This window comes from Rana temporaria, chromosome 9 (assembly GCF_905171775.1).
Source record: "Rana temporaria chromosome 9, aRanTem1.1, whole genome shotgun sequence".
NCBI lineage: Eukaryota > Metazoa > Chordata > Amphibia > Anura > Ranidae > Rana > Rana temporaria.
The window spans coordinates 17113879-17387037 of record NC_053497.1 but is presented as its reverse complement, the minus strand read 5'-3'; the positions used below and the strand labels follow the sequence as shown (position 1 = coordinate 17387037).

Sequence of the window (273159 nt, the reverse complement as noted above, 5' to 3'; positions counted from 1 at the left end):
TAAAAACACCTCAGCACCCTATTTGAGAAACATTGCTCAAGATAGCCAATAAGGCCGCGTACACACGATCGGTTAAACCGATGAGAACGATCTGATGGACCGTTTTCATCGGTCCAAACTGATCGTGTGTGGTGTGCCATCGGTTATTTATCCATCGGTTAAAAAAAAGCAATCTTGTTTTAAATTTAACCGATGAATACCTAACCGATAGAAAAAAAACGATCGTTTTTAGGCACGTCCATCGGTTAAAAATCCACGCATGCTCAGAATCAAGCCGACGCATGCTTAGAAGCATTGAACTTCGTTTTTTTTTCAGCACGTCGTTGTGTTTTACGTCACCGCGTTCTGACATGATCGGGTTTTTAACCGATGGTGTGTAGGCACGACTGACCATCAGTCAGCTTCATCGGTTAACCGATGAAAACGGTCCATCAGACCGTTCTCATCGGATGGACCGATCGTGTGTACAGGGCATAAGTCATCTGATCCTGCCAGAATCACAATATAGATTATAACTCCTTGGAAAAGATAAAGGCTATTCATTTCCTTTTGCATAGGTAATTGCGCTATCTAGTTGTCTTTATCAGATTCCACTTTTTGCTATAAAACAAGACTTACTTGATAGATGTTATCAGAAATGTTTGTAGCGCCCTGTAGCCCAAGTGTCAGGATTAAAGTACAATTAGCTTCCTATGTGAGTTGTGATTGTAGAAACTAAAAATGGTAGTCTGTGTTATTCTTAACCGAGGTCTAGTTTTTAGTAAGCTCTGCTAAGCCATACAGTCAGTTATAGCCCATGGAAATGGGATGTAAGGTGCCTTAGACCTTAGCACTTAGTAATCATAAGCCTAAAGCCCCATACACACTATCAGTTTTCCTGATGGTTTTCTCTTCAGGTTTACCAAAACCATCTAATATGAGGTCAAACCTTAAGCGTTTCAATTTGAATGCAATCAGGCAGGTCCTTGTACTACATGGTTTTGGTAAACCTGAAGAGAAAACCAGCAGGAAAACTGATAGTGTGTATGGGGCTTAAGTGTGTAATCAGCTTTCCTCCACCAATGCTATATGTATTACTGTCAGATGAAGCCCCTGAATCTTCACTGAGCCAATCATTGTACAGTCCCATTGGATGTGTCGATGAGCATTGTTATCTCAAGTCTTCCTGTAGGAGCTTTGTAACATACCTCTGTAATATATCGCCAGGAGCTCCATGCTTTTGCACTGTGATTGTCTGCTAAATGAATTCACTGAATATGGCAATAACAATACTATTAAAATATTTGATTTTTGGAAATAAAAAGAGTGTGCTGCGTGTTTATTGATTTTTTTACCTTTTGTTCTTCTTAAAAAGTGTTCTTGAGATGCATGGCAACCATGTGCCTACTGGGGTTATCACCTGGTACCCAAGGGAACTGCTGCCCAAAGCCCACAGGCCCGGATTCAGATACAAGTTACGACGGCGCATCTCCGGATACGCCGTCGTAACTCTGAGTGTGCGGGGTCGTATCTATGCGCCTGATTCTTAGGCCCCGTACAAACGAGGAGACATGTCCGATGAAAACGGTCCGCGGACCTGGGAGCTTTTGTCTGATGTGTGTACACACCATCAGACCAAAATCCCTGCGGACAGAGAACGCGGTGACGTAGAAGACACCAACGTTCTCAAACACGGAAGTGCAATGCTTCCACGCCCGCGTCGAATCAATTTGACGCATGCGCGGGATTTCGGGACGCTGGTTACACGTCATAACCAGCGGACATGTCCGATTAGGTGTACTAACCATCGGACATGTCCGACGGACATGTTTCCAGCGGACAAGTTTCTTAACTTGCGAAAAAACTTTTGTCCGCTGGAAACCTGTCCGCTAGGCCGTACACACGGTCAGACATGTCCGCGGACATGTTTGACCGTGTGTACGCGGCCTTAGAATCAGTTACGCATAGATTTCCCTAAGGTCCGACCGGCGTAAGTCTCTTACGCCGTCGTATCTTAGTTGCATATTTACGCTGGACGCTAGGTGGCGCTTCCGTAGATTTACGCGAGGAATATGCAAATTAGGTAGATACGCCGATTCAGAAACGTACGTCCGCCCGGCGCATTTTTTAACGTAAGGCTTTTTCCGGCGTAAAGTTACCCCTCATAAAGCAGGGGTAAGTCATGTTAGGTATGGACGTCGGAAACATACGAACAGCGTCATATTTGACATCGTTTACGTAAGTCGTTCGCGAATAGGGCTGTACGTAAGTTACGTTTAAGTTGAGAGCATTGACAGTTTGCGGCGTAATTTGGAGCATGCGCACTTGGAAACGTTCACAGACGGCGCATGCGCCGTTCATAAACAACGTCAATTACGTGGGGTCACAAGTAATTTAAATAAAACACGCCCACATCATCCACATTTGAATTAGGCGGGCTTACGCCGACACATTTACACTACGCCGCCGTAACTTAGGGCGCAAGTTCTTTCTGAATACGGAACTTGCGCCCTAAGTTACGGCGGCGTAGTGTATCTGAGATACGCTACGCCCGGCGATAGATACGATAATGTATCTGAATCCGGGTCACAGTCTTCCCATCTCTGTGGTTTCAGGTGCCACCCAAAGGAGCCTCTAAAATGGTCCCTACATGGAATGAACAAACACGTTGATGACACTTCAATGACATCAGCCTTCACAAAGCTTTATTATTCCAAGAATAGATCACAGAATAGTCTGCCCAGCAGGGCCGGATCTAGCCTATCTGATCTGGTGGTGCAGTAAAAAAAAAAGTTACTGTGAGTCATTGACAGTCTGTCACAGATGCAGGAAACCAGTATGACCTTCTTCACTGCGCTACTGTACCACAAATCATGACCCGGAAGTAATATCTGACTGGTAGTGCAGGAGTGAACAGGGAACACTAGTATATATTAGTAGAGATGAGCTTCGTATTCGAGTCGAACTCATGTTCGACTCGAACATCGTATGTTCGATGGTTCGTCGAATTACGAACGTTTTGGGCCGTACGCGCCAAATTCGAGTGGCGTGTCATAGCCCATAATTCACGGCGGCATCGCAGTGCATTGCTGGCTGATGATTGGCCAAGCATGCACTATGACCCGCATGCTTGGCCAATCACAGCTTGCAAAAAACGGAGAGCCATAATTGGCCAGAGCCAGGGTGGCTTTGGCCAATTAATGGCTAAGGGGGTTTAGTACACGCCCCACACTATAAAAGGCCGCCTGCAGGTTTCGGCCTTGTGTAGTGTGTTGTGGTGGTTAAGAAAGATAAGACAGAGAGAGAGAGAGAGAGAGAGAGTGTCATTTTTTGTTGGTAGATAGAGCAGGCAGGCAGGCAGGCTAGTCAGTTAAAGTATATATATGAATCCCAGGTGTTGTGTATATATATTTATACACTGTATAGTTTAGCTAGATCCACTCTTCTTAATTTACTGACAGGCAGGCAGGTGATTGTGCTGGCTGCAGTATTCTCACGTGGTATACTGCCATTGTCCTCTGCAGTGTGCACCTAAAGCTACGTGGTGTGTGTACTGCCCGTGTCCTCTGCACGGTGCACCTAAAGCTACGTGGTGTGTGTACTGTCTGTGCTATTTTTCTCAATGATTTTCATCCATATTGCAGGGACCAGACATTACATTAAAGCCGCAAGCAGTTTTAAATTACTTTTTTCTTATAGTAATCTCATTTTGTGCAGGGACAGTTCTAAACACGTGCCACTTCACAGGCATACTATAGACACCCAGCAGGTACGATATTTAAAGGAATTTTTCATTTTTTTATTATTTTATTTAAGCATCATTAAAATCACTGCTCCAGAAAAAAACGACCGTTTTTAAAACTTTTTTTTCCATTGATACATGTTCCCTGGGACCGGGTTCTCAAAAACATTTTACAACAATAACTTGCATATTAGGCTTTAAAATGAGCACTTTTGAATTCGAACGTTCGAGTCCCATAGACGTCAATGGGGTTCTAAATGTTCGCGCAAACGGTCGGTCCGTTTGAAGGTTCTTGAACCGAACGGGGAGGGGGGGGTGTTAGGCCCATCCCTATATATTAGGCCTTTCGTTAAACTAGGATACAAAATAAAAAGAGCCTGTATAAAGTGGGGAAAATAATAATATGATCCCCTGCAGATTTTGTAAGTTTGCCCACTGAAGGGTCTATAATTTATATCATAGAGACAGATTATCAATAAAAAAAAAAAAAAAGAAGAAGAAAACATATGATACAAATATTATAAATGGAGTTGCAGTTCAGAGTAAAATAAGTATTTGATCCCCAAGCAAAACATGGAGAAACCCTTATTGGCAAGCACAGAGGTAAGACATTTCTTGTAGTTGGTAGAAGGAAAAGGTACCCCAAGGGGTTTTGAGTTGCAGCAAAAAATTTCTTGGAGTTGGTGACCAAGTTTGCACACATCTCAGGAGGGATTTTGGTCCACTCTTCTTTACAGATCTGAAACTCAAAGTTTCAGCTCTATCCTTAAATTTTCTATAGGATTAAGGTCTGGAGACTGGCTAGGCAGCTCTATGCCTAAATGTGCTTCTTCTTCAGCCACTTCCTTGTTGCCTTGGCGGTCATTGTCATCCTGGAAGACCCATCCACGACCCATCTTTAGTGAAGAAGGTTCTCATCCAAGATTTTACAATACATTGCCCTATCCATTGGCTGCTCAATGTGGAAAATAAGGCCTGTACCTTTAACAGAGAAACAGCCCCAAAGCATCATGTTGCCACCTCTGTGCTTGACTTTAGGAATGATATTCTTAGGGTAATAGTCACCATTTTTCTTTCTCTAAACAGGACAAGTCAAGTTAATGCCAAAGAGCTTACATTTGGTCTCCTATGACCACAACACTTTGTCCCAATCCTTCTCAGAATCATTTAGATGTTCATTGGAAAACTTCAGACGGGCCTGTACATGTGCCTTCTTGAGGAGAGGGACCTTGTGGGCGCTGCAGGATTTTAATCCATGGCAGCACATTGTGTTGCCAATGGTTTATGACTGTGGTCCCAACTGCCTTGAGATCATTCACAAGCTCCTCCCGTGTAGTTCTAGGCTGATTCCTCACTTTGCTAATGATCACCTTTACCACATGGGGGAAAGTCTTGCATGGAGCTTCAGACTGAGGGTAATTGATTTTGTATTTCTCCTTCACACCAAGCTTCATGCTGATAGTCTTGTAGTCCATTCCAGCCTTGTGCAGGTCTACAGTCTTGTCTCTGATGGCCTTTGACAGCTTTTTGGTCTTGCCCATGATGGTGAGGTTTTAGGCTGCATTCACATCTGAGCGACAGCCGCGTTCGCGTGTAGCGGCGTATTTTGCCGCGAGTACAAAACTTTCACTTTTTTTTTTTTTTTCTCAAAGTCTTCCCATTGCTGTCAATGGGAAAACGCCTATGTCGCCTGAAAAAAAGGGTCCGGGACTTTTTTTCAGGCGACAGGCGTTCGGCGTCTATGAGATGTGAACCATCTCCATAGACAGCAATGGGAATTCTCCCCATGAGCGACAGAAGCGTCCGGCGTCTGGCGTTTTGTCGCTCAGGTGTGAATGGGGTCTAAATGGAAGAAAGATTCTGTGAACAGGTGTCTTTCTAAATTGACAGGGCTAATCTGTGTACCACATGAGTACATACTGTAGCCAGTCTGTGGGAGCCAGAATTATTGTTGGTTGGTAGGGAATCAAATACTTATTTTACTCACCGAACTGAAACTCAGTTTACCTTATAACATTTGTATCATGTGTTTTTTTCTGGATTTTTGGTTGATATTCTGTCGCTATCATTTAAAATACACCTATCATAAAAAAATTATAGACCCTCCATTCTTTGAAAGTGGTAAAACTTACAAAATCTGCAGGGGATCAAATAATTATTTTCCCTACCAGAGTCCCATTTTACTTCAAGGTCCTCATCAGAGTGCCCCTTTACTCCATGGTCCCCATCTCAGGGCCCACTTCCGTTTTCCTCATGAGAGTGCCCCCTTATATCCGCTGTCTCCATCACAGAGCCCCCTTAATTTATTACCCCCCTCAAAGTACCAGATAAATCAAGAGTGCCCCCTTACATCAACTCCTCCTATCAGAGTGCCCTTTTACAAAAAATACCCCTTTCAGTGCCCACTTACATCAACTCTGCCCATCAGAGTGAAACCTTATTTTATTTGTCCCCATCAGACTGGCTCATGGATTAGTGCACTCAGACCTGGGGGGCACAACCCACCTCAGCACTCCCCTAGATCCGGGCTTGCTCACAAGACCAAGCCCTATTCTGAAATGTTTCACTTAAAAAAAGCCTTAATCTTAGATCTCTAAGATGAAGCCCTTTTTGGGTGAAACGTGTGGAGTGAGGCTTAGATTTCCATGATTAAACCCTTCTTGTGTGAAACATATCAGAATGATGCTTGGTCTGGGTGGATTCTTCTGTGATCAAGTCCTGGAATAATAAAGCTTTGTAAGGGTTGTCCCTTGGCTGGTGTTTTACCTCCCTGGCTAATAAAAATTTGACTCGTTGTCAAATTTATTAGGCAGGAAGGGTTTCTCCCAGAAAACAAGGCAACCTTAGTGGCAGGGTCATTAAAACTTATCTTGTAGGATGTAACAAAGGCACCACTGGAAAGTGTGATAGTCCTCTGTGTTCAAAAATCTAGTCAAGAAGAGAAGTGGGCTTAGATACTTAATTTTACAAAAAAAAACTTGAACACTGTGGCATGAAATCAAAAGAATCAAACCCACTTCTCTTCTTGAGTGTATTCTTCAACTCAAATGACGGAAACATTTTCCAACAACCAGTGGGGACCATCGCTTAACCCTATATGACCTTACCAATTGATTGGTATCTTCAGGACCAGGCCCAGAAATCCCAACAAAAGCATTTAAGTATAGCCACCCCCGTCCCCCCCGTCCCCACTAACCTCTCTGTGAAAACCAGATATATTCTCCACAGGCAATTCTAAGGTAGCAGATCCCCTGGGCATCCAGAAACCCTTCTAAATGGGAGTCTGAAAACCCAACATCAACTTTTCTACGACCTTATGTTTTAATTATTGAATTATTTGAAGTCTCTCCTTGACTTGTCCTCCATATTGTTACTGCTGTCCCTTTTGGGGAGTCCTCATCTACAGATACTTAGTGGGCATTTTGGGAATACCTTTCAACAACTTTTCACTACAACAAAAATAGCACCAAATAATATAGCACATGCAAAGGAAGACTATTAATACTCAGTTATCCTGCCACCCATTCCTTGGATTTTTGCTCTTTTGCAGAGCTTTGACCTCCGGCAGGAGGCAGGAGGCAGGAGACTCTGCAGCCTCATTGATAATATCAAATTCTCATTAGCTACTTTTGAATATACAGGTAACTCCTATAAAACTGGATCTAATCTGTCATTGTGTTCTCAACCAATCTGGGATAAATGACAATATTTCTATCTGTTGTAACAATTATTTAGTACTATATTATTATCAAGTTTATCTGTGTGTTTTTTCTAAAATGCTTTTTATTTTTTAGTACTTACAGTGCCTGATTAAAAAATTCTCCTGAGGAAGCTACTATTCATGGTGAAACATGTAGAGAACAATTCAGTTTGCACTATCCAACTGCACTGTATGATCAGATTTTTCATATTTGGACTACGTCATTTTAAATTTCCAATAAATAATATTTTATTAATATAAAGTTGTTGTACTATTTGCACCTTATAAATCCCCAAAATCTCCTGACTTTTGTATCAATGTTTTTAAAAGGGATGTGGTGCTGGTTTAATATTTAGATGATAAGCAATAATTACTCTCCTTTTAGGTACATGAGCTATTTTGCCTCATTTGTTTTGCATAGGGTAACCCATTAAAATGAATAAGCTGCCCAACTGGTGAAGAGCCACAATGTGCAAAAAAAAATGTCACGCTAAACTAGTAAGAATGGGGGCCTTTTAAAGCCACCATATCCTTAAATTGTTTTGCACAGCTGCATTTGCCATTATAATAAAGCAGCCGTTGGCAGATGGTCAGAATTTCGGTCCAAGTTCCATATGACCCGTGTAGGCTACATTCTTTGCTTCCTATTCTAGAACAATATGAAACTCCCTCTCACCGGGATGGGACCTCTATCAGGATGACTGAACTTCTCCATCTGGGAAAATCCATTAACGTGGTCACAAGACTCAGACTTTTCAGGGAGCGCAGAGTTCAGGACACAAATAGGGTTGAGTGAGTAAGTCTCAGTTCACAGAGTCACATGGTGAGCAGCCACCGATGAGAGACACCAGCAAAGACTAATTACAGCTTTAACAGCCTATTGGTGTCAACATCTATATATTGTTTCCAGGAACGCATTAACTGGAAGTGCCTTTGTACAGGTCACATTCACCGCACTGTACATGTACTGTACATACAGACACTGGACACCCACCATCGTATCAATTCACAAAGTTGCACGGGTTCAACTGCATGTATTTATATTTGTATCTCAAGATCATTTTTGCAACAAAATGTCCAATGCAGAAAAATTGCATTTATATAAAATAATTATATTTACTTTCAGTGGAGACTGAGGCTGGTGCCTCAATTGCAGCCTCACTGTGCCCATCAAACGCAGTTAATGTGCCCATCAATTGCCGACACTGTGCCCATCAAACGCAGCCACTGTGCCCATCAATTGTTGCCACTGTGCCATGCCATCAATTGTCGTCACTGTGCCATGCCATCAATTGTCGTCACTGTGCCATGCCATAAAACGCAGCCACTGTGCCATCAATTGTCGCCACTGTGCCCATCAATTATCGCCACTGTGCCATGCCATCAATTGTCGTCACTGTGCCATGCCATCAAACGCAGCCACTGTGCCATCAATTGTCACCACTGTGCCATCAATTGTCGCCACTGTGCCCATCAATTGTCGCCACTGTGCCATGCCATCAAACGCAGCCACTGTGCCCATAAATTGTCACCACTGTGCCATGCCATCAATTGTTGCCACTGTGCCCATCAATTGTCGCCAATGTGCCCATCAATTGTTGCCACTGTGCCATGCCATCAATTGTCGTCACTGTGCCATGCCATCAAACGCAGCCACTGTGCCATCAATTGTCACCACTGTGCCATCAATTGTCGCCCCTGTGCCATCAATTGTCGCCACTGTGCCATGCCATCAATTGTCGTCACTGTGCCATGCCATCAAACGCAGCCACTGTGCCATCAATTGTCACCACTGTGCCATCAATTGTCGCCACTGTGCCCATCAATTATCACCACTGTGCCATGCCATCAAACGCAGCCACTGTGCCCATAAATTGTCACCACTGTGCCATGCCATCAAACACAGCCACCGTGCCCATCATTTGTCGCCACTGTGCCATGCCATCAATTGTTGCCACTGTGCCCATCAATTGTCGCCAATGTGCCCATCAATTGTTGCCACTGTGCCATGCCATCAATTGTTGCCACTGTGCCCATCAATTGTCTCCACTGTGCCCATCAATTGTCGCCACTATGCCATGCCACTAATTAATGCCACTGTGCCCATCAATTGCCGCCAGTTTGCCGCCTCAAAAACCACCAGTTTGTCCCGTAAAATGCTGCCAGATTGCCCCTTAAATACCACCAGATTGCCCCCCCCCCCCCTCCGACACTTACCTTTCTTGGGTCAGCCATCCTCCCTCGATGTCTTCTCCCGCTCTCGATCTCGCTTCAGCCAATCAGGTTTCCGGTATCCAGACCCGGTAAACCTGATCGGCTGAGACGCTTGTCAGTGTTAACCAGGGAACGCACACTGGCTGGCTCTGATAGACACTTACAAAAATCAACCAACTGCTGTTATTCAGATGGCCGGCTCACACCAGGGGGCTGGCCATCTGAATAGTGGGCGGCAGCGGCGCCAATACATAGATTCATGCAATGCATGAATCTATGTATTTTTTACTTCAGTGACGGTGCAGGGGGAGCGGCGCTCCTGCGCCCACTATGGACGCACCGTCACTGTTTACTTTTATTGGGAGCATCTGTAGCACTACCCCGCAGGGGCCGCAGATGACTGGGTTCCCCACTCTTGCACAGACAGGCAACAAGCATTTTTCACTTTCATCCGGACACAAGGAACAGTCTTTGAACTTGGTTTTTGTTGTTTATTATGGATAATAATAATTTGGATGGGGAATAGTGTTGAGCAGAATATGCCATATTCGATTTCGCGATATATCTCGAATATATATTCGAATATTCGAGATATATTCGCTAAATTCGAATATTCGTGATATTTTATCGAAATTAATTGAATGCGATTTTTCGCTATTGCGAATGCGAAAATAATTGCGATTTTTTAATAACTGCGGTAGGAGCGCTCTGATTGGCTTAGAATATTCGTGATATTTTATCGAAATATCGCAACATGCGAATGCGATATTTATTGCGCAATTTCGAGATATGCTGGAGGAGCGCTCTGATTGGCTCAGAATATTCGTGATATTTTATCGAAATATCGCAACATGCGAATGCGATATTTATTGCGCAATTTCGAGATATGCTGGAGGAGCGCTCTGATTGGCTCAGAATATTCGTGATATTTTATCGAAATATCGCAACATGCGAATGCGATATTTATTGCGCAATTTCGAGATATGCTGGAGGAGCGCTCTGATTGGCTCAGAATATTCGTGATATTTTATCGAAATATCGCAACATGCGAATGCGATATTTATTGCGCAATTTCGAGATATGCTGGAGGAGCGCTCTGATTGGCTCAGAATATTCGTGATATTTTATCGAAATATCGCAACATGCGATTGCGATATTTATTGCGCAATTTCGAGATATGCTGGAGGAGCGCTCTGATTGGCTCAGAATATTCCTGATATTTTATCGAAATATCGCAACATGCGAATGCGATATTTATTGCGCAATTTCGAGATATGCTGGAGGAGCGCTCTGATTGGCTCAGAATATTCCTGATATTTTATCGAAATATCGCAACATGCGAATGCGAAATTTATTGCAGATATTTCGAAAACTGCTGTAGCAGCACTCTGAAATCGAATATGTATGATATTTTAACCAAAATACATATTGCGATTGCGATTTTTCGATCGCGCATGCGCAATTGCGCGAACAACACGCGACCATTTCCTGGAGCCTTGCCAGTTTCCCAATATTACAGCAACATGGTGGGAAGCAATTTCTCAAAGTCTGAGGAAAAGTTGCTGATTTGTGTAAGTATTTTGACCACTGTTATTTCATCATCTTCAACTGCATTTAAGTCTAGTTTAAAAGTTAGTATATATGATCAGATATTAGTATTTAACCAAAAATGTGTCTCCTGCTTTTACAAAACTACAAGTCCCAGCATGCCTGGACAGCTGCAGACACCCTGGTTGGCAAATGTGTATTTAGGCACTTTTCCTTGTTATTTAGCATAATGAATTTAAAATTTTTTTGGACATAGGACGTATGCGAACGTCCTGACTTCAGTGTCCTCAAGGCCCAAGGACGTTCGAATACATATTGCCCTTTAGATGTTGCAGAACTACAACTTCCAGCATGCCTGGGAATGCTGGCACTTCTAGTATTGTAAGTTCTGCAGGCCCACATTTTTCAGGCCTTTATGCACGGGTCTCTAAACTGTGGCACCCTAGATGCAGCAAAAGTAAAATTCTTAGCATGCACTGACAGACCGTGGCTGATGGGAGTAGTAGTTTTGCAACAGCTGGAGGTGGACTGGTCTTGAAACCCAGAGTTAGGTAACAAACCCGTAGTGTTTTGCAACCATTCTGCCTCCAGCTGGTTATTTTCTGTTGAAAAGCCTGTGGCGTGCAAAACACAACCCAAAAACTCCACCCGGTGCAAGGAAAAATTTGCACACACCTAAAGAGTGACATCACAAAAAACTGCGACGGTTGCATACGTCAGTGGTCCTCCGAAAAGGTCCCGTCTCTGACCCCCCGGGGCGTTAGGCTCCTAGGCTCCTGACAGGGAAAAGAGTTACTGTGGTCCATACAGCCGAAGCCATATGGACCCATCTCGGTCCAAGCAGCGCAATCAACACGCGAACAACACGCGACCATTTCCTGGAGCCTTGCCAGTTTCCAACTTATGATCGCAGCGCAATCACACAGCAACATGGTTGGAAGCAATTTCACTAAGTCTGAGGAAAAGTTGCTGATTTGTGTAAGTATTTTGACCACTGTTATTTCATCATCTTCAACTGCATTTAAGTCTAGTTTAAAAGTTAGTATATATGATCAGATATTAGTATTTAACCAAAAATGTGTCTCCTGCTTTTACAAAACTACAAGTCCCAGCCCAGCCCAGCATTTTAGTCTAGTTTAAAAGTTAGTATATATGATCATATATTAGTATTTCACAAAAAATGTGTCTCCTGCTTTTACAAAACTACAAGTCCCAGCATGCCTGGACAGCTGCAGACACCCTGGTTGGCAAATGTGTATTTAGGCACTTTTCCTTGTTATTTAGCATAATGAATTTAAAAATTTTTTGGACATAGGACGTATGCGAACGTCCTGACTTCAGTGTCCTCAAGGCCCAAGGACGTTCGAATACATATTGCCCTTTAGATGTTGCAGAACTACAACTTCCAGCATGCCTGGGAATGCTGGCACTTCTAGTATTGTAAGTTCTGCAGGCCCCCATTTTTCAGGCCTTTATGCACGGGTCTCTAAACTGTGGCACCCTAAATGCAGCAAAAGTAAAATTCTTAGCATGCACTGACAGACCGTGGCTGATGGGAGTAGTAGTTTTGCAACAGCTGGAGGTGGACTGGTCTTGAAACCCAGAGTTAAGTAACAAACACGTAGTGTTTTGCAACCATTCTGCCTCCAGCTGTATTTTTCCTGTTGAAAAGCCTGTGGCGTGCAAAACACAACCCAAAAACTCCACCCGGATGCAGTGAAAAATGTGCACACACCTAAAGAGTGACATCACAAAAAACTGCGACTGGTACATACGTCAGTGGTCCTCCGAAAAAGGTCCCGTCTCTGACCCCCCGGGGCGTTAGGCTCCTGACAGGGAAAAGAGTTAGCAACGCATATCTCCCCTATACGTGTATCCTGTGTTGTTAATAATATATTCATAATTATGCAAATGATAATGGCTGCTATATTTATGCAAAAAAGGTGGCGACCGAAATGGCAGGATATAAAATCTTTCATGTTACCCCTGTCATTGATTAATAAGGCGAGAATGCTTCCAATTGTTGAATAGCATACATTTACGTCATATATCCATAAGGCTGTCAACAGAAGTATTACAATATACTTTGTTCTTCATCTTGCAGAAGTTCCTGGAAACAGGATATGATGACCTGCGGCGGCAGCCACAGAAAAGGGCTGTGGTCAGCGCCCTAATCGCTGACTTTGGCGGCCAACATGACCACAAGGCCATTGTTAAGAAGTGGTCTGACCTCAAGAGGCGCCAAATGGGTAATGTCAGACGTCTTCGGGCTAAATATCATCCAGGTAAGTTATTGTTGACAGTTATGTTTTTTTTAAAAAAAGTGTATTTTGTGCGTGAACTCGAAAGAGAGAGGAGCCGGCCTGCAGGAGTTGGGAGGCCTCCCCCAGAGGCAATCTGCCACCTTTCTCCATGCCCCGGTTGGCAATGGCGGGTGTGAGGGGGTCCTCCCAACCCAACCTCGCATAGCACACCCACCAGTGGCGGGGCTGAGACCACCAAACTCAATTCACAGGTAGCCGAGAGCGGGATCCGAACCCCTAGCTGCAGAGGTGAATCAGTTGTCAGTGCAGTGGCAATCGCGTGGAGCCACCGCAGCTCCTTTGGTGACAGTTATGTAAGGTCATATGTAATTCATGTAAGGTCAGATGTTGTTAACCAAGATGCCATGTTGTGCTAACATATATCACCACCGGCCAAGGTATTCATAGTACTGTTGAAAAAAGACATGGGGCAGCAGACAGGAACACAGAAGTTATGTGGGAACATAATTTTCCCATTGCTTTGCATGGGACTTTAAAGAAAAACCCCGACCATGGCAAGTGGGGGTGGGTAAGGTTTAAACCACCTATCCTATGTTTGTGGCTGACATATAAGTAACCTGTGTGCCAAGTTTCATATAAATATCTTTAGCCGTTTGTACGTGATGCTGGAACATACATACATACATACATACATACATACATACATTTATGCACACACACACGTTGAGTTTTATATATATAGATTACCACTAAATTCCTGTGTTAGGAGTGGGGTTGTTATAGTAATCCCGTGTGCTCCATCAGGCCCTTTTTTTAACATGAGATGGTCTGAACAAAACAAAGGAGACAAAAACAGCTCATTTTAACATGGTTGCATCCCAGCTCACGCTCAGTCCCCTGTAGTGCCCACAAGACCCTTTAATATAACATTGTCCCATTGGTTAACTGTCTATATAAATCAATTTGTATTCATATACAATACAGCACAGTACACAGAATTTGCATACGTCATTAGAAAACATTTTTATAATATATGAACATTGTGTTATTATAGGAGCTCCAATGCCAGTTGTCCGCGCCAAGCGCAGAAGGCGCCAGGCCGATGAGGAGGAGGAGGAGGATGCGGCAGAGGAGGATGCGGCAGAGGAGGACATGGATGAGGAGGAGCAGCCAGGGCCCTCCCACTCCCCAACCCCAGCTCCTGTTGAGGAGCAAGCTGAGGAGATTCCCCCCCCCACCACCCCAACTTCTCAAGCGGAAGAGCAGGAGGAAGAGAGCGTTCCTGTGAGCCTCGCTCAGGAAGGTAAATATGTGCACAATGATTAATAACATTTCAACAACAAAATGTAGATATAAAAATGGACAACATATAAAGCGCACCTGTCAGATTGTAGAACCATAATATGGTATTGATGCTAGAAGTATACAGGTAGTGCATAATTATTAGGCAAGTTGTATTTTTTGAGGATTCATTTTATTATTGAACAACAACCATGTTCTCAATGAACCCCAAAAACTCATTAATATCAAAGCTGAATTTTTTTGGAAGTAGTTTTTAGTTTGTTTTTAGTGTTAGTTATTTTCGGGGGATATCTGTGTGTGCAGGTGACTACTATTACTGTGCAGAATTATTAGGCAACTTAACCAAAAAATAAATAGATACCCTTTTCAATGATTTATTTTTAACAGTGAAACCAATATAACATCTCAACATTCACAAATACACATTTCTGACATTTAAAAACAAAACAAAAACAAATCAGTGACCAATATAGCCACCTTTATTTGCAAGGACACTCGAAAGCCTGACATCCATGGATTCTGTCAGTGTTTTGATCTGTTCACCATCAACATTGCGTGCAGCAGCAACCACAGCCTCCCAGACACTGTTCAGAGAGGTGTACTGTTTTCCCTCCTTGTAAATCCCACATTTGATGATGGACCACAGGTTCTCAATGGGGTTCAGATCAGGTGAACAAGGAGGCCATGTCATTACTTTTTTTTATTTAATACCCTTTCTTGCCAGCCACGCTGTGGAGTACTTTGACACGTGTGATGGAGCATTGTCCTGCATGAAAATCATGTTTTTCTTGAAGGATGGTGACTTTTTCCTGTACCACTGCTTGAAGAAGGTCTCTTCCATAATCTGGCAGTAGGACTGGGAGTTCAGCTTGACTCCATCCTCAATCCGAAAAGGCCCCACAAGCTCATCTTTGATGATACCACCCCAAACCAGTACTCCACCACCACCTTGCTGGCGTCTGAGTCGGACTGGAGCTCCCTGCACTTTACCAATCCAGCCACGGGCTCTTCCATCTGGCCCATCAAGACTCACTCTCATTTCAGCAGTCCATAAAACCTTAGAAAAATCTTTCTTGAGATATTTATTGGCACAGTCTTGACGTTGCAGCTTGTGTGTCTTGTTCAGTGGTCGTCGTCTTTCAGCCTTTCTTACCTTGGCCATGTCTCTGGGTATTGCACACCTTGTGCTTTTGGGCACCCCAGTGATGTTGCAGCTCTGAAATATGGCCAATCTGGTGGCAAGTGGCATCTTGGCAGCTGCACGCTTGACTTTTCTCAGTTCATGGTCAGTTATTTTGCGCCTTTTTTTTTCCACACACTTCTTTTGACCCTGTTGACTATTTTGAATGAAACGCTTGATTTTTCGATGATCACGCTTCAGAAGATTTGCAATTTTAAGAGTGCTGCATCCCTCTGCTAGATATCTCTCTATTTTGGACTTTTCAGAGTCTCTCAAGTCCTTCTTTTAGACCATTTTGCCAAAGGAAAGGAAGTTGACTAATAATTATGCACACCTTATATAGGGTGTTGATGTCATTAGACCACACACCTTCTCATTACAGAGATGTACATTACCTAATATGCCTAATTGGTAGTAGGCTTTCGAGCCTATACAGCTTGGAGTGAGACAACATGCATAAAGAGCATGATGTGGTCCAATTACTCATTTGCCTAATAATTCTGCACTCCCTGTATGTGTTAGACACACAACAAATGTATAGACATGATAATGATTGATTAATAAGCAAAAAAAATATTTTATGTATTTGTTAACGGTCTTTGTAATCAAATTGTTTTTTCTTATATCATAACAGCTGTAAAAGAGATTATGCAGAGACAAGCAGCAATAACGAAAAGGCAAGAATTAATTATTGCTAACCAGAGGAAAATGTGCTATTTAGCCAATCAAAACAAGCAACTGGAGGAGCAACAAATGAGAGAAATGCGTGAATTGGAAAAATTGCAAAAGCGCATGAGCCAATCACTTTGATTTTTTTTTTATAATAAAAAATATTATTTTTTGGAAATGTTTCATTTCTTTTTGAGATAGATTTTTAGGTTTTTCAACACATCTAACTTCACATCGAACAAATCAACATCAACACATCTAACTTCATAATAAGCAACAACATTTTATACTATTAATTTATTTAACACAAACCTAGGACAAACTAAAGCACACGGACACAGACACGACGAACACAAAATAAACTGTTGAAAAATGAACATAAAAAAAGCAACAATATATATATATATATATATATATATATATATATATATATACCGAGAGAGAGAGAGAGCAAGAAAGAGAGAGAGAATGCAGATGAGCTCTTGCAGACAGCCCAATGGTTGCAGTATAAATGCCGCAAAACAGGGTTTAACATAAGGTTCATTGTTATAGTTACACTTGCTGTTTAGATCCGGTCTGGTAGCTTGTAGCGGAGGCTGTTGGTGGATCCGCTGTGCCAGAGAGGTCATGAAGCTTTACTCAGCATGGAGGCAGCAGCAGTAGTATTAAAATATAATGTAACTAGACAATGCATTTCCTGAGGAAAATGCGAGTGGGAATGCTGAATAGCTTAATTGCTGAGCCCCTTGCCAAAGACATTCACCATAACCACTACACTATCTTTAGGACACACAGCTTCTTTCTCTATCTGCAAAGTATAGAGTATGCTGACTTCCTGGTCGCCCCTCCCCCCTCAAGAGGTTTCCCCTCCCCCCCAGGTCAGTGAGGAGGAATATTGCACTGAGGTCAGGAAAGTTATTTATGGAAAGAAATAACATTACAAACGCTTTTAATTCACAGATCAAATACATGATTTAAGCCTCCAAACAAAGCTTAATAAATCCTCAACCGTACATGCGATCGATACAACGACTACACCGTTTGAAATACACGGCCCTTGTGAACGCATCGATATGAAATTTATGTTGATAAACTTAAAAATGTGACATAGGTGTATTGACTGAGCAGCAGAAGCAGCAGTAGTAGTATTAGCAGTAGTAGTTGATACAGAGTCAGATATAGGGTGTGAAATAACTGCTGACATAGGTGTCTTGACTGGGCAGCAGCAGCAGCAGAAGCAGCAGTAGTAGTATTAGCAGTAGTAGTTGATACAGAGTCATATCACTTGGGCAGGAGGTGCCATGATGAACAGCAGTGGTAATAAGAGTATATAGGGTGTGAAATAACTGCTGACATAGGTGTCTTGACTGAGCAGCAGCAGTAGTAGTATTAGCAGTAGTAGTTGATACAGAGTCATATCACTTGGGCAGGAGGTGCCATGATGAACAGCAGTGGTAATAAGAGTATATAGGGTGTGAAATAACTGCTGACATAGGTGTCTTGACTGAGCAGCAGCAGTAGTAGTATTAGCAGTAGTAGTTGATACAGAGTCATATCACTTGGGCAGGAGGTGCCATGATGAACAGCAGTGGTAATAAGAGTATATAGGGTGTGAAATAACTGCTGACATAGGTGTCTTGACTGAGCAGCAGCAGTAGTAGTATTAGCAGTAGTAGTTGATACAGAGTCATATCACTTGGGCAGGAGGTGCCATCATGAACAGCAGTAGGAATAGGAGTATATAGAGTGTCAAATAACTGCTGACATAGGTGTCTTGACTGGGCAGCAGCAGCAGAAGCAGCAGTAGTATTAACAGTAGTAGTTGATACAGAGTCATATCACATGGGCAGGAGGTGCCATGATGAACAGCAGTAGGAATAGGAGTATATAGAGTGTCAAATAACTGCTGACATAGGTGTCTTGACTGGGCAGCAGCAGCAGAAGCAGCAGTAGTATTAACAGTAGTAGTTGATACAGAGTCATATCACATGGGCAGGAGGTGCCATGATGAACAGCAGTAGGAATAGGAGTATATAGAGTGTCAAATAACTGCTGACATAGGTGTATTGACTGGGCAGCAGCAGCAGAAGCAGCAGTAGTATTAACAGAAGTAGTTGATACAGAGTCATATCACATGGGCAGGAGGTGCCATGATGAACAGCAGTAGGAATAGGAGTATATAGAGTGTCAAATAACTGCTGACATAGGTGTCTTGACTGGGCAGCAGCAGCAGAAGCAGCAGTAGTATTAACAGTAGTAGTTGATACAGAGTCATATCACATGGGCAGGAGGTGCCATGATGAACAGCAGTAGGAATAGGAGTATATAGAGTGTCAAATAACTGCTGACATAGGTGTATTGACTGGGCAGCAGCAGCAGAAGCAGCAGTAGTATTAACAGTAGTAGTTGATACAGAGTCATATCACATGGGCAGGAGGTGCCATGATGAACAGCAGTAGGAATAGGAGTATATAGAGTGTCAAATAACTGCTGACATAGGTGTCTTGACTGGGCAGCAGCAGCAGAAGCAGCAGTAGTATTAACAGTAGTAGTTGATACAGAGTCATATCACATGGGCAGGAGGTGCCATGATGAACAGCAGTGGTAATAAGAGTATATAGGGTGTGAAATAACTGCTGACATAGGTGTCTTGACTGAGCAGCAGCAGTAGTAGTATTAGCAGTAGTAGTTGATACAGAGTCATATCACTTGGGCAGGAGGTGCCATGATGAACAGCAGTGGTAATAAGAGTATATAGGGTGTGAAATAACTGCTGACATAGGTGTCTTGACTGAGCAGCAGCAGTAGTAGTATTAGCAGTAGTAGTTGATACAGAGTCATATCACTTGGGCAGGAGGTGCCATCATGAACAGCAGTAGGAATAGGAGTATATAGAGTGTCAAATAACTGCTGACATAGGTGTCTTGACTGGGCAGCAGCAGCAGAAGCAGCAGTAGTATTAACAGTAGTAGTTGATACAGAGTCATATCACATGGGCAGGAGGTGCCATGATGAACAGCAGTAGGAATAGGAGTATATAGAGTGTCAAATAACTGCTGACATAGGTGTCTTGACTGGGCAGCAGCAGCAGAAGCAGCAGTAGTATTAACAGTAGTAGTTGATACAGAGTCATATCACATGGGCAGGAGGTGCCATGATGAACAGCAGTAGGAATAGGAGTATATAGAGTGTCAAATAACTGCTGACATAGGTGTCTTGACTGGGCAGCAGCAGCAGAAGCAGCAGTAGTATTAACAGTAGTAGTTGATACAGAGTCATATCACATGGGCAGGAGGTGCCATGATGAACAGCAGTGGTAATAAGAGTATATAGGGTGTGAAATAACTGCTGACATAGGTGTCTTGACTGAGCAGCAGCAGTAGTAGTATTAGCAGTAGTAGTTGATACAGAGTCATATCACTTGGGCAGGAGGTGCCATGATGAACAGCAGTGGTAATAAGAGTATATAGGGTGTGAAATAACTGCTGACATAGGTGTCTTGACTGAGCAGCAGCAGTAGTAGTATTAGCAGTAGTAGTTGATACAGAGTCATATCACTTGGGCAGGAGGTGCCATCATGAACAGCAGTAGGAATAGGAGTATATAGAGTGTCAAATAACTGCTGACATAGGTGTCTTGACTGGGCAGCAGCAGCAGAAGCAGCAGTAGTATTAACAGTAGTAGTTGATACAGAGTCATATCACATGGGCAGGAGGTGCCATGATGAACAGCAGTAGGAATAGGAGTATATAGAGTGTCAAATAACTGCTGACATAGGTGTCTTGACTGGGCAGCAGCAGCAGAAGCAGCAGTAGTATTAACAGTAGTAGTTGATACAGAGTCATATCACATGGGCAGGAGGTGCCATGATGAACAGCAGTAGGAATAGGAGTATATAGAGTGTCAAATAACTGCTGACATAGGTGTCTTGACTGGGCAGCAGCAGCAGAAGCAGCAGTAGTATTAACAGTAGTAGTTGATACAGAGTCATATCACATGGGCAGGAGGTGCCATGATGAACAGCAGTAGGAATAGGAGTATATAGAGTGTCAAATAACTGCTGACATAGGTGTCTTGACTGGGCAGCAGCAGCAGAAGCAGCAGTAGTAGTATTAACAGTAGTAGTTGATACAGAGTCATATCACATGGGCAGGAGTTGCCATGATGTACAGCAGTCTTAATAAGAGTATATAGGGTGTGAAATAACTGCTGACATAATTGTCTTGACTGATCCAAAGGAGTCATGGGAGAAAATCATGTGGTCAGATGAGACTATAATATAATTTTTTGATCATAATTTCACTAACCGTGTTCGGAGGAAGAATAATGATGAGTACCATGCCAAGAACGCCATCCCTAATGTGAAGCATGGGGGTGGTAGCATCATGCTTTGGTGGTGTTTTTCTGCACATGGGACAGGGTGACTGCACTGTATTAAGGAGAGGATGACCGGGGCCATGTATTGCAAGATTTTGGGCAACAACCTGCTTCCCTGAGTTAGAGCTTTGAAGATGGGTCGAGGCTGGGTCTTCCAACATGAGAATGACCCAAAGCACACAGCCAGGATAACCAAGGATTGGCTCTGTAAGGAGCATATCAAGGTTCTGGCGTGGCCTAGCCAGTCTCCAGACCTAAACCCAATAGAGAATCTTTGGAGGGAGCTCAAACTCCGTGTTTCTCAGCGATAGCCCAGAAACATGACTGATGTAGAGAAGATCTGTGTGGAGGAGTGGGCCAAAATCCCTCCTCCAGTGTGTGCAAAGCTGGTGTAAAACTACAAGAAATTTTTGACCGCTGTAATTGCAAAGAAAGCCTACTGTACCAAATATTAACATTGATTTTCTCTGATGTTGAAATAGTTATATTCAGCACTGTAAATACATCAGGTCCGGGGCTTCATCAGGGAATGCATGGCAAGGGACCCTTCAGCGCCCTGAACCGACGACGGGTGCCAGAAAGTCACCGCCGATCCAGGACTCATTCATCTTTATGAATGTGAGTCTGTCCACGGACTCTGTGGACAGACGGGTCCTCTTGTCCGTGACCACCCCACCTGCCGCGCTGAATGTCCGCTCAGATAGTACGCTGGAGGGGGGGCAAGACAATAACTCCAGCGCATACTGAGCGAGCTCGCGGCAGGTGTCCAATCTGGCAACCCAGTACTCCATGGGGTCGTCGGTGCTCATACTGTCAGAAGCACCGACGGACGCCATGTAGTCTGCCACCATGTGGGCCAGCCGCTGGTGGTGACTGCTGCTGCTGCTGCTGGTGGTGGTACTGGGTCGCTCGGTTTGGAAGAACATCCTCATCTCTTCCATTAGGTCCCCTGCTCGGCTGCAGCTGGGTGCAGCCACCTGCTGGGTGAGATGAGGGGGGACAACTGGAGGCCGGGGAGTTGCCTGCTCCAACCGTCTGACAATGGCTGCCTGCAGTTCCTCCATCCGGTGCTGCCTCCGGCTGGCTGGGATGAACTGCTCCAGTTTCCCCTTGCACCTGGGATCCAAAAGGGTGGCCATCCAGAAATCATCCCTCGTCTTGATGGTCTTAACCCGGGGGTCCCTCCTGAGGCATCTGAGCATGTGGGCAGCCATGGGGAAGAGCACAGCCCGCTGTGACTCCTCAATGCTGGCCAGGTTAATGAGGTGCGACTCTTCTTCCCTGAGGCGCTGCTGGTCAAACTCAGACATGCCCAACCCCCGGACTATCGGTGCCCCCAACACCGGCTCTCCCTCCTGACCAGGCCCTGACTCCGGGACGACACCAGCAACCACCTCCTCCTCCTCTTCATCATCATCCTCCTCCTCCTCCTCCTCCTCCTGGTCCTGGCCCTGGTCTCGGTGGAGCATTGCTGACTCCTCCTGCTCCACCAAGGCACTCTCCCCAGCCTCGAGCAGGCGATCTAGTGTCCTCTCCAGCATGAACAGTATTGGCAGCACGCTATTGAGGCCAATTTGCTCACTGCTGACCATCTTGGTCGCCTGCTCGAAGGAGGACAACACTTGGCAGACCTGGTTTATCTGCCCCCACTGCGCACAGGCGATGAAAGGGAGTTGTGGTGAAGCCCTCTGAGTGCCTAGTTCCATCAGGTACTCCCTCACCGCCCTTTGCTGCTCCCACAACCTCTTCAGCATGTGGAGGGTGGAGTTCCACCGCGTCACACTGTCCACAATCAGCCTGTGAAGGGGCAGATTGTACTTCCGCTGCAATTTGGACAGGGACGCGGTAGCGGTTGGGGAGCGCCTGAAGTGGCTGGCAATCCTACGCGCCTTTGCCACAATGTCACTCAACCCTGGATAAGTGCGCAGGAACTTCTGCACCACCAGGTTGAGGACATGTGCCAGACAGGGCACGTGCGTCAGACTGCCAGCATGGAGGGCGGCGAGTAGGTTGCTGCCGTTATCGCAGACAACCATACCTGGCTGGAGCCTTCGGGGTGTCAGCCACTTCTGGACCTGAGCTTGAAGTGCTTTCAGCACTTCTTCTGCAGTGTGTCTCCGGTCCCCTAAACTAACAAGCTGGAGCACGGCCTGACAGCGCACGTGCCCCACACTTGAGTAGCTACGGGGGCGCTTGCTGGGAGGCTCAGCAGCTGCGGAGACAGTGGCTTGAGGGAGACCAGCAGTTCTCCCCTGGACACCCCGGGGCGGCACCACAAGATCGGTTGCCGACGATCCCTCACCGACGCCTCGGAGGGAAACCCAATGGGCCGTGAAGCTGATGTAGCGTCCCTGCCCATGCCTGCTGGTCCAGCCATCCATTGTCAGATGAACCCTGTCGCTGACAGCGTGATCCAGCGACAGGGTTACATTCTGAACAATGTGCTGGTGTAGGGCAGGGACACCAGTCCTGGCAAAGAAATGGCGGCTGGGGACACGCCATTGGGGTTGGGCCTGCTCCAACATCTGCCTGAAGGGGTTGCTGTCAACTATGTTGAAGGGCAGCAGATGTTGGGCAATAACCCTTGCCAGGAGCCCATTGAGGGAACGCACACGTCGGTCTCCAGGGGGGAAGGGAGTGGTGCGGTCAAAGGCGTCTGAAATCGACGCCTGGCGCCGGACGGCAGTGCGGGACACAGACGTGGAGGGTGCTGTGGAAGTAGAGGTCTGGCTGCCGGTACCAGTACCTCTACTAGAGGGAGCGGGGGGGCATGACCTGCTGGAAACAGATGAAGATGTGGCAGGGGCTGCTGTACCCTGCTCACTTGTGGTGGTGGCGCTGCTACCACCACCACGCTTCATCTCCTCATACAACGCCCAGTGGTTTATCCTGAGGTGCTGGTTCAGGGCTGTGGTACCCACCCGAGCCAAACACTTCCCTCTCTTCACCCTCACTTTACAAATCCGGCAGATGGCCACGGTAGGGTTGTCTGCCACCAGGGTAAAGAAATTCCAGACAGGTGACTTCAGCACCGCCCTCCTGTCAGATGGGGTGACGCTTACTTGCACCTGCTGGGATTCGGTGCGCACAGGTGGAGCTGCCTGCTGCTGCTGCTGCTGCTGCTGCTCCTCCTCCTGACACCTCCTGCTGCCATCACCAGTGGAGACCCTGACGATGGTCTCCCTGGTGGTGACCTGGCGCACCGTTTCACCAGGGTGCCTACCTTCCCCGTCGTCACTGACGTAGTGAGCCGACGCGTCAGATGGCAACCATGATGGGTCACCCTCTTCGCCCCCAGAGATGTCAGACCAAGGGCTGAGATGTGTTGGTCTGAGGGAACCACGTGACATGGAGCCTCTAGCCTGGCTCCGCTGTCCCCTCACCCACGCCTGGGTCTGACTAGGTGCTGCTGTTTCCTGCACCAAAACAGCAGCACCAGTTTGAAGGGATGTCTCTGGGATACTGCCAGCAGGTATCCCATCCTCCTCATCCATCCCTTCAAAAAGGTCCTGACCATCAGGACAGAGCTGGAGGTCTGCCTGATGCATGGCCTCCCCCAAGAGATCCCTATCACTGTCGCTGTCGAACAGTAAGATGCTGGACTCTTGGGGGCTGGGGGGGGGTAGTACAGGCAACGGTGTAATGGTGGTACTACTGTGAGTCGGGACCGACGACTCAGTGGCACTGCTGTGCCCCATGTAGTCCACCACTACTTGAGCCTGAGATGGCAATATCGGGCGGCTGCCCGATGGGAAGAACTCCCGGATCAGGCGTACTCCCCTTGCACCCGATCCTCTACCACTAGTAGGGGCACGAGAGGTACCCCGTGCTGGCAGCGATCCAGCACTGGGAGTAACTCCCCTACCCCTACTGCCACGGCCACGGATGCCGCTCATAATTGCTGATATGTGTGTGGGGGGGTTAAACTTTATTGGGGGGGAAAATGTGAACAAAATGTGTTTTTGTGTTTTTTTTACAAGACAGGCACGCAGACAAAGACGTACACAGACAGCTACTAAACTATAAGAAAAGTAGTACACCAGACAAGGACTACAAAATTAAAGAAAAAAAAAAAAAGCACTAAACAAACACTAACTTTTTTTTTTTTTTTTTTTTTAAACACAAAACACAGACACTAAACACACACTAAGCTAAGCTAGATGAAATAAATGTACACTAACAGTGTGTACACTTACTACACAAAATTTAACTAAACTGAACACAAAACTTAGCTTTTATAAAAGCTCTTTAGGGAAAACTAAACAAAATTTGAACTGAGATGCCTATCAAATATCACTGAACAGTGAACCTGCAAGATCTGACAGTAACACAAGATGAACAAAACTTAGCTTTTAGAAAAGCTCTTTTATAAAGCTCAGATCAATATGTGTTCTGAAATCTCTTGCAAATATAACTGAACAGGGAGGATTGCAGGATCAAACAGTAACACAAATGAAAAAAACAGCACAAAACAGCACAAAACGTAGCTTTGAAAAAAGCTCTTGGGTCTATTGCTTTGAAAAAAGCAGTTGATATACTGGAAAAGATCCACTGGAATCACTAAATAGCAATGCTGGTGATGATCTAAATCAATCAAGAACAAAGACACAGGAAACCAGGAAACCAGGAACACAGAAACAGCCTCCACACTCTATAGCAAGCTTCTGAATCTGCAATGAAATGGTGCTGGGAGTGAGCTTATATAATGTCCATGCAGGCAGGTTCCTATTGGTTGCTAACCTGTGACGAGTGTGGAAGGAGAACTCTGATTGGCTCTGATGCAAAAGGGCGGAGCAAATAATCGCGCAATATTCCTATTGCCGAATATTCGCAATGCGAATATTCGGCAATATAAAATGATCGCTTCAGCTACTCGGCCCAATGGCTCTAATCATACCAGCAATGCTTTCAGACGTCTATGGAGATCACTAGGATGTGATCTGTTTTAAAAATGAAACTGTAAAAATCGCTCTGATGCGGAAGATCGGGGCGAGGAAAATAATCGCGCGATATTGCGTTTGCCGAATAATCGCATTGCGATCTTTCTGGAAAATTCAATGAACGCTTCAGCTACTCGGCCCAGGGTCTCTAATTATACCAGCAATGCTTTTAGACGTCGATGGAGATATCTAGGATGTGATCTGATTCAAAAAAAAAATTGTAAAAAATCGAATATTCGGAATTGCGAATATTCACCGCGAATTTCGAAATATAGCGCGATTTCTCGAATATGCTATATTCGAGTCGAATATTCGCAATGCGAATATTCGTGAGCAACACTAATGGGGAATAGGAATTATGGGATGCCCAGCTTGATTGCAACAAAGCCAGGGGCAACTTCCTCCTTATGTACACGCTTCAGAACTGTCCTCCTCCTAAATACTGACAGTCTCTGATGATCAGAGATACAGAAGCCTCTTAAAGCGGTCCTCCACCCTAAAGTGGAGTCCCGCTGATCGGAACCCTCCCCCCCTCCGGTGTCACTTTTGACACCTTTCAGGGGGGAGGGGGGTGCAGACACCTGTCTAAAGACAGGTATTTGCACCCACTTCCGGCCACACGATACGGGCGAAAGACGGGCATTCCGTCACATCCCGTCTGTCGCCCGTTGTGTGCTGGGAACACTCGGCTCCCAGCACACAGCGTGTGAGCCAATCGGCGGGCGCAGCGCGACTCGCGCATGCGCCGTAGGGAACCGGGCAGTGAAGCCGCAGCGCTTCACTTCCTGGTTCCCTCAGCGTGGATGGCGGGGGGAGCAGCAGAGTGACGAGCGATCGCTCGTGCTCTGCTGCGATCGTCGCTGGACTCCAGGACAGGTAAGTGTCCTATTATTAAAAGTCAGCAGCTGCAGTATTTGTAGCTGCTGACTTTTAATATTTTGTTCCCATGGCACATCCGCTTTAAGAACTAGGAACTCTCAGTCCCTTAGAAAGTTGCACAAAGTGGTGTAAGTTGCATATCAGAGTATCTTCAACTCCACTGAAGACACTGATCCTAGCTCTACTAACTGCAGGAACTACCAGCCCACCCAGCTGCTCCAAAGATCTCCCCGGGCAAGGGAAAGGAAAGATTAAGCACAAGATAGGCTTGCTACGTCTGGCAGTCTCTCCCCTTGTAAGTCACTAAGTGTGCCGATGTCCTCCACATTGCCCTCCTTGCTCCCGCTGCCTCTAAGATAAGATTATTTTCAAACTGCACTGCTGTCAGGATCCTCCAAAGCCAGCCTGAGGCAGAACCCTCCCTTCTCAGACCAGGGGTTCCTCTCTAGGGCCACCGACAGTCTCCTCACCACTCAATCTTCCACCCGACTCCCTGCCAGCAAGACTCAACTATAATTAAGGGCTGGCTCAGGCCCACTGCCTGGGGATTGGCCAAGTTCCCCCAAGTATGCAGATCAACCCTTCTGGCTTCCACCCACTAACTTCTAGAAATTTCTCCAAACATCTACAAATCAAGGGGAAGCACCAGAGCAAATATACAAAAAGCCTGGGGTGGAACCCTAAAGAAAGAAAGGTCCCCCCCAGGAAAGAGGCCTGCCTATATGAGTCACCCAGCCTGACCTACAGTAAACCCATGACACATTTAAGACTCACTGTCATGGATATGCAATAGTCTGGCAGCTTACCTGTTTCCATTTTTCCATTAGAGGCCTGACTCTGTTCTGGTTACCTACTTATCTCCTCTCCTTCCTGTATGGCCCCACCCAGGCCATCCCAGGAAGTCTATATTAACTGTTGCACTACAGGCCTGCAGTGCTGTTCAACCGTGTTGTTAGCTTTAGTTCCTGTCTGGAGTGTGCTACGATTGTCATCCTGTGTACCATTTTTGGCTCGTCCCTGACTTCTCCTGTTTGCCTGTGATCTTGACCTTTTGCCTGTCCCTCAGTTACCCCTGTCTGCCTGTTGCCCCGACCTCGGCTTACCCATCACTACCGCTTGTCTGCTTGCTGCTTCCCCTCTCTCCCTGCGGAGCGTGACCTAGGGGATCCCAGGGGTCGCGACCTGGATCCAGCTGCGGCAAAGGCCATCCTCACCACTAGAGGCTCTGGTGAACACAAAGCTGGGTCTTAGACTCCGCGCCCTGGGCGATCTTGGGCTCACACTTCCTCTCTTATAGCAGCAGTCGGCCATAGGTTTCACTACCCTGTGGTGCATCCCTGACCCCAATGGGGTGCACTTGTCACCTGGCCACAGGTGACCTGACACTCACAAGTTAACTATGAGGCAAGACATAAATTTGCCTACACTCAAACTAGTAGCACACTAGAGGGTGCTACACATTTATTTCTGATGAATCAGTATTTTATTTCACAAATCAATCTATTATCGCCAAATGAAATAACTCCTGAAAGACAGGCAGAATGGAAGGATATTTTTAGAGCATAAACCCATGCAATGTTTGTGAGCTGATCTACATACTAAACTGTGTAAATACTGTAGCAATACTATATAGTGCATGCAGTAAATTTTATTAGCTCTGTCCAATAAAACACTTAGGGAATTGAAAAATAATGTGACCATTGTAATAAAATTACATGAATTGATGCTCATGTTTGATGTTATCAGGAGTCCTGCCCTAAATATTCGTACACAATATACTACATATAGGGATGTGGTCTGAGGAGACCTGTAATGCTGCACAATTCTCTGGATTGTGGTCTGAGAGGCCTGTAATGCTGCACAGTGCTCTGGATGGTATGGTGGTCTTAGGGGAGGCCTGCAATGCACAGTGCTCTGGATGTCGGTGGTCAGAGGAGGCCTGTAATGCACACAGTTCTCTGGACGGTGGTCTGAGGGGAGACCTGTAATGTACACACTCACAGTTCTCTGGGCAATCTGAGGAAGCCCGTAATGCACAGTGCTCTCTGGAAGGTCATAAGTCAGGACTCTCAGGAGGCCTGTACAGCTAGGGTTGCCACTTTTTCTTCAAGCTTAATCTGAACACATTAGCGGTGCACAGAAAAAAATATTTTTTAAGCATACACTATTGTAACAGACCAGGGACACCTTTGTGCGCTCCAAAGGGAATAGTAATGTGGCGAGCATAGTGCCCTCTCACCCTCCTATCAGGCCCTGTTTTGAGCCACATTTCTGTCTGAATATTGTGTCCGGGTTTCAGGCGGACTGAAACCTGTACACATGATTCAAAACCCGAATTGTCCGGGTGAATCCTGGACAGGTGGCAATCCTATATACAGCACAGTGCTCTGGACAGTCATCAGAAGAGGCCTGTAATGCAGGCTGCACAGTGCTAAGCACGCTACGGTCGCTACTCACTACCTTGCTTGCTGGAAGGAAACCAGTAGTTCATGTGGGTAAATGTCCCTCTCGCACGTTTTCGTTTTGTTTTCTTTCGTTGGCGAAAATCGAATTGATTTTTCGTCGTAATTTGACAAAAATGTGAGGTACTTTTCTTTCATTTTCATCAACTCTAGGGTCAGTATAATAGCCAATCTATTGAACTTTAGCAGAATTTGTTCAGCAGCAGCCTCATATATTTTTTTATAGCAGATTCATTTTAAGGGTGAATGGCATTTTCCGAGAGGTTTCATCACCTATCACTCTCTATGGTAATGCTTACACAATGTACAGAAATGCTTAATACAAGTGCTGGCGAGTGTTAACAATAACCCAAGTTCCTTCCAGGAAATACATGATCACTTGATGATCTGATGACTTCCTGTTTTATCCAAAATACTACAGAAAAAGTACACATGCTCACAAAAATTGACGGAAATGCCTTGCAAGTACTAATTTCCATGTTAATGGACTACTATTATGAAAAATATTGTATTGTGATAACCATATGTAGTAAAAATTATTATTATTCGTTTTCAATACATGTAGTCATTATTTCACATCTTCATTTGTACCATTCTCCACATTTTTAAGTAAAAGTGACAGATACAGTGCTGTAAATAAACTATAACACTGCCAGGAGAGCTTTTAATGGTCAAAAAAAGAAAACAAGCCATCAGAAGGTGGAATACGTACAGTTAGGTAGATTCAGAGACATTGGTGTAAACTTGCGGCGGCGTAGCTTAGCGTGTTTAGGCTACGCCGCCGTAAGTTAGCTAGGCAAGTACTTGATTCACAATGTACTTGCCTGCTAAGTTACGGCGGCGTAGCCTAAAGCGGGCGGGCGTAAGAACGCCTAATTCAAATGTGTGTAAGGGGGCGTGTTTTATGCTAATGAGCTTGACCTTACATTTTTGACGTTTTTTTTAACTGCGCATACGGGCGCCTACATTTCCCAGTGTGCATTGCGGCTAAGTACGCCGCACGGGCCTATTGATTTTGACGTGGACGTAAACTACGTAAATCCCGATTCACGGACGACTTACGCAAACGACGTAAAAATTTCGAAGTGGGAACGGCTGGGCATACTTTAACATTACTATTCCATCTATTAGATGGAATAACTTTAGGCCTGATAATGCCTTACGGAAACGGCGTAAAAGTACTGCGGCGGCCGGGCGTACGTTCGTGAATCGGCGTATCTACTAATTTACATATTCTACGCCGACCGCAATGGAAGCGCCACCTAGCGGCCAGCCTCAATATTGCAACCTAAGATAGGACGGCGCAAGCCGTCGTATCTTAGATATGTTTAAGCGTAACTCTGTTTGAGAATACACTTAAACATAAGTCGGCGTAGATTCTGAGTTAGGTCGGCTTATCTACTGATAAGCCGGCCTAACTCTTTCTGAATCTACCTAAGTAATTCCAAGTCAAATCTAGACTAGGGTGACCAGACATCCCCGGTATCCGGGGACAGTCCCCGGATTGAGTCTGTCCCCGGTTTTGTCCCCAGATTGGATTTGAACAGGGGTAATTTCAAAGACAGTCAGTGCAGAATTAAAAAAAAAAAATCTGAATTACACCCCCCGCTCTGCCGCTCCTACTAGCTTAGGGGGTGTATTTTTTCCATTATCTGTGCCCCTTTCTGATGATCATGTGCTGGTCGGAGCGGAGGGAATATTTCTTCAGTTTCGGGAGCATGCCCACCTAGCTCCGCTCGCATGTTCTTCTGCCTTGGCTCAAGTCCCGGCCAGCCGCCTGCCTGTTTATCTCCTTGCCTTCCCTGACAGAGTGATCTTCCTCCACTCCCCACCCAGTAGTAGCCGGGGCCCAGAGAGTGAGACTTGACAGGCTGTGAGGCGGGGGGCAGAGTCGCTGATTGTCGCCATTACTAGTAAAAAAAAAATTGTCCCCGGATTTCATTTAAAAAATATGGTGGTGGGTCAGGCAGTGAGCTGTGGGACGAGTAGCGCGGCAATGGCTCCGTGTCCTCCATGCGTGTCTTATTCCTGTTTTGCTAGGCGGCCAATGAGATCGCCTCTACCTTCAGCCAGTCAAGTGTCCGGTATTACATCCAGGCCTCCTGATTGGCTGAGAGGCGGTTCTGTGTTAGCAAAGCAAATATTAATTTGCTTTGCAAACACACCTGGGTGCAACTTAAGCTCAATGGTTCACCTTTTTTGAAGCATATTAGAGGATATGGCTGTAATGCAGGCGTCTGATGCCCGAAAAGAGGCCGGACACCTGAATGGGGGTGACTACAGCGGCCATGGATAGATTCATGCAATGCATGAATCTATCCATAGTACACAGAGGGGGTGGCTGGAGAGAGGGGGGGCGCCCGAGCGCCCCTAATGCCATTGATGGTTAGTGGGAAGAATGGTTCTTATATTGGTGGTTAGTAGAAAGAATGCCCCTTACATTGGTGGTCAGAATTATTCTTCTATTGTTGGTCAGAGGGAGGAATGCTTCTTACATTGGTGGTCAGTGGAAAGAATGCTTCTTTCATTGGTGGTCAGTGGAAAGAATGGTTCTTCCATTGGTGGTCAGTGGAAAGAATGGTTCTTCCATTGGTGGTCAGTGGAAAGAATGGTTCTTCCATTGGTGGTCAGTGGGAAGAATAGTTCCCTAATTTGTGGTCAGTGGGAAGAATACTTTATCCATTGGTGATCATTCAATGGGAGGAATGCTTCTTACATTGGTGGTCAGCGGGAAGAATGGTTCTTTCATTGGTGGTCAGGGGTGAAGAATGCTTCTTCCATTGGTGGTCAGTGGAAAGAATGGTTCTTCCATTGGTGGTCAGTGAGAAGAATGTTCCTTACATTGGTGGTCAATGAGAAGAATGGTTCTTACATTGGTGGTCAATGAGAAGAATGGTTCTTACATTGGTGGTCAGTGGGAATAATACTGTATGCGTTGGTGGTCAGTGGGAGAAATGCTTCTTTCATTGGTGCTCCACGGAGAGAATGCCCCCCTTACAGATAGCTAAGAAGATCATTAGTGTCAGTATATATTAATTTTAGAGGCAGAAATTGCTCAAGGAATCGTAAGCAACCTCTGGAGGAACCCTTGTTGAGAAAGGCCACTCTAATGAGGACACAACCAAGAGCTAAGGCAAGGAAATGTTGCCCAAAAGATAGGTGATATCAATAGGTAAGTCATTTTATTAACCTCATTTTAGAACAACATTCCAGTTTTCCTTTAGAGCCGGTTCACACTTCCGGCGGCACGACTTCGGGGGCAAATCTGCAAAACGACTTCTGTATAGAAGTCAATGCAGGTCGCCCCGAGTCGCCCACAAAGTCGTGCAAGAACCTTTTTATAAGTTGTCGCTCCTATTAGAACGGTTCCATTGCATTAAATGGGACGCGACTCGTCAGGCGGCTGAGCCGCCTGACGAGTTGCCCCAGTGTGAACCGGCTCTTAGACCTCAATGTTTCCTCAAATGTGAAGGTTTTGCTTTTGTGTGAAATGTTGAGATGCACAGAGAAACGACATGCTTCAAAGTCCCCTCTGTCTATGAAATGATTTATCAAGGCAGCCATGGTATTCGGTAAATTATTAGGATTAAGGTAATGTGTATATAGTTCAGCTATGAAAACAATTACACTGATGCAGTATCAGATACCATTCAGAATAACATTAACCTTGAAGATAGGATTGGCTTTAGGATTGAGTTTGGTAGTGAAATGTTCACATTTACCGCATTGGGTTCAGTCCCATGTTCTTATGTCCCTGGGTCTCTTTTATCACGTCCTATGACAAAATAAAAGCATGTGATCAGATCATATACATAAATGTATACTAACCCCAAATACCGTGGGCACCCCTCCAGACCCCGTTGCACATAGCGCATTGATGCCCCATTCTGCTGGTCTAGCGCTCCATACACTACAATACACAGCCCCAATGCTTGCAGTGGCAAGAGCTCATTGGTCTGCAGAATCACATGACTGCGTTGACCAGTGAGAAGCGCATCCAGTGCTTCTTCTCCAGAAAAAAGTGTCCCCGACATGCAGGGCCGCCATCAGGGGGGGTACAGGCAGTACACCTGTAACGGGTCCGGTGGTTCCCAGGGGCCCGGAGGCCCACAGGGCCCCAGATGGCAACCCCCCCTTTTTTTTATTTATTTTTTGTAAAAAAATATATATATTTTTTAATATATTTATATTTTATTTCTTATTAAAAGGGACAATTTTTTTTTAGGGGTCCGGAGGTTCCCAGGGATGGCAACCCGGATGGCAACCCCCCTTTTTTTATTTATTTTTTATAAAAAATATATATTTTTTTAATATATTTTTATTTTATTTTGTATTAAAGGGCCAATTTTTTTTTTTTTTTTAGGGGTCCAGAGGTCCCCAGGGGCCTGGAGATCCCCAGGGCCCCGGATGACAACGACCCTTTTTTTAATATATATTTTTATTTTTTTATATATATTTTTTTATTTTTTAATATATATTTTTTTATTTTTTAATATATATTTTTTTATAAATGTTTATTTTTTTTTTTATATATATTTTTTTTTTTTATCAAAGGGCCCAGAGGTTTCTTTTTTTTTTATTAAAGGGCCCAGAGGTCCCCAGGGCCCCAGATGGCAACCCCCCTTTTTAAAAAAATATATATATTTTTTATATATATTTTTTATTTATTTTTATTAAAGGGCCCAGAGGTCCCCAGGGCCCCGGATGACAACCCCCCTTTTTTTTATATATTTTTTTATTTTTTAATATATATTTTTTTATTTTTTAATATATATATTTTTATAAATGTTTATTTATTTTTTTTATATATTTTTTTTTTATTTTTTATTTTTTTATCAAAGGGCCCAGAGGTTTCTTTTTTTTTTTATTAAAGGGCCCAGAGGTCCCAGGGCCCCAGATGGCAACCCCCCTTTTTAAAAAAAAAAATATATTTTTTATTTATTTTTATTAAATGGCCCAGAGGTCCCCAGGGCCCCGGATGGCTATCCCCCTTTTTTTAATATATATTTTTCTTTATTTACTCTTTTTTTTGTAAAGGCCCCCCCCCCCCCGCTTCTCAATTCACGGCAGGCATGAAAACACGTGCGTTAGCAAATGCATGAAGGTGCCATTAAGGCTTGGCTCACACCTTAGCTGCACGTCTGCTAAAGAGCAGCGCGTTTCTGTGCATCGGGAAATCGTGCGATTTTGCGCGCATTCCTAACATGCAGAGAGTGTGAACATAGCCAGAAGTGTGTGTGACTTCGAAAGATATATACTAAGGGCCAGATTCACAAAGCACTTACGCCGACGTATCTCGAGATGCGCCGCCTAAGTGTAAATATGCGCCGTCGTATCTATGCGCCGGACCCTGAAACCAAGATACGCCTGAAAATAGGCTTCATCCGACCGACGTAACTTTCCTACACCGGCGTATGGTGGGCACATATTTACGCTGGCCGCAAGGGGCGCTCCCATTGATTTCCTATTCAAATATGGAAATGAGGGAGATACGTCGATTCACGAACGTACTTGCGCCCGGCGCATAATATACGCGGTTTGCGTAAGTCGTACATCCGGCGTAAAGTTATTCCCCATATAGGAGGCGCAACCCATGCAAAGGTATGGACCAGGGAACACAGCCGTCGTATTTTACGTTGTTTAGGTAGTACGTGAATAGGGCTGGGCGTAGGTTACGTTCACGTCGTAGGCAGTGATCCGTCGTATCTTAGGCAGTTATTCCGACGTGATTCTGAGCATGTGCACTGGGTTGCGTCCACGGGACGGCGCATGCGTCGTTCGTTTTAAGTACTTCTATGGCGCTTGGCCCATCATTTGCATGGGGTCACGCCTCATTAGCATGGCTTACGCCCACTTCCACCTACGCCGTCTTACGCTAAGGAAACCCAGCGTAGATTGGGCAGCAGAGGCTTTGTGAATTCGGTGCTTGCCTCTCTGCGCTGCGTCGGCGTAGCGTATATTCGATAAGCTACGCCGGCATAAATATGCGCCAATGTATGTGAATCCGGACCAATGTATTTTTATATATTCCCGGGCCGTTCCATTCTTGTACCCATCCAGTGGTCTCCTTGGAGTGGATGAGTACGTGACGAGTGTAGATTTCATGGTCGGCCCGCGTCACGAGTCCCAGGAATGAGTGTCAGCTGCTGTGTCCATGTCAACTAATCTCCCGCTTTCCCGGCTCCATCATCCAATGGGAATTCCCTGCAGTTTACAGAATGCCCCCCCCCCCCCTCACCCACCCCACTGGTAACAGAAGCTGCAGACCGCGGAGATTATTTTTACCGCACCGAAGCCCGACACCTTCTGTCTCTTATTTTAACTGATGATGCAAGCCCGTTCTGGATATTTCACCTTCTGAAATTCACCTGCCGCCCCGCTGCACCGATACGAGCCAGAACCGCTGCACCGATACGAGCCAGAACCGCTGCACCGATACGAGCCAGAACCGCTGCACCGATACGAGCCAGAACCGCTGCACCGATACGAGCCAGAACCGCTGCACCGATACGAGCCAGAACCGCTGCACCGATACGAGCCAGAACCGCTGCACCGATACGAGCCAAAACCGCTGCACCGATACGAGCCAGAACCGCTGCACCGATACGAGCCAGAACCGCTGCACCGATACGAGCCAGAACCGCTCCACCGATACGAGCCAGAACCGCTGCACCAATACGAGCCAGAACCGCTGCACTGATACGAGCCAGAACCGCTGCACCGATACGAGCCAGAACCGCTGCACCGATACGAGCCAGAACCGCTGCACCGATACGAGCCAGAACCGCTGCACCGATACGAGCCAGAACCGCTGCACCGATACGAGCCAGAACCGCTGCACCGATACGAGCCAGAACCGCTGCACCGATACGAGCCAGAACCGCTGCACCGATACGAGCCAAAACCGCTGCACCGATACGAGCCAGAACCGCTGCACCGATACGAGCCAGAACCGCTGCACCGATACGAGCCAGAACCGCTCCACCGATACGAGCCAGAACCGCTGCACCAATACGAGCCAGAACCGCTGCACTGATACGAGCCAGAACCGCTGCACCGATACGAGCCAGAACCGCTGCACCGATACGAGCCAGAACCGCTGCACCGATACGAGCCAGAACCGCTGCACCGATACGAGCCAAAACCGCTGCACCGATACGAGCCAGAACCGCTGCACCGATACGAGCCAGAACCGCTGCACCGATACGAGCCAGAACCGCTGCACCGCTACGAGCCAGAACCGCTGCACCGATACGAGCCAGAACCGCTGCACCAATACGAGCCAGAACCGCTGCACCGCTACGAGCCAGAACCGCTGCACTGCTTCTCTAGGTCCAAACCCTTAAACTGAACGTCCAATTTAAATTGGCTACATATACACTGTGGGCCAGATTCAGATAGAGATACGACGGCGTATCTCCTGATACACCATCGTATCTCTGAGTTCTGCCGGTCGTATCTATGCGACTGATTCAGAGAATCAGTTACGCATGGATCTCCCTAAGATCCGACAGGTGTAAGTGTGCTACACCGTCGGATCTTAGGCTGCAATTCCAGGCCAGCCGCTAGGTGGTAGCGTTTTGGTTTATTTACGCGACAATTATGCAAATGAGGAGATACGCCGATTCCGAAACGAACGACCGCCCGGCGCTTTTTTTTTACGTCGTTTGCGTTCGGCTTTTTCCGGCGTATAGTTACCCCTGCTTCTATGAGGCGCAGCCAATGTTAAGTATGGCCGTCGTTCCCGCGTCGAATTTTGAAATTTTTTACGTCATTTGCGTACGTCGATTCACAAAAGCACTGGACGCAAGTTACGCTCACGCCGAAACCAATGACGTCTTAGCGACGTCATTGGGAGCAATGCACGCCGGGAAAATTCACGGACGGCGCATGCGCAGTTAAATCGGCACGGGGACGCGCCTGATTTAAATAGTACACTCCCCCTAGCCGCGGAATTTGAATTTACGATACGATACGCCGCCGCAAGTTTTGAGGTAAGTGCTTTGTAAATTAACCACTTGCCTCAAAAACTTGCGGCGGCGGATCTTAAATCATATAGGTTACGCGGATCTAAAGATCCGCTAACCTATGTGAATCTGGCCCATGAACTTTAATGGCATCCCAGTCTTAGTCAGTAGGGTTCAATATTGAGTTGGCCCCGCCCTTTACAGCTATTCTGGGAAGGCCGTCCTCAAGGTTTAGGAGTGTGTCTATGGGAATGTTTGACCATTCTTCCAGAAGCACATTTGTGAGGTCAGGCACTGATGTTGAACGAGAAGGCCTGACTCGCAGTCTCCACTCTAAGGCCCCATGCACACGAGACGCTATTACAAACGCCTCTAATCTCAGCTTTTCAAAGGCAAAAACCGGCACTTAAAACGCCCGTTTTTGCCGCGAATTGCGCGGCGTTTTGTCGCGATTTGCGGCGTTTTACCGCGATTTGCGGCTGTCAGCGTTTATCCCCAAAACAGTGTAGACCCTCCCCAAGCTCAGAATGAAACTATTTGTTCCACGTTTTGCCGCGTTTAGCTGCGTTTAGCTGCGTTTTGCCGCGATTTGCGTCTAAAACGCAAAAGCTGAAAGCTTCTGAACCCAAAATTTTGAGTTTGGAAAAACGGCCCTAAACCCAACTGCTTTGAAACGCCAAAAAACGTGATCGTGTGCATGGACACATAGGATAACATTAAATGTGTTCAGGGGCAGTTGAAAAAAATGCCCAAATGCCTCTGAACTCGAGTTTAGCAGCGTCTCGTGTGCATGGGGCCTAATTCATCCCAAAGATATTCTATCAGGTTAAGGTCAGGACTCTGTGCAGGCCAGTCAAGTTCCTCCACCCCAAACTCGCTCATCCATGTCTTTATGGACATTGCTTTGTGCACTGGTCCAAATCATTTGGTGGAGGGGGGATTATGGTGTGGGGTTGTTTTTCAGGGGTTGGGCTTGGCCCCTTAGTTCCAGTGAAGGGAACTCCTAAGGCGTCAGCATACCAAGACATATTGGACAATTTCATCCTCCCAACTTTGTGGGAACAATTTGGGGACGGCCCCTTCCTGTTCCAACATGACTGCCCACCAGTGCACAAAGCAAGGTCCATAAAGACATGGATGAGTGAGTTTGGGGTGGAAGAACTTGACTGGCCTGCACAGAGCCCTGACCTCAACATGATAGAACACCTTTGGGATGAACATCAGCGCCTGACCTCACAAATGCTCTTCTGGAAGAATGGTCAAACATTCCCATAGACACACTCCTAAACCTTGTGGACGGCCTTCCCAGAAGAGTTGAAGCTGTTATAGCTGCAAAGGGCGGGGCCAACTCAACATTGAACCCTACAGACTTAGGCCCCATACACACGATAGAATTTATCCGCGAATACGGTCCAGCGGACCATTTCCGCGGATAAATCCTCTCGAGGATTTCGGCGGATTTTCAAGCGATGGAGTGTACTCACCATCGCATTGAAATCCGCGCCGAAATCCTCTTGCGATGTCGTGTCGCGCCGTCGCCGTGATTATGACGCGGCGACGTGCGCGACGCTGTCATATAAGGAATTCCACGCATGCGTCGAATCATTACGACGCATGCGGGGGATCCCTTCGGACGGATGGATCCGGTGAGTCTATACAGACCAGCGGATCCATCCGTTGGGATGGACTCCAGCAGATGGATATGTTGTGCATGTCAGCAAATATCCGATCTGCTGGAATCCATCCCAGAGGAGATTTATCCGCGGAAACAGATCCGCTGGCGTGTACACACCATAGGATCTATCCGCTGAAACCCATTCGCTGGGATTTATCTGCGGATGGATTCTATGGTGTGTACGGGGCCTAAGACTGGGATGCCATTAAAGTTCATGTGCGTGTAAAGACTGGTGTCCTTCCTTTACTTTTGGTAATATAGGGGTAGATTTAGGTAGGAGATACGCCGTCATATCTCTGAGAGTGCGGGTCGTATCTATGCGCCTGATTCATAGAATCAGTTACGCATAGATATGACTAAGATCCGACCGGCGTAAGTCTCTTACGCCGTCGTATCTTAGTTGCAATTTTAGGCTGGCCGCTAGGTGGCGCTTCCGTATATTTACGTGTCGAATATGCAAATTAGGTAGATAGGCCGATTCAGAAACGTACGTTTGCCCGGCGCATTTATTTACGTTGTTTACGTTGGGCTTTTCCCGGCGTATAGTTACCCCTGCTATATGAGGCGTATCCGTCGTTCCCGCGTCGAATTTTGAAAATGTTACGTCGTTTGCGTAAGTCGTCCGTGAATCGGGATGTGCGTAATTTATGTTCACGTCGAAAGCATTGGCTTTTTGCGGGTTAATTTGGAGCATGCGCACTGGGTTACTTTCACGGACGGCGCATGCGCCGTTAGTCAAAAATGTCATTTATGTGGGGTCATGTTTTATTATACGCCGTCGTAAGTCCAAATGTGCGCCGTCGTATCTATACGCTTATTCTGGAAATCAGATACGCCTGAATTTTAGCTTGATACGACCGATGTTAGTCTCCTACGCCGTCGTATCTTGGGTGCATATTTAAGCTGGCCGCAAGGGGCGCTTCCGTAGATTTACGCGTCCAATATGCAAATGACCTAGATACGCCGATTCACGAACGTACTTGCGCCCGTCGCATTAAGCTACGCCGTTTACGTAAGGCGTACGTCCGGCGTAAAGTTACCCCTGCTATATGAGGCGCAGGTAATGCAAAGGTATGGACGTCGGAACAAGCGTAGAATTTTACGTCGTTTACGTAAGTCGTACGTGAATGGGGCTGGGCGTAGGTTACGTTCACGTCACAGGCATTGAGCCGGCGTATGGTAGGGAGTAAATTCGACGTGATACTGAGAATGCGCGCGCATGTGCCGTTCGTTCGGCGCTTCATTTACATGGGGTCACAATTAATTTTAATACAACACGCCCACTACCTCCTACTTTGAATTAGGCGGGCTTACGCCGGCCCATTTATGTTACGCCGGCGTACATATGGGAGCGAGTGCTTTGTGAATACTGTACTTGCCTCTCAATGTTACGACGGCGTAGCGCATATGAGATGTGCTACGCCTATCTAAAGATGCGCCGATCTCTCTGAATCTGGCCCATAGTGTATTCCAGGTGGATTGAAAAATATAAGGTGGGCAAAGTCTTATATTTGCATTACAAAAGGGGTTTCCCCGTGCTCTACTTCATACCCGTGGCAAAATCCCGCCTCCCTGTCACGTCCGGCAGGCTGTACAGATGCCAAATGAATATAGATGCGCCACAACTGCATGCAACACACACAATCAGTGCCGGGATAAGATCATCCAGAGCCCAAGGCAAAGATACCAGATTACGCCCCCTTCCTGTGGCGGCTGGTGGACGGCAATCGAATCTGCCCCCCAGTCGGTCGATCAGTCCCAACACTTACCCCATCATGGACCTCTTGGTGGCAGGTGGCGCCTCCTCTTTCCTCTGCTTCACGGTGGCACTGCTTCCCTCCCTCCTCCTCCTAGGTGGCCAATAGGATCGCCTCTGCTTTTGGGGAAACGGGTTTAATGACCCACTTCCTGATTGGCCGTGAGGAGAATATTCATTCGCTATTGCAACACAACAGGATGGGCTCGGGGGGCGCAGTGACATGTGACGTCCATCATAGGCGCTGCAAGCTTAGAAGGCGGGAATTACAATGCCGCCCCATGATGCGGCTCTCCTCCTCGGCTCCTGAGGGCGATATGTACTACTGTATGGCAGGGTCACGGTCACCTCAGGCACATTGGGCGCGACAGCGCTACACCCCACATCCCAGCTCCCTTCAGCGGCTCTCCTTTCCTCCTCGGCTCCTGAGCCTCCTCGAGTCCTCTGGCTGCATCTCTACCACGGCTGAGGTAGGTCACTCAGTGTTAGTGTATGTTGGTCAGTGATTGTGTATGTAGGTCAGGTCAGTGATTGTGTATGTAGTTCAGTGTAGTCAGGTCACAGGTCAGTGTAGTCAGGTCACTGGTCAGTGTAGTCAGGACGGGTCAGGTCACTGGTCAGTGTAGTCAGGTCACAGGTCAGTGTAGTCAGGTCAGTGTAGTCAGGTCACAGGTCAGTGTAGTCAGGTCAGTGTAGTCAGGTCACAGGTCAGTGTAGTCAGGACAGGTCAGTGTAGTCAGGTCACAGGTCAGTGTAGTCAGGTCACATGTCAGTGTAGTCAGGTCAGTGTAGTCAGGTCACAGGTCAGTGTAGTCAGGTCACAGGTCAGTGTAGTCAGGTCACTGGTCAGTGTAGTCAGGTCACAGGTCAGTGTAGTCAGGTCACAGGTCAGTGTAGTCAGGACAGGTCAGTGTAGTCAGGTCACAGGTCAGTGTAGTCAGGTCACATGTCAGTGTAGTCAGGTCAGTGTAGTCAGGTCACAGGTCAGTGTAGTCAGGTCACAGGTCAGTGTAGTCAGGTCAGTGTAGTCAGGTCACAGGTCAGTGTAGTCAGGTCACAGGTCAGTGTCGTCAGGTCACATGTCAGTGTAGTCAGGTCAGTGTAGTCAGGTCACAGGTCAGTGTAGTCAGGTCACAGGTCAGTGTAGTCAGGTCAGTGTAGTCAGGTCACAGGTCAGTGTAGTCAGGTCACAGGTCAGTGTCGTCAGGTCACATGTCAGTGTAGTCAGGTCAGTGTAGTCAGGTGACAGGTCAGTGTAGTCAGGTCACAGGTCAGTGTAGTCAGGTCAGTGTAGTCAGGTCACTGGTCAGTGTAGTCAGGTCACAGGTCAGTGTAGTCAGGTCACAGGTCAGTGTAGTCAGGTCACAGGTCAGTGTAGTCAGGACAGGTCAGTGTAGTCAGGTCACAGGTCAGTGTAGTCAGGTCAGTGTAGTCAGATTGTGTTAGTGTATGCAGGTTATGTCAGTGTGTGTGTGTGTGTGTGTGTACTGACACACACACTCACGTAGGTCAGGGTGTGTGTGTCAGGTAGATCACCCTGCGCCACTCCACCGACCGCGACCGCGCAACCCCCCCCCCCCCCTCCCCTGCCGGGTTGGCTTCGGGCTGAAGCTCCTGGTCTTTTTGGCACCTAGCAAAGCCCCTGGCAGAGGGACCACTGCTTCTATATGGAGAGTCATGGCCTTCTCTGCAACATGCTGCCCGAGGGACAGACTTTTCTACTCAGGCTGTGGTTGCTTTCCATTGAAAACCAACTATAAGACTTTGCACAACTTTGGTTTTAATGCAGTTGGAATGCATTTATCACATTTAAAGCTGAGCTTCAGACAGATATAAAAGACACAAATTAATGGAGTTCTGTAATCATTAATTCATTTTTTTTTTTTTAATGCAAGCAGTGTAAGTACCTGAATGTGACCTGGTATAAGACTCTCACAGTCCCTATAAAGCAGGGCTGGAGTGTCAGAGAAGCAGCACAAGGAACCAATCAGTTCATGTTCTGACAAAAAGCATGCTGATAGGAGGAGAGAACAGAGATAGAAAGATGAGCTCATCACCATGCTGCTCCTCCTTTCACTGTCCAGTCACAGACTGGGGACGGTCCAGGGTGATCTGGGCACAGAGCATGTGGGTTGAAGGATGAGGACATCTAGTGGCAGACAAAAAGTACTGCGGGGGAATTTCTGCTGGATTTTTTATAGTTGTCTGTAAATATGAATATATCATTAAAGCTGAACTCTTGGAATTGTACCAGATCTACCTTGGTGCCCCACCCCCCCGGGGTCACATGCTTTTAAGCTCAGCCCCACCTCCCGGCATCATAAACCTCTTAAAGGGCTCCATATATTTTTAACCACTTCAGCCACGGAAAGTTATCGCGTCTACAAACTATGGAATATTTTTATGGAATTTGTATTATTATTATTGTTTTACTAGTAATGGCTGTGATCAGCCATTTTTAGTGGAACTGCGACATTGCGGCGGACAATCGGACACCTAATTGACACTTTTTTGGGGACCAGTGACACTAATACAATGATCAGTGCTAAAAATGTGCACTGTCACTGTACTAATGACACTGGCAGGGAAGTGGTTAACACCAGGGGCGATCAAAGGATTGAGTTTGTCCCTAGGGAGGTGCTTGCTAACTGTGTGGGGGTTGCTCTGCCTGGGTGAAGACGGAGGTTGGTGTCCTTGCTTAGCAGGAACACAAGATCTCTATCTTCTTCCCTGTCAGAGCGGAGATGTGTCTTGTTTACATCGCTCGGGAACGACCGAAGGTGGTCGACAGACATCAGACCGGTTGATTGGCTCCCCCTCTATCCAATTAGCACGCGGTCGCACCTCCGACGCCGAGCGCACGCCCCCCCCCCCAGTGGCAACTGGTACAGGTACGTTGTTTCGTGCAGCCGGCTCGCCTTGCCACAGTAAAAGGTCTGGAACCGGTGAATGCAAGCAGGATATTTCTTTCATTTGACTTGGTATCAGCCTTTTGCAGTCCCCGTACAGCAGATCTCCGGCTGGCAGAAGAAGAGAGCGTGCAAGGAGCCAATCCGTTGTGCCGCAGTGCTAATAATATGCTGACAGGAGGAGAGAGATGAGTGACAGTGGGCCAGATTCTCAAAAGAGTTACGCCGGTGTATCTACAGATACACCGGCGTAATTCGAAATTCCCGCCGGCGTATCATTGTTTTGTATTCGCAAAACAAGATACGCCGGAATTAGGCTAGGATCCGACTGGTGTAAGTCACTTACACCGTCGGATCCTAAATGCAATACAACGCTGACCGCTAGGTGGCGTTTACGTTCAGGTCTCATTTGACTATGCAAATGAGCCTGATACGCCGATTCCCGAACAAATTTGCGCCGCGTCGTCGTCGTTTACGTCGTTTCCGTAAGCGTAAGGTTACCCCTGCTGTACGAGGGGTAACCTTACGCCAGTCCGCCGTATGCCATGTTAAGTATGGCGTCGGGTCCGCGTCATCTTTTTCCGTCGGTTACGTCGTTTTACTAAGTCGTTCTTGAATACGACTTTACGTCAATGATGCCATTGACGTTTTCTGTCGTGAGCTGGAGCATGCGCACTGGGCTATTTTTCAGCCCGGCGCATGCGCAGTTCAATCGGCGCGGGGGCGCGCTTAATTTGAATACAAGCCGCCCCCTTTGAATTACGCGGCCATACGTAAATGGATTACCCCACGCTACGCCCAAATGTATGTGAATCTGGGCCAGAGAGATTAGCTTTTTAGGCCGGCCATACACGGTGCAAATTTCTTTCCTGCAACCACGGGTGTTGACAGGGGAATCCCTTCTACTGAGCAGGCATGTACTGGCCATCGGGACTACCGGGAGATTCCCGGTGGGCCGATGGCTCAGTGGGCCGGTTTCAGTGCCGCTCACCTCCTCTCCCTGGCTTAGTTATGCAGCGCGACTGAATACAGACATGCTCCTCGGGAGTCGGCACTGAGAAGCTCATCATACGATCCAGAAGGAGGGCTCAGGGCAGCCGCACACAGCTGTGACACAAGTTTCCTCTGCACTCGTTCTCCTGCTCTTTCCGTCCCCGCTCTCTATCTAGATTCTCTGCGACAGCAGACAGGATGGTGTGCGGGGGAAGGAAAGAGCAGGAGAACGGGTGCAGAGGAAACTTGTGTCACAGCTGTGTGCGGCTGCCCTGAGCCCTCCCTCCGGATCGTATGATGAGTTTCTCAGTGCCGACTCCCGAGGAGCATGTCTGTATTCAGTCTGCATAACTAAGCCAAGGAGAGGAGGTGAGCGCCGCAGGGGGGACAGAGGGGCGGAGGAGACCAGAGCAGCATGGGGGGGGGGGGGAGCATATGGGGGACCAGAGCAGCATGGGGGGGTGGTGAGCATATGGAGGACCAGAGCAGCATGGGGGGGGGGGAGCATATGGGGGACCAGAGCAGCATGGGGGGGTGGTGAGCATATGGAGGACCAGAGCAGCATGGGGGGGTGAGCATATGGGGGACCAGAGCAGCATGGGGGGGTGGTGAGCATATGGAGGACCAGAGCAGCATGGGGGGGGTGAGCATATGGGGGACCAGAGCAGCATGGGGGGGTGGTGAGCATATGGAGGACCAGAGCAGCATGGGGGGGGTGAGCATATGGGGGACCAGAGCAGCATGGGGGGGTGAGCATATGGGGGACCAGAGCAGCATGGGGGGGGTGAGCATATGGGGGACCAGAGCAGCATAGGGGGGGGTGAGCATATGGAGGACCAGAGCAGCATGGGGGGGGGTGAGCATATGGGGGACCAGAGCAGCATGGGGGGGTGAGCATATGGAGGACCAGAGAAGCATGGGTGGGGGGATGAGCATATGGGTGACCAAAGCAGCATGGGGGGGGAAGAGAGGAGCATATGGGGGACCAGAGCAGCATAGGGGGGGGAGCAACGCTGTATCTTGGCCTAGGCCAACAAGGCCCAGGCCTATGGCAGCACCTTGCAGGGGGGCAGCATGAAAAGAGTCCCCGCCGGCTTGCGCTACATTTTTAGTGTAATTTTGGTAATTATTTTTTTGCCATCCGTTCATTTCCTTTCATTTCCTGCCCCATAGCCAAACAGGAAGTGAGAGGAAATCTCTGAAGATTAAGCTAAATCCCCACTGAAAAATTTCAGGGCAAGCCTTAAACAGGAAGGGGTGTGGCCTAGACAGGAAGGGGTTGATTATATTTAAATTAGGGGTTGCACAAGTTTAGTCAGGCCTAGGGCAGCACAAAACCTAAATACACCACTGGGGGGGGAGATATGAGCATATGGGGGACCAGAGGAGCACACAGAGGAGCACGCGGGGGACCAGAGGAGCACATGGGGGACCAGAGCAGCATGGGAGTAAATAGAGAAGCATAGGGGGACCAGAGAAGCATGCAGGGGGATCAAAGCAGCATGGGGGGGGGCCAGAGGAAAATGCGGGGACCAGAGGAGCATCGGGGGGAAACAGAGGAGCATCGGGGGGACCAGCGGAGCACATGGAGGACCAGAGCAGCATGGGGGGGAAATAGAGGAGCATAGGGGGGACCGGAGGAGCACATGGGGACCAGAGGAGCAGGGGGGAATAGAGGAGCAGAGGGAGACCAGAGTAGCAAGGGGGACAGAGGGGCACAGGGGGGTGCACAGGGTGGCAAAGGAGCATGGGGGGGACCAGAGGAGTATGAGGGGGACAGAGGAGCACAGGGGGAGCACGGGGGGCAGAGAAGCAGGAGGGGAACAGAGGAGCATGGGGGGACCAGAAGGAGCATGGGGGAGGGGACGGACAGCTGACTCAACAGCTATGGCCTGGGAGTTTCTAATTTTCCTGCTTAATCTTGTCCCATTACGGTGGGGGGGGGGGGCACCAAACTGTTTCTTTGCCCTGGGTAATATGTCTAGCTTCCCTGTTAGTACTGCCTATAGGAGAAATAATGTAGAACGGCTAATGGCTAGTGAAGGGGGGGCTTGGGTGGCCGGCCGGCCGGGGGGGGGGGGGCGGGCGTTTTTTGTCCGGGCCAGCATGTCACCTGTCAAAGATCAAGATGGAGGTCATTCTAGAGATCCTTATTGCTCTGGACTGGCCCAGACAGACGTTGTATGCTGACCTGGTAGGGTTTCTGGAAAGAAATTTGCGCGATACCTCCATCAACACAGACAGTGTTGACAGGGGAATCCTGGGGGGGGGGGGGGGGGGGCAGGCAGGGGAAGCTGTGATAGAAGCCACTAGTCATAATCGCAAGAGAATCCGACAAGCTGGTTGTACCCAATTTGATCGATCAATCAACTTGGTACAACCAGCCTGCCCATTAACGCTTCAAATCCCTGCCGAGATTCCAACCGTACTTTAGTCTGCTGCTTCTCCTTATCATATCAAGGTAATGATTCTAGGAAGCCCCCATGGTTCTTGCTGTGAATTCTGGGCTAGATTCAGGTAGGGGCGCGCCGTAAGTTAGAGAGGGAAGTGCTGTATTCACAAAGCACTTGCCTTCTAAGTTACGGCGGCGTAGCGTAAATGGGGCCGGCGTAAGCGCGCGTAATTCAAATGAGGATGAGGGGCGTGTTTTATGTTAATTCTTGGTGACCCGACGTGATTGACGTTTTTCCCGAACGACGAATGCGCCGTCCGTGGAATTTCCCAGTGTGCATTGCTCCAAAGTACGCCGCAAGGACGTTATTGGTTTCGACGTGAACGTAAATTACATCCAGCCCTATTTGCGAATGACTTACGCAAACGACGTAAAAAATTCAAAATTCGACGCGGCAACGACGTCCATATTTAACATTGCGTACGCCTCCTAATAGCAGGAGCAACCTTACGCCGAAAAAGCCTAACGTAAACGACGTAAAAAAATAGCGCCAGGCGTACGTAAATTTGTGAATCGGCGTATCTAGGTCATTTGCATATTCTATGCCGAAAACGACGGAAGCGCCACCTAGCGGCCAGCGTAAATATGCACCCTAAGATACGACGGTGTAAAAGACTTACGCCAGTCGGATCTTAGGCTAATGGCGTATCTTGCTTTCTGAATACAGAAAAAAGATACGCCGGCGCAGCTTTGAATTTACGCAGCGTATCTATAGATACGCCGGCGTAAATCATTGCTGAATCTAGCCCTCTGTCTATACAAAGTATGGTTCGTACAGTTTGTGGAAGGAGAAGCGGGGAGCCGGGTGTCTATTTGCACTCGATGCCTTATAAAGGGTGTGATTCCATTTGTTGTGTCACGAGGATCTTGTTATTTCTAGAGTCCCCTCCCAGACTCTTCCTAGAAGTCGCTCTAATCATAGATCAGCGGGGTCCGTGTCTGTGACTCCTCCACCCATCACACAGGACATCTGGAGGGGGCTGAAGACGAATGTTAAAAAAAGAGCCAGGAGGCCGAGCGAGCGAAGCGAGCCGTCCGAGCGCAGCGAGGACGTGAGGCCGACTGGCCACTTTCCTCTAAGTCCACGTCGCCCTGGATGCCGGCCGCCGTTCGGGGATTTCCGTCAGCAAGTTTGCACCTGCGCAGTGCTTGAAGGAACTTTCCCGATAGTGGGAACCATCTCTGCGCATCACTTCGCGCATGCGCTGGAACTTCCATGATACATGGAACCAGCACGGCAGATCACCGGCACTCATTTATTAGATCGTTTTTGTTTTTCCTAAGGCTTCATTTCCATGGACGTTTTTGGACGTTTTTACAGCCACTTTTCTGAGCTTTTTTTGCAGCCTAAAAACGGCTCTCCATGTTAGTCTATGGCCTCATGCCCACCATGACGTTTTTGAGCTGTAGATGGCTGAGCCGTTTTTAAGCTGCAAAAAAAAAAACAGGACCAGTGCGTTCTGAAGCTCCAGCCTTAGAGCTGTAAAAACGCTCAAAAACGTGCAAAAACGCTAAAACCGCTACCGCGGCGTGTTTGAGCTCCAGCTCCAAAAAAAAAACAAATATAAAAAAAAAAAAAACATGGACAGCCTCCGCCGGAGGCTCTTTACCGAGATTGGTGTAGTGGTGTGTCAGACTGACACAACGCACCACCGATCGCTGCGGCGGCTGTTATCCTGCTGGACTTCATATGACGTCCAGTCAGGATAGCGAAACCACTTCCCAGACATCAATTTGCTATTGACCGGGCGTTAAGTGGTTAAAGTTCATATGTGTGTAAAGACAGGCGTCCCAATACTTTTGGTAATATAGTGTATGTAATTAGATCACCTTCCTGAGGTGTAAGGTGTATGGTTATATTTTACTACATAGCTCCCAACTGTCCCTGAATTCAAGGGAATGTCCCTCATTTGGAACAATGTCCCTCTGTCCCTCGTTCCTCCTCATTTGTCCCTCATTTTGGTCTGATCCATATAGTTGTATATAAAACGCACTGGTGTTTCCCAGTGTAAACCTTCCATCCAAATTCTAAATTGCTGCATTTGTAAATTGTAAAAACCAATATAAAGGAATATTAGTGGTGAAAAAAAAAAAGCCCTTGTGGATTTAATTAACCTTTTTGTTTTGGTTAATTCTCCTTTAAGGGGGTGTGGCAGGGTGTGTGTCCTATGCCTACATACGTTTGCTAGAAGGTGTCCCTCGTTCCCATCTCAAAATGTTGGGAGGTGTGTTTTACTCATATGCAACACTGTAAAAGCCTTTACAGGTCATCAGTTTAGAGTTAACCAAGAAAAATGGCCCTAGAATTATCGCTCTCGCTCTGGCATGTGTGGAGACACGTTTAAGTAGATTCAGGTACATCCGTGCAAACTTGCGGCGGCGTAGCTTAGCCTGTTTAGGCTACGCCGCCCTAAGTTAGCTAGGCAAGTACATGATTCTCAATGTACTTGCCTGCTAATATACGGCGGCGTAGCCTAAAGCGAGCGGGCGTAAGGGCGCCGAATTCAAATGTGTGGAAGGGGGGCGTGTTTAATGTCAATCAGGCTTGACCTTACGTTTTTTACGTTTTTTTGTTACTGCGCATGCGCCGGGCGCCTACATTTCCCAACGTGCATTGCGGCTAAGTACGCCGCACGGGCCTATTGATTTTGACGTGGACGTAAACGACGTAAATACCGATTCAGGGACGACTTAAGCAAACGACGTAAAAATTTCGAATTTCGACGCGGGAACGGCGGCCATACTTGACATTACTATTCCACTAGAGCCTAGCTCTAACTTTACGCGGCCTATCTCTTACGTAAACGGCGTAAAAGTACTGCGTCAACCGGGCGTACGTTCATGAATCGGCGTATCTCTTAATTTACATATTCTACGCCGACCGCAATGGAAGCGCCACCTAGCGGCCATCCAAAATATTGCAATCTAAGATAGGACGGCGCAAGCCGTCGTATCTTAGATATGTTTAAGCGTATCTCTGTTTGAGCATACGCTTAAACATAAGTCAGCGTACATTCTGAGTTAGGTACTGATAAGCCGGCCTAACTCTTTCTGAATCTACCTACTAATATGTGTAGTGACAACCTTTGTTTTTTCGAAACAAAAAAAGTTATATAATGCTGCTAGGGTTGTCCCGATACCGATACCAGTATCGGTATCGGGACCGGGAGTACCGGGAGTACCCGATACCTAAATAGAATACTTTCCCCCCCCGCCGCTGCCACCGCATCGCGCCGCTGCATCGAAAGCCGACGCGCCGCACCGAAAGCCGCCGCATGGGTTAAACGGTGTGCGGGAACATCACAGCTTTCATTTGAATATCTGTAGAGTTCCCGCGCGTATAGACACTCCCCCTTGCTCGGGATTGGATGGGTGATCGTGATCTGTCCAATCCCGAGCAAGGGGGAGTGTCTATACGCGCGGGCAAAACAGCTATTCAAATGAATGCTGTGATTTTCTCCATGCGGCGGCGGCGGCTTTCGGCGGCAAAGGTATGGGGGAAATGGCTGGAGGGACATGGCTGCATATGTGAGGGACATGGCTAGAGGGACATGGCTGCATATGTGAGGGACATGGCTAGAGGGACATGGCTGCATATGTGAGGGACATGGCTAGAGGGACATGGCTGCATATGTGAGGGACATGGCTGCATATGTGAGGGACATGGCTGCATATGTGAGGGACATGGCTAGAGGGACATGGCTGCATATGTGAGGGACATGGCTACATATGTGGGGGACATGGCTGCATTTGTGGGGGGACATGGCTGCATATGGGGGGGACATGGCTGCATATGTGGGGGACATGGCTGCATTTGGGGACACATTTAAAAAAAGTATCGGTATTCGGTATCGGCGACTACTTGAAAAAAAGTATCGGTACTTGTACTCAGTCCTAAAAAAGTGGTATCGGGACAACCCTAAATGCTGCAATGATAATCTGGGTTTAGCAGCTCTGACACCTCTTCTCGTAATTTACACTGAAGACATCATAGCTAAGAAAACAATCCAGAAATACGTCTATCGGAGCCGAAGACCATAAATGGGCCTCTTTGTTGTCGGTGAGACCATAGATTGGCAGTTGTAGTTACATAATAGGTATATTGTGATCTAATTTTACAGGCGTGGCCCTGGGATTACTTGCTGGACTCTGACCAAAGGAAACACTCGCTGTGACCTCGATTTACACAATTTCTGCATCCCTTGCCAAAATTCTGCCGGAGAAGCATGCACGCTGCTCGGAAACAAACCTCGGAGTCTGAAGAGATTGAGCAGGTGGTAACACACACACACAGCGGGTGCAGGAAAACCATCAGTGGTACAACGTTCAGAGGCCTCTTGCATGTGGATCGCTCAAACATAAAAACAGCCAGCGCTAAATACCCCAAAAATGTATAGCTGCTTGCGATAAAGGCAATATACTAAATACTTACAAACACTAAAAACAAAACAATGCAGCGCTATACAGTGTCAAATGTGTTTACAATCCAATAAATAAAGTGCAATCTGAACAGACTATATACAATGATGAGATTAGTGTTCTATATATCACATTAGGGTTGTCCCGATACCGATACTAGTATCGGTATCGGGACCGATTCCGAATATTTGCGGGAGTACTTGTACTCCCGCAAATGCCACCGATGCCTTATCCGATACTCGCCCCCCCCCGCCGCCACGCTGCATCCCCGCTGCCGCCGCCGCTTGGTTAATAAGGGCGGGGAACATTACAGCTTTCATTTGAATAGCTGTAGTGTTTCCCGCCGAGCCGCGTATAGACACTCCCCCTTGCTCGGGTGAACTGTCCAATCCCGAGCAAGGGGGAGTGCCTATACGCAGCGCGGCGCGAAACACTACAGCTATTCAAATGAAAGCTGTAATGTTCCCCGCCCGTATCAACCAAGCGGCGGCGGCAGCGGGGATGCAGCGTGGCGGCGGGGGGGGGGGGACGGCGAGTATCGGATAAGGCATGGCTGCATATGGGGGGGACATGGCTGCATATATGGGGGGGACATGGCTGCATATGGGGGGGACATGGCTGCATATGGGGGGACATGGCTGCATATGGGGGGACATGGCTGGATATGGGGGGGACATGGCTGGATATGGGGGGGACATGGCTGCATATGGGGGGACATGGCTGCATATATGGGGGGGGGACATGGCTGCATATATGGGGGGGACATGGCTGCATCTGGGGACACATTTAAAAAAAAAGTATCAGTATTCGGTATCGGCGAGTACATGAAAAAAAGTATCGGTACTTGTACTCGGTCCTAAAAAAGTGGTATCGGGACAACCCTATATCACATCTACACTATATTGTCAAAAGTATTGGGACACCTGCCTTTAGGGGAAGGGATCGCCGCTCCAGGTGGATGTGTGGAAATGGCACTCTCCTCAAGGTGGAAGCATCCGGTGCAGGCTAAGCATATAGCAATCAGAAGAGGGAAGGTCTGGACATCCGCACTCCAATAAAAACGCCTTTATTGTGCAAAAGTACCAACAGCAGCAGGGTACAGGATAAAAAACTGATGCGTTTCACACTCTCAACAGTTCTTAGTCATAGCTATATAACCACGTGCATGCTTCTACAGTCTTGTGGTTGTATAGCTATGACTAAGCACTGTTGAGAGTGTGAAACGCGTCAGATTTTTTATCCTATACCCTGCTGTGGTTGGTACTTTTGTTATTTTGCACAATAAAGGCGTTTTTATTGGAGTGCGACTGTCCAGACCTTCTCTCTTCTGACGCCTGCCTTTACACGCACATGAACTTTAATGGCATCCCAGTCTTAGCCCGTAGGGTTCAATATTGAGTTGCCCACCCTTTGCAGCTATAACAGCTTCAACTTTTCTGGGAGTAGTGTAACTGTGCCGGCGTAAGCCCACGTAATTCAAAGTAGGCTGGTGTGGGCGTGTTTTATGGTAATGAATATGTGACCCGACGTGATTGACGCTTTTAACGAACGGCGCATGCTCCGTCCGTGAACGTATCCCAGTGCGCATGCTCAAAATTACGCCACAAATAGTCAATGCTTTCGACGTGAACGTAACTTACGTCCAGCCCCATTCATGGACGACTTACGCAAACGACTTAAAGACAACGCTTTTAGTACGTTTCCGACGTCCATAGCTAACATGACTTACCCCTGCTTTATGAGGGGTAACTTTACGCCGGTGTATGTCTTACTTAAACGACGTATCTTGATACGCCGGGCGCACGTACGTTCGTGAATCGGCGTATCTAGCTAATTTGCATATTCTACGCAGAAATCTACGGAAGCGTCACCTAGCGGCCAGCGTAAATATGCAACTAAGATACGACGGCGTAAGAGACTTAAGCCGAATTTATGCGTAACTGATTCTAAGAATCGGGCACATAGATACGACGGCTCTCATTCAGACTTACGACGGCGTACATGGCGATACGCCGTCATAAGTCATTTGAGAATCCGGGCCCATATTTGTACAAGTATCTCTTTTCTAATGGAATAGTGTACCACAACTCCAGTGTCTGTCAGATCTTTCTGGAGGGATCGTTCAGTCAAACGTGGGTTTTTAATTGCTTTTCTCACAATCCTGCGAGCTGTTCTGTCTGATATTTTTCTTGGTCTTCCAGATCTTGCTTTAACTACCACTGTTCCTGATGACTGCCATTTCTTAATTACATTCCGAACAGAGGATATTGAAATCTGAAAACGCTTTGCTATCTTCTTATAGCCTTCTTCAGCTTTGTCAACTATTTTCAGTTTCAGTTTTCTAGACAACTGCTTAGAAGAACCCATGGTGCTGATTGTTGGGGGAGGGTCAGATGAGTCTGGGCATTGAAAACCTTTGAGATTGACATCACCTGGTCTTCCCAGACGATGATTGAGAACAATCCATGACACTGGCAGGTCTCAGCTTTGCAAAGGGGGCAGTGCATGCTAGAAATTCTGCAGGGTGCCCAAACTTTTGCAGACGCCATTTTTTTGTTTTCTGTAATTTTGAAAGTGTAAATGATGGAAATAAAATCAAACTTTTTTTTGACATATTATAAGAATGTCTAATCTGTAATTTGATGCCTTTTGGAGATTTTTCCATCTTTCCTTGGCTTTGTTATGCACATTAGCCACATCCGGACCGCCGCATGTAGATATACGTCGGCAGAATGGCACGGACAGGCACATTGGTGTACCTATACGTCCCTGCCTAGACGTGGGTCGGGGGTCCGCGGGGAGCGATCCGGGACGAGGGCGCGGCTATTCGTTTCTAGCCGCCCCCTCGCGATCGCTCCCCAGAGCTGAAGAACGGGGAGAGCCGTATGTAAACACGGCTTCCCCGTGCTTCACTGTGGCGGCTGCATCGATCGAGTGATCCCTTTTATAGGGAGACACGATCGATGACGTCAGACCTACAGCCACACCCCCCCCATCAGTTGTAAACACACACTAGGTGAACCCTAACTCCTTCAGCGCCCCCTGTGGTTAACTCCCAAACTGCAACTGTCATTGTCACAATAAACAATGCAATTTAAATGCATTTTTTGCTGTGAAAATGACAATGGTCCCAAAAATGTGTCAAAATTGTCCGAAGTGTCCGCCATAATGTCGCAGTCACGAAAAACATCACTGATCGCTGCCATTAGTAGTACAAAAAAAAACAACTATCCCCTATTTTGTAAACGCTATACATTTTGCGCAAACCAATCGATAAACGCTTATTGTGATTTTTTTTTACCAAAAATAGGTAGAAGAATACGCATCGGCCTAAACTGAGGAAAAAAAATTTTTTTAGATATGTTTTTGAGGGATATTTATTATAGCAAAAAGTAAAAAATATTGCATTTTTTTCAAAATTGTCGCTCTATTTTTGTTTATAGCGCAAAAAATAAAAACGCAGAGGTGATCAAATACCACCAAAAGAAAGCTCTATTTGTGGGGAAAAAAGGACGCCAATTTTGTTTGGGAGCCACGTCACACGACCGCGCAATTGTCTGTTAAAGCGGCGCCGTGCCGAATTGTAAAAACCCCTTGGGTCATTTAGCAGCATATTGGTCAGGGGCTTAAGTGGTTAATACAAATTTTTACCTGGGGTGCCCAAACTTTCGATCCCCACTGTATATATGTATAAAAAAAAAAACTATTAACACTTCTATTTCTGAAAGCGTTTTTTCCTTTACTGCATTTTTGTCACACCTGCCTAGAACTTTCACTTCTTAGGTGGGTGTGACGAAAATGCTGTAAATGAAGAATGCTTTCAGAAATAGTTCTGTACATATTATCCGAAGAGAGTGCCAAACAAACATCCAAGAGTCCAAGGTTTTAATGATAAAATTGATTAACAGCAGAGTAAATCCAGTGTGTTCCGGGAGCCAAACACTCCATTCAGGGCTGCAAAACAAGAACAAATACAAAGGTCATGAATATAAAAGTAAAAGGTCATAAATGGCCATAAAGTGGGAAAATAATAATTTGATCCCCTGCAGATTTTGTAAGTTTGCCCACTTACAAAGAAATGAAGGGTCTATAATTTGTATCATATTTTGAATGCTAGAGACAGAATATTAACCAAAAATCCAGAAAAAAACACCTGATACAAATGTTATAAATTGAGTTGCAGTTCAGCGAGTAAAATAAGTATTTGATCCCCTTAGTACTTGGTGGACCCTTGTTGGGAAGCACAGAGGTCAGACGTTTCTTGTAGTCGGTGATCAGGTCTCCACACATCTCAGGAGGGATTTTGCTCCTCTCTTCTTTACAGATCTTCTCTAAGGCCCAGATTCTCGTATCTGGGCGTAAAACTGCAGCGGCATAACGTATCTCATTTACGTTACGCCGCCGCAAGTTTTACAGGCAAGTGCTTTATTCACAAAGAACTTGCCTGTAAAGTTGCGGCGGCGTATCGTAAATCCCCTGGCGCAAGCCCGCCTAATTCAAATGAGCCGGGTAGGGGGCGTAGAGCATTTAAATTAGGCGTGTTCCCGCGCCGAACATACTGCGCATGCGCCGTTCCTAAAATTTCCCGATGCGCATTGCGCTAAATGACGTCGCAAGGACGTCATTGGTTTTGACGTGATTGTAAATGACGTCCAGCCCCATTCACGGACGACTTACGCAAACAATGTAAATTTTTAAATTTCGACGCGGGAACGACGCCCATACTTAACATTGGTTGCCCCTCATATAGCAGGGGCAACGTTATGCGTCGCAAATCTAACATAAACGTCGTAACTTCACTGCATCGACCGCGCGTACGTTCGGGAATTCGTGTATTTTGCTAATTTGCATACACAACGGGGAAAACGACGGAGGCGACACCTAGCGGCAAAAAAAAAAATTGCATTTAAGATCCGACAGCGCAAGAACCTTACGCCTGTCGGATCTAATGGATATCTATACGTAACTGATTCTAAGAATCAATCGCATAGATACGACGGCCCAGATTAGGACTTATGACGGCGTACATTGCGTTGCGCCGTCGTAAGCCCTTTCAGAATCTGGGCCTAAATCTTTAAGGTTTCTTGGCTGTCCCTTAGCAACTTGAAGTTTCAGCCCCCTTAAATTTTCTATAGGATTAAGGTCTGGAGATTGGCTAGGCCACTCCATGTCCTTACTGTGCTTCTTCTTGAGTCACTCCTTTGTTACCTTGGTGGTATGTTTTGGGTCATTATCATGCTGGAAGACCCATCCATGACCCATCTTCAGTGTTCTGGCTGAATGAAGAAGGTTCTCATCCAAGATTTTACAATACATACGCCGCTGTAACTTACAGCGTATTTCCCGTGTTCTCAAAGAATTTGGCCGTAAGTTACGGCGGCGTAGTGTAACTGTTTCGGCGTAAGGGCGCACGATTCAAATGGGTGAGATGGGGGCGTGTTTTATGGTAATACGTCTTGACACAACGTAAATGAAGTTTTTTCTGAACGGCGCATGCGCCGTCCGTGGGGGTATCCCAGTGCACATGCTCGAAATTAACCCGCAACAAGCCAATGCTTAAGAAGTGAACGTCATTCTACGCAAAGCCCTATTCGCGAACGACTTTTCAAAATTCGACGCGGGAACGACGTCCATACTTAACATTGGCTACGCCTCATATAGAAGGGGTAACTGTACGCCGGAAAAAGCCTTACGGAAACGACATAAAAAAATGCGCCGGCCGTACGTACGTTCGTGGATCGCCGTATCTAGCTAATTTGCATACTCGACGCGGAAATCGACGGAAACGCCACCTAGCGGCCAGCGTAAATATGCACCTTAGATCCGACGGCGTACTAAGACGTACGCCAGTCGGATCTAGCCCAGCTTCAGGCGTATCTTGTTTTATGGATACAAAACAAAGATACGCCGGAGCAAACTAGAAGTTACGCGGCGTATCAATAGATACGCCAGCGTAAACGCTTCGTGGATCTGGCCCAGACTTTGCCGTATTGAGGAACCAATGGACGGGGGTGATGTATTGTGAAATCTTGGACGAGAACTTTCTTCCCCTTAGCCAGAACACTAAAGAAGGGTCATGGATGGGTCTTCCAGCATGGCAGTGACCCAAAACATATCGCCAAGGCAAAAAAATGAGTGTCTCAAGAAGAAACACATTAGGGTCATGGAGTGGCCTAGCCAGTTTCCAGACCTTAATCCTATAGAAACTGTATGGAGGGAGCTGAAACTTCGAGTTGCCAAGAAAGGGGTTGTAAAGGTACATGTTTTTTCACCTTAATGCATTTTATGCATTAAGGTGAAACAACATCCAACGATTAGCGGCCCTCAGCCCCCTTGTTTACTTACCTTCGCCCTCGAAAGTCCCGCGTCGTGAATGCGCTGGCTTCTCGGCTCTTTCATTGTATGACGGGAGCCAATGGCTGCTCTGCGCCGGGCCAAGTGATACAGTCGATGGCTATGGCCGCCGACTGCATCACGGGAGCGCACCCGCAAGCTAACCCCCTAGGGAGAGTGCTTTCCAGAACGGGGGGGGGGGGGGTAGGTCTTGTGGGGAGGAGCCGAGACAGCCTCCGAGGGACCCCCGAAGACGGGGATCGGGGCCACTCTGTGCAAAACTAGCTGCACAATGGAGGCAAGTATGACATTTTTTTTTATATATATAAAAAAATAACAGACGGGGAACCTTTACAACCCCTTTAAGGATTTAGAGAAGATCTGTAAAGAAGAGTGGAGAAAAATCCCTCCTGAGATGTGTGGAAACCTGATCACCAACTACAAGAAACGTCTGACCTCTGATTGCCAACAAGGGTTTCTCCACCAACTACTAAGTCATGTTTTGCTTGGGGATCAAATACTTATTTTACTCACTGAACTGCAACTCAATTTATAACATTTATATCGTGTGATTTTTCTGGATTTTTGGTTGATATTCTGTCTCTATCATATAAAATACACCTATGATAAAAATGTATAGACCCTTCATTTCTATGTAAGTGGGCAAATTTTCAAAATCTGCAGGGGGGGGGGGGGTCACAGAATTATTTTCCCCCTGTATACCCTTTTATGTTTTTTTTACTTGCAATTTTTTTTTTTTTAGTTATAACCTGTGAAGGATGCTTCAGTTTAATTCTCCCTGCTCGTTATGCTGTGTGTGTGTTAGAGGATTTCAGGTGTGACTCATTCCTCGGCTAACAGGCTGTTGATATGGTAATGACCTTTCCTCAGCCAGTCCTAGTTCAAAGGGTAAATGGTCTAGTGTGTTGTGTGAAGAAGCCCTGTGGTTACTGTTTACTGTGATTAGAAAGGGCTCATGTTAATTATTCTGATTGCTTCATTGTGGTCAGGCTGTCTAGATAATGTATTCTGTTACACCTAGTAATTAACTCCACTGATGTCATTATCTAAAGAAAATGTGTTTTCAGAATCGGCTCCGAAATGTCTGCCCATGATCTGTATGGAAGCCCCAGTGTGAGGGGGGCGGAGATTTGTCATTGTAACAGTTTTGGAAATTACATATAAGCTGTGTGTTATACTATTAAAGTCTGTCTGGTTCCAGCATTCAGCCTTGGCTCATGTGTGGATGATTCTGTGATGTTCTGTTATGGGAAGAAGAGACTGTTTGACGGGGATATCATACCAATACCGTCACAATTGGTTGGCAGCAGTGGGATTTTCCCTTCTATTCCCCTTTACACCCGGATTCCAAGCAGACACTGGAAGAACTACTGGAAGTTCGTGGAAGGATTGCTAGCAACAAAACCAAGCGGGTCATCATAGCAGAATTAATGGAGCTAGACCAGGAGGACGGGATTGCAGCAATGCCAGCAGTACAAGAGATGGAGACACCAGTGATTCAGGAAGAGGAATCGCCAGCCAACAAGCTAATGAGAGAGAAGCTAGCATGGTTCGGTCCGAACCCAACGGCGGATGTGGTGCTGAAAGTGATGGACCTGTTAGTAAACGCAGAGCTACAGTTAAAACTGGCAGCAGTCTAACAAGCATCCGCACATTCTCCAAACAGTGAGTACAGCACAGCAGACGCAAGGAAGATTCCGTTTAGCGCTTTTAAAGCTTTTGATGAAAAGGACTGTGAAATTGATAACTACCTGGCAGATTTTGAGCGACAATGTAACCTGCACCGAATAGCTAGAGGAGAGTGGGTTGCAATATTGTCAGGCAAACTGTCAGGCAAAGCTTCTGATGCTTTCCGGACCGTGCCAGATCAGGATATCCATAGCTACGCCCGGGTTAAAGAAGTGCTCCTGGCTCGTTATGCAGTAACCCCAGAGTCCCACCGACAGAAGTTCAGGGACTCACGCAAAACCACGGAAGACTCTTACGCGGAATGGGCATGCCAGTTATCCCTGTCGGCCTCTAACTGGGTTAACAGCAGCCAGGCCACCACCGCAGAGGACATTTTGCAACTAATGCTCCTGGAGCAATTTTACAATCACATCCAGACGGACGTCAAAGACTGGGTGAGAGATCGCAGGCCCATGACTCTACCAGAGGCCGCGAAATTGGAGGATGAATATGCGGATACTCGCAAGACAAACCAGGTCACACCACGGGTACAACCTCCATAACCAACGGCGCCCTCACACCCACCAGCCGCTAGATACCAACCTCCTAACAGACCGATGACATCTAGCCCTCGCTATCCACGCCAGGAGGACAACGAACAACGCTGCTTCCGGTGCAAACAGCTGGGTCACTTCAAGTAGAATTGCCCCCTGAATGACAACACCAGGTCAAATTGGTCTCAACCTGGGTACCGCCCACCAGCAGCAGCCCATTGTGTAGACTCGGCTTGGGATCCCCAGGAGCTGGGTCCGGAAGAACCATTGGGCACCCCTTACGAAGCCCTCATGGTACAATCTGTTATTACGGACAACAGGGAACACCATTGTCAGCTGGTCATGGGCGACAGCCATGAGCCAGAGGGGCCCTGGAGGGAGCTGGGCAGAAAGAGGCACCGCTGGACACCCTCCAAGAAGAAGAGGTCCTGGAAGCCGTATAACAAGCTGACTTGGGAGGAGAAGAAGCGACTGGAGGAGAGGGAGTCGCAGCGGGCGTCCCAGATGCGGGCCGAGATGTTCGCCAAGGGCCCACCGGTGGCCCCTTACACCACCACCCAGTTCCTGATGATGAAGGACCACGTGGAGAGCCTGCAGGACATGAGCAAGCAGGAGCTGATCCGTGAGTACATGGAGCTGGAGGAGTGCATAAGCCGCATGGAGGAGGAGAACAACCACCTGAGGTCACAGCAGGCTGACCCCCCCAGGCTCCATGAACTGGAGATGGAGCTGCTCAAAGAGGAGAACCGGCGGCTGCGGAGGGAGCAGAGGGTGGCTGACCCTATGGGGCACTGATTCCCCCCCGAACTCTGAGCACCAGTGCTACAGCATTTCAACAAATATAACTTTTTCTTTTTTTTTATGAATCTCCTGTGATTGTCACTTCAGAGCCATAACCTGCCCCTCCCATAGCGGGACACCTAGACGGCGGCGCACAGACCCATTCGCCGTCTTCACACTGACTTCTGGTGACTCTGCAGATCGCACAAAGACTTGGGGACTGACCGGCGTGTGATCTGACGACCCGGTGGCATACCTGAGTCTGAAGCAGTTGCCAAGGGAGGTCAGTCACGCCAAACGGAGTTAACCTCGGACTAAAAGCTCTGAACCCATCAACCCTACTGGACCAGGGAAGGTCCAACCAGGTTGCCAGAGCAGGGAGAAAAAGGGGGGCCATTGTGAAGGATGCTTCAGTTTAATTCTCCCTGCTCGTTATGCTGTGTGTGTGTTAGAGGATTTCAGGTGTGACTCATTCCTCGGCTAACAGGCTGTTGATATGGTAATGACCTTTCCTCAGCCAGTCCTAGTTCAAAGGGTAAATGGTCTAGTGTGTTGTGTGAAGAAGCCCTGTGGTTACTGTTTACTGTTAATAGAAGGGGCTCATGTTAATTATTCTGATTGCTTCATTGTGGTCAGGCTGTCTAGATAATGTATTCTGTTACACCTAGTAATTAACTCCACTGATGTCATTATCTAAAGAAAATGTGTTTTCAGAATCGGCTCCGAAATGTTTGCCCATGATCTGTATGGAAGCCCCAGTGTGAGAGGGGCGGAGATTTGTCATTGTAACAGTTTTGGAAATTACATATAAGCTGTGTGTTATACCATTAAAGTCTGTCTGGTTCCAGCATTCAGCCTTGGCTCATGTGTGGATGATTCTGTGATGTTCTGTTATGGGAAGAAGGGACTGTTTGACGGGGATATCATACCAATACCGTCACATAACCCCCGAAAAGCGTTGGCTTTATTTTGCTATGAATCTATCTTATATATATATATATATATATTTTTTTTTTTTTACTTTAAGTTTTTTATTTTATCAAACAAGTGAAGCCATTTTTTAATAAAAAATTTCCTTGGACTCTTGGAGGTTTGTTTCCCTCGTTGGATTGTATGTAGGTGTAAAAATCAGGTTCAAGATGAGACCCCCCGGAGGCTAACATCTGGAAAAAATAAAAACGAATGACAGAACGTTTTTTTAAACCTCAACTTTATTAATGACCCCAAAAAAACAACAGTTATAGTCTTATACAAGCGCAGGACATAGGATACCAAAACTGGAAAGTCCCCATAACAAAGCAAACAACCTTAGAATTAATCTGAAATCAGGAACAAAAAAAAATGTAAACTTTTGCAGTTTTCTCGATCCGTTGAAGTGGTGGCTGCATTCGTTTCCTTTTTTTCAGGAAAATTTTCTGCAAGTGTGAAATAAAAAAAGCCCTGCCAGAAATATATTGTCCATCTGACTTTCCATGTGCTGAACTGAATTCTCAAGCTGGGCGGGGGCAGGGGTGTCTGTTTGACCCTCTGGGTGGACACACCGCTTACACAGAGGGTCCCCAGTCCTCCCCATGTAATAGAAATGACATGTTTGTAGTCCAAATCGGGAAAACAGCCTAGGGCAGGGATGGAGAACCTTGGCATCCCAGATGTTTTGGAACTAAATTTCCCATGATGCTCATGCACTTTGCAGTGTAGTTGAGCATGATGGGAAATGTACAGTGGAACCTTGGATTTTGAGCATAATCCGTTCCAGGAGAATGCTTGTAATCCAAAGCACTTGCACATCAAAGCAAGTTTTCCCATAGAAGTCAATGGAAACTAAAATAATTTGTTCCACATTGACTTCAATGGCATGCAATACCGCATGTGGCCAGAGGTGGGGGGGCGCCGGAGAGCCTAGGAAACACTCAGAAAGGGACAGTTCGGCTAAACTTTGAAAAACTCAGGAACTGAGTTATTACAAGGTTTTCCGAGCATTTCCGAACGGCTCCAGTGCCCCCCCACCTCAGGCCAAACGCAATCCTGCTCGTTTTGCGAGGCAACATTCGCAAACGGAGTCAGGATTTTAAAAAAAATACAGTACTCGTATTGCGAAACGCTCGTTAACCGCGTTATTCGCAATCCAAGGTTTCACTGTATCTCCAAAACATCTGGGGTGCCCAAGGTTCGCCATCACTGGTCTAGGGTGATGCCGATTCTCCATAGATAGAGGAGAGCAGTGAGTGAGCTTTGTCACCCTAGACAGGAAGTGTATTACAGGCAGCATCATCATGTGAAAATAAAAGGTAAAAAAAGCCTGGAAAACTTTAAAAATACAAAAAAAAAGCCTGGAAAATGAAAACGAATGCAGCCAACACATCCAAGGACAGGTACTCTGTAATATATTACTTTTTGAATAAAGCTATACGATTCAAAAACACATCTGCCACACTGCACAGCCACAAAGGAGACACTGCTGCTTCCTACCCCAGCTTTGCATGGTGCTCACTGGATGAAACGCGTTGGTACAGATTCACAATCAATTGAGAAAGCAGCAGACACAAGGAGCTACAAAAACAACGGCAGTGGTGTGTCGTATACAGCCAATACGTAGAGGTCTTTTAATCACAATACTGACTGAACAGAATTACAGATCCTTTGCCAGGTAAAGCAGTTAACATTACGTTTTTTGCGCTCTGTATTTAGCGATATTCCTGGAGTCCTTCTTTGGGCTTCGCATTTGGTAGGTGTGAAGCGCACCGGGCATTTAGGTTTGATATATCCCATAGTAGCTGAGCTGTTAGTACTCTGCCACATGGGTTGCCCATACTCCGCATTCATTAGACAATGCAGGAACCAGTCTAAGGCCGGGATTCACGCACAGCGGCGTAATAACATATCCTATTTACGTTACGCCTCCGCAACTTAGACGGGCAAGTGCTGTATTCTCAAAGCACTTGCTCCGTAAAGCTGCGGCGGCGTAGCGTAAATAGGCCGGCGTAAGCCCGCCTAATTCAAATGTGGAAGATGTGGGAGTGTGTTATGTAAATGTTATGTGACCCCACGTAAATTACGCTTTTTACGAACGGCGCAAGCGCCGTCCGTGGATATATCCCAGTGTGCATTGCTCCAAAGTACGCCGCAAGGACGTATTGGTTTCGACGTGAACGTAAATGACGTCCAGCCCCATTCACGGACGACTTACGCAAACAACGTAAAATTTTCAAAATTCGACGCGGGAACGACGTCCATAATTAACATTGGTACGCCACCATATAGCAGGGGTAACTTTACGCCGGGAAAAGCCTAACGTAAACGGCGTATCTGTACTGCGTCGGCCGGGCGTACGTTCGTGAATTGGCGTATCTAGCTGATTTACATATTTCTAGGCGTAAATCAGCGTACACGCCCCTAGCGGCCAGCGTAATAATGCAGTTAAGATCCGACGGCGTAAGAGACTTGCGCCAGTCGGATCTAATACAAATCTATGTGTAACTGATTCTAAGAATCAGGCGCATAGATACGACGGCCCGGACTCCGAGATACGACGGCTCAGACTCCGAGATACGATGGCGTATCTCCTTTCAGAATCTGGGCCTATGTGTTCTTCTAAGCCAGGGATATGCAATTAGCGGACCTTCAGCTGTTGCAAAACTACAAGTCCCATCATGCCTCTGGGTGTCATGCTTGTGGCTGTGAGAGTCTTGCTATGCCTCATGGGACTTGTAGTTCTGCAACAGCTGGAGGTCCGCTAATTGCATATCCCTGCTCCAAGCCCTCCAAAGGAAATTCAGCCCAAAAACATAAAACGTAATAAAACATCTCAGCCGTTCTTAGATGTGGTGGCTGCTTTAGTTTTTTTAGACTTCCTAACCTTTATGTTTAACTGGTGATACTGCCAGCAACATGTTTCCAGTCCTAAAAATGACAACACTCATTGACCTTACTGTATCAGGACAATAGAAAACAACAGAACTGCAAAAAAAAAAAAAAAAACTCTCCCGCTTTACCTTAACATAAATGGGTGGTGTCCTGTAGTCCTCAGTCTACACAGAACATAAATGGGTGGTGTCCTGTAGTCCTCAGTCTACACAGAACATAAATGGGTGGTGTCCTGTAGTCCTCAGTCTACACAGCCACCATCACAGTCAACGATCGGAAGATTGGGGAAGAGCTCCCGATTATGTATTTTCTGCGATAGCCAATCACATTGGAGGGAAATTTACTAAAAGTGGTGCGCACAGAATCTGGTGCAGCTGGGCATGGTGGCCAATCAGCTTCTGACTTCAGCTTGTTCATTATAGGGGTTGTAAAGGCAGGAGTGTTTTTTTTATTCCTTCATATTATTGCATTCTATTCATCAAGATCAAAAGCCTTCTGTGGGCAGCAGCCGCCCTAAGAGCCCTTTCACACTAGTGCGTTTTTGCCCTGTTTTCGCGGTAAAAATATCGCTATTAAAACGCTCATAAAACGCTCCCCATGCATCTCAATAGACCCTTTCACACTGAGGCGTTGCGCTGGAGGAGCGTTGAGAAAAGTCCTGCAAGCAGTTTTTGAGCGCTGAAAAAAAACGCTCCAAAAACGCCCCTCTCCATTGAAATAAATTGAAAACGCTGTAAAAACGCAGTGTTTTACCGCTATTTTAACGCTCCGCTATAGGCGTTTCCAGTGTGAAAGGGCTCTTATACTTATCTGAGCCCCATCTCTGTCCATGAGTGTCTCGGTCTTCCCGCCCTGATTGGCCGAGACACAGCAGTGGCACCATTGGCTCCTACTGCTATCAAAGTCAGTTAGCCAATCAGGAGAGAGAGAGAGGGGGGGTGGGGCCGAACTGAAGCTCCATGTCTGAATGGACACACAGAACAGCGGCTCGGCTGCCCCATAATCAAGCTGCTTGCTGTGGGGGCACCGAACAGGAGGGAGGGGCCAGGAGAACAGAAGAGGGACCTGAGAAGAGGAGGATCCGGGCTGCTCTGTACAAATCCATTGCAACAGAGCAGGTAAGTATAACATGTTCATTTTTATAGAAAAACAAAACAAAAATAAAAATAATAAACTTTACAATCACTTGATCAATCACAATAACTTTAATAAAACCTGGAAGTGGATTGGCTACCATGCACAGCTGCACCAGTGTTAGACCCCTTTCACATTGAGGCGTTTTTCATGCGGTACAGCGCTAAAAATAGCGCTGCTATACCGCATGAAAAAATCATGCCCTGTAGGCTTCAATGTGAAAGCCCGAAGGCTTTCACACTGAAGCGGTGCGCTAGCAGGACCGCTCCAAAAGTCCTGCTAGCCGCATCTTTGGAGCGGTATAGGAGCGGGGTGTTTACCGCTCCTATACCGCCCCTTCCCATTGAAATCAATGGGAAACCGCGTTAATACCACCCTTTTCCGGCTGATAGCGTGGGTTAAAACCTCACCGCTAGCGCCCAAATATCGCAGTAAATACGACGGTATAGCAGCGCTAAAAAAAAAACCCAGCTATACCGTCACCACACCTCTGCTGCCCAATGTGAAAGCAGCCTTAGTGAATATCCCCTAATGTGATTGGCTATCACAGTGATCACATGATCAGGAGCCCTCTCCCCGACGTCCGATTATAAACTGTGACCAGGCAGCTGCGGTCACAAGTGTTCTTTCACTACAGATAAAGGGATACCGCCTGGCATTAGAGCGCCGTGGTGCTACTTCCTAAATAACTAGAAAAGCATGCGGCCAGTGAAGTTAAAAGCAAGTCAGAACTCCAAATTAGCTTTTTTTTTTTTTTTAGATCGGTAAAAGCACTGAAGCCTGCGGATCAATATAACAGCCAAGCAGAGTATATATACACCTTAAGGAAAAAAAAAAATAAATATATATTGCTGCTTACAAATCCTTAAAAATGTAGTGGCTGCATTTGTTTTCATTTTTTCTTTTTTTTTATCTTATTTTTTATTGGTGTCCCCTGCCTGTAACACTTCCTGTCCAAGGGTGACAACGCTGACTAGCTGCACTGTACCTGTGGAGGAAGGAGCAGGGTTGTCTCCCTAGGACATGCAAGTGTTCTAATGATGTAACCGATTACCGCTTCAGATTGCTGAATAGGCCATTCCTGTGCCCAGACTACAGCTGCACACGCTCTTAGGCAATCTTCAAATATAAGAAGGGGGTCGGCAATATGGTATTTCATGCCATTAAAAAAAAAAATCTTATTTACTGCTAATCCATCAAGAAAGAGGGAAATCCAAAACACAAAGAAAGCTGACGCGTTTCAGCCGTGGTGGACTTCAATCTAGTGGTGCACCAAAATGAAAATTCTGAAACTGAAAATTCAGGATGCACCTGGCCGAAACCGAAATTGACATTTAATGTTTTTTATATATATATATATATATATATATACACACACACACACACATATATATATATATACACACACACACACACACATACACACAGTGCCTTGCGAAAGTATTCGGCCTCCTTAAGTTAATACTTTGTAGCGCCACCTTTTGCTGCGATTACAGCTGTAAGTCGCTTGGGGTAGGTCTCTATCAGTTTTGCACATCGAGAGACTGAAATTTTAGCCCATTCCTCCTTGCAAAACAGCTCGAGCTCAGTGAGGTTGGATGGAGAGCGTTTGTGAACAGCAGTTTTCAGTTCTTTCCACAGATTCTCGATTGGATTCAGGTCTGGACTTTGACTTGGCCATTCTAACACCTGGATATGTTTATTTGTGAACCATTCCATTGTAGATGTTGCTTTATGTTTTGGATTATTGTCTTGTTGGAAGACAAATCTCCATCCCAGTCTCAGGTCTTTTGCAGACTCCATCAGGTTTTCTTGCAGAATGGTCCTGTATTTGGCTCCATCCATCTTCCCATCAATTTTAACCATCTTCCCTGTCCCAGCTGAAGAAAAGCAGGCCCAAACCATGATGCTGCCACCACCATGTTTCACAGTGGGGATGGCGTGTTCAGGGTGATGAGCTGTGTTGCTTTTACGCCAAACATAACGTTTTGCATTGTTGCCAAAGAGTTCGATTTTGGTTTCATCTGAGCAGAGTACCTTCTTCCACTTGTTTGGTGTGTCTCCCAGGTGGCTTGTGGCAAACTTTAAACAACACTTTTTATGGATATCTTTAAGAAATGTCTTTCTTCTTGCCACTCTTCCATAAAGGACAGATTTGTGCAGTATACAGGGACTGATTGTTGTCCTATGGACAGAGTCTCCCACCTCAGCTGTAGATCTCTGCAGTTCATCCAGAGTGATCATGGGCCTCTTGGCTGCATCTCTGATCAGTCTTCTCCTTGTATGAGATGAAAGTTTAGAGGGACGGCCAGGTCTTCGTAGATTTGCAGTGGTCTGATACTCCTTCCATTTCAATATTATCGCTTGCACAGTGCTCCTTGGGATGTTTAAAGCTTGGGAAATCTTTTTGTATTGGATTGGATTGGATCATTCAGAGATCCTCACTGAACTTCTGGAGAGAGTTTGCTGCACTGAAAGTAAAGGGGCTGAATAATTTTGCACGCCCAATTTTTCAGTTTTTTATTTGTTAAAAAAGTTTGAAATATCCAATAAATTTCATTCCACTTCATGATTGTGTCCCACTTGTTGATTCTTCAAAAAAAAATTACAGTTTTATATCTTTATGTTTGAAGCCTGAAATGTGGCAAAAGGTTGCAAAGTTCAAGGGGGCCGAATACTTTCGCAAGGCACTGTGTGTGTGAAGATATATGTGTGTGTGTGTATATATATATATAAAAAAAATTACTACTTTAATATCATGAATTTAAATGAATATGAATTTGTCGGCCATTATCGGCACCTTTTGAAGCGGTTTTAAAAAAAATCCCACTTGCTGCATATCTGGTCAGCACCTCCCTATTGAAATGCATTGAAAGCGCAGAAAAAACGCATAAAATTTTTTTGTTTTGATGCATTTTTTGAGTCACATGACCTACGAAAAACACACCATAAGCACGGGAAAAATCGCGGGCGCTTTCACCAGCCGTTATCGGTACCTTTTTTGTTTTCGGCACACCGCTATTTTCGGCAGCCAAAATGTTGGTGCATCTCTAGCCTCACCCTGCTGAAATGCATCAACTTACTCTGCGCGTTTTGAAATTTCCTCTGTCTTAATAGATTGGCAATAAAAGACGATTTTTTTTTAGCCTTTGTTCACACCGGTGCAATCTGACAATTCCAGAATCGCATGGTAAGTCGCACCCTATTGCCAGCAATGGAACCGTTCAAAATTGCCACGACTCATGTCGCAGCGACTTTGAAAAAGGTTCCTGCGCTACTTTTTTTTGGGATTTCATTGCGACTTGCATAGACTTCTGTTAAAAAAAGACGTTAGGAAATTGGAAGTGCAAATCGCACCAATCTGCAGCTTTAAAAATCGCAACCGAAGTAGCGCCATTTCAAATACGCGCTGGTGTGATGGCATAGCGTTACCGGCCTTCATTATATTTGAACACAACATCTACTCCTTTTGTCCTCTCCATTACATAGGGGGAGGTGTCTTGTAGTCAACAGAAAACAACGTAACCGATAAGAGTACGGCACAGGAAGTGATCAGCTGACACGGGTTCTGGCAGGATCAACTGTATTTTTTTATACTTATCAAACAGTTATAATAAAATGCTTTAAAAATGGCGTTAAAAGGAAACAAGCAAGAGCGGTTTGTTGTTCGGGTTTACATACCCTTTAATACATGAGTGCTTAGCAGAGTTAGGGACGCACCCAGCGCCCTGTATGCACAGTTAGTGGAATATTACGACCAGCAAAGCAACGCCTGGTATGCCACTAAAAAAAAAAAAAAAGAAGAACTTTTACCACCGTTATGGCAGGAAGATTGCACTCTGTACCTTTATTATGTATAATAACAGTTACATTCGTTAGGAAGGCATTCGAATAATGCAAACCAGACAGAGATAGAAAAGAAATGGGGAGATGGGTGCCATTGGTTGGAAACGAGTATAAAAGAAACAAAGAGATTAAAGCATACCATTGCCTGTACACACGTGAAGAACATAAAAGGATGGTCAGTACAGTATTGTGTATTGGAAGTTCCCCGCTGATCAGTGTATGAAGCCTTGCCGCGACCAAGAGAGGAATGAGGAGAAACCGTAAACAGGTTGTAGATGTGAATGGAGAAGACCGGAGCAAAAAGACAGCAATAGAGCAGCTTAGTAATTGGACTAAATCGAGTACGATGGACGACGCCGAGAGGTCACATGGTACTCTGTGTAGACTGCCATTGAAAACGGCGTAATAACCAGATGAAGCCTGCTCAGGGAGAACGCCTTGACAGCCGTCGCAACGTTTTCACTCGTCCTTTTTATCTTTTGGTCCCTCTTTCTGAGTCTGTTAGGAGAAAAAAAAAAGAGATGAAATGAGGAAGAACAATGTAGGGAGGTTAAAAGGAAACATTTTTTTTTTAAATAAAACATAGCACAGCCTTTCTTAACCAGGGTTCCTCCCCCCCAGAGACCAGCAAGGCTTCCTCTCCCCCCCCTCCCCCAGAGACCAACAAGGGTTCCTTCCCCCCCAGAGACCAACAAGGGTTCCTCCCCCCCCAGACACCAACAAGGGTTCCTCCCCCCCCAGAGACCAACAAGGGTTCCTTCCCCCCCAGAGACCAACAAGGGTTCCTTCCCCCCCCCCCCAGAGACCAACAAGGGTTCCTTCCCCCCCCAGAGACCAACAAGGGTTCCTCCCCCCCCAGAGACCAACAAGGGTTCCTCCCCCCCCAGAGACCAACAAGGGTTCCTCCCCCCCCAGAGACCAACAAGGGTTCCTCCCCCCCCAGAGACCAACAAGGGTTCCTTCCCCCCCAGAGACCAACAAGGGTTCCTTCCCCCCCAGAGACCAACAAGGGTTCCTTCCCCGCCAGAGACCAACAAGGGTTCCTTCCCCCCCAGAGACCAACAAGGGTTCCTCCCCCCCAGAGACCAACAAGGGTTCCTCGCCCAGAGACCAACAAGGGTTCCTCCCCCACCAGAGACCAACAAGGCTTCCTCCCCACCAGAGACCAACAAGGCTTCCTCCCCACCAGAGACCAACAAGGCTTCCTCCCCACCAGAGACCAACAAGGCTTCCTCCCCACCAGAGACCAACAAGGCTTCCTCCCACCAGAGACCAACAAGGGTTCCTCCCCCAGAGACCAACAAGGGTTCCTCCCCCAGAGACCAACAAGGGTTCCTCCCCCACCAGAGACCAACAAGGGTTCCTCCCCCACCAGAGACCAACAAGGCTTCCTCCCCACCAGAGACCAACAAGGCTTCCTCCCCACCAGAGACCAACAAGGCTTCCTCCCCACCAGAGACCAACAAGGCTTCCTCCCCACCAGAGACCAACAAGGCTTCCTCCCCACCAGAGACCAACACGGCTTCCTCCCCACCAGAGACCAACACGGCTTCCTCCCCACCAGAGATAAACAAGGGTTCCTCGCCCAGAGACCAACAAGGGTTCCTCCCCCAGAGACCAACAAGGGTTCCTCCCCCAGAGACCAACAAGGGTTCCTCCCCCAGAGACCAACAAGGGTTCCTCCCCCAGAGACCAACAAGGGTTCCTCCCCCAGAGACCAACAGGGGGTTCCTCCCCCCCAGAGAACAACAAGATTTCCTCCCCCCAGAGACCAACAAGGGTTCCTCCCCCCAGAGAACAACAGGATTTCCTCCCCCCCAGAGACCAACAAGGGTTCCTCCCCCAGAGAACAAAAAAGGGTTCCTCTCCAGAGAACAAAAAAGGGTTCCTTCAGAGACCAAAAGGTTCCTTGGGGTGCAGCTCCTGACCCTGATGGTGCCTGTATAGATTCCAGGGCCAACGCCATTTGTCAAAGCTAGAAATATGATGCCAATGATCTTTTTCATTGTCTGTAAGGGGTGGAAACTCTTTCCACTGACCATCAAAATAAGGGCATTTTCCTAATGATCCCTGATAATTAATAGTATTATTATTATTATTATACAGGATAACGTTGGAGTTCCTTTGGGTAAAAGGGTTGAGAAAAACTAACAACGTATAAAAAGTCATCTAATGTTAAAATAATAAAAAAAAAAAGTTGCTACAGAAGCCATTTTTTTTATGTAATGTTATTGAAAATTACCATTTTAATCTGCAGCCACAGTGGCGACCTCTTTTGCCACACCTCACACCCCCCCCTCCCACAGTGGTGGTGTCCTTTGCCCCTTTCACCCCACCCCCCTTCGTTGTGTCCCCCCCTTCACATCCATCATGTCCCCTTTAGCCTCCCACTGGTGGAGTTAACTTCTCATTTAACAAGATGGTGATTGGTTGCCAAGATTGCCCTGTGTTCTAGCAACCAATCCAATCACCTGCCGACTAACTTGAGACATTAACTTGGACAAGTCCCGATTCTGTCCTCTGTCCAGTCTCCGCTCCGCTGTGAGAGCGACCGTGGTGGAAGCTGAGGGGGAAAGGCCGGGATGGTGACTTGGTCCGGATGCAGACCGAGGTCCACCATTTTGTGATGCCCGTTCTATAGGGTCTCTGCTTACAGAAAATTAAAGGGGTTGTAAAGCTTTGTGTTTTTTCACCTTAACGCATCCTATTGATTAAGGTGAAAAAAAAAAAAACACCTTGCACTCTTGGGCCCCCCCCCCCCCCGTTTTACTTACCCAAGCCACGAAACTCAGTGGGCTCGTTCCCGCGATGGTTTCCCCCAGCTTGAGGCGGCTCGTCATTGGAGATTGATGGCAGCGCAGCCGCTGGCTCGCGCTGCTGTCAATCACATCCAATGACGTGGCGTGCCGGGGGCGGGACTGAGTGATACAGTCCGCAGCTACAGCCAACGGCTGTATCACGGGAGCGCGCCTGCAAGCTAACCCCCTTGGGGGTTAGCTCTTGCGGGGAGGAGCCGAGACAGCCGCCGAGGGACCCCAGAAAACCAGGATCGGAGAGGCGAGTGTAAACACACCTTCCACCTTCTTCTCTGTGGCTTCGCCTGTTATAGGAAACGACGATCAGTGACGTCACACGTCCAGCCACGCCCCCCTACAGTAAGGCCTTAGGGCACACTTAACCCCTTAGCGCCCCCTAGTGGTTAACCCCTTTACTGCCATTGTCATTTTCACAGTAATCAGTGCATTTTTATAGCACTTTTCGCTGTGAAAATGACAATGGTCCCAGAAATGTGTCAAAAGTGTCCGCCATAATGTCGCAGTCACGAAAAAAAAACGCTGATCGCCGCCATTACTAGTAAAAAAAAAAAAAAAAATTATAATAAAAATGCCATAAAACTATCCCCTATTTTGTAAACGCTATAACTTTTGCGCAAACCAATCAATAAACGATTATTGCGATTTTTTCCACCAAAAATAAGTAGAAGAATACGTATCGGCCTAAACTGAGGAAAACATTTTTTATTTCTTTTTATATATTTTTTGGGGACATTTCTTATAGCAAAAAATATTGTTTTTTTTTTTCAAAAAATTGTCGCTCTATTTTTGTTTATAGCGCAAAAAATAAAAACCGCAGAGGTGATCAAATACCACCAAAAGAAAGCTCTATTTGTGGGGAAAAAAGGACGTCAATTTTGTTTGGGAGCCATGTCGCACGACCGCGCAATTGTCAGTTAAATCGACGCAGTGCCGAATCGCAAAAAGGGGCCTGGTCCTTTACCTGCATAATGGTCCGGGGGTTAAGTGGTTAAGAAGGTGATGCACCTAGGAGTAGCCACATATTAGTTGAAGCCCCTAACGGAGAAACCTTTCTTTTTAACCCAATGTTCTGTTCTTTCTTATTCTTGGATTACATAATGGCCTTTACCCAGAAGCCATTTATTCTTCTGGAAAGAGACGGCATGCTCAGTAATCCCCCCTTCCGTATCAAACAAAAAACCCAAGCATGACAATTCCATTATATTTACTCTCTTCTGCCGTCTTGGTTAAATTGGATCGGAGGGAGGAAGATGCATTTTAAAAAAGTTCAAGTATTAAATATTTCATGAAATTTTAATGCCGGGAGATGTGAAGCGTATGAAAAGATTTGACTTGGGAGTCCACAGGGGAAGCTTCATACTCTCTACACTCCAATTAAAAACATCAAACAGAACGTCCACGGCACCGCAAAAAGCACCGACAAGACTGGCGCTACAGATGGGTTGTTTCATGAGCATCACATGAAGCCTCTCAGTTGGTTTGACTTGGAGGAGGAGAAGAACGGTCAAAGCTTTTTTCAGCCGTAGTTCTCCAGTAGGTCACAGGAGTGCACTTAGTACTGCCGTCCTGTGACCCAGATTCAGCTGACAGCAGACGAAAGTCCGCTGTCTGCTGACACCACAGGTTCTGCAGAGATCCCTAAAATATTGAGAGCCTAAGCCACCTGTGCCAAGTTCTCTGCAGCCTGGTGCTCTAGAGAGCGCTGGAGGAGCAAAGAGCCGGTGACTGACGACAGAGACCTAAGCAATCTTGTGACCGTGAATTTTTTGATCTTCGAGGGGACATATGCAGCATGGGATCAATTGTACAGCCACATGAGTGAGAATGGCCGCTTGCTTTTTTTTTTTTTAACCACTTATCGGCTGCCCCATAGCAGATTTACCGCTACAGGGCGGCCGCGCTGTGCAAGATCTCGTATATATAAATTTGTGCGATCCTTCACTTCCGGGTGTCAGGAGTGAGTGCGTGCTGCTGGAGGCTCGCTAGTGCACAGCGGGAGCCGATCAGCGGGTACCGTGGACTCGGCCTCTGCCGGCACCCACCGATCATTCTGTACACTGGCAGAACCGCCATATGCCTATGTAAACAAGGCAGATTGCCATTCTGTCGGTACAGAAGGCATGGACCCCGTGTTCCTGCAAAGCAGATACATGGAACCATTCCTTCCACTATTAACCTCTTGACCACCGCCCCATGTCAAAAAGACGTCCTCTTTTTAAAGATGGATATCTCAGTAACGGCAGCAGCTGCTGCCACAACCGAGGTATCCATCTCTTCAGTGGCCGGTCCTGTACACGATAACGGCGGTCTCCGCGAGATCGCCGTTAACGGTGGCGGGAGAGGGCCCCCCCCTCCCGCCGCTCTCCCGCGCCCTCCGCCGCTCACCGGAGCCGTCGGTAGCGGCGGAGGCGATCGGCTCCGTTCGGCAGCTGACTGGTCGATGTGAGTGAGGGAAAAATCGCCCCCACCCGTCCCCATAGCTCTGCTGGGCGGAAGTGACGTCAAAACGTCAGTCCTGCCCAGCGTCTTAAAGAAACATTTTTCTTTTTTGTCATTTGAAAAAATTACAGTTTCAATTTTTTTTCTTTTTTTGCATTTAAGTCTAAATATGAGATGTGAGGTCTTTTTGACCCCAGATCTCATATTTAAGAGGACCTGTCATGCTTTTTTCTATTACAAGGGATGTTTACATTCCTTGTAATAGGAATAAAAGTGATCAATTTTTTATTTTATTTTTTTTATTTCAGTGTAAAAAATTATAAACGAAATAAAAATAAATAACAAAAATTTTTTTTTTAAAGCGCCCCATCCCGACGAGCTCGCGCACAGAAGCGAACGCATACGCGAGTAGCGCCCGCATATGAAGACGGTGTTCAAACAACACAAGTGAGGTATTGCCGCGATCATTAGAGCGAGAGCAATAATTCTAGCCCTAGACCTCCTCTGCAACTCAAAAAATGCAACCTGTAGAATTTTTTAAACGTCGCCTATCAAGATTTTTACGGGTAAAAGTTTGACGCCATGCCACGAGCGGGCGCAATTTTTAAGCGTGACATGTTGGGTATCATTTTACTCGGCGTAACATTATCCTTCACAATATATAAAAAAATTGGGCAAAATTTATTGTGGTCTTATTTAATTAAAAAAAGTGTTTTTTTTCCAAAAAAAGTGCGCTTGTAAGACCGCTGCGCAAATACGGTGTGACAAAAAGTATTGCAATGACTGCCATTTTATTCTCTAGGGTGTTAGAAAAAAAAATACATAATGTTTGGGGGTTTTAAGTAATTTTCTAGCAAAAAAAACTGTTTTAGTCTCGTAAACACCGAATCTGAAAAACAAGCCCGGTGGGAAAGAGGTTAAAGCACCTCCCTTACAGTACACAAACACTGGCTAGGCACACAGTTATCACCCCCGATGTAAACCCCTTCCTAGCCAGTGTCATTTGTACAGTGACAGTGCATATTTTTAGCACTGATCACTGTATTAGTGTCACTGGTTCCCACAAAGTGTCCGCTAGTGTCCAGCTGTCATTGACACTGGCTGGGAAGGATTTAAACAGGTCGGGAAATCAAAGGGCTAAATGTGTGCCTAGCCAGTGTTTTTGTGTACTGCGTGTGCGGCTTTTACCAGGACGTGATGGATTTTATTCTTTGCTTTGCAGGGAAAGAAAATCCATTGCTTCCCCACTGACAGGGTTCTGCCTTGTTTACATAAGCATAGTCCTGTGTAAATTCATGACGATCGGCAGGTGCGGTAATCCATTAGCTGGCACCCGCTGATCAACATCTGCTGCTTTTAAACACAGCCCGGCTGGGTCACCAGCGGCACGCGCCCCCCTACCTGGAAGTGCCAGATCACGCACCTAGTACGTGATCTGGCGCAACAGAGCTGCCTTGCCGCCATATATCTATGTGATACGGTCGGCAAGCTGTTAATGGGTTAAATTTGGGACCTTGCTTTGTTTTTTGCAACCAATAAAAAGTAAATACTACCATTTGTTGTATAACGGTTCCTATGGGGCTCCTCCAAGGCCCCTTTCACACTGACTTGACTTGAAACCCGCACGATTTTCCATGATTTTACCACCACGATTTCAGAGAATGCCTGTGTAAACTTGAGGTCTATGGATCGCAATTCGCATTAAAGTCGGACCAAAGTAGTGCAGGGACTATTTTGAAGTTGCACAAATATGAACGGCACTCATTGGAAACTAGGGAAGTCCCGATACCACTTTTTTAGGACTGAGTACAAGTACCGATACTTTTTTTCAAGTACTCGCCGATACCGAATACCGATACTTGTTTTTAAATGTTTCCCCAAATGCAGCCATGTCCCCCCCCATATATGCAGCCATGTCCCCCCCATATCCAGCCGTGTCCCCCCCATATCCAGCCGTGTCCCCCCATATCCAGCCGTGTCCCCCCCCATATCCAGCCGTGTCCCCCCCCATATCCAGCCGTGTCCCCCCCATATCCAGCCGTGTCCCCCCCATATCCAGCCGTGTCCCCCCATATCCAGCCATGTCCCCCCCATATCCAGCCATGTCCCCCCCATATGCAGCCATGTTCCCCCCCATATGCAGCCCTGTTCCCCCCCCATATGCAGCCATGTCCCCCCCATATGCAGCCATGTCCCCCCCATATGCAGCCATGTCCCCCCCATATATGCAGCCATGTCCCACTTACCTACATGCTGCCGCATCCCCGTCGCCGCCGCCGCTTGGTTAATACGGGCGGCGAACATTACAGCTTTCATTTGAATAGCTGTAGTCTTTCGCGCCGCGTATAGACACTCCCCCTTGCTCCGGATTGGACAGTTCACCCGAGCAAGGGGGAGTGTCTATACGCGGCGCGGCGGGAACACTACAGCTATTCAAATGAAAGCTGTAATGTTCCCTGCCCGTATTAACCAAGTGGCGGCGGCAGCGGGGATGCGGCGTAGCGTTGGCGGCGGCAGCCGGGGGGGGGGGGGTATTCTATTTAGGTATCGGGGGCATTTGCGGGAGTACAAGTACTCCCGCAAATACTCGGAATCGGTCCCGATACCGATACTAGTATCGGTATTGGGGCAACCCTATTGGAAACCATGGTGGGGGGGGGGTACGACTTTTCATGCGACTTTGCAGTCCCAAGTCGCACTAGTGTGAAAGGGGCCTTAGTGACACAGGCATTACCGTATTTGGTTGTACCCTGATGTCACCGCCTTTAAGTCAAGCCATGTTGTCTGCATGTTCCCTGCCTACTATCGCCACTTATCTGCACCCCCACGAGAAGCAGGACTTGTTTATCCTGTAGATGAAGTCCTACATCTACATCTCCTCCCTTTCTTTCCAGAATAGTGCCAAGCACAGATGCGAAATTCCACTTGGATCACATGGATTGCATTACTGCTAGATATAAATAGTTTGGCAAGGAGCTTTCAACCTGGGCTTCATGTGACCTCCATAAACCCGTATGTGACAGCCAGGGCCTGAGTGCTGACCTTAACCCGTCCAGCGCCAGAAAGGCCCATTGCTTGCTGGTGAGAGCGGGCTTTGATCCAAGATAAAAATAAACAGCATGTGATTTCTACATGCCTGGGAGTCCGCTCAGCAAATATTGTTAATGCCGTGCAATGCTTTACAAGGTGGAAATGAATACACCGATTATCATCGGGCATTGTCCTACCAGATGGAGAATACCTTTGGTAAATAGACTTCACCTACATAGAATGACCTCGTCTGTGGAATATTTTTTTATGAAAATGATATACTGTGCAAACAATTCAGGCAGGTGTGAAGAAATGCTGTAAAGTAAAAAGGGAGAGAGAGAGATGGGAGAGAGAGATGGGAGAGAGAGGGGAAGGGAGAGAGAGAGATGGGAGAGAGAGGGGAAGGGAGAGAGATAAGGGGGGGGGGGGGGGGGGGGGGGGGGGGGGGGGGGGGGGAGGTCCACACACGCACTCACCGGCCACTTTATTAGGTACACCTGTTCAATTGCTTGGTAACACAAATTGCTAATCATCCAATCACATGGCAGACACTCAATGCTATATATATATATATATAGCATTGACGTGACGTTACTGGATCTCCAACGGAACTCCCTGAAGGCCCAAAAGCCGGCGGAGAGGTGAGTACCAATCAAAAGAATTTTAATCAATCAAAAAGATTTTGATCGATTAAAAAAATTAAAGATTAATCGTTTAATTAAAAGTTAATTTGCACAGCCCTATTTTACACATTAAATTATTTGATTTATATATAAATCTATATCCATTTCATATATAAAATCTCTCTCATAGATGGATACAGCTCTATCTATGAGATAGAGAAAAAAAAATATATAAAATATATATAAAAAATCTCTCTCATAGAGAGCATTGAGTTTCTGCCATGTGATTGGATGATTAGCAATTGAACAGGTGTACCTAATAAAGTGTCCGGTGAGTCTCTCTCTAATTATATATACCAGTATATAAGTCACGTATTTGTGTGCAGTATGCCGGAGGTTAAACTGGGCCCATAATAATGGTGATCTGACGGGGCTCCTGTCACAGAATTTCCACATCCATTCCGCCGCCCGGCAGCTGCAGAAGAGGTGGAGCACAGAACACGCGTGCCCGAAGTGACATCCGGAACGGGGCGGTGACATGTTTTGGAGCATGCTCAGAAGCTTCTGTTTTAGTCCTCAATATACCTATATATTATCAGCTGTGGCACTTTCAAGGCTCAAGTGAGGAATGTGGCAAGGTCTGCATCCCTTTAGATGCGATTTCCATTTGGGAGTATTTCACCAAAAAAAATGTATATGTTTGTTGCAGGGGATTCCCAAAATCTGACTTTCATCTCAGTGCAGACTTCTGGGAAAATCAGTGAGCCAAGCAGGAAAATTCAATTTCTAAAGGAGGTGATCGGTACACCATCTGTGTGCAGAATACCTCCAGGCAGCCATATTGGATTTTACAAAAAAGGACAGAGCTGCAGATTGAAAAGGAAAGGTAATTTTTAGGAACATTCAGTAGCTATTGTACACGCTATACAATTTTTTTTATTTGCCATTCCCCCCCCCCCCCCCCCCCAAGAAAGTGGAGTTACTGTAATGCCCTGTACACACAATCGGTCCATCCGATGAGAACAGTCTGATGGACCGTTTTCATTGGTTAACCGATGAAGCTGACTGATGGTCCGTCGCTCCCACATACCTTCAGTTAAATAACCGATCATGTCAGAACGCGGTGACGTAAAACACAACGAGGTGCTGAAAAAAACGAAGTTCAATGCTTCCAAGCATGCGTCGACTTGATTCTGAGCATGCGTGGATTTTTAACTGACGGACGTGCCTAAAAACGATCATTTTTTTTCTATCGGTTAGGTACCGTATTTGTCGGCGTATATCGCACACTATTTCCCCCTTAAAATAAGGGGAAAATCGTGGGTGCGCGATATACACCAATAGCCGCTTCCCGCGCTCAGTTTGAATTCCTGCGCCGACATATACCGAGTGCAGTACACTCGGGTACATTCGGCCAGGCTCGGCATAAACGTCACAGAGCGTGAGCGACGCCGAGCCTTGCCGAATGTACTCGAGTGTACTGCACTCGGTATATGTCGGCGGAGGCGTTCGAACTGAGCGCGGGAAGCGTGGACTCGACTTGAGGCTCGTGCTGGAGAAGCCGAGAGGATGCCATCGAGGCCGCAGACGGACGCCGGACCGGACGATGGACGCTGGGAAGACACCAAATCTGTAAGTAATGAAATCATATAACATTTTTTTTACAGGAATTTCGGGGGCAACTTTAGGGGTGCGCGGTATACGCGGGAGCGCGTTATACCGCGATAAATACGGTATCCATCGGTTACATTTAAAACAAGATTGCTTTTTTTTAACCTATGGATAACCAACCGATGGGGCCCACACACGATCGGTTTGGTCCGATGAAAATGGTCCAGACCGTTCTCATCGGTTTGACCGATCGTGTGTACGCGGCATTAGTGTGTGCACAGGCTCCAACACCTGATGTGCTGTGGCGCGGGTCCCTTGGCACCCACTGAAATAAATGGCACCTCAATGCACAAAGGGCTGTGAGTTGGGATAATAACAAGGCTGGTCAAAGTTTTTTTTGATGCCTAGAGAGCAGCAATCATGAAATGCTTTGACTTGTAGTTCCTCAAAACCGCGATAGCATAGATTAGCCAAGATTAGAACGTGTACCTTGTAGTAATGAACACCCCCTCCCCATCTCTGGAAAACACTTACACATTCTTAGCACCAAGTAGACGCGTTGTAAATAGCTGCTCCCTATCACATTGTGTGTAACGAGAGTGGCCCCGGGCCCCTCCTCTCCGCCAATGTTAGCCTTATCTTTATTACTAGCATCTAGCCTGACTATGTGATCATACTACAACTCAACCCGTGACTTTACATGCCGACGTGACGAGCCGGGACGCACGTACTCTGGCAGGTGAATACTTGCAACCACAGGTGATCAGAGTGCACAGGCGCTCCTCCTACGTCCCGCAGACAATCCTCCCTACAACTTCCCAGCTGCGTGGAAATTTACTGGCTCTACAAGCAAACTTTTATTCTACGTTGGCAGCCTTATATCCCTAACCACTTTATCCCAAGTACAGTACGCCCATTGTTTGACTTTCTACGAAATAGCTACAAAGACATGACTACCTTCTCAAGGTTCCCACACACAGGACTATATTAAAGTGACCACACAAGGGAGCTGCGGTGGTCACAATTTCACTTTTTAAATATAAATACCCCTGTAATACACAAGCTTAATGTATTCTAGTAAAGTTAGTCTATAAACTAAGGTCCGTTTTGTTAGGTTGTTACAGCATTTAGACACTTTATAAAATAGAAATTGACTGGGGCCATCTTAAGTGTGGGCATCATGAAGCCAGACTGTATGACTTCCTGGATTTCAGCCTTGCAGATCTCGCACATGCTCAGTGCTGCACAAGCAGTGTAATAGGTTTCAGATCAGGTTTCAGCACCTGTACTGTCCAAGTCACATGATTCTTCGAGACTGGGGAGTGCACAGACTCCTGGAAAGTTACACCCACTACATTCCCAGGAGTCTGTGCGGTGTAGGTTAGGAAGCTTAAGCACCTAGGTGCAGGAAGAGGGAAGATTAACTATTCTGCCTAGCAACAACACTTTGAAGGCATCTAAAAAAAAAAAAAAAAAAAATTCTTAAATGACTAATGACATTTTTTTATAACTACTGATGTAATGTTATATTTATGGGTGGAACTCCACTTTAAAAAAAAATAAAAAAATAAGTATTAGTTGAAGTTTAACCGCTTCAGTGCCGGGCACTTCTACCCCCTTTCCTGCCCAGGCTAATTTTCAGCGCGGTCACACTTTGAATGACAATTGCGCGGTCATGCAACGTTGTACCCATATGAAATTTTTATATTTTTATCACACAAATAGATATTTTTTTTTGTGGTATTTAATCACCCATGTGTCTATTTTTTGCAACAAAAAAAAAACAATCCGAGAAGAAAAGTTTCCGTCAAAATTTGTAAATAAGTAATTTTTCTCCTTCACGGATGTGCACTGATGAGGCGGGACTGACAAGCACTGAAAGGCAGCACTGACGGGCACGGTTGGGGCTGCACTGATGAACAGTGCCCCGATTACCTGTACAGGTCTACCCTGCAAAGAGATGCCACTGATCGGCTCTCCTCTCAGTGTGAGGCGAGGAGAGAGACGATTACTGGCACTTTCGTGTTTCCATGTGATCGGCTGTGATTGGACACAGCCGATCACATAGGTAAAGAGCCGCGTTATCAGCTTTTAACCGAGATTGGGGTTGCGCCGTGTCCCAGGGACACAGCACCCCACGGGCACGTGATGCCCGTGAGACTGGGGCAATGTCATAGGAAATCGACCCAGAACGAGAGAGTATCCTGCCCACCGTCATTTGACTATACTGCGGGTGGGAGGCAGGTGAACGCCTCTCTGAATACCCCTGGGGATCCAGCACACACTGCACCTGGCCCTGCTAGCATGGTCAACAGCGAGCCCCACTCCCACCTTTATCCAACCACGCTAGCTCAAAGAACACTGCACAGATTTGAAAACAACCAAGTGCTACAATATGTGCACTGGGTCACCTGGGGTATTCTACAAGGGTTTTTAACATCTGGTGATGCTACTACAATCAGGTTACTGCATAGACCAGGGGTTCCCAACCTTTTGAAGGGCGAGGGCCACGGAAGTGACTTGGTAACCGATCGCGGGCCACAATAAGCGGAGCGGGCAGATGACAGGTCCATGTCCACTTTGCATATGCAGAGCAAACAGGGGGACAGCCCACACTACTCTATTGGCCCTTGAATCCGATCTTCCCAGATGGAATCGAATTAGAGGTAGGTGGGTGTAAAACTGCCACAAGTCCATTTACATCTGTGGCTCAATAGAGGAGAATGAAGGGTCCAATTGCGTCGGACTGATCGTGTCAAAAGGGGTCTAAGGCTGCTTTCACATTGATGCGCTGCGATATACACACGCCGAGGGTGCAACGCAGTGCACCTGTGGCTTTCCTGCGGTTAGCTGCACTTTGCCATAGACTTCTATTTTAATTTCTGAAGTGCACCAACCCATAGGTAATAAAAGAAGTCTATGGCTCAGTGCAGGTAACCTGCAGCTGTTCTGCGCTGCAACTACAAATCAGTTTGAAAGCAGCCTAGAAACCACTGCAGAACAGATATGCTCATAGATACACTGTGCTTTTAGTAATAAAATGACCTTTAATAATTGACTTTCATTCAGGTATTGCCAGCTATTGCTGTTCCAGGCTGAGTGCATTTGGTATCACGCCACCTGTGACAAAAGTTGGCGCCATACATGAAGCATCGGCTTATGTCAACCCGCTATTCCAAAGCAGGAGGTCGTGGGCCACATCAGAGGGCTCCGCGGGCCACTGGTTGGGCACACCTGGCAAAGACTTTATACTTACCAATACTGCACAGAAAGGTCCTTTACCTCCTTTCTGGTAGTCCCCCACCAGTGTTACCTTCTTGCGCGTTTCGCACGCATGCACTTTGTCAAGTCACGGAGAAGCTTTTTGAACCGTTATTTAAAAAATATGTTCAATTATGAAAGAGCAATGATGGCATATCGGCACCCAGGTTGTTTTTAACTGTTCCGCCCACTCTCCACCCTCTATTTAGCATATCAACTGCTTAAATACATTCGTTGCCAGCTTCTCTGTGACTTGACCAAGCGCATGCGCACGAAACCCGTCACCATGGCATCCCCAATGCTTACGCTCCATACTTGGCTCCTTGTAGAGCTTTCCTGCTGCCACCCAGCGAATGGTCCTGACGTCATCTGTGGCACGCCGAGCTTAGACACAAACAGACCTAAATCCATTGGCTATTATCTTGCCATCTTTTCATTGGACTTCTTATCTGAATTTGAGTGCGATATTCCATCACAGCCCCGAGCCTCTGGTATTGCATGCTTTTATATTGTCATTTTAATGACTTGATCAATAATTTGAAATAAACTGATGTTTTTTCCTGCATTTACTGGGCTGGCTTTTTATGAACAGCATTACATCTACTTAACCCCATGAGGATTAACACATTATAAACATTTGCACCAAGAGACCCGAGCGCGGTTTCTCCCTGCCTGTTATTTATACATGCACATATGCTCCAAAGCCGGGCTGTGTGTGTCCATAGACCCACACAATACCGGTAAACCACACCTCCACTCTCTTCTCACAGGAGTTTGACTGACAGCAGCAGGAGCAAATGGCAATGGCTCTTGTGAAAGCAGGAAGTAAGGGGAGCACCGCTGCAACTGAAACACCGGTAACATGGAGCCAGGTATGTATTCTTGAGTCTGTACAGCTCCAATAAACAACTTTCCTGATGGCAGAGTTGGTTACTAAAACATTTTTGTATGGGTCTGTTCACAACACTGTTGTACTGTAATGGTGAGCCGTTTTGCCATTCATTCTGAACAGTACCCCAATACACCTGCATTGCAACACACCACACTAGCAATACAAAAAACGCAGCAGGTACAATTTTAGGTTCATTAGGCAGCCCATTCAAATGAGCAGGCTGCCCAAAGGCAACACGTTAACGTGCATGCTTTATAGGCTGCACAATAGACATGGCTCGTGCGATTGGGTCCCGAGTCTTCAAAAATATAATAAGCTGCAAGTAATACCTTCAGCTGGAACCACTCCTTCTACTTTGCCAAACCCCTTGAAGATGCCTGGTCTGGATAATACACTCTGTAATGAGCATTAATATCCAGTGGCTTTTAATGCACATATTTCAGTACGCAATGTTCTATACTCATGGCTCATCAGATTATTTATAGGAAGCCACACAGATGAGGAATAGACAATCAATAACTAGTTTACACAAGACTATGCAGGTCTACAAAAATGCAGTTTTACTAGTTTAGTACTAATTATGTTCTGGGCTTGTAGGTCACTAGTGGTCAGTGTAGTGACCCCATAAGTCGTTGTCAGTGCAGAAATGCCCCCTTACACTCCCAACCAGTGTAATGCCCCACAACACTGGTGGTAAGGGGGAAAAGGGCATCCTTAGTCCTGGTGGTTAATGGGATAAGGGTCCCCTTAGATTGCTGGCCAGTAAAAAGAAGGTCCCCTATTAAACTGGTGGTCAGTGTAGGGCACCCTTACCAGTAGTGTAAGACTCCCTACAGACTTGGTTGTTAATGGGAGAAGAGATTCCTTGCCCCCTCTTACACTGGTGGTCTTAGAAGGGTGGCCAGTGGACTTCTCAGAAGGGCGGCCAGTGGACTTCTCAGAAGGGCGGCCAGTGGACTTCTCAGAAGGGCGGCCAGTGGACTTCTCAGAAGGGCGGCCAGTGGACTTCTCAGAAGGGCGGCCAGTGGACTTCTCAGAAGGGCGGCCAGTGGACTTCTCAGAAGGGCGGCCAGTGGACTTCTCAGAAGGGCGGCCAGTGGACTTCTCAGAAGGGCGGCCAGTGGACTTCTCAGAAGGGCGGCCAGTGGACTTCTCAGAAGGGCGGCCAGAGGACTTCTCAGAAGGGCGGCCAGTGGACTTCTCAGAAGGGCGGCCAGTGGACTTCTCAGAAGGGCGGCCAGTGGACTTCTCAGAAGGGTGGCCAGTTTAAAGAATGTCCCCCTTTCAGACAATGGGAATGACCACTGGTGTCAGTGGTTACTTATCTTAGACTAAGCAATTGCTCAAACGGGCAACCTCTGGAGGAACCCTATGTCTCTACAGTTCCCTGGTTGAGAACGGAGCACGCAGACCAACCCGTTTTTAGGCCTGATATTTGAGCATACAGGAATAAATCTCATTACATATACACAAGTACGGTCAAGTAAAATAAACTTGCCACCAAACTAGAACAGGCCAAGCTGAGAGCATTGTATCTGGAGTAAGGTTGCCCTTGTTGGCTTTTAGCATATCCTCCCTCTCATGCTGCTAGTGTAGTACAGCAGACTTGATTACACTCTATGAATGGTTGCTATTAGGACCAAAAATAGCTTGTTCAAACACATTTCCACCCACCAGCACCAGCGAGGGGGCCACCATTCCTCCCACCGGCACCAGCGAGGGGGCCACCATTCCTCCCACCGGCACCAGCGAGGGGGCCACCATTCCTCCCACCGGCACCAGCGAGGGGGCCACCATTCCTCCCACCGGCACCAGCGAGGGGGCCACCATTCCTCCCACCGGCACCAGCGAGGGGGCCACCATTCCTCCCACCGGCACCAGCGAGGGGGCCACCATTCCTCCCACCGGCACCAGCGAGGGGGCCACCATTCCTCCCACCGGCACCAGCGAGGGGGCCACCATTCCTCCCACCGGCACCAGCGAGGGGGGCCGCCATTCCTCCCACCGGCACCAGCGAGGGGGCCACCATTCCTCCCACCGGCACCAGCGAGGGGGCCACCATTCCTCCCACCGGCACCAGCGAGGGGGCCACCATTCCTCCCACCGGCACCAGCGAGGGGGCCACCATTCCTCCCACCGGCACCAGCGAGGGGGCCACCATTCCTCCCACCGGCACCAGCGAGGGGGCCACCATTCCTCCCACCGGCACCAGCGAGGGGGCCACCATTCCTCCCACCGGCACCAGCGAGGGGGGCCACAATGCCTCCCACCGGCACCAGCGAGGGGGGCCGCCATTCCTCCCACCGGCACCAGCGAGGGGGGCCACCATTCCTCCCACCGGCACCAGCGAGGGGGGCCACCATTCCTCCCACCGGCACCAGCGAGGGGGGCCACCATTCCTCCCACCGGCACCAGCGAGGGGGGCCACCATTCCTCCCACCGGCACCAGCGAGGGGGCCACCATTCCTCCCCACTGACACCGATGGGGCACTATTTCTCCTCCTAATACCAAAGATGGGACATTACTTATTCCCACTGACACCAGGACTTTTTTCAGCTCCTACCGATCACAGTTTAGTCCCCCTATAGTCTGAAAAACAATAAACTGGCCCTTTGTACTTCTATATCAGAGACTCCCGATCTAGAAGTACATCTGAGAGAATCAATGACAGAACCCCCCCCCCCCCCCCCCCCCAAACATATATTTTGTTTAAAGCCGAAGCCCTAGAGAATACATTGGTGGATGTTGCAAATGTTTATGTCACACAGTATTTGCACAGTGATTTTTGAAACACAAATCATTTTTTGGAGAAAAAAAAAATCTATTTACATACACTGCAGAATGGATTTTTTGCAAACTATAAAAGATGAGGTTACGCCGCGCATAAAGATACCAAGCTTGTCACGCTTTCAAATTGCGCACAACAGCAACAAATGAAGTAAATTTTATAATCCAAATGCGACACTTTAAAAACCTTTACAGGTTACCACTTTAGATTTACAGGAGGTCTGGTGCTGGATTTACTGCCCATGATCGGACACTCATGTGTGGGATGATCGCCGTTGGCGGGCCTGACACCCGCCTTCGCCTTGGTGCATGAGCACGGGGGGACGGGGGCACTTTTTAAAAAAAACGATAACATGTATTTATTTATTTTACACTGTTGCTTTATTTTTATTTATTTAAACACTTATTGCTGTCACAGGGAATGTAAACATCCCTTGTGACAGCAATAGACATGTGGCAAACACTCTTCATGGAGCGATCAGGGGGTCTACAAGACCCCAAAAATCCCTCCTCTTAAGATGGGCGTTTTCTAATGCTTTTGATTTTAGACAATGGCGCCATTGAAGGGTAAACTGAAAGCGATGTCAGGTCATCGCTTCCGGTTACCATAGCCAAAAGCGTGGTTCGACTCTCCAACCAGCTGGCAGATACGCCGGCTGGTCGCTCGGGTCTCCCAGGGGAAAAAAGAGTCTAAGAAAGCAGCGGAAGAGACGTCCCCTCCCGCTGCTTGTAAAAGCAGTCCAGCGGTTACTTAGCCGCTAGGCTTGGTTTTTCAAGAGAGCAGACCGCCAGCTTTAAAAAAAAAAAAAGAAAAAATGGATGATGCCTGCAGCTGTACGAAGTCCAGTGATGTAAGGGTATGTCGCTGGTCCAGAAGTGGTCACAGGCTTTGTTAAAGCTCTCTGAACGCCAGTCAAAACTCCCGTCACTAAATAAAATGGTTGGCTTACAATCCTGTTTGCACCTTACTTTGGCTTAGCTTCAAAAATTATACCCCTTTTAGCTTCAGTGGCGCTTCAAAGCCTCACCAAAGCCCCAGAGCCCCAATCTGGTGCGATTTCCCCCCCTAAAAAAATCTGCATTTTTTTTGTAAAAAAACTCGATTTACAATTCAAATCGAGTTTAGGCCTCGCCTAAAAACTCCTGCCCGCAGCGCCCGAGGACCGGCACGGTGTCAGTGCCGGTCCTGGGGGTGGGGGTTTGAATCTAACAAATCGATTTTTTGAACATTTGAATTGATTTGACCTACCAACTCCATTTTTAAATCAAATCGTTTTTTTTCCCCAGCCCTACCAAAGCCACGCCAAACCCCCGCCAAAGCCTCGCCAAACCCCCGCCAAAGCCTCGCCAAAGCCCCGTCAAAGCCCCGTCAAAGCCCCGTCAAAGCCCCGTCAAAGCCTCGCCAAAGCCCCGTCAAAGCCTCACCAAAGCCCCAAGCAAAAGCAGGTGTAAAAAGGACTGCAAGCCAACCATTTTATTTAGTGACGGGGCTTTGACTGGCATTCAGAGAGCTTTAACAAAGCGTTTCCATTTTTTGAAGCAAGTGTAAACTAGCCCTTACAATTATATTTCAAGCATTCACTTAAAGCGGGAGTTCACCCAATTAGTTTTTTTTTCTCTTTTCCCCTTAGATGGATACTCGTTTTGTCTAGGGGAATCGGCTAGTTGTTTTAAAATATGATCCGTACTTACCGTTTACGAGATGCATCCTCTCCGTCGCTTCCGGGTATGGGCTGCGGGACTGGGCGTTCCTTCTTGATTGACAGTCTTCCGAGAGGCTTCCGACGGTCGCATCCATTGCGTCACTCGTAGCCGAAAGAAGCCGAACGTCGGTGCGGCTCTATACTGCGCACCGACGTTCGGCTTCTTTTGGAAAATCGTGACGCGATGGATGCGACCGTCGGAAGCCTCTCGGAAGACTGTCAATCAAGAAGGAACGCCCAGTCCCGCAGCCCATACCCGGAAGCGACGGAGAGGATGCATCTCGTAAACGGTAAGTACAGCTCATATTTTAAAACAAATAGCCGATTCCCCTAGACAAAATGAGCATCCATCTAAGGGGTTCTCTATGGGTGAACCTCCGCTTTAACAAAAAAAAAAAATCTATTTTTTTTTTAAGAGATAAACACAGTACACACTTCCCCACCCCCCAGGTCTCTGCTGTACTTACCTGCGGTGATCCTGAGCTCTCAGGGCTCCTGCAGCTGGTGCATTGCTCCGGGGTAGGAAATCTCTGCTGTTCTCCCTCTTCTCTGTGCAGTACTTCCAGGATGGAGCCGACCAATCAAAATCAATCTAGTCCATCCCAGAAGCACTGCACAGAGGAGAAGGAAAAGAGCTGGGAATTCAAATCCCTGGACCTCCAATAGCAGATATTTTAGACGCAGTCAATGATTTATTTAATGACCAAAAAAAAAAACGTCCTGGTTCTCAGGTTCTTCTTTCTGCCCTCCTTTTATAAAGCAGCAAAGGAATCTGTGTAATCGGCGAGAGGAGATTAATGTGGCCATTGTTCATCCAAGGAAGGTCAGCTGCATTTCCCATCTATCATCATTATTTGTTTATTGATAAAAAGGTCATCTCATGGGAAGCACGGCCTAAACATGTCAATGTGCCACGAAAGTCACATGGTTAAAAAAAGGTGCCCAGAGACATTACCGGGCCAATATCCGAATGCCCTTGGGATATTTCTGCCAATCTAGCAAGTTTAGGTATGGGGCAAACATTGACAGCACCGCTTTTCTAACATCGACTGGGATTTCGACAATAAAAACCTGCCAGCACGTTTTTTAAATCGGATCCTTACCCACTTAATCACGTTCCCTTTACTCCACCCCTCCCATCCTGCTCAACACGTCTTTATTTTTGGACCCTGCCCCAAAGCACGTCACTTGTCTAGATGAATGATGTGCACAGAACCTGCTGTACCTTCTGGGATATACACAACACATTCCGTGCATCCAGTATTCACTTCTTCCACACTTCGTTATGTTACAGCCCTATTCCCAAATGCAATAAATCCATTATTTTCCTCAAAATTCTACAAACAATACCTCATAATGACAACGTGAAAGACGTTTGTTTGAAATCTTTGCAAATTTATTAAAAAATGTACCGTATTTATCGGGGTATTGCGCGCTCCGGCGTATAGCGCTCCCCCCTAAAGTGGACCCGCATTCCTGTGGAAAAAAGATTTTTGTACTTGTAGTTTTGGTGTCTTGCGCGGCGGCCTCGTCGGGTCCGGCGTCCGTCTGCGGCTTCAGGTGTCCTCTTCGTCGGGTGCGGCGTCCTCCCCGTGCCGAGTTTGAATACTGCGCCGGCATAGACCGAGTGCAGTACACTCGTGTATAGTCGGGGGCAGGTTCGGCTACTCTTGCGCTCACGTCCTGTACGTCCAGGACGTGAGCGCGAGAGGAGCCGAGCCTGCCCGACTATACACGAGTGTACTGCGCTCGGTATATGCCGGCGCAGTATTCAAACTCGGCGCGGGAAAGCGGGTATCGGCGTATATCGCGCACCCATGATTTTGCCCTGATTTTCAGGGCAAAAAAGTGTGCGGTATACGCCGATAAATACGGTATTTAAAAAATTCCCATTACATAAGTATTCACAGCCTTTGCTGAAGCTCCTTTGGCACCAATTACAGGCTCCAGTCTTTGTGAGTATGATGCTACAAGCTTGGCACACCATGGAAGATGAACCTTCGTCCCAGACTGAGGTCCAGAGCGCTCTGGAGCAGGTTTTCATCAAGAATGTCTCTGTACAGTGCTGAATTCACCTTTCCCTCCATCCTGACTAGTCTCCCAGTTCCTGACAATGAAAAAACATCCCCACAATAGGATGCTGCCGCCACCATGCTTCACTGTAGGGATGGTATTAGCCAGGTGATGAGCGGTGCCTGGTTCCCTCCAGACATGACGCTTGCCATCAGTGGCAGCTGGTGGGTTATTCTTTTTTTTGGGGGGCAGCAAACACCACCCACCCCCTGCTGTGGGGCACTGACAGCACCCCCCCCCCCCCCCCGCGGTCCGGCACTTACCCACTCGTGTGGCAGGGCTGTGCTGTCCTCTCTTGCTCTCCTGGAGTAGGGATGGCGGCAGCTCCGGTGCTTCTTTCGCCATGTGTCTCCTCCTCCGCCAAAGCGCTAAGCATCCAACAGGATTGCCTGTCGCTTTGGCCAATCGGGAAAGAGCTCCTGATTGGCGGGGAAGAACTTTAGTGTGGAAACGTATTCGCTATCGTCACACAACAGGGTGGGATTAGAGCGCAGTGCTCTGTGATCCAAGCCCATACTTTTTTGAAGCCTCTGGCTCTAATAAGGTAATACTTATGTACATGGGATTTTTTTATTTGTTTTTATAAAATTTGCAAAGACGTCAAACAAACGTCATTCACGTTGTCATTATGGGGGATTGTTTGCATATTTTTTAGGAAAATAACGAGTTTAATACATTATTGGAATAATGCTGTAACATAACAAAATGTGGAAAAAGTGAAGCATTGTGAGTTCTTTCAGGATGCACTGTATAATGGGAGGCGGTTTGTTTAATTAATAATCGGGAGGCCCGCTTGTTGAAACTGGAAAAGCCATTGGGCCCCTCAATGTTAAGAAACAACATGGTGGTGCGGGATCGATCGGCAGCAGGGAATCAAAGGATCTCGGCAGGACAACACTGGATCCGCGAGGTGCATCCAAAACGTGCAGAGCCCACCTCCCCCATAAGCAGTGGTCAGTAGTCCAGTCCTTACACAATTGGATTACTTTGTAAATATTTTCACTCTTCTTTACAAGACCCAAAGGGATTGCTCTGGGGGGAGGGGCTACTGTGAGGATTTCTCCATCGGGCCTGACAACCTGCAAACCTCGCCCTGCAAGCTTAGCCAGATACATGGAGGAGATCTATACAAGTCTCTGGAATGATTACAGGGATTTTCTTTGAATTTGACATCACATTTAGGATTTGCAACTGACTTTCTAAATTTAAAGTGCCTTCAAAAAGTATTCATACCCCTTGACATTTCCCACATTTTGTCATGTTACAACCAAAAACGTAAATGTATTTTTATTGGGATTTTATGTGATAGACCAACACAAAGGGACACTTATAGGTAGATTCAGGTAGGGGCGCGCTAATTTGCGGCGGCGTAGCCTAGCGCGTTTACACTACGCCGCCTTAAGTAAGAGAGGCAAGTACATGATTCTCAAAGCACTTACCTCCTTACTTAGGGCGGCGTAGTGTAAACTCGGCGGGCGTAAGGGCGTCTAATTCAAATGGGTTGGAGGGGGGCGTGTTGTATGGTAATGAGGCTTGACCTCACGTTTTTGACGTTTTTTGTTACTGCGCATGCGCCGGGCGCCTACATTTCCCAGTGCGGCTAAGTACGCCGTACGGGCCTATTGATTTCGACGTGGACGTAAACGACGTAACTCCCGATTCGCGGACGACTTACGCAAACGACGTAAAAAATTCGAACCTCGCGGCGGGAACAGCGGCCATACTTTAACATTGTTATTCCACCTCATAGGTGGAATAACTTTAGGCCGTCTAAGGCCTTACGGAAACGGCGTAAAGCGGCAGCCGGGCGTACGTTCGTGAATCGACGTAGAAACTCATTTACATAATCTAAGCAATGGAAGCGCCACCTAGCGGCCATCCGAAAAATTGCAATCTAAGATAGGACCGCGCAAGCCGTCGTATCTTAGATATGTTTAAGCGTATCTCCGTTTGAGCATACGCTTAAACATAGGTCGGCGTAGATTCTGAGTTAGGTCGGCCTAACTCTACCTGAATCTACCTAATAATTGTGAAGTGGAAGGAAAATGATAAATGGTTTTCCACATTTTTTACAGATAAATATGTAAAAAGTGTGGGGGGAGGGGCATTTGTGTAGCGCCCCCCGGAGTCAATACTTTGTAGAACCTCCTTTCTCTGCAATTACAGCTGCAAGTCTTTTTGGGGATGTCTCTACCAGCTTTGCACATCTAGAGAGGGACATTTCTGCCCATTCTTCTTTGCAAAATATCTCAAGTTCTATCAGATTGGATGGAGAGCGTCTGTGATCAGCAATTTTCAAGTCTTGCCACAGATTCTCAATGTGATTTAGGTCTGGACTGTGACTGGGCCATTCTAACACATGAATATGCTTTGATCTAAACCAGGGATCCTCAAACTACGGCCCTCCAGCTGTTGCGGAACTATACATCCCATGAGGCATTGTGAAACTGACATTCACAGACATGACTAGGCATGATGGGAATTGTAGTTCCTGAACAACTGGAGGGCCGTAGTTTGAAGACCCCTGATCTAAACCATTCCATTGTAGCTCTGGCTGTATGTTTAGGGTCGTTCTCCTGCTGGAAGGTGAACCTCCCCCCAGTCTCAAGTCTTTTGCAGACTAACAGGTTTTCTTCTAAGATTGTCCTGTATTTGGCTCCATCCATCTTCCCATCAACTCTGACCAGCTTCCCTGTACCTGCTGAATAAAAGCATCCCCACAACATGATGCTGCCACCACCATGTTTCACGGTGGGGATGGTGTGTTCATCCCCAATGTTAGTTTCATGCCACACATAGCGTTTTGCTTTTAAGCCAGAAAGTTGAATTTTGGTCTCATCTGACCAGAGCACCTTCTTCCACATGTTTGCTGTGTCCCCTCCCCCACATGGCTTCTCGCAAACTGCAAACAGGACTTCTTATGTCTTTCTTTCGCCAATGTCTTTCTTCTTGTCACTCTTCCATAAAGGGCAGATTTGTGGAGAGACGACTAATAGTTGTCCTGTGGACAGATTCTCCCACCTGAGCTGTGGATCTCTGCAGCTCCTCCAGAGTTACCATGAGACCACTTGGCTGCTTCTCTGATGAATGCTCTCCTTGCCCGGCCTGTCAGTTTAGGTGGATGGTCATGTCTTGGGAGGTTTGCAGTTGTGCCATACTCTTTCCATTTTCAGGTGGTGGATTGAACAGAGCTCCGTGAGATGTTCAAAGCTTGGGATTATTTTTTATAACCTAACCCTGCTTTAAACTTCTCCACAACTTTATCCCTGACCTGTCTGGTGTGTTCCTTGGCCTTCATGATGCTGTTTGTTTACTAAGGTTCTCTAACAATCCTCTGAGGGCTTCCAGGGCAGCTAAATTTATACTGAGATTAAATTACACACAGGTGGAACTCGATGTACCAATTAGATGACTTCTGAATTCATTTGGTTCCACTAGATTTTAGTTATGGGGCATCAGAGTAAGGGTCCTTTCACACGAGCGGACCGTTCGTCCGTTCATTACAAGTCCGTTAACGGACTTGTAATGAATCCCTATGGGATCGCGTCCGTTAGCGGATGGAGCATCTGCTAGCGTCCGTCGGGATCCGCTTTTGCGAAAAGGAAGAAACCCTATTTTCTTCCGTTCGGCGGAACGGATCGGATGCAGACGGACAGACGGTCCGTCTGCATCCGATCCCCCATAGGGGAGAGCGGAGCAGAGACAGGGCGGTCTCTGCACTGTGTGCGGGGACCGCACTATCCGCCGACAGCTCAGCGGGGATGACGGAGGATCCCCGCGGACACAGAAACGGTCCGCTCCGTGTGAAAGGACCCTAAAGGGGGCTGAATGCAAATGCGCGCCACACTTTTCACATTTCTTTTTGTAAAACAAAATAAAAAATTTGAATCATTTTTCAAGGCACTGTAGATATTAAAATAATAAAAAGTAAATTTTGAACTCACAATGAAATTGAGAAAATTGTGTTCATCAAACTCCCATCAGGGGAACCCCTCATAGAAGCAATGAGCTGTTACTTTGATGAAAGTTTGAGAAGCACAATTTTCTCAATTCCAGTGCGAGTTTAAAATTGACTTTAAGTCTTCATTTTTTGAGACAAGGTCACTGCCTTCCTTTTCTTCTGATTTGATTGCAATTTCAGTCACTGACCTTTGGAGCAGCAAAAAGTGATGAGCAAAATTCAGCAGGTGCCGGACAAATTTTGATCCATGTATGGGCACCGAAGTTGTACACAAGTCGAGCCAAAGATTGTAGCCTTTTGCTTGCCTTTATCCAGGGCACTATTCTGCCCACCGATATCAATGATGGAGCACTATTCCGCCCACCGACGCCAATGATGGGGCACTATTCCGCCCACCGACGCCAAGGATGGGACACTATTCCTCCCACCGACGCCAAGGATGGGACACTATTCCTCCCACCGACGCCAAGGATGGGACACTATTCCTCCCACCGACGCCAAGGATGGGACACTATTCCTCCCACCGACGCCAAGGATGGGACACTATTCCTCCCACTGATACCAATGATGGAGCACTATTCCACCCACTGATGCCAATGATGGAGCACTATTCCGCCCACTGATACCAATGGACCGGGCACTATTCCTCCTATTGATAACAATGATGGGGCACTATTCCACCCACTGATACCAATGGATGGGGCACTATTCCTCCCACTGATACCAATGATGGGGCACTATTCCTCCCACTGATACCAATGACGGGGCACTATTCCTCCCACTGATACCAATCATGGGGCTCTATTCCTCCTATTGATACCAATCATGGGGCACTATTCCCCCCACTAACCGAATTTCTTTTACTCCCACTGACCAAACATATGGTATTTTCTACTCCCACTGACCAGTAGGGCAGTAAACTGGTCCTTTGTTTCATAAGTTTGAAGATCCCTACCTTACACACCCCCCCCCCCCCCCCCCCCGGGACCCCGCTGCACTTATCTGCTTGGGTGATCGAACGTCAGTGCCCACAAAGCGGTCCAGTGATTTGAAAGCCCCGCTGTTCTTTCCTTTAGACTCCCAAGACGGATTGGCGTAATTCCCACAGGTCAAAGCAGTCATGTGTCAGCCCGTGACCAATTAGAAATGCCCTGATTTGTCCCTGCAGCTCCAACAAAAGAAAGGGAAGAAGAGCAAGGATTTAAAATTCACGGTTTGCATGGGCAGTGACAGCTAATCATCCATGGAGATACGAACAGGTGGGGCAGGAGGGGGGGGGGGGTTGCGGGGGGGTTACAGGGTGTTCATTTCACCTTCTTGCTGCATAATAAAAAATAAATGCAAATGCAGGAAGGCCCTATGGGTAAAACTAAATGCCACAAGTTGACCTTCTTGCTTGCATTCTTCCCCATGTTGATCATCAACACAATACAGACATCCCGGCACCAACTCTCACCTGTAATTTAGAGTATTCATTCAGCAGCCGGTCGTATTCCTTGGTTAAGCCCTCGCTCTGCTTCTTGATGGCGATCACTTCGCTCTCCGACTTCTGCAGTGCTGAAAAATGATCAAGAAAAGTCATTCTGAATGAAGGTCTTCACTCTCCTTTTTAAACAGATCGAACTAAATTCTCTAAGGTTAAAGGCTCAGTTCCCCATTCCTTAAGACCCCTTTCACGCCGTGGCGTTTTACAGATGTTCTTTTTTGCACAAAAAAATAGAGCTTGAAAAGCGCCTGTAATCTGCCTCTTCTGCAGCCCCAGTGTGAAAGCCGAGCGTTTTCACACTACGGCAGTGCGCTTCCAGGACAGTAAAAAGTCCTGCAAGCATCTTTGGGGCGGTACGTGAGCGCTGTCGAAGCGCCTACAAAGCGCTTCAACAACGGGGCTTTTAACTCTTTCCTCGGCCGCTAGCGGGGGTTAAAAATGCCCCGCTAGCAGCCAAAAAGCTTGGCTAAAACTTGCAACGCTTTATCGCTAATGTCCCCCTGCCCCAGTGTAAAAGTAGCCTTAAAGCGGAGGTTCACCCTAAAACAATTATACCATTCCATCCAGCATACGGTACATGTACAGTATGCTGTTTGTTTGTTTTTTGCTGTACATACCGTTTAATCATTGTTTTTCTTGTCAGACTCCCGCGGGGAATAGGCGTTCCTATGAAGAGGCGTAGATGATTGACGCGCGGATAAGGCGCGTCACGCGTTCCGAAAATAGCCGGACTGGGACTCGGCTCTATACGGCGCCTGCGCACAGACTAGGAGCTGACTGCGCAGGCGCCATATAAAGCCGAGTCCTAGTTCGGCTATTTTCGGAACGCGTGACGCGCCTTAGCCGCACGTCAATCATCTACGCCTCTTCATAGGAACGCCTATTCCCCGCGGGAGTCTGAAAAGAAAAACAACGATTAAACGGTATGAACAGCGGGGAAAAAAAAAACGGCATACTGTACATGTCGGCAGTATGCTGGATGGAATGGTATATAATTGTTTTAGGGTAAACCTCCGCTTTAAGAAATGAAGCCTTTGTTATGGTGTTTTGTGCCCAAGCCATTCGGATTTTGGTATCCCTCACTTAATCTTCTTTCCTGACCACTGTGAATTTGTATGTTCTCCAAGAGAGGTTTAACTGCGCTATAGCCAATAATTGGCTAAAGCGCAGTCATCCAGTTGTACACCGACGTTGTCCCAGAACCACGCCTTGCCTGGGGTGTGCATCTGTTGCGCTCTAATTGCTGACCCCGGATCAGGGTAGAGGGCCAATCACAGGAGCCCTCAAGACCCCTTTCACACTGGAGGCATTTTCAGGCACTTTAGTGCTAAAATAGCGCCTGAAAAGTGCCTGAAAAATGCCTGAAAAATGCCTCAGCTGCAAAAGCCAGTTTAAAGCCTGAAGCCTCGTAAACCGTGCGTGTGTATGCTTTCTCGTCGAAGAAACTGCCGGAAATCCCGACGAGAAAAATAGAGAACCTACGCTCTATTTTCTCGTCAGGATTCTCAGCAGATTGAAAACCGTATGTCAGTATGCTTACCTGTCCCCAGGAAACCCGTGCATGCTCGATGAGACTTCGACGCATGTGCGGTAGCATACAAGGGTAGTGTAGGGGTTTAGCAAGATGGCGGCGATGGCATTGAATGTGACGAGCGCCGACTCGTCATAGTCGATGACGTCACCACGTTCTTGCCATTCAAAAGAACGGCGGTTCTTTTGAATGGCCGTCTGTATGCACGGCAAGCTTGCCAGGAATCCTGTCAGGAAAGCCGTCATTTTTTTCCTGACGGGATTCCCGGCCGTGTGTACAGGGCTTGAGTGCTTTCACACTGGGGCGCTGCACTAGCAAGATGTCAAAAAAGTCCAGCAAGCAGCTTCATTGAGGTGCTTTGGGAGCGGCGTATACACCTCTCCTAAAGCGCCCCTGCCCATTAAAATCAATGGGCAGCACCGCCGAAGCACCTGCAAGCTTTAACCCTTTATTCGGTCGCTAGTGGGGGTTAAAAGCGCACCGAAAAGAGACTCTAAAACTACGGTAAAGCACTGCTAAAACTAGTGGCGTTTTACTGACGAAGCCTCCACACTGTCAGTGTGAGAGGGTTGTTACTATGTGATCAGCTGATCACATATAAACAAACGTATGGGGTATTGTTTGTAGTATTTTGGAGGAAAATAATCAATTTAACCAATTTTGGAATAAGGCTATAACATAAAATGTGGAAAAAATGAAGCTCTGAATACTTTCCGGATGCACTGTAGTTAGTCTGGATGAAAAAACAGACAAGTCCATCTAGTTGTTCAACCAAACATTACAGTCCAGAAGAAATTTTAGTTCCAGCGCCATCTGCTGGCGAAATCTAATATTTGCAGTCTTCACTGCAGAGACACAAAAACACCAAGGGCTAGATTCAGGTACGGCGGCGTATTAGTGAGTCGGCGTATCGTATTTACGCTACGCCGCCGTAAGTCAGAGAGGCAAGTGCAGTATTCACAAAGCACTTGCCTCCTAAGTTACGGCGGCATAGCGTAAATGGGCCGGCCTAAGCGCGCCTAATTCAAATGTGGAACAGGGGGGCGTGTTTTATGTTAATGACTGGTGACTCGACGTGATTGACGATTGATGCGCCGTCCGTGGACATATCCCAGTGTGCATTGCTCCAAAGTACGCCGCAAGGACGTATTGGTTTCGACGTGAACGTAAATTACGTCCAGCCCCATTCACGGACGACTTACGCAAACAACGTAAAATTTTCAAATTTCGACGCGGGAACGACGGCCATACTTAACATTGGCTAGGCCAGCTATTTGTTGGAAAAACTTTACGCCGGAAAACGCCTTACGTAAACGGCGTATCTTTACTGCGACGGGCGCACGTACGTTCGTGAATCGGCGTATCTAGTCATTTACATATTCTACGCCGAACTCAACAGAAGCGCCACCTAGCGGCCAGCGTAAATATGCACCCTAAGATACGACAGCGTAGGAGACTTGCGCCGCTCGTATCTTAGCCTAATTTAAGCGTATCTGGTTTCCAGAAAAAGCTTAAATTTACGACGGCGTAGATTCAGAGTTACGACGGCGTATCTACTGATACGCCGGCGTAACCATTTCTGAATCTGGCCCCAAATTAGAACTCTTGCCTTACATATCTAGGACTCTATTCACTGATGATATTACGTGGAGTAAATAAATACCCAACATGTCACTCTTTAAAATTGGCGACAAACTACGTTACTAAAAAATCCCCATAGGCGATGCTTTAAACATTTCTACAGGTTACCAGTTTAGAGATGCAGAGGTGGTACTGTGCTAGAATTATTGCTCTCGCTCCACTGATTGTGGCAATACCTCACATGCGTGGTTTGAACACCATTTACATTTGCGAGCGCGACTTGCGTGAAGCGCGTGCGTTCGCTTCTGCGTGCAAGCACTGAGGGACGGGGCACTTTAAATATATATTTTCTCTCTTACAGTTTAAAAAATGTAATTAAAAGCACCCGTCCCTCCGTGCTCGCACGCAGGAGCACATTTTTTTTTGATCCTTTGTATTGCTGTCACAAAGAATATAAACATCCCTTGTGACAGTAAGGCTGCATTCACACCTGAGCGTTTTGTAGCGTGAAGCTATAAAAACGCTAGAGGGGAAAAAATACATTATTCTCAATGGAGATGGTTCACATCTCCACTCCAAAACGCCTGAAGCTCAAACAAGTTACGGATCCTTTTTTGTCGTGTGAATCGGGCCGATTTGGGCGTTTTTGAACGTATGTATTCCCATAGAAAGGAATGGAAACACTCGATTCAAGCGTCTAGCGCGACAATTATCGTTTCTACTGACGTTTTTTCGCTTTAATCTGTTCTGTGAAATAGAATATTCACCCAGGAAGAAGATGAAATAAATCTACAAACAGAGCAACAAGTGATGAAAGAGATGAGCATTTTTCCTATTGGCTAAAATGAAAAACGACAAAGTTCAAAAACGTCGGACAACGATGTATGCAAACGCGTGAATGCGCGTGACTAAACGCCGGAAAAAACGACCGAAAACGCTACGCTCAGGTGTGAATGCGGCCTAATAGGTGGTGACAGGTACTCTTTATGAAGGGATCCGGGTTTCTATAAGACCTTTGTACTTAAAAGCATTCAAAATGGCAAAATCAGCATTTTGGAATACTATTTATTTTTAATTGGCGCCATTGGCAGTCGAGTAAACAAGAAGTGATGTCATGACATCGCTTCCGGGTTACTAGATACGAGATCGGAGCCGTTCCTGGGCTTCATTCGGGTCTTCCTCCAGTCGGTGATTGCGACAGCTGGTCGCTCAAACATCCGAGTGGGACGAGAGAGTCGCAGAAGTAGGGGGGGAGGGGGGTGGCGTCCCCTCCAGCTCCTTGGGATAACAGCCGTGTGGCTTTTAAACGCATTGGTTGTTATCACTAAAAAGAGGACCACTGGCTTTAAAAAAAAAAACGGTACCGGGGTGATGGGTGCAGCTTCAGGCATCACCCCCCTATAACCCCTTCAAGCCGAGAACGCATATTTGCATACAGTGGGCGTGAAGGGGTCAAGCACAGGGGTTAGTTGACTGATAATGAGGAGGCGGCTGCGGACCCATCCAATTAGAAAAAAAAAAAAAAAAAACAAGGTACTGCCACGACAGTTCACAGGATCGTGCCGACCTGCCGTCGTACAACGATGGCGGCTGGTCGGCAAGTGGTTCAAGGTTCCTTTTTTATTTTTTTTATAATAGCAAACATGTTATACTTGCCTGCTCTGTGTAATGGTTTTGCACAGAGCAGCTCCGATCCTCCTCTTCTGGAGTTCCCCACTGGAGCTCTAGGCTCCTCCTCTTCTACATGTGCCACCAAAAGGAAGCCGCTTCCTAAAAGGTAGCACATGTGTGGGCTTGGTCCCTTGTCCACCGACATGCACAGGGGACCCGATGCACAATTTGATCTCATATTAAAAAGGCCCTGCCATGCTTTTTTTTCTAAGGGATGCTTACAATCCTTGTAATAGAAATAAAGGTGATCCAAATTAAAATCTTTCTTTAAAAGGGAATGTAAAAAAAAAAAAATGTAAAGCACCCTGTCCCGCCATGCCCACGTACAGAAGTAAACGCACATACAAGGCTCGCCGCATGTATTAATGTGTTCAAATCACACATGTGAGGTATCGCCGAGATCGTTCGAGCGAGAGCAATAATTCTATCCCTATTTATCTAGTTTTTTATGCTGAAAAGGCCCCCCTCAGCGTATACTCAAGTCCCCCGTTGTGTCAGTCTTAACTGTTCCACGCCATCCACTGCAACAAAGCCCCACCGTCTCCTTGTCTGTGTTAGACTGAACACTGATAATGCTGGGAAACTGAATCAATGTTCCATCCATCACGGACAAGGAGGAGGCGGGGCTTTGTTACAGGGGACGGTGTGGACTTCCTATAATGTTTGTCTCAAGTAATTAATCCTGCATACAGCCCTTCTGAGAATCATCTGAGAGGGGGCAATGTACAAAGCGTAATCAGGTTCAAATCACCTCCCTCCTCATCAAGACTGACGCAGGGGATCAAAGACACATGGGCACAGTGAGGCTACAGATGGGCACAGTGAGGCTGCAGATGGGCACAGTGAGGCTGCAGATGGGCACAGTGAGGCTGCAGATGGGCACAGTGAGGCTGCAGATGGGCACAGTTTACCAGTAGCTGCTGCATTTCCCACCGTAGGCTTATACTCAAGTCAATACGTTCTCCCATTTTTTTGTGGTAAAATTAGATGCCTCGGCTTATACTTGAGTATATACGGTTGAAAAAAAAAAAAAAGGACTGAAATATAAAAAAAAACAAAAAAAAAAACCTGACTGGTGGCAATGATAGATGGCACCGATGAGGGGCTACTGACAGGTATTACAGAGTGGCATCTGAAGGGCACTGACAGGCATTACTGATGGGGCACATTTATTGGCACTCACTGACAAGCGCTCTTGTTTATGGGGCACAGGCTGGCAGCTGATGGGCACATCTAAATGGGGGCTGTGCTGAAAATAAACCGTCGACGGCTCCATACCACGATCGGAGTTGCGGTATGTCAGACTGACACACAGCACATTCGATCGACCACGCTGCGCGCCCGCTTGTTATCCTGATCACGTCATTATGACGTCCGATCAAGAGATCTAAACCACTTTGCCGATGTCATAATGCTATATGGGCGGGCGGCAAGCGGTTAAACCCCCTACAGCAGTATGGTCAGCCAACAGAGGTTCTCTTTCAAGGAGGTCTATCTTTTTATTTATTTTCTCTTTGAGATTGGTGGTATGTGGCAACCCACATATAACATTACTAATTACCCTCCCTGTCCATCCGTCCCTGAAAAAAAACAAACAAACTTTTTTTTGGTCAATGCCCTTAGGGTTAGGGATGTCTGAAATACAATCCTCATTATTAAAGTTTCTGGTTTTAAAAGTTGCAAAGTTAGAAAAAATATATATACAATAATAATAATTATTAAAAATTATTATATATATATATATATATATATATATATATATATATATATATATATATATATATATACACACACACACACACACACACACACACACACACACACACACACACACATATATATATATATACACACACACACAAAAATAATTATTAACAATTATATATATATATATATATATATATAATTTTTAATAATTATTATTGTGTATATATATATATATATATATATAATTTTTAATAATTATTATTGTGTGTATATATATATATATATATATATAATTTTTAATAATTATTATTGTGTGTGTGTGTATATATATATATATATATATATATATATATATATATATACACATACATATACACACACACACAATAATAATTATTAAAAATTATATATATATATATATATATATATATATATATATATATATATATATATATATATATATATATATATATATATATATATATATAATTTTTAATAATTATAAATTATATATATATAAAAAAAAAAATATATATATATATATATATATATATATATATATATATATATATATACACACATACACATACGCACACAATAATAATTATTAAAAATGTTTATATATATATATATATATATATATATATATATATATATATATATATATATATATATATATATATATATATATATATATATATATATATATATATATATATATATATATATATATATATATATATATATATATATATATATATATATATATATATATATATATATAAAATAAAAAAATATATATAAAAAGCGCAACTAACAGCCACCAGTCCATAAATGGTTATGCTATGGAAACCGTAAACTCTCCCACAACACAAACCTTCTCTCTTTAGTCTGTGTGACATTTACAACCACCCAGAGCAAAGTGACCTTCCCTGGCAGGGCCATGTGGCATGATCTCAGGATTGCTGCAATCAGCAGCTTCCCCGTCAACATTTATTACCATCACTAGGACGGGACAAGGGCAGTTATTATTGGTTACATATTGATTGGACTTCAAGCCCGGCGAATGACAACCGCTGCAGTTTTCTATTTGGGTGTCGCTTACATTTCTTGGTGGATTGGAGTTCATCTTTGAGCTTCTTGACTTCTCCTTTAAGCAGCTTGTTCTCCTCCTCAGCGTTGCTCTCCGACAAGTCGAAGACCTCCAGTCCTGCGGCCTTTAGTTGCTAAGCATCAAAAGTAAAAAAAAAAAAAAAAAAAAGGCATTGATCAGTTTAATCTGGATATTGTACATCTCTTTACTACAGGCACATTTCACCATTAATCTGTTTAACCACTTAACCCCCAGACCATATGGCTGGTCAAACACCAGAGCACTTTTTGCGATTCGGCACTGCGTCGCTTTAACTGACAATTGCGCGGTCGTGCGACGTGGCTCCCAAACAAAATTGGCGTCCTTTTTTCCCCACAAATAGAGCTTTCTTTTGGTGGTATTTGATCACCTCTGCGGTTTTTAGTTTTTGCGCTATAAACAAAAATAGAGCAACAATTTTGAAAAAAAAAAAATATTTTTTACATTTTGCTATAATAAATATCCCCCTCAAAAAATTATATATATATATACACACACACACACACCTCAGTTTAGGCAGATACGTATTCTACATATTTAAAAAAAAAACGCAATAAGCGTTTGATTGGTTTGCGCAAAAGTTATAGCGTTTACAAAATAGGGGATCGCTTTATGGCATTTTTATTAATATTTTTTTTTTACTAGTAATTGCGGCGATCAGCGATTTTTTTTTCGGTACTGCGACATTATGGCGGACACTTTTGACACATTTTTGGGACCATTGGCATTTTTATAGCCATCAGTGCTATAAAAATGCATTGATTACTATAAAAATGCCACTGGCAGGGAAGGGGTTAACACTAGGGAGCGGGAAAGAGGTTAAGTATGTTCCCTGGGTGTGTTCCAACTGTAGGGGGGATGGGCTCACTAGGTGAAATCACTGATCTTCTGTTCATACATTGTATGAACAGAAGATCAGGCATTTCTCCCCTGACAGGATCGGGAGCTGTGTGTGTAAACAAACAGCTCCCGGTCCTGTCAGGGGAGAAATGCCTGATCTTCTGTTCATACAATGTATGAACAGAAGAAACGAGCGATCGCGGGTGCCTGGCGGTGATTGCAACGGCGGTGATTGCAGCGAGCGGGGGCGCGCGCCCCTATTGGCTGCTGGGAGAGATGGCGTAGAGCTACGGACTCTCGCCCAGCAGAGCCGACCTGCCGCCGTAAAACTGCGGCGGCTGGTCGGCAAGCAGTTAAAGGGGTATTTCATCCCTCTTCCTGACTTTTGTGATTTGGCACTGCGTCGCTTTAACTGACAATTGCGCGGTCGTGCGATGCTGTACCCAAACAAAATTTGTATCCTTTTTCCCCACAAACAGAGCTTTCTTTTGGTGGTATTTGATCACCTTTGCGGTTTTATTTTTTTTGCGATTTAAACAAAAAAAAGAGAAACAATTTAAAAAAAAAAAACCACAATATTTTGTACTTGTTGCTGTAAGAAATAGCCCAAAAAAAAAAAAAGGTAATTTCTCAGCTTAGGCCGATATGTGATCTTTGGTAATACGAAGCGTATATTGATTGGTTTGTGCAAAAGTTATAGCGTCTACAAAATAGGAATTAGATTTATGGCATTTTTTTTTTTTTTAATAGTAATGGCCACGATCTGCGATATTTAATCGGGCCTGCGATATTGTGGTGGACAAATCGGACACTTGACACCTGACCGAGCTTCTAACCCCTCCCTATTTTACTAAAGAAGATTGCTTTCCTGGCAGGAAGCGAGGGGGATCTCCACAAGGGGATTACAGACAATTAAAAGTCAATCCAATTCTTTCAAATGATTACAAAGAGTTAAAGTGATATTAAAAGCTTGGGTTCTTTTTATTAAAATGACAACTAAAAGGTGTTTTTTTTTTTTGTTTTCATTGAATAAAAAAAAAAGGAAAACATGTTATCCTCCTCCTCTGGGGTCCCTCAGAGGCGCTCCTGGCTCCTCCTATTCTCGAGTGTCCCAGCAGCACAAAGAAGGTTTTTAGCTATATGCATAGAATTGATAAGGGAAAAAACCTTCAGCTTTTACAACGAAGCCGGCCATACATGAATAAAAATTCAGCCAGTTAAGCAGGGACCGGACGAATTTGGATCTATGTATGCTCAGGGAGGTAGTACAGAAGTCAACAGATTTTCCTCACTTAACCACTTAAGCCCGGACCAATATGCTGCAAAATGCCCAAAGGCGTTTTTACAATTCGGCACTGCATCGCTTTAACAGACAATTGCGCGCTCGTGCGACGTGGCTCCCAAACAAAATTGGCGTCCTTTTTGCTATAATAAATATCCCCCAAAAACATATATAAAACATTTTTTTTCCTCAGTTTAGGCCGATACGTATTCTTCTACCTATTTTTGGTAAAAAAAATTGCAATAAGCGTTTATCGGTTGGTTTGCGCAAAATTTATAGCGTTTACAAAATAGGGGATAGTTTTATTGCATTTTTATGAATTTTTTTTTTTTTTACTACTATTGGCGGCGATCAGCGATTTTTTTCGTGACTGCGACATTATAGCGGACAATTTTGACAAATTTTTTGGACCATTGTCATTTTCACAGCAAAAAATGCATTTAAATTGTATTGTTTATTGTGAAAATGACAGTTGCAGTTTGGGAGTTAACCACAGGGGGCGCTGTAGGAGTTAGGGTTCACCTAGTGTGTGTTTACAACTGTAGGGGGGTGTGGCTGTAGGACTGACGTCATCGATCGAGTCTCCCTATAAAAGGGATCAAACGATCGATGCAGCCGCCACAGTGAAGCACGGGGAAGCCGTGTTTACATACGGCTCTCCCAGTTCTTCAGCTCCGGGGAGTGGCTATAAACGAATAGCCACGCCTTCGTCCCGGATCGCTCCCCGCGGGAATCCGACCGCCGCATGTAGCGGGGGGGGGGGGGTCCCGATCGGACCCCCGACCCGCGGAAAGGCAAGGACGTACCTGTACACACATTTGCCTGTACGTGCAATTCTGTGGACGTATATGTACATGCGGCGGTCGGGAAGTGGTTAATCAGCGCCCCCAGCTATAGCCTGCAACACTGATCAGGGCATTCTGATGGCTGTGAAGTTGAGTTGAGAAGTATCTTGATATAGCACGGTCTTACCCCGAAGGGTGTGTGTGTGTGGTGGAATTGATTTAAAAATAAAAAAACCCTGACTCATCTATGGGCTGCATTGGTTTCATACATGTTGGATCCAGATACCTTCTTGAGTTGGTCATTCTCATCCATGTATTTCTTGGCAGCATCGCTCGCGCTCTCGGCCTGTTTTTTGAAGGCCTCGTTGGACGCAATGATGGTGGCTTGCTTGGAGATCAGGGTAACAAGACGTCTTAGCAAGCTGTGAAAGGAACATAAGATTAGATTAATATGTGACAAATATTGAAAGGCTAAAAAAAAAAAAAAAATCAGATTGACAAATTAATGGTTAAAAATTTAAATGAATGAATTGGTTTTTTTTTTTTCTACATCAGAAGTCTCCACTTTCACATCACCACCCCCTTCAATCAGCTTCCTCCATCAGAGTACCCCTTTCACATCAGAACAAAAGTCCCATGTTTTCAGATCAGAAGTCCTCCATCAGAGTTCCTCTTTAACATCAGAAGTCCCCCTTTTCACATCATAACCCTCCTTTAACAGCAGAAGTCCCCCCCACAACCTCAGAGTTTCCCCTTCAGTCAGAGTCCCTTTTCACATCATCAAGAGTCCCCAATCACATCATAACCCCCTTTCAAATTAGAGTCCCCCTTTCACTTAAGAAGTTCCCCCCACATCATCAGCGCTCCACTTCAATATCGGAGTCCCTCCTTCAACATCATCATAGCCCCCCCCCCCCCCTTCACATCAGAAGCTTCACCAAGTCCTTCCTTTCACATCAGAAGCTCCCCATAACATAACCCGTCCCCCCTTTCAATCACAGTCCCCCCTTTTAGAAGTCCCTCCACACACACCATCAGAGCTCCCCTTTAATATCAGAGTCCCTCCTTCAGAGTCCCCTAGTCACAACAGAAGCTGCCCCATCACACCATAACCCCCCCTTCAATCACAGTCCCCCCCTTTTAAATCAGAGTCTCTCCTTAAGGATCCCCTTTTCACATCATAACTCTCCTTCAATCACAGTCTCCAATTCCATATCCCCCATCACACTGTTATATATATATATATATATATATACACACACACATACACCATATTTTTCGGACTATAAGGCACACCGGGTTATAAGGCGCACCGGGTTATAAGGCACACTATCGTTGAGCGCCTAATAACAGTTTTTTTTTCCATACATAAGGCGCACCGGGTTACAAGGCGCACGCAGGTATAGAAAATTAATGAATGCACACAGGCCGCAGGAGTGGGCGTTCCCAAGCACTGCCTGTGATTGACAGGCTTCCGAACGGCGCATACTGCGCGTCACAGGTTGCCGAAAAAAAACGAACGTCGGTGCGGCTCTATACGGCGCCTGCGCACCGACGTTCGGGTTCTGTCGGCAACTTGTGACGCGCAGTATGCGCCGTTCGGAAGCCTGTCAATCACAGGCAGTGCTTGGGAGCGCCCACTCCCGTGGGATTGCCGTGAGGTGAAAATCAGGATTAAGAGGTATGTGCTGAGAAAAAAAAAAAAAACACCGGCATTCTGTCGGTAGGATGGCGCGACCCTGTGTGATGTCACAATTTTTTTTTTTAAGGGTGAACCTCCACTTTAAGTGCCCAGTAAGGAAGTGGATAAACAAAGGCGTCACAATATAGTGTGTGCGTGCGTATGCAGAATATATATATATATATATATATATATATATATATATATATATATATATATATATATATATAAATAATATATATATATATATATATATATATATATATATATACACATATACATACATACATATATATATATACATATATATACATATATATACATATATATACATATACACACACACACACACACACATATATATATATATATACAGGGAGTGCAGAATTATTAGGCAAATTAGTATTTTGACCACATCATCCTCTATTATGCATGTTGTCTTACTCCAAGCTGTATAGGCTCGAAAGCCTACTACCAATTAAGCATATTAGGTGATGTGCATCTCTGTAATGAGAAGGTGTGTGGTCTAATGACATCAACACCCTATATCAGGTGTGCATAATTATTAGTCAACTTCCTTTCCTTTGGCAAAATGGGTCAAAAGAAGGACTTGACAGGCTCAGAAAAGTCAAAAATAGTGAGATATCTTGCAGAGGGATGCAGCACTCTTAAAATTGCAAAGCTTCTGAAGCGTGATCATCGAACAATCAAGCGTTTCATTCAAAATAGTCAACAGGGTCGCAAGAAGCGTGTGGAAAAACCAAGGCGCAAAATAACTGCCCATGAACTGAGAAAAGTCAAGCGTGCAGCTGCCAAGATGCCACTTGCCACCAGTTTGGCCATATTTCAGAGCTGCAACATCACTGGGGTGCCCAAAAGCACAAGGTGTGCAATACTCAGAGACATGGCCAAGGTAAGAAAGGCTGAAAGACGACCACCACTGAACAAGACACACAAGCTGAAACGTCAAGACTGGGCCAAGAAATATCTCAAGACTGATTTTTCTAAGGTTTTATGGACTGATGAAATGAGAGTGAGTCTTGATGGGCCAGATGGATGGGCCCGTGGCTGGATTGGTAAAGGGCAGAGAGCTCCAGTCCGACTCAGACGCCAGCAAGGTGGAGGTGGAGTACTGGTTTGGGCTGGTATCATCAAAGATGAGCTTGTGGGGCCTTTTCGGGTTGAGGATGGAGTCAAGCTCAACTCCCAGTCCTACTGCCAGTTTCTGGAAGACACCTTCTTCAAGCAGTGGTACAGGAAGAAGTCTTCATCCTTCAAGAAAAACATGATTTTCATGCAGGACAATGCTCCATCACACACGTCCAAGTACTCCACAGCGTGGCTGGCAAGAAAGGGTATAAAAGAAGAAAAACTAATGACATGGCCTCCTTGTTCACCTGATCTGAACCCCATTGAGAACCTGTGGTCCATCATCAAATGTGAGATTTACAAGGAGGGAAAACAGTACACCTCTCTGAACAGTGTCTGGGAGGCTGTGGTTGCTGCTGCACGCAATGTTGATGGTGAACAGATCAAAACACTGACAGAATCCATGGATGGCAGGCTTTTGAGTGTCTTTTGCAAAGAAAGGTGGCTATATTGGTCACTGATTTGTTTTTGTTTTGTTTTTGAATGTCAGAAATGTATATTTGTGAATGTTGAGATGTGTTATTGGTTTCACTGGTAAAAATAAATAATTGAAATGGGTATATATTTGTTTTTTGTTAAGTTGCCTAATAATTATGCACAGTAATAGTCACCTGCACACACAGATATCCCCCTAAAATAGCTAAAACTAAAAACAAACTAAAAACTACTTCCAAAAATATTCAGCTTTGATATTAATGAGTTTTTTGGGTTCATTGAGAACATGGTTGTTGTTCAATAATAAAATGAATCCTCAAAAATACAACTTGCCTAATAGTTCTGCACTCCCTGTATATACATACATACATTTTTTTTTAGTAAATAAATAAAAACCTACGCTTTGACATATTTGAAGGGATGAGAGTGCCCCCCTCGCTGTGGTCTGCAGGCCCCTCTAATGGCTCCTGGGAGCAGCACAGGACGTACACAAGATCTTGGCATTGGCGGGAAGGGGGCCCAACATGCTCAAAAAGGAACAGATTCCCATTTATTTATTGTACTGGCTGCCAGGATGACTATAAGATCTGCACTGAAAAATACAGTTATGCAAGAATATTCCAAAATATGAAAAAATATAGGAAAAAATAAATAAAAAATGTTCCCGCTGCGTCTCTTCCTACATATTCATTCTAAATTGAACCCATAATTGCGAGAATAAAAGCACGGCAACACATAAGATTTCATTGGGTGGATTCCCATGCTGGCTGGTGGACGGCCCAGTACGAATAGTGAATATTTATTTGAAAGTGAAGGAATGAACAGCCTGATCATGACGTCAGCTTGGCTGTGCCAGTCTGTTTACTGAACTGACGGGCTGAGTTTTGACAGAAATACATTTTACAGTCTGTTCTCGGAGCAGAAAGTTCCTGGACAGCCAAGCCCCTTGTTTCCAACAACGATGGCGATGGAGTAGAGAACACAGAGCCAGTAAACACAAATGACTGGAACAGCCGGGTAATAGGCGCCTAGAATCGCCATCCTGGGGGAGTCGTTGGTTTTCACAGCTTGGATGAATAGGAATCTGTTTCCACGAGGCTGTGAAAGCACGTCGCTGGGTGTAAACAAAAACAGGACTGCTTTAAAGGAAACCTCCACTGACAGAAGTATAGAGGCCACCATTGCTGGTCATGCTAAGTACTACTAAGTCTGGCAATCAGCAGAGCTGGAGGGGGGTACTACCGAGTGGGGCGCAATCAGCAGAGCTGGGGGGTACTACTGAGTGGAAAGCAATTAGCAGAGCTGGGGGGTACTACTAAGTGGAAAGCAATTAGCAGAGCTGGGGGGGTACTACCGAGTGGGGCGCAATCAGCAGAGCTGGGGGGTACTACCGAGTGGGGCGCAATCAGCAGAGCTGGGGGGGGGTACCACCGAGTGGGGCGCAATCAGCAGAGCTGGGGGGGGGGTACTACCGAGTGGGGCACAATCAGCAGAGCTGGGGGTGCACTAACGAGTGGGGCACAATCAGCAGAGCTGGGGGTGTACTACTGAGTGAGGCGCAATCAGCAGAGCTGGGGGGGGTAATACTGAGTGGGGCGATCAGCAGAGCTGGGGGGGTACTACTGAGTGGGGCGATCAGCAGAGCTGGGGGGGTACTACTGAGTGGGGCGATCAGCAGAGCTGGGGGGGTACTACTGAGTGGGGCGATCAGCAGAGCTGGGGGGGGTACTACTGAGTGGGGCGATCAGCAGAGCTGGGGGGGTACTACTGAGTGGGGTCGATCAGCAGAGCTGGGGGGGTACTACTGAGTGGGGCGATCAGCAGAGCTGGGGGGGGTACTACTGAGTGGGGCGATCAGCAGAGCTGGGGGGGTACTACTGAGTGGGGTGATCAGCAGAGCTGGGGGGATACTACTGAGTGGGGCGATCAGCAGAGCTGGGGGGGTACTACTGAGTGGGGCGATCAGCAGAGCTGGGGGGGGTACTACTGAGTGGGGCGATCAGCAGAGCTGGGGGGGTACTACAGAGTGGGGCGCAATCAGCAGAGCTGGGGGGCTACTACAGAGTGGGGCGCAATCAGCAGAGCTGGGGGGGGTACTACCGAGTGGGGCACAATCAGCAGAGCTGGGGGTGCACTAACGAGTGGGACACAATCAGCAGAGCTGGGGGTGCACTAACGAGTGGGACACAATCAGCAGAGCTGGGGGTGCACTAACAAGTGGGACACAATCAGCAGAGCTGGGGGTGTACTACTGAGTGGGGCGCAATCAGCAGAGCTGGAGGGGTACTACTAAGTGGGGCGCAATCAGCAGAGCTGGGGGGTACTACTGAGTGGGGCGATCAGAGTTGGGAGTACTACCGAGTGGGGCGCAATCAGCAGAGCTGGGGGGGTAATACTGAGTGGGGCGCAATCAGCAGAGCTGGGGGGGTAATACTAAGTGGGGCGCAATCAGCAGAGCTGGGGGGGTAATACTGAGTGGGGCGCAATCAGCAGAGCATGCTTTCGTTTTGTATCAAAGCTGATCAGAGAGCATGATCGTAAACACAGGGGAGTAGGATCTGTGTTCATCAATGGTCTTCAAGAAAATGGTTTTATTTCAAGTGCAAAAATCCTTTTTTGCTTTCTCGTCCATTGAGGGACACCAGAAGACTTTCACCTTCGGGACAATCCAATGGAGTCCACTGAGGGGTGTGATACTCAACAAAACAAATGCTTAAAAGGGAGGAGCAGAGCCGCCCTAGGGAAAAGGGAGGAGCAGAGCCGCCCTAGGGAAAAGGGAGGAGCAGAGCCCCCCTAGGGAAAAGGGAGGAGCAGAGCCCCCCTAGGGAAAAGGGAGGAGCAGAGCCCCCCTAGGGAAAAGGGAGGAGCAGAGCCCCCCTAGGGAAAAGGGAGGAGCAGAGCCGCCCTAGGGAAAAGGGAGGAGCAGAGCCGCCCTAGGGAAAAGGGAGGAGCAGAGCCGCCCTAGGGAAAAGGGAGGAGCAGAGCCGCCCTGGGGAAAAGGAGGAGGAGCAGAGCCGCCCTGGGGAAAAGGGAGGAGGAGCAGAGCCGCCCTAGGGAAAAGGGAGGAGGAGCAGAGCCGCCCTAGGGAAAAGGGAGGAGGAGCAGAGCCGCCCTAGGGAAAAGGGAGGAGGAGCAGAGCCGCCCTAGGGAAAAGGGAGGAGGAGCAGAGCCGCCCTAGGGAAAAGGGAGGAGGAGCAGAGCCGCCCTAGGGAAAAGGGAGGAGGAGCAGAGCCGCCCTAGGGAAAAAGGAGGAGCAGAGCCGCCCTAGGGAAAAAGGAGGAGCAGAGCCCCCCTAGGGAAAAGGAGGAGCAGAGCCGCCCTAGGGAAAAGGAGGAGCAGAGCCGCCCTAGGGAAAAGGAGGAGCAGAGCCGCCCTAGGGAAAAGGAGGAGCAGAGCCGACCTAGGGAAAAGGAGGAGCAGAGCCGCCCTAGGGAAAAGGGAGGAGCAGAGCCCCCCTAGGGAAAAGGGAGGAGCAGAGCCCCCCTAGGGAAAAGGGAGGAGCAGAGCCGCCCTAGGGAAAAGGGAGGAGCAGAGCCGCCCTAGGGAAAAGGAGGAGCAGAGCCGCCCTAGGGAAAAGGAGGAGCAGAGCCGACCTAGGGAAAAGGAGGAGCAGAGCCGCCCTAGGGAAAAGGGAGGAGCAGAGCCGCCCTAGGGAAAAGGGAGGAGCAGAGCCGCCCTAGGGAAAAGGGAGGAGCAGAGCCGCCCTAGGGAAAAGGGAGGAGCAGAGCCCCCCTAGGGAAAAGGGAGGAGCAGAGCCCCCCTAGGGAAAAGGGAGGAGCAGAGCCGCCCTAGGGAAAAGGGAGGAGCAGAGCCGCCCTAGGGAAAAGGGAGGAGCAGAGCCGCCCTAGGGAAAAGGGAGGAGCAGAGCCGCCCTAGGGAAAAGGGAGGAGCAGAGCCGCCCTGGGGAAAAGGAGGAGGAGCAGAGCCGCCCTGGGGAAAAGGGAGGAGGAGCAGAGCCGCCCTAGGGAAAAGGGAGGAGGAGCAGAGCCGCCCTAGGGAAAAGGGAGGAGGAGCAGAGCCGCCCTAGGGAAAAGGGAGGAGGAGTAGAGCCGCCCTAGGGAAAAGGGAGGAGGAGCAGAGCCGCCCTAGAGAAAAGGGAGGAGGAGCAGAGCCGCCCTAGGGAAAAAGGAGGAGCAGAGCCGCCCTAGGGAAAAGGGAGGAGCAGAGCCGCCCTAGGGAAAAGGGAGGAGCAGAGCCGCCCTAGGGAAAAGGGAGGAGCAGAGCCGCCCTAGGGAAAAGGGAGGAGCAGAGCCGCCCTAGGGAAAAGGAGGAGCAGAGCCGCCCTAGGGAAAAGGAGGAGCAGAGCCGACCTAGGGAAAAGGAGGAGCAGAGCCGCCCTAGGGAAAAGGAGGAGCAGAGCCGCCCTAGGGAAAAGGAGGAGCAGAGCCGCCCTAGGGAAAAGGAGGAGCAGAGCCGCCCTAGGGAAAAGGAGGAGCAGAGCCGCCTAGGTAAAGGAGGAACAAATCAGTTTTCTCTTATGGAAACAATCTGGGAGACGCTCACAGGCACAGCCCAAACCACATCCGTGCAATGGAAGGAAATTTCCTTTTGGTGAGTTGAAAATGGACAGAATGATGAAAGAATTATGTCCTTGGTTGAGGTGAAAGGCAGAAACTACCATAGGCAGGAAGAAAAACAGAAATGGTTCCTTGCAGGATAAGGCTGCCAATTCTGACACTCACCCTGGAGAGGTGATGGCCACAAGCAATAACAGGGAGTAAGGTTTCAAAGATACCCATCTCAAAACCTGGGCTTCCACAGCTATGTCGCCCATGAACCATGATGGTAAATCATCGACCATGATGGTAAAACAGTGACCCTGAAGCAGGATGGCAAATAAGTCCTAGGAGGCAAAAAGATCCATAGAATCTGGTAGAGCCCACAGAGTATGCGCTGGGAGCCCTACCAGGTCAGCATACAACATCTGTCTGGGCCAGTCCAGAGCAATAAGGATCCCCAGAATGACCTCCATCTCGATCTCAAAGGCTTCCCCTGCTGGAGCCGTTGAGATCTCATGGGTGAGGACACCCATGCGATCCGATTCTAGTGTGGGGAAAAACAAGTCCCTGCACTATTTTCTGTGCGCATCCAATGAGAGTTCAGAACCCAGGCTTAAAGTGGCTCTAAAGGCTGAAGTTTTTTTTTTACCTTCAAGCATTCTATGTTACATAGTGTACAGCCCAAGGCCCCCCCCCCCAGATGCCCATCTCAATCCAGAGCTGTGCACAACAGCAGTGGCTCGCTCCCTCCTCATTGACTCAGACACAGTGGCGGAAGTAGCAGGGGGCCGGCTGAGTTATGTTCTGTCTCTTTATGGAAACAGAGCAGGACTCTGAATCGAGCATTCACGAATACACCCCATAGCAAGCGGCTTGCTATGGGGGCACTTGGCAGGGAAGGGGGGGGGGGGGGCAGGAGCAGTGGCAGAGAACCTCAGAAGAGGATGAATTGGGATCAACCATTACACAGAGAAGGTAAAGTGTGCCTTTTTTTTTTTTTACTCAATCACTTTAACCACTTAAGGACCGCCTAACGCCGATATACGTCAGCAGTATGGCACAGCTGGGCACAATCACGTACCTGTATGTGATTGTATAATGCCCAGCCGTGGGTCGCGGGCACGGTCCGAAGCTCCGTGACCACGGGACACGCGGACCCGATTGCCGCTGGAGTCCCGCGATCAGTCCACGGAGCTGAAGAACGGGGAGAGGTGTGTGTAAACACGGCTTCCCCGTTCTTCACTGTGGCGGCGTCATCGATCGTGTGTTCCCTTATATAGGGAATCACAATCAATGACGTCAGACTTACAGCCACACCCCCCTACAGTTAGAAACACAGATGAGGTCACACATAACCCCTTCAGCGCCCCCCTAGTGGTTAACTCCCAAACTGTAATTGTAATTTTCACAGTAAACAATGCATTTTTAATGCATTTTTTGCCGTGAAAATGACAATGGTCCCAAAAATGTGTCAAAATTGTCCGAAGTGTCCGCCATAATGTCGCAGTCATGAAAAAAAAAAAAAAAATCGCATTAATAGTAAAAAAAAAAAAAACAATTAATAAAAATGCAATAAAACTATCCCCTATTTTGTAAACACTATAATTATTTTTGCGCAAACCAGTCGATAAACGCTTATTGCGATTTTATTTACCAAAAATAGGTAGAAAAATACGTATCGGCCTAAACTGAGGAAAAAAATAGTTTTTTTACATATTTTTGGGGGATATTTATTACAGCAACAAGTAAAAAATATTGAATTTTTTGCAAAATTCTCGCTCTATTTTTGTTTATAGCGCAAAAAATAAAAACCGCAGAGGTGATCAAATACCACCAAAAGAAAGCTCTATTTGTGGGAAAAAAAGGACGTCAATTTTGTTTGGGAGCCACGCCGCACGACCGCGCAATTGTCTGTTAAAGCGACACAGTGCCGAATCGCAAAAACTGGCCTGGTCCTTTACCTGCATTTTGGTCCGGGTCTTAAGTGGTTAATGCAGCGCACAAGAATTACTTTTTAGATTTCATATGCAATGTTTGTGTACCATTGGTCAAGCTCTGATTTGGCATGAAAATTTACATTTCATGTTTACTGGGGCTGTGTACAAATAATTGTTATATTAACATTATAATACAAGTTTGTGGAGCACTTAGCCCTTTTTCCAAGCAAATGTATGCCTATAATATAATATAGTATGTTTATAATATAATGCACTGTTAGTGCAGAGTGTGTGTTGACAGGACCAGGGCGCCTCCCAGGGGGGACGGGCCAGGAACGCCTGCACTCATCAAAAATGGAAAGTAAATGGGCGTCATTCAATAAAAATGTGAACCAGCCCTGGATTGCAGAGCAGGTCAGTTAGCTGGAGACAGGTCAGTATTGATGAGTTACTTTTATTTTAACCACTTAAGGACCGCCTCCTGCACATATACGTCGGCAGAATGGCACGGCTGGGCACAAGCACGTACCTGTACGTCCTCTTTAAGTGCCCAGCCGTGGGCCTGCGACCCGGTCCGAAGCTCCGTGACCGCGCGACCCGATCGCCGCTGGAGTCCCGCGATCAGTCCCCGGAGCTGAAGAACGCCGCTGGAGTCCCGCGATCGGTCCCCGTTCTTCACTGTGGCGCCGTCATTGATCGTGTGTTCCCTAATCTAGGGAAACACGATCAATAATGTCACACGTCCAGCCACACCCCCCTACAGTTAGAAACACATATGAAGTCACACTTAACCCCTTTAGCGCCCCTTAGTGGTTAACTCCCAAACTGCAATTGACATTTTCACAGTAAACAATGCATTTTTATAGCTTTTTTTGCTGTGAAAGTGACAATTGTCCCAAAAATGTGTCAAAATTGTCTGAGGTGTCCGCCATAATGTCGCGGTCACGAAATAAAAATAAAAAAATATAAAAAAAATCGCTGATCGCCGCCATTAGTAGTAAAAAAAAAAATTAATAAAAATGCAATAAAACCATCCCCTATTTTGTAAACACTATACATTTTGCACAAACAAATCAATAAACGTTTATTGCGATTTTTTTGACCAAAAATAGGTAGAAAAATACGTATTGGCCTAAACTGAGGGAGCATTTTTTTATTTTTTGGGGGATATTTATTATGGCAAAAAGGAAAAAATATTGAATTTTTTTCAAAATTCTCGCTCTATTTTTGTTTATAGCGCAAAAAATTAAAACCGCAGAGGTGATCAAATACCACCAAAAGAAATCTCTATTTGTGGGAAAAAAAATACGCCAATTTTGTTTGGGAGCCACGTCGCAATTGTCAGTTAAAGCGACGCCGAATCGCAAAAACTGGCCGGGTCTTTTACCTGCATTTTGGTCCGGGTCTTAAGTGGTTAAAAATAGTTTGGTTATTATTTAAAAATATTTTATAGAGGACTTCCTCTTTTTTTTCCTGCAAACTAAAAGCATAATGGGCTACAATTCATCACATACTAGCCATTTGGCACTTACCTGCAAACGAAGCCCGCGATGTCCCCACTGGTGGCTGCGTCCATCCTCGCCCCTCTTCCATTTGGGGCTGTGGACTCCAGCTCTGTGACTGGCCGGAGTCGTGTGATGTCACGTCGGAGCCATCAGTCATTGCACTTGCTAATGAAGAAATGGCATTGAGAGCCATTTCTTCACACCTCATGCACCAATGACATAATCTGCGCACTACAAGGCAGATATCACCTAAATGGCACACATTTAGGAGATATTTACAGCACCTATAGGCAAGCCTTATTAAAGGCTTACCTATATGTACAAGTTGCACAGAGGAGTTTACAACCACTTGAACTGCGGACTCTGAATAAGACACATGGGGGGGGGGGGGGGGGGATTCAGAAAGATTAAGGGGAGAAGGAAAATTAGACAACACCTAAAAGGAAAACCTGAAAAGGGGATCCAACAGTGTTAAACATATTCGACTTCTGATATACAAAGAATAATAAAAGCTTTTACTGCCCCCGTGTGGTCACACCATAGCACTGCATCTAATAAGAATCAGATGGCGTAGGTCAATACTCACAAAGCCAGCAGGAGGGAGAATCCAGCGATGTACAGGTTACGCTGAGCCCTGAACAGCTTCATATGGATATGCTCCACGGCCACTGGGTTATGCTTGAGGTCCACCTGATCCCCAACGCCATACTTCTGGATCTCCCGAAATGCATCTATAAAAAGAAGGAACTTTGTGATGGAAGGGTTGTCTAACTCCAATTATAAAACACAGCAGTTTGCACAATACAGCTTTGGATTTCCAAATCCTTGTCACCAGGGGCGTATCTAGTGAAAATAGCGCCTATGGCAAGCACTGAAACTGCGCCCCAGTCGAAACATTTGAAACCCATCTTTCAGATAACCTAAGGCTGCTTTCACACTGAGGCGTGCAGCCGCGGTGACGGTATAGCCGCGCTATTTGTAGCGCGGCTATACCGTCGTATTTACCGCGATATTCGGGCGCTAGCGGTGAGGTTTTAACCCCCGCTAGCGGCCGAAAAAGGGTTAATACCGCGCTTTCCCATTGATTTCAATGGGAAGGCGCGGTATAGGAGCGGTGAACACACCGCTCCTATACCGCGGTAAAGATGCGGCTAGCAGGACTTTTGGTGCGCTCCTGCTAGCGCACCGCTTCAATGTGAAAGCCTTCGGGCTTCCACATTGAACACTACAGGGCATGATTTTTCATGCGGTATAGCAGCGCTATTTTTAGCGCTGTACCGCATGAAAAACGCCCCAATGTGAAAGGGGCCTTAAAGTGGTTGTAAACCCACTTTTTTCACTTTTACCTACAGGTAAACCTATAATAAGGCTTACCTGTAGGTATAAAGAATATCTCCTAAACTTGTACGGTTTAGGAGATATTCCCCTCGCAATGCGCCGCTGATTGCAGTCAATTCGTAGCTGCTGGCTTTTAAAAAATATAATTCGGGTGCACCTCCGCTTTAACCACTTGCGGACGGGCGACTCGCAAAGGGACGTACCCGTACTACTTCCAAGTTTTTGGCACACGCATGCGCGCCTCCCCCAACGACACAGAGGGAACCTGTCAGCAAGTCCCGGCCAATAATTCACAGGCAGGATCTGCCGATGGGCTGTGTCCAATCACAGCCCGTGGCTCTGTGTTGACAATTACCACCGGTCTCTTTACAGATAGAACCCTCGCTCTGTTTACAGATTCAGCAGCACACTGTACACATATTACACAAAGACACACATTTAACCCCTTGACCACCCTAGATATTAACCCATTTCAGTTGGAGAGATGCAGGAAATGCCACAGAACTACAAGAGCGCACTCGTGTTCCATGGTGATCTACAAGTCCATCTACCAAGGTGACAGACGAGACTCACTAATCTTGGTGAATGAATGATGCGGCTGTGGGGGGGGGGAGAAGAATCCCTGCATGATATCACAGGAAGGAGTGGTTTGGGCGGTCAAAGTAGAATCCATTTCCACCATGTTACCCTCTAAATATGGGTGTAACATGTAGCATGGTGCAAAAGGTAGAGCTAGCCTTTAAAGCGGAGCTCCACCCTAAAGTGGAACTCCCGCTGATCGGAACCCTCTCCCCCTCCGGTGTCACATTTGACACCTTTCAGGGGGAGGGGGGGGGGGTGCAGATACCTGTCTAAAGACAGGTATTTGCACCCACACAGTCTCGGGCAGACTGTCACCTCCCGCCCCCCCCTGTTGTGTTCTGGGAACACTCGGCTCCCAGTACACAGCGGGAGCCAATCTGCAAGCGCGACTCGCGAATGCGCCGTAGGGAACCGGGCAGTGAAACCCGGAGCGGTTCACTTCCTGGTTCCCTCACCGAGGATGGGGGGGGGGGGGCAGCAGAGTGACGAGCGATCTCTCCTCCTCTGCTGAGGATGGCGCTGGACTCCAGGACAGGTAAGTGTCCTAATATTAAAAGTCAGCAGCTGCAGTATTTGTAGCTGCTGGCTTTTAATATTTTTTTTTTCAGCAAACATCCGCTTTAACCACTAATGACACCATAGTGTCTTAGTACACCACTGTACTGGGAAGGGTTAACAGCTAGGGGCAATCAAAGGGTTAAATGTGTGCCTAACAATGTGCAATATGTGTAAAGTGTGCAGTTTTTACCACAGAGCTCTCCGTTTCCCATTCAAAAAACAAGGATCATTCCCTCCTGCTGTGTACAATCAAAGGAGGTGACAGGTGGTTGGGCACACATCCTAGGGCTGGGGGAAAAAACGATTTAAAATCTGAATCGAGTTGCAAGGGCAATTTGATTCAGATTTTGACTGAATCGATTTATTTATTTATTTTCCTCCATAGGACCGGCGCTCCGCAGACTAGGCTGAACCAGCCGCCTCGCCTAAAAAAAACCTGCCTGCAGCTCACCGCAATCCTGCGAAAAGGCCGCAAAGCCAGATGCCGCGGACTAGTTCGAAGCCGCGGCCTTTTGCCAGGAGGGCGAGCTGCGGGCAGGATTTTTTAAGCGAGGCCATGGCGTCGGTCTAGTCCACGGCCTTTTCCAGGATCGTGGCGGACTAGGCCGAAGCCTCGGCTAAAAAACTTCTGCCGGTGCGGTGTCCATCAGAAAAAAAAAATTTGAATGTGAAAGATAATGTTGCGCCGCCAGAATCGTGATCTTTGTTCCAAGCAAAAAAAAAAATTGTGATTCTCATTTTAGCCAGAATCGTGCAGCTCTAGAATGGGGCAAAACTTTTTTTCCCCCCAACAGATTCATCAGCAGAGCGCAGTACTTACCTAACAGTAACAATAACAGGATCACAATCAGGACCACAAAGAATGTGTTCCCGTACGCCACGATTAGTTTCACCAAGCGAGACTTGAAGATTTTCTGCCATCTGTAAAAATAAGAAAAAAAAATCATTATCGACCTGAGCGGACCCAATTGGCTTGTACTGTAATAAGAGGAATGGTAAAGCACGATCACATGAGGAACGTTAAAGAAAAACTTCACTCTACATAAGCCTTTTGTAATTTAACCACTTCAATACCGGGCACTTGCACCCCCTTCCTGCCCAGGCCAATTTTCAGATTTTAGCGCGGTCATGCAACACTGCACCCAAACAATTTTTTTAAAATTTTGTTCCCACAAATAGAGCTTCATTTTGGTGCCATTTGATCACCTCTGCGGTTTTTATTTTTTGCTAAACAAATAAAAAACAGAAAAGGGGGGGGGGAATGTTGTTTCTGTTATAAAATATTGTAAATAAGTAAGTTTTGTTCTTCACTGACGGGCACTGATAGGCATACCTGGTGGCACTGGCAGGCATTGTGGATGTGCACTGATTGGCAGCTGCCTGGGCACCGATTGGCATATCGCTGTGGTCTAGGGGGGGCATACCTGCTGGTCCAGTGTGGGTGGCCATCCCTGGTGGTCCTGGGCGGTCATCCGAGGGAGGGCTGCGCTGATAAACAATCAGCACATACCCCCGTCAGGAGACCCTTATGGGTGGCACTGATGGGTGGCATGGACGGGCATTGATAGATGGGCACGGATGAGCACTGATAGGTGGCACTGATGACACTGGTGGGTGGCACTGATGACACTGGTGGGTGGCACTGATGACACTGGTGGGTGGCACTGATGACACTGGTGGGTGGCACTGATGACACTGGTGGGTGGCACTGATGACACTGGTGGGTGCAATTGCTGGGCATCACAAATTTTGTTTGTGCCATGATGGTGCCAGTCAGTGCCCATTTGTGGGCACTGATTGGCATATGTTATGCATACATTGGTACATGTGGATGGCCATGGGGACTTACCTGGCCATGGTGCTTCCCTGGTGGTCCTGGGCGGCATCCTGGTGGTCCAGTGTGGGCATCTGAGGGTGGGCTGCACTGATAAACAATCAGCGCAAACCCCACGTCAGGAGAGCCGCCGATCGGCTCGGCTCTACTCGCGTCTGTCAGACGTGAGTGAGGAAAAGCCGATCAACGGCTCTTCCTATTTACATCGTGATCAACCACGATTGGACACGGCTGATCACGTGGTACTAAGATCGGTGTAGCGGAGTGTCAGACTGACACACCGCACCACCGATCGCCGCAATGCGCTGTTATCCTGCTGTACATCATATGACGCCCAGTCAGAATAACTGAACCACCGCCCGGCCGTCATTCTGCTATAGGCCCGGGTGGGAAGTGGTTAAAAGTGGTAGCAGAGGTTTTTCTATATTTTTTTTTGCTAAAAGGAGATGCTTTTTTTTGTATTGTGAATTGCTTTCCAGCGTGGCCAATGCACCCCACTGAAGCACATCACAACATGCAGTACTTCGATTTGACAAAAAACAAGGACCATGTGCATTTTTGGGGGTTTTGCCGTCTTGTATGACGGCCAGTGATGAGTTTGGCCATGTTCCTACCAGGCTGTGTGTGAGCGTGCCAGACAGCCATCACCTGTATTGGCCAATCATCTGCAGCCAGAGCATTCCCCCGCCCCACATTTACAAGCGCCTCGTATACAGGTGGCGATGGAAAATGCCCCAACAGGCTGACACAGGGGAGATCACATGACCAGATGGAAGCGGGATGAAAATGGGTACTGCGACATTGCGGCGGTTTGTACAGGCGACAACTTCCTGGTGGTCTCACACACACGTGGGTTCAGATCCTGGTCCAAACACAAACAAGCACATCCCTAATGCCAACCCATTCAAAATGAAGCAGAATCCACCTTTGGTGAAAGTCACGTGTTAAAATGATCAGTAGATCCCGAAAGGGTGGATTCAATATAAATCACTAGTAAAAATGCTCGATTTAAAGTGGAGTTCCGGCCACAATTTCACTGTTTATATATAAATACCCCTGTAATACACAAGCTTAATGTATTCTAGTAAAGTTAGTCTGTAAACTAAGGTCCATTTTGTTAGGTTGTTACAGCATTTAGACACTTTATAAAATAGAAATTGACTGGGGCCATCTTAAGTGTGGGCATCATGAAGCCAGACTGTATGACTTCCTGGATTTCAGCCTTGCAAATCTCGCACATGCTCAGTGCTGCACAAGCAGTGTAATAGGTTTCAGATCAGGTTTCAGCACCTGTACTGTCCAAGTCACATGATTCTTCGAGACTGGGGCGTGCACAGACTCCTGGAAAGTTACACCCACTACATTCCCAGGAGTCTGTGCGGTGTCAATTAGGAAGCTTAAGCACCTAGGTGCAGGAAGAGGGAAGATTAACTATTCTGCCTAGCAACAACACTTTGAAGGCATCAAAAAAATATATTTTTTTTCTTAAAGGACTAATGACATTTTTTTAAAACTACTGATGTAATGTTATATTTATGGGTGGAACTCCACTTTAAATCATCATTTTTGAAGAGCAACTGTCATCTCTGTCCCGCAGCGGCTCGTCCTCTGACCCGCTGTTGACTCACCGACAGTCCCATTCACTTTCATGGGATGGCTGGTGATGCGGCAGCAGGCGAGTGGATGCCCGCTAACAGGTGCTGCATTGATTGAACTGAAATGACAGGTGTTTTTTAGCCAGGCCATTTTTTGCGATACGGCACACGTCGCTTTAACTGACAATTGCGCAGTTGTGCAACGTTAATCCTAAACAAAATGTATGTCCTTTTTTTTTCCACAAATAGCTTTCTTTTGGTGGTATTCGATCACCTCTGCGATTAATTTTTTGTGCTATAAACAAAAGACCGACAATTAAAAAAAAAAAAAAAAAAAAAAAGAAGTTTTACTTTTTGCTATAATAAATATCTACATTTTTTTTAAAAAACAGATATCTTTATCAGTTTAGGCCGATATGAATTCTTCTACATATTTTTGGTAAAAAAACAAACACACAACACAATAAGCGTATGTGAATTAGTTTGCGCAAAAGTTATAGGTGGTAGATTCAGGTAGAATGGCTTATTTTTACGCGGGCGTAGCGTATCTCAGATACGCTACGCCGCCGTAACTTAGTGAGGCAGGTTCTGTATTCACCAAGAACCTGCGCCCTAAGTTACGGCGGCATAGCGCAACTCTGCCGGCGTAAGCGCGCCTAATTCAAATTGTGAAGAGGTGGGCGTGTTTTTTTAATGCAAATAAAACATGACCCCACGTAAATGAAGTTTTTGACTAACGGCGCATGCACGGTCCGTGAAAGTAACCCAGTGCGCATGCTCCAAATTAACCCGCAAAAAGCCAATGCTTTCGATGTGAACGTAAATTAGGCACAGCCCCATTCACGGACGACTTGCGCAAACGACGCGGGAACGACGTCCATACTTAACATAGGATACGCCTCATATAGCAGGGGTAACTTTACGCCGGAAAAAAAACTAATGTAAACGACGTAAAAAAATGCGCCGGGCGGACGTACGTTTCTGAATCGGCGTATCTACCTAATTTGCATATTCCTCGCGTAAATATACGGAAGCGCCACCTAACGGCCAGCGTAAAATTGCAACTAAGATACGACGGCGCAAGACTTACGCCGTTCGGATCTTAGTCAAATCTATGCGTAACTGATTCTAAGAATCAGGCGCATAGATACGACGCCGCACACTCAGATACTACGGCGTACATACAAAATAGGGGATAGATTTATGGCATTTTTCTTTCTTTTTCTTTTTACTAGCAATGCCAGTGATCTGCGATTTTTATTAGGACTGCGCCACTGCGGCGGACAGATCCGACACTATTGATACTTTTTTTTTGGACCACTGACATTTATACAGCGATCAGTGCTATAAAAATGCACTGATTACTGTAAAAAAATGTCACTGGCAGCGAAGGTGTTAACACTGGGGGGGCGATCAAGGTGTTAAATGTGTTCCCTAACTGTGTGTTCTAACTGTGGGGGGATGGGACTGACTTGGGGAGGAGACCGATCATTCCTATATACTAGGATAACACAATCCGTCTCCTCTCCCCTTACAGAAAACACACACACCACACACGTCCTCGCTCTATCAGGAACAATCGCAGGTGCCCAGCCGAGAACGTGGCTGCTGGGAACGAGCATTGGCTCCTTAGGGACGCGGCGGTGCTCACATTGGTGTGGAGTGTCATGCTCGCCCCCTCCCTTGGACTACATGAGAGTCAGGACGCTCTCTACGTTGCAGATAGAGAAAGGAGCTGTGTGTTAGTGGGCGTCCTGACTCTCCTGTAGTCCAAGGGAGGGGGCGAGCATGACACTCCACACCAGGGAGAAAGCCTTGCATTACTGTGTGGAGTTACAGACAGAAGAACAGGAAGTGAGGATTTCTCAGAAGAAATAAGGACATTTAAAAGCAAAATGGAAGGATGAGGTAAGTGAAGGAGGACTGCACTAAGGTAAAGGAAGCTATTTAACCCCTTAACGCCAGCCGCACGACTATTTACGTCCGCAAAATGGCACAGACAGGCAGAAGGACGTATATATACGTCCTTGCCTTTCCGCGGGTCGGGGGTCCGATCGGCGGGCGGATTTCCTCGGGGAGCGATCCGGGACGACGTTGCGGCTATTCGTTTATAGCCGCTCCGTCGCGATCGCTCCCCGGAGCTGAAGAACGGGGAGAGCCGTATGTAAACACGGCTTCCCCGTGCTTCACTGTGGCGGCGCATCGATCGTGTCATCCCTTTTATAGGGAGACTCGATCGATGACGTCAGTCCTACAGCCACACCCCCCTACAGTTGTAAACACACACTAGGTGAAGCCTAACACGTTCAGCGCCCCCTGTGGTTAACTCCCAAACTGCAACTGTCATTTTCACAATAAACAATGCAATTTAAATGCATTTTTTGCTGTGAAAATGACAATGGTCCCAAAAATGTGTCAAAATGTTTCCAAAGTGTCCGCCATAATTTCGCAGTCACGAAAAAAAATCGCTGATCGCCGCCATTAGTACTAAAAAAAAAAAAATTAATAAAAATGCAATAAAAATATCCCCTATTTTGTAAACGCTATAAATTTAGCGCAAACCAATCGATAAACGCTTTTTTTAAACCAAAAATAGGTAGAAGAATACGTATCGGCCTAAACTGAGGAAAAAAAATATTTTTATATATATTTTTGGGGGATATTTATTATAGCAAAAAGTTAAAAATATTGCATTTTTTTCAAAATTGTCGCTCTATTTTTGTTTATAGCGCAAAAAATATCAAATGATCAAATACCACCAAAAGAAAGCTCTATTTGTGGGAAAAAAGGACGCCAATTTTGTTTGGGAGCCACGTCGCACGACCGCGCAATTGTCTGTTAAAGCGACGCAGTGCCGAATTGTAAAAACGCCTTTGGGCATTTAGCAGCATATTGGTCCGGTCCTTAAGTGGTTAAGGAAAAAAAAATTACCTTTACAACCCCTTTAAACATGTTCAGCAGCCAAAACGAGTACTGCCTAGTTTTTGGTTTGCAAGCGGTTGGAATATCTAATATCTATATTCAGACTGGATGAAGCGGTATAATGAAAGCACTGTAGAGAAACGCGAGACGTTCGTTACAATGGGAGCGTTTGCTCTTCTCCTACCAGAACACTGCAGCTCACGTTTTTACTTTTGTCTTTTATAACTGCTGTAAGTTTCTGATCCGCCTTCCTGTATAATCCCCGGGCAAGCGAGAACTGAAATCCAAATATAACTTCCCCTTCTCTGCGGGAAACCAGAGCGTGACTTTCAGACTACAATGTTAATACGGTTTTCGCTTGACTGGCTGAACTTCATAATCGCATTACACTCCTGCCAAGAAGCCTCCCCCTACTTCTGATCATTAAAGTCCTCAGCCGGACACAACAAGCAGCAACTCAGAATGAGGAAATGTGCTGCCGCTTGCACAACCGTCACATGGAGGAGGGGCCCCACTGACCACAATGCAATCTGCTGTCGGGAAACCTTTTACCTACAAAAAAATAAATGGTGAAATCGAGGGTATTGAAAGAATCTCTGGATGTCAAAGGGTGGTTTGGATGCTCAATAGAAAAAATCTAAAAAAATGTTGCAACAACAACTCTCAAGTAGGGATGAGCTCCGGCCTGTTGGGACGCTCCACATGCAGAGCCTGCCAGGAAGTCGGCGCTGCGCTAACCACTGCAGCACCGCCATCCTCGCTATGGAAAACAGGTAGTGGAGCCTTGCGGCTTCACTGCCCGTTTCCGCATGCGCGAGCCGCACGGCTGTCTTCAGGGACACACGTCCCAGAACGACAGCGCGCCAAAATTTCCCAGAAGACAGCGCGAGGAGGAGAAGAATGAAGACCAGCCGCGGACTAGAAGGAGGCAGATTAGTACAATCTGCCTAGCAACCACAATTTCTGGTAAGTAAAAAAATATACATTTGTATGTCATTTTTATTTATTTTTTTAGGGTGGACCTCCGCTTTAACCACTTCCAGACCGCCGCATGTATATGTACGTCGGCAGAATGGCACGTACAGGCACATTGGCGTACCTGTACGTCCCTGCCTAGACGTGGGTCAGGGGACCCCCCCCGCTACATGCGGCGGTCGGATTCCCGCGGGGAGCGATCCGGGACGACGGCGCGGCTATTCGTTTATAGCCGCCCCATCGCGATCGCTCCCCGGAGCTGAAGAACGGGGAGAGCCGTGTGTAAACCTGGCTTCCCCGTGCTTCACTGTGGCGGCGTATCGATCGAGTGATCCCTTTTATAGGGAGACTCGACCGATGACGTCACACCTACAGCCACACCCCCCTACAGTTGTAAACACACACTAGGTGAACCCGAACTCCTACAGCGCCCCCTGTGGTTAACTCCCAAATTGCAACTGTCATTTTCACAATAAACAATGCAATTTAAATGCATTTTTTGCTGTGAAAATTACAATGGTCCCAAAAATGTGTCAAAATTGTCTGAAGTGTCCGCCATAATGTCGCAGTCACGAAAAAAATCGCTGATCGCCGCCAATAGTAGTAAAACAAAAAAAAACTATCCCCTATTTTGTAAACGCTATAAATTTTGCGCAAACCAATCGATAAACGCTTATTGCGATTTTTTTTACCAAAAATAGGTAGAAGAATACGTATCGGCCTAAACTGAGGAAATTTTTTTTTTATATGTATATATTTTGTGGGATATTAGAGCAAAAAGTAAAAAATATTGCATTTTTTTCAAAATGGTCGCTCTATTTTTGTTTATAGTGCAAAAAATAAGAACCGCAGAGGTGATCAAATACCACCAAAAGAAATCTCTATTTGTGGGGAAAAAAGGACACCAATTTTGTTTGGGAGCCACGTCGCACGACCGCGCAATTGTCTGTTAAAGCGACGCAGTGCCGAATTGTAAAAACCCCTTGGGTCATTTAGCAGCATATTGGTCCGGTCCTTAAAGCGGTTCTCCACCCTAAAGTGGAGTCCCGCTGATCGGAACCCTCCCCCCCTCCGGTGTCACATTTGACACCTTTCAGGGGGGTGCAGATACCTGTCTAAAGACAGGTATTTGCACCCACTTCCGGCCCGGCAAAAGACGGGCATTCCGTCACATCCCATCGCCCCCCCCGTTGTGTGCTGGGAATACTCGGCTCCCAGCACACAGCGGGAGCCAATCGGCGGGCGCGGTTCGCGCATGCGCCGTAGGGAACCGGGCAGTGAAGCCGCAGCGCTTCACTTCCTGGTTCCCTCAGCGTGGATGGCGCTGGACTCCAGGACAGGTAAGTGTCCTAATATTAAAAGTCAGCAGCTGCAGTATTTGTAGCTGCTGGCTTTTAATATTATTTTCCCATGGCACATCCGCTTTAAGTGGTTAACAAACAACATGAAGCTAGAAGTTGATTGGTCGGCATGCACAGCTGCTCCAGTTTTGATGAATGATGTACCTTGTGGGGGATATGAAGGGAATGCAGAGAAGAAGGACCAGGAACACCTCTGCATAGAGGAAAGTCGCTACAGCCGTCCACTGAAGACTCATTTTTCTGCGATTAGAACCTGCAACAGACAGACAAGCAAAAAGGTGAATCAGATGGGAAGCAGCTACTGAGCCAATCTAATACAACATCCACAATGGCCATTGTTATTCTACAGCACTGACATGCAAAGAGACTGAGGGGGGGGAGGGGGGGACATACAAGGCCAGGTAGATTTGTCTTGCAAATGAGATTCCCGCTCTCTGTCATCACACAATGTTGGTTTTTCTCTTTCGGCAGCATTTCCTAATTCTTTTAGCTTCAGTAGTTTATTCCATTAACTACTTACAGACCGCCCGCCATCATTAGACGGCGACTCTTTGAAGTGGAATACTGTTGTTATGGCAGCAGCTAGTTACCATAACCTTGGTATCCTCTTCAGCAGCGGGCGCTTCGCTTTAACTGGTTGCCAACCAGCCGCCGTCGTTTTACGGCGGCAGGTCGGCTCCCCTGCGCGAGAGCACGTAGTATAACGCTCGCCCCCGACTCCCGTGCGCGTGCCCTCGTTACAGAGCGAGGACCGGGAGCTGTGGGTGTAAACACACAGCTCCCGGTCCTGTCAGGGAGCTGATCTTCTGTTCATACAATGTATGAACAGCGATCAGTCATTTCCCCTAGTGAGGCCACCCCCCCCTACAGTTAGAACACACCCAGGGAACATACTTAACCCCTTCCCCACCCCCTAGTGTTAACCCCTTCACTGCCAGTGGCATTTTTATAGTAATCCCAATGCATTTTTATAGCACTGATCGCTATAAAAAAAAAAAAAAGACAATGGTCCCAAAAATGTGTCAAAAGTGTCCGAAGTGTCCGCCATAATGTCGCATATAACAAAAAAAAAAAAAACTCTGATCGCCGCCATTACTAGTAAAAAAAAAAATATTAATAAAAATGCCATAAAAATACCCCCTATTTTGTAAACGCTATAACTTTTGCGCAAACCAATTAATAAATGCTTATTGCGTTTTTTTTTTACGAAAAATAGGTAGAAGAATACGTATCGGCCTAAACTGAGGAAAAAATGTTTTTTTATATATTTTTGGGGGATAATTATTATAGCAAAAAGTAAAAAATATTGATTTTTTTTCAAAATTGTCGCTCTATTTTTGTTTATAGCGCAAAAACGAAAAACCGCAGAGGTGATCAAATACCACCAAAAGAAAGCTCTATTTGTGGGGAAAAAAGGACGCCAATTTTGTTTGGGAGCTACGTCGCACGACCGCGCAATTGTCAGTTAAAGCGACGCAGTGCCGAATCGCAAAAAGTGCTCTGGTCTTTGACCAGCAATATGGTCCGGGGGTTAAGATAAAAGTGGTCTCGGCGGATTCGCCGCAAGATCACTTTTATCGCTGGCGGGAGAGGGCCCCCTCCCTCCCGCCGCTCTCCTGGTACACTTACCAGAGCCGGAGGCGATCGGGTCCTGTCCACCGCGTGACATGGAGCCGAGTGAGGGGAAGATGGCCCCCCAACCAGCTTTATACCAGTGGAGGGCGAAAGCGACGTCAAAACGTCACTTCCGCCCATAGCTCTTAAAGGGATATTATTATTTATTTTTTATTGCATACTAGTGTAAATATGAGATGTGAGGTCTTTTTGACCCCAGATCTCATATATAAGAGGACCTGTCATACTTTTTTTCTATTACAAGGGATGTTTACATTCCTTGTAATAGGAATAAAAGTGGCACAAATTTTTATTTTATTTTTAAAAGGAACAGTGTAAAAATAAAAATAAAGTAAAATAAATAATTTATATATATATATATATATATATATATATATATATATATATATATATATATATATATATATATATAAAAAAAAAAATTAGATATTATATATATTATATATATATATATATATTTTTTAAAGCGCCCATCCTGACGAGCTCGCACGCAGAAGCGAATGCATACGTGAGTAATGCCTGCATATGAAAACAGCGGTCAAACCGCACATCGCCGCAATCGTTAGAGCGAAAGCAATAATTCTAGCACTAGACCTCCTCTGGAACTCAAAACATTCAACCTGTAGAATTTTTAAACTTCGCCTATTGAGATATTTAAGGGTAAAATTTGTCGCCATTCCACGAGCGGCCGCAACTTTGAAGTGTGACATGTTGGTTATCAATTTACTCGGCGTAACATTATCTTTCACAATATATCAAAAATGGAGCCAACTTTACTGTTGTCTTATTTTTTTATAAAAAAAAAAACTGCGCTTGTAAGACCGCTGCGCAAATACGGTGTGACAGAAAGTAGATCAACGACCGGCATTTTATTCTCTAGGGTGTCTGAAGAAAAAAACTATATAAGTAATTTTCCAGCTAAAAAAAAAATGATTTTAACTTGTCTGAAAAATAGGCCCGGTCTTTAAGTGGTTAAGCAAAGATGGGAAAAAAGACTTGCAGGGTTAACCGTTTCCTGCCATATCGAAGAAAAAAAAATATTTTTTTGCTTTAGATAAAATTTTAAGGTGCGCTGTTCTTTTAGGAAAGCAGGATTAGAAACTAGTTTGGCATTGTAACTCTGACACGTGGGTGGGGTGTGAGTCAGGAGATTACTAATCAGCATGCACTTGTTGCAGCAGCCAAGATTCACAGGACTGGAACTCAATATTCAGCGATAGGAGTGTTTGGCTTGTGGTCGTGTCTTAGGAGCCCCTGTCCCAGTACTCTGTGCGTGACATACTCCTGACCCCTGCACCCTGGGCATTAAGTACTTCCCTATGCATAAGAATTTTTAAGTATTTAGTTAGGCTCCTCATGACCCCAGCACGCCGTGCGTTAGGCCCCCCCCATGACCCCCGGTACTCCGTGCGTTAGGCCCCTCCCATGACCCCCTGCATGCTGTGCGTTAGGCCCCCCCCATGACCCCCGGCACGCCACGCGTTAGGCCCCCCCATGACCCCCGGCACGCCACGCGTTAGGCCCCCCCCATGACCCACGGCACGCCGCGCGTTAGGCCCCCCCCATGACCCACGCCACGCGTTAGAGCCCCCCCATGACCCACGGCACGCCACGCGTCAGAGCCCCCCGGCACGCCGTGCGTTAGGGCCCCATGACGCCCGGAACGCCGTGCGTTAGGCCCCCCCATGACCCCCGACACTCCGTGCGGTAGCCCCCCCCCATGACCCCCGTCACACCGTGCGTTAGGCCACCCCCATGACCCCCGTCACACCGTGCGTTAGGCCCCCTCCCTGGCACTCCGTGCGGTAGGCCCCCCCCCCCCCATAGCCCCCAGCACTCCGTGCGGTAGGCCCCCCCTCATGGCCCCCGGCACTTCGTGCGGTAGGCCCCCCCCTATGACCCTGGCATTCCGTGCGGTAGGCCCCCCCCATGGCCCCCGACACTCCGAGTGGTAGGCCCCCCCCCCTATGAACTCCGGCACTCCGAGCGGTAGGCCCCCCCTATGACCTCCGGCACTCCGAGTGGTAGGCCCCCCCTATGAACTCCGGCACTCCGAGTGGTAGGCCCCCCCTATGAACTCCGGCACTCCGAGCGGTAGGCCCCCCCCTATGAACTCCGGCACTCCGAGGGGTAGGCCCCCCCCCATGGCCCCCGGCACTTCGTGCGGTAGGCCCCCCCCTATGACCCTGGCATTCCGTGCGGTAGGCCCCCCCCCATGGCCCCCGACACTCCGAGTGGTAGGCCCCCCCCCTATGAACTCCGGCACTCCGAGCGGTAGGCCCCCCCTATGACCTCCGGCACTCCGAGTGGTAGGCCCCCCCTATGAACTCCGGCACTCCGAGCGGTAGGCCCCCCCTATGAACTCCGGCACTCCGAGCGGTAGGCCCCCCCCTATGAACTCCGGCACTCCGAGGGGTAGGCCCCCCCCTATGAACTCCGTGCGTTAGGGCCCCCCCCATGACCCCCGACACTCCGTGCGTTAGGCCCCTCCCATGACTCCGTGCGTTAGGCCCCTCCCATGACCCTAACACTCCGTGCGTTAGGCCCCTCCCATGACCCCCGACACTCCGTGCGTTAGGCCCCTCCCATGACCCCCGACACTCCGTGCGTTAGGCCCCTCCCATGACCCCCGACACTCCGTGCGTTAGGCCCCTCCCATGACCCCCGACACTCCGTGCGTTAGGCCCCTCCCATGACCCCCGACACTCCGTGCGTTAGGCCCCTCCCATGACCCCCGACACTCCGTGCGTTAGGCCCCTCCCATGACCCCCGACACTCCGTGCGTTAGGCCCCTCCCATGACCCCCGACACTCCGTGCGTTAGGCCCCTCCCATGACCCCCGACACTCCGTGCGTTAGGCCCCTCCCATGACCCCGACACTCCGTGCGTTAGGCCCCTCCCATGACCCGACACTCCGTGCGTTAGGCCCCTCCCATGACCCCGACACTCCGTGCGTTAGGCCCCTCCCATGACCCCGACACTCCGTGCGTTAGGCCCCTCCCATGACCCCGACACTCCGTGCGTTAGGCCCCTCCCATGACCCCCGACACTCCGTGCGTTAGGCCCCTCCCATGACCCCCGACACTCCGTGCGTTAGGCCCCTCCCATGACCCCGACACTCCGTGCGTTAGGCCCCTCCCATGACCCCGACACTCCGTGCGTTAGGCCCCTCCCATGACCCCGACACTCCGTGCGTTAGGCCCCTCCCATGACCCCGACACTCTGTGCGTTAGGCCCCTCCCATGACTCCGTGCGTTAGGCCCCTCCCATGACCTCGACACTCCGTGCGTGACATACTCCTGACCCCTGCACCCTGGGCATTAAGTACTTCCCTTTGCATAATATTTTTAAGTATTTAGTTAGGCCCCCCCATGACCCCAAAACTCTGTGCGTTAGGCCCCACTATGACCTCAGCACGCCATGCATTAGGCCCCCCCCTCTCCATGACCCCCGATGCGTTTTTTTTTGCGCTATAAACAAAAAAAGAGCGACAGTTTTGAAAAAGCAGCTTAGTGATGCGGCGGCGCTCGCGTGCCCCCCCCCCCCAGTGGCTGGAGGCCGTATATAGATGGCCTCCCGGCAATTGGTATCCACACTGCAGCCGTACAAAGTCGTACGGCCGGCAGGAAGTGGTTAAGAGGACCTGTCATTCTTTTTTCTACTACAAGGGATGTTTACATTCCTTGTAAAACGAATAAAAGTGACCTTTTTTTTTTTTTTTTTAAACAGTGTAAAAATAAATAGAAATCTAGCAAAATAAATAAAAAAAAATTATAGCGATCCATCCTGACGAGCTCGCGCGCAGAAGCGAACGCATACGTGAGCAGCGCCCGCATATGAAAACGGCATTCGAACCACACAAGTGAGGTATCGCCGCTATCGTTAGAGCGGGAGAAATAATTCTAGCCCTAGACCTCCTCTGTAACTCAAAACATGCAACCTGTAGAATTTTTTTTAAACGTCGCCTATGGAGATTTTTAAGGGTAAAAGTTTGACGCCATTCCACGAGCGGGCGCAATTTATGAAGCGTGACATGTTGGGTATAAATTTACTCGGCGTAACATTATCTTTCACAATATATATAAAAAAAATTGGGCTAACCTTACTGCTGTCTTATTTTTTTAATTAAAAAAAGTGATTTTTTTTTTCAAAAAAACTGCGCTTGCAAGACCGCTGCGCAAATACGGTGTGACAAAAAGTATAGCAATGACCGTCATTTTATTCTCTAGGGCGTTAGAAAACAAAAAGTATAATGTTTGGGGGTTCTAAGTAATTTTCTTGCAAAAAAAAAATGTTTTTAATGTGTAAACACCTAGGGCTAGATTCAGCAAAAATTTACGCCGGCGTATCTATTGATACGCCGCGTAAAAATCAAAGCTGCACCGGCGTATCTTCCTTCTGTATTCAGAAAGCAAGATACGCCGAAATTAGGCTAAGATCTGACTGGCGTAAGTCTCTTACGCCGTCGTATCTTAGGGTGCGTATTAACGCTGGCCGCTAGGTGGCGCTGTCGTCGATTTCAGCGTAGAACATGCAAATGAGCTGTATACGCCGATTCAGAAACGTACGTGCGCCCGGGCATTTTTTTTTACGTCGTTTACGTTAGGCTTTTCCGCCGTAAGGTTACTTGAATTTTGAAAATTTTACGTCGTTTGCGGAAGTCGTTTGCGAATAGGGCTGTACGTAAATTACGTTCACGTCGAAAGCATTGACTATTTGCAACGTGATTAGGAGCATGCGCACTGGGATACGTTCACAGCCGGCGCATGCGCCGTTCGTGAGAAACGTCATTTACGTGGGGTCATGTTTTATTTACATAAAACACGCCCACCTCTTGACAATTTGAATTCGGCGCGCTTACGCCGGCGGATTTACGCTACGCCGCCGCAACTTACGGAGCAAGTGCTTTGTGAATACTGCACTTGCCCGTCTAAGTTGCGGAGGCGTAGCGTAAATAGGACACGCTACGCCCGCACAAACTTGCGTCCCCCTACGTGAATCTAGCCCCTAGTCTGAAAAACAGGCTCGGTCCTGGTGACTTAACCACCTTATGAAAACACAACTCTTAGCCATAGTCCTGGCTGTCAGAGCATGCTGGGACTTGTAGTCCTAAGACACAGGGACCCTAAACCTGCTGTATACGGGCAAAGCACAAAGACAATGCAACAAACGACGTGGAAGCCACAGAGAGAGCACATCATAGTCACCTGCCGCCAATCCACCAAGATCTGTCACTGCACACTGGACTCTGATTACTCACACCCTTCCACTTCCGGCTTCCGCTCCGCTGACACCGACCAAAACGAGGCGTGCAGCGCAGATTGAAAAAACTTTATTGCCCCCGCGGACAGCGCTGTGTGTACTAAGCCCACGTGGTCACAAGGCAGCCAATGGGGTGATCGGTGGGGGTGTGATAGTCTGATTGTAAACTGAGCTGACTTTATAGCTGTATGTGACACAATCTTTACACTATTTATGATAACATTGCCCAGGTATTTCACCATCTGCTGCAGACTCTGCCCTTCCACCCTCCATATACTGACTCATATCCTCTGCTTAACCCTGTCACTGCCAGAGCCAACTCTACTACCCAATCAGACACTCTGCAGAATGAAATAGCGCTTGTTTCCATCTTATACGTCGCACGATATTAGCGTAACAGTTCAGGAAACGCTAAACTTCAGTACAAAAATATACTAAAGTGAATTTTAGGGCACATAAATGCAATATATTAGATACCAAACCTGTCAAGGTTTAAAATGGCGTGCGCCTGCGAAAATGGCGACGCACTATATAGGTGAAGTTTTAACTCTTTCGCAGTGTTAATTTCATCGACTAAATGAAAGGGGTTGTAAAGGAATTCTTTTTTTCCCTTAATAGCTTCCTTTACCCTAGTGCCGTCCTCCTTCACTTACCTCATCCTTCCATTTTGCTTTTAAATGTCCTTATTTCTTCTGAGAAATCCTCACTTCCTGTTCTTCTGTCTGTAACTCCACACAGTAATGCAAGGCTTTCTCCCTGGTGTGGAGAAAGCCTCTTGAGGGGGTGAGCAGGAGTGTCAGGACGCCCACTAACACACAGCTCCTTTCTCTATCTGCAAAGTAGAGAGTGTCCTGACTTGCCTGCTCGCCCCCTCAAGAGGCTTTCTCCACACCAGGGAGAAAGCCTTGCATTACTGTGTGGAGTTACAGACAGAAGAACAGGAAGTGAGGATTTCTCAGAAGAAATAAGGACATTTAAAAGCAAAATGGAAGGATGAGGTAAGTGAAGGAGGACTGCACTAAGGTAAAGGAAGCTATTTAGGGAAAAAAAAGTATTCCTTTACAACCCCTTTAAGACCCGGACCATTATGCAGCTAAAGGACCTTGCCCCTATTTGCGATTTTGCACTGCGTCGCTTTAACTGACAATTGCGCGGTCGTGCGACGTGGCTCCCAAACAAAATTGGCGTCCTTTTTTTCCCACAAATAGAGCTTTCTTTTGGTGGTATTTGATCACCTCTGCTGTTTTTATTTTTTGCGCTATAAACAAAAATAGAACGACAATTTTGAAAAAAAATCAATATTTTTTACATTTTGCTATAATAAATATCTCCAAAAAGATATAAAAAAACATTTTTTTTCCTCAGTTTAGGCCGATACGTATTCTTCTACCTATTTTTGGTAAAAAAATATCGCAATAAGCGTTTAACGATTGGTTTGCGCAAGATCTTTAGCTAGTTTTATGGCATTTTTATTAATAATTTTTATTAATATTTTTTTTTACTACTAATGGCGGCGATCAGCGATTCTTTTAGTGACTGCGACATTATGGCGGACACATCGGACAATTTTGACACATTTTTGGGACCATTGTCATTTTCACAGCAAAAAGGGCTATAAAAATGCGCTTATTACTGTGAAAAATTACAATTTCAGTTTAGGAGTTAACCACTAGGGGGCGCTGTAGGGGTTAAGTGTGACCTCATATGTGTTTTCAACTGTAGGGGGGCGGGGCTGGACTTGTGACATCATTGATCGTCTTTCCCTATATCAGGGAACAGACGATCAGTGACAGCGCCACTGTGAAGAACGGGGAAGGTGTGTTTATACTCACCTCTCCCCGTTCTTCAGCTCCTGTGACCGATCGCGGAACACCGGCGGCGATCGGGTCAGCAGGTCAAGCGGGCCACGGTTATGGAGCTTCGGACTGGGTTGTGGGCACGCGCGACCCACGGCTGGGCACTTAAAGGGGACGTACCCTTACGTGATTGTGCCCAGCTGTGCCATTCTGCCGACGTATATCGGCGTTAGGCGGTCCTTAAGTCGTTAAAGGGGTTGTAAAGGTAACATTTTTTTCACCTTAATGCATTATATGCATTAAGGTGAAAAAACATCAGAGGAATAGCAGCCCCCTGAGCCCCCGTTTACTTACCTGACCCTTCCAAAGTCCTGCGCCGTGAACGCACAGGCTTCTCGGGTCATTCATTGGTTGATTGAAAGCAGCACAGCCATTGGCTCGCGCTGCTGTCAATCATATTCAATGACACGGCGCGATGGGGGGCGGGGCCGAGTGATACAGTGAGCGGCTATAGCCGCCATCTCTATCACAGGAGAGCGCCCACAACAACTCATCACCATGCGAGCTAACATGAAGGTGATGAATTTTTGCGAGGAGGAGCCGAGACAGCCGCCGAGGGACCCCAGAAGACCAGGTTCGGGGCCACTCTGTGCAAAATGAGCTGCACAATGGAGGTAATTATAACATGTTTGTTATTATAAAAAAATTGCTTTATATACCCTTTAAAAGGGTTGTAAAGGTTCTTTTTTTATTTTTCTAAATATGTTCCTTTAACCCCTTCATTACTGGGCACTTAAACCCCCTTCCTGCCCAGACCAATTTTCAGCTTTCAGCGCTGACGCATTTTGAATGACAATTGCACGGTCATACAATGCTGTACCCAAATTATATTTTTATCATTTTTTTCCCCACAAATAGAGCTTTCTTTTGGTGGTATTTGATCACCTCTGCGGTTTTTTTTTGCGCTATATACAATAAAAGACAGAATTTTTTTTAAAAAAACCCACAATTTTTTTACTTTTTGTTATAATAATATCCCATTTTTTTTTTTTTTTTAACGATTTTTTTCCTCAGTTTAGGCCGATACGTATTCTTTTATAATTTTTTTGTAAAAAAAAAATAAAATCGCAATAAGCGTATATAGATTGGTTTGCGCAAAAGATATAGCGCCTACAAAATAGGGGATAGATTTATGATTTATTTTTTATTTTTTACTAGTAATGGCGGCGATCTGCGATTTATTTATTTTTTGTCAGGCCTGCGATATTGCGGCGGACATATCGGACACTTTTGACACTATTTTGGGACCATTCACATTTACACAGCGAACAGTGCTATAAAAATGCACTGATTACTGTATTACTGTATTAATGTGACTGGCAGAGAAGGGGTTAACACTAGGGGGGGGAAGGGGTTAAATGTGTTTCCTGGGAGTGATTCTAACTGTGTGGGGGGAGGGGACTGACTGGGGGAGGTGACCGATGCTGTATCCCTATGTACAAGGGACACAGCATGGGTCTCCTCTCTCCCTGACAGGACTTGGAGCTCTGTGTTTACACACAGAGCTCCACGTCCCTGCTGTCACCGCCGATCGCGGGTACCCGGCGGACATCGCGGCCGCCAGGCTTCTCAGCGATGCGCCGGGCACAGTTTTTCCCCGCTGCACGCCCTCAGTGGCGCGCGCGGGGAATGTAAATAGAAGGACGTCCAGGGACGTCCACCCGGCACTTGAGAGCCGCGCTGTGGACGTGTTTCGTCTACAGCGCGGGTCTCAAGTGGTTAAGCTAGTGCATTGTTGGTTCAGCGGCTCTTCCTGTTTACATTGTGATCAGCCGTGATTGGACACAGCTGATCATGTGGTAAAGAGCCTCCGCTGGAGGCTCTTTACCAAGATCGGTGTAGTAGTGTGTGAGACTGACACACCGTACCACCGATCGCCGCGATGCGCGCCCCCCCTGGCGCGCGGCGGCTTTTATCCTGCAGGACGTCAATAGATGTCCAGTCAGGATAACGAAACCACTTCCCGGACGTCAATTTACTATTGACCGGGCGGGAAGTGGTTAAAGGATATCTAAAGGTTCTTTTTTTTAAAGCAATGTTATACTTGTCTCCTCTGTGCAGTTGGTTTTGCACAGAGTGGCCCCGATCCTCCTCTTCTGGGGTCCCTCAATGGCGCTCCTGGCTCCTCCTCTTCTCGAGTTCCCCCAGTTGGAGAGCCGTTCTCCCTCGGGGTAACTCGTGCGGGCGCGTTCCATGTCCTGCTGCTGTGTCCATTCACACAGATAGCAGGATTTGAGACTGTTTTCCTTCACCTTTAGATTCCCATAACTAAGAATTCCATTCAACCACCAGATGGCGCTCTGACATATGACAAGCGCAGGTAATAAAGGTTTAAAAAATGAGACTGCCGCTGACTTGTACATAGAGGTTTCCTTCCATAATGTGATTCTGCTTGAGATGCCAAGTAAAAGGGTAACTCCACTTTCATTGGGAAAAAATAGCAAATAAAAATTAATAATTTAGCCTATACAATTGCTTGACGTCTTATGACCTTTCCTTATCAATCTGCAGCGCTGTAACTTTCTCCAAAATACAATATGGCAACCTGGAGGTGTTCTGTACACAGAGCGCCCCCTAGAAATTTAATTTCCTGCTTGTGTGATTGGCTCATTGATCTTCCCAGAAGTCTACACTAAGATCCAAGTCATAATTGGGCATCCCCTGCAACAGAAATGTCACAACGTCCACCCCGTCCAGACTAGAGAATGCGTTACACAGAGGCGTTGCTAGGGGGTGACACCATCCCGTTTTGTTTTTTTTAAAGGTTTTTTTTTTGGTTTTTTAGCTGACATGCCAAGCCTGCCCTGTGCAATCCCAGCCTGCCCTGTACCACCCCAGCCTGCTCTGTGCCACCCCAGCCTGCCCTGTACCACCCCAGCCTGCCCTATATCACCCAGCCTGCCCTGTACCATCCCAGCCTGCCCTGTACCACCACAAACAGCCCTATACCATACCATCCTGCCCTGTACCCCCCCAAACAGCCCTGTACCACCCCAGCCTGCCCTGTACCACCCAGCCTGCCCTGTACCACCCAGCCTGCCCTGTACCACCCAGCCTGCCCTGTGCCACCACAGCCTGCCCTGTACCACCCCAGCCTGCCCTGTACCACCCTAAACTTTCCCATGCCACCCCAACTTGCCCTGTGCCACCCTAACTTGCCCTGTACCACCCCAATCTGCCCTATGCCACCATAACTTGCCCTATACCACCCCAACCTGCCCAATGCCACCCTAACTTGCCCTGTACCACCCCAACCTTTCCCATGCCATCCCAACTTGCCCTATGCCACCCTAACTTGTACTATACCACCCCAACCTGCCCTGTACCACCCTAACTTGCCCTATACCACCCCAACCTGCCATATGCAACCCTAACTTGCCCTATACCACCCCAAACTACCCTATATCACCCCAAAATGCCCTATACCACCTTAACCTGTCCTATACCACCCCACTACAACAACCTGCCACTATACCACTCTATACTACCCTAACCTGCCACTATACTGCCCTATACTATCATTTACAGGGGCTGGTTTGGGGTGCGCCCCGTGCCCGTGCGCTGCCTGCTTGGTGCTGGGCAGCCTAGACAGAGGGGGGGTGACACCATGTTTTATCGCACCGGGTGACACCAACCCTAGTGACGCCACTGGCGTTACATCCATTGAGAAGATGCTAAGTGTCCTCTGATTGGCACCCGTGCTGAGGGGGGCGACTTCAAGTGTTTAGTAAGCAGCCAGGTAGTCTCTCGGCACGGGACCCTGAAGCTATCGGCAATTACTGTACTAACGATGCTTACTACAGTTGTTTCCAGCTCCACGGGGGATCTCACGGGTAGGGCCAGGACAAGGGGTGGGCAGGAGGGAGTGGCTGACCCGGGCACTGTGGCATCATGTGAGGCATACCTCCCAACTTTTTAAGATGGGAACGAGGGACACCTATCAGCAAAAGTATGCAGGCATAGGACACACCCCTTGCCACGCCCCCTTAAAGGAGAATTGTACAAAAAAACAAGATTGGTTAAACCCACAAGTGCTTTTTTTATCACTACTATTCCTTTATATTGGCTTCTGGAATTTGCAAATGCAGCAATTTAGAAATCAGATGAAAGGTTTAGTGCTGGAAAACACTTTTTGATAGATAAAGGCCCAGATTCACAAAGACTTACGATGGCGTATCTCCAGATACGCCGTCGTAAGTCCGAATGGCCACCGTCGTATCTATACGCCTGATTCATAGAATCAGTTACGCATAGATTTGGCCAATATACGAGCGGCGTAAGTCTCCTACGCTGTCGTATCTTGGGTTGCAATAATTACGCTGGCCGCTAGGTGGCGCTTCCTTGATTTCCGCGTTGAATATGTAAATGAGCAAGATACGCCGATTCACGAACGTACGTACGCCCGTCGCAATTAGTTACGCCGTTTACGTAAGACATACGCCGGCGTAAAGATAAAGCATGTCTCTAGGTGGCTCAGCCCATGCAAAGTATGGACGTCGGAACAAGCGTATCTTTTTACGTCGTTTGCGTAAGTCGTACGCGAATAGGGCTGTGCGTAAGTTACGTTCGCGTCACAGGCATTGAGCCGACGTATCTTTGGGCGTAAATACGACGTGATACTGAGCATGCGCGCGCATGCGCCGTTCGTTCGACCATGCATCTACATGGGGTCAAGCCTCATTTAAATACAACACGCCCCCTATCAGCCTACTTTGAATAACGCGCGCTTACGCCGGCCCATTTACGCTGCGCCGCCGTAACTTAGGACGAAAGTGCTTTGTGAATACAGCACTTGCCTCTCTAAGTTGCGGTGGCGTAGCGTAAATACGATACGCTACGCCCGCGCAACGTAGAGCGGCCGTACGTGAATCTATTCCAAAAAATGCATTTTATGTACATCTATATAGATCAGACCAAAATGAGGGACAGATGAGGAGAAATGAGGGACATTCCTCGAAATCAGGGACAGTCCCTTGAAATCAGGGACAGTTGGGAGCTATGTGTGAGGTAAGGCGGGGGGAGCTGCAATGAAATTGGGGAAAGGGGATTTGTGTTGGAAAGGGGAATTTGGGGGCTGGCAGGGGGTAAGAATTGTTCTAGGAGGGGAAATTTGAGCGGAAGTACTGAGAGTAGTGATTTAGGGCTAGATCCACAAAGAAATTACGCCGCGTAATTTCAAAATTCCCGCGTCGTATCTTTGTTTTGAATCCTCAAAACAAGATACAACGGCTTCTGGGTTAGATCCGACAGATTCGGATCTAAGATGCAATACTTCGGCGTCTGCTGGGTGGCGTTTTCCGTGTCGGGTATGCAAATTAGCGATTTACGACGATCCACGAACGTACGTGCGGCCGTCGCATTTTCTAACGTTGTCTGTAGTCGGCTTTTTCCGGCGTATAGTTAAATCTGGGATTTTGCGGCGTATAAATAGACTTGCCATGTTAAGTATGGCCGTCGTTCCCGCGTCGAAATTAGAATTTTTTTTTTTGCGTAAGTCGTCCGTGAATAGGGATGGACGTAACTCACGTCTAAGTTAAAAAAATTACGTAGTTGCGACGTCATTTCGCGCAAAGCACGGCGGGAAATTTCTGGACGACGCATGCACATTTCATTCGGCGCGGGGACGCACTTCATTTAAATGAAACCCGCCCCCAACCTGCCCAATTTCAAATCCGCAGCCAGAAATGCACTACGCCGCCGTAATTTACGGCGTGAACTCGCTGAGGATTCGAAAATGCGCCAGGTAAGGTACGGCGGCGTAGTGTATCTCTGATACGCTGCGCCGATCTACATGTATGTGGATCTGGCCCTTAGTGGTGATTTGTGTTGGGATAAGTAATGGGAGAAGAGGATTTGTGGCAGGAGGGGGGATTTGGGGGGAGATTTTGGAGGATATGGTAGGGCTGGGATTTTTTTGTGGGGGTGGATTTGTGCTTGTAAGGATGATTGGAGAATATTTGTGCTTAGAAGGAAAATTTAGGGGGGGGGGGGGTAAATGTACTAGGAGGGGGCATTGGAGGAAATTTGTGCTGGGAGGGGGGATTTGGAATGGGGATGGAGAGGATTTGTACTCAGAGGGGAAATTTGAGGGGTAGAAGATTTGTACTAGGATGGGTATTTTGTTTTTGGGGGAGGCGGGCATTTGTGTTGGGGCATAGGGGGGCAAAGATTTGAGCTGGGAGTGAGGATTTCAGCAGGGGGCCGGATTTGTACTGGGAGGAGGGGGAATTTATGCTTAGGTGGTAAGTATGCAGATTAGTGCTTCATTTTATGGGGGGAATTAATGCTGACGCATCATGCTCATACATTTTGGGTGGGGGGCATGGTTCTAGATGCAGTTGTCCTGGCACTGCTCACAGGTATGGCAAATACCTGGACTAAAGTGACCAGATTTTTAAAATGAAATCCGGGGACATTTTTTCTTTACTAGTAATGGCAACAATCAGCGACTTTCTGCCCGTCGCCGCCCGCCTCACAGCCTCTCAAGTCTTACTCTTCGGGGCCCGGCTACTACTGGATGGGGAGCGGAGGAAGATCACTCCGCCAGGGAAGGCAAGGAGATCGGCAGGTGGCTGGCCAGGATTTGAGCCAAGGCAGAAGAACATGCGAGTGAAGCTGAATGGGCACCCGATAACTGAAGAAATATTCCCTCCGCTCCACCAGCACATGATCATCAGAAAGGGGCACAGATAATGGGAAAAATACAACCCCCCTATGCTAGTCGGAGTGGCGGAGCAGGGGGAGTGTAATTCTATTTTTTTTATTTTAATTCTGCACTGATTGTCTTTGAAATTGCCCCTGCCCCCTATTAAGGGGGTTGTAAAGGAAACATTTTTTTTTCATAATAAGCATCCTTTACCTGCAGACATTCCTCTTTTCACTTCCTCATTGTTCGTTTTTTGCTCAGAAGTTGCTCTATTTCTTCTCTGTTCTGTTCACTTCCTGCTTGTCTGATTTTACTGACCACCGTGAAGGGAGGCTTTACTGCGGTGGTCAGTAACGTTTCAGCGGACATGTTCGGTCGTCTGTACGTCCGACCGGACAATTTTCCGGCGGATCGGACAGGTTTCCAGCGGACAAAAGTTTCTTAGCATGCTAAGAAACATGTCCGCTGGAAGCCTGTCCGTCGGACATGTTCGGTCGTCTGTACGACTCACTGGACATGTCCGCTCGGCCGAAAGCCCTCGCATGCGTCAAAGTGATTCGACGCATGCGTGGAAGCATTGACCTTCCAGGGTCGCGCACGTTGCCGCGTCATCATCGGGGCGACGGCGCGGCCACGTCACCGCGTATCCTGTCCGCGGGGATTGTGGTTTGATGGTGTGTACAACCATCAGGTCAAAATCCGGCAGCGGACATGTCCGATGAAAACGGTCTGGGAAATGTAGTTCTTACATGAACGAGCGATGCAAACCAGGAAGTGAATGAGAGAACAGAAACTAGAACGCCGGAGGTGATATAGATGAAGGAATTTAATAGGTATTTACTCGTTTTTTAACAGAATCATTACACTATTCTGTCTATCTACCTTGCAGACATTAATTTTAGGCAAAAAAATGTTTTCCTTTACAATTCCTTTAAATCCAATCTGGGGACAAACCCAGGGACAGACTTGGTCCGGGGACAGTGTCCTCAATCAGGGGACTGTCCCCTAAAAAAGGGGATGTCTGGTCACCCTACTATATATAGAGAAAACAGACTCGCCCTACAATAACATGTCATAATTACCGGGAGCACATTTATATTCTTGGAGGGGTTATGGTTCTGCGGTATGGTGCCTGCCTTCCATGCGCCAGGCTCTGGGTTCAACCCCCGGAAGGTCCATGGAGCCAGCGTCACTTGACGTGGCCATCTCTCCCATTTTACACCTAAAATTTACCCTTTTTTTTTGCCCAAATTCACACTAGTTCCACAAAATACTACAAAATCACATCTTTTCACAACAAAAATACGCACAATAACAATTGCGCGCTCGTGCCACATGGCTCCCAAACAAAATTCAAATCCTTTTTTTACACCCAAATACACCTTTCTTTTAGTGCTATTCGATGATTTTTTGGCGCTATAAACAAAGATAGAGCCACAATTTTGAAAAAAATATTAATCATTTCATTGTTTGTTTTTTGCTACAACAAATATCCCCCAAAAAATCGATAAACATTTTTGTTTTACACAGTTTAGGCCGATAGGTATTCTACTACATACTTTTGGTAAAAAAAAAAAAATCGCATTAAGCGTATATTGATTGGTTTGCGCAAAAGTTATAGCGTCTACAAAATAGGGGATAGATTTATTGAATTTGTTTTTTTTTACTAGTAATGGCGGCCATCTGCGATTTTTATTGTGACATTGCGGCGGACATATCGGCCACTTTTGACCCATTTTTGGGACCATTTATACAGCGATTAGTGCTATAAAACTGCACTGATTACTGTGTAAATGTGACTGGCAGGGAAGGGGTTAACACGAGGGGGTTAAATATGGTCCCTAGTGAGTGATTTTAACTGTAGGGGGAGGGGACTCACTCTAAAAAATTTTTGGGGGGGCGCAAACGAAAAAAAAAAAAAAAACAATTGCAGCCTCACTGTACCTATCAATTGTCACCACTGTGCCATGCCATCAAATGCAGTCACTGTGCCATCAAAACTCAACCACTGTGCCATCAAAACGCAGCCACTGTGCCATGCCGTCAAAACACAGCCACTGTGCCATGCCATCAAAACACAGCCACTGTGCCATACCATCAAACGCAGCTACTGTGCCATCAATTGTCACCACTATGCCATCAAACACAGCCACTGTGCCCCCAATTGTCGCCACTGTGCCCCCAATTGTCGCCACTGTGCCCCCAATTGTTGCCACTGTTCCCACAATTGTCGCCACTGTGCCCCCAATTGTTGCCATTATGCCCCCAATTGTTGCCACTGTGCCCCAATTGTCACCACTGTGTCCCCAATTGTCGCCACTGTGCCCCCAATTGTAGCCACTGTGCCCCCAATTGTAGCCACTGTGCCCCCAATTGCCACCACTGTGCCCCCAATTGTCGCCACTGTGCCCCCAATTGTTGCCACTGTGCCCCCACTTGTAGCCACTATGCCCCCACTTGTAGCCACTATGCCCCCAATTGCCACCACTGTGCCCCCAATTGTCGCCACTGTGCCCCCAATTGTTGCCACTGTGCCCCCACTTGTAGCCACTATGCCCCCACTTGTAGCCACTGTGCCCCCACTTGTAGCCACCGTGCCCTGATAGGCACTTCCACACAGCCAGTCAGCTGCCGCTATTCAGCTGACCGGCGCTCAACATCCGGCCAGCTGAATAGTGGGCGGCAGCGGCGAAAATATACAGATTCATACACTGTATGAATCTGTATATATTTTACTGGCTGTGAGCGAGCCAGAGGGGGCAGCGCTCCTGCGTCCCTGTGGACGTCATATGACAATGGGCGGGTAGGAAAGTGCCTAAAAAAGGTGGTGACATGTCGACAAAAAAAAAGGGGGGGGCATACTCCATGGACCACGGGGTAATTTTGCCTGTCACCTGCCCTCTGAAGAGCGATCACTTTTCAGAGGGCCAGCAAGGTCTGGTGTCGGTGCATGCGTAGATGGGTTTTTCAAAAGGCCTTTTCCACATGTTTGTACCCATGACTTATAGGTGCACTCCTGGGGATAAGGATAATGAATATAGAACTCTCCCTGAGGAGGAACGTTTTATTGTGCTTTTTATTCTTTATAAACATTTTTTTACAAGTACTTTTTATTTATTTTTTACTATACAGATCGCCCGGCCTGACAACCAGGTTCATTTCTTCAGCACAGCCATCCCTTCCTCCAAAACAGAGGATACAGCGGCTGCTGACTGACTCATGACGTCACTTGTTGCTCCGAATATTCCGAGCTTTACTTTTTTTTTTTTTATAAAGTTTTAGCGAGCCGGAAGTGGGAGGAACCCCGCGAAGCCCGAAAGGCCACCATGTTGACTGGCAACTAGCCTATTCAGGAAGACGCCGGGGCTCCGCCCAACTCTTCCTGCTTTCCATGTCCCCGCCCTTCCCAGGCTGCCTCCTCCAGCTGTCACCGGCCAGGGTGGGCGGGGCCAGTCGCCGGCTCCGACTAACCGTTAGCAAGCAGGGGGTGACGGCGAGTCGCGGGGACAGAGACGGGAAGTGACAGTAGGAAGGCGGCAGAGGGACAGGTCACCTGAGCTGTTCTTGGAGAGTTCTAAGGAGCGAGAAGAAAACTATTGTTGGCTGAGTTAACTACAAGCCAAGTTCTCCATTTGGTGAGGGGCCCCATGGGTGCAGGTGGCTCTCCTTGAAGTGCTGTGAGGGGCCCCATGGCCATGTTGGTGGACCCCACATTGCTTTTAAAGTGAAGCTGTAGTCAGATATCCATTGGGGAAGGTGGAAGAGCCATATCGACCGAGCTTCAGCCATGATCCAGGTATGCCCGTCCCCTGTGACCCGCGGCGCCGTCCTCAAACGGGTGGCCGCCGTGGCCCTGGCCACCTACGGAGCCCGCCGCCTCTACCCGGTCCTGAGGCACCTGTTATTCCAGCGACACAAGCATAAAGGCTCCAACGGACTCCACGACGGCCAAGGAGCTTTGACCGCCGCGCCGGTCTACGAGCGGACCGGTGTGAACCGGATCTTCTTCCGGAGACTGGCCCGCCTCCTGCGCCTTCTCTTCCCAAAGTTGGCCTGCAAGGAGTTCGGGCTGCTGGTGCTGCACTCGGCCGCCCTCATCTCAAGGACGTTCCTCTCGGTCTACGTGGCCAAGCTGGACGGCCGATTGACCCGTTGCATCGTAAAAAAGGACCCGGTCAGTTTCATGTTCCAGCTGCTGAAGTGGCTGCTCATCGCCCTGCCGGCCACGTTTATCAACAGCGCCATAAGGTACCTGGAGGGGCAGCTGAGCCTGGCGTTCCGTACCCGCCTGGTGGCCCACGCTTACCAGATGTACTTTGGAAACCAGACTTATTACAGGGTCAGCAACATGGACGGGCGGCTGAGGAACCCCGACCAGTCTCTGACCGAGGACGTGGTGGCCTTTGCCAACTCTGTGGCCCATCTGTATTCCAACCTGACCAAACCGGTGCTGGATGTGATCGTGACCACTTACACGTTGCTGAGCACGGCCAAGTCCAAGGGCGCCGGCACGGGCTGGCCGTCCGCCATCGCTGGACTGGTGGTGGTCATCACGGCCAAGGTGCTGAGGGGTTGCTCACCGAAGTTTGGGAAACTGGTGGCGGAGGAGGCCAGGAGGAAAGGAGAGCTGAGGTACATGCACTCCAGAGTCGTTGCCAACTCCGAAGAGATCGCCTTCTATGGAGGTCACAAGGTGAGATGATGGGGGGTGAGATGATTAAAGGGGTTGTAAAGGTTTGTTTTTTTATTTTCTAAATATCGTATTTATCGGGGTATTGCGCGCTCCGGCGTATAGCGCGCACCCCTAAAGTGGACCCGACATTCCTGTAAAAAAAAAAATTTATTACATTTTACTACTTACAGTTTTGGTGTCTTGCGCGGCGGCCTCGTCGGGTCCGGCGTCTGTCTGCGGCTTCGGTGTCCTCTTTGTCGGGTCCGTCTGCGGCTTCAGGTGTCCTCTTCGTCGGGTCCGGCGTCCGTCTGCGGCTTCGGTGTCCTCTTCGTCGGGTCCGGCGTCCGTCTGCGGCTTCGGGTGTCCTCTTCGTCGGGTCCGGCGTCCGTCTGCGGCTTTGGTGTCCTCTTCGTCGGGTCCAGTGTCCGTCTGCGGCTTCGGGTGTCCTCTTCGTCGGGTCCGGCGTCCTTCTGCGGCTTTGGGTGTCCTCTTCGTCAGGTCCAGCGTCCGTCTGCCGCTTCGGTGTCCTCTTCGTCGGGTCCGGCGTCCGTCTGCGGCTTCGGGTGTCCTCTTCGTCGCGTCCGGCGTCCTTCTGTGGTGTCCTCCCCGCTCGATCCCCGCTTTCCCGCGGCGAGTTTGAACACTGCGCCGGCATATACCGAGCGCAGTACACTCGGGTATAGTCGGGCAGGCTCAGCTACTCTCGCGCTTACGTCCAGGACATGAGCGCGAGAGGGGCCGAGCCTGCCCGACTATACACGAGTGTACTGCGCTCGGTATATGCCGGCGCAGTGTTCAAACTCGGCGCGGGTATCGATATATATTGCGCACCCACGATTTTGCCCTGATTTTCAGGGCAAAAAAGTGCGCGGTATACGCAGATAAATACGGTAGGTTCTTTTAAGCTAGTGCATTGTTGGTTCACTTACTTTTTCCTTCCATTTCCCTTCTAAATGTTTTTTTTCTTTGTCTGAATTTTTCACTTCCTGTTCCTCCTCAGTAAGCTTGCCCCCATTATCCGAGCCGTTCTGGCTGGGGCTTGGTCAGCATGCTCGCCCCCTCCATTGGGACTACATACCCTTGGGAACACAGCATCTCCCCGCAGGGATGTAGTCCCAAGGGAGGGAGGGGGCGAGCTGACTAACTTCCAGCCAGAAGATGATGGGGGCAAGCTTACTGAGGAGAAACAGGAAGTGAGAAATTCAGACGATGAAAAAAAACATTTAGAAGGGAAATTGAAGGAAAAGGTAAGTGAACCAACAATGCACTAGCTTAAAGCGGAGGTCCACCCAAATTATTATTATTATTTTTTTTTTTTTTTTTTTTAAAGCCAGCAGCTACAAATACTGCAGCTGCTGACTTCTAAAAAAAAAATGGACACTTACCTGTCCAGCGTGCCCGCGATGTCGTCAGCCGAGGCCGAGCAATCTCTCGGCTGCTCCCGCCGCCATCCTCGGTGAGGGAATCGGGAAGTGAAGCGTTGCGGCTTCACTGCCCGGGTTCCTTACTGCGAATGCGCCAGTGGCGCGGCCCGTCCTCACTGGTCCCCGCTCTCTCCTGGGAACAGTGTGTTTCCCAGGAGACAGCGGGGGGGGGGGGGGGTGGGAGTGGCGTGACTCCCATGGCCGAGTCTGTGCCCAGAAGTGGGTGCAAATACCTGTACTATACAGGTATCTGCACCCCCCCTCCCCCCTGAAAGGTGCCAAATGTGACCACGGGGGGGGGTTTATTTCGAAAAGCGGAAGTTCCATTTTTGGGTAGAACTCCGCTTTAAAGGAACCTATGTTGAAAAAAATACTTTTACAACCCCTTTAAGCTGGTAAGATAGCGCAGGGGGCTAATGCTCCTTTGCAGCAGTCTGTGATTGCCTGTGTCCCAAGGGTTGCAGGTTCGATCCCGGCAGGGTCCACTCAGCCTTTAATCCTTCTGAGGTTGGTAAAATGAGTACCATTGAGTTGGGTAATAATGACAACCATTATCAGCGCTTAGACACATCGGCAACGGTGTAATTGGCGCTATATAATTGTAAGCATTATATTATTATTATTATTATAAGTGGTTAAGGCTCCATTCACACCTAGGCAGACAAATTCGCGGCGTTTTGTCGCCGCAAATCGCGGTACAAATAGCAGCGTTTTGTACCGCGATTTGCGGCTACAAAACGCCGGTTTTGTCCGCCTAGATGTGCCCCCGATTGACCCCCTCTATGGAGATGCTTCCCATCTCCTAGCCGAACGCCGAAGGCGGCAGGCGTCAGGCGTTCGGCGTGGAGATGTGAACCATCTCCATAGAGGGACATGTGTTCTCATCCCTCTGGCGGCAGCGGCGTAGCACTACAGGCGTAAAAACGCCTAGATGTGAATGGGGGCTAAACGTTCCTAATTTACATGCAGAATTCTATTCCTTTTGATGTAAAAGACAAATTGATACAATGTTTAGACTTAACATTCCACTGACAGAATGTTTTAAAACTTGGCAGACTGCCCAGACTTTTGGCTGAGAGCAGAGAGAAAAGAAACCCTCTGTCAAGATCGCAACAGAAAAAAAAATTGCGATAACGATTCTTGGCGATTAAACGTGCAGCTCTACGTTGGCCCCGTTCACACCTCCAGCGTTTTGTAGCTTGAAGCTCCAAAATACTGGCGGAGAAAACAAATCAGTGATTTTTATGAAGATGGTTCACATCTCCACTCCATGTCCTCTGAAGCTGAAAAAGTTTTGGAGCTTTTTTTTTGTAGCTCAATTTGGGCAGATTTTGGCGTTTTTTTGCATTGGTGACCTTTTGACCCGTGGAAAATCGCACAACTTTCTGCCTGAAAACGATACGCTCAGGTGTGAATGCAGCCTTAAAGGGCCGGGAGGTGGTCGGCGTGAAAGGGTTAAGCTTAGTTAGGTTTATGACTTGCCTTCCACTTTAGTGGCCCATTCACAGTTGTAGCAGCCCTTACCGCCCCTCTTAGGAGTGATCTGCAGTGGATCGTTTTTTTGGCGGGGGCTTGATAGGTGGCTCCGAACTGTTGGTTTGAACCCCCGAAAAGCCCACGTCACTGTACCACAACTTCATACATGTCATGTGGTTGCGAGGCAGTTGTGGCGTGGACATTTGGTATAATTTTGTGCTGCCGTCCTATCATGTGTACAACCCCCACCCCTATGCCATGGCAGTTGGGGGACAGTAAAAGCAAGGCTCAATCATTTTAAAGCGGTTGTAAACCCGCATATAATTTTTTTTTTTTTTTTTTTTTTTTTTTTTTTTACACCTGCAAGGAAAAAGCCATAATGAGCTAGTATGCACCGCATATTAGCTCATTATGAAATACTTACCTCTGAACGAGGTAGGGAACTTACCTGGTCCACGCCGAGCCAAGCTTGTCTTCCGGGTATCGCCGCTCCAGCGCTGTGATTGGCTGGAGCGGCGATGATGTCACTCCCGCGCATGCGTGCGGGAGATTTCCTTTCCGGCATGGGTCGGCGGGGCCGGCCGTTCAGCCGAGGATCCCCCCTGCGCATGCGCCGCTGCAATCAGCGGCGCATTGCGAGGGGAATATCTCCTAAACCGTACAAGTTTAGGAGATATTCTTTATACCTACAGGTAAGCCTTATTAACCTGCCTGGCGGTCTTCACGAGTCTGACTCGGGGTTAGATTTTCCTGCTGCGAGCGGAAACCCCGAGTCAGACTCGGGCTTGCCTCGCTAGATCCACAGGCACAAGTTACTTACCTTGTCCCTGGATCCAGCGATGCCACCGCGCTGTGTGAGCGAGTGGGACCTCGCTCGATTCACACAGTGCCTCCGTGTGACGCCGATCTCCGTTCCCTGCGACGTTACGACGCACGGGGACGGAGAACGGCGCCAAATTCAAAAAAGTAAACAAACACCTTACATACAGTATACTGTAATCTTAGATTACAGTACTGTATGTAAAAAAAACACACCCCCCCTGTCCCTAGTGGTCTGTCCTGTGTCATGCATGTCATTTTATATAATAAAAACGTTTCTTTCTCCCTGCAAACTGTAGATTGTCCATAGCAACCAAAAGTGTCCCTTTATGTCAAAAATAGTTTTAGATCAGCTAAAAAACAGCGATAATAAATTATAATCACTTGCAGAATTGTGCGATAGCGATTTGTGGGGAAATTCGTCATAAAAAAAAAAAAATAATGACAGCAACAATTCTGCAACTGAAAAAATTTCAGTGATTTTAATTTGATTACATTATTGAATAATTTTTATTATAATTATATTATTATTTGTTATAATTATTTATAATTATTTATTATATTATAATTTATAATTTTGTTTTTAAAAAAATGTCATACCCGGGATGCCTATTAGAATCTTGTTTGGTCAGATTTAAGTGAGTTATTTCTAAAAATTACAGACCTACAATATAAAACGCCAAATTTCCTTGCAAATAATGGTACCGCTTTTAGCATGTTTTTTCTGACAGAATCATACCGCCAGGGAGGTTAACCACTTCCAGACCTGCGCACGACGATGTACGTCCTCTTTTTAAAGATGGATATCTCGGTAACGGCAGCAGCTGCTGCCACAAACGAGGTATCCATCTTTAGTGTGCGCGGTCCGGTACACGATAACGGCGGTGTCCGCGGCAGATTCGTCACTATCGGTGGCGGGAGAGGAGCCCCGCTGCTCTCCCGCGCCCTCCGCCGCCTCCCGGAGCCGTCGGTAGCGGCGGAGGAGATCGGGTGCGTTCGGCTGCTGACTGGGGACGAGACTGAAGGAAAAATCTCCTTCACCCGTCCTCATAGCTCTGCTGGGCGGAAGCGACGTCAAAACGTCAGTCCCACCCAGCCTCTTAAAGAGACAATTTTTTTTTGTCATTTGAAAAAATGACAGTTTCAATTATTTTTTTTTTTTTTTTAATTTTAGTCTAATTATGAGATCTGAGGTCTTTTTGACCCCAGATCTCATATTTAAAGCGGGAGTTCACCCATTTCTAAAAATTTTTTTTTTCTTCCCCTAGATTCCTGCTCGTTCGGTCTAGGGGAATCGGCTATTTGTATTAAAATAGGTGCAGTACTTACCCGTTTTCGAGCTGCATCTTCTTCCGTCGCTTCCGGGTATGGTCTTCGGGAGCGGGCGTTCCTTCTTGATTGACAGTCTTCCGAGAGGCTTCCGACGGTCGCATCCATCGCGTCACTCGTAGCCGAAAGAAGCCGAACGTCGGTGCGGCTCTATACTGCGCCTGCGCACCGACGTTCGGCTTCTTTCGGAAAATCGTGACGCGATGGATGCGACCGTCGGAAGCCTCTCGGAAACCTGTCAATCAAGAAGGAACGCCCATTCCCGAAGCCCATACCCGGAAGCGACGGAGAGGATGCGTCTCGTAAACGGGTAAGTACTGCACCTATTTTTAAATAAATAGCCGATTCCCCTAGTAATAACGAGCAGGAATCTAAGGGGGAAAAGTGCCCTCTAAGGGTGAACCCCCGCTTTAAGAGGACCTGTCATGCTTTTTTCTATTACAAGGGATGTTTACATTCCTTGTAATAGGAATAAAAGTGATCAAATTTTTTTTTTTTTTTCAGTGTAATAAAATAAATAAGAAAACAAAAACATTTTTTTTTAAAGCGCCCCGTCCCAACGAGCTCGCGCGCAGAAGCGAACGCATACGCGAGTAGCGCCCGCATATGAAAACGGTGTTCAAATCACACAAGTGAGGTATCGCCGCGATCGTTAGAGCGAGAGCAATAATTCTAGCCCTAGACCTACTCTGTAGCTCAAAAAATGCAACCTATAGAATTTTTTAAACGTCGCCTATCGAGATTTTTAAGGGTAAAAGTTTGACGCCATGCCACGAGCGGGCGCAATTTTTAAGCGTGACATGTTGGGTATCATTTTACTCGGCGTAACGTTATCTTTCACAATATATAAAAAAATTGGGCCAAATTTATTGTTTTATTTTTTAATTCAAAAAAGTGAATTTTTTCCAAAAAAAGTGCGCTTGTAAGACCGCTGCGCAAATACGGTGTGACAAAAAGTATTGCAATGACCACTATTTTATTCTCTAGGGTGTTAGAAAAAAAATATATAATGTTTGGGAGTTTTAAGTAATTTTCTAGCAGAAAAAACTGTTTTAGTCTTGCAAACACCAAATCTGAAAAACACCTAAGGTCTGGAAGTGGTTATAGGCTTACCTGTAGGCAAAAGTGAAAAAAGTGCGTTTACAACCACTTTAAGTCACCCATGTGAACGAGCCCTAAGTTCTGGCTTTCAAACTACGCCGTGTTTGCATCTAGCGATGAACTCGGGTTTGGTCCAAACTTGGATTTCGAACCGAACACGGAAAAAAGTTGCCACTGCCGCCCAATCAACTGTGGCCAGGGCATTCCTCACCAAAGGGTTGGAGATGTTCCTAATATCATTGACCTGATATGGTCCTCTTGGGTCAGGGGTAGGCAACCTCGGCCCTCCAGCTGTGGTGAAACTACAAGTCCCATGAGACATTGCAAGACCCCGACAATCACTGGCATGACCCCTAGAGGCAGAGGCATGATGGGGTTTGTAGTTTCACCACAGCTGGAGGGCCGAGGTTGCCTGTATAAATGACAATGGTCCGAAAATGGCATCAAAAGTGTCTGTGTTCGCCATAATGTCGCAGTCACGATAAAAAACGCTGATCACCGCCATTAGTAGTAGAGCTGCACGATTCTGGCCAAAATGAGAATCACAATTTTTTTGCTTAGAATGAAGATCACGATTCTCACGGCGTAAAATCTTTTACATTTATACAAAAAAAAAAAAAAAGGCTAACTTTACTGGCTAGTTTTTTTTTTATTCATTAACCACTTAAGCCCCGGACCATTTTGCAGCTAAATGCCCAGGCCAGGTTTTGCGATTCGGCACTGCGTCGCTTTAACAGACAATTGCGCGGTCGTGCGACATGGCTCCCAAACAAAATTGGCGTCCTTTTTTCCCCACAAATAGAGCTTTCTTTTGGTGGTATTTGATCCCCTCTGCGGTTTTTATTTTTTGCGCTATAAATAAAAATAGAGCGACAATTTTGAAAAAAATTCAATATTTTTAACTTTTTGCTATAATAAATATCCCCCAAAAACATATATAACATATTTTTTTCCTCCTCAGTTTAGGCCGATACGTATTCTTCTACCTATTTTTGGTAAAAAAAATCGCAATAAGCGTTTATCGATTGGTTTGTGCAAAATGTATAGCGTTTACAAAATAGGGGATAGTTTTATTGCATTTTTATTAATTTTTTTTTTACTACTATTGGCGGCGATCAGCGATTTTTTTTTTTTTTTTTTTTTTTTTTTTTTTTTTTTTTTTTTCGTGACTGCGAAATTATGGCAGACACTTCGGACAATTTTGACACATTTTTGGGACCATTGTCATTTTTCACAGCAAAAAATGCATTTAAATTGCATTGTTTATTGTGAAAATGACAGTTGCAGTTTGGGAGTTAACCACAGGGGGCGCTGTAGGAGTTAGGGTTCACCTAGTGTGTGTTTACAACTGATGGGGGGTGTGGCTGTAGGACTGACGTCATCGATTGTGTCTCCCTATAAAAGGGAATGACGCGATCGATGCGCCGCCATAGTGAAGCACGGGGAAGCCGTGTTTACATACGGCTCTCCCCGTTCTTCAGCTCCGGGGAGCGATCGCGACGGAGCAGCTATAAACGAATAGCCGCGCCGTCGTCCCGGATCGCTCCCCGAGGGAATCCGCCCGCAGGGGGGGGGGGGAGGGGTCCTGATCGGACCCCCCACCCACTAGAAGGCAATGACGTATATATACGTCCTTCTGCCTGTCCGTGCCATTGTGCGGACGTAAATAGTCGTGCGGCGGGCGTTAAAAAAATTGCATCTAAAAAGACCGCTGCGCAAATACAGTGCAACATAAAATATTGCAGCAACCGCCATTTTATTCTCTAGGGTCTCTACTAAAAAAATATATATAATGTTTGAGGGTTCTAAGTAATTTTCTAGCAAAAAAAAAAATAATGATTTTAACTTGAAAAGAGCTGTCAGAAAAAGGTTTGGTGTTTAAGTGGTTAAACGTTCCCTAATTTACATACAGAAGTTTATTCCTTTGAAGTGATACAATGTTTCGATTTAACTTTCCACTGATAAAGAAAGTTTTTAAAACTTGGCAGGCTGCCCAGACTTTGACTTTTGGCTGAGAGCAGAGAGGAAATTCTTTTCATGTCAAAGATCGTGAAACCCTGTGTCAAGATCGCGATAACGATATCGCGAACGGGAAAAAGATCGCGATAACGATTCTTGACGATTAATCGTGCAGCTCTAATTAGTAGTAAAAAAAAATATTACTAAAAATGCCATAAACCTATCCCATATTTTGTAGACGCTCTAACTTTTGCGCAAACGCTTATTGCAATTTGTTTAATTTATTTTTTTATTTTTACCAAAAAATATGTAGAAGAATATGTATCGGCCTAAACTGAGGGAAAAAATGTTTTTTTAACAAAACCCTTCATGCCGATATACGTCGGCAGAATGGCACGGCTGGGCACAACAACGTATAACCTTTAAGCCCAGCCGTGGGGTCGCGGGCGCGCTCCCGTGACCCGGTCCGAAGCTCCGTGACCGTGAGACTCGCAGACCTGATCGCCGCTGGAGTCCCGCGATCGGCTTCCCCGTTCTTCACTGTGGCGGCAGCATCGATCGTGTCATCCCTTTTACAATCGATGACGTCACACCTACAGTCACACCCCCCTGCAGTTGTAAACACACTTCAGGTCACACATAACCCCTTCAGCGCCCTCTGTGGTTAACTCCCAAACTGCAATTGTCATTTTCACAATAAACAATGCATTTTTTGCTGTGAAAATTACAATGGTCCCAAAAATGTGTCAAAATTGTCCGAAGTGTCCGCCATAATGTCGCAGTCACGAAAAAAATCGCTGATCGCCGCCATTAGTAGTAAAATAAATAAATAAAAATGCAATAAAACTATCCCCTATTTTGTAAACGCTATAAATTTTGCGCAAACCAACCGATAAACACTTATTGCGATTTTTTTTTTTTTTTTTTTACCAAAAATATGTAGAAGAATACGTATCGGCCTAAACTGTGGAAAAATTTTTTTTTATATATTTTTGGGGGATATTTATTATAGCAAAAAGTAAAAAATATTGCTTTTTTTCCCAAAATTGTCGCTCTATTTTTGTTTATAGCGCAAAAAATAAAAACCACAGAGGTGATCAAATACCACCAAAAGAAAGCTCTATTTGTGGGGAAAAAAGGACGCCAATTTTGTTTGGGAGCCACGTTGCACGACCGCGCAATTGTCAGTTACAGCGACGCAGTGCCGAATCGCAAAAAGTTCTCTGGTCTTTGGCCCGGGGCTGAAGTGGTTATATTGATGATATTAAAAAGTCGAATACAATTTATAGATAAAAAAAATATATATATTTTTTTTAAAAACTGTCGGTTTTGCTTTTTGGCCAAGTGCATCCTAAATTTTGGGTTTCGGTCCAGAATTTTCATGTTGTTGCATGACTAAAAATAATAATTCTTACTGACCGAATCATGCTTTGTGGCACAATCCTCCTTCTAATGCCCCGTACATACGATACAGCAAAATGTGAGCTTTTGAACGGAAATTCCAACCGTGTGTAGGCTCCATCGGACTTTTGCTGTCGGAATTTCCACCAGCAAAAGATTGAGAGCTGGTTCTTAAATTTTCTGACGGAAAAAAATTCCTTTTGGGAAAAGACGATCGTCTGTAGCAATTCCGACGCGCAAAATTCCGACGCATGCTCTGAAACAATTCGACGCATGCTCGGAAGCATTGAACTTCATTTTCTCGGCTTCTCGTGGTGTTGTGCGTCACCGCATTCTTGACAGATGACAGTTCAGAGAACTTTTGTGTGACCGTGTGTATGCAAGCCAAGCTTGAGCGGAATTCCGTCGGAAAAACCATCCAAGGAAAATCCGATCGTGTGTACGGGGCATTACGCTCTACAAACATTTTTGGAACCCCTGTGTCAATATTCTAATGTTTCCTGTAAATACTTGGCCCTTGGGCTTCTCTTTGCACAGGCAACATCATGGAGAATCTAAACCTTGGGGAGATTTCTCTTCATTTCCTAGCCTGAAGACACAACAGAAAGTCAAAAATAATCTCTCCAAAATAAGGAAAATACCCCCCCCCCCCTCCCGAGACAGTTGTCGCTGGAACAAGTGTCCCCATTGGAAGAGTTCATCTCTATTCCTGTTCTGGGGGAAAAATTACATTAAAGCGGTGGTTCACCCTAAAAACTACTTTTTCTTATTCCACTGCCCCCCCACATTACAATACGATTAAGGCTATTATTTTTTTTATGCTGTACATACCTTTGTACAGCATATTCACCCGTGGCTTCCGGGTTGCGAGTCCCGCGGGAGTGGGCGTTCCTAACATGTCTGTGATTGACGTTTTGACCAAAAACGAGCCCCCCCCCCCCATCGCGTAAGCCGCGTCACGATTGGCGAAAGGAGCCGAACGGCGATGCGCATGCGCAGTATAGCGCCGACTCGTTGTTCGGCTCCTTTCGCCAACCATGACGCGGCTTATGCGATGGGGGGGGGAGCTCGTTTTTAGTCATGCCGTTGGCATTCTAATTTGTTTTTTCACTGTTTTCACTGCCATCGAACCCCCAAACAATATATATATATTTTTTTATTCTAACACCCTAGAGAATAAAATGCCGATCGTTGCAATACTTTCTGTCACACCGTATTTGCGCAGCGGTCTTACAAGTGCAATTTTTTGGGGAAAAAATACACTTTTTTTAATTAAAAAATAAGACAACAGTAAAGTTATCCCAATTTTTTTTTATATTGTGAAAGATAATGTTACGCAGAGTAAATTGATACCCAACATGTCTCACTTCTAAATTGCATCCGCTCGTGTAATATCGACAAACTAGTATCCTTTATCGGAATTTTCGATCGTGTATATGTGGCATTAGGGCTAGTTTACACTTGCTTCAGACACGCTTTGTTAAAGCTCTCTGAATGCCAGTCGAAGCTCCTGTCGCTAAATAAAATAGCTTACAATCCTGTTTACACCTGCTTTTGCTTGTTGCTTCAATGAGGCTTCGGTGGGGCTTCGATGGGGCTTTGATGGGGCTTTGATGGGGCTTTGATGGGGCTTTGATGGGGCTTTGATGGGGCTTTGATGGGGCTTTGGTGGGGCTTTGGTGAGGCTTTGGTGAGGCTTTGGTAAAGGCTTCAAAACATCGCTTCAGACAAGCTTTGTTAAAGCTCTCTGAATGCCAGTCAAAGCTCCTGTCACTAAATAAAATAGCTTACAATCCTGTTTACACCTGCTTTTGCTTGTTGCTTCAATGAGGCTTCGGTGGGGCTTCGATGGGGCATCGGTGGGGCTTTGGTGGGGCTTTGGTGTGACTTTGAGGCTTTGGTGGGGCTTCGGTGGGGCTTCAAGCAAGCTTTGCCATAGACTTCTATGGAGGCTTTGAAGACGCTTTAGAGCCCCACTGAAGCTACATGGGGTATAATTTTTGAAGCAAATCAAAAGCAAGGTGTAAACAGTACTGTAAGCTAACCATTTTATTCAGTGACAGGAGCTTTGACTAGCATTAAGAGAGCTTTAACAAAGCCTGTCCGAAGCCTTGTTGAAGCCGAAGCAAGTATAAATGAGCCCTAGGCAGCTGAAAAGATAATTGACATCATACCCCTCTCTATACAAGTGGCATTGGTTTCAGGAACCATGCAGGCACCATCAAATAGAAGGTAAATCTGCCACCGCTCAAGGAACCCCTAGCACCCTTTGGCGGAACCCCTAGCACCCTTTGGCGGAACCCCTAGCACCCTTTGATGGAACCCCTAGCACCCTTTGGTGGAACCCCTAGCGCCCTTTGGCGGAACCCTGGTTGGTAATACCTGTAGTAGACGAGTATCTATCGCGCTCAGCACTGTACATGGCTGCAGCTGTGGGATGCCCTTTAGGGACAACTGGAGTTTATTTCATTCTTGGCTTGCTTTAGTGCTTCTATCCTCAGCTTGATGATTCCAGAAACATGTTATCCTGTACATCGGGTCAAGGTTAACACATCATCACTCCACCAAGGGCAAATTCCATTTGGAAAACATTTTTCTTTTGGCAGCAAATTCTTTGAAGTAGAATTTTGTTATCACCATTTCAAGCCTTTTGCACTCTGGAACATAAGGGCAGTTGGCTGAGACTCTGGTGGTTTATAATAAGGACCCACTTGCACTATATGGACACGTGTTACCACATTACAATGCCATTCGATTTGAATGCAGTGCACTGTGTGATGGCATTGAATCGACTAACGCGTTGCGTTACAAATAACGTCACGTCTGATTTTTCAGCACATTTGTCTGGGTTGGCAGCCCATTCATTTCAATGGGTTGCCTTATGCCCAACTCTGGGCAACTAAAAAAGTATCCCTTGCTGTGGGGCTGTGTGCACTGCAAGGGTTAGGTGCTCATTTTGGTCCAGGGCAGGGGTCTCCAAGCTTTTTAAATAAAGGGCCAGTTTGCTGTCCAAACTTTAGTGGGGCCAGACTGTGGCCAATAGGAATAGAAAATGCCCCGGCGTTAGCAGGAGTAAACAATGCCTCAGGTTAGGTGGTCAGTGGGAGCAAAAGAAGTACCGTATTTATCGGCGCATAACGCACACTTTTTACCCCTTAAAATCAGGGGGAAATTGTGGGTGCGCGTTATACGCAGATCTCCGCTGTCTCTGAGTGCCGCCGTCAATAGCCGAGCCGAGTGTACTGCGCACTCGGCTAGGCTCGGCCACGCTCGGCTCTGCCCGCAGGACACAGGAAATCTGCCAAGACAGCAGATGGACACCTCCAAAGCCACAGATGGACACCCACAAGGCTGGATGGGCCGCAGGCGGACGCCGGACAAGGCCGCCGATGGACGCCGGGCAAGACAGCAGACGGACACCGAAAAATTTAAGTTTTTTTTTTTTCCTTAAACTTCCCTTCTAAGTTTGGGGTGCGCGTTATACGCCGGCGCGCGGTATACACAGATAAATACGGTACATAATTCCTCTGGTCATAAGGAGGGGGAATAGTGGTGCACCACTGGTGTTTAGTTGGAGAGTTACACTAGAGCTGGGCAATTTTTATTTATTTTTTTCCCAAAAAAACTTTCCTTTTTTTTTATAAAAAGCTTGATTTACAATTCGAATCAAGGGTGTTTTTTTTTTTCCTAGGATAGCAGCGGAATGACTTTTCCCTGCACACCCCGGAGAGGCCACCAAGGCAGGAGGGTCAGTTGTGAGGGTCCGCACCCGGTAGCAGGAGGACTCTAGCGCCGGTCCTGAGGAGCTGCGGGCAGTATTTTTTAGGCGATGCCAGCGACTTCGGCCTAGTCCGTGGCGTCCGGCCTCACAGCCTAGTCCGCGGCGAATTGACTTCTCCCTGCACGCCCCAGAGAGGCCACCAAGGCAGGGGGGACACAGGAGGGTCGGTTGTGAGGGTCCGCACCCGGTAGCAGGAGGACTCTAGCGCCGGTCCTGAGGAGCTGCGGGCAGTATTTTTTAGGCGATGCCACGGCTTCGGCCTAGTCCGCGCCGGCCGGCCTCGTGGCCCTTTCCCGGGATCGCGGCTGACTGACTTCTCCCCTGCACACCCCGGAGAGGCTATCAAGACAGGAGGGACACAGGAGGGTCAGTTGTCAGGGTTTGCACCCGGTAATAGGAGGATTCGTAGCACCGGTTCTGGGGGAATTTTTTGAAAATATGAATCGATTTGACCCATCAACTTTTTTTTTTAAATCGAATCGATTTTTTTTTTTTTTTTTTTTTAAAGGTTTGTCCATACAGCCCAACCCATTAGATGCAAAGTTGTTTAATTTGGGTCTGAACAAGGTCTCCCTGACCCTGCCTGGTCAGCATATGGTGAACGAACGAACATGACCCCTGGATTGGTGCTCGGCTTTCACATAACAAGTGTAGTCATCTTTAACCACAGTCACAAAACTGAAAGCTGAAGCGTGACCGTGCCAAGCAAACGTTAACTGTTAGCCTGCAATCCCTAACTGGAACTATTGGCCTGGGATACAGGATCCCTCATGTAACTGGAACTGGATTTTTGGTTGATATTCTGTCTCTATCATATAAAATGCACCTATGATAAAACTAGGGTTGTCCCGATACCACTTTTTTAGGACCGAGTACAAGTACCGATACTTTTTTTCAAGTACTCGCCGATACCGAATACCGATACTTTTTTTTTAATGTCATGTAACAGTATTTTTTTTTTATTTTTTTACAATTTTTTTTTTTTTTTAGTGATTTTTTTTTTTGTGTTTTTTTTTAGAGGGGGAGGGGGTGGATTGTCAGTGTGTTTTATTTTTTATTTTTTTTTATTTACATTTTATTTTTATTTAAAAAAAATATATATTTATTGCAATTTTTTTTTTAATCAGCCCTGTTGGGGGTCTTTGGAGAGATATCAGGGGTCTTAACAGACCTCTGACATCTCCCCTTTAAGACAGAGAAAGGGACTAAGGACACAGATTCCCCAGTCCCTTTCTCTGCAGCCTCAGCTGAAATGAATGGAGAGAAGCTCCTCTCCATTCATAAACTGAAGCATCGTAAACACAGGTTACAATGCTCAGTTATATGAATGGATCACTGACTCTGTTCATTCTGAAAAGGTCGGAGCCGGGTTTAGCGACTCCTACCTCCGCTCTCCAGCCTGACAGATTGAGGGGGGAGAGAAGACGGGCACGGAGCGGGGGGGGGAAAGACGGGCACGGAGCGGGGGGAGAGAAGACGGGCACGGAGCGGTGGGGTGAGAAGACGGGCACGGAGCGGGGGGGTGAGAAGACGGGCACGGAGCGGTGGGGTGAGAAGACGGGCACGGAGCGGTGGGGTGAGAAGACGGGCACGGAGCGGTGGGGTGAGAAGACGGGCACGGAGCGGTGGGGTGAGAAGACGGGCACGGAGCGGTGGGGTGAGAAGACGGGCACGGAGCGGTGGGGTGAGAAGACGGGCACGGAGCGGTGGGGTGAGAAGACGGGCACGGAGCGGTGGGGAGAGAAGACGGGCACGGAGCGGTGGGGAGAGAAGACGGGCACGGACCGGGGGGAGAGAAGACGAGCATGGGGGAAAGATGGGCACGGAGCAGGGGGAAAGACAGCATGGGGGGAGAAGACTTGTAACTCCCCTGCCTGCCCAGGTATCGGCTGAGGCATCGGAGCATTTCCCCCGAGTACAAGTACTCGGGGAAATGCTCGGTATCGGTACCGATACTAGTATCGGTATCGGGACATCCCTAGATAAAACTTATAGACCCTTCATTTCTATGTAAGTGGGCAAACTTACAAAATCTGCAGGGGGATCAAATAATAATTTTCTTCACTGTATGTAATTGCAATAGATTTTTTAGGCCAGCTTGCCCTTTTGTACACAAATTTAGGCTCCGCTCACATCTAGGTGTCCCGAATCTTGAATGGATTTGCAGCGATTCTGGCCGCTGTCCCCGAATCGTGGAAAATCGCGGGACGCCATTGTCTCTCTTTCGCTTTTCAATGGCACCCCAATCGTGGCGCGACTTTTGCTGCGATTGCCGCCCAACGAATCGCAGTAAAATCAGGCAAACGGAATCCCGGCACTCCTGTTGCCCAAAATAAGTTTTTGTGCTGATCGAGGTGCCATTGAAAGTGACGGGGATCGCATGGTGCCATGGTGTGCCTTGATTCAGGATCGTGCCGATTCCGCCTGCGATCTGTGACGCTCCCAGATGTGAACGAAGCCTTAGGGCTCATTCACACTAGTGTTTGGGGGACCAAAAACCCCACATTCGAGCCACAGTTTTACCTCTCCCCAGCCACTCCCCCCTTTAGCTGCAGCGGCCGGGGGTGCACGTACACTATTGCGGCTGCTGCAGGAATTATACTTCCTGTTATTTAAGGTGAGTGCTACTGCCTGCTGGTTGCAACCCATTAAAGTGAATGGGGCCGCTTTGCAAGTGCCCAACAATCGCGTGCGATGCACATGGTTGTAGTGCGGGCCCGAAGCGTTAAAGCAGGGGGCGAGGAGGCAATACATTGTCTCTTTACCGCCTGCCAAACATCTCTGAAAAGTGATTTGAGTGTAGATCAATTTTTTGGTTGAGTGACTGTCACCACCAGGGGCGGACTGACCATTTGGGCACTGCCATCAGGGTTGCCAGCCTCAGTAAAACCAGGGACAGTATGTAAAAATCTGTGTTTTTAGAAAAAATCCCAAGATTATAGCTGCCCCACCTCTCCAGTACCTTTTCAGTGTGTGTATACTGTATGTGTGTGTGTGTATACTGTGTGGCCCCAATAATCTCCTATTGCCCGGGGGCCCCAATAATCTCCTATTGCCCGGGGGCCCCAATAATCTCCTATTGCCTGGGGGCCCCAATAATCTCCTATTGCCCGGGGGGCCCCATAATCTCCTATTGCCTGGGGGGCCCCAATAATCTCCTATTGCCCGGGGGCCCCATAATCTCCTATTGCCCATAATCTCCTATTGCCCATAATCTCCTATTGCCCGGGGGCCCCATAATCTCCTATTGCCCGGGGGCCCCATAATCTCCTATTGCCCGGGGGCCCCATAATCTCCTATTGCCCGGGGGCCCCATGATTTATCTGTCCGCATCTGGTCACACATGTTGGACCTTTGATCAGCATTGCGGCTTTCTTGCCGCTTTGGCCTTGTCGGAGCCTACAAGGGACCTATTAAAGGGTTTGTAAAGGTAAAAGTTTTTTTACCTTAATGCATCCTATGCATTAAGGTAAAAAAACATCTGACAGCACCGCCCCCCGCCCCCCCCCCCGAGCCCCGGTTTTTCTTACCTCACCGTTCGAAAGACCCGGGCGCGTGCTTGTCATCTTGCTCGGTTCCCAGCCTGGCCGTTGATTGGCTAGGCTGGGCGGATTGATAGCAGCGCAGCCATTGGCTGGCGCTGCTGTCAATCACAGCGGATGACGCGGCGCGCCGGGGGGCGGGGCCGAGTGATACAGTCGGCGGCTATGGCTGCTGCTGTATCACGGGAGCGCGCTCGCAAAAGCTTTCCACCATGCGAGGGAGCTCCCATGAACGTGGAAAGCTTTTGCGAGGAGGAGCCGAGACAACCTGCCAAGGGACCCCAGAAGACACGGATCCGGGTCACTCTGTGCAAAACGATCTGCACAGTGGAGGTAAGTATAACATGTATGTTATTTTTTTTTTTTTTTAATTTTACCTTAGTGTTCCTTTAAGTCTTGGGCCCCGTACACACGAGAGGATCTATCCGCTGGAATTTATCTGCGGATATATTTCGGGCCGGCCCGATTTCCAGCGGATAAAAATTTCTTAGCATGCTAAGAAATCTATCCGCTGGAATCCAGTCCAGCGGATTGATCCGGTGGTCTGTACAGACTCACCGGATCGATCCGTCCGATTCCCTCCCTCGCCTGCGTCGTAATGATTTGACGCATGCGTGGAAGTCCTTATATTACAGCGTCGCGCACGTCGCCGCGTCATCATCGCGGCGACCGTGCGACACGTCACCGCGGAGGGAACTCCGCGCGGATTTTGATCTGATGGTTAGTACAACCATGAGATCAAAATCTGCCAGAGGATTTATCCGCGGAAACGGTCCGGAGGACCGTTCCCGCGGATAAATCCTCTCGTGTGTGCGGGGCCTTGGAGTTTGCAAATGAGAAGCTGGGCTCTATAGACAATAACAGACTGCCTGTAAATGTATACATACCTGCGGGGCTTCTCTTTACAGGTTTTATGTTGTGGTTTGCAGGGCTTTGGTTGTGGAGCTGAAAGGGTTAAACAGGCAGGTGAGTAGGAGGATTCGCTATATGACGTATGGATGTTATGATGTATCATTTCATTATCCCGACACGCATACTCGTCTCCTTTGCTGCTTCAGGGCAGATGTCTGTTTGGTTTGTCACACTCGTGTATCTTAGAAATGCTGCCGGTCCAGACTAACCTGTTGAAATCTGTAACGCGATTGCAGAGCTCAGGTTTCTTGCTTGGCTATTCTCCGGGAATTTACTTTGGCACGGGGCGGCGTGAAAACATTTGGGTGACCTCAGCTCAAGGGTGTTCGTTTTAACCACTTCAAGACCAAGCCTATTTCCGACACTTGTTGTTTACAAGTTAAAATCAGTATTTTGTTTGCTAGAAAATAACTTGGAACCCCCAATTCTTTATATATATATTTTTTTAGCAAAGATCATAGAGAAGAAAATGGCGATCATTACAATATTTTATGTCACACGGTATTTGCACAGCAGTCTTTCAAACGCAATTTTCATGGAAAAAAAAAACCATTTCACTGAAATAAAAAATAAGAATAAAAAACTAGGGCCGAAACAAATAATCGATTTAATCAACAACTAATCGATTATGAAATTAATCGATTTACTATTTTCATAATCGATTAATCGGCCAGTAACATAATGGGGTTAAAAAATAAATAAAATTATCCCTTTATGGTACAAAAAGAGCAATTGCTACTGTAAATATTACTTTCACAGTCCCACAGTAAAAAATGAACCCCTTACAGTAGCGATTATTTGCTCTTTTTGTACAAATTTTAGTTTTTCTTAATCCCCATTATGTTACTAAACATTCTCAGGCCTGGAGTCGCACCTTTTTTGTTGCTTTTTGCAGAAACACACTACAGTTCTTTTACATGGTTTCCTATGGGACACGTTCACATCCATGATTTTTTTCAGCTGCTGCGCATTTGGAAAGGGCAAAGCGGTGCCTTTTCGTTTATTTGGTTCAATATGGCGTATACCGCGCACTTTTTTGCCCTGATCAGGGCAAAATCGTGGGTGCGCGATATACGCCGATACCCGCGCTGTGTTTGAACCACTGCGCTGGCATATAACGAGCGCAGTACACTCGGGTATAGTCGGGCAGGCTCGGATCCTCGCGCTCACGTCCTGTGCGTCCTGTACATCCTTTACGCGAGAGAAGCCGAGCCTTCCCGACTATACCCGAGTGTACTGCGCTCGGTATATGTCGGCGCAGTGGTTCAAACACAGTGCGGGGATCGAGCGGGGAGGACACCACGATGGCCGCAGAAGGACGCCGGACCGGACGAGGCCGCCGATGGACGACGGGTAGGACGCGATGGACGACAGGCAAGAAACCGACAACAACAAATTGGGCAAAAAAAAAGTAAAAATGCAAATTGCAAAGTTATTAACCGATTAATCGAAACAATAATCGGCCAACTAATCGATTATGAAAATAATCGTTGGTTGCAGCCCTAATCGATTACCATTTTCATAATCGATTATTCGGCCGATTATTGTTTCGATAATTGCCTTAAAAAAAATAAAAAATATTTGTTGTTGGGCAGATTACAAAACACAAATTGCCGCAAAAACACATAACATGCTTTTCTGCAGCTTCTCCATTGAAGTATATTGAACCAAAAAAAAAAAAAATAGCACCATTTTGCGTTAAAAAATCCTTGCCCTTTCCAAATACGCAGCAGCTGAAAAAAAATCATGGATGTGAACGTGTCCCATAGGAAAACATGTAAATGACCTGTAGTGTGTTTCTGCAAAAAGCACCAAAAAACAGAGGTGTGTTCCAGGCCTGAGAGGTTTAGTAACATAATGGGGTTAAAAAAATAAAAAACAAGTACAAAAAGAGCAAATCGCTACTGTAAGGGGTTCATGTTTTTACTGTGGGACAGTGAAAGTAATATTTACAGTAGCGATTTGCTTTTTTTGTACTAAAGGGCTAATTTTAGTTGTTTTAACCCCATTATGTTATTGGCCGATTATTCGATTATGAAAATTGTAATCGATTAATTTCATAATCGATTAGTTGTCGATTATTCGATTAGTTGTTTCGGCCCTATAATCGGCCAGTAACATCCAGACTTTTTATGTCCTGTTTGTGCTGACTGTAGCTCCATCCCAGGCTAAAGCCCAATTTGTGGAAGTTCTTTGGGGTAGCTACGATACAGAACATTAGCCACTGCCCCCTCTCTGATTCTCTCTAAAAAGTGTTCCAGCTTGCATACAATCCCCTAATTGTAGCCTCACCTGCTGCCCCTTAGGCTAATATTAGATGGACAACTCTGCCCATAGCGATGCTGCCATCAGAGATTGTTCCCAGTCGACCTTGTCCGGATCACTAAGAGGCTGCCTGACTGTTCTAATGGAGTTGCTTTCTCCCTGGTGAGGCAGTGAGATGTCACTCCCATAGCTAGCAATCAAGATTCGGCAGTATTTTGAGGGAGTGATTTAGCTGGTGAAAGAGCATTTCCATTGGAACAGGGTGGTTCAGGCACTGGTGATTATGTCGCTAGTGGCCATTGTTGCCTGTATGATGTCAACCATACACAGAGCTTACACTTACACAAAATACTTTGTAAAATTTCCTAGCAACATAAGGACATTGGGCTATGGAAGCAGGCTGCGTCCTAGCAACATAAGAACAATGGTCTATGGAAGCAGCCTGTGTCCTAGCAACAGAAGGATGTTAAGAACCAGAAGGATGCTAGGTGGCAGAAGATGTATTTGTCCTAGAAGCAAAGGTTGCTATGTGGTTGACGCCACCTGAGTCCTAGCATCAGAAGGCTGGTAGAAGCCACCTGAGTCCTAGCATCAGAAGGCTGGTAGAAGCCACCTGAGTCCTAGCATCAGAAGGCTGGTAGAAGCCACCTGAGTCCTAGCATCAGAAGGCTGGTAGAAGCCACCTGAGTCCTAGCATCAGAAGGCTGGTAGAAGCCACCTGAGTCCTAGCATCAGAAGGCTGGTAGAAGCCACCTGAGTCCTAGCATCAGAAGGCTGGTAGAAGCCACCTGAGTCCTAGCATCAGAAGGCTGGTAGAAGCCACCTGAGTCCTAGCATCAGAAGGCTGGTAGAAGCCACCTGAGTCCTAGCATCAGAAGGCTGGTAGAAGCCACCTGAGTCCTAGCATCAGAAGGCTGGTAGAAGCCACCTGAGTCCTAGCATCAGAAGGCTGGTAGAAGCCACCTGAGTCCTAGCATCAGAAGGCTGGTAGAAGCCACCTGAGTCCTAGCATCAGAAGGCTGGTAGAAGCCACCTGAGTCCTAGCAACAGAAGGACAATGTGCTGTAGAATCAGCCTCCATCCTAGCAACAGAAGGACGATGGGCTGTAGAAGCAGCCTGCATCCTAGCAACAGAAGGACGATGGGCTGTAGAAGCAGCCTGCATCCTAGCAACAGAAGGACAATGTGCTGTAGAAGCAGCCTGCATCCTAGCAAAAGAAGAATGCTAGGTGATTTTCTTTTTTAGGTTATGCTGACTTCACTTGGTCAACCCTGAGCAGCGGTGGTTTCCCTTAGAGGTAATTTACACTGTAACATTGTACGCATGTAAACATCGCTCAAATTAGTTCTTATGCAGGATTTTGATGGCAGTTTCAGCCAGCAAGGTCCTGCATACTAATTGGCATATTTTCATATGGCTGGGGGCGTAAGGCCTAAAATGTGCAAGAGAACAGTTATTTAAAAAAAAAAAAACAGGCAAGGCAGCGCTTCTAAAACACATCCACACATTGAGCATTGGCGTGCATTCTGGTGTGAACAAGCCTAATGTAGCGTCCACATGACCGTTTTTCGGGATGTAAAAAATATCTTTTTTTTTTTTTTTAATGTAAAAAAAACGATCATGTGTGAGCTCCAGAGCATTTTTCACAACGTAAAAAATGGCCATTTAAACATTTAGAACGTGCACTAAATTTTAACGTCGTAAAAAATGGTTGTGTGGGCTTTAACGACGTGAAAAAAACACGCATGCTCAGAAGCAAGTTATGAGACGGGAGCGCTCGTTCTGGTAAAACTACCGTTCATAATGGAGTAAGCACATTCATCACGCTGTAACAGACAGAAAAGCGCGAATCGTCTTTTACTAACACGGAATCAACTAAAGCAGCCCAAAGGGAGGCACCATTCAAATGGAACTTCCCCTTTATAGTGCCTTTGTACGTGTTGTACGTCACCGCGCTTTGCTAGAACCTTTTTTTTTTTTTTTTTTCCCGATCGTGTGTAGGCAAGGCCGTTTTAACAATAATCGGGTTGGAAAAAACGTTGTTTTTTTTCTAGACCATTAAAAATGGTCGTGTGTACGCGGCATTAGGGAAAATTCCATTGGGCATTTTATAATCCCTAGACAGAACTGGGGGAAACATTTTATTTTCTTGTCTTCTATTGAGATATGTGCTGAACCCTTTTTAGTGGCTAGTTATTAAAAAGACAAAGTACTGTGTTGACCATAAAATACCTTTTTATTGCAACTGTGAAAACGCAGTAAAATATCCATTTAAGAGGTTTTGTGAGCCTGGGAAATTGCTTTGGAGATGCAGCACTTTATACTTGTGGGATCAACCAGCCTAGACCGTGATATGCTTTAAAGAGGAACTCCAGGCAGAATGCTACATTTACAGTTGGAATAGACCGATGTTAACCGGTAACGGCACTGTCTCTGTTGGAGTTGAAACAGTTGACCAATTGGACAATAAAGGAGCCTCAGCACACAAAGTCATCAGTCACATTCCGTTTCTCCTCCTGCCTGCTTGTTCCCTATCTGCAGTGACTTACTTAAAGTGGGGCGTTGTGTATGTGCTCCTTTTCTCAGATAGGTAACAGTGCCACAGTTTTTTTAGCTGCCTCCTAAATTTGTGGTCAATGGGAGAAAGAATGCGCCTTACATTGGTGGTCAGTTGGTGAAGAATGCCCTTTACATTGGTGGTCAGTTGGTGAAGAATGCCCCTTTAATTGGTGGTCAGTTGGTGAAGAATGCCCCTTGATTGGTGGTCAGTTGGTGAAGAATGCCCCTTGATTGGTGGTCAGTTGGTGAAGAATGCCCCTTGATTGGTGGTCAGTTGGTGAAGAATGCCCCTTGATTGGTGGTCAGTTGGTGAAGAATGCCCCTTACTTGGTGGTCAGTTGGTGAAGAATGCCCCTTACATTGGTGATCAGTGAGAAGAATGCCCCTTACATTGGTGGTCAGTTGGTGAAGAATGCCCCTTAATTGGTGGTCAGTTGGTGAAGAATGCCCCTTACTTGGTGGTCAGTTGGTGAAGAATGCCCCTTACATTGGTGATCAGTGAGAAGAATGCCCCTTACATTGGTGGTCAGTTGGTGAAGAATGCCCCTTACTTGGTGGTCAGTTGGTGAAGAATGCCCCTTACATTGGTGATCAGTGAGAAGAATGCCCCTTACATTGGTGGTCAGTTGGTGAAGAATGCCTCATAAGTGCCTCCTCATCAGTGCCCATCAGTACTGCATATTAGTGCCACCTATCAGTCCCCATCAGTGCTGCATATTAGTTCCACCTATCAGTGCTGCATTTTAGTGCCACCTATCGGTGCCCATAAGTACTGCATATCAGTGCTGCATATTAGTGCCCATCAGTGCTGCATATTAGTGCCACTTATCAGTGCCCATCAGTGCTGCATATTAGTGCCCCCTCATCAGTGCAGCCTCATCTGTACACTTCAGTGCCTCCTCATCAGTGCCCATCAGTGCCACCTGATCAGCGAAGGAGAAAACGTACTTGTTTACAAAATCTTATAACGGAAACTAACTTTTTTTCATTTGTTTGGCAAAAAATAAAAAAAAACAGTGGTAATTAAATACCACTAAAAGAAAGCTCTGTCTCCAAAAAATGGTAAAAATGTTTTTTGGGTACAGTGTAGCATGAACGCGCAATTGTCATTCAAAGCGCGACAGCGCTGAAAATTGGCCTGGGGTGGGAGGGGAAGTGCCCCGGTTGGAAAGTTTTTTTAAAAGAAGTCAATGGGAGTCACAAGGAAATCACAAAGAAAAGGCGCAGGAACCTTTTTCAAAGTGGCTGCGACTTCAGTTGCAATGATTTGAACGGTTCCATTGCCGGCAATGGGGTGCGACTTGTCATGCGATTTTTTTGGACTGTCACATCGCATGACAAATCGCACTGGTGGGAACCGGGGGTAAGCCTTTTTTTTGCTTGGAGGGATAAACATCTTACGAGATGCTTTCATGATGTTTTGTAATCCAGATGGGTGTATTCTCCTGTGGGGTTAGGGGAGGTTCGGAGGATTGTACAGCGCAGCTCAGATAACTGCTGGTATTTCTGAAGCTTCTAATCGCAGCAGTGATTCAGTCTCCCGGGGAAAGGTTACTACAGGACATTGCTCTCAACCTATTTTTCCGTACTTCTGCTTTGGTTACCAGGATGCTGAACACACAGAAGCCCGAGCTTCTTAACGGTCTGCAGAATTGTTACACATTACGTGATGCAATTTTAAAATATTTCCACTATCGTGGATAGTAACCATACTTTATACAGTCATATAAAAGTGTGAACGCTTGTGGGTGACGGCATGCTCTATTACAGTGTTTGTTGACCGAAAAAAATAATAATCAGATTCTTGTCCCTTAAAGCAGATTACACAGTGCTTGTGCGGTGTGATCTCCCCCCCCCCCCCCCTCACTTCCTGTATGTCCTCTCTATACTGACCACAATAACCTGGGCTGCTCAGCCCTGACCACTGTGGTCAGAGTACGTCCCTCCATCAGACGTAGCTCTCCTCTCTCACCCCTCTCCTTCCTGCCTGACAGCGCCTTCTCTGTGTCTCTGTCTCTGCCCCGCCCCCAGCCGCTACTATTATAAAATAAAAACCCTAAAATTGTTACTGCCAGCCCCTCTCTTAGAGGCTGGCATACCACACTATGCAAAAATGAGCGTTCTAAATACCTCTTTAGAGCAGTCTTCAGGCCGGTCACATGACTTGCTGCCGCTTTACAGCTCCAAGACATTAGGGTCCCATCAGAGCCCCCCCTTAGATTAGGGTCCATTCAGAGCCCCCCTCCCTTACATCGGGGTCCCCACCAGGCTCTCCCTCCTTACATCAGGGTCCCCACCAGGCTCTCCCTCCTTACATCGGGCTCCCTGAATGGTAGTTTGGAAATGTGGTCACCCTACCTCTGCTGGACTTTTGTTTGGACACAGCTTCCACCGTTCAGGTCCCCTTTAAAGCGGAGGTCAGCCTAAAAAAAAAAAATATTAATAGCCAACAGCTATAAATACTGCAGCTGCTGACTTTTAATATTGGGACACTTACCTGTCCATGGTGCCCGCGATGTTGGCAGCCTGAAGCACATCTATCGCTCGGCTGTCGGCGGCTGCCGCCGCCATCCTCGGCTTCACTTCCTGATTCCGTACTGCGCATGCGCGAGTCGCGCTGCGAGTCGTCACTGGTCCCTGCTGTCTTCTGGGACCTGTGTGTGTCTCCCAGAAGACAGCGGGGAGGACAGAATAGGCAGCGGAAGTGGCATAGGTCACCTCGATTGCCGAGGCGACCTATGCCCGGAAGTGGTAGCAAATACCTGTATTACACAGATATCTGCTCCTTCCTCCTCCCTGAAAGGTGCCAAATGTGACTCTGGAGGTGGGGGGGAGGAGTTCTGTTTTTGGGTCCTTTAGGATGACTTTTGCTCCTTTTATTTTGTTGCTCAGTATACAGTTGGCATGTGTATATAAAAGATTTCCGTTGCACTCTGGGAATATGAAATGTTTTCATTGTGGCATTTGATTAATTCTTGCTTATCCGTGGGTTGTGTATGCTAACAAATGAGGAAGAGGAATTATGCAGATCATTAGTCACATTTTGTTATCGCATTGTGTAAATCCTGTGTGACCTTCTCGGTTGTTTTTTTTCCCTTCTGTATTATTGCTGAGTAGAGCATGCGGCCTTTCATTTTAAACACTTTAGTAATTTTTGATGTTTGAACCTCGTCGTCCATTGAAACCCCAACCCTCTTGTTCCCTCTCTAAAGAGGTCTAGCCACACTCGTGACTTCAAAGGATGAAAACAACTTTTAACTCGTACTGAATGACTACAAAGTGGGCCCCCCCACATACAAGCAAGTCTTGGGTTTCACTTCTTTTATCTACAGCCCCTCTTACTGGTGGAAACTAGAACTGCGCCATTTACATTTACTTACAGCCCAACCTTTTGAAGAGTAAGGGCCACTTAAAGGAACACTAAAGGCAAGATTTTTTTGGGGGTAAAATAACAAACATGTTCTACTTACCTCCACTGTGAAGCTCGTTTTGCACAGAGTGTCCCCTAACCCTGTCTTTCGGGGTCCCTCGGTGGCTGTCTCTGCTCCTCCTCGCAAAAGCTTTCTACCTTCATGCGAGCTCCCTCGCATGGTGGAAAGCTTTTGCGAGCGCGCTCCCGTGATACAGCGGCGGCCATAGCCGCCGACTGTATCACTCGGCCCCGGTGCGCCGCGCCATTGGATGTGATTGACAGCAGCGCCAGCCAATTTCTGCGCTGCTATTAATCCGTCCAACCTAGCCAATCAATATGCAGAAAAAGAGTCGCCCTTGGGACTTTAAATGAGGTGGTCACAGTTTGCCACTGAGTAACAAAAATAGTAACAGTATACACATCTCTTTATCTATTTTAGATGCATTCCATCTGCATCCACCCCTAATGAGCGAGCAATGATCTTGCGAAACGTGCGTCGGGTTCTCTAATGCGTGCATTTGTATATACTGCATTGTATAACGTTTGTATCAATTTTAATTACTTTTTATTATGTGCAAATCCATTGGCTGAGCTACCATGCTGTACTATTCATGTATGTACATCTATTTTATTAAAAAATCTATACTGTTACTATTTTTGTTACTCAGTGGCAAACTGTGACCACCTCATTTAAAGTCCCAAGGGCGACTCTTTTTCTGCATATGCATATGCAGGGATGGAGGTGTATCACCGGTGACTGCAGACCTTTTATCTTTATTTCAACATAGCCAATCAACGGCCAGGCTGGGAACCGAACAGGATGACAAGGACGCGCCCGGGACTTTTGAGGGGTGAGGTAAGTAAAACGGGGGCTGGGGGGCGGTGCTGTCAAATGTTTTTTCACCTTAATGCATAGGATGCATGAAGGTAAAAAAACATTTACCTTTACAACCCCTTTAAAGGAGAAGAACAGGAGAACCTTGGATTGCGAGCATAATTCGTTCCAGATACATGCTTGTAATTCAAAGCAAATTTCCCCATAAGAAATAATGAAAACCTCAAATGATTCGTTCCACAACCATACGTCCTTCAGGTTATAGTCCATATAAAAAGATTATAGCAATGTGATAGGTTGTGTAACCATAAAATGTCCATCCACAAATGGAAGCCTCCACAAGGAGATTAGAAGCAAAATCCAGCAGGAGCTCCAGAGTATAAAAGAGAAGAGAGGCGCCTCTAAGTGTAGCATTAACCACTTCCATACAGGGCACTTATACACCTTCCCGCCCAGACCAATTTTTAGCTTTCAGCGCTGTTGCACTTTACATTACAATTGCGCGGTCATGCTACACTGTACCCAAACTAAATTTGTATCATTTTGTACCCACAAATAGAGCTTTCTTTTGGTGGTATTTGATCACCTCTGGGATTTTTATTTTCTGCAAAAAAAAAAAAAAAAATGACCGAATTTTTTTTAAAAAAAAAAAATTTTTTTGTTTCCGTTATAAAACATTGTAAATAAGTATGTTTTCTCCTTCACTAATGGGCACTAATGGTACTGCACTGACTGGCACTGATAAGGTGGCACTGATGGGCACTGATGAGGTGGCACTGATGAGGTGGCACTGATGTGGTGGCATTGATGATGGGCACCAATATGCGGCACTGATGGGCGGCACGGATGGGCAGGGATAGGCGGCACGGATGGGCAGGAATAGGCGGCACGGATGGCCACGGATAGGCGGCACGGATGGCCACTGATAGGCGGCATGGATGGGCACTGATAGGCGGCATGGATGGGCACTGATAGGCGGCATAGATGGGCACTAACTAATGTGTTGTACTAATGGATGCCAATCAGTGCCAAACAATGCCTGCCAATCAGTGATGCCCATTGTGGGAACTGATTGGCATCCATTGTGGCACTGATTGGCATCCATTATGTGTCATCCCTGGTGGTCTAGGGTGGCATACCTTTGATTTAAATCCCTGGTGATCTAGTGGAATCCCTGGTGGTCCAGTGGGCGTCCCTGGTGGTCCAGTGGGCATCCTCAGGGGGGGCTGTGCTGATAATCGATCAGCACAAACCCCCCCTGTCAGAGGAGCAGCCGATCGGCTCTCCTCTAACCGATTACCGGCTTTTGCTGTTTACATCGTGATCAGCCGTGATTGGACACGGCTGATCACGTGGTAAAGTGTCTCCGTGAGAGACACTTTACCTAGATCGGTGTTGCGGGGTGTCAGACTGACACCCTGCAACAACGATCGCCGCGATGCGCGCCCCCGGCGCGCAGCGGTTCAAAATCCTGAGGACGTCATATGACGTCCAGTCAGGATTCTACAACCACTTTGCCGCCGTCAATCTGTCATTGGCGGGCGGCAAGTGGTTAAATGTTGTACCTTCAGTAAATGTGTATATACTCGAGTATAAACATTCTTCCCACTGATCACCAATGTAAGGAACATTCTTCCCACTGATCACCAATGTAAGGAACATTCTTCCCACTGATCACCAATGTAAGGGACATTCTTCTCACTGATCACCAATGTAAGGGACATTCTTCCCACTGATCACCAATGTAAGGAGCATTCTTCCCACTGATCACCAATGTAAGGAGCATTCTTCCCACTGATCACCAATGTAAGGAGCATTCTTCCCACTGATCACCAATGTAAGGGACATTCTTTTCACTGATCACCAATGTAAGGGACATTCTTTTCACTGATCACCAATGTAAGGGGTATTCTTCCCACTGATCACCAATGTAAGGAACATTCTTCTCACTGATCACCAATGTAAGGGACATTCTTCTCACTGATCACCAATGTAAGGAACATTCTTCCCACTGATCACCAATGTAAGGAGCATTCATCCCACTGATCACCAATGTAAGGGACATTCTTCCCACTGATCACCAATGTAAGGGACAATCTTCCCACTGATCACCAATGTAAGGAACATTCTTCCCACTGATCACCAATGTAAGGAGCATTCTTCCCACTGACCTCCAACGTAAGGAGCATTCTTCCCACTGATTACCAATGTAAGGAACATTCTTCTCACTGATCACCAATGTAAGGAACATTCTTCCCACGGATCACCAATGTAAGGAACATTCTTCCCACTGATCACCAATGTAAGGAACATTCTTCCCACTGATCACCAATGTAAGGGACATTCTTGCCACTGATCACCAATGTAAGGAACATTCTTCTCACTGATCACCAATGTAAGGAACATTCTTCCCACTGATAACCAATGTAAGGAGCATTCTTCTCACTGATCACCAATGTAAGGTGCATTCTTCCCACTGATCACCATTGTAAGGGACATTCTTCTCACTGATCACCAATGTAAGGACATTCTTCCCACTGATCACCAATGTAAGGGACATTCTTCTCACTGATCACCAATGTAAGGAACATTCTTCCCACTGATCACCAATGTAAGGGACATTCTTCCCACTGATCACCAATGTAAGGACATTCTTCCCACTGATCACCAATGTAAGGAACATTCTTCCCACTGATCACCAATGTAAGGAACATTCTTCCCACTGATCACCAATGTAAGGAGCATTCTTCCCACTGATCACCAATGTAAGGAACATTCTTCCCACTGATCACCAATGTAAGGGACATTCTTCTCACTGATCACCAATGTAAGGAACATTCTTCCCACTGATCACCAATGTAAGGAACATTCTTCTCACTGATCACCAATGTAAGGGACATTCTTCCCACTGATCACCAATGTAAGGGACATTCTTCTCACTGATCACCAATGTAAGGAACATTCTTCCCACTGATCACCAATGTAAGGGACATTCTTCCCACTGATCACCAATGTAAGGACATTCTTCCCACTGATCACCAATGTAAGGAACATTCTTCCCACTGATCACCAATGTAAGGGACATTCTTCCCACTGATCACCAATGTAAGGAACATTCTTCCCACTGATCACCAATGTAAGGGACATTCTTCCCACTGATCACCAATGTAAGGAACATTCTTCCCACTGATCACCAATGTAAGGAACATTCTTCCCACCGATCACCAATGTAAGGACATTCTTCTCACTGATCACCAATGTAAGAGGACACGTCTCCTTTAAAGCGGATGTCCGCTGAAAAAAAAAATGTTAAAAGCCAGCAGCTACAAATACTGCAGCTGATGACTTTTAATATTAGGACACTTGCCTGTCCTGGAGTCCAGCGCTGTCCTCGTTGAGGGAACCAGAAAGTGAAGCGCTCCGGCTTCACTGCCCGGTTCCCTACGGCGCATGCGCGAGTGACGTCATGCCCGCAGTCTGCCCGAGACTGTGTGGCCGGAAGTGGGTGCATATAACTGTCTTTGCACAGGTATCTGCACCCCCCTCCCCCTGAAAGGTGTCAAATGTGACACCAGAGGTGGGGGAGGGTTCCGATCAGCGGGAGTTCCACTTTAGGGCGGAGCTCCGCTTTAACAGCCACTACATTTCTCACTCTCTGCAGGTATTTTCTGGCTCTTATTATTGATTATTATCATTGTGAATCATGTTGTCATATAGAACAGCCTTGGGCATTGAATGCACATTCCTGTTCTAGTAATAGGCAACCTATATAGATGTAATTACTTTATCCAAAGTTCCTCCCAAGGAGAATGTCTGACTGTTGAATAGACGTCATGCTCACCCATAAATAGACCTCAGTAGGTGATTGGGTGATGCTTTCCTCCCGGCATTGTGAGGTGAGTGGGGGACATTTTCAAGGTCTTCTTCACACGGCACAGAAGACGGCTGGATTTTGGTGCCCAGGCGTGACAGGGGTTGCATAAAGGGGGTGCACCATAGTGGGGGTGATCTGACTAGGCACGTGCACTGGAAATAGTGGCCAATGCATGTGGTGTGAATGAGCCTTTATGGGGGCCGTACACTGAGAACGATCGACGTCCGGTTCAACAAAATGATCAAATTGGGTTCTGACTGGGCGAGACCAAAATAATATGGCCGAGCGATGAGGGACACATAGGGACAAGTCGATTAATCATGAAGCATCGATCAATGGCGTCACTCGTTGCTCGTTATTGTCTCAATCCTTTCATGTGTGGATCAGTCTTTTTGTCGAATCGGATATCGATCGCTCCGTTTTATCTATGAACGGCAATCATTAGGTGTTCTTTAGGTTTGTCCTAGAGCTGTGGTCTCCAAACTGCAGCCCAGGGGGCCTTTGCTTGCTTTTATCCGGCCCTTGGGCACTATTTAATCCACTGATACCTGCAATGGGGCATAATTCCTCCCACTGACACCAAAGATGGGGCACAATTCCTCCCACTGACACCATTGATGGGGCACAATTCCTCCCAACTGACACCATTGATGGGGGCACAATTCCTCCCAACTGACACCATTGATGGGGCACAATTCCTCCCAACTGACACCATTGATGGGGCACAATTCCTCCCAACTGACACCATTGATGGGGCACAATTCCTCCCAACTGACACCATTGATGGGGCACAATTCCTCCCAACTGACACCATTGATGGGGCACAATTCCTCCCAACTGACACCATTGATGGGGGCACAATTCCTCCCAACTGACACCAATGATGGGGGCACAATTCCTCCCAACTGACACCAATGATGGGGCACTATTCCTCCCACTAATACCAATGAAGGTGCACTATTCCTCCCACTGACACCAATGATTGGACACTATTCCTTCCACTGACACCAATGATTGGACACTATTCCTTCCACTGACACCAATGATGGGACACTATTCCTCCCACTGACACCAATGATGGGACACTATTCCTCCCACTGACACCAATGATGGGACACTATTCCTCCCACTAACACCAATGATGGGACACTATTCCTTCCACTGACACCAATGATGGGGGAATTTTCTTCCCACTAACACCAATGATGGGACACTATTCCTCCCACTGATGCCAATGATGGGACACTATTCCTCCCACTGATACCAATGATGGGGCACAATTCCTTGCGCTTATACCAAATGATGGGACACCATTCCTCCCACTGATGCCAATGATGGGCACTATTCCTCCTACTGTTACCAACCAATGATGGGGCACAATTCCTCCCACTGATACCAATGATGGGGCACAATTCCTCCCACTGATACCAATGATGGGGCACTATTCCTCCTACTGTTACCAACCAATGATGGGGCACAATTCCTCGCGCTGATACCAATGATGGGGAACTGTTTCTCCCACTGAAACAAAAGATGGGGCATTATTTTTCCCCCACAGATGTAGGCACCTTTTATACTCCCAATGGCCACAGTCCGGCCCCACTATAGTCTGAAGTACAGAAAGCTGGCCCCTGTGTTTAGAAAGTTTGGAGACCCCTGTCCTAGGGTGACGACGCCCACACAGTTTACTGTATCTATGAAGTACACGGAGTGAGCGTTGTCACCCTAGGATAGGAAGTGTGTTACTGGCAGGATCGCCAAGAGAAGAAAAAGAAAGCTAATGCAGCCGCCGTATCTAACAAGCGGTAAGCTGCAATGAATTCCTATTTTTTGGTGTAGATTCTGTCTGATTATTATTGTCTGGTGTCCCAGTTCTATTTTCTAGCGCAGTGGATCTTTCATCAAACTCTAGTAATGTGAAGTGATGAGGCCGTTTTGCTTGTCTGATTCGATTTGCAGGACGTTGTCCTTTGTTGCAGCGCTCTGACGATGCCCGCTCATGTGTCACCCTATCGGGGGTGGCAGTGATCTCCTCCTCTATTTGGGATAGAAGTACAAAGAGAATGCCAGGCCAATGTTACATTTTCACATGGCAATCCTTCCTCCAGAAGCTCTCTGCTCTGCTTTTGTCTGCTTTTCGATTTTTGATGCACTTTTTGGGGGGAAAGTAAAATTTGAATTAAGTTTTTGAGGTCCGTGGCAAAAAGTGTCTCCTTTCCGAAAACAGCGTGCAGCTGTGAGCTTGTTATTGATTTTTACAGCCAACGCTCTAGAGCAGGGGTGTCAAACTCCATTTTATCGTGGGCCGCATGGGCATTACATTGCACCACCTTACACCAGATGTTAAGAGCCCCCCCACCATCAGCAGTCAAGAGTCTCCCTGCCGTCTCTTACATCACAGTTCACCCCCCCTACCTTGTGCAGTTGGGGGGTGGAACTGGAAAGCACAACATGCAGGGTCTGGAGGGGGGTTGGAGCCAGCTGAATGGCGATACCAGGAGAGGTTGGAGACCGGGGGGTGCTGTGGCTAGATCTGTAGGAGGCACAGGATCAGTAGAAGGAGTTCTGGCCTGCTGAGATGGGGAGGGGGGGGGGGCAGACGTGAGCCTCTCTACAGCTGCACAGAAAAGGGCAGGATCTGGCAAAGGAGATCTGTCCTTTTCTATGCTGCAGACTGGTGAGACAAGGTGGGGGCAGGAACAAGGAGGCTGTCACAGCTGCAAGGTAGGTGCGAGGGCCAAATGAAATGGTCTGGAGGGCTGAATTTGGCCTCGGGCCTTGTGTTTGACACCTGTGCTCTAGAGGGCTCTAAATACCCCACCCCTCAGCTGCACCAGTGCTCGCCATGGTTCCTTTAGGGAACCCAGACTGCACTATATTGGGGAGTATCTGTTCCCTGATCCCCCCCCCCAATAGCAATGAATGAACCCAGAAGCAACGTGACTTCCAGGTTCACAGCTGTCATACCCCAGTTACTGTAGCACAGAAGGCAGCTAATCAAACTTGATCTGTGCTTGATTATCTGCATTGGAGGGCCGGGGAGATATTGGGGGGGTCTAACAGTATAAATACAAGTTTTAACTTGTAAACAAAAAGTTCCAGAAAAGACTTGATCTCCAAGTAGTTAATCACCGCCTAAAAAAATACAAATTTCTTCATCTTCCTGCAGCTAATAAATGATCAGCTGTTGTTTTTGGCTGGTCATCTGGTTTCTCGTTGTTCTGGGTCATTCCATGCCATTGCTCTTTGCCTGTGACTTTTGATGTGATTTTTCATTGAGTGATGACTTTATATTGTGTGTATTTCTAGGTGGAGATGTCCCTTTTGCAGCAATGCTACAAGGACCTGTCCTCACAGATAAACCTCATCTTGCTGGAGAGACTGTGGTATGTCATGCTGGAACAGTTTCTCATGAAGTACGTATGGAGCGCCTCCGGCCTTGTCATGGTAGCCGTTCCCATTATCACCGCTACGGGATACTCGGAAAGTGGTAAGGATGTGGTTGCTGGGTGTGAGCATTAAACTTGTTTTCTTACAAAAAAATAAATTAAAAAATTAGGCATATTTACATTTACAGTGGCCAAAAAAGAATCTCCCCCTTGCAGTATCACTTTTTGTTGTTTTGCATCCTGAAATGAAGACAGGCACAGTTTTTGTTTTTTCCAACTGTATTTACTTAGTGCAACTTATAATATCCAAATGAAAGATATAACACAGCGCAGTGGCGGCTGGTGCTCAAAATTTTTGGGGGGGTGCAAAACGAAAATTGCAGCCTCACTGTACCTATCAATTGTCACCACTGTGCCATGCCATCAAATGCAGTCACTGTGCCATCAAAACGCAGCCACTGTGCCATGCCATCAAAACACAGCCACTGTGCCATCAAAGCGCAGCCACTGTGCCATGCCATCAAAGCGCAGCCACTGTGCCATGCCATCAAAACGCAGCCACTGTGCCATGCCATCAAAACGCAGCCACCGTGCCATCAAAACGCAGCCACTGTCCCATGCCATCAAAACGCAGCCACTGTGCCATGCCATCAAAACACAGCCACTGCGCCATCAATTGTCACCACTATGCCATCAAACACAGCCACTGTGCCCCCAATTGTTGCCACTGTGCCCCCAATTGTTGCCACTGTGCCCCCAATTGTTGCCACTGTGCCCCCAATTGTAGCCACTGTGCCCCCAATTGTAGCCACTGTGCCCCCACTTGTAGCCACTGTGCCCCCACTTGTAGCCACTGTGCCCCCACTTGTAGCCACTCTGCCCCCACTTGTAGCCACTCTGCCCCCACTTGTAGCCACCGTGCCCAGTACCCCCCCCTGGCACTTACCTTTATGGCTTCTACGTCCCTCGATGTCCCTCGTCCCGCCCTCGATGACGCTTCAGCCAATCAGGTTACCTGATTGGCTGAGACGCCTGTCAGTCTTATCCTCCGACGCACGGCCGGTACGTCCCGAGGATGAGCTTCAGGAAGCCGACTACAGCCTCAGGGCTGTACTCGGCCGCTGGCCCTGATAGGCACTTCCACACAGCCAGTCAGCTGCCGCTATTCAGCTGACCGGCGCTCAATGTCCGGTCAGCTGAATAGTGGGCGGCAGCGGCGAAAATATACAGATTCATACAGTGTATGAATCTGTATAATTTACTGGCTGTGAGCGAGCCAGAGGGGACGGCGCTCCTGCGTCCCTATGGACGCACCGCTACTGACACAGCGGTTCTCAACCCGGGGGTCGCGACCCCCCCGGGGGGGTCATTTGGCAATTTGCCGGGGGTCGCGAATGCTAGTCCAAACTGTAACGCTGGCCGAGACGGACCCGAAATTACTGTTTACGTCTGAGTCTGTCCGTCTCAGCCAGCAAGGCGTCACTTCCGGGAGAGGAGAACCGTGCGTAAGTGTCGTTCCGTCGCCGCCATCATGGTACTCTCGTCCGCAGTAAGGCTGCAGTTAGAAGTCAGCAAGCGGACATCTTTTTACACTCACCAAAGACTTGCAGTTTACATGTATTTTTACCAGTAAACTGAGCTTATATACGCGGCGTATCTGGAGATGCGTCGGCGCAAGTGCTTTGTGAATCCCGGCCAATATCTGTCCCGATCATTTTTGTTGTGTCCAGGGAACTCCCAAACCTTTCAGCTGTCTCAATAAAACATTACGGGCTAGATTCACGTAGAGTTACGCCGTCGTAACTCTGAATCTACGCCGTCGTAAATGTAAGCGTATTCTGGAAACCAGATACGCTTAAATTAGGCTAAGATACGAGCGGCGTAAGTCTCCTATGCCGTCGTATCTTAGGGTGCATATTTACGCTGGCCGATAGGTGGCGCTTCCGTCGATTTACGCAATGAATATGCTAATTGGGTAGATACGCCGATTCACAAACGTACGTACGCCCGGCGCAATTTTTTTACGTCGTTTACGTTAGGCTTTTTCGGCGTAAGGTTGCTCCTGCTATTATGAGGCGTACGCAATGTTAAGTATGAACGTCGTTCCCGCGTCGAATTTTGAAAATTTTACATTCGTTCGCGAATAGGGCTTTGCGTAAATTACGTCCACGTCGAAAGCATTGACGATTTGTGGCGGAATTTCGAGCATGCGCACTGGGATTCTTTCACGAACGGCGCATGCGTCGTTCGTTAAAGACGCCATTTATGTGGGGTCATGTTTTATTTACAAAAAAAACACGCCAACCTCTTCTCAATTTGAATTTGTCGCGCTTACGCCGGCTGATTTACGCTACGCCGCCGCAACTTACGGAGCAAGTGCTTTGTGAATACTGCACTTGCCCGTCTAAGTTGCGGAGGCGTAGCATAAATAGGATACGCTACGCCCGCACAAAATTACGTCCCCCTACCTGAATCTAGCCCTACATTTATTTGGGTACAGTATTGCATAATGGAGTAATTGTCAGTCAAGGTATCGCAGCACTGAAGTAGTTAACCCTTGTACAGGCCCACAGTCAAAATTGATGCGCAAACTATTTTGCATCATTTGCAAAAATGGGACAGTATGTGGCCACACTTAGATGAAGGATATATTGGATTCTCCGAGTAGATATCTACTCCATGCAGTATGTTTTGGTGATCTCTGTCCACATGAGGTATAGATAGAAAAAAAGCACAGCGGCAGATATTTTTCATGTTTTGAATATTTGACCAGCTGAGACATGCTTGGGTGTTCCTCAAGGGGACCGTACACTGAAAAGGAGCGAAGGGAAGGTGGGTCAGAGTTTGTTTTCCCGTTATGACATGTTCCTGCATTCTAGAAGGGTGATAATAGAACTTGTACTCAAATGTTAAAGCCAAACTCCAGAGTGGGCATATATGTGGCTGGAAGGTAGGTGGGCCTTAACCACTTCGTTACTGAGCCTGTTTTTCAGATTCAGTGTTTACGAGACTAAAACAGTTTTTTTTTGCTAGAATATTACTTAAAACCCCCAAACATTATATATATATTTTTTTCTAACACCCTAGAGAATAAAATGTCAGTCATTGCAATACTTTTTGTCACACCGTATTTGCGCAGCGGTCTTACAAGCGCACTTTTTTTGGAAAAAAATTCACTTTTTTAAATTAAAAAATAAGACAACAATAAATTTGGCCCAATTTTTTTATATATTGTGAAAGATAATGTTACGCCGAGTAAAATGATACCCAACATGTGACGCTTAAAAATTGAGCCCGCTCGTGGCATGGCGTCAAACTTTTACCCTTAAAAATCTTGATAGGCGACGTTTAAAAAATTCTATAGGTTGCATTTTTTGAGTTACAGAGGAGGTCTAGGGCTAAAATTATTGCTCTCGCTCCAACGATCGCGGCGATACCTCACTTGTGTGGTTTGAATACCGTTTTCATATGTCGGCGCTACTCGCGTAAACGTTCGCTTCTACACGCGAGCTCGTCGGGACGGGGCGCTATTTTACAATTTTTAACACTGAAATAAAAAAAAATAAAAAAATTATCACTTTTATTCCTATTACAAGGAATGTAAACATCCCTTGTAATAGAAAAAATCATGACAGGTCCTCTTAAATATGAGATCTGGGGTCAAAAAGACCTCAGATCTCATATTTGGGCTTAAATGCAAAAAAAAATAAAAAAATTATCACTTTTATTCCTATTACAAGGAATGTAAACATCCCTTGTAATAGAAAAAATCATGACAGGTCCTCTTAAATATGAGATCTGGGGTCAAAAAGACCTCAGATCTCATATTTGGGCTTAAATGCAAAAAAAAATAAAAAATTTGGGAAATGTCATTTTTTCAAATGACAAAAAAAAAAAATGTCTCTTTAAGAGGCTGGGCGGGACTGACGTTTTGACATCACTTCCGCCCAGCAGAGCTATGGGGGACGGGCGAAGGAGATTTTTCCTTCAGTCTCGTCCCCGCTCAGCTGCCGGATGGTCGCGATCCCCTCTGCCGCTACCGACGGCTCCGGTAAGCGGCGGAGGGCGCGGGACAGCGGCGGGAGGGGGGGCCCCTCTCCCGCCACCGATAACGGCGATCTCGCGGCGAATCCGCCGCGGAGACCGCCGTTATCGTGTACAGGACCGTCGGCACTAAAGATGGATACCTCAGTTGTGGCAGCAGCTGCTGCCGTTACTGAGATAGGTTGTAAAGGTTTGTTTTTTATTTTCTAAATAGGTTCCTATAAGCTCGTGCATTGTTGGTTCACTTACCTTTTCCTTTCCTTCTACTTTTTTTTTTTCTTTGTCTGAATTTCTTACTTCCTGTTTTTCCTCAGTAAGCTTTCCCCCATCATCCGAGCCGTTCTGGCTGGGGGTTAGTCAGCGTGCTCGCCCCCTCCCTTGGGACTACATCCCTGCGGGGAGACGCTGTGAACACTGTGTCATTTTATGTTTGTTTTTTTGCTCATAGTTCCACAATAACCTAAAAATACAAACGATGGCCGTGTTTGATTTGTGACATCTTGCTGTGATCTATACTTCAGATTCGGAGGAAGTGAAAAGGACCGCTATGGAGATGAAGGAAGAGGAATTGGTGAGTGAACGAGCTGAAGCTTTCACCACCGCGAGGAACCTTCTGACAGCCGCTGCCGACGCTACTGAAAGAGTCATGTCCTCTTATAAAGAGGTGAGGAAGAGAGAGCTCTGGACTGGTTCATGAAATATATATATCTATGTACATACACACACTATGGCCCAGATTCAGAAAGAAGTTACGCTGGCGTATCTATTTATACGCTGCGTAACTCTTAGGATGCTCCGGCGTATTTTTTTTCTGTATTCAGAAAACAAGAAATGCTGGAATTTTGCTAAGCCTCTTACGCCGTCGTATCTTAGTTGCATATTTATGCTGGCTGCTAGGTGGCGCTTCCGTATATTTACGCATCGAATATGCAAATTAGGTAGATACGCCGGTTCAGAAACATACATCCGCCCGGCGCATTTTTTTTTTTTTTTTCTGAAATTAATAATAAATGTTTATCGGACCAAAATTATTCAGTACAAATTATACAGTAAAGAATTACAGTCGGCGCATTTTTTTATGTTGTTTACGTAAGGCTTTTTCCGGTGTAAAGTTACCCCTGCTATATGAGGCGTATCCAATGTTAAGTATGGACGTCGGGCCAGTGTCGAATTTTTTGTCGATTACGTGGTTTGCGTAAGTCGTTCGCGAATAGGGCTTTGCGTAAGTTACGTTCACGTCGATAGCATTGACTATTTGCGTCGTAATTAGGAGCATGCGCACTGGGATACGTTCACGGACGGCTCATGCGCCGTTCGTTAGAAACGTCAGTTACGTGGGGTCACACATAATTTAAATAAAACACGCCCACATCTTCAACATTTGAATTAGGCGGGTTTACGCCGGCCCTTATACGCTACGCCGCCGTAACTTCGGCCGCAGAATCTTTCTGAATACCATACGCGGCTCACAAAGTTACAGCGGCTCACCAAGTTACAGCGGCGTAGCGTATAGGAGATACGCTACGCCCGCCTAAAGATACACAATTGTATTTTAATCTGGGCCTATATTACCAAAAGTAATGGGACACCTGCCTTTACACGCACATGAACTTTTTTTTTTTTCTGTATTGGTTTTCAATATAAAGATTTGACAGGCATTTTGCAAAAGGTACATCTTGTATACAGTGAGCATTATATAACCAGTAGCCAAACATGGCCAACTTATAACTAGAACTGCACAATTAATTGTTAAAAAAAATTGTGATCTCGATTCAACCCCTTGACGATCGCCAATGCAGAGTTTGTTGATTTTTTCATATAACAAGTGGAGAGACTTATCTGCTCACTCAGCTGTCAAAATAAAATATCCGGGCAGTCTGCCAAGTTTTTAACAGGAAACATTGTAACTAATGCTTCCTTCTTAGATCAAAGGGATAAACTTGTGTGTGTGTGTGTAAAGAAAAAAATCCAGGCAGTCTGCCAAGTTTTTAACAGGAAACATTGTAACTAATGCTTCCTTCTTAGATCAAAGGGATAAACTTGTGTGTGTAAAGAAAAAAAATCCAGGCAGTCTGCCAAGTTTTTAACAGGAAACATTGTAACTAATGCTTCCTTCTTAGATCAAAGGGATAAACTTGTGTGTGTAAAGAAAAAAAATCCAGGCAGTCTGCCAAGTTTTTAACAGGAAACACTGTAACTAATACTTCCTTCTTTTTTAACAGAAAGGTTTTTATTAACAAATCAGCATTACAATATAGTTCACAATCGACATTCAGGTTGTGTAATTACAGTGTCAGTCTGAGATCTACATTTCCAGGTTGTAACATTTCACAAATCCATAAAGCCTTGTTCCTAACATGTCTCAGTCGGTGAATTTCAAGCAACTTCCTGTCTAATGCCCACCCTCAAGTTCAGAGGAGTATACAGATCGCTTTCCTTATGGGGAACCCCAAGGTACACAAAAAGATTGCGCAAGTAAACTCAGTCCTTATCTGTCAGGATCGGGCGGCTCTCGGCGCAGAGAGAGGGGGCCACTGACCCCCGGGCCGAACAAGGGGGGAATCCATCACTCGGTACCCCCCACCCCGGCCTCTCGCCCGCTTGCGTCCACCCAAGCCGACCAGACCCTGTTGAATTTAGCAGGGCATTGCCTACTCTTTGTAAAGGGGTAGCATCTAATTCACTGCCTTTTTCCAGGAGTTAAGGGTGGGGGGATCAACCGATTTCCAATGCAGCATTATCTCCCTCCTAGCATAAAACAGGGAAAAAGTAATGCAGAGCTTAGCGTATCTGTCCCCCTCCACCTCTCCCAGGTGGCTGAGAAGGAGCACCAAGGGGTCAAAAGGGACCCTGGTGCCCCCTATGTCACTGAGCATGTCCGCCACCCCCTCCCAGTATGTTCTGAGTCTTGGGCAGTCCCAAACCATATGCCAAAATGTCCCCTCCGCGGTCCTACACCTTGGACAGTTCGGGTCTAGATGCGGGTATATTCTGGCCAGTCTGTGGGGAGTGTAGTAGGCCCTGTGTAAGAATTTGAGCTGAATGAACCTATCCTTGGCTGCAATCATGGATGGGATATATGTGGTAATGCATTCCTCCCATTCCTCCTCCCCAAAGTAGGGATGTCCTCTTTCCATTTGAACGGGTGGGTTTATCATCGTGGGCTACCGTTGGGTATAATGCTTTCACACTAGGTCGGTTTGCAGGCGCTATAACACTAAAAATAGCGCCTACAAAGCGCCCCAAAAGAGGTGCTGCTGTCTCGTGTGAAAGCCCAGAGGGTAAAAAAAAGTCCTGACGCCGCCCCAGTGTGAAAGGGGTTTTAGGTCAAACTTCTGTGTGTAAATGCAGGAAGTTTAACCACTTAAAGTTCAAATATTTTTCTGACACTTGTTTCTTAAGTTAGAATCAATATATTTTGCTAGAAAATTACTTGGAACCCCCATTATATATATTTTAGCAGAGACCCTAGGGAATAAAATTGCAATTGCTGCAATATTTTATGTCACACTGTATTTTGCCCAGCGGTCTTTCAAATGCAATTTTTTGGGGAAAAAATACACTTCAATGGAAAAAAAACGGAACAGTAAAGTTAGCCCAATTTTGTTTTAATGTGAAAGATGATATTACGCCGCGAGAGTCGTGAGAGAATCGCGATCTATCTTCTAAGCAAAAAAATCGTGATTCTCATTTTAGCCAGAATCGTGCAGCTCTACTTATAACACATTAGTAACATTAACCTCCAGTTTCCCTAATGGAAGGAAAACCTGGGCTTATCGGGGGTTACAATATGTGGACCACGTAGGACCCAAAACCAGTACATTACAGTGCAACAAACGGTAAAAGACATCCATTCAACATTCACACACACACAAATATGCAGCCACCGTTCAGACCTCAGAGGGGAAGAGGGGACTTCTGAGGTGAAAGTGGGGCTTCTGATGTGATGAGGGACTTCTGATGTGATGAGGGACTTCTGATGTGATGAGGGACTTCTGATGTGATGAGGGACTTCTGAGGTGAAAGGGGGGCTTCTGATTTGATGAGGGACTTCTGATGTGATGAGGGACTTCTGATGTGATGAGGGACTTCTGATGTGATGAGGGACTTCTGATGTGATGAGGGACTTCTGATGTGATGAGGGACTTCTGATGTGATGAGGGACTTCTGATGTGATGAGGGACTTCTGATGTGATGGGCTTCTGAGGTGAAAGGGGGACTTCTGATGTGATGAGGGACTTCTGATGTGATGAGGGGCTTCTGAGGTGAAAGGGGGGCTTCTGATTTGACGAGGAACTTCTAAATTTAATGACGGACTTCTGATGTGAAAGAGGGGATTCTCATGTGATTGGGGGGGGGGGGGGGACTTCTGATTTGATGAGGAGCTTCTGATGTGAAAGAGGGGATTCTCATGTGATGGGGGGGGGGGGGGGCTTCTGATGTGATGAGGGGCTTCTGATGTGAAAGGGGGGACTTTTGATTTGACGAGGGACTTCTGATGTGATGGGGGAGCTTCAGATGTGAAAGAGAAGATGGGGGGGGGGCTTCTGATGTAAAGGGGGGGGGCTTTTGATTTGATGAGTGGCTTTTAATGTAAAAGGGGGATGTCTGATTGGATGAGGGACGTCTTATTTGACGAGGGACTTCAGATTTGATGAGGGACTTCTGATGTGATGGGGGGGGGGTTCTGATGTGAAAGGGGGGACTTCTGATTTGATGAGGGACTTCTGATTTGATGAGGGGACTTCTGATTTGATGAGGGGACTTCTGATTTGATGAGGGGACTTCTGATTTGATGAGGGGACTTCTGATTTGATGAGGGGACTTCTGATTTGATGAGGGGACTTGTGCTGTGTAAAGGGGGACTTGTGCTGTGTAAAGGGGGACGTGTGCTGTGTAAAGGGGGACGTGTGCTGTGTAAAGGGGGACGTGTGCTGTGTAAAGGGGGACGTGTGCTGTGTAAAGGGGGACGTGTGCTGTGTAAAGGGGGACGTGTGCTGTGTAAAGGGGGACGTGTGCTGTGTAAAGGGGGACGTGTGCTGTGTAAAGGGGGACGTGTGCTGTGTAAAGGGGGACTTCTGATTTGATGGGAGAGCTTCTGATGTGAAATTGATATTTTTTCAGCCCATGAATAGTTGTAGAATCTGCAGTGTGGCCCTTATACTGAAAAGATTGGAGACCTCAGTTCTAAGACATGATTAGGATTGCTGTACCCAACAGATTTGGAAGTCCATAGGCTGTTGAGTAAAACTGCTTTTTCTGAATGACAGGTGACGGAGCTGGCCGGCTACACCGCACGGGTACACGACATGTTTGAAGTGTTCGAAGATGTGCAGAATGGAATCTACAAGCGCCCAGGAGAACTGGAAGAAGACAAATCCAAGAAGGGAGATGTCATCCAGCATGGGATCCGCATTGAGGGGCCCCTGGAGATTAAAGGTATACTTCTCATTTATAATATATCCCAAGCTATATGCGAGGATTGAGAGCTGAGCCACTCCCAAGGCCGGTCGCTGTCGTCTGACCTTATGGACGTGGAAGGGAGTGGACATAACGCATGCTTTGTGCTTACTTCCAATAATCTTAATGCTGAATTTTAAGGATTCAGCTGTTTCCTAAAACGTGCCGGATTACCATGTGGTGCACTCATTGGTGCATTTTGGTTTTATGCTGCCCTAGGCAAGACTTAAATTGGGTGCCCCCCATCTAAATTTGTTCCACCCCAGCCACAGTATACTGTTCTTGTCTGCGGCTTCCTTGTCTGACCCTGAGACATGTTTTGTGTTTACGTGCGTGCGGGACTGATGTGCGTTTACCTGTGCAGGACGGAGGCACTTTACTTTTTTTTTATTATTTAATTATCATCTGTGCCCAGTCGTGCCACAAAGGGTTAATCCAGCTCTGAGCAATCCTCCTTTTTTTTTTTTTTTTTTTTGGTGTGAGATAAACGGACAAACAGGAGAAAACTTTTGTCCGTTCTCCCCCCCTTGCTGTGAATGACAGGTTATTTACATATCTCATGCACTAGCCTGAGACGGGCATTATTTTTTGATTTCCACCCCACACTCCTTTTCTGAAGTCATGTGGTTACTTTTCTGGATTTTGACTGGATGTTAGTGATCATAGCAGAATTTAGTGTAAGGAATACACAGGAAAAAATGCATGTTGACAGGGGGGGTGTAGAGGTGGACCTCACATGCCTGACGAAGGGGCCCTACGTGGCTCCGAAACGTTGCACTTTCTTTGTGTTGTGATCATGCAATAAAACATCCGTTTGGACGCTATTTACGTTGTTCAATGGTGTGCTGGCAAATATTTCTACTGTAACGTGTCAACGAAACATCCCAGGAAAAGGGTGATGAGAAAGGCACTTTCACCAAAGTCACACACTGCCTCTTACCGAATTCGAATGATCTCTAAGTTATAGGAGATCAAATACAGCATAAAATTATGATATCCTAGGAAGGATTATCCAGCTCGGGATGCTCAGAATGGTGGATGGTCTCAATCGACGTGCCAACACGGGATGTATATGTAAAGGAAGAAGAGACTCACATAGTGTAAAATCCTCACGTTTAATAAGTAGTAAAAGGAGTTGCACTTACATCAGGTCAATGAATATAAAGCATCCAGTAAAATAAGCCGGCCAGCTCTCAAACAAACAGCCCGTACGTTCCGGGTCAGATCACAATGCGCTGTGACGTCAGAACGTCGCCTCCCTACGTTTCGTCTCGAAGGGGACGTGGTCACGGGATACAGGCGGCGTTCTGAATCACCGCATTTATACACAGGTCATATGGTACAGCCTCGATGTGAGTCACACCCAGCCGTACTTCCGCCATCTTAACTAATAGAAAACATAATATGTGCAGAGAAACTAGACTCTAATTCACCTCCAACAAGTTAAATTGGGAAAGGGCGAAGTCTCCCAACACTTGTAATTATAATCCCACAGCGTCATCGCACCTTACTATGCACGATGTCCACCAAATATATCGTAGAACAGAGAGAATTATTTATATAAGCAAAGGACTGGCAATTACGCCTTAGATATATATATATATATCTATCATTAAAACCTGAATAATCAGCTAAAATTATAATAAAAATTTAGCCTTCCAACACCATGTATGTCAACCCTGGTCCAGCAGAGCCAACACCCATAAAGTTAGTCATCACTAAACACTTGTGTAATTAGATAGAGCTGAAGCAAAGAAAACCCCAGATTCCAATTGCAACAAAAGGGCGCCGATGCTCAGCTATACACCTCCAAAAAGCAAAACTTCATAATGGTCGAGGTATCCAGTGGTCATCAACCACACAGAACCACAACCTAACTTAATTGGTGAAAAATATAAAAAGTTAACATAAAAAAACAGCTAGACGGAACCCACATCGAGCTTGCAACGAGTTATACAGTTATCACATAAATTCACTTCTCAGCCTATGGGTGGCATCAGAAAACCCAATAAAGGGGAAATCCATGAAAATAACAAACAGTACTATAAAAAGCAGAAAAGATAATTTACATAGTCTGACATTTGTGAATTGGCAATAAAACAATTGATGTTGACATCTATATTCAGGCCAAAAGGGTATAACATTTTAATTTATACACCCACGACATTTCTAATTTGGATATGGTTTTTACCAAATGACTCCCCCTCCAATGTGGGCTGAATTTATCGATCCCCAAAAAGATGGTATTCTTAGGGTCTTTATCATGTGTAGTTAAATAATGTTTAGACACTGAATCTTTGGTGTAGCCTAGTCTGATATTAGTAATGTGTTCCTTAAGCGAACCTGCAGGGGGCTTTTGGTCCTGCCTACATATTGCAGGCCACACGGGCACTGGAGCATATATACTACCCCAGTGGTAGAACACGTAATGAAAGGTTTGATGGCATAACTTTTAGACGTACGGGTAGACCCGAACGTAGTAGTTCTTCTAGATCCACATCCATTCAAGGAGTAGACCTGACATCTACCACATTTATAATAACCTGTTAGGCCAGAAAGGAACATTGAATCAATGCTAGGAGGGTTTAAAATATTTGGGGCTAATTTATCCTTTAGAGATGGCGCTCCCCGAAAAACCACCTGGGGCCTATTAGGCAACAAATCCCTGAGAACTTTGTCACTTGTTAGGATGTGCCAATGTTTACTAACTATATGTTTAACATAGGCATGCTGACAAGAATAGTTAGTAATAAAGGGACTCCAGAAGTTATTTACCCCTTTGTCCGTCTTGACGGTCAATAAGTCAGTTCTATCCACATCATGAACCGCAGCTAGAGTGTTAGACAAAAATTCTGTGGAGTAGCCTTTTTCCAAAAAACCTTTTGTGTCAGGACCTCAGCCTGTTCAACAAAATTGTACCAGTTTTACAGGCAGGATAGGGGTGTCGCTATGGGGGCTAAATATGCCCCCAGTTTGGCGAACCTCTTTATGGCCAAGTGGGAGGAGGATGTCGTCTGTGTTGAAGCGAGGCCCCAGATAGTTCTGTGGGCCAGATACATAGACGACATCCTCCTCCTATGGGATGGCACAGAAGGTGATTTATCACTTTTTATGGAGTCCCTAAATGTGAATAATAGGGGGATCCATTTAAGCCGAGAGGCGAGTCAGGAGAACATAAACTTCCTGGATTTGACCATTTCTGTCACCAATGGACGTTTACATCAACGTTTTTCAAGGCTACTGACAGGAATGCGTTCATCCCTAAGGACAGTTGCCATCACGCCTCGTGGCTTAAGTCAGTGCCTAAAAGTCAGTACCTTCGGCTGAAGCGGAATTGTACTGAATTGTACTGAAAACGCGACTTTTGTTGAACAGGCTGAGGTCCTGACACAAAGGTTTTTGGAAAAAGGCTACTCCACAGAATTTTTGTCTAACACTCTAGCTGCGGTTCATGATGTGGATAGAAATGAGTTATTGACCGTCAAGACGGACAAAGGGGTAAATAACAACTTACTAACTATTCTTGTCAGCATGCCAATGTTTAGGCGGGCGTAGCGTATCTCATATACGCTACGCCGCCGTAACTTTGAGAGCCATGTCCTGTATTCAGAAAGAACTTGCGCCTAAAGTTACGGCGGCGTAGCGTATATTGGCCTGCGTAAGCCCGAGTAAATCAAAATAGGCTGGTAGGGGGCGTGTTGTATGCTAATTGGCCATCCGTGAAAATATCCCAGTGCGCATGCTCCAAATTACGCCGCAAATAGTCAATGCTTTAGACGTGAACGTAACTTACGCACAGCCCTATTCGCGTATGACTTACGCAAACGACCTAAACAACGCAAAATTCGACGCTGGCCCGACGTCTATACTTAACATTGGCTACGCCTCATAGAGCAGGGGTAACTTTACGCCGGAAAAAGCCTTACGTAAACGACGTAAAAAATGCGCTGGGCGGACGTATGTTTCTGAATCGGCGTATCTACCTAATTTGCATATTCAACGCGGAAAACAACGGAAGCGCCACCTAGCGGCCAGCGTAAATATGAACCCTAAGATACGACGGCGTAGGAGACTTGCGCCGCTCGTATCTAGGCAACTGTGAGACGTATCTGATTCTATGAATCAGGCGCCGAGTTGCGACGGCCCGCATTCGGAGTTACGTCCGCGTATCTGGAGATACGCCGTCGTAACTTCTTTCTGAATCCGGGCCATAGTTAGTAAACATTGGCACATCCTAACAAGTGACAAAGTTCTCAGGGATTTGTTGCCTAATAGGCCCCAGGTGTTTTTTCAGGGAGCGCCATCTCTAAAGGATAAATTAGCCCCAAATGTTTTAAACCCTCCTAGCATTGATTCAATGTTCCTTTCCGGCCTAACAGGTTATTATAAATGTGGTAGATGTCAGGTCTGCTCCTTGAATGGATGTGGATCTAGAAGAACTACTACGTTCGGTTCTACCCGTACGTCTAAAAGTTATGCCATCAAACCTTTCATTACGTGTTCTACCACTGGGGTAGTATATATGCTCCAGTGCCCGTGCGGCCTGCAATATGTAGGCAGGACCAAACGCTCCCTGCAGGTTCACTTAAACGAACACATTACTAATATCAGACTAGGCTACACCAAACATTCAGTGTCTAAACATTATTTAACTGCACATGATAAAGACCCTAAGAATACCATCTTTTTGGGGATCGATAAATTCAGCCCACATTGGAGGGGGGAGTAATTTGGTAAGAACCATATCCAAATTAGAAATGTCGTGGGTGTATAAATTAAAATGTTATACCCCTTTTGGCCTGAATATAGATGTCGACATCAATTGTTTTATTGCTAATTCATAAATGTCAGACTATGTAAATTATCTTTTGTGCTTTTTATAGTACCGTTTGTTATTTTCATGGATTTCCCCTTTATTGGGTTTTCTGATGCCACCCATAGGCTGAGAAGTGAATTTATGTGATAACTGTATAACTCGTTGCAAGCTCGATGTGGGTTCCGTCTAGCTGTTTTTTATGTTAACTTTTTATATTTTTTACTAATTAAGTTAGGTTGTGGTTCTGTGTGGTTCATGACCACTGGATACCTCGACCATTATGAAGTTTTGCTTTTTGGAGGTGTATAGCTGAGCTATCGGCGCCCTTTTGCTGCAATTGGCATCTGGGGTTTTCTTTGCTTCAGCTCTATCTAATTACACAAGTGTTTAGTGATGACTAACTTTATGGGTGTTGGCTCTGCTGGACCAGGGTTGACATACATGGTGTTGAAAGGCTACATTTTTATTATAATTTTTGCTGATTATTCAGGTTTTTATGATATATATATATATATATATATATATATATATATATATATATATATATATATATATATATATATATATATATATATATATATATATATATAATCTATCTATTTGCTGGTGTACCGACAAGCCTTTTTATCACGTTTGTTTGCGAGTATGACTCTTGCTGTTACACTTTTAATACATTTTATCTTTGGTAATGCACAGGGTCGGTGCGCCCTCTTTTCTTCTTCATATGTAGCAGTAAAAACCTGGCAGGGGTTCCAATTCTTTTACACACAATCCAAAAGTAGAAGAAATCTTTTTTTTTTTTTTTTTGGCCTGACCTACACTTTAAAGAACACACACTGATTTGATATGAATTGATTTAATTCCACTTAAAGGCCATGAAATCGTAATGATGAGGGATATGGAGGAAAGGATCAGGGAAGGGGTTGTACTCCCTCGTTCCTCGCTCCGGGCGATGAGAATGGAAGTAGAATTATATACTTTGTGACAGATTCATAATCTCTCAGATCCTCCCTTTAGATGTGTTCATCTAGGGCCGCTCTCATTTTGTATTTAGGTGCAATTAAAGGATAAGTTCACTTTTCATAACGTGTTCTGAGCAGACTGGCCCCCGCACCTCCCCGATCTCCAAGCTAGCAGGGATCTTCTCCCCCCCCCACCCCCTGCCCCTAGCTGGCACAACTTAAAAAAAAATGACAAATGGGGCCTCGCCCCGGGCAGCGTCTCTCAGTGTCCTGTGAATGGAAAACTGCAAGCTGTTGGCTTGTAGTTTTCAGTGAACTACCAGGGGGCGCTGTGGAGCGCTGTCTGTATGGGATGTATGGACACACAGATACACTGTCTGGGGGAGATTCAGAAAGAGATATGACGGTGTATCTCCTGATACGCCGTCGTATCTCTGAGATCCGACGGTCGGATCTATGCGACTGATTCATAAGAATCAAGTTACGCATAGATCTCCCTTAGATCCGACAGGTGTAAGTGACTTACACCATCGGATCTTAGGCTACAATCTCCCGCCGGCCGCTAGGTGGCGCTTCCATTTGTATACGCGACAAATATGCAAATGAGGAGATCCGCCGATTCAGAAACGAACGCCCGCCCGTCGCTTTTTTTTACGTCGTTTGCGTTAGGCTTTTTCCGGCGTATACTTACCCCTGCTATATGCGGCGTATCCAATGTTAAGTATGGCCGTCGTTCCCGCGCCAAGTTTTGAATTTTTGCGTAAGTCGGTCGCGAATACGGATGGACGTAATTTACGTTCACGCCGAAACCAATGACGTCCTAGCGACGTCATTGGGAGCAATGCACGCCGGGAAAATTTGCGGACGGCGCATGCGCATTTAAATCGGTGCGGGGACGCGCCTGATTTAAATACTACACTCCCCCTAGCCGCGGAATTTGAATTCCGCCGGGGGGAGTTACGATCCGCCGCCGCAAGTTTGGAGGTAAGTGCTTTCTGAATACAGCACTTGCCTCTCAAATTTGCGCCGTCGGATCGTAAATCAAATAGATTACGCGGATCTAAAGATCCGCTAAGCTATCTGAATCTACCCCACAGTCTGCAGAAGACCTGCATGGCACCAGCCATCTGCTGATCTCCGGTGCAATGCTTTACAGGCTGCAAAAAAAATGCATGTTTTTTACCTTCCAAAAAATGTGTAAAAAAGGTAAACTTATCCTTTAAATTCAATGGGTTTGACTTCCGTTCATACCTGTCTGCGTGTGCGAGATAACATGTATGATAAAGAACCATCCCACCTTCCCTGCTTGGATAAACGGCTCCACAATAAAATATAACTCCAGCCCTTTAAGAGGCATTATTATTTCCACTGACACTAATGATGGGGCACTATTTCTCCCACTGACACCACTGGTGGGGCAATTTTCCTACTACTTACACCAACAATGGGGAACTATGCCCCCCACTGGCACTAATGATGGGGCACTATTCCTCCCATTCAAACCAATGATGGGGCACTCCACTTTTTAGGCAGTTACAGGAAAACTTGAAACTATAAGAATGAAAGTTGACCATTGTCACCTCCATGGCAGTGTTGTATGATTGGCCCAAACCCCTGTAACTGTCACTTTAGCCGGCATGTAAGAGAGAAAAAATATAAATAAATCCACGAGGAATAAAAAAAATGAATTCATATACTGAGTGCCGTCATCCCAGGTATGTACCCCCCCTCCTTACCAGAATACGGAGCTTCCCCTAGAGTGGCCCTTTAAATACCTTCATGGGCGGTAAGGACCCTTCCACTGCCCTTATCTGAAGTCCCAGACCCAACGAGTACCAGTTCTTCTCCCTCAAGTGGCCTTTGTGATACTTGAGCTTTTAAGAGACTCTCATCCGGGGACGAGGTGCTGAGTGACGCTCATGGATAGTTTGTTTTATTTCTCCACCCCTTTATACCAAATATGAATTATTTAAAGGAGGGGGCCAGTGGGAGGGATAGTGCCCCATCATTGGTGTCAGTAGGAGGAATAGTGCTCCATCATTGGTGTCTGTGGGAGGAATAGTGTCTCATCATTGGTGTCTGTGGGAGGAATAGTGTCCCATCATTGGTGTCAGTGGGAGGAATATTGTCTCATCATTGGTGTATGTGGGAGGAATAGTGTCTCATCATTGGTGTCTGTGGGAGGAATAGTGCCTCATCATTGCTATCAGTGGGAGGAATAGAGCCCCATCATTGGTATCAGTGGGAGGAATAGTGCTGTATCATTGGAAGGAATAGTGCCCCATCATTGGTGTCTGTGGGAGTGCAGGTAGTCCCATTAATTTCAAGTGGTATTCAATGGCTGCTTGGACACAGCCACTGCTCCCAGTTTGATGGCGGTCCCAATGCGGGTATGCAGCCCGTAATGCAGAGAGTGTGGGGTAGCGGTTGTGTCCCAATTGACATGGGACTGCCTGTATGAGGATGCAGGCAAACGCTGCCCTCGTAAAGAGAAGCTCCACTTTTGTTTAAAAAAAACACCCCCCTCTGGGTGATCTCTGTACATTGCAGGGATTTTAACAAACATTGTTATAGATTCCGACCTTTTGTTATTCTGAAGAAATTGCTGTTTGTTTCTCTGTGCAAAGTGAATGTGAATGGGAGTGGTTTTATAATTCTCAGTCAGCTGCTGCACCTGCAGGGCTCTACTGAGGAAAGTGGCAAGGTCTGCATCCCTTTAGAATGTGATTTTTTTCCCTTTGGAATAGCTTTTTGTTGCAGAGAATGCCTAAAATCGGGCTTGTATCTTAGTGTAGACTTCTGGGAAAATCAGTAAGCCAATCGCACAAGCAGAGAATATCTGGGGGGGCTCTGTACACCAACAGTGTGCGCAGAACGCCTCCAGGTAGCCATATTGTATTTACCGAAAATTGCAGCAATGCAGATTGAAAATGAAAGGTCATTTTTAATAATATCCAATTACAATACGACTTGTGAAGCGATTGTATATGCTTTTTTTGTTTGTCATTTTTTCCACAAAAGTGGAGTTACCCTTAAGTACGCCGGTGTGAACAAACAAGGCCGAAAAGTCTGCATACTGAAAGACCCATTTGACATTTTGGGAATTTATTCAGCCCGACTTGTAAACCTATTTAGAATGTAATGCCGCGTACACACGGTTCGGAATTTACGACAACAAATGTTCTATGTGAGCTTTTGGTCGGATATTCCGATTGTGTGTAGGCCCCATTGGACATTTGCTGTCGGGAATTTCCGACAACAAATGTTTGAGAGCTGGTTCCCAATTTTTTCGACAACAAAAGTTCTTGGCAGAAAAAAAAGGTGAGCAACTATGGGCAGAAAAAATGGTGAGCAACTATGGGCAGAAAAAATGGTGAGCAACTATGGGCAGAAAAAATGGTGAGCAACTATGGGCAGAAAAAATGGTGAGCAACTATGGGCAGAAAAAATAGTAAACTATAAATAGAAACATTTAGGCCCAGATTCTCAAAGGCGTTACGACACCATTTGTGCCGTCGTAAGTCCTAATCTGGCCCCGGGTATCTATGCGACTGATTCTTAGAATCAGTTACGCATAGATACCCATTGGATCTGACAGGCGTAAGGCTCTTGCGCTGTCAGATCTTAAATGCAATTTTTTTTCCCGCCGCTAGGTGTCGCCGACGTCATTTTCCCCGTCGCTTATGTAAATTGGCAAATTACGACTATTCCCGAACGTACGCGCGCTCGACGCAGAGAATTTACATCGTTTCTGTAGCCTTTGCGACGCGTAAAGTTGCCCCTGGGTCTATGGAGGCGCAGCCAATGTTAAGTATGGCCGTCGTTCCCGCATTGAAATTTAAAAAATCTACGTCGTTTGCGTAAGACGTCCGTGAATGGCGCTGGACGCCATTTACGTTAACGTCTAAGCAAATGACGTCGGTGCGACGTCATTTAGCGCAATGCACGTTGGGTAATTTACCCGACGGAGCATGCGCAGCACGCTCGGCGCGGGAACGCTCCTAATTTAAATGGTGCCTGCCCCATTTGAATTGGGCGGGCTTGCGCCGAGCGCTTTTACGATACACCGCCGCAAGTTTGCAGGTAAGTGTTCTGAGAATCAGGCACTAACGCTGTAAACCTGCGGCGGTGTAACGTAAATCACATACGTTACGTTGCCCAGGAGCAACGTAATTCTATGAGAATCTGGGCCTTGGTGTATATCGCGCTGACATATATATATAAAAAATAGTAAACAATGGGCGCAAAAATAGTAAACAATGGGCAGAAAACATAGTGAACAACTATGGGCAGAAAAAATTGTAAACTATGGGCACAAATAGTAGTAAACTATAAATAGAAAATTCTTAGTGTATATCGCGCTGACATATATAAAAAATGGTGAACAACTACGGGCATAAAAAATAGTAAACTATAAATAGAAACATTTTGTGTATATCGCGCTGACATATATACAAAATGGTAAACTATGGGCAGAAAAAATAGTGAACAACTATGGGCACAAATAATAGTAAACTATGGGCACAAAAAAAAGCTTATTTAATGGTTGATTTTTATTCTCTGCTTCTTTTACCAGGGCGCGTGGTGGACGTAGAGAATGGAATAATCTGTGAAAATATCCCCATAGTCACCCCGACAGGAGACGTCGTAGTGGCGAGCCTTAATATTCGGGTAAGTCCTGGAAAAGCATTTTTTAATCATTTCTGAAGAGCCTGCCATGACCCAGAGTTACCGCAGCTTTCACCTTTCCTCTATTTAATATCATTAGCGTGGTGAACGCGGCCACTTAAACCTTTCTCCGCGATAACTCTTCCTGCAATCTAGATAAACAGATTACACCCTGCTAATTGGACCTTCCATTCTACATGTAATTGACTTAGTTAGCGGCATAGATCGATTTCCTTCAATCCATAAAATGGGACACAGTATTTATTATCACCTGGACTCTGGATTTACAGTATAATGTCCCAAGACACAGTTTGTGTTTGATAAGTGTTGGACTTGTTATCACCAGTGATAGGAGGGAGAGAAAAGTCAATGTCCAAAGACCAAGGCCATGTTGGCAATCATCTTTATTAATGTAGAGTAGGTCTCTCCGTGGTACAACAGACGTGACCTTGGTCCTCGTTTACACAAGTCTTTGTATACCAACATACAGTTGTTTTTATAGGTAGAAGTTCATGTGGCTTATACAGGTCATGTAAAGCATTTATTATTTGACTTAAAGCGGTTGTAAACCGCATAAACTTTTTTTTTTTTCCCCCAAACCTGCAATGCAAAAGGCATAATAGGCTAGTATGCACCGCATACTAGCCTATTATGAAATACTTACCTCGGAACGAGGTGTGTACCACTTACCTGGTCCACGCCGAGCAGGATGTCATCTTGCTCCGGCGTGTCTTCCGGGTATCGCCGCTCCAGCGCTGTGATTGGCTGGAGCGGTGATGACGTCACTCCCGCGCGCGTGTGCGCGGGAGATTTAAAATCGGCAGGGTCCGGCGATGCCGGTCCTTCAGCCGTGGATTCCCCCCTGCGCATGCGCCGCCCGCATTGCGGGGGTAATATCTCCTAAACCGTGCAGGTTTAGGAGATATTCCCCTTACCTACAGGTAAGCCTTGTTGTAGGCTTACCTGTAGGTAAAAGTCCAAATAGTGGGTTTACAACCACTTTAAAGGGATCCTGTTAAAGTTTTCAAAGAAGCCATTCTCATTTCTGGATGGCATTGCTATTTCTTGGCCACCAAGATGTTCTCAGTCTTTTTTGGAGATGAAATGCTTATGATGCCCAGACAATATTGCAACTGTGCCAAATTCAGCAAATCCATGACAGTTGCCTTGTGCTACAATAGGAGATGTTACATATCCTCTTCATGGACAGTGGAAGGAGCTAAGAGCACCACAAGTTGGTTCAAGTCCGTAAAAGTGTGAGAATCCGGGTGTAAACCTGCGACCTCTGCTGTGTGTCGCAATATCTCTTTTTGCTAAGCCACCTGACCGCTCCCTGGACAATTCCTTGCCCTGGATCCTTTTTTTCTTGAACCTTGAACTCTTTGCTCCTCCCATGAACTTCTTGATTTAAGCCAGGGGTCTCCAAACTGCGGCCCGAGGGCCAGATGTGGCCCTTTGCTAGCCTTTATCCGGCCCTTGGGGCAGTATTCCTCCCACTGACACTATGTTTTCCACTGATACCAACAATGGGATACTATTCCTCCTCCTAATACCAATAATGGGGCACTACTTCTTCTACTGACCACCAACCCCAAAGCCATATTTATTCTCACTGATGCTGGGCTCTGCACATTTTCTACCCCTGCTGGCCACAATCCCGGCCCTCCTAAAGTCTGAAGGACAGTAGACTGGCCCTTTGTTTGAAAAAGTTTGGAGACCCCTGATTTAAGCCATGTCTCTGCACTTTGTTTGCCAAATTATTGTGCTCTCTTCAGCAAATATCTCACTCTTGTCTCTCCTGCTGCTGTCCATATCTTTGCTACCACTTGTTGCCGACCCTTGGCTTTTTCCTTGACTACGCTTTTGCTTGATCCCAACCTGGAAAGACTTGTTACCGACCTTTGGTCGGTTTGCTGACTACGTTTCTGCTTGATCCCAACCTAAAACCCCCCTCATTACTGACCTTTGGCTTGTTTACTGACTACATGAATGAATGAAAACTTATATTGCGCGGCACATGCGAACTAAATCGCCTCTGGGCGCTTGTTCCTGTCTCCTTTGATATCAAAAGAGATGAGTCTTGATCTTTCTCCTGAATGCTAAGTGGTTTTCCTCCAACCGAATGCTGGTTGGTAAAGCGTTCCATAGTCTGGGACCCTGGACCGCGAATCTTCTTTCTCCTTTGGACTTGTAATTGGCTTTCGGTATCTGGAGCAGATTTTGGTTGGTGGATCGCAGAACGCGATTGGAGTTGTGAGCTTTTCTTTTTTCGCATAGATAATGGGGAGCATTCCCATGGATACATCTATGCGTTAGACAGAGTGCTTTAAAAACAATTCTGTCTTTATTCCTTCATGGTATATCTACTACTGGACCACAGCTTGCTCACCCCCTGAGGACCATGATCTGGTACTAACACACAGCAAAACTCATCTTCACCATTAAGGGCTCTGGTAAACACTGGTTAGTACTTGGGCTCATCTGAGGTGCGGAGTCTATGTTATTCACCAGGGTGTCCTGCTTCTGTACTTAACCAGCTTGTTGGGGGGAGCCTCTCCACTGCAATAGTTTTTAGTCCTCCAAACTTGACTCTAGACCGTGACAAAAGTTTTTTAATCTTAGTAAAAAGTCAGAAGACAAAGCCAGTGGCGTACTAAGTGGGGGGCGGGCCCGCCCCGGGTGCCACACACACTGGGGGGGTGTCAGGCCGGCACCCTCCCCTTCCGCGACTGAAGAGGTGACAGTGCCGAGGCTTAGGCAGCGGCACCGCACGGTGACAGACCACACACGGAGAGCCCAAGGCAGTGGCTTTTCAGGGGCTGTGCATGCAGGAGGAGGGAGATGCGGCTTCACTCTGCTTGGCTGTGACAGTCGCTGCCGAGACTGATCAGAGCCGCAACCATGGAGAGAAGGGGATCATTGTGCCGGATCACTGTGCCGACGGGTGTCACTTGGGTGCGGCTCGCAGCCCCCCCCCCCCCTGCAAAGCCACTGTCTTGGGCTTTCCGTGTGTGTTCTGAGGTACAATATGTGTCTGAAGGGGGGGGGCAGTCTGTGCACTGTAGGGGGGAGGGGCCTGTACTGTATTGGGGTTAAAACTGTAGGGGGGTCTGCACTTTGGGGGGGACTGCACCATAGGGGAGGGGGGTCTGTAATGTGGGGAGGGGGTCTGTACTGTAGGGGGGTCTGCACTGTAGGGGGTCTGTGTAACATGCAGGGGGTCCAGAACTGTTAGGGGGGTGTTAATGTAAAGGGGTCCAGAGGTGCAGTTTGCCGTGTAATTTAAAGGGGTCCAGAGGTGCAGGGTGCTGTGTAATGTAAAGGGGTCCAGAGGTGAAGTTGTGGAGAGGGGGTACACAGTAGTGACAAAGGGATATTGAAGGTTGCAGGGGTACAGTGGGGTGTTTTTACATTTTAAGGTGGGGGGGGCTGCCAGATATAGGATCCGCCCCAGGTGCCAGATCCGCCCCAGGTGCCAGATGCTGTAGGTACGCCCCTGGACAAAGCAAACATGTTTTAGAAGAGCAAGGCTCCCCCTTCATCTGTGTCCTTAAGCTGGGATCTTAGTTGGAGATTACCTTGCTGACTTGAACCAACTTTTAGCGCTTTTATCTTTATATGCTCTTACCTTTCCCAAGAATCCACAGGGATACCCTGCATAACAGAGAGCTACTTTGCTTGAATTGGAGATCAAGCATGTTTTTTTTTCCCCCATTTTGGATCCAGCACTTCTAACACAGCTTTTGCATGAGTAGGGATCTGGAAAGGCTAGAAGAGAATGGCCAGGAGCAGTGTAGGTGAGGGTTGGCCAGGAGGTGTGAGGGGTTTGCCAGGAGGTGTGAGGGGTTTGCCAGGAGGTGTGAGGGGTTGGCCAGGAGGTGTGAGGGGTTGGCCAGGAGGCGTGAGGGGTTGGCCAAGAGGCGTGAGGGGTTGGCCAAGAGGCGTGAGGGGTTGGCCAAGAGGCGTGAGGGGTTGGCCAAGAGGCGTGAGGGGTTGACCAAGAGGCGTGAGGGGTTGACCAAGAGGCGTGAGGGGTTGACCAAGAGGCGTGAGGGGTTGACCAAGAGGCGTGAGGGGTTGACCAGGAGGCGTGAGGGGTTGGCCAGGAGGCGTGAGGGGTTGGCCAGGAGGAGTGAGAATTGGCCAAGGGTAGCGATCAGAGGTTAGAATAGGGCCAGGAACATGGTGGAGAGAGGAATGGCTGTGGAGCAGGAACAGTGATGTGGTTGGTGGTGGTGAGTAGAGATGAGCCCCGGCGTGTTCGCACACTCCTTGTGCAGAGCCCGCCAGGAAGTCGGCACTGCACTAATCTGGCAGGCAGTGAGACATTTCCCGATCTCTGCAGCCGTGCATTGGGACAATGTCTCCCTGCCTGTGATTAGCGCAGCGCAGTGCCATGCTGACTTCCTGTCGGGCTCTGCACGTGGAGTGTGCGAACACGCCGGAGCTCATCTTAAGTGGCGAGTGTAGGTAAGGGTGTCACCTGAGGGTATCCTGGAAACTGAGGTCTTGCCATGGGGTGTGAGGGTTGGCCAGGAAGCGCGAGGGGAAGCCATGAGCAATGAGCAGAGGGATAGAATGGGGCCAGGAATCCGGTGGAGAGAGGAATCCCTGTGGATCCAGAACACTGATATGGTGAGTATAGGCAAGGCTGGCACCTCAGGTTATTTGGGAAACTAACGGGGGCCAAGAGGCGCGTGGAAGAGGCCAAGAGGCGCGTGGGGAGGCCAAGAAGAGTGTAGGAAGGCCATGAAGAAGAGTCACAGTTTGAAATGGGGCCAGGAACATGGTGGAAAGAGGACATGCTGTGGAACAGGAACAGTAAGGTGTTTGGTGGTGGTGAGTGGTAGAAGTCGGACCCTGAACCCGAGCAGAGGAGTCATGTCCTGCATGTAGAAGAGTGTAGAGATGGCTATAGTTGGGTGTTGAGGGACCTCATTCAGGTTTCAGCGTAGCACGGTGAGCAGAGTCAGGAATTCTTGGCCCATTAATTCAAATAGAGCTGGTGTGCTGAGAACCTTGGTAACCAGCAAAAGGATTAGCATTGATTGGCTTTTGTTTCTTCCAGAACTGTAAAACCACGGCCCACTGGCATAATTTATCAGTTCTCCTTAAATTTATAAAAAGGGGAAGACTTGTAACCAGGGACCACTGCAGAACCTCCAGTGTAGGTGGCTAGGTTGGAGTGGTACTAAGGTGTGGAACACCTGCCAGTGTTGGAACACAAGCGCTTGATCTTCCACTTCCTTCTACTACACCGTGGCCTCCGTGAGTAGCTGCGCCATTGCAGGAAACTCTTGTTGGACGTTGAACGTGTTTCGAGGAAGCTTATCTCCATCAGTGGCGCAGCAATGGCCATGGCTATATAAGGATCTTACAAAGGGAACTAACTGGTAATCGAATTAGAAGCAATTTGTGGCAATTGACCGGCAACACAAGTTTCTTTGATCTTCTATTCAATGCAGCTTCTTACAGATGGTGAATAAACAATGTGTGTTTGTACAACTAGATCAGAAGCAAAAAAACTATTTTCGTTCAAAGCAATTATGTTTCTGTTTTTAACCACTTCGCGTCTAGGGCAATTTAGAATTTTTTTTACACTATTGGTAAAATCTGCATTTGCATTTTGGTGTGTGCGTGGGGCATCCGGGTTGCTTATAATAATTTTTTTGGGTTATATTATAGTTCAGTTTTTTAACACTTTATTTTATTTTTATTTAACTGTATTGCTATCAAAAGGGGCTCACAATCCCCCTATGGCAGTGGTTCTCAAGTACCCCCAACAGGCCATGTTTGCGTTTTTTCCTTTTATCTTGCACAGGTGCTTTAATTAAGAGTCTCTAAGGGAAATTCCCAAAACATGGCCTGTTGGGGGGTGCTTGAGGACTGAGGTTGAGAACCACTGCCCTATGGGATAGCATGGGCAGGTGACAGATCCTCTTTATGAAGAAATCAGATATTTATTAGACCTCCCAATGTCTCCCTTGCCCTCCATGCAGCTAATCAAGCGCTGCACACAGAGTAGATTTATCTACTTTGTGGCTATTGCGGAATATATTTAAATGCAGTATTTTGTGCCTGGAGTTCAGCCTTAACAAGTATAATGAATTAGTACTGGTATGGTCATTGTCATTTTACTTTCATTGTGTCACATTCATTTTTTTACAGGTGGAGGAGGGGATGCACCTGCTTATCACAGGGCCCAACGGATGCGGGAAAAGCTCTCTCTTCCGGATCTTGGGAGGCCTGTGGCCGGCATACAGTGGGGTCCTTTATAAGCCCCCACCCCAGCATATGTTTTACATACCACAAAGGTGAAATATTTTCCTGTTTTTTAATATTATTAATTTTATTATTATTATTTTTTTCCAAGAAATGTATTGGGTTTTATGCAAGTACAGACATGGCATAAAGTACATTTTACAGAATGTGAATCTTAAGTTGTGGTGTAAGTAACATTCTCGGGAATCAAAACAAGCGAAACATAGTAATACAGGGTATCGAGAATCACAAGAGGTATCCATATCTAAAATCCTAACCCCTTTACGGGGACCTACTAGGGTAAAAGCGTAGACTATGCTGGTCAGTAGACCGAGAACATGGGGGATCAAGGGTTGGGGACTCTACCGTGAGTATGGTAAGGCACTGGACCATTGAGCATCAACCCCACACCCGCCCACCCCAAAAGGGAACACACTGTGGGCGGTAGGGGGATCAAGAATAACAAAACATAGAGGAGCAGTTAACAAGGTCCTGTAGTGAGCTGAGACCCGACAGACAAGACGGATGGTAGGGGGGTAGTAGAGGGAGATGCAGGAAGGAGGAAACGTGATGGACAGGCTATAAGGGTCCGGCATTATCTGCTGTATCCGGCCGCGATGCGGAGAGAGGAGGTGTGGGGGGAATCGCAGGGTTCAGGGTTTCCCTATAGTGTATCCAACAAGCCCAATATTATTATTAACACTTTACCATTTACTTGTAGTTATAACTGATCAATGGTTCTTTATTCCCCTCATTCATTTAGATCGACCACTATACAATGCATAACATAAATGTATTTTATTGGGTATTTATGTGATAGACCAACACAAAGTGGCACATAATTGTGAAGTGGAAGGAAAATGATAAATTGTTTTTCAATTTTTTTTTACAAATAAATATGTGAAAAGTGTGGCGCGCATTTGTATTATTCAGCCCCCTTTACTCTGATACCCCTAACTAAAATCTAGTGGAACCAATTGCCTTCCGAAGTCACCTAATTAGTAAATCCAGTCCACCTGTGTGTAATGTAATCTCAGTATAAATACAGCTGTTCTGCGAAGCCCTCAGAGGTTTGTTAGAGAACCTTAGTGAACAAACAGCATCATGAAGGCCAAGGAACACACCAGACAGGTCAGGGATAAAGTTGTGGAGAAGTATAAAGCAGGGTTAGGTTATAATAAAATATCCCAAGCTTTGAACATCTCACGGAACTCTGTTCAATCCATCATCCAAAAAAGGAAAGAGTATGGCACAACTGCAAACCTACCAAGACATGGCCGTCCACCTAAACTGACCGGGCAAGAAGAACATTCATCAGAGAAGCAGCCAAGAGGTAACTCTGGAGGAGCTGCAGAGATCCACAGCTCAAGTGGGAGAATATGTCCACAGGACAACTATTAGTTGTGAACTCCACAAATCTGCCCTTTATGGAAGAGTGACAAGAAAGACATTGGTGAAAGAAAGACATAAGAAGCACTGTTTGCAGTTTGTGAGAAGCCATGTGGGGGACACGGCAAACGTGGAAGAAGGTGCTCTGGTCAGATGAGACCAAAATTTAACTTTTCTGGCATAAAGGCGAAACGCTGTGTGTGGCGGACAACTAACACTGCACATCACCCTGAACACACCATCTTCACTGTGAAACATGGTGGTGGCAGCATCATGTGGTGGGGATGTTTTTCTTCAGCAGGGACAGGGAAGCTGGTCGGAGATGATGGGAAGATGGATGGAGCCAAATACAGGACAATCTTAGAAGGAAACCTGTTAGAGTCTGCAAAAGACTTGAGACTGGGGCGGAGGTTCACCTTCCAGCAGGACAACGATCCTAAACATACAGCCAGAGCTACAATGGAATGGTTTAGATCAAAGCCTATTCATGTGTTAGAATGGTCCAGTCACAGTCCAGACCTAAATCACATTGAGAATCTGTGGTAAGACTTAAATTGCTGATCACAGACACTCTCCAATCCAAGATATTTTACAAAGAAGAATGGGCAGAAATGTCCCTCTCTAGAAGTGCAAAGCTGGTAGAGACATCCCCAAAAAGACTTGCAGCTGTAATTGCAGCGAAAGGAGGTTCTATAAAGTATTGACTCCGGGAGGCGCCATACAAATGTACCCCACACTTTTCACATATTTATTTGTAAAAAAAAAATGGAAAACCATTTATCATTTTCCTTCCACTTCACAATTATGTGCCACTTTGTGTTGGTCTATCACATATAATCCCAATAAAATACATTTACGTTTTTGGTGGTAACATGACAAAATGTGGAAAATTTCATGGGGTATGAATACTTTTTCAAGGCACTGTATATTCTGGGACATTGTGTTACAGATAGCAAAAGCAAAGGAAAGTAGGTACCTTTGAACCTCATGCTGGGTTTGGGTCAGAAAGTTTTGAAGGCGGACCCTCTATAGCAGGGATATGCAATTAGCGGGCCTCCAGCTGTTGCAAAACTACAAGTCCCATCATGCCTCTGTCTCTGGGTGTCATGCTTGTGGCTGTCAGTCTTGCTATGCCTAATGGGACTTGTAGTTCTGCAACAGCTGGAGGTCCGCTAATTGAATATCCCTGCTCTATAGATTTAACTAGGCCATAGCAAACCCCCTATTCTATTCATTCTACACATCCAAATGTGGAAAGCAGCTGAAGACGTTGAATCCGAATAAGTGAGTGAAGCAGGTGCCTTGTATGTTCTTATCACATGTCTGCATTTACGGGGAAATCAAACTGTGCATTGCATACGTCCCATGCAGGGTTGCCATCGGGGGTACAGGCATTACACCTGTAAGGGGCCCGGTCACACTGGACCTCTTGCAACTTGGATTCTGTGCCTCCTCCAAACACTGTCTCCCTCATTTTCAAATGAAATGCTCCATTTTCCACAGTCGGTGATGATTTGGGGAGTCATGTCATCTGCTGGTGTTGGTCCACCTTTTTTTTGAAGTCCAAAGTCAGTGCAGCCTTCTACCAGGCAATTCTAGAGAACTTCATACTTTCCTGGATTTGGATTTGGATGTGGATTTCATTTTCCAGCAGGACTTGGCCCCTGTCCACACTGCCAAAAGCACCAATACCTGGTTTAATGATCATGTTATCACTGTGCTTGTTTGACCAGCAAACTGGCCTGACCTAAACCCCATAGAGAATCTGTGCGGTATTGTCAAGAGGAAGATGAGACACCAAACCCAACAATGCAGACGAGATGAAGGCCGCTATCAAAGCAACCTGGGCTTCCATAACTCCTGAACAGTACCACAGGCTGATCGCTTCCATAGCACGCCGTAATTCATGCAAAGGAAGCTCCAACCAAGTATTGAGTGTATACTTTACTGTACATGGACATGCTTATCACTAGGGTTGTCCCGTTACCGATACCAGTATCAGTATCGGGATCGATACCGAGTATTTGCGGGAGTACGAGTACTCCCGCAAATACCCCCGATACTGAAATAGAATACCTGTCCCCCCCCCCCCCCCGCAAACCCGTCTAGACACTCCCCCTTGCGCGGGATTGGACGGATGATCTGTCCAATCCCGAGCAAGGGGGAGTGTCTATACGCGGCGGGGATACAGCTATTCAAACGAAAGCTGTAATGTTCCCCGCACGCTGATTAACGGCGGCACGTGCGGCATCATCAAGGTATGTAGGACATGGCTGCATTATGTGGGGGACATGGCTGCATTATGTGGGGGACATGGCTGCATTATGTGGGGGACATGGCTGCATATGTGGGGGGACATGGCTGGAATATGTGGGGGGACATGGCTGGAATATGTGGGGGGACATGGCTGGAATATGTGGGGGACATGGCTGGAATATGTGGGGGACATGGCTGGAATATGTGGGGGACATGGCTGGAATATGTGGGGGACATGGCTGGAATATGTGGGGGACATGGCTGCATTATGTGGGGGACATGGCTGCATTATGTGGGGAACATGGCTGCATTATGTGGGGGACATGGCTGGAATATGTGGGGGACATGGCTGCATATGGGGGGGACATGGCTGGAATATGTGGGGGACATGGCTGCATATGTGGGGGGACATGGCTGCATTTGGGGACATATTTAAAAAAAGTATCTGTATTCGGTATCGGCGAGTACATAAAAAAAAGTATCGGTACTTGTACTCAGTCCTAAAAAAGTGGTATCGGGACAACCCTAGTTATCACTAAGCCAACATTTCTGTATTAAAAATCCTTTTTTATTGGTCCTGTGTAATATTAACATTTTCTGACATACATAATTTTGAGGTGTCACTAGATGTAAGCCATACTCATCAAAATAAAAATAAAGAAATGCTTGAAATATATCACTCTGTGTGCAACACAACTATATATAAAATGTGTTATTTTGAGTTGAATTACCGAAATAAATGAACTTTTTGATGATATTCTAATTTTATGAGATGCACCTGTATGTGTGAACCCAGACTTACGGGCCCGGATTCAGAAAGAAGATACGACGGCGTATCTCCTGCTACGCCGTCGTATCTCTGAGTCCGGCCGTCGTATCTATGCGCCTGATTCATAGAATCAGGTTACGCATAGATATCCCTAAGATCCGACAGGTGTAAGTGACTTACACCGTCGGATCGTAGGCTGCAATCTCATGCTGGCCACTAGGTGGCGCTTCCATTTGTATACGCGAGGAATATGCAAATGAGGAGTTACGCCGATTCAGAAACGAACGACCGCCCGGCGCTTTTTTTTTACGTCGTTTGCGTTCGGCTTTTTCCGGCGTATAGTTACCCCTGCTATATGCGGCGTATCCTATGTTAAGTATGGCCGTCGTTCCCGGGTCGAATTTTTAATTTTTTACGTCGTTTGCGAATACGGATGGACGTAATTTACGTTCACGTCGAAACCAATGACGTCCTAGCGACGTCATTTAGCGCAATGCACGCTGGGAAATTTGACGGACGGCGCATGCGCCGTTCGTTCGGCGCGAGGACGCGCCTGATTTAAATTTTACACGCCCCCTAGCCGCGGAATTTGAATTCCGCCGGGGGATTTACGATACGCCGCCGCAATTTTACAGGCAAGTGCTTTCTGAATAAAGCACTTGCCTCAAAAACTTGCGTCGGCGGATCGTAAATGAGATTCTTTAGATCCGCGTAACCTATCTGAATCTAGCCCACGGATGAGAAAGAGTAGGCTTGATTCTACGACTAGTTCTTCTATTGGAGTGTGGAGACACCTCAGAGCTACAAGAAGCTCACCTGTGCTTAAAGCGGGAGTTCACCCCCAAATCAACTTTCTGACATTAGTTTTTTTGGGGGTTTTTTTTCGGTACTTATCGTTTTATGAGCCCTTGTTATCCGGCTCCGGGCGGGGATCGCTTCCGGGTATAGGTGTTCCTAAGCGAAGAGGAGTTGATTGACGGTCGGCTAAAGCGCGTCACGGCTTCTGAAAATACCCGAAGTGACACTCGGGTGTTTACGGCGCCTGCGCAGTCCGCAGATGAAAAATGAAATGATTGATTGACAGGGGTTATGCACTTCAAGCTTATAGATTTTTCAGTTGTGGCTGCTGCACTGCATGCTTTTTCCACTAGATGGCAGTGCACCACCAAAGCATTATGTTTGATGCCACTATATGAACTGCTGCTGTTTTAGATTATGATGATAATAAAAAATGTAAAATTAGTAAAAAGGAATGTAGAATGCGTTTCTATAACCAAGATGATTTTAGGAAAAACTGTGCTAGTGGAGAAAAACTTTTTCTAATTGATTCCTCTATGAACGGCCACTGCAGTCATTCATAAGATAAATGCGCCCTTACTTTCTCTCACCTGCTCAGCAGAGCTCATGCACGTACTTCAGATCCATAATGCACACTTTTATTATGGATCTAAACGTAGCTGTATATTATTCTATAGGCCCAGGCACACAGCTGTAGATGGCGCCGCATTCAGCCGTGTTTAAAAAAAAAAATGGCGGCAGTTTGATATCTAGTGCTTTTGTTAACCACTTCCCTCCCATAGGCCGTCATATGACGTCCTGGACTTTGCATGGGGATATATGAAGGATGGGTACAGCTACAGGCAGCCGCATCACCCAGATATCATCTTTTTCAGCCAGCGATTCCCTACACCATAAGAATGATCATAACGGCAGTTAAGCCGCTTGATCGTTTTTACAGGCGGAGGGAGGGGACATCCCCCCCTCCTGTCGTCATCCCTCGGTGCTTCTCCCGGCTTGCCCCTGCGAACGAATCGGACGCCGCCGGAAGTTGAGTATAGAGATTTCCGGTGATCAGATGGTCCCCAGTCATCTCTATGACCCTCGGAGGCCTGGGCGCGACGTTATGACGTCAGGTCTGGGCCAGCGGAAGTAAATGTCGGGGACGTGGCTGGAAAGGCAGAGAGAGTTTTTTCATTTTATTTTTTGATCTCAGCCTGGAAGAGAGATGTGGGGTCTTATTGACCCCACATCTCTCCGTAAAGAGGACCTGTCACACACTATTTCTATTACAAGGGATGTTCACATTGCTTGTAATAGGAATAAAAGTGATCCCAATAAAAAAAAATTAAAAAAAGAAAGTTTATATATATATATATATATATATATATATATATATATATATATATATATATATATATATATATATATATATATATATATATATATATATATATATTATAATATAATTTTGTAAAAAAAATAAGTAAAATGAATGATAAAATAAAAATAATATAAAGCACCCCCCCCCCCCGCGCACGTGCACAGAAGCAAAAGCATACGTAAGTCGCGCCTGCATATGTAAACGGCGTTGAAACCACACATGTGCGGTACTGCCGTGTGCGTTAGAGCAAGAACAACAATTCTAGCTCAAGATCTCCTCTGTAACTCTAAACATGTAGCGCCAGATTCACAAAACACTTACGCCGACGTATCTACAGATACGCCGTGTAAGTGTAAATGTGCGCCGTCGTATCTATGCGCCGTGCCCATAGAACTAGATACGCCTGAAAATAGGCTTCCTCCGACCGACGTAACTTTCCTACGCTGGCGTATCTTGGGCGCATATTTACGCTGGCCACCTCATTGCAAATATGCAAATGAGGGAGATACGCCGATTCACGAACGTACTTGCGCCCGTCGCAGAAATATACGCCGTTTATGTAAGACGTACGTCCGGCGTACAGTTTTTCCACATAAAGGAGGCACATCCCATGCAAAGGTATGGACCACGGAACAGCCGTTGTATTTTACGTAGTACTACGTGAATAGGGCTGGGCGTAGGTTACGTTCAGTGATTTGACGTATCTTAGGTGTTCGTTCCAATGTGATTCTGAGCATGCGCACTGGGAAGCGTCCACGGGACGGCGCATGCGCAGTTCGTTCGGCCCATCATTTGCATGGGGTCACAGTTCATTTAAATGGATCACGCCCACCGTCCACCCTATTTGGTGAGCACATGGCTCGTTCACCTATAAGCCGAGTAACCCATTTCCTTTGCTTTTTCAGGCCTTACATGTCCGTGGGCACCCTCCGCGATCAGGTGATTTACCCCGACACTGCAGATGACATGAGGGTCAAAGACTTTACAGACAACGACTTGGAAGTCATCCTGAATATAGTGAACCTGAACTACCTGGTGCCGAGAGAAGGAGGTGAGGATAGACTGTACACAATAATCTGTCCTCTGCCACCCTCTACTGGATGTTTTTTTTATTACAGTGTATGCAAACCTTAAAGGGGTTTTTTTTCCCCCCTAAATAGCTTCCTTTACCTTAGTGCAGTCCTCCTTCTTCACTTACCTCATCCTTCCATTTTGCTTTTAATTTTTTTTATTTCTTCTGAGAAATCCTCCTGAACTTCCTGTTCTTCTGTCTGTAACTCCACGCAGTAATGCGAGGCTTTCTCCCTGGTGTGGAGTGTTGTGCTCACCCCCTCCCTTGGACGACAGGAGAGTCAGGACGGCCACTAACACACAGCTCCTTTCTCTATCTGCAACATAGAGAGCGTCCTGACTCTCCCGTAGTCCAAGGGAGGGGGGCGAGCACGACACTCCACACTAGGGAGAAAGCCTTGCATTACTGTGTGGAGTTACAGACAGAAGAACAGGAAGTACAATAGATGGAGGGGCGCAGATCCCTTCCCTTTTGTTTTTAGCAGCCCACATCGGATTGGTGGTAGGTGGGTGTAAACCAAGCATGTCCAAAGTTCCGGTTTCAAATGACCCCACTGGAAACTTGTGTGTGTGTGTGTGCATGTATATATGTGTGTATGTATGTATGTATGTGTGTGTGTGTGTAATATATATATATATATATATATATATATATAATCTTTTGTGGCCCCCAACGAATCCCTGAGCGCCGTGGGGGCCACAAAAGATATATACCGTATTTTCCGACGTATAAGACGACTTTCTAACCCCTTAAAATCTTCTTGAAAGTCGGGGGTCGTCTTATACGCCGGTAACCTAACTTACCTTATCCTAAAGACATGCAGAATCGCGGCCGTATGTTTTTTCAAAAGCCGCGCCTCCTACGTCTTCTGTTCTGTGATAGGCGGAACACTCGGCTTCCCAGGAGGCACTGTGTTCAGTGTTCGCCTATCACGGAGGCCCTCTCGTCCTGTGTGACCTCAACCCAAAAGAACACCTTTGGGATGAATTAGAGCGGAGACTGTGAGCCAGGCCTTCTCATCCCTCATCCAGTGCCTGACGTCAGAAATGTGCTTCTGGAAGAATGGTCAAACACTCCCATAGACACACTCCTAAACCTTGTGGATGGAAGAGTTGAAGCTGTTATAGCTGTAAAGGGCGGGGCCAACTCAATATTGAACCCTACAGACTAAGACTGGGATGCCATTAAATTTCATGTGCGTGTAAAGGCAGGCGTCCCAATACTTTTGGTATTATAGTGTACAGTATATATGACCAGCTTCCGGTATAAAATATGGTCACACAAGGGTGGAATCGGCCGGAGCTGAGAAATAAATGTGTTTGCACATGACTGTGCTTAGATCATGGAGGTTTACTGTCCCCACGTGAGCAGAGTAGGGATTATACATGATCCTTTCTAATCTAGCCTTGAATACCGCTATCATCTTCTTAACCTCGGCCGCCTGTCCATATTCCAGCCTTGTGGTTATATAAGGGATTCAATCTTCTTACTACGGCCACATCAGAAAAGATCTCTACTGGTGCTCAGAGTCCCGCCACCCACCCCCCAACATTACTAGTGCAGTTTATGTACCAGGGATGAGGACAGAACACCACCCCATTGTGTGCCATGTAAACCCAATCACATCATTTTCATATAAGCTTTATATTATAAATAAATGTTATTTTCATTCTGTTTAAATCTCTAGTTGTGATTAAAATAATAGCTAGTGGTCTTGCCATGCAGGTCTTTCCATCCTTGTATAGGGTGACAACGCTGTGTCCTCATGTCCTGTCAAAGGAAAAGCCATCATGAAGAAGACCCATGTGCATGAAGTGAGATGAATAGCAGCCTCAGGGACCGGCCCCCCTTGGGGAGGCGTCATGGACCGGCCCCCCTGAGGAGGCATTATGGTCTGGCCCTCCCCCCGGGAGGCGTCATATACCGGACCCCCCATGGGGAGACATCATTGTCCGGCCCCCTGGGGAGGGATTTATGGACTGGCCCCTGGGGAGGCGTCACCACACACGCTGCACTCAGTGTAGGGATGCCGACAATGCCCCTGATGTCCTCACCTCCCCTTCTAGGTAAGTATCGATGTAGAGAAACAAATGCAATGTGCTTTCAGGGGTGATCTGGTTGCATTTCAGATCTGTTTGGGGTTCCTCTGAGCTCCTTCTAAGCTGCATCCACATTCACAATGACTTGTATGAGGTTCAGTTCCTTGAAATAACAGCTCTGGCCATAAATGTGACTATAAGCCGAGTCCTTATGTGAGAAGATCTGACACATTCACTGTTGTGTTTATTTCTAGGTTGGGCCTCGGTGAGTGACTGGAAGGATGTTCTCTCCGGGGGTGAGAAGCAGCGAGTAGGAATGGCCCGCATGTTTTATCACAAGTTAGTGTTTTTTTTTATCGTACTTCTGAGTGACCCAAAAATCTGCCCATTGCCCAAACTGGCATAATTAACTGAAAAGCAGCACCGTCCACGTAAAGCTGGCAGTACATACCGATTAGATTATGGAGTCCAGCGTTGGGGCCAGTAATTTACATATTTACTGGCGTTTTCTACCACTCTCCATACGCCTGTGTACCCACTGCAGCCAGTGGGAGAGGAAAGCCAGCAGTGCCGCTGGGGAGTGGGGAGGAGCCGGGTAGGGTTGCCACATAATCCCTTTTAATCTAGGACACATATGAATTACAGAGGTCCTGAGGCTTAATTAATTCAGATATGGAGCCAAGTGAGTTTAATTACCACCTTAATCAGCCACAGAACCTGTGTAATTAATGTGTGTCCTGGATTAAAGGGATGATGTGGCAACCCTAGGCCCGTGCACACAAGGGGGGGGGGGGGATCAGATGGGGGCAGCACAGGTAGGGGGATCGGTGTGGTGAGACGGGAGGACAATTACAGAATGTGCACTGCATCTGTGTCTCTCCCTCCAGCAGCTGAAAGCCGGCAGAAGGGAGAGGGGGAGAACCTGGCTTTCAGCTACTGAAGGGAGAGACACAGACACAGTGCAGCATTCTGTAATTGTTCTCTGCCGCACTGATACCCCTGCTGAGGCCCCATGGTACCACCTATCGGCGCCACTGGCCGCAGCAGCTGGGGGTACACGTGCTGTGGGCGTGATGTGTTGTTTCATGGCCGTGGTAGGAATTCTACCCCCTGTCACTTTCAAGTGAACGGGGGCCTTTCTGTAACCTAGTGCAGTTGCGGTGCACTAGTGCAGGGTTTGAAGGGGTTAACGCAACACCTCCTCACCACCTGTCAAATGCTCTCTGAAGAGTTATCTGAATGCAGATTGCTCTTTAGAGACCCAATCAAGTGTGAACGAGCCCTAAGACCCCTTTCACACTGGGGTGGTTTGCAGGCGCTATTGCGCTAAAAATAGCCCCTTTAAGCCGACCTGAAACAGTGGCTGCTGTGTCTCCAGTGTGAAAGCCAGAGTGCTTTCACATAGGAAAAACTGCCGCTCCAGGTGAGCACACCTAGGGCAATCAATGTCCACTCAGGAACCAACGGGTGCCGGCAATGCACAGAGCATGCAAAAGACGAGACATATATGGACAGCCGCACTCCAATAAGTCTAAAAAAGACGTGCCCTTTATTGGGTAAAAAGAAATGCACTACAAATGCACTCCCACTGTATGCTGTTTTTTTGTAGTGCATTTCTTTTTACCCAATAAAGGGCACGTCTTTTTTAGACTTATTGGAGTGCGGCTGTCCATATACGTCTCTTCTTTTGCATCCAGAGTGCTTTCACACTGGAGCGTTGAGCTAGCAGGACCGCTCCAAAAGTCCTGCTAGCCGCATCTTTGGAGCGGTGTGTTTACCGCTCCTCCGACGCTCCTTACCATTGCAATGGGAAACCGCGTCTATACAGCCGGCAAAAGGCGAATTGACCCTTTTTCCGACGCTAGCGGGGGGGTAAACCGCATCGGTAGCGGGGGCTAAAACCCCACCGCTAGCGGCAATTCCGACAGTAAAGCACTGCTAAAAATAGCAGCGCTTTGCCGCCACCGCACCTCCGGCCCCCGTGTGAAAGGGGCCTAACAGTCTACAGTGACATGAAACACCAGTAGTGGTAGCCATTTATTTGATCAAGGCAAGTTTTTGTTGTTCGTGACAGTGAGAGATCCATTAAATAATGGCATGATTCGGTAATTCTGACATGTGCAGCTGATTTGTGTTTAGTGTTATTTTTTATTTTTTTTGCATGATTAAAAAGATCACTAAACTGTCATATGATTTAGTCTTGGAATTGACTTAGAAAGCAGTTCATTGTTTGTCTTAACCTGAAGTGCCTGTAGTGAAAAGGTCAGCAATCTTAATAAGTCAAGTACAGGAGTCAGCTGTCAATGGAATGTCATCTCTGATAAGAACTCCTTCTAACAATCCCGTTATTTCCCCCCCCCAGACCAAAATACGCCCTGCTGGACGAGTGCACCAGTGCTGTGAGCATTGACGTGGAGGGCAAGATCTTCCAAGCTGCAAAGGATGCTGGGATTGCTTTGCTGTCTATAACTCACAGACCTTCACTTTGGTAAGATTATCGACAGTATGGATATTAATGTGTTGTGAGTCCGGCAATAAAAACCTGCAAAATCCCCCCCCCCCCCTTCTATTCACTAGGGAGGGTCACCTCTGTCGGGTTTGTATATTTTTTTTGTGGCCCCCGGTGCATCAACGAGCCCTGGCTTCTCATGACCCCAACTAGTGACCACAAGTTCTCAATGGGATTAGGATCTGGGGAGTTTTCAGGCCATGGACCCAAAATGTCAACGCTTTGGTCCCCGAGCCACTTAGTTATCACTTTTGCCTTATGGCACGGTGCTCCATCGTGCTGGAAAATGCATTGTTCTTCACCAAACTATTGTTGGAAGAAGTTGCTGTTGGAGGGTGTTTTGGTACCATTCTTTATTCATGGCTGTGTTCTTAGGGAAAATTTGTGAGTGAGCCCCCCACTCCCTTGGATGAGAAGCAACCCCACACATGAATGGTCTCGGGATGCTTTACTGTTGGCAGGACTGATGGTAGCATTCACGTTTTTTTCTCCGGGCAAGCCTTTTTCCTGATGCCCCAAACAATCGGAAAGAGGCTTCATCGGAGAATATGACTTTGCCCCAGTCCTCAGCCGTCCATTCACCATATTTTCTGCAGAAGATCAATCTGTCCCTGATGTTTTTTTTGGAGAGAAGTGGCTTCTTTGCTGCCCTTCTTGACACCAGGCCATCTTCCAAAAGTCTTCGCCTCACTGTGCGTGCCGATCATGCGCTCACACCTGCCTGCTGCCATTCCTGAACAAGCTCTGCACTGGCGGCACTCCGATCCCGCAGCTGAATCCTCTTTAGGAGACGGTCCTGGTGCTTGCTGGACTTTCTTGGGCACCCTGAAGCCTTCTTCACAAATGCAGTGGACATTTTTTTTATGGGATTAAGTTAATTTTCATGGCAAAGAGGAACTTTGCAATTAATTGCAATTCATCACTCTGATCACTCTTCATAACATTCTGGAGTATATGCAATTTCTCATCTCAAAAACTGAGGCAGCAGACTTTGTAAAAATTAGTATTTGTGTCCTTCTCAAAACTTTTGGCCATGGCTGTATACAGTAAAACCTTGGATTGCAAGTATAATTCGTTCCAGATACATGCTTGTAATTCAAAGCACTTGTATATCAAAGCAAATTTTCCCATAAGAAATAATTGAAACTCAGATGATTCGTTCTGCAACCATTTATTCATAGGTTCTTCAGTTTATAGTCCATATAAAAAGATTATAGCAATGTGATTGGTTGTGTAACCATAAAATGTCCACAAATGGAAGCCTCCCCAAGGGGATTAGAAGCAAAATCCAGCAGGAGCTCCAGAGTAAAAAAGAGAAGAGAGGAGGCTCTAAGTGTATCAATATGTTGCTAAATGTTGTATCTTCATTAACCACTTGCTTTACTGGGCACATAAACCCCCTTGGTTCCCAGGCGAAATTTCAGCTTCCAGCACTGCGTCCCTTTTAACTGACATTTGCGCGGTCGTGCGACGTGGCTCCCAAACAAAATTGACGTCCTTTTTTCCCCACAAATAGAGCTTTATTTTGGTGGTATTTGATCACCTCTGTGGTTTTTATTTTTTGCGCTATAAACAAAAAAAGAGCGACAATTTAAAAAAAATATATATTTTTTTTTTACTTGTTGCTATAATAAATCTCCCATTTAAAAAAAAAAAAAATTCTCTCAGTTAAGGCCGATACGTATTTTTCGACGTATTTTTGTTAAAAAAAAAATAAAAATCGCAATAAGCGACTGGTTTGCGCAAAAGTTATAGCGCCTACAAAATGGGGAACAGAATTATGATTTTTTTCATTATTTTTTTTTTTTTACTAGTAATGGCGGCGATCTGCGATTTTTATTGGGACTGCGATATTGCGACGGACGTATGGGACACTTTCGACACAAATTTGGGACCATTCACATTTATACAGCGATCAGTGCTATAAAAATGCACTAATTACTGTATAAATGTGACTGGCATTGAAGGGGTTAACACTAGGGGGTGAGGAAGGGGTTAAATGTGTAGCCTGGGTGTGTTCTAACTGTGTGGGGGGAGGGGAGTGACTGGGGGAGGTGACCGATGCTGTGTCTCTATGTACAAGGGACACAGATCGGTCTCCTCTCTCCCTGACAGGACGTGGAGCTCTGTGTTTACACCCCATCATTACACACAGAGCTCCACGTCCCTGCTGTTACCGGCTGTGTTCCAGACGATCGCGTGTACCCGGCGGACATCGCGGCCGCCAGGTACACGCATCGGGGTCCCCAGCGATGCGGCGGCACAACCCGCCGCGCGCCCCCCAGTGGCGCGCGCGGGTAATGCATTTCAAATGATGTCCAAAGATGTCCACTTGGCACCTGAGAACCGCGCTGTTGACGTCTTTTGTCAATAGCGCAGGTCTCAAGTGGTTAAAGGTAACCATATTGCTACACTTAGAGGCGCCTCTCTTCTCTTTTATAATCAGTTGTGGCATGACGCTACTCTTATATCAAGACATCGCTTGTATATCAAGTCAAAATGTATGAAAACATTTTGCTTGTCTTGCAAAACGCTCTCAAACCAAGTTACTCTCAAACCAAGGTTTTACTGTATATATTATAATTTTATTTTTTATTATGTAATTTATATATAACCGCACTGTATCTAAAGAACAGTATTAATTGCGTCCTTAAAAACAACACTTCTTTTGCTTACAACACATATGCTAACCCCACTGAAAGCTCCCCCCTTTATCTCCTATAAATATCGTCAATTGTTATAACCGTCTGTGAATATCACGGCATATGTGTGGTTGGCATTTTGAAGGGAAGTAACACGAATGCCCTCGTACACACGGTCAGACTTTCCGAGAAATAAAGTCAGACGGTTTTTTTTCTCGGAAGGTCCGGCCGTGTGTAGCCTCCATCTGACTTTTTTGGTCGGAAGACCGACGGACCTTAGATGGAGAACCTGTTCTCTTTCTTTCCGTCAGACTTCCGACGGACTCACGGCTGACTTTTGCACGACCGTGTGTACGAGGCATAAGGAGATTTTATACGGATTGTACAATCCAGTTGTACCTTGTGTGGCACACTTTATACAAGGTCACACAGGAGACAAGGAGGATCAGCTGCAGGACGTCTCCGGTCTTTTCTATAGCTTGCAGCGCACACTGGGAGAACGGGTAACCTTTACTGCATTCCTCTCCCCTCTCTTAATGAACATTGCAGCATATGGCTTGTGTTTAAACAGGAAATAATGGTCATTCATGTGCACAAGGCTCTATTATACTTGTCACTTTGGAAATCGTTTCTCAAGACATAGCCCCACTATGCAGGGTAACCTCTTGTAGCACTCGAGGGGTTAAACAGTATTAGCATTAGTGAAGAAAGGCCAGAGCTGCCGCTCTCAGTTATTTGACCCTCCGTTGCCCTTTTGTGCCCCACTTTTGTCCCCCTTTATCGTCACAGATGGGGGACTTGGGTGGCTTCCAGGCTTGGCCTCAGTGAAGGGGGACAGTGACACAATGCAAGCTTGTTCTTCCCTCCTCTGCAGTCCATGCAGTGACATTCAGAGAAGAGACGAGGCCACATTACACCGGGAAGATGAGGGCCGTTCAAGGCACTGCTTCCTCTCCTCTGACATTCACTGGAGCTGGCATGGACTGTCCCAACGCCTCTACAGCTCGTCCGGAGGTTACAATGGCTTCACATCAATGTGCTATTAAATTCTTCTCTTAGAAGATCTTTTACTGGGATCCTTTGATAGGATGGGGCTGACTACTAACGGCGGGGCACTATCCCTTTCATTCGCACCAGACACCAAAAATGGGGAACTATTCCCCCTCACACTGACACCAACAACAGGGGGCATCATTTCTGCCACTGACTCCAACAGCAAGACACTATTATTCTTACTGACACAAACATGGGGCACCATTCCTCCCACTGACACCAACATTGTAGCACTATTCCCCACAATGACAACAAAAATGGGGTGCTATTCCCCCAACTGACACCAATGATGGGGTTTAATTTCTGCCACCGAGACCAACAATGGGACACTGTTCCTCCCACTGACACCAAGGATGGGACACTATTCCTCCCACTGACGCCAAGGATGGGACACTATTCCTCCCACTGACGCCAAGGATGGGACACTATTCCTCCCACTGACGCCAAGGATGGGACACTATTCCTCCCACTGACGCCAAGGATGGGACACTATTCCTCCCACTGACGCCAAGGATGGGACACTATTCCTCCCACTGACGCCAAGGATGGGACACTATTCCTCCCACTGACGCCAAGGATGGGACACTATTCCTCCCACTGACGCCAAGGATGGGACACTATTCCTCCCACTGACGCCAAGGATGGGACACTATTCCTCCCACTGACGCCAAGGATGGGACACTATTCCTCCCACTGACGCCAAGGATGGGACACTATTCCTCCCACTGACGCCAAGGATGGGACACTATTCCTCCCACTGACGCCAAGGATGGGACACTATTTCTCCCACTGACACCAAGGATGGGACACTATTTCTCCCACTGACGCCAAGGATGGGACACTATTTCTCCCACTGACGCCAAGGATGGCACACTATTTCTCCCACTGACGCCAAGGATGGGACACTACTGCTCCCACTGACGCCAAGGATGGGACACTATTCCTCCCACTGACGCCAAGGATGGGACACTATTCCTCCCACTGACGCCAAGGATGGGACACTATTCCTCCCACTGACGCCAAGGATGGGACACTATTCCTCCCACTGACGCCAAGGATGGGACACTATTCCTCCCACTGACGCCAAGGATGGGACACTATTCCTCCCACTGACGCCAAGGATGGGACACTATTCCTCCCACTGACGCCAAGGATGGGACACTATTCCTCCCACTGACGCCAAGGATGGGACACTATTCCTCCCACTGACGCCAAGGATGGGACACTATTCCTCCCACTGACGCCAAGGATGGGACACTATTCCTCCCACTGACGCCAAGGATGGGACACTATTCCTCCCACTGACGCCAAGGATGGGACACTATTCCTCCCACTGACGCCAAGGATGGGACACTATTCCTCCCACTGACGCCAAGGATGGGACACTATTCCTCCCACTGACGCCAAGGATGGGACACTATTTCTCCCACTGACACCAAGGATGGGACACTATTTCTCCCACTGACACCAAGGATGGCACACTATTTCTCCCACTGACGCCAAGGATGGCACACTACTCCTCCCACTGACGCCAAGGATGGGACACTATTCCTCCCACTGACACCAAGGATGGGACGCTATTCCTCCCACTGACACCAAGGATGGGACGCTATTCCTCCCACTGACACCAAGGATGGGACACTATTCCGCCCACTGACACCAACAATGGGGCATAATTGCTGCCACTGACTTTAACAGAGGGGCACTATTCTTCTCACTGACACCAACTTTGTGGCACTATTCCCCACAATGACAACACAAATTGGGGGCTATTCCCCCAACTGACACCAATGATGGGACACCATTCCTCCCACTTACACCAACAATGGGGTTTAATTTCTGCCACTGAGACCAACCGTGGGGCACTATTCTACCCACTGACACCAAGGATGGGACACTATTTCTCCCACTGACGCCAAGGATGGGACACTATTCCTCCCACTGACGCCAAGGATGGGACACTATTCCTCCCACTGACGCCAAGGATGGGACACTATTCCTCCCACTGACGCCAAGGATGGGACACTATTCCTCCCACTGACACCAAGGATGGGACGCTATTCCTCCCACTGACACCAAGGATGGGACGCTATTCCTCCCACTGACACCAAGGATGGGACGCTATTCCTCCCACTGACACCAAGGATGGGACACTATTCCGCCCACTGACACCAAGGATGGGACACTATTCCGCCCACTGACACCAACAATGGGGCATGATTCCTGCCACTGACACCAACAATGGGGCATAATTGCTGCCACTGACTTTAACAGAGGGGCACTATTCTTCTCACTGACACCAACTTTGTGGCACTATTCCCCACAATGACAACACAAATTGGGGGCTATTCCCCCAACTGACACCAATGATGGGACACCATTCCTCCCACTTACACCAACAATGGGGTTTAATTTCTGCCACTGAGACCAACCGTGGGGCACTATTCTACCCACTGACACCAAGGATGGGACACTATTTCTCCCACTGACGCCAAGGATGGCACACTACTCCTCCCACTGACGCCAAGGATGGGACACTATTCCTCCCACTGACGCCAAGGATGGGACACTATTCCTCCCACTGACGCCAAGGATGGGACACTATTCCTCCCACTGACGCCAAGGATGGGACACTATTCCTCCCACTGACGCCAAGGATGGGACACTATTCCTCCCACTGACGCCAAGGATGGGACACTATTCCTCCCACTGACGCCAAGGATGGGACACTATTCCTCCCACTGACGCCAAGGATGGGACACTATTCCTCCCACTGACGCCAAGGATGGGACACTATTCCTCCCACTGACGCCAAGGATGGGACACTATTCCTCCCACTGACGCCAAGGATGGGACACTATTCCTCCCACTGACGCCAAGGATGGGACACTATTTCTCCCACTGACGCCAAGGATGGGACACTATTTCTCCCACTGACACCAAGGATGGGACACTATTTCTCCCACTGACACCAAGGATGGCACACTATTTCTCCCACTGACGCCAAGGATGGCACACTACTCCTCCCACTGACGCCAAGGATGGGACACTATTCCTCCCACTGACACCAAGGATGGGACGCTATTCCTCCCACTGACACCAAGGATGGGACGCTATTCCTCCCACTGACACCAAGGATGGGACACTATTCCGCCCACTGACACCAACAATGGGGCATAATTGCTGCCACTGACTTTAACAGAGGGGCACTATTCTTCTCACTGACACCAACTTTGTGGCACTATTCCCCACAATGACAACACAAATTGGGGGCTATTCCCCCAACTGACACCAATGATGGGACACCATTCCTCCCACTTACACCAACAATGGGGTTTAATTTCTGCCACTGAGACCAACCGTGGGGCACTATTCTACCCACTGACACCAAGGATGGGACACTATTTCTCCCACTGACGCCAAGGATGGGACACTATTCCTCCCACTGACGCCAAGGATGGGACACTATTCCTCCCACTGACGCCAAGGATGGGACACTATTCCTCCCACTGACGCCAAGGATGGGACACTATTCCTCCCACTGACACCAAGGATGGGACGCTATTCCTCCCACTGACACCAAGGATGGGACGCTATTCCTCCCACTGACACCAAGGATGGGACACTATTCCGCCCACTGACACCAAGGATGGGACACTATTCCGCCCACTGACACCAACAATGGGGCATGATTCCTGCCACTGACACCAACAATGGGGCATAATTGCTGCCACTGACTTTAACAGAGGGGCACTATTCTTCTCACTGACACCAACTTTGTGGCACTATTCCCCACAATGACAACACAAATTGGGGGCTATTCCCCCAACTGACACCAATGATGGGACACCATTCCTCCCACTTACACCAACAATGGGGTTTAATTTCTGCCACTGAGACCAACCGTGGGGCACTATTCTACCCACTGACACCAAGGATGGGACACTATTTCTCCCACTGACGCCAAGGATGGCACACTACTCCTCCCACTGACGCCAAGGATGGGACACTATTCCTCCCACTGACGCCAAGGATGGGACACTATTCCTCCCACTGACACCAAGGATGGGACGCTATTCCTCCCACTGACACCAAGGATGGGACGCTATTCCTCCCACTGACACCAAGGATGGGACACTATTCCGCCCACTGACACCAACAATGGGGCATGATTCCTGCCACTGACACCAACAATGGGGCATAATTGCTGCCACTGACTTTAACAGAGGGGCACTATTCTTCTCACTGACACCAACTTTGTGGCACTATTCCCCACAATGACAACACAAATTGGGGGCTATTCCCCCAACTGACACCAATGATGGGACACCATTCCTCCCACTTACACCAACAATGGGGTTTAATTTCTGCCACTGAGACCAACCGTGGGGCACTATTCTACCCACTGACACCAAGGATGGGACACTATTCCTCCCACTGAGACCAACAATGGAACACTACCCCCCCCCCCCCCCCCACTGGCACTAACAATAATAATGGGCATAATTTCTGCCACTGACTTCAACAGCAGGGCACTATTCCTCTCACTGATACCAATGTTGTGGCACTATTCCCCACAATGACAACAAAAATGGGGGGCTATACCCCCAACTGACACCAATTATGGGGCACCATTCCTCCCACTGACACCAACAATGGGGTTTAATTTCTGCCACTGAGACCAACAATGGGGCACTGTTCTACCCACTGACCCCAAGGATGGGACACTTTTCCTCCCACTGAGACCAACAATGGGACATGATTCCCCCCACTGACACCAACATTGGGGCATCATTACTGCCACTGACTCCAGAGGTGGGGCACTTTAATTGACACCAATGATAGGGAACTGTTCCGCCCACTGACACCAACAATGGGGCACTATTTCTTCCACTAACACCAACAACACAAACCTCCCAAGAGTGCCCCCTAACCTCCCACAGTGCTTCCCATCTCCATCCAGAAACCTCATCTACATAGTCACCTAGTCTTCCCATACTTTTATTGTACGTAAACTTTATTCTCTACTGTTGGGGCATAGAAGGTTTTGGATAAAGATATCAGATCCTTGTTTGAAAAAGTTTGAGAACCATTGCTCTGTGCAAAGTGGTTAGAAGGAACTTTGAAATCTGCAGCTTATAATGAAAATCTGGTGATCCCGTCGTGTGCTTGCTCAGGCACTTTCCTTTATAGGGTGACAACACTTTGTCCCATGTTCTTGCATTGTCGCCCTGTCACAAGTGCTTCTGATGGTGACTACAAGTGTCTGTTTCAACACACATTACTCAGGCATGGTCCACTGTTGTCACCATCCGACATCCTGCCCCGAGGATATAAGGCTTATTTAGTTTAGAAGAGATCCAATAGAGAGTACATCTTACTTTATTCCACTGGTGCTCCAGTCTTTTTCTCTTCCTTCAATAGAAACCCTATGGCTGGTGGCCTCCTTCTCACGTTGGTGCGTGCTCCCTGCAACCCCATAGGCTGTAATTGAATATTAGCTTAACGATATTTACCTGCAAACCCAGTCTAGTGCCCCTCCCAGCACAGAGCAATCCTCTTGGGTGATCCACTATGTATCGGGTGCAGGTGTCTAAGGTGCTCATCCAAGCCCAGTATGCAGTCTGAGATGGAAGGACGCCACACTCCTAACAGCCCATGTGTAAATTCAAGTGAAGAGCATCCTCAGCCTGGGCTCCTCCAACTCCACACTTTAAGGCGTTTCGTCCTGCCCATTAGGCTTGGTCACAGAGCCCTGTGGGCATGTTTAAACGCTAAAGGGGGAGGTGTGGCCTTGGAGCGCCAAGCAATTCTCTCTGGTGATCCACTATGTAGGGGGCGCTGGCATCTAAGGCGTTCATCCAAGCCAAGCACCGTATGCAGTCTGAGATGGAAGGACTTCACACTCCTAACAGCCTTTGTAAATTCAAGTGAAGAGCAGCCTGAGCCTGGGCTCCTCCCACTCCACCCTTGAACGCGTTTCGTCCTGTCCATGGGGCTCGGTCACATAGGAGGCTGATCTTCGCTTGAAGTTAGACTCCCGCTGTTAGAAGTGCAGTGTCTTTGCATCTCATAGATATAACTGGAGCCTTTGGGGCTACAGATTGGATGTGCCAAATTGACAAGGAGACCTCCATTGATTGTGTTTCTATACAAAGCGATTCGTCCAGGCGAGCAGCGGTTTGTGCATTGGAAGGCCAGTATTTTTTACTCTAAGGTGGAGAGGAAATGTATTTCCATTTGGGTAGGTACCAGAGGGTTGGCTTCTTCTATTTTTTCATTTTTTATCTTTTTGATTCCCCGGAGTGGTTTTTTATGTCCTCTATCGCCTCCCGGTTTGTAATAACAAAGTAATCGGTCTTTCACCGCCAAATTTCCCAATAATGTATTTATTTATTTATTCTACATCATAGGCAGCACCATCATTTGGCTATTATTGGCTCTATGAGAACTGGGCATTCCAGTGGGGAGTTAATCACCAGTGGAATCTGTGACTCAGGCTACCAGCAACCACACAAGACTCAAATTCATTTTGGGTGGAGTTGACCTACAAGGTTTAAAGTGTTGGCTAGCCTACTTAGGTTGGGCCATTGAATATTTGAGGGGAACTACACCCCGTGTTTTATTTTGAAGTATTTTGTTAAGTGTTCTTCCTATTTGCTATGATGAAGATGCCAAACAATATAAGGTGTTATGTACTGTGATCGAGACCTTTCGGGGGCTCGTTGACATTTCCAGAATGTGTGGCGATGCATTTTTATTGTTGTAATACTTTTTCTTTCTTTCTTTCAATAAAAACTATTGAAATATAAAGTGTTGGCTAATCCCAAGAGCAGAAATGTAATATACAGTGGGGAAAATAATTATTTGATCCCCTGCAGATTTTGTAAGTTTGCCCACTTACAAAGAAATGAAGGGTCTATACATTTATATCATAGGTGTATTTTGAATGCTAGAGACAAAATATCAACCAAAAATCCAGAAAAAACACCTGATGCAAATTTTATAAATTAAAGTGGAGGTTCCATCAAAAAAACTATTTTGCTTTAAACTTTAGCTTACGACCAAAAAAGAAAAAAAAAAGAACATTTTTTTTTTTACTCATCTGGAAATGCCTGTTGCTATGCGGTCCCATGAAATCTGCCTTTGAAAACACCTAAGATTCTGACATCATCTCCCTCTAATGCTTCTGGGAAATGTGTGTCATCATTTCCCAGGATGCAGTGCGCTGTCCAATTATCACTCCCCATCCAAGACTTCCAGGAAGTAAGTGCTTGTAGGCTTCACAATGTCCACAAGCAAAATGACAACGGTGTAGATATAGTTTTATAAACTATCTTTTTTGAATATCTATGCGGATTGGCAGCAGATTGTAAAATAGTAAGTGACCGGATTTCTATTATAAGAACGCAGGATGAAAGGACATACATTTAAAAAATGCTAATTGTGGTTGGAACTCCGCTTTAAGTAGCAGTTCAGTGGGTAAAATAAGTATTTGATCCCCAAGCAAAGCATGACTTGGTACTTGGGAAAACCCTTGTTGGCAATCAGAGGTCAGACGTTTCTTGTAGTCGGTGATCAGGTTTACACACATCTCAGGAGGAATTTTGGTCCACTCTTCTTTACAGATCTTCTCTAAATCCTTAAAGTGGAGGTTCACCCTAAAAAAATAATTTTTAACATTAGAGCCAGCATAGTAAGGGCATTTACTTTCGGCAGGTTTTTTTTTTTTTTTCTCTGTACTTACCTTTATATTCTGATTTGGTCCAGGGCTTCCGCGTTCTGATGACTCCGGGACTGGGCGTTCCTATCCTTCGGTTCGATGATTGATGGCTTGTGAAACCGGTGACCTGTCGCACAACGCGCGTCACCAGATTTCCGGAAATAGCCGAGCCGCGAGTCGGCACTATACGGCGCCTGCGCCGGCCGTGTAGAGATGACTGCGCAGGCGCCGTATAGTGCCGGCTCGCAGCTCGGCTATTTCCCGACATCTGGTGATGCGCGTTGTGCGACAGGTCACCTGTTTCACAAGCCGTCAATCATCGAACGGAAGGATAGGAACGCCCAGTTCCGCAGTCATCGGAACCCGGAAGCCCTGGACTAAATCAAGATATAAAGGTATGTACAGAGAAAAAAAAAAAAAAAAACTCGCCGAAAGTAAATGCCCTTACTATGCTGGCTCTGCTAGATGTAATATTAAAAAACATTTTTTTGGGTGAACCCCCAGTCTCTTGGCAACTCAAAGTTTCAGCTACCTTAAATTTTCTATAGGATTAAGGTCTGGAGACTTGCTAGGCCACTGCACGACCCTAACGTGCTTCTTCTTGGCCCACTCCTTTGTTGCCTTGGTGGTATGTTTTGGTTCATTGTCATGCTGGAAGACTCATCCACGACCCATCTTCAGTGTTCTGGCTGAGGGAAGAAGGTTCTCATCCAAGATTTTACATTACATGGCCCCGTCCATTGGCTCCAAGTGGAGGTTCACCCAAAAAATACATTTTTAACATTACATTCAGCCGAGTTGTCCCAATGACAATCGGCTGTTTTTTTCTTCTTTTTTTTTTTTTTTCCCGTACATACCGTATTTTTACCGCCGCTTCCGGGTATGTCTTCTGCGGGACTGGGCGTTCCTATCTGATTGACAGGCTTCCGACCGTCGCATACTACGCGTCACAAGTTGCCGAAAGAAGCCGAACGTCGGTGCGCAGGCGCCGTATAGAGCCGCACTGACGTTCGGCTTCTTTCGGCAACTCGTGATGCGCTGTATGCAACGGTCGGAAGCCTGTCAATCAGATAGGAACGCCCAGTCCCGCAGAAGACATACCCGGAAGCGGCGGTGAAATACGGTATTTACGAAAAAAAAAAAAAACAGCCAATTGTCATTAGGACAACTCAGCTGAATGTAATGTTAAAAATGTATTTTTGGGTGAACCCCCGCTTTAACAGAGAAACGGCCCCAAAGCATAATGTTTCCACCTCCGTGTGTGACTGTAGGGATGGTGTTCTTGGGGTCATAGTCAGAATTTTTCTTCCGCCAAACACAGCGAGTCGAGATAATGCCAAAGAGCTTAGCTTTGGTCTCATCTGACCACAGAACTTTCTCCCAATACTTCTCTGAATCATTTAGATGTTCATTGGCATGACTGTATATGTGCCTTCTTGAGGAGGGGGACTCTCCGTGTTTGGAGGAAGTAAAATGCTGACTATTACCCTAAGAACACCATCTCTACAGTCAAGCACAGAGGTGAAAACATTATTCTTTGGGGCCGTTTCTCTGTTAAAGGCACAGACCGACTTTACCGCATTGAGGGTCCAATGGACGGGGCCATGTGTTGTAATATCTTGGATGAAAACCTTCTTCCCTCAGCCAGAAAACCGAAGATGGGTCATGGATGAGTCTTCCAGCATGAGAATAACCCAAAATGTAGAGGGTCACACACTCCTTCACTGTTCTGTATCCATGGAGGGGAGGCGTTGTCACCCAAGGAACAGGAAATTGTAAAATAGTTGGGTGGGGTTCTGTATAAGGTCACCGCTCTCCCTCACTGTACTGTATCCATTAACCACTTGTAGACCCCTTCACGCCGATATATACATCTGCAGAAGGGCACGGCTGGGCACCGGCATGTACAGGTACGTCGCCTTTAAGAGCCCAGCCGTGGGTCGCTTGCGACCTAGTCCTGAGCTCCAATGCTTGCAGCGCCCGCACGAGCAGCCAATGCTTGCAGCAGCGCCCGCACGAGCAGCCAATCCTGTGCAGTGCCTGCACAGCCCCACTGCCAGGGAAATTAGTCTAGGGGAGAGTAACCACACTTTAGATGCAGGTGGCCCCCTTCCAGGCTGATGGGCTGTTCACCGTGCATTGGTCTTGATGAGCAGGGGGGGAGAAGACACTGTAGGGTCGGGCCCAGACTCTTCTTTTCTATGCCCCTAGACCTGAATGAACAAATATTCCTTGCAGCGCCCGCACGAGCAGCCAATGCTTGCAGCGCCCGCACGAGCGGACAATCCTGTGCAGTGCCTGCACAGCCCCACTGCCAGGGAAATTTCTTTACATTTCTAGGAGTTGGTCTTAAAGCCCATAGGATGATTTTCCTTACTCACCCTTTTTTCTTTTCTTTTTTTTAACCCCAAAGGAAGTACCACACTCACCTTCTGCAGTTTGATGGCGAAGGCGGTTGGAAGTTTGAGAAGCTGGACACCGCCGCGCGCCTCTCGCTCACAGAGGAGAAGCTACGGTTGGAGCAGCAGCTGGCCGGAATGCCGAAAATGCAGCAGCGGCTCACTGAACTTTGCCAGCTGTTGGGAGAGGATTCGGAAGTGGCCAGCACTGAAGAGGATGAGGCCACAGAGCCGGCCATCTAAGAGCATTACCAAACCGAGAAGAAGTTCCTAACTCTGAGTTTGCATCAGAGTCACAGCCATTTCCCTCCGGCTGGAGCTCCTACCCCTGACCTTTATTTGTTTTCAGTGAACTGATTGCCGCAGAGGTGAAGCATCACTGAAGATATCACAGTGACTCCTTTGTTCAGCTGACGCCTGTACATCCCAACTATTGCAGGCCATGTTGGTAGGTAAGGAGCCAACCGCCACTTTTCTGTCACTGCTTGTCATGTGGCAGCCCCCCCCCCCCCCCTCCGACACTGAATGTGGTCTGCCTGCAGGCTTACTTAGCTATAGGCAGGAGTCATTTCTGTCCTTGTCTTAAACCTATAGACCTTCTGTGGTTTGAGCCAAGTAAATGTGAAGGAAATGGGGGTCATATACTTTTGGTATGTGTCCCCTCTGCGTTGCCAGGAAGTGGTTCTTCTACACCAAGAATTCTTCTCCTGCACAATTGTAGCCCGATTCCCAAAGAGGGATTGGAAAAGGGCATTTCAACGTCATTCTAAAGTGGAGGAAAGGAAAGTGACTTGTGTTACCCATGGCTAGAGGAGTATTACCTTGTGCTTGAGTGTAGCACTGATCTCATCACAGACATAGCAAATGATGGCTAGACCACCACTAGATACACAGATTTAGGAAGGCCAACGGGGGAGATTTACTAAAACTGATGCACTCAGAATCTGGTGAAGCTGTGCATGGTAGCCAATCAGCTCTTAGCTTTAGCTTGTTTATTTAAGCCTTGGCAATATAACCTGGAAGCTGATTGGTTTCTATGCAGAGTTGCACCAGATTTTGCACACTCGAGTTTTCTTAAATCTTCAAAATGACGGTGTATGTGCAAAGGGCATCCCCTGGCCTAGCGATACCCACTTTGCGAGGGTACCCCCATCGCTTCTTCTTCTGTCACATCCGGCACCAAAACCCCCCAGTTTTATCCGGTGTCGGACGCTAGGCGAAGTGGTGGCATCACTTTCTACATCATGGGTGCTCAACCTGTGGCCCTTCAGCTGTTGTAGAAATACAAGTCCCATGAGGCATTGCAAGGCTGAACAGTTACAAACATGGCTCCCAAAGGCAGAGGCATGATGGGATTTGTAGTTCTGCAACAGCTAGAGGGCCACAGGTTGAGCACCCATACCAGTGCTTGAGTCTTAGTGATTGGCTTTTAGACCACATGTTTCCCCATACCCAGAAACACCATTCATCTACTGGGGCAGTGGGGGGAGTGCTGGTTAAGGGGAACGAGTGATTCGGGTAAGGGGCCCCTCAAATGGGCATCTTGACTTTTAAGGCTTCATGCACACAGGTGTGAACAGGGGGAACCATTGAAAGATTTCACTTTGCTTCTTATGACAACTCCTAAAAATGTTGGATTTTTTCATCACTTTTTGTGAGACAGAGGTTCTAATCCTTCCACGGTATATCAGAGGGAAGTGTGTGGTGACCCATTGATGCCCCTTAGATGTGTGGTGCCCCATTGATGCCCATTGGATTTGTAATGGTCCTTTGATGCACATTAGATTCGTGGTGTTCCTTTGATGCCCATTGGATGTGTGATGCTCCTTTAAAGCCCATTAGATGTGTAGTACCCCATCAATGCCCATTAGATTTGTGATGGTCCTTTGATGCACATTAGATTTGTGGTGTCCCATTGATGCCCATTGGATTTGTGATGGTCCTTTGATGCACATTAGATGTGTGGTGTCCCATTGATGCCCATTAGATTTGTGATGATTTTATGGTGCCCATTGGATTTGTGATGCTCCTTTGATGCCCATTAGATGTGGTTGGGTTGTGGTCATGAATCCAATACCATGCAGCTCAAGAGCAGCCACAGTCTTTCTTCAGTCCAAGTCAATCGGCCACTGTTGCATGACAACCAGTCAGATACCACCAATCTTTATTTTCTAGTACTAGTTAGTAAAAAATAAAAAAAGTATGTTACTGGTTGCAATGGTCCACATAGACACTTTTCTTTCCTCCACATCCATTGTGTGTTTTGAGTAACTTGCCCCTGACCTCCTGATGTCAGTTGGGTTATGCTGGCCATATACATGTAATTTTTTTCATACGATCGGCTATCCAAGCCGCTTGTTCGTTTGAATGGTTCAGATTTTTGACACCATTGTTTTGAGGCATTGGGACATTTTCCTCAGTCCAGTTCCATGTTTCAAAAATATACCCTTTGGGCTTCCCAGAGAGTGGGAAGATACCCATACACAACACAAATCGTATATTTACCTGCAACCTACCGCTTCCAATGCCAAATGTTTCTTGGAGGGATAAAAAAATAATCAAGTGACAAATTCAGAATCAATTGATCGCTCCATGTACCATACAATTGGCTGGAAAATGATCGGAATTATCCATCCTTCTGACTGCTTTACATTTGTTCCCAAGGATTGATACGTGTATGACCAGCACAGCATTGTATCATTTTCTATATGGGTAGAGAACTCTGTAATGTGATGAAGGAAATATCTTCAAGTTTTGAGAATTTATTTTTGTAATTAATATACATTTTTCAAAAATGTGACATCCTCCAGGCTTAAGGTAGCCATAAAGCCTCAGCATTTTCATTAGAAATGCATCCTCGCTGACTTATAAACCACTTCATGATTCATTTTTATGTACAGCAAAGCCAATAACGCTCACATCGTTTTACTCCACTACTCCGTACACGGCTTCTGGCTTTTTCCATGTGGCTTCTGCAAACTTTCTGGTTCTTCTTCATTTCTGTACTCTAATTCTACACAGTCCCACCAACTGACATTGATCTAAATTGTAAGCTTGGCTCCTTGGCTTGCAGGGTACACAGTCCCCCAACTGACATTGATCTAAATTGTAAGCTTGGCTCCTTGGCTTGCAGGGTTTTGCCGGAGTCACCCGTACCTGCAACACAAAAGCTTCCAATTAGCTATGGCCCGGATTCACAGACACTTACGCCGACGTATCTTCTGATACGCCGCGTAAGTGCACGGATGCGCCGTCGTATCCCTGCGCCTAATTCTTAATAGAAGATACGCCTGAATTTTGGCCTCATCCGACCGACGTAAGTCTCTTACGCCGTTGTATCTTGGGCGCATATTTACGCTGGCCGCAAGGGGCGCTTCCATTGATTTACACGTCGAATATGCAAATGACCAAGATACGCCGATTCACAAACGTACTTGCGCCCGTCGCATGAGTATACGCCGTTTACGTAAGGCGTACGTCCGGCGTAAAGATAAAACACCTATAGGGAGGCGCAACCCATGCAAAGGTATGGACGATGGAACAGCCGTCGTATTTTACGTCGATTACGTAAGTCGTACGTGAATGGGGCTGGGCGTAGGTTACGTTCACGTCGTAGGCATTGAGCCGTTGTATCTTAAGGCGTAAATTCGATGTGATTCTGAGCATGGGTGCGCATGCGCCGTTCGTTCGGCCCTTCATTTACATGGGGTCACGCTTAATTTTAATACATCACGCCCACTTCCTTGCTACTTTGAATTAGGCAGGCTTATGCCGGCCAATTTACGCTACGCCGCAACTTACGGAGCAAGTGCTTTGTGAATACTGGTCTTGCCTCTCCGCTTTACGTCGACGTAGCGCATATGAGATGCGCTACGCCGGCCAAAAGATGCACCGCTCTACGTGAATCCGGGCCTATATGTCTAACTTGCAATATAGCCATACGTCCCAATATTCCTTGTGTTATTGAATGTGCCCACCTTGTTATGGCGTCATTGCTTCCTATTCCTCAGGGTTGCCAGTACACCCAGCGACCGCATGTATCATGTGAGTGTGCACGTAGGGCTGGCACTTTGTGAACTCCATAGGACCCTGCAAGCCAAGGATCCACCCTTACAATGGAAAGCAAGGCCATTCACGGGACTGCGTGATATGAGAGCATAGAAATTAAGTTTTAGAAGACGCAGAGAACAATGTGACATCAGCATCTTAATGAGCAAAAGAAAAAAAAAATTGTGTTTACTTTCACTATAATATGAGAGAGAAAATAAGACCTTAGACTTTGGTCATAGGGGTGCTGTTTCCTTATATATCTGCATATATTTTAGTTATGTTGACTTGCAGGCCAATGCCGTCTTTTATTATAGACCTTATATAACCAAGGAGGGAGGTAAACAGAGATGTTTTCTTGGAACATTTGTAATGTCCATAGGGGTTAATTTAGCTTCTACGTTTCATTCTCTGATACTGAACTGAAAACTTGGAATGCAGCTGGTTGCAACACAATGAGAACAGTCCAATCTTTATTTATGGGCAAGCTGCATTCCCTGGACTTCGTATAGAGTGTCTGCGCCATTATACAACAAATGTCAGTCATTTTCATTAACCTGCACATGTATTTGTCGCAAAGCATGCATTGTGCACAGAGAAAATGCTATGCGGCTGAGCCTGACTGGTCACTAGGGTGCTGACGGACTCTCTGCTTCCTGGCAACAAATATTGATGTGTACCTGTAGCTGACTATTAGTGGTTGCTAGGATGCCAGCAGCCCCAGGGCCAAGCTCAGCTGCAACCAATGACATTGTGCGGCCGAGTCCGATTGGTTGCTTGAAAATTGTCCATGTAACCAGTCAGACTCAGCTGCAGCTAATGATGTTGTGCATCCAAGTCTGGTTGCTAGACACTGGCGGCCTTGGGGCTACCGCATCTGAGCAACCAGTGACATTGTGTGTCCAAGCCTGATGGGTTGCTAGGATATGGGTGGTCTGAGGGCCCCAGCAGCCTAACAAACCATGACATTGTGCAGCTGTGCTTAATTGGTTACTAGGATGCCTGCGGCCCCAGGCTGCTAGCATCTAAGCAACCAGCTAGGCTCATTCACAACCAATGATGTAGTTGTTAAGCCTGATTGGTTGCTAGGACACCAGTGGCCTTGGGACCGCAGGCATCCTAGCAACCAGTGATGTTGTGGGACCTCAGGGCAGCCAGAAACTAACAATATAGGGGGTAGAGGAGTCAGACCCCTCACTCCCAACACAATTTACCCCAAATTGACATTGGTTGAAGCCATTGCAACATTTTACATGTCGCCATAAGAACTACCTGAATTTGTCTGATGTGTCAGTAATAGCATTATAACCATCACTTTGCTTTTCTGAATTTGGTGCAGGACATTCTTAGACAACATGAATGCCAGAAAAGTGACGCTATATTTAATGGCCCCCATTGTGTTCCATAGTGCTGTTACTATATGTAGTACATGCCATGTGCAGGAGTAGGAAGCTGTTCTAAAACCATTAACAGGGCACTTAGTTTTGTATATAAATCTTTAACATCTTTAAAAATTATGATAAAAAGGTACATAATAGAAATTTCGAATTTTTGGTATTTTTTAATTATCAAGTGACAAGATATGATGCTGTGCAGGCATAGGACTGTTCGTCGTGTCCAGAGATATGGCCTTTAGTGTTTCAGTGTGTAACTATAGAAATGTCTGTTAGGATTTGTTCAGCATTGTTAATTCAATATTTGATGTTGCATTGTGGGCTAGTTATCCTAGCGACCACCAGGAAGGAAGAAAACGGCCCAAGTGTCATGTCAACAGCAGGATTCGAGATAGAATATTGTACAATTTTGCTCCAGTTTTCCCCTCTGTCTGATAAAATCAATAGTGATATGGTAAAAGTTCCTTAAACTTAAAGTAGATACACATCTAATCACTAAATATTAATTTAAAAAGGACTTCAGTCCCCCCATAATGCTGGCCCTGTCCCCCCTCTCCGGCAATGAAAGTCTGGCACATGCACAGATGTGCTAAAGGGTTCAGCCTAGCCTTTAGGAGACACCCCAAGATCCGGGCCCTCCATACCCGTGGCGTGCATGCGCAGATGTGCCGCAGGTCTCTGCCGAGTCCTGAGGCCCTGCCGCCCGTTTCTGCCTTATCATGCCTTATTTTGCACTGTGTCTCTGTGTAGAGGCAGGGCTTTGCTTCCTCTTGTCAGAGTTGCCCCATGATGACCGGTGATCTGATGACTGGAAGGAGAATGTTCAAGAAGCGTCAGGAGAGGTGTAGGAAGCACAGATCCTCAAAACAAATGAAGTGAAAGCAGGGAGGTCCTTGCACTGCAGGCCCTTGGGTACATCTTCCTTTCCAGCAAGGAGAATCGTGAGCTGCAAATTTAACATCACCAAATCTCACTCCGAGTCAGTCAGAGGCAGCAGTGTCTCAGATGATCTGCACACTGCACAGCTATTGTAAATTTTTCATTAAAATGATTTTCAGGAGCCTTTCCTTTGGTTATCACATTCCAGTCTGATATGATGTGTTAATGCGCATTAACACAACGCATCATTGTGTACTGCTGATGTACTATAACAGACTGAAAATTGGACATGCACCATTTTTTCTGATGCATGACACCCTGACGCATAGTAGTGTGCTGCAAGACGGGTGCATTGCTTTGGGGTACCATTAAAAAGGAGTGGCATTGCAACACTCAACCAATGCATGGTCCTTTGTGGTAATACTGCAATGCATAGGTGTGCCTGGGTCGTTTTTGGCCTTCTCAATTAAATTGTATTCATAAATATTCCAATATGAACACAGGCACGTAAAGTATTTTCAAAGTGAATAAAAAAATTAAGCTGCACTCTATAAAAAAAAAATAATAATAATAAGGATTAGTTTATGTAAATGGTGGAAAATGTTCCTGAGCTCAGATTATTTGTACATTATCGTTCTTTAAAGTACAACATATGGGTTTAAGTCAATCTGCATTTAAGAGATTTGGATTTGCGTTGCTTTTATATTTTTGTTGCCCCAACACTTCCTGGGGATAAATAAAAGTATCCAGGCTTGGGGCCCATTCACACCACTGAAGTGGGGTAATGTATGTGCTTGCTGTTTCAGTGCCGTTCAATGTGAATGGCACCCCCAGCGCGACACATTGGGCAATGACACAGTGCCAATGTATCGGGTCTGATTTTTGTTCCGTTTAGTTGAATAGGCTATCTTATTTCAAAACACGTTAACATAACGTTGTATAGTTAAAGCGGGAGTTCACCCATAAAAAAATGTTTACCCTTAAATTGATGCTCATTTTGTCTAGGGGAATCGGGTAGTTGTTTTAAAATCGAAGCTGTACTTACCGTTTTAGAGAGCGATCTTTTCCACCGCTTCCGGGTATGGTCTTCGGGACTGGGCGTTTCCTATTTGATTGACAGGCTTCCGACGGTCGCATCCATCGCGTCACGAGTAGCCGAAAGAAGCCGAACGTCGGTGCGGATCTATACTGCGCCTGCGCACCGACGTTCAGCTACTTTCGGAAAATCGTGACGCGATGGATGCGACTGTCCGAAGACTGTCAATCAAAATAGGAACGCCCAGTCCCGCAGCCCATACCCGGAAGCGGCGGAGAAGATGCATCTCTAAAACGGTAAGTACTGCTTCGATTTAAAAAAAACTAGCCGATTCCCCTAAACAAAATGAGCATCAATCTAAGGTTAAAAATTTTTATTTCCGGGTGAACCTCCACTTTAAGTGTTTGGATATAACTTAGAGATTGTGAAGATAAGCTTGGTAAATCAAAGGAAAGTTGCATATAGATGGTACTATCTGATTGTAATGTAAATGCCCCTCCACTGAACAATAGGGAATTGATAAAGCCCTTACCCCAGTGGTTCGGGTATCTGGTGTGATTGTTCTTACATTAGATTGTCTTACTGGTTTTCCTTGTTGTTGCACAACTTCATCCAAATTTTATCTTCACCTAACAGTCATGATATCAACTTTAATTTGTGTGATTATTGGTATGGGCAGCCATTCTTAACCAGGGTTCCATGTATCGCTAGTGTTCCTCTAGAGTTGGATAGCGGTTCCTTGAACAATGAGCAGTTTCTTTCTCTCAGATAAGTAGCCGCTGACACCAATGATCTTTTTAACTACTGTATTGGGAACATTCTTCCCACTGATCACCAATGTAAGGAGCATTCTTCCCACTGATCACCAATGTAAGGGACATTCTTCCCACTGACCACCAATGTAAGGGACATTCTTCTCACTGATCACCAATGTAAGGAACATTCTTCCCACTGATCACCAATGTAAGGAACATTCTTCCCACTGATCACCAATGTAAGGGGCATTCTTCCCACTAATCACCAATGTAAGGAACATTCTTCCCACTGATTACCAATGTAAGGAACATTCCTCCCACTGATCACCAATATAAGGGACATTATTCCCACTGATCACCAATGTAAGGAACATTCTTCCCACTGATCACCAATGTAAGGAGCATTCTTCCCACTGATCACCAATATAAGGGACATTATTCCCCACTGACCACCAATGTAAGGAGCTTTCTTCCCACTGACCATTAATATAAGGGACATTATTCCCACTGGCAACCAATGTAAGGGGCATTCTTTTCACTGGCCACCAATGTAAGGGGCATTCTTTTCACTGGCCACCAATGTAAGGGGCATTCTTCCCACTGATCACCAATGTAAGGAACATTCTTCCCACTGATCACCAATGTAAGGAACATTCTTCTCACTGATCACCAATGTAAGGGACATTCTTCCCACTGATCACCAATGTAAGGAACATTCTTCCCACTGATCACCAATGTAAGGAACATTCTTCTCACTGATCACCAATGTAAGGAACATTCTTCTCACTGATCACCAATGTAAGGATAATTCTTCCCACTGATCACCAATGTAAGGATAATTCTTCCCACTGATCACCAATGTAAGGATAATTCTTCCCACTGATCACCAATGTAAGGAACATTCTTCCCACTGATCACCAATGTAAGGTGCATTCTTCCCACTGATCACCAATGTAAGGAACATTCTTCCCACTGACCATTAATATAAGGGACATTATTCCCACTGGCCACCAATGTAAGGGGCATTCTTTTCACTGGCCACCAATGTAAGGAGCATTATTCCCACTGGTCACCTATGTGAGGGACATTCTTCTTACTGTACACCAATGTAAGGAGCATTCTTCCCACTGATCACTAATGTCAGGAGCATTCTTCTCACTCTACACCATTGTGAGGAGCATTCTTCCCACTGACCACCAATCTAATGTATTGTGAGCTGTGGATGCAGTAATTACTGGAAGGGGTTCCTCGAGAACTGAAAGTTATTTTAAGGGTTCCTCCAAGTTAGAAAGGTTGAGAAAGAGACTGGTAAAGGCAGCCATTCTCAACCAGGGTTCTAGGCAATGAGCGTTTTCTTTCTCTCTGATAAGCAACCACTGACACCAATGTTCTTTTTAACTACTGTATGGGGAGCATTCTTCCCACTGATAACCAATGTAAGGAACATTCTTCCCAATTTTGTTTATTAAAAGTCTTGCAAACAAAAAGCATAAAATCACTATAAGATATACATAAATATACACATATTTACATAAATGAAAATAAATATAGCAAATCTGCTCTCAAACAAAAGACTTTACAGCAAAGCAAAAATCATGTAATCACCAGGAAAGTAAATCTTAATACAAACTCACACCACTACACCAGACAAACCTGCAAGGTCAAGAAACAAACCTGCACCCATTATGCATGCAGCCCTTCTAAGAAACGTCCAACACCATACATCCACCTATTTCTACCTCAATTACCCGCCGGCGCGTTACCATATCGGTTTCAAAAAGTACCGCAACTCCGCTGCAGGGCTCAGCCGCAAGAGACCAAAAGGAGGGACCGCATCTCCACTCCCTTTTTACCAGGTGGACATCGGCCAAAGTATGGAGCCAGGTCTCTTGCAAAAATAAAATCTCGGCATCAAACTCGCTGAGCAAAAATAAGGCCATATCACGAGCTCTTGCAGATTTAATGCTGGCGACATTAATGGTCGCCACCTTTATCGGAGGGGGAACTGCCATCAGGATGATTGGGGTAGTCGTTTCTTGACCTTCACCACACTCTCATCACCAGAAACCGCTCTCTTCAAACAACGTGACTCATCCATAGATGAAAAAGAAGAAGACAAAGACATCTTTTCACCCGACAACACATTAAAGGTGTTACCAAGGGGAACCCCTCCTGGATCCGACTCTGAGGAAGAGACGACCGGTTTTCTTGTCTTTCTCTTCATTTTTTTCCTCCTCCTAATCTTCTCCCACCCCTCCTCATCCGAATCCCCATCAATGGAATGTGAAACATGGGGTACGGACACCCTTCCATCAGCCCCACCCCCATCCAGCACCCCCACATTCCCCTGACCACGCTTGCGCTGCCGAGGGGCAGGGACTGGAGGCTGAGTGGGAAGATCCGCTAAACCTGCCCCCCCCAGCAGCCTCCGCCAGTCTGGAGGATCTACGAATAGATGGATTAGGGACAGGAGGGACAGATTTAGGGACCACATCTCTAGGGGGAACAGAAACAGATGTCACAGACACAGAAGGGACAGACTCAGGGACCACATCACTAAGGAAAACAGAAACAGATGTCACAGACACAGGAGGGACAGACTCAGGGACCACATCACTAGGGGGAACAGAAACAGATGTCACAGACACAGGAGGGACAACAAGAGTTTCAGTGGCCTCATCCTCCTTATCCAGCCTCTGCAGCTCAGCCTCCAACCCTGGCAGGTTATGTAATGCCTCCGGGCATTGACTGTACGGGTGACCAAGTTTTTGGCACAAATTGCACCGAATGTCAGTACAGTCTTTAGCCAAATGGCCAAGCTCCTGGCACAAAGAACATTTCTTGCGGGTGCAGGTGGAGGCAAAATGGCCCTTGTCACCACATTTATCGCACACCTTAGGCTGACCCTGGTAAAAAATGGTCAGCCTGTCCCTCCCCAGAAAGGCTGAACAGGGCAGATGTTGAACAACATTTCCCTGCACCCCCAATTTTAGTGACACTGTCCAGGCCCCTGTCCATATCCCATGCTGATCAAGGACCTTCCGCAGTGGAGCGAGGACTTCACCATAGCGGCGTAACCATACTACCAAATCAGCCTCTGGGATGGATTCGTTACGCACAAGGATCGTCACTGATTTTATTAGAGGCTGCCTGGAAACCACCTTTGGCATCCAACCATTCCACTGCGGAAGGTCCCTGCGCCCCCTAAAACGTTCCCAAAATAAATCCAGACCCTCAGGTTTTACAAAGGATAAATCAAATTCCCAACTCCCAACGGGACAAATCAAAGCAAAAATGTCTGCGACTTTGAACCCCATTTCCAGGATCAACTCGGCCACCCTCCCCCTTACTGGTGGGGTCCCCTCCCCTTCCCACTTCAGCTGGACCACATTTCTCCGCTTATACCCACCAACCATCCCCCCACTAAACCCCCCCAAATTGTGACCACCAACATTTGCACCATTCCCCCCACCCTCCTTGGTGCGATTCCCCAAAACTGACGCGTAACTCCCAGCAGATAAAACATTTGTTTGTTTTGAACCATCTGACACATTTGCAGCAGATATCGATTGCACAGATTTGGTCTGAACAATCGGCGAGTCTTTCCTCTGCTGAGCAGGGGGAGGAATGTCATTTTTATTTTTCCCAGCAGTATTAACCCCTTCACCACCCACCACATCCATTGTTTTATCATTACTGTCATTCTTAGAACTTGCTGGAATATTCACAGTTCCTGCAGTCTTCCCAGCAGTGTCAGTTCCCACTGCTGTGCTTGTAGAAGCTTCAGCTGGTCGGTTCTCTTCTGTCAGGACAGGGTTGTCATCAGGGGATAGTGCAGGCTGGTCTGATACTGCAGCAGGTGAAACCTCCATTGCTTCTTCCACTGCACATGGTGCAATATGCTGATCCCCTCCCCCACCACAGGGAGGCTCAGGTGAGGCAATCTCATTGCTGGTAACAGGCATACATTGTACAGAGGAACTACAGGTCCCAGCAGAAACTCCAGGCAGCGCTTTGCACAAGGCCTTCCCTTTCTGCTCCTTAGTCAGGACACCGTCCACCACAGCAGGTTGGGCAGACATGTTGGAAGACAGTGAGGTGTGCTGACATTTCTCCACCTGTACTGGCTTGGATTCAGGGACTTCTGTAAAAGCAGGCTTGTTTGCTCTCAGGGGTGACTCCATCTCCTGGATACATTTCAGGGTGCCATGCTCACTCTCAAAACCCTGGCTGGTTGCCGTCGGCGATTCCAAGCCCTGACATGGAGGGAGAGGTGCAGAAGCAGATGGACCCGGGTCATCCATTATCTGAGGCTGTTGCTGGTCCCTGGAACTTGCTGTCTGGCTGGCAAATCTCCTCTCATTATCAAACTTTTCTCCACTTTTATCTTTCAGCTTTTCCAATAATAAAGATTGTTCCTTTACCTTTTCCTCCAATTCCTGCAACTCAGGCTTCATGGCCAAACGATTTTTACTCCAGGCCTGGAAATACTTGATTTTGAAGGATTTGTGTTCAGCCTTCAAAATTTTAAGTTTTTCTTCAGCTCTTCCAATCGCCCTAAAACGATCAATGCTCTTCTGACTGAAGACATTCGCATCCACAGCAGGGCCTGGACCTACAGACAGATCCTCCACCTCCTCCTCACTAGGCCCTGTATCATCAGGGGGATCCGTCCCGGGGCCTCCCCCAGGATCAGGCATTATTCCTGGGCCAAGCTAGCAGGCAAGGCCCAGGCTTGAAAAAGGTTGGATCTCTCAGAGAGCTCCTTGGGTGTGTCCTCCTCCTTCTTCCCACTGATCACCAATGTAAGGAACATTCTTCTCACTGATCACCAATGTAAGGAACATTCTTCCCACTGATCACCAATGTAAGGAACATTCTTCTCACTGATCACCAATGTAAGGAACATTCTTCTCACTGATCACCAATGTAAGGAACATTCTTCCCACTGATCACCAATGTAAGGGACATTCTTCTCACTGATCACCAATGTAAGGGACATTCTTCCCACTGATCACCAATGTAAGGAACATTCTTCCCACTGATCACCAATGTAAGGAACATTCTTCTCACTGATCACCAATGTAAGGAACATTCTTCCCACTGATCACCAATGTATGGAGCATTCTTCCCACTGGCCACCATTGTAAGGAGCATTCTTCCAATTGGCCACCAATGTAAGGAACATTATTCCCAGTGACCATTAATGTAAGGGACATTCTTCTCACTGACCACCAATGTAAGAACCGTCAAGTTAGAAAGGTTTAGAAAGACTGGTAAAGGCAGCCATTCTCAACTGGGGTACCTCCAGATGCTACTTCTATTGGTTCCTTGAGTTAAAGCTGATTGACCTCCCATTTGATGGCGTCTGCTTCATTTTGGGGCCAACACCACTTGGAAAAGCCTGTAGTACACCAATTATCTTTTTAACTCTGTAAAGTTAGCATTCTGATCTCCAATGTAGAGGACGGCTTTCTTCCCAGTCTACAAAAATTTTGAGGTATTTGACCCCCAATGAATAGGGTTTCTCAAAGACCTGAAAAATATATTCAAGAATTGCTGGGGGGGGGGGGGGGGGGGTTGAGAAAGGCTGGTATAGGGAGGTGCCATAAAGTGTTGGGGATAGAAATATATACAGTATATACTGTATATCACCCAATAAACTGCATATTTCCCTGTGTACTGTCATGTGTCTATGTGGTGTCTGGGCTTGTACTCTAGTTCCTGTTATGACTTCATGTTTGCTGTTATGCAAGTTTCGTTACTGAAAGACCTCATCTTATTCAGTCATTTAGGACAAAGAGCAATGTGCAGTTACCTACAGAAAAAAGGGGCATAAACACATTACATGTCCTGGGGGTCGTAGAATAACATTTCTGGTGCATCTCCCTGCCCAGGAGCCACAGCTGCTGCGTACAGCCGCCCATAGAAATCAATGACAAAATGCCGTTGTATGCCATTACTTTCGTAAACACACTCATTCCTATGAACTTATGCCTCTTGACAGAGATTGTCTGCATATAGGGGCATACGTCGGTATGTGCGCTTATGTTTTCACCAGCTTATTCCCACATATAGTCGCATCCTGCAATTAACTTCTATGGGCGGCTGTAGCTCCTAAGCAGTAAAATACACCCAAATTTTGCCTTATTTGGCCCCAGACAACCTTGTGAATGAGGCCTCACTGTTGGTAGGTTGGTGAATGAGGCCTTACAGTTGGTAGGTTGGTGAATGAGGGTTTACTGTTGGTAAGTTGGTTAAAGAAGCCCTAGGCTACTTTCACACTGTAGGCGTTTTTTAGACATTTTAGCTTCAAAAAATAGCGCCTGTACAGCGCCGAAAACCACCTCCCATGCCAATCCAGTGCTTTTACACCGGGGGAGGGTGCGCTAGAGGAATGTTACAAAAAGTCCTGCAAGCAGCGTCTTTGGGGTGGTTTGAGAGCTCTGTATACAGCACTCCTAAACCACCCCTGTCCATTAGAATGCTGTCAAAAAGCACCACTAAAACGCCGATAAAACAAGCAGCTCTTTACCACTAACGCGGCGCATCCCCAGTATGAAAGTATCCTTACTGATGGTAGCTTAGTAAATGAGACCTTAGTGTTGGTGATTGAGGCCCTACAGTTGGGAGATAGGTGAATGAGGCTTTACTGTTGGTGATAGATTGATGAAATGGACCTTACTGTTGATGTTCGGTTGACGAAAGAGGCCAAACTGTTGGTGAATGAGTCCCTACATTTAGTAGGTTGGTGAACGAGGCCTTACTGTTGGTGAATGAGACCCTACAGTTGGTAGGTTAGTAAATAAGGCCTTACTATTGGTGGTAGATGGGTGAAAGAGGCCTTACTGTTGGTGGTAGGTTGGTAAATGAGGCCTTACTGTTGGTGAATGAGGCCCTACAGTTGGTAGGTTAGTAAAAAAGGCCTTACTGTTGGTGGTAGATGGGTGAAAGAGGCCTTACTGTTGGTGGTAGGTTGGTAAATGAGGCCTTACTGTTGGTGAATGAGGCCCTACAGTTGGCAGATTGGTGAAAGAGGCTTTACTGTTGGTGAACGAGGACCTTACTGTTGGTAGGTTGGTAGAAGAGGGCTTTAGGCCTCGTACACACGATAGGTTAACCAGAGGACAACGGTCTGATGGACCGTTTTCATCGGTCAAAACCGATCGTGTGTGGGCCCCATTTGTTATTTAACCATCGGTTAAAAAAAAGTCAACTTGCTTTAAATTTAACAGATGGATTCCTAACCGATAGGTCAAAACCGATCGTTAGTAGGCACGACCATCGGTTAAAAATCCAGGCTTGCTCAGAATCAAGTCGACGCATGCTTGGAAGCATTGAACTTCATTTTTTTCAGCACGTCGTTGTGTTTTACGTCACAGCGTTCTGACACGATCAGTTATTTAACCGATGGGGTGTGGGCACGACGGACCATCAGTCAGCTTCATCGGTTAACCGATGACAACGGTCCTTCAGACCGTTCTCATGGCATGGACTGATCGTGTGTACGAAGCTTTATTGTCGGTAGCTTGTTGAAAGAGGCCTTACTGTTGGTTGGTGAAAGAGGCCTTACTGTTGGTTGGTGAAAGAGGCCTCACTGTTGGTTGGTGAAAGAGGCCTTACTGTTGGCTGGTGAAAGAGGTTTTACTGTTGGTTGGTGGAAGAGGCCTTACTGTTGGCTGGTGAAAGAGGTTTTACTGTTGGTTGGTGGAAGAGGCCTTACTGTTGGTTGGTGGAAGAGGCCTTACTGTTGGTTGGTGGAAGAGGCCTCACTGTTGGTTGGTGAAAGAGGTCTCACTGTTGGTTGGTGAAAGAGGTCTCACTGTTGGTTGGTGAAAGAGGTCTCACTGTTGGTTGGTGAAAGAGGTCTCACTGTTGGTTGGTGAAAGAGGTCTCACTGTTGGTTGGTGAAAGAGGTCTCACTGTTGGTTAGTGAAAGAGGCCTCACTGTTGGTTGGTGAAAGAGGCCTTACTGTTGGTGAAAGAGGCCTTACTATTGGTGCTAGGTTGCCTTGCTGTGCTATTGACAACACAGCCATCCTTTCTTTTAAACCCTTCAAGTCCTGAAAAACCCAGAGTCTGTCCGACGTTTCTTCTCTAGTGGTCCTCCTCCGATAGATCGCTGATTAACACACATCTGAACGGATTCCAAGCCTCTCTAAAGAATGCCGTGTGTATATTTACATATGCTGTTCTAATGTATGCCATGTAGGAGGAAGTGGGCAAATAGTGCCGCCCAGAAGTCATAGATGGTCACAGTTTTGTGTGAGCGGCTTTATAGCTGTCTTATCAGGCGTGTGAAAGCAAACACGGCCTACACAGCTGTGATAGAACCTGATGGGCTGGAAGCTGCATCTGCTGAGATAAAGGAAAAATGAGTGACCGCCATGAATTGGGATTGGAGATTATGCTTTGCATTCTACAATAAAGGTTGTGTTTGTGATTTCAGTGAAGGAGGAAAAACCACCATCCATCCATGCATGCATGCATGCATGCATCCGCCTGCAGCAAACTTTGTCTTTATAGGTCTCATACACACTAGCAGTTAGGAGGTGGTAAAAACTCTGTGATTGAGCCACATTTTTTGACAACTCATTTGCATGCAGAACATCTGATTGGTTCCCAGTCCTACACCTCCCACTTCCAGCCTGAGCTTTGCTATAGAGAGGATTGCAAAAGGCTGATACTAGCCATGTGCACTGCCAAAAAAAATTGGTAGTTTTTTTTTGTTATGATTGCAATTCGTAAATTTGAAAATTCGAAAATAAGAAAGAAAATCCGAACATTCTAAAGACTAACTAATAATAACGATTAAATTATAAGTATTGGAATCTCCTTTCAAATTTGGCTGTTGGTGAACATAACGAATACGAATTTATCCGAAGTTACAAATTATCCGAAATACCGACAAAATGGAACGGAACAAATTAAATAATATGGGCCGGATTCCAAAAGGAGATACGGCGGCGTATCTCCAGATACGCCGCCGTAATTTAAAATGTGCGCTGTCGCATCTTTACGCCGATTCACAAAGCTAGATACGCCTGAAAAGATGGCTTCATCCGACCGACGTAACTTGCCTACGCCGGCATATCGTGGTCGCATAGTTACGCTGGACGCATTCGGCGTTCCCATTAAAAAATATGCAAATGAGTAAGATACGCCGATTCACGAACGTAGTTGCGCCCGGCGTCTGACCGGCGTAAAGTTACCCCTGCTATATGAGGCGCAGCCAATGTTAAGTATGGACGTCGGAACAGCGTAGAATTTTACACATTTTACGTTGTTTGCGTAAGTCGTCTGTGAATGGGGCTGTGCGTAGGTTACGTTCATGTCGACTAAGCATTGAGCGGGCGTAATTTACGGAGACAATTCAACGTGATACTGACCATGCGCCATCATTTACGTGGGGTCACGAGTCATTAACATACAACACGCCCACTACCAGCCTAGTTTGAATTAGGCGGGCTTACGCCGGCCCATTTACACTACGCCGCCGTAACTTAGAGCGCAAGTTCTTTCTGAATACGGGACCTGCCGCTCTAAGTTACGGCGGCGTAGTGTATCTGAAATGCGCGTTACTCGCAACCTGAGGTTTCACTGTACCTTTAATTTAACAGTTAGTAATAGTTAAGATATTATTTCAGATTTTCCAATTTCTGAATTTTCCAGTTTCTGAATTTTTCCAATTTCTAAATTTTTTCCAATTTCTACATTTTTCCAATTTCTACATTTTTTCCAATTTCTAAACTTTTCCAATTTCTAAACTTTTCCAATTTCTAAACTTTTCCAATTTCTAAACTTTTCCAATTTCTAAACTTTTCCAATTTCTAAACTTCCAATTTCAAAATTTTTCCAATTTGCGAATATTCAAAAAAATTTGTTATACTGTTTTTTGTTAATTCAGATAATTCCAAATTAACAAATTTGTCGAAATGCGTTAAACGAATCTGAAACAAAACTAATTGCACTTGTCTAGCTGATGCCACATCAATTTTATGTACTTACATTGATTGCATGAAAAAAAAGAAAAAAATCACAAGGCTGTATTAATACAGAGCTGTATTAATTTGTGTCTTTTATACAAAGTTCTAGAGTTAAGCTTTATAAAAAAAAAATATTTAAATTCTTTATATTTTCAGATAATTTTTTGTATTCTAAAAATAATTAACTAATATTTATTTTTTTCTGCAATTGTTATATTAATCTTTTACAATTTTATTGATACAGTGAATTTTTGTTAATGTTATTTTTTTACTTGTAACCAGTCAAATGTATTTTCTCATATCGGTCAGGTGTGAATAAATAGATTTGTCATAAGCCGTGTTTTTAACCACTTAAGACCCGGACCTTTATGCGGGTAAAGGACCTGGCCAGTTTTTGCGATTCAGCACTGCGTCGCTTAGCTGACAATTGCGCGGTCATGTGACGTGGCTCCCAAACAAAATTGGCGTCCTTTTTTCCCCACAAATAGAGCTTTCTTTTGGTGGTATTTGATCACCTCTGCGGTTTTTATTTTTTGTGCTATAAACAAAAATAGAGCGACAATTTTGAAAAAAAATGCAATATTTTTTCCTTTTTGATATAATAAATATCCCCCAAAAAGATATCAAATTTTTTTTTTCTTGTCCTCAGTTTAGGCCGATACGTATTCTTCTACCTATTTTTGGTAAAAAAAAAAATCGCAATAATCGTTTATGGATTGGTTTGCGCCAAATTTATAGCGTTTACAAAATAGGAGATAGTTTTATTGCAGTTTTATAATTTTTTTTTTTTTTTTTTTTTTTACTACTAAATGGCGGCGATCAACGATTTTTTTTTCATGACTGCGACATTATGGCAGTTTTGACACATTTTTGGGACCATTGTCATTTTCACAGCAAAAAATGCTATAAAAATGCACTGATTCCTGTGAAAATGACAATTGCAGTTGGGAGTTAACCACTAGGGAGCGCTGTAGGGGTTATGTGTGACCTCATATGTGTTTCTAACTGTAGGGGGGCGGGGCTGGACGTGTGACGTCAGTGATCGGGTTTCCCTATATCAGGGATCACACGATCAATGAAGCTGCCACTGTGAAGAACGGGGAAGCTGTGTTTACACACACCTCACCCCGTTCTTCAGCTCCAGGGACCGATCGCGGGACTTTTTTAGTAAAGGTGAACTATAGTAAAGGTGAACTACCCCTTTAGGAAACCCTTCCAGGAGAACATGTACGGCCTTTAGCTAGATGATGTGATGTCATCATGTTTACTTTTGGAGGTTGGTTTGGTGTATTCGTCATTCTTTGAGCTCTTTATATTGTTTAATTGTTTCAACTCCTCCTCTATTTTTCTGTTATATTGAACTTGGTGTCGCCGTCCTTGTTGAGTAACATCCCCAATATAGAGATGAAGTCAGTTCTCCAGGAGTATAAACAAAAAGCCAACCTAGCTGGAGACGAGAGATAAGGGTGCGGCGTATAAATTAATGTTTTTTTTTTTTTTTAACCACTTCAGTCCCAGAAGGATTTACCCCCTTCCTGACCAGGCCATTTTTTGCGATACGGCACTGCGTCGCTTTAACTGACAATTGCGCGGTCGTGCGACGTTGTGCACAAATTTACGTCCTTTTTTTCCCCTACAAATAGAGCTTTATTTTGGTGGTATTTGATCACCTCTGTGTTGTTGTTTTTTTGCGCTATAAACAAAAAAAAAAGCGTTAATTTTGAAAATAAATTATGGCCCGGATTCCCAGAGCACTTACGCCGACGTATCTCTAGTAAGTATAAATGTGCCCGTCGTGCCCACAAGCTGATATACGCCTAAAAATAGGCTTCATCTCACCGACGTAACTTTCCTACGCCAGCGTATCGTGGGCGCATATTTACCGCTCCCATTGATTTTCTATTCAAATATGGAAATGAGAGAGATACGGCGATTCACGAACGTGCGTGCGAACGACGCGTAATATACGCGGTTTGCATAAGTCGTACGTCCGGCGTAAAGTTATTCCCCATAGATGAGGCGCAACCCATGCAAAGGTATGGACCAGGGAACACAAGCCGTCGTATTTCACGTAGTTTAGGTTGTACGTGAATAGGGCTGGGCGTAGGTTACGTTCACGTCGTAGGCAGGGATCGGACGTATCTTAGGGAGTAGTTCCGACGTGATTCTGAGCATGCGCACTGGGTTGCGTCCACGGGACGGCGCATGCGCCGTTCGTTATTCGTATCTGTCTGGCGCTCGGCCCATCATTTGCATGGGGTCACGCCTCATTTGCATGGCTCACGCCCACTTCCACTTACGCCTAAGAAACCCAGTGCAGATTTGGGAGCAAGTGCTTTGTGAATTCAGTGCTTGCCTCTCTGCGCTGCGTGGCGTAGCGTAGGGTTGATGGGATTAGTAGTTTGTTTGTAAAAATAACAAACATGTTATACTTACCTGCTCTATTGCAGTAGATTTGCATAGAGAAGCCTGAATCCTCCTCTTCTTGGGTGCCTCTTTTGTGCTCCTGGCCCCTCCCTTCTGTTGAGTGCCCCCATAGCAAGCAGCTTGCTATGGGGGCACCCAAGCCAAGCTGCAGCTTTGTGTGTCCAGACATGGGGCTGTGGTTCGGCCCCACCCCCCTCTCCTGATTGGCTAACTGACAGCAGCGGGAGCCAATGGCGCCTCTGCTGTGTCTCAGCCAATCAGGAGGGAGAGACAGACAGCCAAGACACTCGTGAACACCACTGGACAGAGATGGGGCTCCGGTAAGTATTAGGGTGGGGTGGGGGGGCTGCTACACATAGAATTTTTTTTTATCTTAATGGATAGAGTCCATTATGTTAAAAAAAATGCCTTTACAACCACTTTAAGCTGTTTAAGACTTCTTTATCGTTTATAGGAAGTGACAAGGACATGACATTTCTGGCAAGATCAACAGATATTTTGTGTACTTGCTGAAAATGCCTGACAAATAAGGCCACTACTTCTAAGGCTAGGTTCACATTTACGCGTTGTGGGAACACACGCTTTTTTTGCAAGGAACAGAAATACACAACCCTTTTGCAGATGCAGTGGTGCTATTAATTCTAAATGGGAGCGGTGGAAAGAAAGATTTAGCTTGGCCGGCTTGGTTGGGGCCCTTACTGTGGTGGAGCTCAAAGTTTCTCAATTGTTTTAAAGTCAATAGAACAACTGTAGCAAACCTGACTGGTGGGGGAATTTAACTTGCTATAAAGCTCAAACCAGTGATAGATCTATTAAAAGTTCATTCTTAAGGGCACCCCTACGCATCTACCAACATGCGTGCAGCAGCCACATTCATTTCATTGCAGCGCACTTTCGTAAAGGGATTAGAGGCTTCTTTTGAGTGTTTCTCGCACCTAAGGCAACCCATTGAAATGAATGGGCTGCCTTACACGAGACGGCTGGAAATGCACGTGCCTCAGGGATGATAAGCTGCCATATATTACAGGTTTAGATATGTTTTAAGCATGGGGGGCACAGAGAAGAGAGCTCTGGGATCTCTGAGGCTTGAAGAATGGTGGTCATCCCAGAAAATTCAGCACAGCCAGTGAGCTCCCCCCAAGGCTGATAGGCTAGATATGGTTGCTTGAAGGTTACCGTTGATGTTCGTGATTAGTATTATATCAGGATCGGTGGATACCTGTAGAATAAACTGACTTTCTTGCAGGCCTTGGAGACCATGTGAAGAACTTTCCTAGAATTAATGCCTTGCATGTGTTTTCTTTGATGCCTTTTTATTGCATTTGTTTGGTGATTTTAGTACACTTTGCATAGGTACTACTATCGTCAAAGGAAACCACATTGGAAAAGCACTTCAAATGCAGTGCAAAGGAATTCAGAGTGCGTCTCAATAGACATTCATTGCTCATGTTTTATGGTTGACCTTCAGCAAACACACACATACCAGAACTTTACTGTGGTGGATAAAATGCAATTTAAAGTGGCTGTAAAGCCTTATATATATATATATATATATATATATATCTATCCTATGACATGACTGATGATATACAGAGGTGAAACAAACCCTCCTCTGTAAGTTGTACCTGTTAATCTTGCAAAGGCCAGAATTTATAAGGCAGGGGGTGGAGAGCTGAAATGACACACCGCAGAGCTCAGTGAGGAGAGCGCCCCTCCCTCCTTTTCATACAGCACACAGAAACTCAGCTGAGGCTGTCAATCACAAGCTGTGTGCTGGAGCTCCCTCCCATGTCAGGAGGTGACTCAAGTTCACTTATTTCTTTGAACTGAGACAAGCATACCTCCCAACATTTTGCGATGGGAATGAGGGACGCCTACTACCAAACATATGTAGAAAATCCAAACTCCATGCAGATAGAATCCCAACCAGGAATCGAACCGAGGCCCCCAGTATCGCAAGGCATTAGTGCTAACTACTGCCTAGAACAGTTATATAGGCATTCAAGTAATATTAAGGTTAGATTTTTAATTTATTTTTTGTCATACTTACCTGCTCTGTGCAGTGGTTTTGTACAGAGGCGCTTCGATCCTTCTTTTCTCAGGTCCCCGCTGGCGCTCCTGGCCCCTCTTTCCTGCCTAGCACCCCCATAGCTAGCAGCTTGCTATGGGGGCACCCAAGATGCTGCTCTGTGTGTCCATTCACATACAGAGCTTGGCCCTGCCCCTGCCTTCTCCTTATTGGGTTACTGGCTGTCATTAACAGTAGCGGGATGGCAATTGCTACTCCTGCTGTCTCAGCCAATGAGGGAGAGACTTGGGAGAGCCGAGGTTCTCATGCACATCGCCGGATCGAGATGGGGCTCAGGTAAATTTTAGGGGGCTGCTGCACACAGAAGGTTTTTTTTTTTTTTACCTTCATGCGTAGAATGCATGAAGGTAAAAAACCTTAAAGGGATTGTAAACCTTTGTGTTATTTTATAGGATGCATTAAGGTGAAAAAACACCTTGCAGTCACCACCCCCCAGCCCCCGTTTTACTTACCTGAGCCTTGAATCTCCGTGGGCGCGATCCCGCGTTGCTTTCCCCCCAGCTCTTGTCGGCTCTTCACATCCAATGATGTGGCTGCTGGGGCTGAGTCATACAATTGGCGGCTATGGACGACGATTGTATGGCACTGGAGCGCACCCGCAAGCTAACCCCCTTGGGAGAGCACTTCCCAGAGGGGGTTAGCTCTTGCAGGGAGGAGCCGCCGTGGAACCCCAGAAAAGGACGATCTGGGCCACTCTGTGCAAAACTAACTGCACAGTGGAGGTAAGTATAACATGTTTATTTTAAAAAATGTAAAAAAAAGCCTGCGAACCTTTAAACCCCTTTAAGCCTTTAAAATCCTTTAACATTTTTATTTTTTACTTTGTCGCCATTGCAGATTTCTTTTTCCACCTTTTATCAAACCTTTAACAACCATTGCATTTATATAGTCATGCAACAATACCCGATTTCACCAGTAGGTGGGGTTGCATGTGAAATTTGCCATTGCAGCTTACATTCCTGATAAAATCTGCAAAAAAAAGTTTAGAAGCAAGTGTTAAACTAAATTCTCATTCACGGCATTGGCGCTGATTTCCGGCACGCAATGAGTTAAAACAAAGAGTTAATTCGGCAGTTGTGGGGAAGATATTAATTACCAGCCAGAGCTCAGCATCAGGTTACACAAGTGCACTGCCCTCCCAGGTATTAAGCACACAGCTCCCATTGTGTCTGTGTTTCATCATTGGATATCACAGCCTAGGCGTGCAGGCTCAGGTGTGGCCCCGAGGTGATTTCCGCGTAAGCCGCCGGACGCAAAGGGGTTAACCCGGCTGATTGTTTTGGGACATGGAGGTGTCTGGAAGCAGCACAATAGCGATTTTGCATGATGGGGCAGAGCAGAGGTGCGATGTCTGCTGAGAAATCCCTACTGATTATACCATCGTGTACTCCAACACTTTACAAGACCAGTAAAAATATAAAGTATTTATGATAAAGGAGCTCATAATGCCGGCTTTATCCACACATATCTATGTCAGAGTTCACGCCTGGTAAGAGTCAGGAATTTACGGATTGAAATCTCGATGCAACCTATTGCTGTCACCATTTAAGACTAAGGCCCTCTCCATACCTATGTGTTTTCATTAGGGTTACCACCTCGTCCCTTTAAACCTGAACACCTATGAATCACACAAGTTCTAAGGCTAATTTAATGAAGATAAGTCTACAAGTGAGTTTAATTACCACCTAAATCAGCCGCAGAACCTGTGTAATTAAAAAGTGTTTTGTTTTAAAGGGATGAGGTGGCAACCCTAGTCTTCATCCATATGCATATTCCTCTCAAATTAATGGAAATGCAGCTGGCTCTTCAAATGGGCCGTGAAGCTCAAGGCCAGTACGAATGATCCCAGTCATGCCACGCAGTGCTGGCCGTGATGCTTATGCCTGGCAGTAGGGCTTCCAATTAATGCCACAGAGTGCTGGACTTGAGGCTCAGTGTCGGTAGCAGGGCACCCAATCATTCCGCACAGTGCTGGCCATGATGTTCAAGGCCAGTAGGAAGGCTCCCAATCATGCCGCACATTGCTGACCATGATGCTCAAGGCTGGTTGTAGGGTTTCCAATCATGCCGCACAGTGCTGGCTATGATGCCCAAAGCCAGTACGAGGCCTTCCAATCATGCTGTAAAGTGCTGACCATAATGCCCAAGTTCGGTAGGAAGGCTCCCAATCATGCCGCACAGTGCTGACCATTATGCCCAAGGCCGGTAGGAAGACTCCTAATCATACTGTACAGTGCTGACCATGATACCCAAGGCCAGTAGTAGGGCTCCTGATCATGCTGCACCGTGCTGGCCATGATGCCCAAGGCCGGTAGGAAGGCTCCTAATCATACTGTACAGCAGCGGTCATCAACCCTGTCCTCAGGGCCCACTAACAGGCCAGGTTTTATGTATTACTTTGGGGAGATGCAGACTAGAATACTGCAATCACTGAGCAGCAAATGATATCACCTGTGATGTATTTCAGTTATCTTGCAAACCTGGCCTGTTAGTGGGCCCTGAGGACAGGGTTGATGACCACTGCTGTACAGTGCTGACCATGATACCCAAGGCCAGTAGTAGGGCTCCTGATCATGCTGCGCAGTGCTGGCCATGATGCCCAAGGCCGGTAGGAAGGCTCCTAATCATACTGTACAGTGCTGACCATGATACCCAAGGCCAGTAGTAGGGCTCCTAATCATACTGTACAGTGCTGACCATGATACCCAAGGCCAGTAGTAGGGCTCCTAATCATACTGTACATTCCTGGCCATGATGCCCAATGCCGGTAGGAAGGCTCCTAATCATACTGTACAGTGCTGACCATGATACCCAAGGCCAGTAGTAGGGCTCCTGATCATGCTGCGCAGTGCTGGCCATGATGCCCAAGGCCGGTAGGAAGGCTCCTAATCATACTGTACAGTGCTCACCATGACACCCAAGGCCAGTAGTAGGGCTCCTGATCATGCTGCACAGTGCCGGCCATGATGCCCAAGGCTGTTAGGAGGACTCCCAATTATGCTGCACAGTGCTGACCATGATACCCAAGGCCAGTAGGAAGGCTCATAATCATACTGTACAGTGCTGACCATGATACCCAAGGCCAGTAGTAGGGCTCCTGATCATGCTGCACAGTGCTGGCCATGATGCACAAGGCTGTTAGGAGGACTCCCAATTATGCTGCCCAGTGCTGGCCAGATGAAGAGCATGGGAGGTGTTGTGTAGTCTGAAAAGGGCTGGGCAGGGCTGACAATACTGATTGAGATCCGTGTACCAGAATCGGCGTTGTCGGCTCACCACCAGAAGGTAGGAGATCACTGGTTTTCTGGCAGATCAACGAGTGTATGTTTTACCTAGACATACACATTTTCCAGCAGTAGCAAGGCTTAGACTCGATGACTTCAGGCTACAAAATTCGTAAGCATACAATTATATGCATACAAACAATTTGCAAGCATACAATCGCGGCTGTCTGAAAATTTCAAGTGTGTTTGATATTGAGATTGTTCCAGATATAGACCCTGGCAGTTATATGGAAATGATGTGGCAACAAATAGGGATGAGCTTGGGTTCAGTTCCAAGTAAGATCCAAATCCATGTACAGCTGAACTAGGAAAGTAGTTGTCAGCACCGAGCCAAATAGCTGTGGATGGGGGATTCCCCACCCTGCAGCTGCATGCACAAAATAGGATGAGGATGCTTATGATGACTTAAATGACCCAATATGGTCACATGGACCATATTAGGTCAATATCATATATTGACTATTGTCATGTGACCATATTGGGTCAATTACAATGATCTAATATGGCCCATCTGACCATATCAGGTCTGTGTCATTGACCTACTATGGCCATGTGACCGTATTTGGTCCATGTCATTGACCTACTATCGCCATGTGACCGTATTTGGTCCATGTCATTGACCTACTATCGCCATGTGACCGTATTTGGTCCATGTCATTGACCTACTATCGCAATGTGACCGTATTTGGTCCATGTCATTGACCTACTATCGCCATGTGACCGTATTTGGTCCATGTCATTGACCTACTATTGCCATGTGAACGTATTTGGTCCATGTCATTGACCTACTATGGCCATGTGACCGTATTTGGTCCATGTCATTGACCTACTATCGCCATGTGACCGTATTTGGTCCATGTCATTGACCTACTATTGCCATGTGAACGTATTTGGTCCATGTCATTGACCTACTATGGCCATGTGACCGTATTTGGTCCATGTCATTGACCTACTATTGCCATGTGACCGTATTTGGTCCATGTCATTGACCTACTATCGCCATGTGACCGTATTTGGTCCATGTCATTGACCTACTATTGCCATGTGAACGTATTTGGTCCATGTCATTGACCTACGATGGCCATGTGACAGTATTTTCTCCATGCCATTGACCTACTATGGCCCTGTGACCGTATTTTCTCCATGCTATTGACCTACTATGGCCATGTGACCATATTTGGTCCATGTCATTGACCTACGATGGCCATGTGACAGTATTTTCTCCATGCCATTGACCTACTATGGCCCTGTGACCGTATTTTCTCCATTCTATTGACCTACTATGGCCATGTGACCATATTTGGTCCATGTCATTGACCTACGATGGCCATGTGACAGTATTTTCCCCATGCCATTGACCTACTATGGCCCTGTGACCGTATTTTCCCCATGCCATTGACCTACTATGGCCATGTGACAATATTTGGTCCATGTCATTGACCTACGATGGGCATGTGACAGTATTTTCTCCATGACATTGACCTACTATGGCCCTGCGACCGTATTTTCTCCATGCTATTGACCTACTATGGCCATGTGACAATATTTGGTCCATGTCATTGACCTACGATGGGCATGTGACAGTATTTTCTCCATGACATTGACCTACTATGGCCATGTGAACGTATTTGGTCCATGTCATTGACCTACTATCGCCATGTGACTGTATTTGGTCCATGCCATTGACCTACTATGGCCATGTGACTGTATTTTCTCCATGCTATTGACCTACTATGGCCATGTGACCATATTTGGTCCATGTCATTGACCTACGATGGGCATGTGACAGTATTTTCTCCATGACATTGACCTACTATGGCCATGTGACTGTATTTGGTCCATGCCATTGACCTACTATGGCCATGTGACTGTATTTGGTCCATGCCATTGACCTACTACCAATGATGTCTTGAGCATCCTCGCCCCTCTGTGTACATGCAGCCCACCCACAGCTCATTGGCTCAGAAACGACAGCTTACATTCAGGTTTGGCTGAACCCAAACTCATCATTAGTAACCGATGATCAGTATGAATGGAGTACAAGAGTCAGAAAGGAACAAGTCCATATCACAGTCACGCCAGTTCATTTGAATGCAACACTCATCAGTTGTCATCCAGTAAAACAAATTTGAATGTTTGACTCTTTATCAATTTATTTTTGGAACAAGCATTTGTTAATCCATGTCTGTAATCAACTTTACATAAAGGTGGAGTCCCACCTCGATGTGATGTATGTAGTACAAGCTGATACAAGCTGAGAACATTGGCCTTCATCCATTATATTACAGCTATCTGCTCTGCACCCTCCTAGTCATGTGCTAATTATACTGTGATGATGATGTATTCCTAGACTTCACTTAACACCCGGCAGACAGTTCATAAGCAAAAGCTGAGCCCTGATGAAGGATTTTTGGCCAGTGAAATGTGTTGGCTGCCTTTTTTTTTTTACTTTTGTCACTTGTGATACCAGTAAAGGATTTTGGCTTTTAAGACGCCCGTTTGGTGCTCTTTTTTGGCTTATCAGTGCATGGTTCTCTCAATTTGGGTGACCCACTATTTCACCAGGGACAACCCTTCCATTGTTTAACAGCATGCCAATTGTTAGCTCCTAACTCTGCATCATGGGCGGTCACATGCTCCCCATACCTGGAAGTATCGGGTATTTTGTGGTGGCAGCCACAGAAGGAGCAGCAGGAGAGTGCTGGAGAATAAGGTGGCCAAGGGATGAGCGTTAAACAGACACTGTTCTTTTGCCCTGAATGGGCAAGGTGACAGGGTATCCTCAATTGTATATGAATGTATCAGCCTCTGCAGGGCAGGGCTTAGACCTGAAGTTTTCAACCAGGGTTTAACAGAACCATATGATTCCTTCAGAGGTTGTTAGGGGTTCCTTGAGCTGTGGCTGATTGACCCTCCATCTGTTGGTGCCTACATGGCTCTGGATCCAATGGCACTTGGTCTTTTTTTCTGTCTGATCATTCCAATCTCCACTGTAAGGGGGCATCCTTACCACTGACCACCAATGTAAGGGGTGTTCTTTCCACTGACCACCAATGTAAGGAGCATTCTTCCCACTGACCACCAATGTAAGGGGCATTCTTCCCACTGATCACCAATGTAAGGGGTGTTCTTTCCACTGACTCCTGATAATTTAATCAGGGGTTCCCTGAGACCTGATTTTTTTTTCAAGGGTTCCCCATAAGGTTGGTGGCTTAGACCAAGTGATGGAAAGCCAACACTACAAGCCAATGAGATTATTTTGCTTTGCATGGTGCTGGCATTCATTTTAACATGCTTACAGAGGAGCAGAGATGGACTGGCCATTGGGACTACAGGGAGTTTCCTGGTGGGCCAATGGCTCAGTGGGCTGGCTTCAGTGATAGCGGACTGCCGCCCCCCTCTGCTCCTCTGTCTCTCCCTCCCTGCAGCGCTCACCTGGGGGGAACAAAGAAGCAGGGGGAGGACCAGAGGACCAGGGGGGACGACAGAGGAGCAGGGGGAGGAGCAGGGGGGACGACAGAGGAGCATGGGGGGAGGGGACAGACAGCTGATTTAACAGCTATGGCCTGGGTGTTTCTCACTTCTGCCTAATCTTGTCCCATAAGGGGGGCACCGAACTGATTCTTTGTCCCGGGTGAAATAATGTTTAGCTTCCCTACTGAGACTGCCTAAAAGAGTACCAGTACCAGCCATTCTACTCTAATAAAGTAGAACGGCTAGTGAAGGTGGAGAGGGGGCTTGGGTGGCCGGCGGGGTGCGGGAGTTGTCCGGCCACCATGGGAGAGACCTGTCAAAGTGGGCCAGTCTGGATGAAGTCCAGGGCCAAATTTCTGTCCCAGTCCAGCCCTGCAGAGGAGGAGAGCAGAATGATGACATTATCAAGGTTCTTCTGCTCTTGCATTGTCCAATCTAATACCATTGTGGACAGGGATGGTCTCTAACTACCATGACTGTTGGAAGGAACCAGGCTGATTTGTAGAATTAGAGAAAGTACGAAGTTTGTTTTCTCCATTACTCAGACCCTGTAATGGAAGACTTGTAGTGAGATAATGGGGTCAGCAAGGCACAGCTTGGAAGCAGAGCCTGCCTATATAATGAGCCGATATGGCTGATTACACTTATAAATTAGGTAACCGAAAAGCTGCCTGTACATGCATTTTAGAAACTTGTGGGGACATAGGGCCAGATTCTCGTAGATCGGCGTTAAACTATGCGGCCGTAACTCGTTTACGTTACGCGGCCGCAAGTTTTACGGGCAAGTGCTTAATTCACAAAGCACTTGCCTGTAAAGTTGCGGCGGTGTAGCGTAAATTCTCCGGCGCAAGCCGGCCTAATTCAAATGATCCAGGTAGGGGGCGTGGATCATTTAAATTAGGCACGTTCCCGCGCCGATCGTACTGCGCATGCGCCGTCCCTAAAATTTCCCGACGTGCATTGCGCTAAATGACGTCGCAAGGACGTCATTGGTTTCGACGTGAACGTAAATGGCGTCCAGCGCCATTCACGGACGACTTACGCAAACGACGTACTTTTTTAAATTTCGACGCGGGAACGACGGCCATACTTAACATTGGTTGCCCCTCATATAGCAGGGGCAACTTTACGCGTCGCAAAAGCTACGGAAACGTCGTAAATTCACTGCGTCGACCGCGCGTACGTTCGGGAATCTCGCGTAAATAGCTAATTTGCATAGACGACGGGGAAAACGACGTCGGCGACACCTAAAAAAAAATGCATCTAAGATCTGACAGCGTAAGAGCCTTACGCCTGTCAGATCTAATGGATATCTATGCGTAACTGATTCTAAGAATCAGTCGCATAGATACGCCGGGCCAGATTAGGACTTACGACGGCGCAAATGGCGTTGCGCCGTCGTAAGCCCTTTAAAAATCTGGCCCAAAGCGTCTTTTCACAATTTATATAATGACAATCTATTCATAGGCTGATCCCATGTATATCTCAGAAACATTACAAGGGCACTTCCCCTTTAAAAATGTGTTTTATTTTCCTGCTCGGTCTTATATTATCAGGTTAGCCGAGCGATGCAACGATTTAAGCCTTCTACTACTTTTTTATTTCTAAATCTCTAATCCATGTCGAGCAGTATTAAATATTTCATTAGAATGACTGGGATTTGTTTGCCTGTACAGTTGAACCTCGGATTACGAGTTTAATCCGTTCCAGGAGAATGCTCGTAATCCAAAGCGAGTTTCCCCATTGAAGTCAATGGAAACTAAAATAATTTGTTCCGCATTGACTTCAATGGCATCCTTGTTCTCCATTTCAGGGACGGAACAGGCTAGAATTTTTGCCTGAATTCGGACCTGAAATGGAGCCAAAGACTCACGTCGTTCCTGTGCAATTCGAAGCCGTCACGGAGATGTGTGAACCGGCTCCATTGAGAGCCGGGCAGACTCTCCTGTCATGCGAATTGGATGTGGAGAAATCCGAACCAATTCTCATTAGTGTGAACCCAGCCTAAAGCACTGAGGACATCTACCGTGTTTCCCCCGAAAATAAGCCCGGGTCTTATACTAATTTTGGCAACAAAAGACACAGTAGGGCTTATTTTCGGGGTAGGTCTTACCATGTAATGTGCTGTCTTTTCTCCCCCTCTCTCTCTCCATGCCTGACAGGAATCCCCAGAGTAAACGTAGTTAAAATGTTTGTAACATCCTATAACCTACTCTATTACAGTAGTATATAATGTATAATGTGTGTGTTTCTGTAATATAATTGTGCCAAATACCTTCGTTCAGAGCTTCTGTGACCCACCAGAGCTCTCTTCCCCGCAATTATATTACAGAAACACAAACAATGTACATTATATACTACTGTAATAGAGTGGATTATAGGATGTTACAAACATTTTGAACTAGGGCTTATTCTCGGGGTAGGGCTTATATTGCAGCCCTCCTGGAATATAACGCTAGGTCTTATTTTCGGGGTAGGTCTTATTTTTGGGAAAACAAGGTAGTAGCAGGAGTGGAAAACTGCAGGGCACAGCTACAGACTGAAGGTGAGTATTGCAGCAAAATCAGTTTTTTTATTTGATGCTGCAGGGCAACAATTAAAGTACACTAGAGTTTATATATTACATGTATTTATATAGTGCTGACAAGTTATACATTGCTTTACATACCATCATACACTCATATCAGTTCCAGCCCTGTCTGCTAGACCCGATTTCTCTCTGCTGCAGTAAGTGAACACTTAGGCCCCTTTCACACGGGGCGGATCAGTAATGATCCGCCTCCGTATGCTCAGCGGGGATCGCTCCGTTGATCCCCGCTGAGCTGGCGGATGACAGGGCGGTCCCCGCTCTCCCCTATGGGGGGATCGGATGAACACGGACCGTCTGCCCGTTTTCATCTGCAGACGGAAGGAAAAATATGGTTTTCTTCCGTCTGCAGAATCGGATCATTGCGGAGGAGGACGAGATTGGGTGTCAGCGGATGTTCATCCGCTGACACCCGCGATCTCATAGGGACCAATGTATGTCCCTTTTTCATCCACACACGGATTGATGAAAAAGCGGACATACGGTCCGCACGTGTGAAAAATAACAAGATAAACAATACCCAAGCTCAACTGCCCATTAGTCCCTCATGACTGAAGACCGGTCGAAGCAGAGTGTTGTCACATTTGAGTAGAAATTCCATAGTAGAGATGAGCCGGCGACTTGTCGTTAACGTTCCCCTATCGAGATGGTTCCTGTAAGGACTGCGGGGGCGCAATCCTTGCCGACGGAAATCTCCGAACCTCGGCCGGAATCCAGGCTCATTCCTTAACATCCCCGTGGATTGGAGGATGTTAAAAAAAGAGCCAGGAGGCGGAGCGAGCGGAGCGAGGACGTGAGGCCGACTGGCCACTTTTCCTCAAATTCCACGTCGCCCTGGATGCCGGCCGCGGTTCGGAGATTTCCGTCGGCAAGGATTGCGCCTGCGCAGTCCTTACAAGAACCATCTTCATAGCCGGAACCAGATCGTCAGATCACCGGCACCCGGTAAATCCGTCAAATGAAAATTCTTTGCTACATATAAGTCACATCATAGGAACGCTAACACGTTTCGACTGTAGCAGCCTTCCTCATAGCACCATGAGCCGAAACACGTTAACCGAATATGATGTAGCCAATATGTGCTTGCTTCGGCAGCACATATTCTATGTTGCCAATAACGTTTTTTTCTCGACTGATTTATATTTTTTTCTTGACTGATTTATCAGGTGCCGACTCCTCTCTAGCCTGTGAAAGCAGACTGATGAGCTCATCTATCTGTCACTCTGCTCTCCCCTCGTATCAGTATGTTCCTTGATGGCAAATGAACACAATCGATTGGCTCCTTGTGCTGTTTCTGCTTCTTCCTAACTGAACTCTGCTGTAGCAAAGGCTGATACCAAATCACATTCAGGGATTTACACTGCTTGCATTTTATTAAATTGGAATTAAAGACACAGAGCTGCGTTTTTTTTTTATGTATCTTTTATATCTTGCCTAGAGTCCGTTGTCAAGGCAATCGCGGTTGGACCAGTGCTGGCAGGTACACAGTTAAATGATTGCTCGGTTAATTTGTTCCAAGGCATTTGGACCGCGTAGCTGTTCCGTGAACTTGACCGCGCTTCCTGCCCACTCATTTCATAATCTCTCTGCCCGTGGAGGTGGGATCTTTGCTTCCTATGGTTAATTATCTCTCTGGTCTGATTACTACCAGGTATGGTCTACATGCAAAACTAGTCCCAATGAAAGCCATTTGTGTGTCTGTACTTTGTATTTTTAAAGAGTTAATCATTTGTAATGTCATCATATTTGTAATATCAGCCGTAGAAGCTCTTAAAGCCATATAGCCATCCTTCAAATTGTGTAAACTTTTTATTACATCTAACCAATTTTATAGCAATTTTTTTAATGGAAATATTTACGAAAAGCAGATTGCAAAGTGCAGGTACTTACAGCAACCAATCGGAAAGCGTTTTACAAAACGACCCAGGCATTAAAATGTGATTGGCTGCTCAGGGTTACAACGTTTTTCGCATCGTCGCTTGACGTTGCACAGTTTGATTGAAGAAGGAAAAAAGTGTACCTGTGGGACCAAACGCATCGATTTTAACGGTTTCCCAAAGTGAGAAAGACGTGGGTTGCGTTTTTTAGCGTTTTTTTCCAGATGAAAACGGCACTTTGAATGCAAATTTCGGGAGTTCAGAAAAAAGACAATAAACTCCAAAGCTCGTTAACAATAAAAAACGCCCAGGTGTGGGCACATAGGCTAACATAGAGTTCAGTTTATGGGCTTTAAGGCTCCATGCCCACTGAAGCTGATAAACTAGTTCATTGGCATTTTGGCTTTTTTTTGTAAAACCCCGTAAACTGAACTCTGTTAGCCTATGTGCCCATGCGCACCTGGGCGTTTTTTAGTGTTAATGAGCTTTGGAGTTTATTTGCTTTTTTCTAAACGCCCGAAATTTGCGTTCAAAGTGCTGTTTTTCGGTGGGGCAAAACGCTCAAAAACGCTCAAAAACTCTGGCGCCAGCGTTTTTTTATACATTGAAAAAAAAAAGTAAAGAAAAAAAGCTACACTCAAAAACGCTGATTAAGGCTCCATGCACGACGCTGAAGCTGATAAACTGCGGTTTATTAGCATTTTGGCTTTTTTTTTTTGTTAGCCTATGTGCCCATGCACACCTGGGAGCGTTTTTTAGTGTTAATGATCTTTGGAGTTTATTGGCTTTTTTCTGAACGCCCAAAATTTGCGTTCAAAGTGCCGTTATATGGCGGGAAAAAACACTGAAAAACGCAAAACTATTTAAAACGCTCAAAAACGCCGGTGCCAGCGTTTTTTTGCGTTTTTTTTAATCCATTGAAAAAAAATATATATAAATTTAAAAAAAAAAAGTTACACTGAAAAACACTGATTAAAGCTATTGCAAAAACACTAAAAAACGTTGAAAGGCTCCCTGCAAAGCTACTGGCGTTTTGTTATAGCTTTTATTAGCTTCAGTGTGCATGGAGCCTTAAAAAAAAAGCCAAAACGCCAATAAACTGCAGTTTATCAGCTTCAGTGTGCATGGGGCCAGTGAACTTCTTTTATTTGCTCTATTTTGGTCTGTTCGATATAATGTTTAAAGAGTTTTGATATATTTGTTCAATAAGGCTCCATGCACACTGAAGCTGATAAACTGCAGTTTATTGGCGTTTTGGCTTTTTTTTTTAAAGCGCAGAAACTGAACTCTATGTTGGCCTATGTGCCCATGCACACCTGGGCGTTTTTTAGTGTTATTGAGCTTTGGAGTTTATTGGCTTTTTTTCTGAACGCCCCAAATTTGCTTTCGAAGTGCCGTTTTTTGGTGGGGAAAAACGCTCAAAAATGCTTAAAAACGCTCAAAAACGCTGGTGCCAGCGTTTGTTTGCGTTTTTTAATCCATTGAAAAAAAATAAGCTACACTGAAAAACGCTGATTAAAGCTATTGTAAAAATGCTAAAAAAAGCTTTTATAGCTTTTATCAGCTTCAGTGAAAAAAATCCTGCCAGAAACCAAGTGAGCTTGTAACTTCCTGTGCCCTCTGCCTCTGCCTCTGCTGGACTGAAATCTCAGCACTTCCCAATTCCCCTGTGTGGGCTACAGAACTTCTTCTCCCAGGGTTTTGGAGAGATGAGGAGGGACGGGGTGTTCTGTAGTCCAAATCAGAAGTGAACAAGAATGCTACTCCTCCATAGATACAGTAGGGCAGGGATAAGCAATTAGCGGACCTCCAGCTGTTGCAAAACTACAAGTCCCATCATGCCTCTGCCTCTGGGTGTCATGCTTGTGGCTGTCAGAGTCTTGCTATGCCTCATGGGAATTGTAGTTCTGCAACAGCTGGAGGTCCGCTAATTGCATATCCCTGCAGTAGGGTGATTGAGCATTGCCACCCTAGAACAGAAGGTGTGTTACTGGCAGGATCACCCTGTGTGAATAAAGGAACTGAAAAAAGAAAAGGAATGCAACCACCACATCTAAGTTCTGATCAACTGCACTATATTACATTCTCATTTTTGGGCTTAGATACACTTTTAATAGTGTTTCTCCATTTAATGGTTTCCATGATTAAGTGTCACTTTCATGCACAACAAATAAACCCGCGTGCAGATTTCGGACTGATAATTATCCGCCTGACGTGCCGCAATTAAGTAGTTCACTGCCAATTGGCCAAATGATGACGTAATTCACAAATGTTCTAAAAGTCTATGCAATAATTGTCTACTGCCATTTAGCCAATCATCGAATGTGCCTTAATCATTGGTTCCAAGACCAAATGTATTTTATTGTTTAGATGCTAATAAATGTATCATTTCCAAAAAATGTTGTGTGGTTTGTTTTTGGCTCATAAACATTTACTGGGATCATTAAAGTGGAATTCAACTGTGCCGGCATTTACCATAATGTGCAGGTATGCAGAGCGTGTTATGGCCTACTTACCTCTGGGTGTACTGTCCTCCCCAGATGTCCCTGCCAGGGCCGTGTCCTCACCCTTTTCTTACTTTACTCATACCTCCCAACTTTCTGAGATGGGAATGAGGGACACCTATCAGCAAAAATATGCAGGCATAGGACACACCCCCTTGCCACGCCCCTTAAAGGAGAATTGTACAAAAAAATATGATTGGTTAAACCCACGAGTGCTTTTTTTACCACTACTATTCCTTTATATTGGCTTTTGGAAATAAAAAATGCAGCAATTTAGAAATCATATGAAAGGTTTAGGGCTGGAAAACACTTTTTGATAGATAAAAAGTGCATTTTATATACATTTATATAGATCAGACCAAAATGAGGGACAGAGGGACATTGCTCCAAATCAGGGACAGTTGGGAGGTATGCTTTACCCATTGGGCAGACACTGATGATGTCACTCTTGCACATGTCCTCTGAAGTCATCTTGGTATGTGACTCCTTAACCACTTCAGTACCGGGCACTTAACCCCCTTCCTGCCCAGGCCAATTTTCAGCTTTCAGCGCTGTTGCGTTTTAAATGACAATGGCGCGGTCGTGCTACACTGTACCCAAACTAAATTCGTATCATGTTGTTCCCACAAATAGAGATTTCTTTTGGTGGTATTTGATCACCTCTGGGGTTTTTACTTTTTGCTAAACAAATAAAAAAAGACAAAAAAAAATGAAAATAAATAAAGTTTTTCTTTGTTTCTGTTATAAAATGTTGTAAATAAGTACGTTTTCTCCTTCACTGATGGGCACTGATGAGGCTGCACTGAAGGCACTGATGGGCACTAATATGGAGGACTGATGGGCACTAATATGCAGCACTGATGGGCACTCATAGGTGACACTGATGGGCACTAATATGGAGGACTGATGGGCACTGATAGGCAACACTGATGGGCACTGAAAGGCTACACTGATGGGTATTTATGGGTGGCACTGGACACGGATGAGCACTGATGGCACCACTGTAAAGGAGGCACTGGCAAGCATCATTTTTGGGCACAGATTGGCATCCTATTTGAGCACAGATTGGCATCCCTGGTGGCCATGGGTGGCATCTCTGGTGGTCATCAGTGGTGAGCATCCCTGGTGGCATTCCTGGTTGTCCTGGGAGGGCTGCACTGATCATCAGCTCAGACCCCCCTGTCTGGAGAGCAGCCAATCAGCTCTCCTCTACTGTCTCCACGGATTTTCTGACCAC

General features: G+C 46.6%; 2 protein-coding genes across 2 annotated transcripts; one reads left to right on the top strand and one right to left on the bottom strand.

Annotated features, from left to right (window-relative positions):
• Positions 1-69602: 69602 nt before the first annotated feature.
• BCAP31 (B cell receptor associated protein 31) lies at positions 69603-136159 on the bottom strand. Its single transcript, XM_040322876.1, has 8 exons — positions 136053-136159; positions 129355-129463; positions 121344-121444; positions 118632-118776; positions 107126-107261; positions 103906-104026; positions 96281-96381; positions 69603-70125 (listed from the first exon to the last, which is right to left on the bottom strand). The coding sequence occupies exons 2-8, from the start codon at positions 129444-129446 to the stop codon at positions 70087-70089; spliced, it is 735 nt and encodes a 244-aa protein (XP_040178810.1). The 5' UTR covers positions 129447-129463; positions 136053-136159; the 3' UTR covers positions 69603-70086.
• An 11856-nt stretch (positions 136160-148015) lies between these two features.
• On the top strand, positions 148016-236900 carry ABCD1 (ATP binding cassette subfamily D member 1). Its single transcript, XM_040322875.1, has 10 exons — positions 148016-149302; positions 183281-183461; positions 187926-188068; positions 192675-192843; positions 203219-203313; positions 209479-209624; positions 217052-217197; positions 219512-219596; positions 221620-221745; positions 235598-236900. The coding sequence occupies exons 1-10, from the start codon at positions 148397-148399 to the stop codon at positions 235824-235826; spliced, it is 2226 nt and encodes a 741-aa protein (XP_040178809.1). The 5' UTR covers positions 148016-148396; the 3' UTR covers positions 235827-236900.
• Positions 236901-273159: the final 36259 nt, after the last annotated feature.

Bases quoted from the DNA above. Each gene is read 5' to 3' on its own strand.
- ABCD1 (XM_040322875.1), top strand. From the start codon at position 148,397: ATGATCCAGGTATGCCCGTCCCCTGTGACCCGCGGCGCCGTCCTCAAA. The intron at 188,069-192,674 runs GTGAGGAAGAGA...TCTGAATGACAG, and splicing joins TCATGTCCTCTTATAAAGAG to GTGACGGAGCTGGCCGGCTA. The intron at 219,597-221,619 runs GTTAGTGTTTTT...TCCCCCCCCCAG, and splicing joins GCCCGCATGTTTTATCACAA to ACCAAAATACGCCCTGCTGG.
- BCAP31 (XM_040322876.1), bottom strand. From the start codon at position 129,446: ATGAGTCTTCAGTGGACGGCTGTAGCGACTTTCCTCTATGCAGAGGTG. The intron at 96,382-103,905 runs GTAAGCGACACC...ATCATTTTTCAG, and splicing joins ACTCCAATCCACCAAGAAAT to CACTGCAGAAGTCGGAGAGC. The intron at 70,126-96,280 runs GTGAGAGTTGGT...TTCTCCTAACAG, and splicing joins ATGAATACTCTAAATTACAG to ACTCAGAAAGAGGGACCAAA.